A 269,291-nucleotide genomic window follows, 5' to 3' on the forward strand; every position below is an offset into this window, starting at 1 on the left:
ACCAATGTCCACAGCCCGCAGAAGAAAGGAAGAAAGGAAGAAAGGAAGAAAGGAAGGAAGGAAGGAAGGAGGGAAGGAAAGAGGCGAGGCACTTGTAAAGCAGGCCGAGGGGCTTCTGTCTGATAACCATGACGGTGGGGGTGGGGACTTAGCTGCAGAATCTAACCCGGGCCGGATCGCACCCAGGGCCAGAGCAGTTTTGCCTTCAGGCTGAAGGCAAGTCCCGGCTGCCAGCGTGAAGGTGTTGAGAAAAATGGGCTCCCCCGCCCTTACTACATCCCGTAGTTTCTTTCAGTTCTCTTTTGAAGAACAAAGCCAATAAACTGCCACTAGGGGTCCTCAAAGTAAAAATAATCACGGCGAAAAAGTACTCCGGCACCTTTAAGAACGAACATGCCCCGGTTCTTTTGACTCCCGGGCGCTAAGGGATGGAGTGGTATTTAGTAGTTAAACAGGAACATCTGACTGCTGTAAATGAAGCGGAGTTCTGTAAAGAAAAAGACATTTCAGCTGCTGATTTTCATTTCTAATTAGGATTTACATTAATCTGCTTCAGGAAGGCAGGCCAAGGAGATTTCAACTGGGCAGTGGAAACACTGTTCTCGCCTCAAACCTACCAATCTTTTGGCGAGCTCTGAAGAATACAAAACACCTGGGGGACAGCTTATCCTTGGCTCAGAGCTACTGAGCAATTTCAAAAGTACAGAAAATGTTCTGGAGGATTTTTAAGGTCAAAACACCTTAAAATTTAAATTAGGTGAATTGCAGCAATTGCCTTTTCCTGAAGCAGCAGCTGCAGTAGCCTTTGTTTTCTTTAGTTATGTCATAGGCAAACAGAAAAGCACAATTTAGCAAAGTATGTTCCCCGTCGTCTGTCAGTCTTTTAAAGGCACAGACTTCTCACCATTGGCTCTGCAGGCTCAGGGTCCCCTTCTCACCGCCCTCTTCCCAGTTCTTTTTCCCATCTCCACCTCTCCATCTCTCCTCTTCCATCTTCTCCCTCTTTTAACAGTTTTTACACAAAAATCAATTTCCTGATTATAATCTTGTATACATTCAACATAAATAAGTAATTGTCCTGGTTTTAAGAGTCAGGAAAGGAAAACGGGGGGGGGGGGGGAGGGAGGGAGAAAAAGAAGAGTAGAAAACAGGTCTCTCTACCTGCACCTGTCCAAAATTCAAGAAGGAAAATTAGGCTTCCAAGGGGTGGTGGTGAAAATAGAAGCCACAGAGGGCTGCATCAGATGCTGGACTCGTATATCATGTTTTAGGAATTTCTAATCTGACCACAGCCAGATGACTCATACTGACTGACTGACTGTTTAGGCTTCTGCAAAACACCTGGACAGATAAAACCGAGAAAACAATTTCTCATGCCAGGTTAGCCTTTCAAGGTGGGCAGGGGAATTTTCAGCGTTTATTTCTGTTTTGTTCACCAAAGACTCACAGGTGTAGTCGTGATTTCAGACATAGTTGTGTCTGACAGTCAAAAACAATTTCCAAATCAAGTGATAAACTAGCATGGACTGAGGCTTGCTTCTGGGGAGGGAAACTGAAATGAGTCAAAGATGACCTTATTTGGGGCCAGAAAGAAGTTTCTGGAAGAGGAGCACCCTGTCTGCTGGCGGAAGCTGGCTCCCTGGCTCCCTCACTGGCCTCAGGTTGCAGTTTAGGGACATGTCTTCTCTGTCTCCCTCAAGGCTGACTGAGATGATCCTTGTGACTGAAGTCTCTCTGAATGCAAGCCATAGGGAAAGAGAAAGTAGGGTCCATAGAGTTGAATTCAAAACAGAAATATTAACTAAACCCATAGAAACAACCATATACCAGCGTGCCTCTTCTTTTTGTGTGAGAATCAGAACAGAAAAGGGATAAATAAATTTTAAAAAAATTCTGAAATTCAGGAGTCCTGAATTTAGAAACCTTGGGTGGAGAAGTAAACCGTACACACAAACAAATAACTATCTTTTCAATTCTTATTTCTAAGGTAACAGTTAACATTAACCAAGCACTTAAAATATTCCTGACTCTGTGCTGGGAGCTCTACAAGCATTAATCAATTTAATGTTCTCAACAGCCCTACAAGATAGCTATCACTTTTTAAACTGAAACATAATTGACAAGTAACATTGCATAAATGTAAGGTGTACGATGTAAATGTATACATTTATATATTGCAATATGATTATCATCTCATATCATTATTATGTCCATTGACAGATAAGGAGACAGTTGCTCAGAGGGGTTTGAAACTTTTTTTGACATGAGCAGCAGTTTCCTCTGACATAATTTGATTGAGGCCCTCACCATAACCTGAGAGCTTGAGGAACCTGGGATTAGAAAAAACTGAATTAGAATTTAAGATGGAAAATAAAGTCATTCATTAATTTTTGGATCTTCAAAAATAAAACTGATATTTTTCAGTATACAAAGTGGTTCCAGAAACATATTCTCTGACTGTCCCCTGTTTTTGTCTTTTTCTTTCTCTTTTAGAAGATTATCCATATGGTTCCCCAGTAGACTCCACTCCCCATTCAAAGTATCCATGAACACAGAGCTAGTGGGCAGAGGCCCAGAATTTGAACCCAGGATGATCCAGCCTGGAATCTACTCTGCTAGGATGACTTAACACTGTTCACACCCCTCATGCCACTGCCATGGAGACCACGTATGAAGGGTAGAGAACTGACACTTTTAGGAATCTGAATTCTCTTGTGTGCACAAAGGGGAACAACTGTGAAATGACAAAGGAATGGAGGAAAATCCACTCCCACTGCTGACTCCCACTAGAAACTAGTTCGTCTGCGGTACTACATCCAATTCACAAGATGTTTCCTGAGGTTGTTTACTTTGGTGCTATTCTGTGTGCTCCAAGGACCTCTGACTGAGGTAAGAACAAAAACTCAGAGTGTGTAGGAACCCTTGGTAGTACCACATCATCCAAGCAAAGGATTCTATATGTCCAAAATATCTGTCTGCCACTGATTGGAAATAAAAACAGTTGGTCCTTCAGGACAGTTTAAGAAGCATTAACTTATTTCATTAGGATCTTGGTAGGTGTCTCCAGGTCCCCCTTATAAGGTTTAATAATTCAGCAAAACCTAAGTTTATTAGCTGCCTCTCCAACTAGAAGGTAAATTTCCCAAGGGTGAGACTTCTTGTTCACTGCTTTATCCCTAGTTCCTAGAATTATGCCTGATGTTCAATGAATCTTTAGTGAATGACTGAAATATGATCATTTCCCAATGAGAAATGACCCCTCACTCAGCCCAGATCTTCATCCCCCTAGAAGGAGAGGTAAGGGAAATTATTTCCATTTATTTTCCCAGATAAGCTTCAGAATCATTTGGACACATTTTCCAAAAAGTTCCACTGAAATTTTGACTGACATTATGCTTAATATATAAATTAATTTGAAAAGATACACATCTTTACAACATTCAGTCTTCTCACAAGCATATGTCTGTTTACTTTCTTGTCTTCTTTTATAACTAATGGTAAAATTTTGTAGTTTTTATATAGTTTCTTCATATTCATCAAAAAGTGAATTTTAGGATGCTTTATTTTTATAGTTGCTGTGGTGTATGGGGGTCTTCCCCCAACCTTTTACTTTCTAATTATTGTTGGTATGGAGGAAGAAAGGATTCACTTTGTGAATGCTTGTTTTGTATCAATTCACTTTAAACTTTTACTAATTCTAAGAATTTTTCATTTATTGTCTTGGGTACAATATCATGTTATCAACAACTGACCATTTTATCTTCTTCTGTTTCCTTCCTTTAGTTGTACCTCTTTTTTTTTTTTTTAGCTCTTTTTCTTATTGCATTCATCAGAGTAATTTCTTCTTAAATAAATCTTTGGTTAGGAAGATGTTTAAGATGCAACAAAATATTTAAAGAACAAAATCATGAGAGTTCACATAATATCTGTGATACTGCCAGTGTAGTACTTAGAGGAGATTTATTACTCTCAGTGCTTATATTAGGGAGGGGAAAAAAGAGAAACAATAAATGAAGTCAATACCTGATGAATTTTGTTCCCTTTAAGTTATAAACCAAGAGAAAGAAGAAAAAAGGAAGCAATAAATTTAAACAAAATGAAGGAATAAGACAGAGGACTAGTGAAAAAAATTACCCTTCATCACAAATAGTTTAAGAGCACTACTAGTCTACCACACTAGGGTCTTGGTAGGTATCTCGGTCTCTCTTATAAAACCTAAGAATCACTAAACAAAAGCCACTCTGAAAAGAGACATTTTCCTTCAGTCAAAAGACTACTTTTTAAAGGTCTTGAAGCCTGTAGACCTTGAAAATATAACTAATTGATATAACTAATGATAGTTTTTGAGTTTATATTCCAATGCTATATTTGTAATGAAATATAAAGGTGTGACTAGCCACAATCTGCAATTTTTTAAAGAATGATAGTTTTTTGCACTTAGCCAGCCTCGCCACAGAATGCTTAGTCATTATTGATGGAAGTCAGAGCTTTCCCCTGCCTACCCTATAAAAATGAAAAACCCAGTGGGCATTTCTTCAATGATACCTGCGGAGACCAACTCCAGAAATTACCTGGATAAAGGATCCCAGTCTTCTGGGAGATAGAGGCTGTGGAAACAACTCTACCATCACTTCTCTCCATCAGCATGTACCAAACCCTGACTGGAGGGTGAGCAAATGTACTTCACAACTTGTCTGTCTCAGGCCTTTATCAGTGAAAAAAATGTCTCCTCTAAGAATTTTGAACTTCGAAGCTTCCAACCAGGAAGGTTGAGGGGTAGGACATTTAATTTATACTTCTAGGAAGTCCTGGAACATGCAAGCAAATACATTAAATTAAATGTGCCTCTAGGTTGGTAACACTCCACCTCTTGTCAAAGAGAAACACAAATCCTTTCTAAAACTTTAGGCGTTCTCATTTAAGTATTTTATGTAGTCCAAAAAAATTAGTCAGCCAAATATGAAGAATAAAAAGTTATCAAAAGTGAGCAAAAATGTGTAAGAAAAAATAGAACTTCCAAGAATGAAAATATGCTTGTCAAAATTAAAAACTCACTAGATTATTTAAATAGCAGATTAGAATGAATCAAAGAATTGGTGAACTAGGACTAGATCTGAATAATGATGCTTAATATTTCACAGAGAAAAAGAAGCGGAAAAGATATGTTAAGAAATGTGGAGATCAAAGCAAAAATAAATAAATGGGACCTAATTAAACTTATAAGCTTTTGCACAGCAAAGGGAACTATAAACAAAACAAAAAACAACCTACAGATGGGAGAAAATTTTGCAAATGATGTAATTTACAGCACTTAATTTCTATAAGAACAGCTTGTACAACTTAATAACAACAACAAATAAACAACCTATTCCAAAAATGGGCAAAAAACCTAAACAAGCATTTCTCCACTGAAGACATACAAATGGCCAATAGGCACGTGAAAAAATAGTCAATGGAGAAGGGCCAAGATGGCAGAGTAGAACGCTGGTAGCTCACCCTCTCCCACAGCTACACCAACACTGACATCTATGGACCCACCCATCCACTCAGAACACCTACTAAACTTTGACAGAACATCGCCTTCTTCAGAAGACAAAATATGCCACAAACCTGGTAGGAGAAAAGGAAAAAGGAAAGAAGAAAAAGGAAAATAGTGCTGGACCAGTCCTGTGGGGAGGGAGCGGCAAAGGAGGAATGGCGCTCATTTGCTGGGTCTCCCCCTCCTCAATGGCAAGGTCAGCAGGACGGACGGGGAACCTCGAGGCTCATATCTGTATGAAATAGACTTTGACCGACAGAATTAACTTAAACGGGCACAAAGGGTCCCTGTGACCCCCAGCCCTAGAGGCAAGCAGGCAGGAATGGGACGGGACAGGCTGCCCGAGCCGGGTGGAGTACTGGGGCCGACTGTACAGAGGCAACCTCAGGGGACTGCAGTGTGCTGTGTGCTGTGACTGGGAGGGTACACAACAGAACAGCCTGGGTCCCCCATAAGATACAAATTTAAAAGCAAAGCAACACTGCTGGTGTGCCCAGCGGGGAGGGGCGCGGTAGCATCTGTCTCCACAGACCTGCGGCATCATTGCCGGCGCGTTCTCAAGAGAAGAGAGGCAGGGCTCAGAAACAGCCACCATATTCTCGGCTGCGGGGCTCCCAGGCAGAGGCGGGGTGGAAACCTGAATCCGTACCTAGGGGCTCCTCAACCTCAAATGCGGGACCGAGGTTTATTTACAGCCCCAAGCAGAGAGGAACATTCAGCCCTGGTGCCTCTGTGAACTCGCGCTTCTAAGCTAAACGAACAAAGAGCGGAGTTCTGGCACACTGCATGGGCGAGGGCTGGCGCGGCTGTTTTGTCAGAGCCCACCTACCAAGTTTGGACCCTGTGGCACTAAACTGGGGAGCAACCCGGCCACCTACCTTGCACAAGTGCGGCACCTGAATGAGGTGTTGGAAGAGGGCACGACCCGCCAGCCTACTGTGCACAAGCGCGGTGACGCAACGTGGTGTTGGGAGGGGGCGTGACCGGCCCGCCTACTGGCTCCAGGAGCAGAACAGACCTGGGGCTCAACCGGAGGGCCTCTGGAACCAGCCAGCGGAGTTTGCACAGCAGGGCCAGGGCAGGAGTGGCGGCAAGCACGGAACATTAAGGAGGCCCTGCTAAATAGCCAGGGCATGCTCTGGCCATCACAACATGCACCATACTCGCAACAAAAGGGATAATAGACAAAAGGCATGGAAGGAAGACTTGGCAACCACCCATACTTAAGAGGGACCTCTCAACAAAATTAAGAGTGCACAGACTCCATGGAAACACATTCACCGGTTTTTTTCTTTTCCTTTTTCTTTCTTTTTTAATTTTTAATTTTTTAATTATTTATTTATTTTTAATCCCTTTTAAATTTTTAAAATTAATTTTAAAAATTTGTCGGAGGAGGCCAAGATGGCAGAGTAGTAGGACGCACATAGCTCACCCTCTCCCACAGATACACCAAGACTCACATCTATGGACCCACTCAGCCAACCAGAGCACCTGCGGAACTCTGACAGAACATTGGCCTCTTCAAAAGACAAAGATGCCAAAAATCTGGTAGGAAAAAGGAAAACAAAAAAGGAAGATGAAAAGGCAAAACAGTGCGGGACCGGTCCCGCGGGGAGGGAGCAGCAAAGGAGGACTGGCGCTCCTTTGCTGGGTCTCCCACTCTCCAACCGAGAGGCCAGCAAGCCAGAGGGGGAGCGTCTGAGGCTCGGATCTGTACTGAGCAGCCCTTGACCAACAGAACTGGGTTGAACAGGCACAGAGGGTCCCTGTGACACCCAGCCCGAGACCCGAGCCGGGAGCTGGGGGCCAGAACAGGCTGCCCCAGCCAGGCAGAGGACGGGGATGGCTGCGCTGAGGCAGCCCCAGGGGGCTGCAGGGTGCTACACAACGTGGATGAGTGGGTGCACAGGGCAGAACAACCTGGGCCCTCCATGAAATAGCACGGCTGATGTGCCCTGGGGAGAAGGGTGCATACCCCCATCTCTGAAAACCCACGGAAGGTTCTCACCGAGGAGAGGCGGGACTCAGGCGCAGCCGCCATATCCTCCGCGCTTGGCACCCAGGTTGGGGCAGGGGCGAAACCTGAGTCCGCGCCTGGGGGCTTGGTAGCCTCAGAGGCCGGACAGTGACTTGTTTGCATCCTGAATCAGATAGGATTCTTCCGCCCTGGTGCCTCGCAAAGTTCAGAGTTCGCGCTGCCAGAACAAAGAGCTGAGTTTGGACACGGAGCAGGGGCGGGGCTGTTCCGCGGCCTTCCTGGAGCCGCCTGCCTGCGGAGCGCCGACCTGGGGCGGAGCGCGGAGCTTCGGAGCAACCTGTGCCAGGAGACGGCGGGTAGCCCCTAGCCTTTCCCGCAGGAACGCTGTGCTGGGAGGGGTCGCGATCTGCTTGCCCACAGGCACTGAGAGCAGCACAGATGAGGGCGCCAATGGAGGGCCTTGGGAAACAACAAGCCGAGCTCACGAAACAGGGCGAAGACAGAAAGACTTCTCATTAAGAGCAGTCTTCAGGAAAATGCCCCCTCCCGCCCCCCTTTTTTTTGATCTGTTCTTGCTTGTTGTATTTTCTGTTACCTTTTTGATCTTTGCTTTTTAAACAGTTGTATATCCTCCCAGTTTTGGTCCCTTTTGAATTTTTCTTTTAAAATGGTATTGTTATTTTGAAATATCCACGTCATGTCATTTTTCTCTCTCTTGGTTTTGATCGCCTGTTGTTGATTGTACACAGGTTTCAAATGTGTTTTTTTCCTCTTTTCTCCTATTTTGGAGATTTTTGGGAGACGTCTCAACCCGATTGCTGTTCTGCTTCACCTTACTCTTCAGTTTTTCATTTTATGCTGTTTTCAGGCCTTTTTTTCCCCTCCCCTTTGGAATTCTCTATCATATCTTTTTTTTTTTTTTTTTTTTGTCTGTTCTATTTTTTATTACCTTTTTGATTTCTAATTTCTGGACGGTTGTGTATGCTTCTAGTTTTGGTTCCTTTTTGACTCTTTCTTTCTAGACAATTGTGTGGGCTTCTAGTTTTGATTCCTTTTGGGTTTTTCTCTTAAAGTAGTTATATTGTTGTTTTTTTAAAGAGAATCCACTTAATTGCATTTTCACTTTTTTGGGGTTTGATCTCCTGTTGTTGATTGTAAATGGGTTTCAGGTGTCATTTTTTTAATCTCCCCCCCTTTTTTTTTGAGGGTTTTAAAAAAGATCTCAACTCGAATGCTAGTCTAATTCAAATTGCTCTTCTATAATTGACTATACACTATTTTCAGGCTTATTTTTCCTCCCTTCTCTTAAAATTATCTCTTTATCTTTTTTTATCTGTTCTATTTTTTATTACCTTTTTAATTTCTACTTTCTAAACAATTGTATATGCTTCTAGTTTTAATTCCTTTTTAAATTTTTCTTTTAAAGCAGTTATATTATTATTATTATTATTTTCAAATCCACCTGATTTCATCATTTTCATTTCTTTTGGTTTTGATCTCCTGTTATTGACTATAAGTAGGTTTCAAATATCATTTTTGGATCTTTTTTTTTTTTTTAAGGGTTTTTAAGGGGGGAAAAAAGACGTCTTAAAGTGAAAGCTAGTCTGATTCAAATTGCACTTCTACAGTTGATTATACACTCTTTTCAAACCTTTTTTTCTCCCTTATTTTAAAATTCTCTTTCTCTCTCTCCTTTTTTTACTTTTAAAGTTTTATTCCTACATAGGCATTAGATAAATAAATAAATAAATAAACTCCTTTAAGGACCACAATAGATAACTGACACTCCATAAGCCACAGTACCAGAGACATATGAGCAAGATGAAGAAGCAGAGAAGCCATTCCCAATTAAAAGAACAAGAGAAATCCCCTGAAAGAATGATCGATGAAATAGACGTCGATAGCCTACTAGATCAAGATTTCAAAAAAGGAGTGATCAAAGTACTGAAGGAACTAAAAGAGATAGTGTTTAGAGATATAAAATATGTCAAAAATGAAATCAAAGCTATAAAGAAGAGGCAAGTAGAATTGGTAAACTCATTGGCTGAGATGAGAACAGATCTAAAGGCTGTGCAAAGCAGACTAGATAATGCCGAGGAACGAATTAGTGACCTAGAAGACAGGACAACAGAAAGCACCCAGTCAGAACAACTGCAAGATACACAAATAAAAACAAATGAAAGCAACATAAGGGACCTATAGGATAACATAAAGCATGCCAATTTTCGCATAATAGGGGTCCCAGAAGGGGAAGAAAGATCAAAGGGGATTGAAAAGGTTTTTGAAGAAATCATGACTGAAAATTTCCCAAACTTAAAGAAGGAATCAGATATCCAAATACAGGAAGTTCAAAGGGTCCCAAACAGGAAGACTCCAAACAGACCCACACCAAGACATACCATAATCAAGATGGCCAGAGTCAAGGATAAAGAAATGATCCTAAAGGAAGCAAGAGAAAAGCAAAGAGTGAGTTACAAGGGACCCCCATAAGGCTCTCAGCTGATTTCTCTACACAAACACTACAGGCCAGAAGGGAGTGGCAAGATATATTCAAAGTCCTGAATGAAAAAAAGTTGCAGCCTAGGATACTTTATCCAGCAAAGCTATCTTCTAGGACAGAAGGAGACATAAATAATTTCACAGACAAGCAAAAACTAGAAGAGTTTAGCAACACTAAACCCATGCTAAAAGAAATATTGAAAGGTCTACTCTAAATAGAAAAGCAGCAGGATGCTACAGAAATGAGAAACTCATAACTGGAAAGGTGATAACTCATGAGTTACAAATAAAATAAACATGAAATTGTAAAAGAAGACATTTAAATCATTAAGAGTGGGAGAGGGAAGCAAGAAAATATAGAGTATTTTTATTTTCTTTCTTTCTTTTTTAAAATTTTTTGTTTTTGGTAGGATGGGTTCGAGATATAGTAATGGGCTAATAGACTTACAGAAAAGGGTAACCACAAGCCAAAAACTTACAAGGGAGTCACAAAAACTAAATAAAATCCATGATAATACAAAGGAAAATTAACAAACCACAAAAGGAAGAAGAAAGGAACAAAGAGGAAATACCAAATCAACTGCAAAGATAAGTCCAAACTGGCAATAAACACACATCTATCATTAATTACTGTAAATGTTAATGGACTAAATGCTCCAGTCAAAAGACATAGAGTGGCAGACTGGATAATAAAGCAAGAACCTTCAATATGCTGCATACAAGCAACCCACTTTAGGGAGAAGGACACATATAGATTGAGAGTGAAAGGATGGAAGAGGATATTCCATGCAAATGGAAAAGCCAAAAAATCAGGTGTTGCAGTACTGATTTCAGACAAAACAGACTTTAAAACAAAGGCCATAAAGATAAAGAAAGACATTTTATAATGATTAAAGGAGTGATACAAGATGAGGATATTACACTCATTAATATATATGCACCCAATATAGGAGCACCTAAGTACATAAAACAGTTACTAACAGAGATAAAGGGGGATATTGATGGGAATACAAACATAGCTGGAGATTTTAACACCACATTAACATCACTACACAGATCTTCCAGACAGAAAATAAATAAGGCAACAGAGAAATTAAATAATACAACAGAAAAATTAGATCTGGTGGATATTTTCAGAGCATTACACCCCCCAAAAATAGGATGTATATTCTTTTCAAGTGCACATGGAACATTTTCTAGGATTGATCATGTACTCGGGCACAAAAGAATCCTCAACAATTTTAAGAAGATAGAAATTATCTCAAGCATCTTTTCTGATCACAGTGCCATGAAACTAGAAATCAACTACAGAAAAACAAAGGAGGAAAAAAACTACAGCATGGAGATTAAATAATATGCTACTAAAAAACCAATGGTCAATGATGAAATCAAAGAAGAAATTAAAAAATACTTTGAGACAAATGACAACAAAAACACAACCCAAAGAATCTATGGGCTGCAGCAAAAGCAGCCCTAAAAGGGAAGTTCATAGTGATACAGATCTTCCTCAAAAAAGAAGAACAATCTCAAATAAACAATCTAACCTACCAGCTAAAAGAATTAGAAAAAGAAGAGCAAACAAAACCAAAAGTCAGCAGAAGGAAGAAATAATAAAGATCAGGGAGGAAATAAATAAAATAGAGATTTTAAAAAATTTTAAAAATCAATCAAACCAAGAGCTAGTTTTTTGAAAGAGTAAACAAAATTGACAAACATCTGGCCAGGCTCACCAAGAAGAGAAAAGAGAGGGCACAAATAAACAAAATAAGAAAGGAAAATGAAGAAATTACAACCAATACCACAGAAATACAAAATATCATATGAGAATACTATGAACAACTATATGGAAGCAAAATAGATAACCCAGAAGAAATGGACACGTTTCTGGAAAAATACAGTCCACCAAGACTGAATCAAGAAGAAATTGACCACTTGAACAAACCGAGTACCAGAAATGAAATAGAATTAGCAATAAAAAAGCTCCCTACAAACAAAAGTCCAGAACTGGATGGCTTCACTGGGAAATTCTACCAAGCACACAAAGAAGAACTCATAGAAGTCCTTCTCAAACTCTTGCAGAAGACTGAAAAGGAGGGAGTACTCCCAAACTCATTCTATGAAGCCACCATCACTCTGATATTAAAACCAGACAAAGACACTACCAAAAAAGAAAATTGCAGACCAATATCACTGATGAACATAGATGCAAAAATCCTCCACAAAATATTAGCAAACAGAATCGAACAGCACATAAAAAAGATCATACACCATGATCAAGTTGGGTTCATCAAATCAAAACTACTTTGAGATATCATCTCACACCACTCAGAATGGCCATCATTCAAAAGCCCACAAATGATAAATGCTAGAGAGGGTGTGGGGAAGAGGGAACAGTCCTCCACTGTTGGTGGGAATACAGTTTCGTGTAGTCATTGTGGAAAACAGTATGGAGATTCCTCAAAAGACTTAAAACAGCCTTACAATATGACCCAGCAATCCCACTCCTGGGCATATATCCAGAGGGAACCTTAATTCAAAAAGACACCTTCACCCCAATGTTCATAGCAGCACTATTTACAATAGCCAAGACATGGAAACAACCTAAATGTCCATTGACAGATGACTGGATAAAGACGTTGTGATATTTTTATACAATGGAATACTACTCAGCCATTAAAAATAATAAAATAATGCTATTTGCAGCAACATATATGGCCCTGGAGAATGTCATTCTAAGTGAAGTAAGCCAGTAAGAGAAAGAAAAATACCATATGATAACACTCATAAGTGGAATCTAAAAAATAGACAAATGGAACTTTTATATAAAACAGAAACAGACTCACAGACATAGAATACAGACTTGTGGTTGCCAGGGGGAGGGGAGTGGGAAGGGATAAACTGGGAGTTCAAGATTTGCAGATACTGACTTGTATATATAAAACAGATAAACAAGTTTATACTGTATAGCACAGGGAAATGTATTCAATATCTTGTTGTAGCTTACAGTGAAAAAGAATATGAAAATGAATACATGTATATTCATGTATGACTGAAGCATTGTCCTGTACACCAGAAATTGACACAACAGTGTAAACTGACTATACCTCAATTAAAAATAAATAAATAAATAAAAATAAAATCTATTCTTCACTCAAAAAAAAAACTCAATATCACTAATTATCAGAGAAATGCAAATCAAAAATATGAGATATCACCTCACATCAGTCAGAATGGCCATCATTCAAAAGTCCACAAACAATAAAAGCTGAAGAAGGCGTGGAGAAAAGGGAACCCTTTTATACTGCTGGTGGGAATGTAGTTTGATGCAACCATTATGGAAAACAATTTGGAGATTCCTTAAAAAACTAAAAATAGACTTACCATATGAGTCATCAATCCCACTCCTGAGCATATATCCAGAGAGAACTCTAATTCAAAAGGATATCTGCACCCCAATGTTCACAGCAGCACTATTTACAATAGCCAAGACATGGAAACAACCTAAATGTCCATCAACAGATGACTGGATACAGAAATTGTGGTATATTTATACAATAGAATACTATTCAGCTATAAACAAATAATAAAATAATGCCATTTACAGCAACATGGATGGACCTGGAGATCATCATACTAGGTGAAGTAAGCCAGAAAAAGAAGGAAAAATACCATGTGATATCACTCATATGTGGAGTCTAAAAAAATGACACAAATGAACTCATTTACAAGACATAGACAGACTCACAGACATAGAAAACATACTTATGGTTACCAGGAGGGAAAAGAGTTGGGAAGGGATAAATGGGGAGTTCGAGATTTGCAGATACTAACTCCTACATATAAAATAGATAAACAACAAGTTTCTACTAGATAGCATGGGGAACTATATTCAATATCTTGTAGTAATCTATAATGAAGAAGAATATGAAAAGGAGTATTTGTATGTACATGTATGACTGAAACATTATGCTGTATACCAGAAATTGACACAACATTGTAAACTGACTATACTTCAATAAAATAAATAAGTAAAAAGAAATGTGGAGAGTAGAATGAAAAAAAGCTAGTAATTGTCCAATTGGAGTTCTAGAAAAAGAAAATAGAGAAAATAGGATTGTGTTAGTTATCTACTACCATCAAACAAATTTCCCTAAAACTTTGCTGTTGCAAACAATAAACAGTTGTTTTCAGAAGGTCAGGAATCTGGAAACAGCTTACCCGAGTAATTCTGGCTGAGGATCTCACATGAAGTTGTAGTCATGATGTCAGCCAATGCTGCAGTCATCTAGTGATTAACTAGTTCGGTTAGCCAGGATGATATAAATGTTCTAAACTTGAATATAGCTATTAACATAGTCTCATAGCATATATAGAAAAAAAAAAAACAAAGTTGCAAGGAAAAATTGATAAATACACCATAAATGAAAGGATTTTAACAAATATTCTGTAAGATGAACAGATAAAACCAATATACTTATAGGAATAAGGAATATTTGAACATAATTAATAATTTATTTAATGGACATAAATTAAATCCTACACATCTAATGATCAGCAAATACACATTCTTTTCAAGCATATGTGGAACATTGATGAAAACTGGCCACATGTCAGTTCATAGAAAAAAATTCCCAGAAAGTTTCAGCCAGCCTTCAAACCATGTTCTGTGTTTTCATTACAATTATATTTACAATCAGTAAAAATTATTATAAGAAAATAGATTTGGAAAAAATAATAAGCATACTTTATTCAACAGCTAAAGGACCAAAGGTAAAATCCTAATGAAAATCAGAATAAACCTAGAATTGGATGGCAAACTTTATAAGGGCAAAAGCCATGTCTGTTTCTTTAACAATTTTACATTCTGGCATTTAGCAGGGGCTTCACTGATAATTGCCAAATAAATACATGAATGGATTTGAATCATAAAAGTTTAAAAATATTTACATGTAATTTAAAAAAAATTATTGTTGCTGCCTGCATTCTCTTGAGGTTAAAAAAAAAAAAATCTAGCAATTGTTAATCACAAGGTGTCCCTAGCTGAGCTATTAGAAAAGTCTGCTTGCTGGTAGATTGGTCAGGCTATTTTTTTCTTCAGCTTTATTGAGGTGTAATAGGCAGATCAAAATTGTATATATTTAAGGTGTACAACTTGATGTTTTGATACATGTATACATTGTGAAATGATCACCACAATCAAGTAATTAACATATTCATCAGCTCATAGGGTAAATTTTTTCAAATTTGTGATGAGAACACTTATATGATCTACTGTCTAAGCAAATTACAAGTATACAAGCATACAATGTGGTATTTTTAGCTGTGGTCACCATGTTGTAAATGAGATCTCCAGATCTTACTCACCTTGTGTAACTGAAACTTTGTACCCTTTGACCAAATTCTCCCCCAAATTTCCCACACTCCCCAACCTCTGGTAACCACCATTCTACTCATTATTTCTGTATATTTGACTATTTTAGATTCTACATATAAGTGAGATTATGCAGTATTTGTCTTTCTGTATCCAGCCTATTTCACTTAGCATAATGTCCTCCAGATTCATCCATATTGCTGCAAATGGCAGGATTTCCTCCTTTTTAAGGGCTGAGTAATATTCCATCATATAATGCATGTAAAATTTTTAATTACCACAAAAATTTGAGGGAACTATTTTCATGAAATTCATTTGTAATCAGAAAAAAGAAAGAAATGTTAGTTATAAAATAAAGGAAAAATAGGAAACAGTCTTTTTTTACCTGGATAAAACTACACACAAAAAAATACTATTGTCTCAAAAAGTGAAATATATGTCATAGAAAGTTAAATAGCATGGAAATGTTATACTCAGTCAAATCCCCACTCTACACTTAAGGCAAATGAGGACCAAAGAGAGTAATTGTCTTTCCCAGGGCATTAAGGCTGTTTAAAAGGAAGGTAACTCATTTCCTGTTTCCACTAATTTGTAGCTGTACCACGTCTACACAATGTGTCTTCCACATGATTCCTGCTTTCACACATGACCTTCCTGTCCACACGGCTTCCCTCAAGTGAACCCTGAAGAACTTGACCTGGGAGTGTAAATAATAATTATAGTCATTTACAGGAATTTCTTATTATGTACATCTAATTAAATTATAATAAAATTGTGTATATTTCTAAAAAATTCACGTTGAAACACTGCTATAACTTGTATTTTATCACAAAATGATATTGCCCTTGTGTACTTCATAATTTTTACCATTTTTATCTGCTTTCAAGGGAACATTGGTGCAAATATTCCATACTGCCTACCTATGGGGTCAGGAGAGGAAATAGGACACCAGAAGTGGGTAATGAGTGTTTATTCTAACTGCATATTTCTGAAGTCCTAGGCACTGAATTGACTAGTGTTTTTTCAAATTTCTCTTCATAGATTTGTAGTTACACTGTGAAATGCAACATACATTCAGCACTTCTCCAGAGCTCAATCTGTCCTGCTCTCCTGCCCTGTGAAGTGCCTCTGTGAACATGCATTTGGAGTTCAGAAAGATTGTTAAGGAGTCCATTTGTTTTTGGAAAAGAAATTTTCTAAGAAGCAGCATAGGTGCTGCCTTTTGAGAGAGTCCCAGTTCTCAGCATGTTAGGAAAATTCTTTTAAGACTGAGAAAGTGATTTCATTTTCAAATGTTCACCTTATTTTTGAAATACACCTTTTTGTCTTAAGTTCTAGAGTCCATTTACATGCAAAAACATCTGAATTTTATAACTTTACTTTGAGAACTTTTACCTGTCACCAACAAGCTATGTCTAAAAGTCCCCATCTTTGTTCTTTAAGAAATAAACATTTTCTCACTACAAACTGACAGGAGGTAACATTTGGTACATAGATTTACTTTGTTATTCTAAGATCGTTATGTTCCCCAAACAAAATCCTGCTTTGTCCATTTTAGTCCATATATGGCTACAACACAGTGAGAACAAAAGAACTTTGAAATAATTATCTTCCTAAGACAAGAGTATATCATAAGACTATTACAGCAAGATAGATCATAAGAAGTTATTTCAATCTCTGGTTTTACAACAGTCAACTAAATGTAGAGGAAAATTCATGCTCTTGGGAGCTGTAGCAATTTTCCAGTCTTATGGATTAACTGACTCATCCATTCATTGGACCATTCCTTCACTCTTCAGAGTATATATTAAGTGCTCACTAGGTAGGATGTACATCTAGGTACTAGAGAAACAGAGCTGTAAACAACATGAAGTCCTCACACCACCACTCCACCCCATGGGGTTTGTATTCTAACAGAGAAGAGAAACAATAAATACATAAACAAATGAATGTGCAAGCAGTGTCCAGTTTTATGAAGAAAATAACAACAGGGCTAGAGTGAGGAGGGGAAGTGGTGCCACAGATAAGGGGGCAGGGTAAAGTGTCTCTAAGGTGGTGACATTTGAACAGAGGCCTGAAAGAAGAAAAGCAAGAAGCCCCAGCAGTATCTCAGAGAAAGGGTTCCAGATGGAAGGCATGAGAGGAGCAGAGATCCTGAAACAGGGGTATGAAGGATGTGTTAGACTTTTTTTTAGGGGACTTAATCTTTTCTGTTTTTAGCAATATTTTGTCTATATAATCTTGCATTTTCAACCCAGGATTGATGAATAAAACCAAAAGATTGTCACAGAGTGCCTATTAGGCCAATACCAGGCTGGCTACTCGAGATGCAGACTCCATTTAAAGGAACTTAAAGGACTCTTTGTAAATTAGAAGAGATCTTAGAATGTGAGCTCAGCCACTCAACCAGAATCTCTGAAATTGGGCAAAAATGTGCTCTTTCTTTGCATTATATAATCTAAGTTTAATTTTTTTTTAAGGGACAACAAGTATATCACTTGCAAAACAGAAATTTATCTTTCACAGCCGAAAGTATTCCAGTAAGTCATAAATCAACTGGTCATTTCTCTGTTTAATGATTTACCACCTTATCAATGGCATCTCCTTGTTAGCTTTTTATGAGGCTTATTGTCTAGAGCCAGCCTCCAAAATTAGAGGCTAATAAATGATTAGCTACATGTCTAGATGTGCAACAGCTGACTGAGAAGTAATAAAAGATCCCTCCCCTCTTACCATTCAGCTGGGGGATTAGTCAGTGTCTACTGGCACAATCCTGTAAAGATCTGGAAATCACTCTGCTAATGTGTTCAATACAGGCAGCTGGGAGAAAAGCCTCTCCGAAGTGGCTTTGGAGAAACTCAGTAATCTGATTTGACTGCTTATACTGATCACATTTAGAAGTCTCAGACCTCTACCTCCCTCTGCCATGTGTCTGTAGTCAGAGGCAGATATTGATATTTTGAATTTGATTTATAATTCCAAAAATTCATGGGCTTTTCAAGTGTGCTGTGAAATTTCAGCCATCTGGATTGAGTCGACTAATTTTGGAAGTCCAAGGAATGCTAACAATAGCTGCAAAAAGGTCATCTTTTTAAAGAAAATCCTTTCTTTCCTGGTTAAGTTACAAGCAAATTATGTAAAAATATTTGTAAAGGCAAAAATGTTTTATATTCCATTAGAAAGTAAAGTTTTCTTGCATTTCAGAAGGATCCTTTCTAGCCCAATCTAGATATGTAGGAATGTCCCGCCTTGAAGGATATTAGATAGATAGATAGATAGATAGATAGATAGATAGACAGACAGACAGATAGATAGATAATGGATGGAAAGAAGGAAGGAGGGAAGGGTTAGGGAGGAAAGGAGGAACAAGGGGGAAGGAATCTAGATCACTAGGACCTAGGACCTGTTGCCCAGGTTTCCAGATCTAGAAACTTGATATGCTTGATTTTTCTCAGGATTGATGAGCCTCTTGGAAGCTGACTCAGTCTAACAATCTCACAAAAGAATATTTATAAAAATATTATATTCAAAGTCATTTAAAAATTTCCTAGATGAAATCTCCCTGACCAAGATCTAAGGCCAATCGCCTGCCTTCTTATGGAAAAATGCAAAAGATACATTCAGTAGTAAACTGTGGTTGGTGGTGAGAGAATTTGAGCCGAAGGAGTTGGTATTCTGTAGCAGAAGTCACTATTATTATTATAGAAAGAACAGAAAACAGAGCTGCTAAAGTAAGCGAGCTGATGGCTGAGGCAAAGGAATACAAATGGCCCTACTTTTGTAGGGTCGTCACATGTGAGATTCAGTGTGCAGATCCGAAAGTGCAGAAACTCAATGCAGATGGTACAATTACAGAAGATCAATCAAAGAAGGAATAACTCTTGTTAATGTAATTCACAATAAGTAGGTGTATATGCTGGTTATTAGCACACTTCACAAAATATTCCTGGACTTCACTTTTCCCCACCCCACTGATATAAGACATGCTCATTATTTTAGCCAAAAAAATAAATGAATAGAAGTGAAATGTGTCACTTTCAAACCTAAGCTCTAAGAGGCAGGGTATGATTTGCCACTTCCCCTGATATGGTTATTACGGACACACAGGGTGAGTCAACTGCCGCAGGACAACCTTTGTTGGGTACGTGTGTGAGAAAGAAATAAGTGATTGTTAGGTTAAGCCACCAACATATTGGGGCTGTTTATTATTAAGGATAACCCAACCTATTCTTATACAGCCCACTATTAAAAATTATTTTAAATTAAGGCACACCTTCTTGGAATCAAAGTATATTGACAGACCAATGAATACATATAAGTTGACTTGATGTTTATATCATCACAACAAAGGGAACACCAGAATATTGTGAGATGCCTGGAAAAGCACAATTAACTATGACTGCACTGTAATAGAGCATACTCTGGCCAACGTTATAAAGTTTTATATGCTAGGTAACCTCTTCAGGTCAGTCCTCTGTTGCCCATTCAGCTCACCACATATTGTTATTTAGTTAATATTTTAAACATCAACTCACTTTTTAATATGGATACATTTTTTAATGTCTACTCCATGTAAACAGAAAATCAGTTTCACTTGCCATAAATAAAATGTCACTGTACAAAGAAATGCTATGAATAAGTAGTTATTCAAGACTAAGGAGATGTGGTTGCCTGCTCTGAGGAGATTTAAAATCCCACTAATGCAAACTGAAACTTTCTACTTGACATAATCACAGAAGTGAGAGGAAATTAAAAAGAGGGCATTTACTCATTAAATCATTGCTATGTAGTGCCCTATTCATGTTCCATCTAAAACCATTTTCAGGACCAAACAGTAGTCTCTCTATACCTCAAAAAGCAAGGCATTATTTTAACTCTCCTAATATGAGGATCAACTCCTAGTTGTCCTCCATGACTGTGTCTGTCTGCAGTCACCAGTCAGGTGGTCACAAGCAAGCGGATAACTGTGATTGAACACAGGTGTCAGATGTCCCACTTTCTTTCCTTGTACCCCTGTGTTATGGACCACTGATGCTGTGGGCCATAGGCTCATTTCAACTTCTGAAAATAATCTTCTCCCATGTGCAAAAAGTCTTCCTGAGACTTTTTGGAGTTCTATTGCAGCAGCTGGGTGCACCGTTAAGCACCCAACTAACTTGTATTTCCTTCCTTCCTCCATTAATAATCAGTTTCTTTTCCTGATGGAAAAAAAAATTTAATGACTGAAATTTCCTCTTAGGCTCCCTTTTAGCTACAAGGAGAAAAACTGATTCCTACCCACTTACGTTTTACTGTTGGAATTATTTACTCATACTCCACACCTATAATATTGATGATATTATCCAATGGACCTCAGAGGCTTGGCTTGGTCTCTGTTTTCATATACCTACAAGGTTATCCAACTTTGAGCTTAATTTTCACTCACATTAGGGACCAGAGACTCTAAGGACAAAGAAGAATCATTCAGCCTGTTGTTTATTCTCTGTGAATTAAACTAAATGCGAGATCAGGGCTTCTGTGTGCACTAGGTCAAGCTGAGAGTACACAACAGGCTAGAGAATTAAATTAGTGTGCTATTCTCAGAGAGATAAGTATGAGCTGAAGTTTTATCACAACAGAAAGATCCTTCCGCATGCATTTCTTACCTAATGTTGAACTTTTATCAAAGAATTTTTTTTCCAACTAGCTGTTTCAAATAAATGCTAACCATACAGTGTCCCTTCTCTCCCTTCAGGATATACAAACCACAGAATTCCGATGACTCACCCCAAAATAGCTTATGAATATGCCAAGGACGGAAGGGCATGCTGTTTGGTTCTTTAAAACTTCCTGCCAAACTGAAGAAACCGAGAAACTGAACATACACAGATATTTAGGGACTAACTATGAGTAATAATGAGAATTTAATCCCTTTTAGTCTTCTGGGTTAGCAACAGCTTGCCTAACATGTCCGGTTACATCCTGTTTGCTACATGTGACTCCTCAAATAAATAATAATATTAATAGCACAGTGTTTCATTGTTAACACTGCTGTTATCTGTGTCAGTGGTTCCCAAATATTTGCAGCCATTTCTAGATTAAGGTCACATCTTGGAAGAACTATCAGTTAATGTCTTTATGGAACAAACATTATCACTATGACTTTGAAATAAAAAGACAGGATTCATTGTATAGAAGTTTAAGGCTGCATAATCCCTTAGAAAGGAAAGGCAATAGAATATATTAATTAAAATCTCAGGTTTGAATTCCAGTCCTTACCCCAGCGATGCCACCTTTAGCAGTTACGACCTAACTTTACCATATGTAAAGTGAGGCCGATACTATTATCTGTCTAGGGTTAGGACAGATGAGGTGAGGATTGTGGGGTGAGGATTAAACAAAGGTATGTATGTAAATAAGGGGTTCTGCTAAGTAAATAAATTATCTAGTGCTATTAATGAATCTGAAGGCCACAACCATTAAGTGACTAACAAGGGTCACACACTCATTAGTGCAGTGCCAAGAAAGAGCATTGTGAGACTGTGCTTAAAAACAGGCTCTGGAGCCTGTCAGCCCGAGTTCAAACCCCAGTTTTCCTATTTATTAACTGTAACACCCTGGGCAGTCACTTACCTTTTCTGTGCTTCAATATTCTTATCTATAATATTGAGGTAATAATAGTACTTTTCTCACAGGGCTGTTTTGACAGCTTAAAAGGAATACACATAACAGTGACTGGTACATAATAACTAATCAACAAATACTACTACCCCGAACTGGGAAGTCCTGGTTCTTCTAAAAAATAATGTATAAGTAAAATAACTGTCAACAATGACAGACTTTTTAAAACTAGGTCCAGATAAAGCAACCCAAACTGTAAAAAAAAATACATAACTTAAAAATTTACTTGATGTGGTTTACAAAGTGATCAGAATATTTGCAGATGACTTTTCTTTTTTGTCTGGTTGGTTGTCTTTTTTTTTTTTTTGAACAGAGGAGGTAATTCGGTTTATTTATTTATTTTGTAACAGAAGTACTGGGGATTGAATCCAGGGCCTCGTGTATGCTACACACTCACTCTACCACTAAACTCTACGCTCCCTCCAGTGCCTTTTCAGATTAAGATACACGTCTTCTTCAACCATGCTGTTGTGTCATGTTTCCCTTTTCCTACAGAGGAAGGATACCAAACAAACAACTTAAAAATATTTCAGACGGTAACCCCAATTGCTGAAGAGTCGCTTTAATTGGAGTTTGAAAAGAATGCCAACATCCGGCTGCCCTTGACATTCGTGGAAGAAGAACAGTGCAGTGGGAGAGTATGAGACTCCCTGTCCCAGTCCAGGCTCTGTCACCTGACCAGCTACAGTAAGCTGCTCAACCTCTGAGTTGCCATCTGTAAAACGGGGCAGTAAACAGTGCCTGCCTTATTACACATACTGCATGGAGACACGTATGTGACATGCTTTAAAATAACATGTTCTATTCATATTCATATTTAAATATTGTTATGACACTTAGACTAGTTTATTCAAAACTGTTCTGAAACAGTTAAGAGTCATAAATGTAGTTTCCTTTTCTTTGCTTATTACATATTCAAACGACATAGATACTCTCATTTTATTTATTTTTTTCTTAAGCATATTTTTATCAGTCCTTTTTATTGAAGCACAGTTGATTTGCAATTTTATATTAGTTTCAGGTGTACAGCATTGTGATTCACTATATTTACAAATTAAACTCCATTAAAAGTTACTATAAGATAATGGCCATAGTTGCATGTGCTGTATGATAAATCCTTGTTGTTTATCTATTTTATACATAGTAGTTTGTATCTCTCAGTCCCTTCCTCTTATCTAGCCCTTCCCTCTTTCCATCTCCTCACTGGTAACTACTAGTTTGTTTTCTATATCTCTTAGTCTGTTTCTAGTTTGCCAAATATATTCATTTGCTTTATTTTTTATATTCTCACATGTAAGTCATATCATACAGCATTTGTCTTTCTCTGACTTATTTCGCTAAGCATATCTTCCAGTTTCATCCATGTCATTGCTAATGGCAAACTTTCATGTTTTTTTATGGCTGAGTAGTATTCCTGTGTGTGTGTGTGTGTGTGTCTGTTTGTGTGTGTGTGTGTATCTCACATCTTCTGCATCCATTTATCTGTTGATTGAAACTTAGGTTGCTTCCATATCTTGGCTATTATGAGACTCATTTTAAGAAGCAGTGGGGTAGACAGTGGGGTAGAGAAACAAACAAACAAAAACCTTCAAATCCTAGAGAAAGAGAAAAATAATTTGAAACTTGCCAGTCCTGACATGTGATAAAAAGGCATATTTTTACATCTCTTGATGAGAATTAGCACAGAACCCCATACATGGTAGGTGCTTAAGACATATTTGTTTAAATAATAACTAAGAGCAGATTAAAGATTTTAGGATTTATTGTGTCCAGCCCCTAATTGAAACCATCATATCCCTACTCCCACCCAATTAGTACCTAATTTGAAAATCATTGATCTAGGCCCAGCCATTGATGGCTTCCAAGAGTTAAAGGCCTGTACTTGACAGTACCTTAATAAAAAGGTTAAAATGGTGACAAAGGTATAGATAAAGAACTTCTCCCCAAACCATCATTTGTTTCTCAAATAATAAAGTACCTTTGCATTGCCTTGGAGTTCTGCTAGTGATTTCAATCCCCAGTTGAAACCAAGTGGTTAAAGGTCTTCAGAAACCATATTCCCTACCCACAATAGACACCATATCCAAAAATGAGAGAAAAAATATCTACATGACTTTTGTACTCCATGTGTCTCTTGAAGCACCATAAGAAATGAATGGGGATGTTTTGTGATTTGGGAGTAGCATTGGGGCCTGGACAGGTATGGCACCTCGCAGCTCCTCACATCTTCCAGGAGAAAACTTACGGGACAGAACTCTGCTTAAAAACTTCAGAGAACTTCATAATTCAGACTGCTTCCTTTGATCATATCACATCTGAGGATCAGATGGAGACGGTTCTTCAGGGTTGCACGTGTTTGCTGGCACAGCACTCTCATTGCGTCAGAGCCTCACCTGACACTGACTCATTATTGGATGAAAGCCCAGGGATTGGTCCTTTGTAACTTGCAAAGTCCAGCCAGTATTCCAAGCCCTTTTAGAAATGGTCCACCAACTCGCTCCCCCACTCTACCCTGAAATATTTCCGTCACAGACTCCTGAATTCTCTTGCCACCATGAGTTAGCTCCTGTCTCTCCTGATGGCTCTTCTCCCCCATTACAGCTGGCCTTTGTATCAAAACCTAATGCAAACGCTGGGAGGCTCTTCTTTGTGGGCTTTCAATAAATATTTATTCAACTCAATTCAGTCACATTCAGAGATAACAGGCAGCAAGATATCAGACTTCCTAAATGCATCTGAAAACTCATTGCCTGGGGTCAGGGTGATAGCGGGTTGTTTCCTTACAGAAAAACCAATTTTCTCAAATGTACTGCATTAAGCCTCAATACAGATACTATGTCTTATTCAAGCTTTATAAAAAATTCAACATGTCTGTCATAGCAGCTTAAGGCTCCAAGGCAGAAAATCTGAATCAGTAACAAAATTCTCCCAAAGTAATAGATGGTTCACAGACACCAAAGAAACAGTCAAACCTATCATGAAATATGTATTGGACAAAGAGAGCATAGAACCAGCTCTTGTTTCTCGATATTTCAAATAGTATGTCCTCCCATCTTCCACAGTGGATTCCCTATCTTATTAGTTTGTATACATCCTGTGCCTGCCAAATGCTAGGAACATAAATACATTATTTTGCGATTTTTTTTGTTACAAAAATAAAAATAAACGAATATGGAGTTGCAAGAGAGTAAGAAAGGAAGTGAAAAAGAAAGCAAAAAAAAAAAAAAAAAAAGAACAAACCTGTGGTTAATCAACATTTATTCTATGAGTATAAGCACTTTAGTATCATTTTGTGTGTAATGACATCTTAAATCTAAAAACAAGCTTACGAAGCCCAATTCTGTGTCCAACCTGGACAAAGCTAAACTCTTATCTATTCTCTGCACCTGTAACCGCTTGACTTATAAACAGTTTGCCCTTTTACTTTGCTTCACGGTCAGCTGCACAGCAGAAGGAATGCCTGAGATCACGTGGCTGTTGTGACTAATCTCTACAAAGAATAGTGCAGGAGATGAAAGGGAAGCCACCTCCAAAGCCCTCAAAACCAGGAGCAGGGAGCCCACCAGCCCAATGTGGTGAGTCACAGTGCAAGGATATCATGATGTGACTTGCTGGAAAAAAAGAAAGAAAAGAAAACAAACAAACAAAAAACCACTGAAATGAATTTGGGCAATATGGAACAGAGATAGTACAAGAAAAGAAAATAATTGGCTAGTTTCTGAGACTTTTTCCTCTTAGAAGACAGATAATATCGTATCTTAGTATAAAGTTTAAAATACACTGCCTCAGTTAATCAACCATTAGTATGTTACACAGCCTCAGAAATTATCATTATGAATTTCACCTGGTAGCATAAAAACTCACCTACTTGTTCATCTGATAAATATTTTTGACCTATTTGCTGCCTCTGCTTTAGATGCTGGGTGTATATGAAAAGGCAAAACAGATAAACACCTCTTCCAGAATGGACCTAACATTCTAGTATAATGTGCATGATATAATGCTGGGTCAAGGCACAGAATAAAATCCAGGGCAGCAAAAAGGAAAGAGCATGAATTTTGGTGGCCTGGCAGACACAGTTTTAAACTTTTAAATTTAAAAATAAAATTTCTAGAAATAAAAATATATAATCATTAAAATTAGAAATGCACTGAGGGAAGTGGCCAGCCAACATATGGGGAACACGTTTATTTTTGTGGGCTTGAATCATTGATCCATACTTTTTTAAATTGTTCGTCTTAACAGCTTTATTAAAGTATAATTGATATACAAAGAACTGCACATATTTAATGTTGTACAATTTGATGAGTTTGAAGATATGCAGCACCAGTAACATCATCACCACAATCAAGGAAATACACATATCCTACACCTCCTAAAATATTCTCATGTCCTTACTAACTTTTCTTTTTTCTTTTTTAGGGGGACTAGAACACTTAATATGAGATCTACCCACAGCAAGTTTCTAATGGCATAATACTGTATTGTTAACTATAGGTACTGTGTTGTATAGTAGATCTTTAGAACTTACACATCTTTCATAACCGAAACTGGCTACACATTGAATAACTGCCTATTTCCCCCTACCACTGCCACTCCCCCAGCTCCAGGAAACCACTATTGCATTTTCTGCTTCTATGAGTTTGACTATTAGATTCCTCATATAAGTGGAACCATGTAGTGTTTGTCCTTCTGTGACAAGCTCGTTTCACTTAGCTTGATGTCCTTTAGATTCATCCATGTTGTCACAGATGGCAGGATTTCTCCTCCTTTTTTAAGGCTGAATAATATCTATTGTATGTATACACCACATTTTCTTTATCCATTCATGTGCTGATAAACACATTGGCTGTTTTCATATCTTGGCTATTCTGAATAATGCTGTAGTGAACACGGAAATGTGATCCATACTTTTTCTGTTGAGACATCATAAAATACAGTGATTTCTTGGGGCAAGGGTTCTTAAGTGAGGTCCATAACTCATAGAATTCAGGGAGTCTGTGAATTTAAATAGGAACAATTTACATACGTATTTTCATGAACTAGAATCTAGCATTTCTTTCTATTTTAAGTGTAAACAACAAGTCATGGTAGAGATAATAATAACTTAGATTTTTTGCCAATATATAGTTCAGATATTTTCATATCACATAATAATTGTTGCTGTACCACAAATATTGCTTATTTCATCTCATCAAAATCATTATACTCATTATAATAGACCTATGAACTTTCTTATTATTTATTACATTGATTTTAGAGTATATAACTATTTCACAATTATTATATTTAAAAAATTTTTGATGACTACACTTCAATGTAATTGGCTTCTTCTGTAGTATTTTGTATTTGAGCCTATCCATTTAAAAATCATTATTTAGAGAAGTCCCTAGGCTTCCTCTGACAATCAAAAGTGTCCATGGTATAAGCAAGGTTAAAACAATACTGCAAAAACAAACTCAGAAAAAAAAAAGTTATAACCACCTGCAAATTTAAATTTAAATCAATTCCCTTTTTATTTTTTAACTCTGAAAATGGCCTTCAATATAGCCCTTTGACAAATTTTACTAAGCATATTTTTGTTTTGGCTTTCCAGTTTTAATGTAGACGTTTGTCACAATTTTAATAGTGAAAGAGGAAAAAAGTGAAGAAAGAAGAAGTGAAAGATTTGTTTTTGCAATTTATCAAGCTATACTCTGTTACCTCCTTTCATACCAAAAAAAAAGAAAAAAAAAAAGATATTTGAATGCCCCTAGTTTCTCTTATTTTCAAATCACTCATCTAAGAATTTATATTGGAAACTAAGCATATGTTCAACCTCTTGAGGAAGTAAATTATTTACATTTACTACTTGACATTTAAAATATAATTTAGTTTTCAGATGTTTCTATGCAAGAGTCTGAGTTTGGGTATTCTATGATTTAACAAGGCTGCTTTATCTCATTGCATCTTAGATTTCTTCATAAAATACAGAAATGAAATTCAAATATTTTCTCTTCACACTGTTATTTTGCCCCCTTCATCTCCCTCTCTGGACCTTTTCTATGGCATTCTATCTTAGTCCTTAGAGTTCTACCTGTTTGTGTCTCAGTTTCATTCAACTCAACTGACCCACCATACACCAACCAGAATTTCAAAAGAAGCTATGAACAGCAGCACTATTCTAACTGGAAGATCATCCTGACTCCCTCCCTGTTTACTCTTGAGATGTTTGGGCCTCCTTTCATCTCCAGTTCTCAGATTCTGGCAAAGTAATCCACTCTGACGTCAGCTTCTAACCCTCTGGATCCCAGGTTGCCACTGAAATTTTTGCATTGTGCCAGGCTGATTCTGTGGCTCTGCTCATACAACTAATTTTGTAGTCTATGCTGCCTTGAGGGAGAAGTCTCCCTGTCTAGGATGAGACTCCAGATTCCCAGAGGACAGGGGTTTGGCCACCCCACTGCCTCTTTTCACATAGCCCAGCCAGATCTGGAAGGATCTACACCATTGTTGAAACAGGACTTTTAAATGACCCCTTGTATGATGTCATTGGTCCTCTCCTGAAACTCAAATAAAATTGACCTCCTTATTACACTTTCAAATCTACTTCAGCAAAATGACATATCCAATACAAGAGAAAAGTGGCCTTATCGGAAATTTTTCACAGAAGATAGAGAAATAAATTGAATTACACCTCGCAACCCAGAGAAATACTTCCAGAAATGTTCTTTACTCTTCTGTCTCCCCCACACCCCCACATCATACAGCAGTAGCCTCCCCTCCCCACCCCCTCTCTCTGGCTCATTGCTGCTCTCCAAATTACATGCAGCTATAAAAAACAATAAGAAATACTGCTATGAACTCATGTGACACAATTTCCCAACGATACAGTGAAGTGACACACAGTACAATGCATAAAAGCATGTATAGCAAACTACCTTTTGTGTAACAGAAGACAAAGAAACAAGAATAGTACATATACCAGCATAGCTTCACAAAAAGAAACAAGAAAGGAGAAACCTGAAAGTAATGAAGTTGGTTACCTGCAAGGGGTGAGGGGAACAGGGTAGAAGGGCTATGCAAGGCAGTGACATTTCCCTGTGAATTTCTATTTTTTTAGTTTTGACTTGAAATCATGTTAATAGTCTACATACTCAAAGAATGAACATAAATTTTTTTAAAGGGTAAGAAAGGAGAAAAAACTAAAACTGAAAGCAAACTGAAACAAATGAGCCCAATGTTATTTGAAAAGAAAAACAGAACATCACAGGGATAGGATGGCAATAAAAGAACTACTCCAAGTAAGTTACGATCACAGTATTTGACCCTCAGCCTTAGATGAGGCATAAAGCAGAGGGTGGAGAACAGGAAACACACTTTGAACCCTTTTTAATAGGTTTTCTTTTTTAATGGTATAGGCAAAGAAATTCCTAATTATTTTATGTCTGTTATAGGACTTAGTAAATGAAGAAATGTGTTGAGATGATTGGGAGCCATGGTTTCCTCACTGTTGAAGGAGGGACAAACTAATACAGAACAGAGAAGGCAAAACCCTGTGGGGATAGATCTGAATTGGTAGTATCAGCATGGACTCAAAATTTCTAATATATATAGCTGTATATGCATATATACATGTCTGTACACGTACTTATGTAATTTACATCTGTGTATATATAGACATATGTGCCTGTGTAGCATAGGCATATATGTAGACATATCTAGATATACGTTTTAGTCATGTTCACGGAAAGGCTTAAAGGCAAATTGTCATAGTAGCAATGAACACCCCCAGTGTCCAGATATTAGTCTCTAACACCATTCATCACTAAAGATAAACAGGAATTCTAGTTTCCTTGACGCCAGACTTCACTCAACTGCTCAAACTAAAGCTTTTTAATTAACTTTTAAAAATGAACAGTTATTATTAATGATTAAAGATCTATAAATGCCTTCTACATTCTTTTTTTGCCCTTTATGTTCTTTTGAAAGGTAAATAAGGACCCCCCAATCTTTAATATTTTTAAATCAAATAAAATTCCTAGAGTACTTTGGTAAATAACTTGTTGAATTCTTTAAAGAACCTTATTTCATAGTTCAAATCAGAAATGAGCTGTTGATACGAGTTTACTGGGATTGGGGATAACAGAAATGTCAATGCTTAGAGTCATACTACTCAAAGCATATTAAGCATATGCCACCAAAGAAACTGTTTAGGAAATTAACTTGCAGAGTAGTCTTAATGTGGAAAACATCTACCTTTGCTTTGACAGACTTTTCCTAGACTAGGTAGAAGTTATTCAAGAAGATCTCTGATCTATGGGTTAAATCAAAGGTTTGTCATTAATACATTTTCTGACCTCCTTGAGAATAATTAAGTGAAAATTTTTTTAAATCCAAGAAACTTGAGCTTACAGGAGGTTCCAGTTGTGTACCTTTTGTTCACCCCAGGCAACCTCCTGTTTTGCATCCTATCTCACTTGACTTAAATTTTTGGCGCCAGACTTACAATTTCTTTGCCAGAAATAGTTAGCAACCTTAGTATGCCAGTAGATTTTGGTGAGTGGCTTCTCATAAAGGAAAAAAGTATACAGTCTTAGCCTGCTCTTCTTGTAATGAGATGTGGCCATGGGTTTCTTCCTGGGACCCAGGTTCAGGTGGTATCAGCAAGGAGCCCTGTGAACCCGCACTAACCCATCAGCAAATGACTCACCCTGCTTCCTATTGATAAGGTCAATTAAGAACGGAGTTGCCAGAGCCCCAAAGGGGAAAAACCCGCCTATTGGGAGCCAAGGCACCACCCTCGGCAGTTAAACCTAAATTCAGCCTAGGGTCTGACTATAACCAGCTTGCTGCAGTTAAGCAAGCGTGGGTGTCCTGAAAACTCAAAACAGGAAGGAGACCTGGATGTCATTCAGGTCTACTAGTTCATTCTTCAGAGATCAAAAGTAAAGTTGCTCAAATGAATTGCTCAAAACAATGGCACACCTACGTCTAAAATCCTAATCTTTGGTCTAGATTCTAGAATTTTCTCTGAAACAGAATTTGTGTGGTGATTATTTTATGTAAGTTGTAATCAGCTAATGAATATAATGCACACAGGTTATTAAATGTATATAAGAGATGGTTGAAGTAAAATCCCCAATTTATGAAAATCATTACAGGTGAAAATAGATGCAGTGATGTGTTGTAAAGAAAATGAAAACATTTTAAAACATAGCATGTTAGCATTGAGAGAACACTTGGGTGGTTATCTGTCTCAGTGATTTTACAAGGGGTTTTTTATTGCTGGGTTTTTTGAGGTTTGGGGGGAGGGGGAAAGGGAGAAGTGTTCTGTTATTTTGTTTTGGTTTGGTTTTTTTAGACTGTTTTTAAACAGCGGCCCCCACGGAACCTTTTCATTCCTAGGAACCCAGTCAGTTTGAAAACCCCCATCTATTCCTGTCCCCTTGCTTTATTTAACGGGAACTGTAGGCCAGACACCATGGTCGCTCAGCAAGAAGCAAAGACGTTTACTTAATGAAGTAACGAAATAAAAAGACCTTCTCAATCCATTCTTACTATGCTGCCAAGGGAGGCCTAGGGAAGAGCGAGAAAGGGGAGGAAGTCGGGGAGGGAGCCTCGCGCGAGCTGTCAGCCTTTGACCGAGGCGGCCAGCCCCGGCCGGCCCGAGCTCGGTGAAGACGGGCAGCAGCCGAGCGCCAGAGACCCGCGGGACTCCGCGGCCTCCAGGAGGCGCTGCAGGGCCCGAGATCTGCTCCGTGGCTGTGGCTTGGGTGGGAGGAGCGCTTCAAGGCACAGACTCATTCATAGAGCATCTGTAGAATGAATGCAGTACTGAAAGAGGTTGCAAAAGCAATGGAAGATCTGGTCCCTGTGGGGATGGAGTTTACAGTGGAGTTAGCATCGGGGTGTGTGTGTGTGTGTGTGTGTGTGTGTGTGTGCGCGCGCGCGTGTGTGTGTGTGTGTGTGTGTGTGTGTGTGTGTGTACGCTACAGAAGAATCTCCAGAAGCAGATACTTAGGAGAATGTTGTTGCGATGTTCCAGAACTGGTGGGGTACGTTGGTGTACTTGAAAATCCTGCTGGATTGACAAGATACAGTGCAATCTTCAAAGGTTTTTTGTTGTTGTTGTTTTTTGCAAGAAGTGTCTGTACATTACTAGGGTTTGAGAAATACCGGCTCAGCTGCATCACAATTGTTTCAGAATGATGAATTCAAATTCCCTTGGATCCGAATGTTAATCCTGATCCTGGGGACCATGAGAACCTAACCGGATGCTCTGACTTGGGAGGTGACTGTGTTTGCATTGTTAAGTTACCTGAAAGAATCATGAACAGGAGGGGTCATTAAGGAACCCATCAGGCCCAGTGTCCTTTTATCCAAAAGTTAAATATTTAAACCAGTCAAAACAGACATTCACTTATCTTAGAGTTAATACTTTCCCGGATATATTAATGACTCATTAATTGTTTATTTCATACTTCAAAATTTTATTGATTGCAGCGTTCAAAGCAATGGGGGAAATTCAAAAGAAGACTACAAAGAGGGTCCTCTAACAGTTTACTGAGGAAAGATAGTACGTCCACAGCCCATTTACTTGGAAATCAATACACCATTATGTGCCAAAGTGGACATAAAAGTTTAGTGTATGAAATGTTAGTATCAAACAACCAGTAAGGAAAGAAAAGGTTGTTTTTTTGTATGATACAGAAATGAAATAACTGGAAAAAGTCCTGTCAGTGCCTCCCGTTATACCATACTCCTAAAATTAATTCAGAAAAAAAAAAGAATTCAGTGTTTTTAAAAATCATACATCAACATGAAGCAAGTTTAAGCATATACATATTATCTTGGAATGGGAAGGACTTTCTAAGTAAAATCTTTGAAAGAAATAACAGTAAAAACTATTGATAGGCCTGACTGTAAAAATGTAAAATTTCATAAGGAAAAAACAAATGAAAGTAGAAGAAAAAACCAGGAAAATATTTAACAACATAAGATACCCAAAAAGCTTTATCTTTATTACAGATAAAGTTTTTACAAATCAATAAAATCTATTTCTAGTTCCTAAAATAGAAAGTTGGTCCAACATCATGATAGGCAAATTACAATTGTGATAGAAACATCTGAAAAAGAATTTTCAAAAAAAGCACTGAAGAATAATTCATTCTCACAAAAAGTTAAAGGAAAGATGTAATATTTCATGCATATTTTATTTTGAAAGTTACATGTTAATATTTTATAATAATGCAGTTGAATTAAAATAAGTACTCATTTTCTGGAAATTAAATTGGAAAACAATTTCTGGGAAATAATTAAGCAATAGATTCTAAAAATCTTACAAGCATTCATACTCTTGAACACAGTAATTCTGTTTTAGGAAATCAAATTAAATTTTATAAAAATTAAAAAGGAAGCACTTTTAAATTGACTTTCTAAAATGTTATGCAATTAAAACTAAAAATATTTGCAAATTAATCCCAGAGACAATAATTATTTTTACTATAATAGGTAACAAGTCTATCATCATCATCAAAATGTCATTAGAATAAACGTTTCTTCAGATAAGTCTTTTATGACTTCCAGTAATGTCTCTAATTTTTGCTCAATTGTAATAAGTGAGATATGCTGTCAAAAATAATATGAGACAAGTAAATGTGAATATGGATTGAATATTAAAAATTACTGTTAATTTTGTACATGGTGATAATGATATGATTGGTACATAAAACATATTCCTTCAATTAGCAATGCAATGAAGTATTTGTGGGTGAAATGAGACAATGTCTGCAATTTGCTTAAATACTCACCCCCCCCAAAAAAAAGTGAGACTCTAAATGAAACAAAATTGGAAAAACATTAATAATTCTTGAAGCTGTATGATAAGGTCATGAGAATTTATTACCCTTTCTTCCTCTACTTTTGTGTATGCTTTAGATTTTTCACAATACAGAGTTTTTAAATGTCAGTGGAATGATTTTGGCAGCTACTAATAAACATATTTTACAGGGAGGAAAACAATGTCCTAGAGAAATATAGGATGATACCTTCTAAGGCAGTAGAATTTTTTCTCAGTGCTCTTTATCTTGTTAAAAATGTAAAATATGTCTGGCTTTTGAGTTATCTACCTTCCTTTGGACCCCTCACACATTTTTTTCCTCTCTAATAACAATGCATTTCACTACATGAGTGCTAGAAGTGGGTCAAGAACCACGGTGAAAATCATTATTAAAATCTCAATAAATCTTAAGGCTGCTTATCATATTTTAAAACCGTATTTTTATATATAAATATATAAATGAATATATGTTTTATATTATTTATTTTAAAATTATATATTTATATGTATTTTAAAGAATATTTTATAAAATATAAACATATTATATATTTATAATTTTTATAGATTTATTTTAATTATATTTTTAATAAGCCAATATTCCCATCACTTATAGATAGAAATAAAAATTTATTTGTACAACTGTGGTCAGTGTCAATATGCAAAAGAGTACATCCAAAAAACTGCTCCTACCATGCTATATCCTATAATGTGTTTCTTGCCGCTGCTGTTGGGAACAAAGTTTAAGAGGACCATTAAGATGGATTGAAATGAGATTTTCTTGTGTTATTTCAATTTTGATCTTTTCTCCCACCACAGATACAAGATGGGAGGCAGTATGGAAATATATTATTATAAAGGGTAAAACCTCTTGCTCAGGAAACTCTTCACTTCCAAAGTGATATGGGATTTCTGCTTATGCATGGCAAGCCTTGTCTCGGTTAGTAGTCTGACCTGTTCTGGAGTCTTAAGCTAATTGGTCTGTTTTAGTGGCAGACTTGCTATACATGATCTGCAAACACAGTGAGATTTGAAACCATCAGGCTTGTTTGATTCTTTCATATCCTCGTGGTCTTTACTCAGCTTTGAACTCTTGGCTCCATGACCCAGCCTCCTCCATCCTTGCCTGTACTGCCATAGATCTTGATTGACATTTAGAAGTTCTTTCTCTACTGTTTGTACCTTCAGTCTTCCCCAATAGAACTTGACTTATCATGCTTTCAATTATTCCCCTCTGCCTTCACCCTGTTCCAATGAGTTCTACATCACCACTACCCAGGTCTTTCTAGCCTCCCTACTTTCCTGCCCCTCCCCCATCCACGCTAACCACAACCCAGTAGAGATGCATTTGGGTATCCGACGCGCCCAAGGCTACAGAGTTGTGATAGCTCATCTATCAGCTCTAAACAAGTGATTCTCATAATAAGTCATTTTAACAAAGATTTATAAAATAAACGCTGATAGTACATATTTTCTAGGGTGTTTTTACCATTACCTTGGCCAGAAGGAAAGGATGTGGTTTCGTTTACAGTTGTGGGGACAATGAAATACCTTTAGAATTTAGTACATTTCGAAAGTATGACTTCCCTCTCACCCTCTAAGTTCAGATATTGCTGCTTGGTAATAAGGAAAATGAGTAAAACTTAAACCTGAAGCTAAAATCAAAAGCTTCATTTGAGTCAATAATTTCTAACATTGCCATAACCAAATCTCATACTAGAAAAGTTGATCAGATTTTTTTAAAAAAGATGTTTAATTTGAATTTTCCTCCTTTTCCCTTAGGTTGCATTCAGACATTGTGTGACTTAAAATATTTTCTTTTTAACTACTCACCTCTTCTGTGAAACCTGCTCTCCTTGTGGCCTAACAACTCTGTTCAATTCAGCAGACATTTGGTAGGCATCCAGTACGTTCAAAATATTAGGAATGTAAATGTGTCATAATAATCATAGCTAACAGTTCTGGACCACTTACTCTGCTCTAGACACAAAAATGGTCATTTATTATTTTATTTAATCCTCACAGCATCACTATGAGGTAGAGGGGCTGTTATTTTCAAGTGCCAAACTAAAAATTAGCTAGAAAAGTACAAAACTTTAGACATACAAGTTTGGATATATTCTGAAGTGTTATCAAAAAATATTTATTAAACTGATAAATGGCATGTGAAACACAAACAGGCAAATAGGTAATCTTAGAGGCAAATGTGCAGAAGACTATCTCCCACTTACTCAGAGTGTGAAGTCATGAAGGGTCCTTGCCACTGATGTCCTGCTATAGGCATTTCATTGACTGTTAGCCTTTCTTCTAGGAGTTGGAAAGGTGTGAGGCTACAGGAGAAAGGAGAGAACAGTATCCAGGAGTTGGAAAGGTGTTTACAGGAGAAAGGAGAGAACAATAGAATTCAAAATTTTTCCACAGCTACAAGCTCTGGAGAGAAGTTTGTTAAGGGATAATTGGAAATGACGGACTCAGCTAAGGTTTTGAATTCACCATAATCTCTCAGGTCCAAATTACCTATCAGATTTGGAAACTGAACTAGAAAGCACAAGTTTTCTGACCACTGATAAAAGCTAAAGGCTTTCTGTGCATTATCGCATTTAGCAATTGCAACTATGTGACACAGTATGTATTCATAGTCCTGTTTTAGAGATAAGGAAACCAAGATTCACGAAACTAAATTAGTGTGTTCAAGATATCAAAGTTGTGATGTCTTGGGGGAAGGTAGCAGAGAAGTCTCAAGGAAAGATTGAGTTTTGAAGTCAGGTAGATGTGGGTTCATATTAGAGCTCTGATATATTCCTGTGATGTAACCTGGACAAGTTCCTTAAGCTGTCTGAACTCTGCTTCCTTAACTATAAGTAACTATCGTCCCTGTTACATAGACTAATAATTAAATGAGGTAACATGTGCACAGGAGATTTTCAGTAATTGATAGTTCTTCAAATTCCTACCCACTGTGACTAACGTAGTAAGGGAAAGTCCAGGTCTTCCTCTGTTGGGCCAAGAATCTCTCTCAAATGGCAATCACTATACATTAGAGGCAAAATGTAGAGAATGACAGCAAGAGAATGAAATTTCTATGAGGAAACTATACAGGTATGGGGAGAATAAGGAGGGCCAGAGAGAGCTGTTCATATTAAATAATACCGTATCAGGAATTTTTTTGGTTTTATATAACATAAACCACATTTTTAGGGAGTCTATTGGCAATAGATTAGGGAGTCTATTGGCAGGATGAAGTAGCTCACAAAATCAAAGGAAACCTGACTAACTGGCTTCTTGCAGGACAAGGAAGGCAGAGAAGGCAGGACCCGTCATCAAGGCAGGCTGGATCATGTCTTCAGGACACAACCATGGGAATGAAATCTTCAACCATTTTCCTTCCTTAAGACTCTCTAAGATTCAAAATCCTAGGAGAGAGGATCAGTTAGCCTATCCTGGGTCACATACCTGCCCCTTTGGTTAAAATAATCCAGTCACCTTGACTGACAGTCTGTTACATGTCGAATGACAGATCATAATGGGTAAGGAATGATTCACCAGGAAAAGTTGGGGTCCTGTAAGAGAAGGAGTAAGGAAGGCTGAGCAGGTAAAACCAACAGGGTCCATGACAAATGATATGGGAGTGATGTAAGAAAAGGTACAGGAGAAAACACAATCCCATGCAAACTTCTTTTATACTTTTGATCAAAATGTTTTACAAGTGTTCCTTTATCTCGGTTCCCATAGCACTGTGAACTCTGCGAGGGGAGGGGACTGCTTTGAATATTTGTCCTCAGTACCTGACACTTAGGAAGCTCTCCTACAAATCTCAGACTCACAAAACTCTTCCATTTCACCACACAAGTGTTGCAATGGAACCACTGAGTTAGATACCATAAACAAAGGAAGAATATTCATTTATATGAATCCTGCATATAAATGAGTAAAATTCAGGATAGATGATGAATCGAATTAGTGAAAAGTTCAATTTTCAGTCTTTAGAATTTGTGAGCAATGTACGTGAAGGAGGGGAAAGGATCTTAAAAATCTGGTAAACAACAGAAATAACCTTTGTTGTATACTTTGATATGCACATCAATAAATTCATTCCTGGCTAGTTGATTTTTTTAAGTCAAAATCTTATTTAAATAAATAAATAAGATGCAGACAGAAAGATTCTGGACATTTACATCCATCCATGACAGGGCAATGGCATAATTTATCCAACACCACACCCTAACCACCTGCAACCCTGAATTCTTTTCTCACAGGAGCATGTGTGTATATTGATTTACCCCTTCCTCTTGCCAAGTCCTATTAGTGAGTAAAGAGTATATTTCAGAAGCTTAGAGACATAGTCTAAAACCTTGGGGTATATTAAAAAACATGATCCTTAAAGCCAAGTGGCTCACGTAGAATCAAAGTCATGTTTATTAGCATTGGACACTAGCAATTGATAACACCCTTGGTGATTTGTTTTTCCAAAACCTGATGTAAATAAGTTTTAGGGTCAGAGTTTAAAAGGAAATTTATGGAGGATTATTAGAAATTGTTATTACTGTTTTTATTTCAAATAATTAATCACAAAGTAACCTTTCAATTTTATGTAATTAAATAATAAGTCAATTTTTCTAAGAAACTAGAATTTCTCATCAGGAAATGAATGAGCTTGGAATGCAATGAGCTTGGAACTGTATATATGCTTCTCTATTGTTGAGTGTATTTATCACCATCGCTCCAAAATGTACTGGGAAATATTTTTAAAACTAGAAAGTAGGAAGGAAACTCTCCCTTTTCTGTCATCAAACAAAATTGTTAACAACCTTGCAGAACCCATCCCAATGTCCTTTTTCATCTTCTATAAACAGGATCCTTGGGATTTTATAAACATTTCCTCCTAAAAAGAAAAGATTGTTCATTAGAAGTGGAGACATTTATTTTAAGATGAAAAATTCCAATTAACAAAACATCAATTAGCAGATTTCCACAATGTCAACAATTAAAGGGTATTAGCCCTTATCACAAAGTTGTCAATAAAAGGACTGTATGATATTAGGACAAAAAGGGAAGTGTTCAAATAATGGTACTTATCACCTTGGATTTCCAGAGGGCTATAAAACACTCCTGCTGTCATGCTTTCCCTTCCAAGTGCAAAGCAGATAAGGAGAGTGGCCCCTCTCTCTTACTGATTGCAGCCCCAAAGCAGAAATGGTCAATTGTCTTTCCTGGGCTAATACATTCACCTGGGTAACACTGTAAATTCTTCATTATCTGCAAGGTTAATTTTATGTATCAACTTGGCTAGACTATAGTGCCCAGTTTTTTTGGCCAAACACCAGTCTAGAGATTGCTGGGAAGCTGTTTTTTTAGGTGTGATTAACATTTGATCAGAAGACCTTGAGTAAAACTGGTTACCCTTCATAATGTGAGTGACCGTCAACCAATCAGTCAAAGGCCTTGAGAGCAAGACTGAGGTTTCCTGAACAGAAAGGACTTTTCCTCAAGACTCCAACATAGAAACCCTGCCTGAATCTCCAGACTGCGGCTCTCTGGAATTCAGACCCAAGGATGGAACATCAACCCTTATCAAAATTTCCAGCATGCTGGCTTGCCCCTCACAATCAGGAGACCCAATTTATTCTATATATTCCCTAATATGAAATATCGATATAATATATAGATAGATCTATGTCATATAGATCTATAGACGTATAGATCTATATGTCTATATAATATACGTATATAGATCTATAGACATATATCTGTATCTATATCTATCCTGTTTCTCTGGAGAACCCTGACTAGTACATTACCTTAAGAGTGTTTCCAAAGTTTTCATGAATGGAAAGCAAGTGATTCTTTTTAATTTAATATAGCTGAAGTAGATGATTTTTCCAATTTCATATTTTATAAATCTATAAATACCACCACATTTACTCTCACTTCCCTGCTTAAAACCCACAAATGGCTTCCTAAACCCCAAAATCCTTAGCATGGCCCATCCGGCCCTGGATTTTCTGCCCCACATAGAAGGCTCATCTAACAAGATTACCAGCATCAGGCATTTTCACAAACCTCTTCCCAATGTTAGGTATGAACACTAAGTGTTAAAAATGATGCCCCAATCTGCGCCCTCGTGAGCACAGGATGAAAGCAGCTGGGAATAGGTGCTCTTAATAGTTTCAGAAGAGCATCTAAGTGGATTATTCCATCCTTACTAGATGCTTCTGCCCAGAAACTGGGGCCTACACTCAGCTTACTTTCTACTCTGAGAATTGCCGCCTGGTGAGAAGACTTTACTTACTGGTGCTCATTTCTCCAAACTCCATTTCCATAATGTGATTTGTTTCAACAACACAAATTCCCGTAGGTGTCCTGCAATACTACTGTCCTGTTTTCCTAGGGTACACACACTGATCACTTTGATGCAGCTTGAGAAACACCCTGGTGCCTATGAATAAATAGAAAAAACATCTTGGTTTCATTAGCAACACATTTAAAATTTCTCTCTTCAGTTACTGCTACAGAGGGTACATTATATCTACTTTGGTATTGTTATTTTCTTCAGTTTGAGTGGGAAATGTTTTCTGACACAGTCTATGTAATCTGAGAATAGTGTTTCCATTTGGGATCTAGTGTTCCCTGTGTACTACTCAGGTCTGCCTAGTCCTGAATAATTTGGCCATGTGGTTTGTACCTATGCCTGTTATTCGGCACCCTCTCCCAAACCTGTCTGATAATCCCCTGTTGTCAACGTGTATGGGAGAACTTGGTTATCCCATTCCTACCCTCACCAAGCATAGTGCCATGTTTACCTTTCGAGAGATATACTAATAAAATGTCCCATAACAGAAGCAAAAATCTGTAGCAATTTCCCAACAAAAAACTAATCATAAAATGGATGTGTGAAAGTTTAAACTACACCCAAGTGCATCAGGGTGGTTGTACCACTGTATCTCAGGACCACAACACACACAAACACACACACACATGCACAGGACAACCACCACCACTGCCATCACAACAATAAAAAGGAAAAAAGACAAGGAAAAAGGGATAAACCTCACATAAGTCTAATCAGTTATAATCATAAGAGGAAACCTTGACCTAATTAAGTAAAGTCTGAACTGTGTGGCTGTATTAAATATATCAACAGAAGGAAGAAGTTCTGTATAAGACTTAGGAAATGAGAAGTGAAAATTAAGAAGTGGTCAATGGATCTCACGCATCATCCAAGGGGGAACTGCCTTGAACCTTGAGCTTGGAAATTCCATTCCTCTAGGCAGATAATAAAGACAATAGCTTACACCCTGCAGTTCCCATTCTGTGGCAGAAAAGGTTCTAAGCACTCTGAGTTGACTCATTTGATATGCATAGCAGCCTGTAAGTAGGTATTATTACTATCCTCATTTTCAGATAAGGAAACTGAGGCACAAAAACGTTTATTTTTATCACTTGCCCAAAGCCAGGAGTGGAGCTAGACTTGAATCTAGATCTCCTGACCCCAAGATCGGCTCTCTAATCTTAGAATATAGTAAAAGTGCCAAAGACTGCTTCCCTTTCTCTTTGGGAAGAGAGAAGAGAAAACTAGCATTTGTTGAGCACCTGCTAATTGCTGAGGATTGTGCCAGGAGTTTTACCTACTTGTGCTGGAACCAACCCTACACCTGATCCCCGTTTTACAGAGGTAGAAAATAGGCCTCAGGGAGATCCGTGTAGAATCAGGTACTTTCTTGGGGATCACTGAGAATTGTCAGAATCAAAGCCAGTGATAATTTCACTCATCTTGAAACTAAGCAACAGACAAATTTAGTATGTCAAATAGGCCCTGACGAGAAATGCAGTCTTGAGATTGTGATCCATCTGTTCATCTGATATGGACCAATGGACCAGTCGATAAAGTATACAAACACACGGGAAAGAAACAAAAACAGGAAATGAGTTCGGCTATCATCTGACCTGATCGAATGGAGCTGAACATGAAAGGATTTAATAGATCCCATTCTACTGATTCTGTGAGTCAACAGAGAGTGTTATTTTTAATGAAAAAGAAGTCTCTGAGTCTATAGAATTGAGTGCATTTTAAATCTCTACAATTGTTTGGTTAGTACCAGAAAGACTCATTTAGATGTAGGAGAGAAATTCGGAAGTTACAGAGGTCAAAGCTGGAGCCAAGATCACCATGTATCCATTTCTTTGAGTATGACTTATCCAGAGGCCTTTCCTTTAAACAAATTTACATTTTTAAAATAATAAAATTGATATATTTTATAGGAAGTTCTATAAAAATTAAAGGTAAAAATTTCAAGACCCCAAAACTCACTATCCTATGGTAATCATGTTAATACCTGAGGCTGAGACAGTATTTTACAATGCATGTATTTTAGATAATATTTGGATCACACTATATGCACATTTCTGTCTTGTTTCACTTACTATTTTACCCAGAATATTTTTCTATGTTATTAAATATTCTTTTAAATTTAAAGACACACAATGTCTATAGCATAAGTATACAACAGGATATCTTTTGCTGCTGGACATTTATGTTGCTACCAGTTTGCACCATTATAAACCAGTGAGATAGAGGTGGGAAGAGCATTAACCCATTACTCTGAAAATTAATAAATAAGGGGAAGAATCAAGCATGTGCCATGCCTTTCCTTCATGAACTGTTTTAGAGTAACTAAACAGGGAGGAAGGGTTTCTCTTTACAGAAAATTTCCAGTTAATTTATGCAAAAGAATTGGCAGAATTGGAAAAATACCATTCTGTGAATTCCAGTGAACACTGGGGTGTATGTATCTTTAGAAAACAAACTATAGTTATCAAAAGAGAGAGGGAAGGGGGAGAGGCAAATTAGTGCTATGAGGTTAAAGGATACAAGCTACTTTGTAGAAAATAGACAAGCAACAAAGATACATTGTATAGCACAAGAAATTATAGCCATTATTTTGTAGTAACTTTTAATGGAGTATAATCTGTAAAAATACTGACTCACTATGCTGTACCCCTGAAACTCATTATTATATATTGTAAGTCAACCACACTTCAGTAAAAATAATTCTAATGAAGTAATAGATGTAGGCAATGACCATTAATGAATGTTATAAATAGCAATTATGTAAAATGTCAATAGGGAACTTGATAAAAGATGGCTCACCAGAACCTACAGATCGATTTTAGCATCAGTAAAAGCAGGGCAACCAGAAATTCTGTGCATTCTGGCATGATACAATAGGAAGTACCAAAAACCACACATACAGTATTGTAGCCAAAAAATAAAAATACAAATGAGCCTGACTCTAATCAAGCCTCATTCTAAGTACAAGTTTACAGGAAATAGGAGGGATAGAAAAAAATTTAAATGAAACCATGAAGCAGATATCAGCTAAATCTAGAATGTAGGACATTCTGCAGGACGAATGACCTAGTTTATTTATCAAATAAATAACAGGAGAAAGAGGAAGAGGGAGGACTGTTATACATTAGAAAAAAGTTAAGAGACATAACATCAACATAGGCAATGTGCAGGCCTCTTTTGGATTCTAACGTGAACAAAACAATTATAAAAAGACATTCTTGAGACAATAAAGAAATTCAAACATAAACTCATTCATTTCTCTTTGGATACTTTGTAAAGCTTAGAAAACTCCTGAAGAAAGAGAGAGAGAGGAAAAGAGAGAAAGATAAGAAACAAATGAAATGAGACTGGGAAAATATGAGTAATTGCTGAAGCTGGATAACAGATACATGAAAATTCATTGTAATATTACCTCTACTTTTATATTGGTATAAAATTTTCCATAATAAAAAGTTTCCTAAAATACTGAAATAAAAATCTGTGTGTGTGTGTGTCTATATATACACGTATCTTTGTGTGAATTTTTAATAAAACCACAGATTACATTCCTAGAAAAAGAATTATGAGGTCAAAAGGCACAAACTTCTTTGAGGTTCTTAGAAAACAATTTAAGTGGTCCCCAGACAGTTTGCATCTGTTTATAACTCCCCATATGTATGTGTCCATTTCACTAGATCACCAAAATTCAATGTATATTTTGAAACATTCATTCTATTTTGATAGATAAAGGGTATCTTGTTTTAATTAATGCTTTTGTTAAGAAATGGGTTGAAATCTTTTAGTTACAATTAGTCACATATTTCTTCTTCACAGAATTGTCTAGTTATAGCCTTCATCCATTTTTCATTGCAGTCTTAGTTATTTTTGTCTTTGATTTGTAAAGGCCTTTTATACCTGAAAAATAAGTCTTAATCTGATGCCAAATATTTTTTGTTTTTTGTTAATTTTATTTATGTTATGATTATTCAGAAGTAAATTCTTATGTAATGAAAACTATAGACATTCATCTGTGCTTTATTTCATTGCCTTGACGCTTAAAAATTCTTGCCCTCTCCTAAGATGAGGTCCTCTCCTAATTATTCACGTTCTTATAGTTTTGAATGACTTTTTACTTTTACTTTTTAATCTATCTAGATTTCACTTTAGTATATGGCTTATGGCATCAGTTGGGATCCTACTTTATTATTTTCCAAACAGTAAGCCATTTTTTTCTTTTTAATTGTTTTATTTTGTCTTTTTTAGATTTAATATACCACCTGACACATAATCAGTCTCTTCACAGAGTACTCACTCTTGTGTGTTTCTGACTTTCTTGATAACATGGCTCCCTCTTACTGTTGAATTCTGTGCCCGTAATCATGTTATTACGATTTTGGACCTAGTGAATAGAGAGAGGCTTGTTAAACAAACTAGGATAGGAAATGAGAGAAACAAGGAGAAGGCAAGAGATTATTATAACATGGACAGTAGATTCATTTCAGATATAGTGTATCATCTGTATCACTCAGTATTTTGTTAGCATCTACACAAAAACTGTCTGCACTAGAAAAAGAGAATAAAGACACTGGAGGCTGTGGACAGAGATTCAGAATCTGGCTTTATTTATTTCCTGGCTGTGTGTTCTTGGACAAAGCACTTAACGTCTCTGATCCTGTCTCCTCCACAGCACAATGAAGGTAGTAACATCTACATCATGGGATTCTTGTAAGGTTTAAAGGTAAGTGAGAAATTTTTGTAAGATATAGAAGTTTTTTTTTTTTTAAATTAAATGTTGATAATGCCCAGGATATTGTAAAAATATGTAACAATAAATTCATCGGGAAGACACTGAGTATGTTGGCCTTGTCTTTTTCAGTAATTTCTGCAGTAAACATGTCCACTTGTAGGACAGATGAGTATTATATAACTGGCCAGCTATTCGGAAGTAAATTTAAAACAACACACCAAAGACTTTGTTTAGCTTTTGGGAGCTCTGCATCATTAATAGAATTAAACATTTTGCAATGAACTTCAATTCTATGTGGTCAATTTGACTGAAGCACGGGACAGACTGAAATCTAACTTCATTACTTTGTGCCTTTGGCAACTACCGACTTAGCTCACCTGTGTAATGAGGAATTGTGAGTAGAAGAGGGAAAAAAGAATCCCCCCCCCCCCACAGTTGTAAACAAATCGGGCCAATATTGTGCTTAAAGCGATCCTTCAAAATACTTTCAACGAGCGAGCTTTGTAAAGACGCTCCTCTCGCCTCTGGGATCGGAAGCTGTGACCTGTGCCTTTAAAAAGATGGAGGGGCGCACGCACGCACGCGCTCGTGCCTCAGTGCCGCGAGGAGGCGGGATGACACACAGCTGGGGCTGGAGGCAGCGGCCAGGCTTCCAGCAGTAATTTGGCGCGCTTGCCCTCACTCCTCCTGCTTTAACAACTTTACGGCTGCCTACAGCTGAGCACCCTGCTCTCAACACCGCCAGTCCTCAGTTTTCCCCACGCTAGCTTCTCCTCAGTGCTGCCCCGCCGGGCGCTGACTCCTAGCCGGCTTCCCAGCCTTCAGTCCTCGCTCCCGCGGTGTGCCTGGCTTCCTCCCTTGTGTCAACAAGTCCCAGCATGTGGAACAGGAGGAGGAGCCAACGTTCAATAAATACACTTGGTGAGTAGAACTGAACTGCAAATGAAGAGTAGAAACAGTGCTACTAAAAAGGTGAAAAACGCCAGTCTTCAAATGGAATAATGCAGCCGAATGCAAACACAGTCAGGAAATTATAGGAACGTTGAATCCTAGTAGAACATAGGTTTCTTAACTGTTCACATTTGCATTCCTCTCAGGCCAGAGAGAAGAGGTTTAAGTGAAAAGACTAGGTGCTGAAATAAAGCAGGGACAAATAATTTCACAGCCCAGTTTGGCTTTTTTCACTTTTAGTAATGAAGTCTCCAGAGGGGTTTGTCTCAATGTGAGAGCAATTAAAAGGAGAGAATAATGGTATAAAGGTTATATATATTTAGATGTGCACTCTCCTGGAAATCTATATACCATCCCATACTTCAATTTAATTCATTCAGTGTATGCCTTGTTGATCTAACTAGACTCAAACTTACATACATAAGATTGAGTTGAATATAAACAAAACAGTCCTGTGTATTCTACTCAAAAACCACCAAGCATAGACCAGAGCCCCAAACTGGCCACAGTCCAAATAAATAAAGCCATATCCTTTATCCTTATGCTTAAGTCTTGAAATTAGTGGTGCTTCATCATTATATTTTTATCTAATTTCTCAACCTCCTAGTAAATGCATACCATGTGATGAGCATAACTAGGCATTTGCCCATACGTTTTCTCATTTAAATCATAAAATAACCCTGGGAAGTTGATATTAGCATTTTGAATTCACCAAAGAACACAAAGCTGAGAGAGAGCAGGCAGCTGTAAAGAGCAGAACTGAAGTTTTAACTTAGGTCTTCTGATTCTAAGACTTTTCCATAGCTTAGGGTTCCTTTCCTAAACTTCCTGCTAACTTCAGTGGGTAACTGTGGATGTAAGGTATTGACATACCTTTAATAATAATAACAACAACAACAGACACAAATAGAAAGTGTCATAGAATATACTTTAAAATATATTTTCCCTCATATTTAAAACTGGATCATGGATTTTCAAATAGAAAAACTCCAAAATCCAACCATTGTCATCATCCTGTGAAAGCTAAGGCAAAAGTCCAGCAAAGGCAAAGGCCTAGACTCTAAAGATTAATAGAGATTGCCGAGAACAAAATCTGGCTCTGCCTTTATTCACTGTCTCTCTTTCTCTGTAAGTCACTTCACTCCTCATTACCTCAGTCTCTTCATCTGTAAAATGGAAAAAGTAATTTCTCCACAGAGTATTGAATCAAGGATTAAATTAAATAGCATAGGAATTACCCTACTAGGTGCCCAGAAAATCATAACTGATGTGATAAACTTTCCATTTTTTTTAGAAGCAAGTTAACTGATTGGCAGAATAAAGATGGATCTAGTTAAAATCATACATTTACACACATAATGTACGTGTATGTATAAATATGTGTGCATGTGTGTGTAAATTAGAATGCACGTGATATTTGTAGCATATGATGATAATGGCTGTCCCAAGACCAAATATGCAGTGCATTGACCTACAACCCAACCCTGCCATTGCAGCTTTGTCTGCTCAGCCTCCACCCCAGCCCCTTCCATTCCTTCAGTCTTGCTATCCCTCACCCCACTGTGCACTCTCTACCCATCCTGGTGAAGATTTCTCTTTTCTCTCATTTGTAATAGCAGCTGCCTAACCTGCCCAATTGTGCAGGTCAGCTAGGAAGGTAATTAGGGTCCAAGTCCCCTCTGCTCCCAACAACAGTTAATTTGCATCCATATGATACACATATGAATATCGTTAACGTTTACAGATTATTTGGGATTATTTGTGACCTTTCTTGCCCCACTCAAAGTCCCCATACACAAACACTTTTCTCTCAGTTAATTTTCATTTGACATTTTTCTCTTTCTACGCCTTGCTTTCCAGGTGACCCTTCAGCTTATGTCTCTACACCTTATAATGACACAGAAATTATTTTCTCTTGCAGATGCATCCTATTTTGGTATTTAATAACTCTGAAAATGTCCTTTCTCATACTAAGCCAAGCTCTCCTTTTGGATGATACTAATCTGAATTTTTTTTCCTTTTAATGATCCTTAAAAAAAACTCTCATCTAATCCCTTTTACATACAGTCAGCTCTTTAGGTAAGATCTTGTATAAATCAGATTTTACCACAAAGGCATTATGCTAAGTGAAAGGTGTCAGTCTCAAAAGATCACACACAGTATGATCCCATTCATATGACATTGTGAAAAAAGGCAAAACCATAGGGACAGAAAACACACCAGTGGTAGCCAGGGCTAGGATCTGGGGGAGGGAGAGGAGTGGCACTAGTGTCTGTCTACAAAGAGGTAGCATAAGGAAATTCTTTGGGGTATTGAAATATTCTGTATCCTACTGTGTTGGTGTGTTGGTGGTTATAATAATTTATGCATGTATTAAATCTCATAGAACTGTACAGCAGAAAAAGGTGAATATGACTATATGTAAATTCTGAAGAATTACATGTATTAATCTCTTACTATGTGCCAAGTGCTTCCCATGATTCTTTCATTTTAATCTTCATAATAACCCCACAAGATAAGTAATACTATTATCATCCCCATTTTACAAATAAAGAAACTGAGGCACAGAGAGTTTAACTAATTTGCCCAAGGTCACAACATTTGGTAGAGGCAGAGCTTTGATTTTAACCCAAGCAGTCTGACTCTAGAACTGAGTATCTTCACCGCTGTCCTATGCCGGCTCTGCAAAGACTAAAGGGGCTTAATTTATCTCTCATCATGAAACTGCATGACCTATTTGACAAGTAGAACATGAGACAGAACTACATAAACACAATTAGCCTGCAAATGGAGCATAGCATATGCCAGCAAGACAAGTGTATTTCTGGGCCACAGAAAGGCTTAATTGCTGTTTTAATAACTAGAATTTAAACTTTCCAATTTCCAATTTTCTTTAAAATAAAATGCCTTTTTGTTAACATACCAAATAAATTTCAAAATCAACTTTCTAATGCCTATGGACACTGGTATGAAAACCCTTAAGTGTCTCTTAAGGAATTCTGATTCTGATGTAAAGAAAATAGAATATAGCAATTGGAAGATCAAATAAATTGTTTAAAAGTTCAAAAACCTTATTCCACTCCTCCCTCCCCACTTCCCCAAAACTAAATCCTTCCGGATATGTTTTTGGAACTAAAACCTCTTGGTAATGAGACAAACGGATAAATACACCCACGTCTGGTGCCTTGTGGTCATTCTTACACATTCATTTAGGTCTTTCAGTGCTTGCAGTCATCATCCCCACAATCTTCATTCCATGCACTTTGCAAAAAATGAAGCTATCCACTGCAGAAGTGATGCATGAGTGATGAGGCATGCCTCATAATTCAGAAGCAGCAGCAGCTGGAAAGAGAAAACAAAGGGGAAAATTATGATGACTTTTAAAAACTAAGAGTTACAAGGAATGACTAAATTTGCTAAGCAAAATCTTGAGATAATAAAGGTTCTCAGTTGTGATGCAAAGAGCTGGTTGAAGAAAACCTGCTTCTGGATTTTTAATGTTCAGTCCTTGTTCATGATGGATTTAATCACTTCAGTACTGTGCCCAAGACAGATTACATACCCAGTCCTGTACACAGTCTCCATCTCCAGGTAAGAATGGTCTGAGGTCTATGTGACATTTCTGCCTTGGATCCACCTCCCTGAAATAGTCAAGAGTTTGATGGAGCTATTCTCAGCCCACTAGCATCGTTCTCCAAACTTCTTTAGCCTGAACCCCCTTAATATACAGAGGCAGTTCTTCTAATAAATTCTACCATAACTTATATAACCTATGATTAAATTTCATACAAAATAACATCAAAAAAGGAACCAAAGAGAGATCAGGCCAACACAGGACACATGATTTGAATTCTCTGATTCCTTTCTTCTCTAAATTGCTTTAGCCATACTTTTCTTTCTGAGCTACCGTTAGAATCAAATAAGATGATGCTGAGCTGACAAAGTTCTTGCCACATAACTAGGCTCTCTATAAGTGATAGTTATCATTACAGTCAATGAAAGAAATACTGCAGATGGATGAGTGTTCATCCATGGCCATTTGCAGCTTTATTTCAGAATATTTCCTTAGGCAGATTTCTCTACTACTTGCCTCAATATCAGGCTTGATCTTGTTATAAACTCATGGACTTTTCAGTGTTAATTATTAGTTACCAGCACACCTCCTGTGAAATACAATGGTTTTGGTTTATGAAATTAGGCTTGCTAGAGAAATATTTAGGAGATGTGAAATGACTTTGCAACTTGATGCAGCTAGCAGGGAGATTGCACAATCTTAATTCACAGGCGCAAGCACACACACCCACACACCCAGGAAGTGCGGGGGTCTTGTGGAAATCAGTAGCTTATCTATTATGTGCACTCCGGAGCTGTAAACAAGACCATGTGAGGACTCAGCTAGAATGCTTCCTCTGAGTCAGTATTAAACAAACTTCCGAAATGTTAGAGAAGGAAATAAAGCCACTGTACCCTAAAGACACCCAGGACAGAGAGCTGGGAATATAGAAGTTGTATTCAGCATTCTGTCAGAGACTGATGCAGTAATTGAAGTAAGTTTTGTAATAAAAACAAAATGCTGCTTAATAATCAACAGCTAGCATGAATTAGAATAGGTTGTATAGAAATAGAAAACAAATTATGGTTATCAAAAGGGAAATCGGGACAGGGATTAATTAGGAGTTTGGGATTAACAGATACACACTGCTCTATGAAAAATAGATAAGCAACAGGGACCTACTGTATAGCACAGGGAACTATATTCTATTTCTTGTAATAAGCTATGATGGAAAAAATCTGAAAAAATATATATGTATATGTATAACTAAATCGCTTTGCTGTACACATGAAACTAGCATTGTCAATCGACTGCACTTCAATAAAAAATTAAATTAAAAAAGGGAATAGGTTGTAATCTCCATACAAAGTGCCTTATCAAAAATTTACATGACTTAATATGTGGAATGGCAAAATTTTAAAACACTTTTGGTGTTTTACTCCATGAGAATGCTAGCACAACCTTCTGTTTGGTGATAACACTAATGTAATGGTCTCTAATGTGGTTTTGGTTCCGAATGAATCAGAGGCAAGGATCTCGTCAATGGTGAAAATAATAAAACACCAGCAAATCACAGATTTTCACATACAGCATAGCATGATGCCGTGGAAAAGACACAGGCTTTGAAATTAGAAGTGTTCCATCTCTGCGTTTTCAAGTTTTGTGATCGTGGGCAAGTTAAATCTTATTAAGATTCCATTTTCTCATCTGTAAGATCATGATATTCATGAGGTTCTTATTAAGGTCATATTAGATATTAGCTGAGTAAGCACTTGGACAAATATGAAGAGCTCTACGAATATAGGATATTACGATTTACTGCTTTAACCTGTAAATGTTCTCAGGTCAACAAAACAGAGTTAGAAATCAAGTTTAGAATATCCTGGAACTGTTTTTGCTTGACGTAGGTAATGAGTTCTAAAACTTATATCCCTTTTGAGCTGCAGTATATTTTGGTTTTTAGGAAGGAAAAGAGGGGTATCACCTATAACTGAAAATCTGCAGTTAGAGCTGAATGCAGGGAACACAGCTATTACTTACATGTAATTTTATTTCTGAGTCTTAGAAGACCAAATATAGAAATCACAAATCACAAATTAAGAGGAAATAGTTAAAGTACTTTAATCCTTACCAATGTCCACAAAGTAGGATGTTTCATTAAGTACTGTCTGGGTGCTCAGACAGTAAAGGACATTACCATTTCCGGCAACCCAAGGCTTGACCTTACACTTGGACTTCTGAAGGTAAACTTCCGGAGAGGAAATTAAATACAGAAAACCCCTTCCAGTTTGGAATACCAGTTCTTCCAAAAACACTGAAAGAAACATTTAGACTAAATTAATTTTTTAAATTTTACCCTAAAAATATTAAAACAGAAAGGCCAGTATTTTTTGAAATTTATTTAGAATAGGAAGGAAAATCAAAATCAGAGATGTCCAAAATATTTTTTTCTTTTTACCTGTGCTCCCATAAAAATATGCTCTAAAGTACAGTAAGAGTTCCTCTTTCCATCCCTACAATATTTTTACTTAAACCCTTAATCTCCAGGGCTTAAAAATGAAAACATTCAACTAAATGGAGAAGAAAGAACTGTAACATCTTAATTTACATCTATGACATATATAAATCAAATTAAATATAAAATTTGTTCACTCTCTTTTCAGTTCACAAGCTGCTCAGGATCCTTCAGACTTACTTTCTTCTCCAAGGTGTGTGTACCTCCTGGGTTTAGTGGATACTCTGAGAGGTCAAACAGAGTCCATCCTTCAAGCAGATGAGATGCTGTTCTATTTTTAAAAGACCTCTAGAGAAGGAAATTCCACAAGCTTCCCCAGTTACACATTCCAGTGTCTATCAAATCTCACTGTCTGAAAATTTTTCCTTTTCTCTTATCTAAATCCCTCATGCTGTAACCTAAGCCCGTTGCCTCCTGTCTGGTCCCTAACGGAGATGGTCATCATCCTTCGTAGATCAACCTCCTCACACAAGGCACTTTTCAAATTCTCCAAGCCAGAAACCACTTGATTTCTAACTCTCTTTATCACAGCTCTTTAATCATTATCATTACTCACCTATCATTTTCTTCCAAGTTTTCTTCCTCCAACCTTGTATTGATTTCACATATCCTTTAAAAATAATGTTTTTAAAGAAGCAAAAGAAATGAAAAGTGTTCAGTAACTTTACTACACTTACACCACCTATTTTAATTTTTTAGTTGTCACCCCTACATACATATATATATATACATCATTGTAATCATAATGTGTAATTTTATTGAATTTATTCCGAGTTTTAAAGTTACTCCCTTAGTATCACAACCCAGAACATACCTAGAATGAGCTAGCTTATCATTATAACTTTGATGATGTTGATATAAAGTTCATGATTTGAAGAATTTCCTTCTTCACTCAGTAGAATTAAATGATTGATAAGTACTGAAACACTCTGCTAAGGAGTCAAAGCATTTAACATTCAGTCCTTGCCCACAAGCAGGTCATAATAAGACACACAGCCAATTAATTAGGATGAAAAACATCTATATAGATGATTCCTGCATCTACCTATACTGTATGTACCAGTACAAACTCACAGGGTTGACTGAGAGAGCTGGACCACAGAGGAGGGCTGACCCTGGAGAAGCCAGGATGGGGTAGTCACCCAGCCAGTGATCTGGAGGGGCAGGAGCTCTGGGTGAACTGCTACAGTTTCCACTATCTACCAGGAGGCCAGAGCACCTAGGAGGAGATGCTCAGTCCTGTCCAGAGTGTAACTGGGCCTCTGTCTACCAGGAGGAAGCTGGTCAAAGACTGAACTCAGTGGCAGCTGCTTCCTGAATCTCTTCTGGATTATAAGAGCTTTGGTTACCAGAATGAAATGGCACTTTTGTGCAACTAGCAGGGGAAAAAAGGATGGTTAATAGGTTAGGTGGCTCTGGGGTAAGAATTACTTGAGGATTCACTTAGTAATTGATGAAACAAGCTAATATCATCAAGAGAGCAAAGACCTGAAAGGAAAAATTGGTTTTAGTCCCATAATGTCCTTGAAGAAATCACTTCAGATCTGATCCCCAGTTTCTTCAACTATAAAAGTAGCTGTTAGTTATGGTGTAGTCTATGATTTAGACCCCAGGAAATAGTAAATATTAAAAATAATGCATTGTATTTCCAAAAACCAAACATATAGTTATTTGAAGAAAAAATTGCTCATTTTCACAATATATGTATATATATATATATATATATGAAATACACAGATATTATGCTCTCAACAAGTTTAGTTTTAAAAATAGAATCATGGTTTTAAAATATTAAAGGAGTTTACAGCTTAATAGATTTTGAGTACAGAGCAAAAGAGCTCAATCATTCATCCATGCATTCAGAAAATTTGATGATTGTTACCTGTATGAGGCTCTCTGTTAAGTACTGTCAATACATCGGAGAACAAAATTCAGGGTCCCAGAAAGAAAACAATGGCATACTTGAAACAGATAATTAAAGAGCATTTAATGAAGGATCTATTAATGAGAATGTGGACAGCATTAGGGGAAAATGGAGCATCCTGAGGCTGGCAACAGCTAGGAAGAGAAGCCAAATAATTCAACTTTATCCCCTATAGGCCTAAATCATCAGAGAGGAAACAGTCATGAATTGAAGAGCTGTAGCAGAGGACTGCTTGAAAGAAGCTATGACCTTCAGTAGAAAAATGCAGCTACCACTAAACCTTTCCTCCTGCCCTCTGATCTCTACTTAAATGAACTCAGTTGGAAGCCAGAGGGCAGGGAAACCCAGTTGAGGCAGCTCTTAGAAGTCAGCCTCCCAGGATACAGAGCAGAATGAAGAATTTACAGCACATCCCTGCTTGTAATAAGCATATGGTTCTGGTGGCAGAGATATTAAACAAGTAAATAAATAAAATAATTTGAAGTAATCACAAGTGATCTGAACAATTTAAAGCAAGGATGTAACTGAGGAGATGAAGGTCCCTCAAAGGAGGTTTTTTTTTCCAAAGAATTTAAAGACAAGAAGTAACCAACTATAAAGATTAAGAGGGAGCATCCTAGGCAGAGGAATAGCAAATGTAAATGTCCTCAGGTAGAGGGACTCTTGGAGTATTTGAGAATTGAAGAAAAGGCCAAGTACTTCTGAAGCGCATTAAGGCCAAAGACAAGTATAAAAAATGAGGTCCGAGTAGTAGGCAGTGCCCGTATCTTGTGGGAGGTCAAGGAGATCAGGGAGGCCATGGCAAGGAATTTGGGCTCTATTTTAGTGCAATGCACAGCTATTGAATGATTATGTGCAGGATAGCAACTTCATCCTGTTTACATGTTCCAAAGATCACTTAGGCTGTGGAGTGAAGACTGATATTCAAGGGCATAAGAATAGAAGCAGAGAAACCAGTTAGAAGAGCATTTCAGAAGTCCATTGAAAGTTGATGGTGATTTGGACTAAGATAGTAACAGGGGAATTAAAGAGAAGATACTGTATTTTTAGAAGTATTTGCAATAGAGGATGAGGAAGAAGGGGGAGGGGGAGGAGGAGAAAGGATGACTAGATTTTTTCCACTTACACATAATGTACTTTTTGTAAGTTATATAAATAACTTGCATTTCTCTAAACATATTCATGCATACTTCTCTGCCTGCAGATTTGTAGTTTTCTCTTTCAGGAATGTTCTTCTTCTGATACACGTATCTAATCTAGATAATTCATTGTTCAAGACTCAGGTCTAGGAGTACTTAAGGAGATGTCCCTACTACCCTGGACTGAGTTGGCCTTCCCTCTTCAGAGCTTCCCACAGCAACCTCTGCCTGGAACACTTACCACCTTCCTGTTAACTTGGGTTTCTCTATCACTATGGGAACAGAGATTCCTCATGGACAGAGACTGTGTTTTATCCATCTTTTAAACCTGTGTGCTCATTATGACTTCTGACACCCAAGTGGCCTATTAAATGAATGAAATAATGAAACTGTTTAGTAGAAATGGGGTCACTTCACCCTGGAGAACGAAGGATAGTTTTCATGAAGGAATTGACATTTGACTTAGATCTTGAAGGACAGTCAGCATTTGGACATGCAAATATAGGAGAAACTCTCTTCTCAAGAATTGTATGAGCAAAGGAGCAGAGTGAAACAGAATGGAGACCAGTTCAGTGTGGCTGGAATATGGAATCTGTTGTGGGGAAAAATTTTAAAATAGTGTGCATTCAGTCTAATGAATCTGTTTTTATTCTTTAGACCAAGAAGAGCCACTGAAGATTTTTAAAGAGATACATAACAAGGTAAAATCTATTTAATACTTGAGTCTGGTTCTAGAAATGGCTGAATATTTGATTAACCCTCCCACAGATAGCCATTATAAACTCTAAACCAGGATGAAAAACAATTATATGAAGGTACTTGAGAACAACCAAAAGGAGTCCAAGGTGGAGGTGGTTCAACCCTTGAATGAAGGCAATTACAGTGAGGTTTACTTTTATAAAGCTTTTCTTCTGAGGACATCTCTCAGCCCATATAGTGCATGGTAGGTGAAGTTCATAAAGAAAGTCACTGTCTTTCTGACTTGAGGAGTCAAGAGAAGGAATTCAGGGATGCCAAAGTGACTCGATATCAAACAGAGAAAGCCCTGAAAAGGGGGAAACCACAGAGAAAGCCCCCAAATCTCCATGTAAACTTCCTTCAAATCCTTGGCTAACTACTGAATGATGTACACATGGAGGAGACTACAAATGGCCCAGCAAAGAGCAACCATTGAAAGGCTAAAAAACTAAGCAGAGATTTCAGCTGATGCCCCTCTTCCAAAACAAAGTCAATATTCTTGTTGACAAAGGTAACAGACCCCAAAATCTCTACAACAAACTATCTTCAATGCCTTGTATATAATAAAAAATCACTAGAAATTAGAAGAAAAAGGAAAATGTGACCTAGAGCCAAGATACAAAGTATTCAAGACAAAACAAACTCTGAAATTACCCAGATGTCATAGTTAGCAGAAAAAGACTTAAAGCAGCTATCATAAATATGTTCAAAGACTTAAGAGAAATTATGACTGTAAAGAGTGAACAGATGTGAAGTATCAACAGAAAAGTAAAAACTATTTTTAAAAAATGAAAATTCTAGAACTACAGCATATAATGTCATAAGTGATAAATCCCTGAAAGTACTTAAAAACAGATTGAAAATTTCAGGGGGAAAAGGCAGGGAGCAGGACAGGGAACTTTAAGATCTATTTGCTAAAAGAAAAAAATACTGAAAAATATTGAACAGAGCCCTCATGACTATGGAATAACATCAAGAACTCTACATGCATATAATTGGAGTCCTCCATGGAGAGGAGAGAAAAAATGAGAGGGAAAATATTTGAAGACATAATGGCCTAAATTTTATGAATGCATTTAAAACATTAACCTACATATTTCAGAAACTCAGTCTTAAGCAGGATAAATATAAAGAAAACTACACCTAAGCACATCATTATCAAACTACTGAAAACAAAGAGAAAGAGAAAATCTTGAAAGCAGCTAAAAGGAAACTAATATATTATACAGAGAGGAACAATGATGCAAGTAATGTCTGACTTCTCATCAGATGCAATAGAGACAAAACACAATAAAACATGTATAAGCATGGAAAAATTTTTTTTAAAAGGCAAAAACAAAAACTAAAAAAACTATCAAACCAGCATTATATATTCAGTGAAAATAGCCTTTGAAAATGAAGATAAATGGACTTTTTTGGGATGAACGGAAATTGAGAAAATGTATTACTCAGCTAGTCAGCCCTAAAAGAAGTTATTCATATTGAAGAAAAGGATGTCTGATGGAAACTCATAGTCACAGTAAAGAATGAAGAAAAGTAAGTAGAAATGGTAAATATAAAGACCATCTCTTTTCTTTCTTCTTCTTTTAGTTTATTTAAAAGACAACTGAAAAATTTAAAGCCATCCAAGAATTACAAAACATCAACACAGAGATCAGAACCAAACAGCTGACCTTCATCAAGGCACTTTATCTGAAAATTCAGAACACTAGGGACTAAAGAAGATTCTGTAAGCTTCCAGAGAGGGTGAAAAAGCACATGTAAAGGATTCTAAACACAATTGCTCTGGATTTTTCAATAATGACACTGAAAACAAGACATTCAAATATTTAAAGAAAATAATCTCTAACCTGTAATTCCATATCTAGTCAATCATGTAGGGGGAAAAGAAACACTTCTTCAGATTTTCAAGGAGTCAAAAAAATTACCTTCTATGAATTGTTTCTAAGACTATTGAGGAAGTGCTTCAAGAAAGAAAGCATAGGGTGTAAGAAATAGTTTCGGCACATACGAATAATAAAGAAAAATCTTAGGAGGACAGCTGTACACCAGATGCAGAAATAAAAACAGACTATTCATGGAGAAAAACTTCAAAATAATCTATTTTTAACCATTTTTGGGCTACTCAGTGGACCCTTTCAACTGACAGCTTAAGTCCTTGTAGAAATTCTATTTAACTATTTGTTGATAGTCCTTCCCTTTTATTTCTCCATTGTTTCCCTTGGCATATAACAGGGAAGCCAGAAAGAAACACAGAATAAAACAGGGTAGAAAATGGAGGACAGAGATACTGGGATTTAAGGACCTTTTTTTAGCTTGGGTTTTCCCAGAAGTAGTGCCTCAAGCAAGAACTTGTAAACAGGGAGCAGGAGTGAGGGAGTGGGAAAAGTGAGGAAAAGTGGAAAAGCAAATACACAGATGCATTATTAAAATCTCTATTGCAGGCAACTGGTGCTCAGTGCTGCCTGGAATCTTCTAAAGAGGATGTAGAATACCTTTTGGAATTGTTTACTTGAGGATTGATGATTTTTTTTCCCCTATAGCTCATATCCTGCATTCGTTGAGCTTTACTTTGAGGCAAATAAATTCCTATATACTTCCAGACTGAGCACACCAGCTGGAACAGAGGGCTTCCCAAAGGCAACTGCGGCATTGGAAAAACCTGAAGGCAAAAGCACAAAACATCAAGTGCTGGAGAGGATATGTCAGCATGAGGTAAGCCAATCTGCTCACTGCACATGCACTGACATTAGAGACAAGGCTAAGTGGATGTGAGTCAGGAGTCCAGCAGTGGTTCATACAGCCAATAATCTTTGCACCACTCAGATACACCATAAGTCCCATGTGCCTCGAAGCCTTCAAGATGGTGGTCAGCCACGGTCTCTACATGTGACTTAGCAGATAAGGGTTAATACAATAAGCTGCAATTAGGTTTGTGTTGCAGGAAGATTACACTTGAGATACTGAAGAAGATGAATTAGGCAGAGGATAGAATGGTGAAATATGGGAGACCATTATGGAGACTTCATCTACAGCTGATTGTGCACTACTGCAGTGTCAGTGGGGATGAGGGAAGGAAAGAATTAATGAGCTATTTGAGATAGTGACTCAACAGAGGAAAGTTGAAAAAAAAAAGCTTCACATTGATAATTTGCTCAAAGATATCATAACAAAGTATCCAGTTTTAGGTGTTACTTGTCATTTAGTAGGGAATAAAGAGTTTGTTGATGGAATCAATGTGGTTTCAAACATAGGCCAATGAATGGATCATGAGACCAGTCATAGTATATGCATTGAAAAATAGAAATCAACTCATGTGTTAACTGTGGTTATACTCGAGGAGGTGGGTAGAGGATGAATTGATGCGATTTTTCACTTTCATTTTCTAAATTATTATCTTTGTGGCATTTTATCTTTCAAAATGAGATGATAGTCAATTTTAGGTTCTAAAAATCAGAGGCAGGGAAAATGAAGACATCAAAAATAAAAAAGGAAATAGAACTCCCTCCCTATAAACACATGTATGCAACAAAATGGAAAATCTTGTCTCTCATGCCAAGAAAAAAGTGATGTTAAGTACTTGAAAAAGAGAACTTTTGAAAAATAACATAAAGGAAGTTTAAAAATAATGTGTGAAAAGAACTTCTGCAGAAATGAACCAAATGCCACTGAAATGCTGAAAGCAATGAAGTCCTATCACTTCGTATGATGGTGATGTAAAATGGAAATGAGTAAATAAAAGCCTTTAGTTTCAGAGTTTATAAGTTCTGATAGGTTTTGTGCTATCCTCTGCATCTATTTAGCTATTATTGGAACATTTATCAAGTTCTATACTTACCTGTTTTTTCTTTTGTGAAATTTATATTTCTCCAAATACCTAGCACCCCTTTTCTTTTTTTTTTGCTCAGTGATACATAATGAGCAGCTACTATGTACCACTCTGCTAGGACTGCTGACACTGTCATTAGTAACATAGACATGATACTTGCCCTTCTGATGATTAAGGCCTAGATTTGCATCTGACCTCAGCACTTATTTAACAGTATAACGTCAAGTAATTCACTTAATCTTGCTGAGCCTCAACTTTCTCATTATTAAAGGTAGAGGGGAATATTACACACGCAGAATTGTGTCAAGGTAGATATTGTTCATGCCTTCACTAACTCAATAAACACGAAGTTCTACATGTCTGTTATGTATATGCTTTGTGAATCAAAACTAATGTCAGTAGTGTGACTTAGTGTTAAGTGTATTCAATGAACTGAGCTGTATTTTTTGCTTATTGGTTTGTTTGTTTTGTTCAAAAAGCTTTTACGTGAATTCAGTCACCACCAAAATGTCATTTTCTACTTCAAGTAACCGTCTCAATGTCTAAATCCAACATGTAACTTGTAAATCTGATGGAGTATAACACTTTATTTCTAAATAGTCAAATAGACAACCAACAAAACTAGAAAGCAACTTGAAGCAAGAAGAAAAATAATGAGTAAAGATATCATAGTGAAAAGCAGGAAATTTAGAGGGATGATTTTTAAATGTGCTATCTCAGAATCACTTACATTCACTGTTCCTTATTTGCATTTTTAATGTGAGGACTACCTCAACAAAGCCAGATACTTTACTGATAATCAGACTATTGCTTGGCGTTCTATTGATTGGAGCATTTCATAAGATGACTTAGCATGAGATGTCTGTGATATTTATGTTTTGATATTTGTATTACCTGATTTTTGAGACTAAATCCCACATAAATCTTTACATTATCATATATAATACAAGCAATAGCCATGGCAGAAAGTTAATGGTATAGAAGCTGCACTCATTTTGCTGAGAACAGCAAATTCAAAGGAAGAGAAATATGTTATTATAAAGCCCACAACTTCCGTCCAACCTCACTTCTTTGCATATATCGGTGTGATTCATTATACATAAACATTTTTATACTGTTTGCTATCTGCAATCTAATACCAGCCCTTCTGCTTGATTAAGGCATTATTATAAATATGTGTACATACATATTTTATGACCTCATGAAATTTGAAAACCTGTAACATGTACCACCTGCTCTCTTTATCACCATGTCAATTTCATGACTGACAACCAGAAACAGGAAGTGAATGTGTATAGAAAATGCAGTAGAATTAGTGCTAAAAATCAGGGGACAGATAAAATAACTTTAGAATGAATGGAGTCTCCATGACTTAAAGTGAAAGGTACTGCACATAAGCACTCTAGCTAGTTGATAAAGTTGTTTTCTACAGGGATGCTGGGTTAGCAATTCTGATAGTGCTCGTTGTATATACTGGAATTGGCAGATGGTGGGAGCAGGGTTTCTCACTGTTGGAGTGGGAGCATACAGATCAGCCAGTGGAAGCTAAAATGTATGAGGGGTAATGGATTAGAGTTGGAAACAAAGGTGTGAATTCGTGTTTAGGTTGCTTTTGATACAAGTGATTACACAGAGAACTATTTATGTATGTGTCTATATGTACGGCTTAGCACATACATTACCTTGCTCTGTCAGCTAAGAGGTCCTAGAAGCACCTGCAGGTAGTAGCAATAAGCATGCCTACTGGCTAAATCTTGGTTTCTGATAGCAGAAAACTAACTAAAGAAATCAGGGCTCCTTAGAGATATGGTTGATTCTAATGCTGAGGGAGGAAATGTGCAAAATAAGCCTGGAGCATCTTGTAGTACCAGAAATGAAGAAAGTTCTTTAAAAAAAACAAACAAAAAACCCCAGAAAACAAACACCTGTATTGATAGAGGTATATCAAATAGATCCAGGAGCCAACTGAAAGAGCTCCCAATGGCCAAATCTGAAACAATTTGAGCAACAAAATAAAGAGATGTATTAGATTATAACCCAAAGTATAAAAGAAATATCCATGAGTGTATACTGCTATAAATAATTGAATAAATGGGGAAGTAGAGAAAAATCTCCCATGCAGAAGAATTTCAATTAATTTATGTAAGTACTCCATCCTCAAGGAGAGGGAGAATAACTTCCCATTCCTATTTATTCATTTTTTAATCTGTTGAGATGCTTTTTTTTTTTAATTTCACCTTTTTTGAGGTATTAATTGACATCTATGACTGTAAGATACTTAAAATGTACATCCTGGTGATTTGATATATATATACATTGTGGAAAGATTCCACCCATTTAGTTAATTAATATATCCAACAACTCATTTATTATTTTCTGATTTGGGTGAGAGCATTTAAGTTCTACTCTCTTAGCAAATTTCAATTATACAATATAGTACTAGTAACCATAGTCACAATGTTTTACATTAGAGCCTCAAAATTTATTCGTCTTATAGCTGAAAGTTTATACCCTTATACTAACCTTTATGTCCCCATCCCCTAGCCCCTGGCAACTACTTTTCTACTCTCTGTTTCTGTGAGTTTTGACTTTTGTCCACCCATTCCTTAAATGTGGACTTCACATAGTAACTTCATTGCAAAGCGTACAAGAAGGAAAGGAAGAAAGAAGAGTAACTTTACAGTGGACAAAGCTGACAGACACCGCCCTAGCCAGGTGTGAAGGTCAACATCAACAGTGATACGTCATTTGATAGCATGTATCCTTGATACGGTGTGATGAAAATGGTACTTTACTTCTGTGGTCTTCCTCCCAAATATCCATAACCTCAGCCCAAACATGAAAAAACCCCAGAACAGTTCTACTAGTGGGGCATTCTATAAAATATCTAATCAGTATTCCTTAAAACTGTCAAAGTCATTAAAATCAAGGAAAGTCTGAGAAACTGGGACAGCCAAGAAGAGCCCAAGAGACATGATGACTAAATGTAATGTGTCATTCTGGATGAGATCCCGAAACAGAAAAATGATGTTAGGTAAAAACTAAAGAAAGCAGAAAATACAGACTTTGGGTAATGATAATATATCCATATTGGTCCATTAATTATAATAAATATACGGTTCTAATGTAAGATATTAATAATAGGGAAAACTGGGTGTGGGGTTTATAGAAACTCTTTGTACTATCATCTCAATTTTTCTGTGAGCCCCAAACTGTTTCTAAAAAATAAACTATTTGAAAAAAATCAGTAGACATTGAAAAGGCATTTGATAAATTTAAGTATCAATCCCCTTTTATTTAAAAAAAATTTTTTTATTAAAAAAATTAAAAATAACAAGATACTTCCTAAACATGATATACTGGATAAATTTAAACTCAGAAGCTTTGGAAGAATTCACAGAGAAAATTGTATGTAGATTAAGTAACTTACAAGTTTCAAAATAGGTCTCTCAAAGAGAGAAAAATAAAACCTGAAAAACCATCTTCAAAGGGAAAACAATAAACAAAGGTTGATATTCTGAATCAATGTACAGCCCTTATAGATTTACTTTTTAAAGAATACTCCATTTCAAAATAGGCAAAAGCCATGTGAAGGCAATTGATAAAAGAGGAACTAAAAGTGTTTTAAAAAAAGGGAAATTATTTTGTCTCACAGCAAATCAAAGAAATAAATAAAAATTAAAGTATAAAAGAGATATGATACTGTTCTCTATTAATTTTCAAATGTATAACTTTAAAATGTATATTAAATTTCAAATGTATAATTAACTTTCAAATGTATAACTTGCAAATTATATAATATATAGCTGGTGAGATATATATATGTATATGTGTATGTGTGTGTGTGTATATATATATATATCTGGTTACAGATAATCAAACAATAGCCTCATCAGACAAATCCTGGTGAAACTGTCCACGGGTGTGTAAACTTTGAGTATATGTTTACAAGAGCCTTACAGTATCGTTCACATGTGACTCTAAATAAAAGTCTGTCCTCAAGGTTGGCAAACTGTTTCTAGAAAGGGCTGGAGAGCAGGTATTTTAGGCTTTTTGGGCCCCGTGGGCTCTGCTACAAACACTCAGTTCTGCCCCTTGTAGCATGACAGCAGTCACAGACAATTCTGAAAATGAACGAGTGTGGCTGCGTTCCACTAAAACAGACAGTGTGCCAAATTTGGCCCATAGCTTGCCAACCCCCGATCTCTCCTAAAGAATAATGAAAGTGAAAGAAAATGCATGAAACAAAATTACATGTACTTTATGAGTTCAACTATGTAAAAAAAGTATTTGTGATGAAAACATTAGCAGAAACAGCATTAAAATGTTAACCAGATTTTTTTTCTTCATAGTGAAAAGTGGACTTTTTCCCATCCTTACTCCTGCAATTACACTTTTTTGCGTATTAAAAATAAGAAAGATCTTAAAGCCAGTTTCTTTGAATTTGTATTTTATTAGTAAGTTAGAGCTTCCCAGACCTGTTTAAGATTTGAAAGTATTCTTGTGTTATTTATGTACATTCAACAAAATAATCCAGTTAATCTTCATCCAGTTCTCTATAATAACGAGCTTCTTTTGACATTTAGAAATTATATTTTGAAATATCACTTGCTTCTAATCAATTCAGATTCTGATTCTGCATCTACTGTTAGTTACTCACGAAATGTTTCACTTCTTCCGGAGCTTCTTATCCTTTATGGGGATCGCCTAAAGCCACAATATTGGAAAATGTTGCCTGTTTTTCTAAAGCTCTTTTTAATGACTCGTGTTCTAATAGCCTCTGTTGAAGTGACAAAAGAACCACTGTTGTTAGGAGGGATGTACAGTGCATTACACAAGTTTACCCTGGCAAGCCGCAGGCCCTGATCTGCAATCCTGTGTCAGCACTTTTCAGTCCCACTCATATGGCTACAGATGGGTGTGTGAGCTGCTCCAGGCTTCTCACAGGGCCAATGAAAACACGGAAAACAAAGGCCTTTATAAGCGCAGTGCTGACCACAGTCCCTGCAGTATTGCTAAAATCACATTTTTCTCTTGACTTTCCATATACAGAATACCTCTCACCTGAGAGAAATCAGATTTCACGCACAGCCTAGGACCTAAGTTTGTTGTTCTAGTGAGAGTGTGTAATTGCTCCCTTTGGAAAAGGGAAAATGCATCCTTTTTCAGCCTTTCTCTATGAACTTTCAAAACAACTCAGGAGCTCTCTGAACACATAGGATGCAAACTGTGGATGACAAGTTGGCCTAGAGCAAAGGCATACAACTGGGTTGACACTACATGAATTTAGAAAAATGAAAAAATGAAACCATATCCGAGACCATTCGAGGGAGAGAAGGAGGTGCTTGCTCGGCTTCACCAGCACCTGGGACACCACCAAGGTCATCATCCCCTGGCCTTCACCCCATCTGTTATTCTCTCTCAGAAGGACATGTGTGCTATTATAAGAGTTAGTCACTATATTAGATTTAAATGTACTTGTTTTTGTTTGCTTCCCTCCCTAGAAATTTGCTCTTTGTGAAAGCAGAGACTGTCTGGGTTTTTGTGGTGGTGGTGGTGGTGGTCTGTTTTCCATAGTAGATGTATGATAAATATGTGATGAATGCTTCGATGAATAGCAGACTAACTGAGTAGAAACACTGGATTACTTTGGATTACTGGATTACAGACAACGTGTGTTCTAGTCTGGCTGGACCATCAACTACCTAGGTGTATTAATGAGGTTCCCACTGTGATAATGCTGTGTGACACCCACCCCAAATCTTATTAATTTACATTAGAAAGCATTTGATCTGCTCTCAAGTCTGCAAGTTTTCTGGGGATCTGCTAGGTTTGGTTACAATCAGATTGGGGTCAGGTTGGCTTCACATGTCACTTCATTCTGGCACCAGCAGCTGCTCGGAGCATGTTTTCCCAGTGAATGGCAGAAGCAAGAAGCGGATGATGTTGTCCGTGCTTCTTCCATCCTACTATTCATGTGCTTTTCAGGCTAACCCACACTGTGCTCTGCCTTACGCCAGCCCACGCTTGGTGACTCACCATCCTGCCCTACTGTCTTTTGTAGAACAGTTTCATCATCCAGAGAAAAAAGCCTCTGGCTACTACCACCACTCCTGTGGACTGCAATGCTTTGTCCTGAAGTTAATTTTTAACCCCAGGCTCTTCAGAAACTAACTTGAACACCAAGATCTGGTACCAGTGGTCTGCCCCATATTTCCATCTCTGCTTTAGGTAGCTTCCTGAGTAAGCTCTTCACAAGGTATGGCTGCTTGGGCAGAATTTTCAGTCCCTCATAATCAGCCTTCCAGTTTACAACTGTAAAAACAGCTTGTTATCTCAAATCAGTTGTTAGATTACTTGGCTCTTGCCTTCTTCTGCCAAAAGCTTTGCTCTTCTAACTGTATGATCTAGCTCTTGCCAAATTCTCTAACCCCCGTCTCACACCACTCTCTCCTTTGCTCACCATCCTCCGAATCTGCTTCTTTTTATCTCTTCAGTGTGTCAAGTCCTTTTTTTTTTTTTTCCACCTCCAGGCCATTCCACTAGTTTCTTCTTCCTGTTCCTCAAATGTCTGCTCATTCTCAAACTTCACTCTCATGCTGAAATATCACTTTTTGGAGATGTTTTCTCTGGCTATTCTATCTAAAACAACTTCCTCCCATTCTTAGGCTAGTTCTACTGTTTATTTTCTTCTAGAGTCATTTATCCATTTCTTCATTTACTAATTTATTGGGTGTCTCCTTTAAAAAGTAATAATATGTCTGCCTAGTTCAATAATAGTCTCTGCTGCTCGTACAGTGCCTGATACATACAGTAAGTGTCCAGTAAATATGAATAGAATGAAAAAATAAAACTTTGGGCTCAGGCCTTCCAAAAATCTTCCTAAGTTTGGACTCTAAGCAGGGAATGTAGAAACACTTGCCTTAGTTGCCTCTTAGTGCTGGTGTCCCAGGCCCCTGGCTCTGTGACCCAGATTTTTTGCCTGGGTATAGAATACTGACACAGTATTCTAATATCTCTTACTTTGGGCATTGGACTTAGCTCCATAGTTCTGGTTTCTAGACTCTGTTTTTAAGAAACAGGGACTTAGGGTATCAACTGGTCTTCTCCCTTGCTCTTCCTGAACTTAGCTCTTGTGTGCTATTATAATAACTGTTGTTCCTACCTGTATTAGATAACAAACACAGAACTGACCCCAGACCTGCCGAAGTCCTCTTTGTCTAGCTGAACTCATGTCCTTCTTATCTCTTATTCCTGTCTTTCCACTCTAAATCTTCCTTCTTCTGTTTCTACCCTGATCATGGCATGACTATAAGTATGAGGAAGGGGTTAATGTGACACATTTTTAAAAGCTAATCATTCCAACTCACAGGAGCCTCTCTATTGGTGGCTTGTGCAAAACTCTTAGTATATTTGTCTCACTGGATACAATAAACGTCCTCATCAATAATTAGTGTGTATGCGTTTGCCAACTCTAATATAGATAGGAGCTAAATCTGCAGCATTTTCAGCTTTGGGTGCTTTAAAACAACTTTCAGATACAACTGAGACCACTTATAGCATTTACAGTGGGTATGCCTTGAAGACTCCCCTCTATAAATCTAATTTTATCACTTTCCTGAAAATTCAGTGCCAATAAAGCATTTAAGAAAAGCTACTGTGAGTTGCCTGGATATTTTCCAAGCTCTGGATACCATAGTTAGTCACATGGAATGTGGAATGGGCTAGACATCTTGGAATTGTTCTTGTTTAACTGGTGTAAGCGATTGACCCACTAGCTTTAATAATCATTATTTGTTTAACAAGTTCCTGTGAGGAAAGCTATGCAGTTGTCTTGTGAAGTAGCTTCTTAAAAGCCTTTTATTTTGTCTGGATATGATAAGGATCATTGCATGGTATGTCTAACTGATGACTTAGCGCTCTTTCAGTGCATAGAGACTTCTATGGGAAAAAGAATTAGACAATAAGGACCAATGACTTAATACATGCCATGTTTCCAATTCAATTTGCTTTGATAAAAATCAAATAATCCCCAGGAACACAAATATTTATCTACAGTCATTGGACAGTCTGTTAAAATTGGCATTCTCGGTACCTCCAGAACATTCATTTGTCCTTTATACGACCCACACATTGTCAAGAGGTTAATAATGTTGAAAAATTCCTGTGGTGTTCTTAGTTTTTGTGCTATCTGGCAGAGAAACATCAGAATCCTTAATTTTCTTTTCAACATAGCATGTTCTTTATTCACAATCAATGCTCCTCTGTCTTAATCAACAAAATAGGAAACAGATTTTAAATTTCTAAAAGCACTGTAAATTCACAGCATTTTTCCTTTGAAGAAAAATGTTTTATAGGACTACAATGAAACATGAAAAGAATTCATATGATCAGAAGACTAAACAATTAAAAGCATAATACTCTGTCCTCAATGGAATAGTCCAAGATTTTAAAGGCAAGCAGGTATTATTAAAGAGTTGGGTAAAGTAATTTTTAAATGTGATAGCTTTTATATTATGGAATATGTTTCAAAATATGATTCAACCCTAAATAAAATTATATACCACATTTCCAACATAAAAATTATTCTCTTCTATTTTGACATTGGTTTAAGTATTAACATTTTACCTTAGTATCAAATGTACTGGCACCAAGATAAAATGTACCTGAAAATAAGATAAGTTATCTACTCTAATAAAGCCATAGCAGATAAACCCTTTTATTGAATATGTCAAGTACATGTTAAATGATAAAATTTAGGACTAACTATAGAAGGACACCTTTATACTTTCACGGTTATTATCTTTATATACATACCTAGTGTGCTTTCAAACAAGACTTGAATAAAAGGAAAATTTATAATTTTTAAGACATGGCAATTGATATTAGTCGCCAAAATTAAAAACATAGGTGTGTCCCACTTTCTTCAATAAGTTTCAGATGCTTAGAAGAAAAGTACAATGAGAAGAAGACTTCTCAGATCAGAACCTCAATTCTGTTGGAAAACAAGTTGGAACCCAATCCTTACCCATCAGGGAGATGGGAGCCTTTATAAATAGTTGATTATAATAGATTCCCATTAGTCTGTAGGATTAGAATGTTGCTACTAAAAAGTAAAGCCCACCATTTGTGAAAGTGACTCGTAAACTAGGCATGTTTCCACTGTCATCTCCTGTCTCCAACTTCTTTCTTGGACCTTGAATCCCCTCCACCACCTTAATCTACCTTACCGCTGACTACCCTTCCTCTCTTCTCTAACACTATTTTCCCATCTCCTGCACCTCCGTTAAGCTGATCATGGCCAGTGAGCCCATCCTGATTAACCCCAACCAACCTTGTTCATGTCTATCCCTACTTAAGCACCACAGCTTCACTCGCACACACTGCTCCTCTATTCAAGGAATTTTGCCTCGGATCTGTGTTCAGCAGTTGTTCTGTGGGTGTGTGTAAGAGCTTGGGTTCTGGAGTCATTCCTCCTGGGCTCAAATCCCAGCTCTGCCCTAACTACTGTGAGGCGGATTAACAGACCCCATTAAGCCTCAGTGCCCCCATCTGTAAATTGAGGATTATAACAGAATGTACTTAACAGGGATATTGTGAGGACAAAATGAGGTAATTTAAGTAAAGCACACAATACAGTGCTGATAGAGGGTAAATACACAATAAATACTGGTCACTGTTATTCTCATATTTATTATTTCATCAACACAGAGACAATCCTCTTTGAGGCAAAGGCAAAGTATTTTATATTATTATGTATCATTCTCTAAGTATGGTGACTGCTCTACTTGAACTGAAATCCGGACAAATGATCCCACAAATCACATGCACTTATGCAGCAAAGGAACAGAAGTGGTGGGATGAGAACAGTACCAGCTGCTTCAGGATGGGAAAATCACTGTGTCTATGAGCCCTGTGCTTTGCTTTTTCAATAGATTGAGTCCTCAGATAAGAGCATGCCAGGTCTACACAAGCTAAATACAGGACTGGTTTGTTTGGGGTGGGATTCTGAATTTACAGGCAAGTTAAGACAAGTTGTTTTCCTTCCGGCGTGGGATGCATAAATATAGACACCTGTGCGGTGTGTTCAGTTGTTGCTCTTAAAGAAAACCTTATCTTCGTTTCCCACAGTTTGTTGTGAGGACAATAGCAGAAGAAGAACCTTCCCATTACCAGGGCTGGAGAGGCCAGCAGACGAAATAGGGCAGAAGTAGGCTTACCATCACATGAAAACTGAATCTGGAGGGGACCTGTTGGTAGAACTGAAACCGCTGTTGACAAAGAAAATGGTCCAGAAGGGACTGTGATGTCTAATGTTTGCAGTAGTTGTGTGAGGACAGACTTGACATGTGCTGTCATGGGTGTTAACTGATTTGTTTCGGAAAGTCCAAGCTTAAGTCTTGGAATCTCACCTGCTTAGTTGAAACTTAGTCAGTATTTTAAATGTGTGTTTATAGTATATAGGACCATGGCCTTTTAAAACCCTGCCATTAAAGTAACACAAGAGAGACAGGCAGACAGGAAAGAAACAGACAAGACAGAGAGAGACAGAGAGAGGCAAGTAGCTGAAGGGAACAAGGAAACAGCTCCAACAGGGCCTGGTTGTAACAGAATGGGCTTCTATGTTCTATAAAGGGAATTACCAAATAGGCACACCCCCTAGACAAGTGTAAATACAGCAATACATTCCAAAATTGAATACAAATGCTTTTTATTATCTTCTGTCTTTTATCATCAAGCCTGTGTTCCCAGTCATTCTGGTAGATAATTGAAAAATAACAACATAGCAAATTTCTTTCCTTGAGTCTCCATTTCCCTCCAGGCAGATGAGCTACAATACCCAGGGCACACACCCCATGTAGCCATGGACAATCATGTCTCTCAGGTAATCCAGGGCTCTTTTCCTGATGGTCCTGCCCTTTTACTGTCCTTCCCAACCTTGAGTGAAACCCATACACGTGCACTCATGGGAACATAATGGCTCCAGGTGGCCTTATGTTTTCACATTCCTAATCTTCACAGTCTTCACACTCTTCTCCTGACTTTGCTTTATTTTCAAGGTGAAATATCCTATTTTGATAGTTGAGTTATTGTTCTCTCTCATATTATGCTTTTAAAAATATCACTGCTAGTAACCAGTTAAAATTTGGTATTGGAAGAAAAAATATCCATCCTGTACTATGTTAAGAACCAAGGGCTGAAAGGTAAAAATATATGGTTTGTTAATCTACTCACTATCAAATACAGACACACCATAGTTTGTGGCAGGATTACATGGGGCATGAAATTAGGGTGGATTTACTGAAGCTGAATCTAGGTACCTAGTTTTTTATTATGCTACTTTCTCTACTTTAGTATATGCTTGAAATTTTCCAGCGTAAAAACTTTAAAAATTTAGGGACAATCTCAGAAAGGGGAAAAAGTGGTTTGAATGATGTCCTGTGATTTCAGACGACTGTGGGCAGCACTCCTGGGCTTAGCAGAGCTCCTGTGTTCCTCCCTTCAACCTTGGGAAGCTCGTGGGAGGAAGAGGGGTATTTATTTTTAGTGTGAGTTACTTCAGTGAGAGAGCGCCCAATTGTTTTGCTGAGGTGGTCCAGACGTGAAATGCTGTGTATTTGATTTTCAAACTAGATGGAGGCAGGATGCTTAAAAGCCTTTAGGCTTTGGCATTAGACAGACTAGATTCAAATTCTCCTACCTGTACAATTTAGGGGAAATTAGTAATTTCTCAGACTTTGTACCCCTTGTAAAGTGGGGTTACTGTCAGCCTACAAAGTTATACGTAAAGCGCCTACTGCTATGTCTGGCAAATAATAGATTCTGCATGTTTATTTCCTTCCTTCCTGCCATAGTTTCAGTTGCTTATCACATAATATGTTTAAGAAACTCCAAAGACTTTCTAGATATAACTTTGAAAACATTTTCAGTTCTCCAAAACACCAATAAGAGCTAGGCATATCCAGTCACTGAACATTATTAATTGAAGGGCTATTAATAGATGAGGAACCCAGGTGTTTAGACAGATTCAACACCAGATTATGTGGTGTATTAGAAAGACAATGAACTCTCTGTTAGGGACCTAAATTCTCATCTCCACTTTCTCATTAGGAAGCTGTGGACTTGGAAAGGAACACCTATCTCTTATCCTCAGAGGAGGAATTGTTCAAAAGCATTTTTAAGTTCATCACTTTCTAAAACATAAAGAATAATGGCCATAGAGACTGACATGTGAAACTAATAATTTGGTGCATTACTGTATTAAACAGAGATCAGTTTGGTTTTCTTCAGGTATGAAAACCTCCCTCATTAGAGTCTGACAAAGTAAAAGCACTGTGCAAATGTGAGGTTTTGACCCTGAACCAATAGCCTTGGCCAGAAGCCCCTGCAAATTGTCCTGTTGTGTGTTTATTGTCGTTTTTACTATGATGAAAGCAGGATTATGAATTTAATGCAATGCATTGAGCAGCTGCAAATTAACTAAAGTCCAGCACAGAGAGTAATTAAAGAGTATGGGAATTCAGGTGTCAGAGACAGCAGGCCCGGCCCGGCCCTGCCCCTTACCGCAGCCTTGGCAAGTTACTTCACATTTCAGAACCTCAGTTGCCTCTTCTCTAATAAGATAAGGCATATCTACATTTTGAAGTTTTAAAAAGTTAAATGAGGAAATGCAGGTAAAATGTTCCTGGCATTCAGGAAGTGCTCAAGAATCTATTTTCTTCATGAATTTCCACTTTTAGAAATATTACACAGCTTCTTATCAGTAACATTGATTTTTATCAGAATTATGTCAAGCTTTAAGTTTTCATGTTTAAGACTCACTCATCATTGTGTGTGTGTGTGTGTGTGTGTGTGTAAGTAGGGGGAGATTACACATTTTTATGGCTTTAAAAATGGCAAAATCTTAACAAAATAGCAAGAGGACAGTATTTAGTATAATTGAGCATTCATGGGGGCAACACGGGGCTCAAAAACAGACTAAAGGGATTTAAAGATTAGGTGACTCTCAGTAGGAAACTTTCCTCCATCAAAAGCCACAGATGTCTCTAAAGCCCTTCCCACCACAGACCCAGTCACAGCCAACTTGTGCAGGCACATTGGGCAAGACAATTTGTACATCAGCCTTGAATAACAGGAATCACACCGGCATGCCACGTATCTAGAAGATTCAAAGCTAAGATAAACATAGTCTGCACAATACATGCAAGTACAGTGGAAGAATCTGTATGTGAGATGCTACATTTGGAACAGTTGCTGAAGGAGACAGAATCCTCTTAAGTGGAAAAATCAGCAATGATTCAAGAAAATGACCCCTAAAACCTGGGCAGGGCAGGAAGTGACCGAGCACTCTGACACTGACATGGACCAGCAGGTGAATCAAAACCCAGACGACGGGAAGAAATAAACACACACACCGAACAACCGAGGCCAAGCATTCCCCAGGCCACATTTATCATCATCTTCGTGGAATGAAATAAAGGACAAGCTGCTATTAGTATCTGAAGCACTACGTGGTGTGTCCTGGCTTTGCTGTATGTAAATTAAATGTGCAAATAAATATGTATTGTTCCATTGTTTAGATTGAGTTTTTCTCAAGGATGGCCTGTTGTTTTGTTAAGAAAAATCATGTGAACTGGTGTGATGGCACCCGACATTTACAGAGAAACATGCCCATAATGACAGGTGGACAGAACAGGCCTTAATCCTCTTTGAGGGCACCACCTCTTACACATACACTACAAGTATTGATTCTGGATATTAGAATTTTCAGGCCTGTCACTGCAAGATGGGATTTAGAACAGTTGTGTAAGTTGGCTATCTTTATTTAGAGGCTCAATATAATCGTTGATGTTCCTAGAACAGAACAGACACTAGGCCTTTATTGACATAGAAAGAAAAGATTATCTTACTGTCTCTATGCCAAACTGAAGAAGTGAGTTATCTGCCTTTACACTTCATCTATCTCATAAGGCTTCCGTTTAACTCTTTATTTTTCTTCTTCCCTTGTATCCTCACAGTTTCTTTCCCCAAAAGCTATTCATCTTGTCCTCACTTCATGTCAACAAGGAAATCATTTAACTGATGAGGCTGGTTGCCCCAGTTTACTTCTTTTTTTTCCCAAGACAGACTTTCCCCACAATGGAATCCGTGCCAGAAAGACGGCTGCACAACCACCCCCACCACCCCCACCTCCTCATCCTCGGAGTAAGAAAACCCAGACATTTATCTGGACCTGCCAGTGCCCTTGCCTGAGAAAGCGTGAGCCTCTGAGACAAGAGAGGAAATGCTGTAGACAATAGCAGAAGCTGCACAGTCCACAAACGCTCAGCTTTTCACCACACCCATTGGTGGAATTTGTTACCAGTAAACACGCATTGCTCTAAGCACCATTATTTATTGCAGATTAAAGAGAAAAAGCATCTGCTTTTAAAGCCAGCTCGGCTCCACAGATGAAGATTGGATAGTTTTGCTTCTCTGAGCTAGAAACTAGACAGGGTAGCCAAATACTTTGAGCACATTTCTCTCTTGAAACTGCAAGATGGGCAATTATTTCAAATCTTACTGTAAAGTAATGAGGGCAGGGAACATGAAAGAAAACCATGGAACACTGTTTGGAAATTTTAAAATGCTCTAGAAATTATAAGTACAAGTGAAATTTTAGTGTTTACAGTTAGCTTACTAAGTAACAAGAAATGTTTAACCTAGGTAAAATAACAGTGAAAAGAATAATGAAGAATAAGGAAAAGAACGAGGTACCAGCCATACTCCACATCCTGAAGAGGTCCGTCCTGTCTTACCCTAGCCCGTGTCCCTGTTGGTGCAGCTGCTTTAACTCTCAGAATGTCCAAAATTCTCTCAGGATCCCCTTCCCCGCTTCTATAGTATCTCTCAACTCAGTCTGGTAGCCTTACATCTGCCTCTCTCCAGCTGCTGTCTAAGGATGAGAGACCATTCGATCTTCCCAGCTCTCAAACATAGCTCACCTCTGGAGTCAGTGGGGCTCCTCTGGTTTCATGTTCTGTAGCCTATAAGCCAAACTGACACCCCTCCCTGTCACTCTGGAACCTGGTCCATTGCCTTAAGCCTCCAGTTTTTTGGAAGAGAGTCAAATCTTGACCTTCCTGCTTACTCCTTACTCTCTGAGCTTCAGTTTTCTCATCTATAAAATGGGCTAGTCCTAGCCATTCCAAATGGTTGTTAGGTTTAGTAACACTTCATATAAAACACTTAGAGCAAGGTTTAAAACATATTATGTACTCTATAAAGACTGATATTAATAACAAAAATAATAATTATACTACATTGGAAGTCAACAATCCCATATTATGAAATAAGTACAAACTCTATAAACAAAAAGCTGTTCCCCTATTGCAAAATATGTACTGAGCCAATAAAATTCATAGAAGTCAGTCAGAAGATTTTTAAACATTATATCTAATCTTTATAAATATCCCATGAAATATTATGAGCCACATTTTTCAAATGAGGAAACTGAGGCAAGAAAGGACTAAATAATTCACTCAAGGCTAACCAGCTGTAATGTCTTAACCCTTTTCTGAAACCAGTCCTCTCTGACCCTAGAGCCATGCTCTTATTTTGCTATTCTGTTCCCCTAAGATTGAGGTATTTGCCTGTATCAGTACCAGAGAAGTAGACAAAAGGCTTCTGCTGTTGAAAGCCATCCCTATTCAGTTTGAAGTGCCCTAGAGAAAGTTTTCATGGTTCAACATCTCATTCAATGAATCCACCATCCTTCCCCTCTAGAACCCACCCTTTTAAAACCATGATGGGGTCAAAATTGGTCTTCAGCTCCTCCCGCCTCCCCTCCTAACTCTTTCTTCCCTACTTTCCCTACCCAAAAGATCCTCAGTGGATCTACGCAGAACACTCAATGCCCTTAAATTCCCCTGCAAAAAACACAAAAGCACCCCCCCAAACCATCCTTTCCTCTAAAATTATCTCCCTTCTTCCCCCATTAAAGCGCTCATAAACTCAGCACCTCTCTATGAGCTGTGAGAAGGGGAGGCAATTTAATGAAACCGATTCATCCTTAAGATTGACTATGTGACAGTGTCCCAGGCACACTTTACTTCTTTGTAAAGAAAACATTCAGCCCCAATAGGCTAAACATTTGTCCAAATGTTCAAAAGATAAAATTTCTTGTGTTGTTTAGTTTTTAAGTAAAAGAGATCAGACAATGTAAAGGACAGATTTGATGCAGAATGCCATTCTTCTAGGCTCAATACTTCACCTTCAAATAAAAAGCTACGACACATCCTTCACATTCTGACTTGATCACTGTTTTCTTTACTTCCCAGCATTCACACCTTCCTTCCACACGCAAGTATACCTAAAACACAAGAATCAAAAGTTTAGTTCACTACTTTTGAAAGAAGATCAAATCTTGATCTCAACCACACCTTAGTCAACACATTCCTACATTGTATATTTTATCTTTTAGAGTTGTTTTTTATTATTTTGAAAAGAATACATGCAATGATAAAAAAAATTAAACATGCAAGAGAGTATACAGTAAAAAGTTATTTTCTCGCCTATAGTGGAAATCTCATTTTATTCCCCAACTGTAACTGCCATCACATTTTTTTATGTACACTTTCAGATATTTATCATAAATATGCACACACATACATAGTTTTTCCTAAATTGAGAGATACAAATAGTTTTTTTACCTGTCTTTTTCATTTAACAATATGTTTTGCTGATCTGTGTATATAAACTATTTTATCCTTTTAATTTTTGTATATCCTAGTCTTCGTGTATGCCATACTTTATTGATGAATTTCTCTATTGATGGGCATTGAGTTTGTTCTTAGTAGTTTCTTATTACAAGCAATACTGCAATGAACATAATTTGCTATATGTTTGTATATATTTGTGAACCTATCTATAGAACACAAGGCTCAAATCCTAATTGTTGAATAGAATAGTAAGTGCACTTTGAATTTTGATATTCTCAACTTACCCTCTCAAAGTTTTTCCAATGTACACTTCCTGGAATAAGTATATAAATGTGATTGCTTTTTTATGCCCTCACCAACACAGTATTTGCCACAGATCTTCCTTGCTTCTGGGTGTGGAACTATTGATCATGTATATAGTGTGAGGGGCAACAGCAAGGTAGTGACCATAAATTAGGATTCAAGTGGTACCATGAAAAGTATCCTAGGTTGGAGTAAGAAGTAGATTTGGTTAGTTTTCATTTTATACTTATTTTGACAATTAGACATTTCAATGTATCTTTAAAATAGCATCTTGAAAGGCCATCCTCTTATGCTAAGGATGCTACAATATCCCTACTATCTTTGCAGCCCTTCTTTGGGCGTGGTCTTCATAGTCAGCACCACATTATGTTTTTACCTCTTCACTAGTAACACTCAGTCTTTTAGTGATGGATTTGATATTTTTAATAGCCAGAGGCATTCACAGCAATCCTTTGGGAAACAAGTTATCAAGCAAGATAAAACATTTTGGGTTAAAAATAAAGTGTGCCTTAAAATCATATGTGTAAGTGGGGGAGGGGGGGAGAGAGAAATAAGCTGGATTGAAGGATGTTTTCAGTGAAGAGTTTAAGTATGTTTAATGCCAATATGTGTGAAAAGTTTTCCAAAGTCATAGCTCTGAAGAACAATTTGCATTTGGATGTAGACATTGTGGTATGTTTGCTTTGAAAGATTGATTATTTTATAGCAACAGCTCATAAAGCTGATGATTGTAAAACACCTCCCTCTATCTTGGAGGCGGACCACACTTGTGTACATAATGGTGTCAGGTTCTAACTCAGCTTAAGACCACTTCTGGCCATAACATGGCTAGACTCTAGTCTGTACCCATGTAGACAGGACCATTGCCATTCCCACATAACAAATATGACTTCTAGCTTACACAGGAAAATAAAAAATTTTGTTTCAAGGAACAGTTATTGTTAAAGGATAAGAAGTTACTAAAAAATAAAAATAGCTTCAAAGATAGAAATAAGCATAATATTGGTTGGTAGATAATTTTGTTTGTTATAAAGGGCTTCAAAATGAAAAAGAGAGGCCTTAACTCTTATCTTGATTCTGTTCTGTCTCCAACAGCCCTGCTTTGTCACAGTTCATTTCCACCTAACTTAACTGTCCCTTTGTCATTTCTAGTTACACTCCCCAAATCCGCTATTTGCTATTTTAGAAGCACCTAATCACCTGCAACATCGTATTCTATACCTACTGCTACCTCCATGCTCTGTCTACTCATTCCCTTCTTAATCCCCTAAAATGTGGGATTGTGGTTTCCTAAAAGAAGGCTAGGCTTTAAGTCAGAGGTGGATTCAAATCTTGACTTTTAGTTTTGACTTCAGAAAATGTAATTAACCTTCTTAAGCTTTTCCAAGTGAAAAAAATATATATTGTAGGTTGTCCTAAATTATTTAATATATGTTCCCTAAAAAAACTGGGAAAAGAGTGATTATACAAGGCATGTGCTTACGAGTTTGATGTATTTTTGTATACGTATGATACATATGCATAAGTTTTATAAAATGGGAACATAATACAGTATTTATTTTTCTCCAGTTTGCTTTGTCTCCCTTTACAACATTACCAGCAATCCAGCCTCTGCTTACACATCTGTCTACTGACCAAGAGCTACATGATTGCACAAGCAGTCCTTTCTGATTCTGTTACTGTTACACTGTATCGTAGTTGATTCTGGAAGGTTCTTCTCCATTTTGGTTTTAAACCTTCTGCCCTCTGCTTGCATACATTTGCCCTACCTCTGCCCTCTAGAACAACACAGATAAGTCTAATTCCCTTGCCATACGACAGCCATAAAACATTAAAAGTAAACCTTCATATCTTGCTGACTCTTTCCTTCTCTGAGCCAAGCAGGCTTGGGCTTTTGGAGTTTTTTATCCATTTCTCATCTGACATTATTTCTGGGTACTTGATGGTCTTAACAATAGCACCTGCCAACTCTTTAGCCTGTCCCACCTCTGGAGGCCTCCTCTCTCACCTGAAAGCCTTACCTCCTCAGTGCAAAGTCATCTCTTTTACCCAGCTCCTACTGGGCTTTGTTTTCATTTCTCTCCTCCCCTAGACTGTAGAAGATATGTCTCGTGTTTCGTTTGGAACAAACCTCCCCCCTACTCTTCACCTCTGCCATCACCAGCCTTATAGGAGAATATCTCAAAGCTATCTTTAAAGCTTGGTTGACTTTAGCAGCTATTTCCTCTTTTTATGTAACCAATACATTTTATGTGCACTGTTTTCATCTTTAAAACATTCTCTAAAGCCAACTAATAAATCAGAATGTGTTGTGGTGTGAAAAGAGAAAGGATCAAACATAAAAGAGAACTGTATTCATCATCTGAGCCCATTTTGATTTTTAAATGTGTGTGTGTGTGTGTGTGTGTGTGTGTGTGTGTGTGTGTGTGTGTGTGTACAGCATAGTTGACAAGATGATTACTTTGGAGTCAGACACTAAGGTTCAAATCCCAGCCACTTAGCAGCTGTGTGACCTCACTGTGCTTCTGCTTCATCTATAAGATGGGGATAATAGTAAACACCTCGTAAAGTTATTACAAAGATTTCCCAGTCTACCAGAGTTACTGGTAATATGTGTAAAGTATCTAGATCAGGAGTTGGCACTAGGAAGCACTGTGAGGAGGAGGAGGAGGAGGAGGAGGCTCTACGTGCTTGGGAAAATTGCTTTTTGTCTTTCTGGACCTCAGTTTCCTATCCTGTAAAATGAGAAGGAAAGGGGATAAGTGTTGACAATAGTGATGGTAATACTGGACAATCCTAGAGCCCCTGACATTTTACAGAGCACTTCCATATGCAGTAGTTCACTGGGAAGTACTCATTCATATCTCGCATGCTCTTAGCCAACCTACTTGCTGGAACAACTGACCAGTGTGCTGCAAAGTATAAATACTGGCTGTGGCTCCCGTCCTTCGTGCAGCAGCAAGCTTCAAAGTCCTCACATAGCTTATTCCTCTTCTAGTGTCTGACTGACTGTCTGCAAAATAACTTAGGCTTGTAAAAGCCGGACTCCCAAGTGGCACTAAGAGACTAGGAAGAAAGAGACAGGGAAAGAATACAACAAAGGCATTCGTGTTTATTGAGCACCTGCAGTACAGGTCACTATAATGCCAATCTCATCGAGTCCTCACTACCACCGAAAGGGAAGGTTTTATTGTCCGTATTGCTGTGATAATTTCCTCATAGAGTTCAGTACCAGTGCCAAGGTCACATAGCTAACTTTCAGCCAGGATTCAAATGAAAGTCTGATGGAGCCTAAAGCTTGAGCTAGTGCTCAAGTTCCATGCAACCTCACTGAGACTTGCAATCAGTTGGGCTTGGGATGTTGGTTATCGTTTTAACTTCTCTGCTAAATCTCAAGCCCACTGAAGAGACCTGCTGCACAAAGGTCCCAAGAACATGATGAAGTAAAGGAATGTATTTTATTGTGAACAACTAGCCTAAAGATGGCAGCATCTTTTGATCATGACTGACCAAGTCTGGCTCCCATCATGAAAGCTTTAATGCAGAAATGGCACTGTATTTTGAAGGCACCCTGAGACAGCTGTACCTTAAAAGTCTACCTGGTAAGTGACCAAGACAGCTATTGAGCAATGATATTTCTTCCATATTTATAGTAGAACAGAGAACAACCACATCTGAAGAATGATCACTGTATAATAAATATTGCCAGTGGATAAGCCCATGACACTTTTTTTGTCCTTGTTCTTTCTTATTTATTTCCCACCAACACACTTCTTTGCTCCCATGAGTTGATGAGTGATAGCCTGAGGGCATGTGAGGGTGAATTCAGCATGAAATGTCTTGCTGAAAATCTTGGGTCATTAGCTGGGACTCACTGGCCTGTTCAGAAAAAGTAGCATAAAAATGTGGGAGCAATGAAGCCATGGTCTTGAGATCCCAGAGACTTCATTGTGTTTGGCAAACTCTATTAAGTTAAAATATTTGGCCTTGAATAAGCAAGATTACATTACATGTTAAGATACATCTACATTATCTTCATTGTCATTTTAACAGATAATTGCTGACACCAGGCAGGATACACTTTTATTGTGCACATGAGCCTCACAATAATCCTGTGAGGTAGGCCCAATTATTACACCCACATTTAATGAGGAAACTGAGGCACAGAAACATTCTGTAACTTTCCCGTTGTCATAGAGGGAAGCAATGGTAACGTAAGGATTCTTACCCCAGCAGCGTGACTCCAAGGCCCACTCTTTCTCAAAGCAAGTTACTGATTAAAATGGTCAGATGTGCCCATAAACAGGAACTGTTTAGGTTAATGGTTTTCATGAGATTTCCTAATCCACCTAATTCTCTACTAAGCAGTTGGTGTGAAAAAAAAATGAACACAACAATTTGTATATGTTAGAAAGCCAAAGCCTTCGTGACCGCACGGATATCCTTGGTGGGGTCACTTACCTGTTGGATCTCAGACCACACCTGAGGTGGAATTACGTTGACGGTTGTGGTGTGGTTGGAGCTCCCTTGTGGTGAACACACTTAAGGGATTACATTGTATTCTTACTCGGACTTTCCCTCTGAGTGTCTGACAATGAGGCATACAGCTGCTAGAAAGGAAAGGTGAGGGGAAAACTGTCAGCCTGTGGAACAACTTGTCATTGATTTGTTTCAAGTCTTAGAGTTCACACCCTTCCCCTCCTTTTTTACTCCACAAAGGTCCTCCTCCTTCCAGAACGTTTCTCTTCCCAAAGCCAAGGACTGATAAGGAATGAGGACAGAACGGCGGGTGCCTTGTGGTCTCAAGTGGCTTATTGGCATCGCTAAGATTTTTCAGCCTGAGTAGCACCCGTTTAGCTTGTCACGCCCCCCGTAGCAATGCTCTTCTTTAGATACTTTCTCCCTGTTGACAGGGGGTGGGGTGGGGTGAGGTGGGGAATGTGCCATACTGTGAGTCAGGTTCAAGCTTGCTCGCTTGCTGTCTCTCCATTCTCAAGTTTAATGCAGGTCAGCCTGTGCCAGACAGGGGATGACCATTCCAGGAGCTAATTGAAGGTGGCCATGAGGTGCAACTGAAAGATGAAGGGGAAAGAGGAGCTCATGACAAGGGAGTTAGGAGAACCCACCCTGGGCAATGCTCCTGTGTGTTATAAACGTCTGCCAAAGGAGCTACGATGAATGGAAGATGGCACAGCCCCAGGGGTCAGAATGTCTGGGTCCAAGTGCTGCTCACCCTGCAGTCTTGGGCAAGCTCCTTCTCCTGGTGAGGCCCCAGTTGCCTCCCTGTTGGGAGAAATAAAGGGTCAGCAGAGGGTGGGGAGGAACCGAGGAGATCTTGTAGTGGTCCCTATGCTCTAAGTCACTCTGGGGGCCTGTGTCAAATGCTGGCTGTGAGTTTATTTTTCAGAGTCTGGCCTTGCATCTCACTGTAACCAGTAGCTTGTCCTTGATCCTTGAACCTCTCCCCAAGCCCAAGAGAGGTGAAGCTCTGATGTTGCCTTGGGTGTGACCCCAGTCAGGCTTATTAATAAACAACACTTCCTGTTGCTCTACAGTGAGATGCTCTGAGGAGAGCGGCAGGGGCCACACCAAGCGAGGACCTCAGCAGGGACAGAAAGAGCTCGCTCAAGTTGAGTCAGTCCATGTTTTTTCCTGTTAAATGATTCACATGCCGAGGCAAATTGGTCTGAGATGGGCAAACTCAACTCTGCCTTTCATGAGCTTCCAAATGAGTTGGTGATTTTTGTTTTTGTTTTTCCTATTTCACTTCTCTTCCCTTGGAAACATGATTGCAGTGTTTTCCATTTCAGGTTAAACTACCCACCCCCTGCATTCAGTGCCCTGGGGAGGAGGGGTGAGCGTATCAAAGGAACACTGCGCTGATGCTCTTGACTTTGAATCTGTTTAAGTGGCCGTTTTAAATGTTATTCAGATTCCTTAGACTTCTTTGTGACTTTTGACTCAAGTAGGTTAAATTATAAATAAACAAAATTTCCTAACATATTGTACACAATGAAGTCTGAGCTCTTTAGAAATCAAGCTCCAGACACGTGAAATTTCCGTGTATCTCAAAAGGCTTATTGTTGTAAACATCCTAGACTTTTTTCAATTCTTTTGAATGGGCATTCCTCCCGAAAGGTATAACATATGTAACATTTTTCTTCATTAAAAAAATTTAACCTTTCCTGTGAAAGGCATTCTGACATCCTTTTAACACTACTAGCTCCCATTTTGTCCTCCTGTCTTAAGTGAGGTCAGTTTTAGTTAAGGCCCTTCTTCCATGTTCTGCTTAATTTTCATGCATGTCCATAACTCTAATATTCTTTTAGCCAAGTAATTCAGGAAGAGATGGTTTTACTATTTGGATAATTTGGGCAACAATAACATCCGCCAGTTTAAGACTCTCCAGTTACTTCTCACTGTAATTAGAATATTAGCCAAACTCCTTTCCATAACCTATAGAATTCTGTAAGGCCAACTCCTGTCCAAATATGGCCAAAACCCTGCCTTTCTCTCTAAACAATCTCCCCATCATCCACTGTGGTCCACACACAGGCTTCCTCTCTGTTCCTCCAGAGGGCCAGGTTGTCTCCGGTTCGTTGCCCTTGCCATTGCTACTTCCTGAAAGATTCCTTCCTCATTTTCATCTGACTGCCTCCTTCTCCTTATTTAGGTCTGAGATCAAATGGCACTTCCTCAGTGAAGCCATTACTGTCCCCCATACCAAGGGAGCTGTAGCCCTTTCCTGCTTTATTTTTACCCCAGCTTTTAAAGCTACTGGAATGCTTTAATTTGTTTTCTTATTTACTAGTTTTTAATCAATAGTTATTCTCTGTTAAGTCTGTTATGTCCTGCGAGAGGAGGGCCTCTATCTGTTTTGTTTACTGCTGTATCAGTTTCCAAAACAACTGCCGGCATATAGGAGGCATTCAGTAAATGCTGGTGAAGGAATAAATCCTGGCCCATATCCACACCTACTTACAGCTCACTTCCATTTTTCATGGGGAGTTCTGGCTGCCTTGAGTCTTATTACACATTGTGTAATCTGGACTGAATTATCAGTTACAGTGATATCCTCAGATGGCTGTCAAAACAGTAGGAAGCTGGTAATGTCCAATGTCATTTGATCCAATTTTGGAAAGAGACACAAAGAGCTACGAATGTTAAGGATATACTAATATTGTGAGTAGGCCTTTTTAAACTTTTCCAACAAAATATATCTAATAGCTCAGAATAGTGAGTAATAATACTTAGAGGAAGATCTAAACAGGAGTATAAAGTAGCCTCAAGGACAATGTATCTCTGAAGCCTCAAGATTTATTTTTAAAATCCAGATGAATTTTGCATTCTAATCCATTAGTATATATCTGGGTTTGATTTAAAATAAAAGAAATTTCCCCTCAAATATTTTTGGGGGGGAAAAGTGCCCTCCAAGAAGACATGTCCTATTTACCCTGGAAAACAACCAAGAATCCCCAAGTACATATGGTCCAAGCTGATAATTATCCAGAAATGATTCCAGAGGAGCCTTGAAGGGAGCACAGTTCCCTCTCACCCCGTGCTGGCCCACTCACCTGTCCCCACCTTTGCCCCAGGGAGGAAGAGCTCTGGAACAAAGACTCCTAAGTGAACTGAGAGTCCTAGGAGGTGTCATGTTTTGAGAACGATAAAAGGCTAAAAGTTCTATCTTCCTGCATCGCTGTCTTCTCAAACATCTCTTTTAAATCTTTTCACTGCTCCCTTTCTTACCGTGTGCTTGGTGAGATAAGAGGTACAAACCACCCTCGCTCCTGAGAGGAGAGATCCTAGAGTGACCATATAACTCAGTATTCTCAGGACCATCCTGGCTGTGACAGTTGTCCTGGCATTAATAGTGCTCCCTTTTCACTTGTAGAATATGCGATCACTCTAAGGTACATCTTCCCTGCTCTTCCCCCCAACTTAAAAGGACAAGTAGGAACCAAACTAAAAGAGTCTTAGACAATATGATGTAAGTCCTTTTCCAGGCCAACATCAGGCCACTAAGGAAAAGTCCTTGTCACTCAGATCAGTTGTCCATTTCATCCACTAAGGAAATCCCAAAAGCATTTGAGGTCCAAACCTTGGTTCACAGTAATGAAAGTTTTTGGTCTAATGTAATTCTGCAGTTAGGATCTGTAATCACTATTGATTGCTCATTGAGGCTTCAGGATCCAGGCCATCATGTGTGCCTTACAATAATAATATTTACAGGGAGAAAACAGAAGAAGCAACCAGGATGGTAAGGGTGAATTGAGTTATTTAGTAAAAGTATTTTTAAATAAAATAAAACATACTGGATGGAAAATATTCAGTCAGAGATACCACATGAATTTGAATAATCAACCCTTTCAATGATCTAGCATTTGAAGGCATGAAAGAGAAAAACATTAAACCATGAGTGTACCAAAAAAAAGAAAAAATCTAGATGAGCTAGTAATTATGGTGGCTACTGTGGGAGGCATAATAGACCGATGGTCCCAGCTGCTGCCCTGTGAAATCCACCACCACATTTGCTCTGAGGCCATGCTTTCTGTGGCTGCTCCCAGCCATGACTGAGCACCACCTGGCTGCTAAGGCAGGCCCATTCCTGAAAGATGCAGGGACCCTCTGACAGGCAGTTTTAGCTTGAGGACTCCCAATTAACCTTGCTGAAACTTTCTCTGAATTGAAATCTGAAGGCCTTTCTTCCTTGCCTTCCTTCCCTCTCTCCTTCACAGGGATCAGTCCTGCATTGTAGTCTGACAGCCCTCCCTGCCTCCTCCAGTTCCCACTTCATTTTCTGCCAAGAGGTTTCTTTCAGCAAATCTCTTGCATATCTAATCTCACCTTAGCACCTGATTCTCAGAGGACCTGAACTAACACAGTGATCCAAGGAGGGATCTATTTGAAGGACAGGAAGAATTAGGCTGTTTAATGTATTTAAGATAATTTGATCCAATACGAAGAGGAAGAATAATAGGTATAGTGACCATAAAAGAAGTTTGATTAGATTTAAGAGGGAAGTTTCTGAGAACAGGTCATAACATAAGGGGTTGTGATGGTGAGGACCGAGGTGAGAATAGTCAGGGTCTGAAGTTATTCATTTGTAAATCTGGTGCTACGTTAAGACCAAAAGCCAATTTGAGAATTTGAAGAGATTCCATTGTGTTTTGGACAACATGGATAGTTCAATTGATATATGTGCACTGGAACCCTTTTAAAATAACTCTGTTTTTGGCAGGGGGTGCTTTGGAGTGTCTTGCAGTGTTTGTGATGACAAGGTTTTGCATAATTAGAAAACATAAATTAGAAAGTTAATTCTTTGCAAGAGATAATAAATTTTTTCAGCTCATAGAAATGCATTTATTGTAAAAAGCAATAGCTTATGTTTTCATATTCCTTCATATATGGAACTTTGTGTCCTCAATGAGATGTGGTAATGTCTGTAGAACTGAATTGAAAAATTGTTTGGCGTACACTCTTACATTTAAACCTAACATATATCGTGTGAGGTTAGGAGGGCAGGTAGCATTAAAACTCACTTTACCAAAGAGATAATGGAGACTTGGGGAGTATAAATAGCTAATACGTGGTAAAGTTCATCCCAGAAACCAGGCTGTAGTAGAATTTCTGGGAGTGACTCCTAAGATTTCACACCCTAACCCCTACAATGTGTGGATGGGATGAGACGTAACTCATTCCCATGATTGCATTGTGTTATATGGCACGGATGACCTTTAAAAAAGATTATCCCAGTGGATCTAATCTAGTCACTTGCACCCTTAAAAGCCTCTCCTGCTGGTGGTAGAAGAGAAATCAGAGAGAGATGGCAAAAGGGGAAGTCAGAGAGATTCAAAGCAAGAGAAGGATTCAGTGTGCTGTGGCTGGCTTGAAGACAGAAAAGCCCACGTGGAAGACATGAGAAGATAAATTCTCCCTACAACCAGTGAGCTTAGAAGAGGATCCAAGCTCTAGATGAGAACTGCAGCCCCAGCTGATACCTTGATTTTGACCTTGTGAGGCTCTAAGTAGAGAACCTGCCTAAGCCACGTTGTGCCCAGACTTACGGCCCACAAGAACTGTGTGGTAATAAATGGGCGTTATTTTAAGCAACTTTTAAGTCTGTAGTGATTTGTTACACAACAGAAAACTAATACATGAGTTTTGTAATTCCCATATTTTCTACCATCCTTACTCTTAACCAATGCCACTAGAAATAAATTGTAGTAAACTGGAGAAGTGTAGTACTAACCTTCTAGTTTTGCAAATTTAATTTTGATTAGAATTTTAGCTTTCTTAGATTTATTTTAGGCCTGTCGTCTTGTCCTTGGGTTTTGAGCCTATGGGCTTGAACTCATTTTCAAGAAGACAGAATATCCATTTCCTCATGTTGATTGTTTATTTGAAAATATTTCAGGTTGATTATAAATAAAATAATCCAAAAAAATTATTATGGATTAAATTTGCTGTCATAGTTTGGGAACATTGTTAATTCTCTTTAGTGAAAATATTGTGGTGATTGTTTCAACAAGTATAGTGAAGAACTATTATTTTATCTATGCAGTGTACCTCCTTCTGTAAACTTTACTCCCACTCTTTTGGAAATGCTCTTCCCCAAGTCAAACCAAGTGGTTCTGAGAAAATGTGCATGTTCATATATAACCCCATGCTCCTCCCCTAGAGAACAGTAAATTGGTTTAGAGATGGACAAAATCTTCCAGCTAAGGCAACAAAATCTCCCTCCTCTGGTAATTTTTAACTTTTCACCAGAGAAAGTGCAAGTTGATCCATCACCCATTGTAGAAGTTGTGGGATGTAGAACTCAGGAAGTACCCACGGCAGTGTTTCTTGCCATGTGGAAGAAGCCATCCTCCAGTGACAGAGAAGGGAGCCAGCGCAGAGAAGCAGAAGCAGGGGCTGGAGAGAGAGTCCCCTGGTGCTTGACCAGTTGTTTCAGTTTTTTCTGGAAGTCCCATCTCCATCCCTGAAGTTCCCATGGTTTGATTGTTCAGTTTTTCATGACATTCTGTGAATCAGCCTTTTCTCTTTACCTAAACAATTTCAAGATGGTCCAGTAATCTGTAACCAAGAGACATGTGACTCATACAATGGAGAAAGTTCATTTCATTTTCCCTTGAAAATATTTATCACTGTGTAGTGGTAAAAAGTTCTAGCAAAGAAACTCATTCAAATGTCTCCAGGACACTGATGATTCAGAAGGGCTTACATTTTGATTCCTTTCAGGTCACCAACTGCCACACTCACTTGGTGGTTCTTCGGTTGGTTGGTTTGGTTTTTCTCTCTCGGTTGTTTTTGCTCACCACCAAATACTCCTTCCTAAAAGCTTTGCATGCATAAAAAAGTTTTAATTTATTACTGCTCTCTTGATTATAGATCACTATTGATAGGTAGAGCTGTAGTTTATTCATTGTTACTGCTGAATAATATTACATCAGGTGATTCTGCTGCAGTAATTTATTCTACTGTTGGTGGATATTTGGGTTGTTTTCATTTGATTTATTTCTTGGTGTTAGGAACAACGTAGCCTTGAATATTCTTACACGTGCCTGATGTAAGTATCTGCATACACACTGTATTCTGTCAGTGTCACATCATAAACATTTTTGGGCACATGTCTCACTTGTGTAGTATATCTACTTTTGAATATTTTTTATTGAAGCTGAACTAAATGTTTACAAGTGTTATATATTGCTAAAGAGCCTTAACAGGCTGAGAGAGAGAGAGAGAGAGAGATTCGACTGTAAAAACCTGTTTTTCTTTTCACTTCTATTCATATTCTTAAGGAAAAAATACTAGAATAATTTTATGTCAAATGTTTTTATATTTTGTTATAACTATTTTGTTATATAATATATAATATTACATTATATATATGATATTATTATGTGTAATATATATAATATAAATATTTTGTTGTAATATAACTCATAGTTTTTATATTTTGACATCTGATCACTTATAAGGAAGAGATAAGGGTGCCAAGTATAATCTTATTCACTTATAATTGGTTAATGTTTCACAGATGGAATCATAACATGTGCTTTCGATTATAAAGAAATAACGAAAGGCTTTAGTTAAACTGATCTTTGTTGAATCCCTGCTCTTTGGGCAAGTTATTTTAAATTTTCCAAGGCCTCTTCTCCAAATGCGGATCCACAGAGTGCTGTGGCTATGGACATGGGCTCACCACTCTGACCTTAAATGAGTTGTTTGGTGATTCTAGGCATTGGCCTTCTAGTGCATCTTAAGATAGACACTCAGACAGACCAGCACACACACTAACATACATACACGTGTATGTAGATACTTAAGCCAGGCACGTGTAAGAATATTCAAGGCTACGTTATTCCTAACACCAAGAAATAAATCAAATGAAAACAACCCGAATATCCACCAACTGTTGAATAAGTTACTGCAGCAAAATCACCTGATGTAACACTATTCAGCAGTAACAATGAATAAACTACACCCCTACCTATCAATAGTGATCAATCTCAAAATAAGATATTGAGAAACTAGTAAATTCTAGAATAATTCGTTCTTGAGGATTCCATTTCCATCAAGTTCAAAAACAAGTACAACTATACCATGTGTTATCTAGGGATACAAACAGAGGTGGCAAAACTAAAAACTAAACAACAAGGTAGTGGTTTACACAAAATTTAGGATAGTGGTTACTCCTAGAGGTAAGAGGGGGACATGAGAGGGCACACAGGGACAGAGCTGTATTTCTTAAACAGAGGAGTATGTATAGGGTGTCCACTTTCTCATTCTTCTGCCAACTGTATATTTTATGCACTTATGGTCATTTTAAAGCAAAAATAGTAATTATAAAAACTACCTACCACACTCTAAGAGAACTAAATAAAATTATAGCTGTTTAGCAACAGTGTCTAGCATATAGTAAGCTCTCAATAAGTGATAGGAGCCATAGTGATGATGTTATGACATGGAGATATTTGTACCACTTAGAAGAAGAAAATGCCAAAAAGTATGTCTTCCAAGATGCCTAGAAAATCTATGTTAGAACCACAGTCCTACTAGAGAATGAAACTTGATGGCTTTTAACCTTCACTAATCCGAGAGACAGTACCAGAGGGAATCTTAGTTTCCCAGCCATAGATGAGAATTCTGCATGGTTAAATGTCAGGCCAATACTGATGAATATGAGGTATTTAGTTTCCTGATTTCAAAGAATTAAGCCCAACCTTTAAAGAAAAAATGATTAATATCTGCCTCTTAGTAGGAGATCAAGTATCGACTTTAAGCTTTTCTAACTAGTGTCTGATCGCAGAATAATAGAATCATAGAATTAGTAAAGCACCTTGACCATCATCTCATATAATTATTTGTTTTAAAGCTGAAGAAGCTAAAACTCAGGGAGGTTAGTTGACTTCAAGGTCAACAATGAGTTTTGAGACACAACCAGAACTAGAACACAAGTTAGGTTGGAAGCTGCAGAAAATGTACTACTGTTGGTGTTCACCAGACCAAATAGAAGAGAAGATAGGAGGAGGATGGGAGTAGAAGGGAAAGTGAGTGAGATCGGAAGCACCCAGCTCCTTTCAAAGGAGCTTTGGAACTGGAATTCACTGAAGGTTCCCTGGGATACAGGCCTGACACACTACTTGCTGGGTAACACCTCTGAATGAACTCCTTTCAGGCCTGATTCCTGGGAAGAAGAGAGACTCAGCTCATTCTAATAGCAGGTATTATCTCATATGCAATTTCAGAGAACTCTGACACCCTCTGTCTCACCCTTATCTCCATCACCTGCAACTAATCCACTTGATGGGTGTATAGCGTATTTGCTCTTACTTAATTATCCTCAAATCGTGTTTATCCCTAGCCAATCATCCATCTAAAGCTAACTTTGTAATTATTTTCTTCAATAAGAACTCACAGGAAGCCTATTAAGGATAAAGGCTCTGTTCTGGACCCTACGAAATTGATGAAAGTGTTTAACCAAACTCCATTTTCCTTGTCCATTCAGGGGAGACGGTGATTTATTCTAAAGAAAAATAGACCAACTAGAAGTAACTCTGTACAGAGTAATCCACCCAACCTTTATATCACAAGGACAATTAAATAAAAGCCCATAAAGAACCTTTGCTTGCTTCAGGACCTTATCAGCTTGAGCCAGCTGATAGGGAAAGTAGGTCTTATGGTTGAACTCTTGAACCAGGAAAGGATCAGTCCAAAGTTTCTGTCAGGTGACGTGACCTACAAAACTATTCCCATTCCTTGGCTTATCTTTATGACTGACAAATGATTGCCTCTTATTTGCTCTATATGCTTGGAAAATGTGGTTAAATTGCTGAAGCTATCCCAAGCAAGAGATTTCCTTCTGGGAAAAAAAAGAAAAATAATCCCCTAAATGCAAGGTTTAATTAATGGAAAAGAGGCTTAGATTATTAAACAGTGCTTTCTACCACCGCCCCCCCCCCCCCCGCAATGTTTGGTGATTTGGGAGCTTTTTTTTAACAAGCAAAAACACCTCTAAGCAGAAACCAGACCTTTCGCTAACTTTTGTATTCTAATTTGTTGCCACTCTATGGTGCTTGTAATAGCCCGTAACAAGAAAGTATGACCTCATCAGTTGTTTACTCACTGCTATTCACCAATTTTATACGTTTCATTGGAAAGTCCCATTTAGGGGAAATTTCTAAGTCATAAAAGAGCTCTTTTTTTGTTCTTTATAAATGAAAAAGTTGAATTGTAATCTAGGTACAGTGGATGACTTCTCTAAAGGGATAATTCAGTGGGCAGAGCCCAGTTTAAGCCTCCCTGATTATTAAGGGAAGCTGGGTTTGAGATCCTAAAGCAGGACTGTGACCAAACAGTGTGACCATCTAGTGGCCTTATGCACTGGCATAGCTTCTAACTTCAGAGATGGACAGTGAAAGGCAGAGTTAATAACTGTCTATTGACTGACCAAGCAATGTGCATAGACAAGTGTTCAAACAATGAGAATACTCTCTCCTCAAGAGACTTATTGTCTGAAACATTGAGTTAAATGGAGCACCCACTGTATCTAAAGACACCAATCAGTGGACAAAAACTGTTCAATCAAACGCCAACCTCCATAGTCCATTGGGAGGGCAGTAATTTTAGCATCAGAATAAAGTTACTTTTCAGAAATTAACCCTCTTATGAAGGAAACAGAGAAAGAAAAAGAAGACATAAACAAGTAAATACATCTCTCAGACAAGATCATGGCATTTTTTTTTAATCTCAGAAATTATTCCAAGTTAAAGAAAATAATTTGAAAAGACAAATATTTTCATAGTCAGGAACACTAGGTTTGGGGCATTGTCTGTTGGTTTCTTCACCTGTTTTAGTTCACTTTTTCATCAAGGGCCAATTTATTTCTCAGACCTTGACCTAGCAATAGATTAAAGTCCTTACTCAGAGATATGGAATGCCTTATCTAATGACACATATTCTTTCTCTGTCCTTCAAAGCACATATTGCCCCCTCAAAGGAAATTCACATGACACTAAATGACACAGCCCATAAGTACCTCATATGGAGATCCCCCTGGCTTCCTGAAGACCACATCACAGCACCAGTCAGCATCCTTTGTAAGAACCAGCAGATTCCATGTGTAGTTACAGTGCTGGGTAGAGGAAGTAAGAACAGGAGAAAGCAGCCTTAGGTCATCCTCCCAAGGCCCCTGATGTGGAAGGAACAATTACCTAGTACACACAAACGATCATTGTAATCCCCAGTACAAGGGCTTGGGGTGTGGGAAAGGAAGCTCGGCGTGGAATTTGAAAGCTAGAATTGCAAGGTGAGAGATCTAAGAGCTTCAAGAGGAGTCTGTTTTGTTTGTTTTCAGTCTAGACTGAGGGTGCAAGGACTTAGGAAATATGCTTTAGGTTAGAAGACACCCGGCGGGGGGCGGATTGTTTTCTTTCTCCGCTTAGAGCCCTGAGCAATAATGCACATGTCAGTGCCTGCACTCAGAGCTGACTAATGACGACAGAAATTCCCTCTCTTTCTTTCTACATCCAATCAAAAATCAAGACCGCCACTACCTTCTTAGGACGTCCTCCATGACTTATATTTCCCATACTACTGCGTTCTTCAATATTTCAGATGTCTCAGTATTTCTCACCTGGATTAGATCAGTCATCTCAATAACTGCTCTCCCCACTAACAGTCCCTGATCTGTTTTCCACACTGCTTTCTAAGGAGTAGTTTTGGCCATAGGATTGCCCAGTTTAAAAAATTTTAGTTGCTTCCAATAGTCTTCGGGTTAAAATCCAAGCTATCCTAGTACAGACTCTGATAACTCAGTCACCTTGGTTCATATCCTGTCTTTGTCACTTACCAACTTAGGAAAGTTTCTTAACCTCTTTCATCCTGAATTTCCTCATCTCTCAAATGGGATAACGATAGTCCTTCTTCATAGGTTTGTTGTGAAGATTCAATGAGATACTTCTTTTAAAGACCTTAGCACTGTGCCTAGTTTTCAGTAACTTTTGGCTATTATTACTATTATGATTTCACCAACTCACTATTAGCTATGAAAGCCCTCCCACAATTTGACCCCTTCTCCCTCTCCAAGTATCTATCTTGCTGCTAGCCCATCAGTAATCACAGGTCTTAGGGACTACCTACTGTGTGCCAGTCCCTGGTGCCAAAGGATTTATATGTGTTCTTTGACCATTAGCAATCCTATTAGATCAGTACTAGCATCCTCATTTTACAGGTAAGAAAACTGAGACTCAAAAATTTAAGCAACTTGGCCAAAGTAACCCAGCTAATAAGTGGTGGAGCCCATAGTTGAAATCAAGCCCATTATACACCAAAACTGTTATTTTTATGACAACACTATGCCGCCTTTACCCTATTTTATTTCCCAAAACAGCCACAACAGTATTTCTGGCCCTGTGTGTTTTTCCAGAACCTTGCCACTTCTCCATTAAGAGGTAGCATCTATGTCCCCTCCCCTTGAACCTGGGCAGGACCTTTTGACTGCCTCACCTAATTGAGTCTGGCACCAGTCAGGCTACATGACTTCTGAGGCTAGGTCATAAAAAGCAACGTTTCTTCTGTCTGGCAGTCTCTTTTGGAGCATGCACCTTTGGAGTCCTTAGCTTCCATGTAAGTTCAGCTCCCTGAAGCTGCCATGCCTGAGAGACCACATGAAGAGATCACATAAAGATAGAAATGCATCAGGAGCCCCAGTTGCCCAGCCATACTTCAAGCAGCCCCAGCAGACACTGCACAGGCTAGAGAGGCGCTGCCCCACCAAGCCCTGACCAAATTACAGATTTGTGAGCTAAAGAAATGATCATGATTACTTAAGCCACTAAGTTTTGGAATGCTTTGTTATGAACTAGTAGAAAACCAGATCACCCACAGAAACCGCCAATACTATTTAAATCACTTTCATTTCCCCTGACAACACACCTTCCATGGCCTTCAAATATGCAGCTGTCTCTGCCTGCAAATCACCACCAGCCCATGGTACCCCAGCCAGCACACTCATACCCTCATTTAGAGAGTAAATTTGCTTTCAAGAGTCATTGTAGGTAGTTTTTGTTGTAGTTTTAGTCATCTTTAGTCATTATTGTAATTTTCATCATCTTTCCTCAAATCTGGAAGTGGGTTGTTAAGGACCTAAACTTCAAATCAAAATGTCTAGGCTTAGTTTTTTTTTTTTTTGTTTTTTTTTTTTGTTCCCTGCTTCCAGGCTGTGGGACTTAATCTCTTCAACCTCTGTTCCTCCAAAAGGGAGTTATAGCCAAACCCCTATCTTGTATTGTAGAGGTTCATTTACAGCTCTGGGCAAAGTTCCTGGCATTTAATAAGAGTTCAATACATGTTGCTGTTATAAGAGCACTAATTATATTGCACTGCAATTATCTCTTTCTTCCTCTGTTTCCTCTTCTGAACAAGAACAGTATATCTTCATGCTTGGTACCTAGGATATACAAAAAAACATTTTTGTTAATTGAATAAATGAATGAATGAACCAAGAATCAAATGGATGAATGAGTGAATGGGTATGTATAATTTAGCCTCCCTTCAGCTCTTTTTGTCCAGCATGTAGGAGGGGGAAGATGATAGAGATCTCCAGTTCTAGGAGAAGTAGTCCGAGTGCTGGCCGTTTGCTTTCATGTCAGGTCCAATTCTTCTCTCTTTTCCTAGTGGTACTGTGGTACCACAGCCATGCAGGGAGCATCCTCACTTGGCCAAGTGAACCCTTTTACACCTGACAATCCAAACCAGATGACAGAACTGTAAGGAAAGCCAGTGCCAAAATCTCAGATGGCCTCCAACTACGGATTCCCTTCCCTCTCCTAACTATTTTACAGCGTGCCATCAAGGTACCTGACCTTGCCAAGTAAAACCTGTTAATCTTTTACAATGTCAGTCTTTTTTATGGACTCGACGATACGGCAATGCCATATGGTGGCAGTTCTGTAGAAGGGACCCTGCTCCTACCTGACCAGCAGGATAGTGCTGCACTACGCAAATAATTTACCTCTTGCCTCAAGCTTGGTGTCTCCCCACTGATTTCTACTCAACAGAGAGAAATTTCCTAACAGCAACACAAACTTGATTAATTCGATGAGAAGAGATATTGTACACTTAATTTTCATTTTCACCATAGGATTTACATACATACGTATTTAGACATAAAATTCACATTATAAGAGCTAACAACCTATAGATATGTTGGCTGAGTTCCAATAGCTGCCATTAGAACTCAGTGATATTCCAGGATATCAATGTCATTCCACTGCATCTCAGTTTTAATATCCAGAAAACCCCAAAGCTTCAGTGAGTCCTTCGATATGCCCTCTTGCCTCAGCATAAAAGGAAAAGTTTAAATATTTTTTAAAGTGAGTAAAATCCAAGGTGCTGGCTGTCTATAGTCTGAAAATGCATTAAAAGCAAATGTGGAATTTATCTTGTTGTTATTGTAGATTCTATGCTTCTTACAAGTTTAATCATTCTGCATTCTTTCTCTGGAAGGAGCTATTTGAAGGCTGCAGAATGCTGAGGGTTAGAAAGATTTCTGAGGCGTGGCACCGCCTTCTCTGATTGGGCAGCACATCTCGAACGATGTGGGACTTTTGCCGTTGACTCACCAGAGGGCAGCAGCTTTGCAGCTTGATGTCAGCAGGCAAGAATGTCACTTTCCCTGCCAGCCGCTCCCCCCAACCCAGAGCAGTAGCCCAGAATTAAGCAAAGCTGTTTGGGTTAGCCTCTGACCAGCCTCCAGGCTGGGCTTCTCGCTGCCCTGGCGACCATGCTCCAGCAAAGAAAATCCCACCAGATCTCTGCAGGGGAACGCTAAACTCTTCCAGCTATGTGTCTCTGGGGATACCAATATAATCGCCCAGTTAAGGTTTGGATTTTGGGGGAACTGAGTATGGTTTTCTAGGCTCCGTTCCTCACTACACACACACACACACACACATACACAATACACACACATACCTTCTCTAGAAGGAAAACACCAGAATGCAGAAAGAAATCTGTAAACAGGCACTAGAAAAATTTCTAGATTCTAAATGGATTGTGTGCTGTTTGGACTCCTGGTAATTGATCTGCCTCAATTTCCCACACATTTCTGACTGTTCCAACTAAGCCTCAGATGAGAGCTAGAACTATCCCTGAGGCCCTTTCTACCCTAACCGTCCATGATCCCGTGAAATTAGACTACTAGGAGCTTTCTGAGGGGATCAGCTTCCTGGTGCTCTTGAGACGTGGCAGAGCTGCCCGGCCGGCAGTAGCTTGTCCTAGCTCTGTGAGTACCGATTTTCACTTACTACCTAGTTTCACATCCCTCTGCCACCATCTTTCCATTTAGCAGAAAAGAGTCTTAGCTGTAAGTTCATTAAAATGTTCATATTTGTTGCACCTTTTAGATGATTCTTGTAGTTTTAGGCAACTGCAAGCTCACACAGCTGGTAGATTATATACCCAGTTAAGATAATCATTGCCCAAGGTCAAGCAACCAATTAAACCAGTATAGGTAAGCCCAGGTGCAACTGATGAATCACAGACACTTAGTGTACCCTAATTCAACTTGCCAAAGTGTGGGGACCCCAGAGTTTAAGGCTGTCTGATTCCTTTGGTACACTAAGATCTGAGGCAAAAATGCTCTCCACATTCTTGTCCTCACTTTATTTCTTTATCCTGATAGATGGCACCAGCCTCAACTCCCTGTTCTGTTTGACTGTCTACGAGGATTCTCCAGTTTGGTTACTCTAGTGGGCTAAATTGTGATCCCTAAAAAGATACACTCATGTCTTAATCCCCAGAATGTGGGGGTATGAGCTTATTTGGAAAAAGTTACGATCTGGAGATGAGATCATCCTGGGTGATCCAGGTGGACCCTAAATCCGATGACAACTATCCTTATAAGAAACATACGGAGGAAGCACACAGGGAGAAGAGGACAGAGCCCTGTAGAGATGGAGGCAGAAGTGGAGTGATGCAGCTACACGCCAAGAAACTCCTGGAGCCACCAGAAGCTGGAAGAGGCGAGGAATGGATTCTCCTCTAGGGCCTCTGCTGAGAGCACGGCCCCTGCCAACCTTTTGATTTCAGACTTCCTGCCTCCAGAACCGTAACTATATTTCTGTTGTTTGAAAGGAACCAAGTTTGTGGTCGTTTTTTACAGCAGCCATAGAAAACAAATACATTTACAAACTTGAATGCCTTACAGGAATCACACAGGTAATGAAAGGAGCAAGCAGTCTAGGTAGGGAGGTTCTAGTTTTAGCAGCCACATGGTTTTTCATTACTAACGCGTTTTTCCTCAAAGCAGGGAAACAACAGAAAGTGAAAGTGGTCTAAAGCTAAAGTGAGAGCAAACGTCCTAGCCAAAAGAATTGCCTGTTACTCAGACCCATCTAATTATTGCCATGCGAAAACGTGAGCCCAGAATGGCCAGATCCTCCCATTTTTATTGGATTTTTATTTTCAACCTCCTGAATTTTAAGGGTTGGTTCAAAAGTCAAACAGGCAAACTGCACTCTGTGGGCCCAACCAAAGACGTTTGAGGTCTGAATTTTGACCGCAAGTGACTAGTTGCTGCCTCTGGAGCCAGTTGACCCTTCTAACAGTATTTAAGGGATGTGCCACAGACCACTCGTAGCAGAACCAAGAACAGGACCTTTTTGCCTCCTACTTAGACTGGTCTGCCAGTCCAGGCCACTTACATTCAAAATCTCTCCCACCTTTGGTGTAGGCAGAGAGAAATATTGGGACCCTGGACTATTTAGAATCTACAGGGATGTGTGTGTGTATGAGTGAGCATGTCTCTGTGTGTGTGTGTGTGTGTGTGTGTGTGTGAAGAGTATTGGGTAGAGACTGTAATGCAATGTGTGATTACTTTAGAAGGAAAAATAAAAGAAACAAAATTATTCACAGGGGAGAATTAAAAATCAAAAGCCATTTTTCTATGCTTATTTTATCACAGAGCATTAAAATATATTTTACTAAAAGGATTGGTATTTAGGTCAGATAAAACAGAAGATATAAAACTGAGATAGAACTTACTTTTGAGATGGGCTCTGTATGTAGTTTATTAAAGGTTGCTACTTCTGTAATCATTTATCACATCTCTAGAGCTACCTACTTCCTAATTCCAGACTGCAAGTGTCCTTTGGAACACTACAAAGTAATACATAGCTCAACTACATTGAATTTTTTAGTCTGTCTATGGAGGTGATTAGGAAGATAGTCATGAGCTTTGGTAGTGCTACAAAAATGAAAGTAATACAAAAATTTCTATTGTAATTCTTGTTGAGTCTGCCGTGAGAAAAGAAAGATGTGCTCAGTTTTCATAAATGATTCCTGTGTTCTTATGGAAATACTCTGAAAATAAGTAGGGGAAATTTTTGAAGGATCGCTCTAAAAGGAGTAAGAGTTTGAAAGATTTTAGGGAGCAGAGAGAGAAATGAGTCTCCTTAGTAGTGGACAAGGGTCCTTAGTGAAATTAAAGTTAAGGATACAAAGAACTCTAACAACTCAATAAGAAAACGACAACCCAGTTTTAAAATGAGCAAAAGATTTAAATAGACATTTCACAAAAGAAGGTATGTAAATTGCTTATAAGCATGTGAAAATCTCAGCATCATTAGTCATTAGGTAAATGCAAGTCCAACTCATATTGAGGTACCACTTCACACCCACTAGGATCATGTCTATCAAAAAGACAGGCAATGACAAGTATTGACAAGGATTTGAAGAACCTGGAACTCTCACACGTTGTTGGTGAGGATGTAAAATGATGCAGCCACTTTGGAAAACAGTTTGACAGTTTCTTAGAGGTTAAATATTAATTTTCCATTCAGCATAGCAAATCTACTGCTAGGTGTCTGCCCAAGAAAAATGAAACAATATTTTCACACAAATACTTGAATGTGAGCATTCAAAGCAGCTTTATTAGTAACAGCCAAGGAGTGGAAACAACAAAAATGTCCATCTGCTGGTGAATGGATAAACTAAATGTGATATAGCCATATGATAGCATGTTATTCAGCCATGAAAAAGAATGAAACACATCTGACACATGTGATAACACTTATAAACCTAAAAAACACTATACTAAGTGAAAAAAGCCAGACACAGAACTCCACATATTATATTGTTCCATTTATATGAAATGTGCAAAAGAGGTAAAGCCATAAAAACAGATATTAGTGGTTGCCTAGAGCTGAGGTGGGAGTGAGGATTAACTAAATAGGTATAGGGATGAAAATGTTCTAAAACTATTGTAGGGGGCGGAGGATACAGCTCAAGTGGTGGAGCACATGCTTAGAATACACAAGGTGTTGGGGTCAATCCCCAGTACCTCCTCTAAAAATAAAATAAATAAACCTAATTACCTCCCCCCTAAAAATTTTTAAAAGTAATAAAGAAAAATAAAACTATTGTGGAAATGGTTACACAACCTCAGTAAGTTTATCAGAAGTCATTGGATTATGCACTTAAAAGGGATAAATTCATGGTATGTAAGTTATACATCAATAAAGTTGTTTAAAAAATTAGAGAATCATTAAAAGAATGAAACATGATGCATAAAACATTCTCTCTCCTTTATCTCATAACCAATCTTGTCAACATATTCATCAAGTGTTTCTATCAAGTTCTTCCTTTTTTTATAAAATATTTCATGTGCATAATACATAGTTCTGAATGCACATACAAAATAGAACACAGTGGAAATTTTTTCTTCTGCTGTTCCTCCTCAGCCACCTAATGCCCCTCCCTCAAAGCAATCAGTGTTATCAATTTATTGTGTATCCTTCTAGAGACATTTTATGCATCTCCAGAAATATATGTGTGTTTGTATTCTACCCCCAACACACACACACACACACACACACCCCTTTTATTCCACTTGCAGTGTTCTGCACATTTCTGTTTTTTGCTTAATAATCAACAATATATAAGAATCTAAATACCACTCAAATCTTTTCCCTCTTAACTATTCCACTGCGAGGAAACTGGTTAGGACCCTCAGTACCTCTTGGCTGGACCATTGTATTTCATCTAATTTGAGATTCCATCAATTAGGAGACACACTGGTATTTGAGGACCATTAAGAGAAAAAATAATGCTGCCGATTAAATTCTGACATACCACTGACTGTAAGATGCATCCCAACTTCAGAAAACGTACGTATATGCATTTTAAAAATACACATATATGCATATAGAAACAATAAAATATGTTATAACATCCTCCCAACCAGTTCTCCAACAGCACTCCTGGCTCCCTTTCAATTCTTAGTCTCCTGCCAGAGTACTTTTTCTAAGCTCTAGGTATAATCTTTTCATTCCTTTATGAAAGGTCCTTTATGGTCTCCCACTGCTACAGGATGGAGGAAAAGGATGAAGTTCAAAGAACTTAGTGTGACTTACAAGACCCTTCCCTTTTCTGGCCTCATTCCTCCCCACTACCCTGTGCTCTAGACATGCCCAACCACTGACTGTTGCTCAAAAATGTAGTGCTCTTTTAAAACTTTGTGCTTTTGTACATGTTGTTCCCTCTGCCTGGAATACACTTGACCCTCTTTCCTTCTAGCTAAATACCATTTGTCCTCCAAGACTCATCTCTGGGAAAACTGCCATGAACTTCCCCAGTTCAATTAAATGTTCTTTCTGTGCTGCCACCCTCTGTGCTTAATTCCATCAAAAGCACTTCTTGCCTAGTAGTAGGCTTCATTGTTTCCCTGTCTCTTGTTTTTCTCGAATCTCAAGGGATTTTTTCTGTGCTAGTCCATGGTAAGCATTTAATACATATTTAGTGGGCGGATGTGTACTTTGCCCCTGGATGTAATCAGCATGTCTGCAATAACGGAGGTGTAGTCAGCGCAGTACAGGGGAAAGTACACTGGGTCTGAAGTCAGAAAATGCCGGTTACGGGTTCTGACACTTCTCCATCTCTGATCTTAGTGTGGTCAGTTAGTGTTTCCAAAGCTTGGTTTCCTCATCTAAAAACATGAAGAGTGTTAGCTGCCTAGAAGGACTGCTGAAGGGATTAAATGAGGGAGGCATCTGAAGGCACTGGCACAGAGCTGATGCTCTCAACACAGCAACTTTTATTAGAGCGAGTGGAACATTCCATGCTGTCAGACAGTTATAGTATACCCTGAAAGCAAACACACCACCAACATGGGTTGTAATACTGAACAGACTTTGTTTTCCTGTTTTTATGTTATTTCAGTTTTGAAAAAGGTGATATATACCATGTTTCAGAAACCAAGATGATAAAAAACATACACACCCAATTCTCACCGTATCCTTACCTCCAACCCCTGTAGGTAATTACCTTTAACAGTTTTTTTAGCTCCTTCCCATGTTTCATTTTTAACACAAATACAAATAAATACATGTTTATTCCCTTCTTTTTGATACAAAATGGACCATGTTTTTAATATATATAAATACACACACACACATTGTTCTGAGTGTTGCTTTTTTCACTTAATTATTTAATAAAGGGGCTTTGTCATCTTCTAAGTTTGCCCAGAAGAATTCCAACCAAGTAGACAAGTATGTGGAAAGAGAGACTTTATTTACTCTTTGCCTCACAACTCTGAACTATAAGCAAAAGGTAAAAGCTTTGCCTCACAGCCTCAACTCCTTCTAAAGGGAACCACAAAGAAACTGTGTGACTAAAACAGTGAAAGACTGACCACGGGCGAGGAAATCGCTACCGGGCTGGAAGATCTGCAAAGGTCTCGGTATATGGCCTGCAGATCAGAAGAAAGCTGCAAACGGCAGACTAACAAGTCTTCATTACTACTGTTTCCTACTGGTTTTTCATCATATGACTGATGAAAAAACTGAGAGCCTTAACTTTTACATGAAAAGATTATTTTCAGAATTGCAAACAGATTCTATTTTTAGAGCTGTGGCTCAGGTACAGAACAAGATCTGCATTTTTTCAGGCTAAGTCTGTTTACAAATCAAGAGCTGGTAGGGTAAGGAGGTGGAATGGCCCCAGTTTAATCACCGTGCTTCCCAGGCCCAAGTCCCTGTCTCCCCACTGCCTTTACTAAAGCTCTTCACGTGGGCAGGATAATGGACTCATTAGGAGACGTCTGAAGAGTCAGTCAGCACAGATGGCACGTTCACCATCTCATGCCCAGTAAGTCACTGTCACCCTGACCCCATCTGTCACATATACACGATGCAGAAAATTTAGCAAGAAGGTTAAGAATGAGCTGAGGAAGAGAACAGAAATTCCTGCTCATCTTAGATGGGGCTGGAAGCACAGGATTGTGTCTGACCACATAAGCCTAGAGAACTGGAAGCCTGAGTCAGCTCTCCGCGCTGTACAGGCTGCAAACACTGCAAACCCAGCAGGCAAAGAAAAATAAATGCAGGGAGCTATGGGAACCAGCAAAACAAAGGCACCAAATCTAACATAGGAGGAGGGAGAATAGAGCGGGTTATTAGACCAATTAGGTAAAACTCATTAACAGCTGATTTCTCAGCAAACTGTAAAGATGCTGGCACAATATATTTACAATTTGGTGCTTGAGCCAAAGTAGTAGAATAGTGTGATGAATGAGCTGGAGACAGCCAGATGGACAAGGGCAGAGGTTGCAAAATACAGAAAAGCATTAAGGCTTTAAGTCTTGAAATAACAGGGCATTTGAATAACTCCAGATAGTTCCCTGTGAATGGAGATGGAAGATCAGAGAGATAGGGCCAGAATTGCAGTGAAAGACAAGATGAGGCTGAAGAAGTGGCCAGAGCCAGAGATGAAGGGCCCTGTGAGATCATGCTGTGGATCTTGGATTTTGACCTGAAGGCACTACTGGAAGCCACTGCAGGGTTTTACACAGGGAATAACAAGATTAAAGTTTTGAGTAGGTCACTCATAGCATGTAGATCATGGATCTGAGTGCTGTTTCCATAGCACCTTTTATACTATATTGTAATAGGCATTTGTCTGTCTCCACACTGAAGTGTAACCTCAATAAGAGCAGAAAGCATGTCTGCTTTCTCATTATTACATCTCCAGTACCTAGTGCAATGCCTCGCACACAGTTAGCCATGGATGAGTGAACAGATGGATGGTGGGTGTCCAATCTCATTCATCTTTTTCTCTTCAGTGCTTATACAGTGCTTAGTCCAATGCAGGTAATTGATAAAGATCTGCTGAATGAATGAATGCATGCTAACTTCTGTCTCAGTCTCCAGACTTACTTTCCAACATTCTCCAAAACTCAGGTCCCCTAACAATAAATCTGTATAATTTATCCAAATTCCCTTCATTGTTTGCCTCTTGTATACAGTTCCCTCTGATTAGAATCCCCTACCCTTATCTCCTGTTGATCATGTAAATTCCAATTATGTCTCAAAACTCAGCTCAGATTTTTACCCGCTTGTGGGGCCTTTGGAATACCAGTACTTCTCACCATGTGGACCCGCGTGAGATTTACATTTGATCACCTCTAGAGTTGTTTAGCTTCATGGTTTACTCTCCAGTGTGTTTAGCAATTCTTCCTTTTTGTATCCCCAAATCATCTTGGCCTATCTTCAGCATAAGCCCTGGGAGTTGGTAAATAATTCTGTGTCCATAGAATCCCTCACCTTTGTCATTTCCTCCTGTCCTCTCTCCTTTCATGTCTGCAGATTGGAAAGTCCTAAGTCTGATGAGACATCCTCTTAATCATCATTTTGTAATTTGCCCTTCAGTTCCTGTCTTTATCTAAACTATCCTGTAGGAAGCTTACAGAGGCCAGAACCACACAGTATTATAAGGACCAACATCAGTGTCCTATCATTATACAAACGAAGGGTAAGGTATTTTTGTCTCATTTTCAAAAATTTTCCAGTGATGATCATGGTTTTGTTGGCTTCTAAAGTAAAAGCAATAGATCAAATCAGAATCTTTGCAATGACTTCTTGGTCTCCTTCTTTTCATAAACAAGAGCTCAAAGCCCAGTACAGTGTCCCCTGCCAAGTGCTTTTTTTCCTAATTGTGATCATGACCACCTACCACCCTCTGCAAGGGTTTCTTCCAACCCTGGTTACTAGCATCCTGTTCAGCAAGTTGTAGTGCACAACTTACTCTCTCCAACTACAGTATGTGAGGGGGAAAAAAAACTAGAAACAACTGATTCTCTTTCTGTTTTCTCTAAATTAATCATTTTCCATTTTGCCATCTAATTGCCATTCTCAAGGTTTAATAACTATGATTGTGGTTAATACTTGTGGAGTGCTAGACTTAAGTCAGGCACTGTTCTAGGTGATTTATATTTTATATATATATATATATATATATATATATATACACACACACACACACATATACATACATACATATACATATATACACACATTCATTTAATCCTCACAAAATCCGTATGACATCCATAACGTTATTATCCCTCTTTTACAAATGAAGAAACTGAGGCACAAAGAAATTGAGTTATATGTCAATAACACATATTCCAAAACCGGGATGTAGCAGCGTGGAGATTTTAACCTATGCAGTCTGACTCTCAGCCTAGAGCTGGTGTTTGGTGGAGAGGAAAGGAAAGAGAAAAAATAAAGAGTTTTATCTGAGCCCTTCCACTATTAGCAGAGACTCTGGGTCAATATTAAAACCTGTTGAGTCCCACTTTGACATCTGTAACATGAAGATAGATATAGATACCTCACGGTTTGTTGAGAGAATATAACCACACATGTAAAATATTTGACTGATGGAAAGTGCTTCACAGATGTCATTTCTCTCTCTTCTCCACCCAGTTAGTTCTCTGTTTTCAGGTTATCACAACCATTTGAGAGCCACTGATTAGAAATCATATGGTTTACTTCCCAGCCCTGTCCTGTACCAAATATGTGAACTGAAGCTCCCATTTCCTTTACTGTAAGCTGACAGTCATAAAACCCATTGTAATATTAAATGAGATCATGTTTGAAAGGCAATTAACACAGTGCCTGGCATATGGTAAATGCTCAATAAATGACAGCAGTTCTAATGATGGTGATGATAAGGAACAAGAGGGGGATTATTAAGGATTATGGTGATAATATTTCCAGTTCAGTTCTCCCTCCACCTGAAAAAAAAAAAAGAAAGAAAGAAAGAAAACACCATCTGCCCTCCAGGACAATAAGAAATGGAAAAGCTTGTCTCTGTTACTTCCTTGAAGGAGAGAAATTACCTGAGTCCCCAGAGACGATCCTCAAGCATAACGGTCTCAGCCTTCTAGAGCATAAAATGATCTGGGACATTTATGAAAATTTCAGATAGCCACCCAGTAATTCTGGTCAATACGGAAGTCATGGAGTCCAGAGACCCAGAGATCTGTACTTTGAACCAGCTCTCAGGTGACTTTGAGTTGGTAGCCCTGGGATCACACTGGAAAAAACTGCCCTGGGATTAAATCAGCATATTTATTGTCTTGAACCGAGATTATTTATAAGAATCTAAATGAAATTTTTAGCGAGATTTAAGATTGATCATTACTTTAAGGGGATTATTTATGGGGAAATATTTATCTCTGCTTGCCAACTCAAACATTTGTTCAAATATCTCACAGTTTTATGCTTGAGAATAAAATAAATAACAAGACACTCCTTTGACAAATATATGTGTGCATAGATTTGTATTTATACACATGTCAGCAAGGATTTCAGCAGTTTGAAGTACCCTTAAAGGAACTGAACTTGCAGTCCATTTTTCTTTTATTATACAGCCTAGCCTTAAATTTCAGTCTTTGCTAGGTAGGTGGTATCATCAAATGTTTATCTATTGTCACAAGAAGAATAATGAATTTGTGTTTTCTGTGACCCTGAAGGGGCTAACCTTGTTTTAGTCAGACTGTGTTCCTCACACACTCATCAAGAATGTTGTAATGCACTTCTCAAAGTTCACCCAATGAACATCACCAATATTAGTAAAGAAAAGTTATGCATGGTTAGTGCCACTTTGTAAAGAAGCTACATTTTCACAGACCACAGAGAAAGGCAGTATCTTAATTTAACTGTCATCAAACTGATTCTGTGCCGAAGTCACTAGACCATGTCTGCCGTCAACTAAATTTGGTCAATCTTGGTTGGTTTTAGAGATAAAGAATTTTCAAAGAAAAAATAAAATTTTCATGATATTTTACTTGTGACCTTTGTTATGGCTTCCACAGTATTATTAAGAAGTTAAATCTAAAATCTTTTTGGAGACAGATTTAAGTTCCCAACCCAGTGAAGCAGATAAATTTATCTTTACTGATCTTAAAAAATATTTTGAGACATTTGATAATTTTAAGATGTCTCTGGCTATGTTGAGTAAATTAAAAATTAAGGAAAAATTGCAAGTTGTTCTTAATGTAAATCAAGTAACTTGGAGATAATGAACAACTCACCTTTTATAAGATTTTTTAGTATTTTTCTAACAATTGTTACGTAAAGAATTATATCAGATGAACATCACCAATTACAGATCTCCTATTCAAGATAAGTGCTTTTTTTTTTTTTTTAAAGCATAGGTCTGTGGTCAGGCAATGCTGTGTTTGCTAATTTTGCCACTTTTAGTAACTGATCTTGGGCAAGAAGTTATTATACTGCTAAGATTTTTTTTTAAAAGGCCATTTCTTCATATGTAAAATGGGCATGATAGATCAACTTCATAGGGCAATTGTGAAATTTAAGTAAGAAGTTATCTAAAAGACTTAACAGTGCCTGGCACATTAGCATTTACTAAATGGTAAATGCACTGTTTTTTTTTTTCCGGTTTTATTATATAGAATTACTACAGTTCAACTGCACATACACATTATATTGCATGTAAATACATATAAACAGTATACTGCACATTTTTTTAGTTTTCATAGCTGTACTAATTATTATTTCTAAGAACAGATTAGATCTTTAGCTTTTTAAACTTACACAGTTATCAAAGGAATAATGCCAACTACAAAATAAGGAGCAACAGAATGTGGTAATCCAGTCCTAAAGGACAGTCAAATGTGCTTACACATATTCAAGAAATCAAAATAATAATTAGTTCCTTTGTGTCATTATTATTATTATTATTATTATTATTATTACTAATTATTATTATTATTATATTATTATTATTTAGATTCTTCATATGAATGCTGTCATATGGCATTTTTCTTTCTCTTTCTGGTCAAGATAAATGCTTTTAATCCATTTTTTGCAATGTTTGGAAGAAACATGTTTTAATTTAATCATTTGCAAATATTTGAAATTAACCATTAGCTCCAGCTAATGCCAAATTTAAAGAAAAAAATTTAAGAAGCTTAGTTTATAATTTCAAAGTGCATTAAAATTTGTTCCAAAAACTATTCTGGGTCTTATATATTTAATGTCTTAGTCCTACTACTGAATGTTTTTTATATTATTTTTTGAAGTTAGAGATTAAAATGATCTGTTTCATCTTTCTACTCATCCTATGGCTTTAAAAAGTAAAGCTATTTGGTTGGGAACAAGGAGGGGGTGTTTTTAAGGACCGATGGGCCATTAAAAATTAGAATCATGTGAAATCTCTGCTCAGTTGACAATGTAAGAAACAGGTGCCTGTTGGGTTTCTCTTTGGTTTGACAGGCAGGTGTGTGGTTTGCTGCTCTTGCTGATCCTTCCAGACTCCCAAGTTCAGACAAAGGCAATCCAAAGTTCCTGACATTTTTGTTAATTTTAGCTAAGAAACTCTTGTGAACTCCACCCAGACCTGGGCGTCTGCTTTCCCAGGGACAGTTTTACTCGGTACAGTCAGTGGTATTTAAGATTTCAAAAGGATGACTTTATAGAGCTGGCTGATACTTTTTGTAGAACCTGACCTCACCTCTTGAAGCCTCCTGGAAGGCAGTATCAGTGTAACCTATGTCTGTTCAAAATAGATGTTCAAGAGAGTGTAAGCCTCCAGTTTAGTGCATTTAAATTAACCTTCTGCTCTTACTCATTGATAGATATATTCAAAAAACCATGTTTTGCACTCAACCGCAGTTTGCATTGAACTGAATCACACATGTAAAACATGTAGAACGCTGATTCTTAGCCTAGCATCTGTGGATCTTCTGATTGTCTGTGAAAAGTGTGTATGTATGTGTGTGTGCCGGCATTTGTGCATTTTCCTGAGAAGAACCATAGTTTTCCAAAATTCTCAGTGGGGCATCTGATTCCAAAAAGTTAAAAGCCACTGACTTGGGGAGTATAATAAGTGATTACTTGTCTTTGCTTTATATCAAGTATAACAAAACATTGCAACGTTGGCTTCTTATGAGCTTTCATAATCATAACAATCAAAGGCTGTTGCTTAGGCCTTCTTCCTCTCCTCAGGGTTACTGAGAGCATCTCTGCAGTAGGCATTGCTCAGGGTGCCAGGCCCTTGAAAGGGCTCTCTATCAAGTCAGTTTTAGGGTCGATCAGAGTACTGGTGGAACACCAGAGGATCTGAGACAGCATTGGCATGACATTCAGATTAATTCAGATAATAACAGGTATCCTCCTTGACGTTCTCTTTTAGCTTTTCTGCTTACGACATGGAAATAGTACCAGTTGGCACTGAGATTACTTTACCACTTCTGTAACACTCCCTAATATCTCCTTTCAACAGAAATAGCAGACCTCCAGGTCGGTATTCACAGGAAACTATATCTGGCAAGAATTTAATAACATTACTTAATTCGTGATACTTCTTTTTATGATTATCTTCCATTTAAGGCACACGATATTGGCTTTCAGTTAGTGAGAAAGTTTATTTTTTAAGTAAATGTATTTAATATTAAAAAGGAGAAACAAAGAAAAATATTTTTATTAGTACAGATGACACCAGGGTGTGATAAAGTCATAAAAGTGAGATGCCAATACTAGGAATCTGAGAAACACCAGGCTAAGCAATTGCTTATCAAGCCACACTTTTATTTTTAGAGAGACTGACAGTCTTTTAGAAAATTCACCCTATTTAGAATGAATCTTATAACCAGCAACAGAAATTTCTAGTGAGCATTTCTGAAAAAATAAGTACAAATTGTGAGTGATGCCTTTAATATTAATCACTTAGGATGTTTTCAGATGCTTGTAATAGAAAACACAACTAAAATTACCTTAAACAATAAGGACTAATTCCTAATGTTTCCAGCATAGAGTCAGTCAGTGACTCGGTAACATCCTCAAGGATCCACGTTCTTGCCATATTTTCCTCTGCCATTCTCAGCATGCCTCTGCTACGAATGTCCTCAGATCTGTTCCCTCATGGTCTCAAGAGAGCTTCCGTGGCACCAGTCCTCACCCAACAATGACCAGGTTCAGGAAAGTGTGAAACCTTTGACCCTTTCAAGAGCAAAATAAACTTATTCAAAAGTTCCCTTATTTGCCTTCACATTTCTTAAGCAAGGTTGTACCTATATTAAACCAAAGCTTGCCAAGAAGAAAAGGAATTACACACGATTGCCTTAACCTAATCCTCATTCACCCACTGGGGCTAAGGAGGGACCAATAGAGATCATGGGCCTAATAGCTGAACAGGATTGGAGTTCTCTTGGCAAGGAAGTCTGAGGGGAATGGCTGTTGGGTATTTAACCCACATTGTTTGCCAGGAGCTTGCATTAACACAAGATTTTAACAAGTCCAGACTTGCAGAAAGGCTAAGGATTAATGCTGGAGAAAATCTTATTTCAGTATCACGAGTAATAGAAACTTGGGCCATGTTGACAAAATACATACAGAAGATGGTAGTTTGGAAGGTAACAGTTTTTTTTTTAGGGGTCCAGATAGAGGAAACTCTGAAAAAATTTCATCTCAAGGGTTTAAAGAACATTAATTGGTTGAAATCCTTCTCCCCTATCCCACCCTCCTCAGATACTGTGAGCAGGAAATGCATGTAAGGGCAATCTCAGGCCAATTTTTAAAAGTGGTGGTTGTTGTTGTTATTGGTTTAAGAATTTGATATTTTTTAAAAGCTGCAGAGTAGTCATCATAGGGAAAAAATAAGAACATTATTGGACTTTGTTAGACTTTTTTTTTAAAATTTTAACTTACTCATGGAATATGTGGAGGGGCATCTTTATCTTACCTGTGCATAGGACTTGTCAGTGTTGTAACCTGGCCCTGACAGATAACTTTAGTGCCAGTAAATAAGGTGGGCTATAAACCTCCAACTCACCCTTCTCAAGTTGCTTGTGTTATAAATGCTTTCTAAGCATGATTCTTGCCTTTATTTCCCACTCTAGAATGAATGGAATCAGATAAATGACTGACTCCGGATCTAGACTGAGACATGAAGAGACAGGAAAGGCCATTCAATAAATATTGAAATATTGATTGAGTACTTACAGGATGCCAAGCTCTTTGCATTTTTTCTGATTTTCATCCCAACAATAACTATCATACAGACATTTTTTACTCCAATCTTCAAAATGTGAAATTGAGGGCCAAAGAAAGGGAGTGATTTCTTAGAATTTACAAAACTGGTAAATAGTGAAATAGAGATTTGAACTTGGGTCTTTCTGATCTCATATCCTGTATTGTTTCCATTGAACTACCCTGCCTCCTGAGGGTCTGTGCAACCAAATACCAAAGGACAGAATCAAGAGGTTTCAAAATGAGAGCAAAGATACAGGCTAAGAGATGTGGAGAAATAGGAAAACAAGAGTCAAAACCAAATCTAGGCAACAAATAGATACTTAACACCTACTATGTGCCAAGTATGGAATAGAATAGAGGCTGGGATACCTGTCTAGACATGATGGAAAGGAGGAAGTAGGTCAAGAATCAATACTGACTCCAAGATACTCTGAGATCTAAAGGGAGGGGCATTTTATGTGTTCCTTGGTGTGGGGCCAGAACAGAGAGTAGGTGTGGCTGGGACTTGGGGCTAAACAGGCACACCTGGGCTATAGGAATGCACTTGGCTGGGTGGGGTTGGGGAAAGCAAACCTTATGGTACAGTTGCCTTTTCACAACTAGGTGAAATTTCCCTTACCTTACACTTACATGGATCTGGGGGCAAATTTTAGCTACCTAATTTTTTTTAAATTTAAGGATAGCCAATTTCTGGTATACAGCATAGTGTTTCAGTCATACATATACATACATATATTCATTTTCATATTCCTTTTCACTATAGTAGCTACCTAACTCTTAATTAACTGACAGACTTTTTCTCCTTGATCATAGCCCAAATATTTCTATATTTTACATACTGGTAGAAGTTATTTTTATCTTGAATTTTAGTAACCAGACTTCACTGGGGATTACTAAAGCTATAATAGTGTTACCATATTTGACATCCCTCTGAAAAAAAATATTGCTCAATTAGCATTTCTTCTGTTATCATACCAAAAAGCTGTTGTTGCCTGAGTTGTCATCTAGGTGTAGTGTTACTGTAGATATCTGTCACTTGTGGAAATTAAACATCATTATTATAGTTGTTGGCCCAGATTAGACCGCACAGTTTCAGCTTTGTGACTCATCTTGTGGAAAAATATGTAATTTATTTTAGTGTTTCAACTCTAACTTGCCAATCTTCATAATGGCCTGCATATTTTTTATCAGCCCTTCTCATACTTAACAGTGCTATCAGGAAGACATGGTATATGTCCGTATTTATCCACATCTAAGGAAAAACAATGTTAGTGCTGAGACATATTTTCAACTTGGGCTTACCAAGAGCCCATTTCATTTTCAACCCAAAGTTGGATACACCCTACAAAGCAAGTTGGGGAAATCCTGGAAGGCTCAACCCTGCAACAGAATTTCCTGAGACAGAATTCCATACCCCTCCCCACTCCCTTTCTCTGAGAGTGCAAAAACTGTGGGCCTCTCCATGTGCTGTTGGACAAAGGTCAGAAGGTACTTTGATCAGTTCAATCCTACTGATCCTGGGAAAGTGCACACAAACTCATTTTACCACATAGACTTTACTAAGCATCCCATATCTCAAAAAGCATTGAAGTCATTTTTTTCTAAATGTATTTTTCTATATTTAAACATACTTTGGAATGAACCTATAAAATTTACTGATGGTGGTTTGCATTGCTTCTTTTACAAAGGTAATGTGAATAGTGTCTGATTGACTTAGGAACAACTCTACTGTGAAATAGCCAAAAAGCTCTGAAGCTGGAGTCAGAAAGAATCTTAGGTTCAAACCTGACTCAGCAATTTGATTCTGTATTACTTTGGGCAACATAACCTTCCTAAATCTCTTCATCTAAAACATGGGGATAATAAATTTTACTTTAACATGTTGTTGGTTTGAATTCAATGAGATGTTGCAAACAAGTACTTATTATAGTACTTATACTGAAGGAACTATAAAGAAGTGGTAACTTAAATTTAAGAAGCTGTAGATTCAGTCAAAGGTCAGAAACGAAATGTACTTAAGATGTAGAATGACTAATTATTGGGAGAAAATTAAAGATTTGGGTATTTTGAAAATTCCATGTAAAACATAAAGCAACCACCCTCCAAATACCAGTGACCTCCATATCTAAATCTGCAGCCTTGACCTCTCCTCCAAGCTTTAGACTCTGATGTCCAGCTTCCCACAGGACTGGTCCATCTCAACATGTCCGAAACTGACCTCAGCATTGTATCCGTCAATACTATTGTTATTTCCTAGGTTAGTGGCGTATTCCCATAATTCACTCAGTCACAAACTTTGGAAATTTGGATGTCATCCTAGATCCTCTATCTCTCATGTTCCACCCTAAACATCTAAATTAAGGCCAATAGAGCGGTGGTTCTTGAACGTGGCAGAGCTTCAGAACTAGGATGCTCTGTTAAAATACCAAGCCCTGCCCCAGAGATTCTGATTCAGAAGTCCTTAGGTATGCTGTGGGAATCTACATTCAAAAATAAATATACAAATAGCATAAAGAGCTATATTCAATACCTTGTAGTAACCTGTAATGGAAAAAACCCCAAAAAAGAATATATAGATATAGATATAGATATAGATATAGATATAGATATAGATATATAGATATATTAAAGCTATAATAGTTTTATATATATAACTAAATCACTTTGCCACACACCAGAAACTAACACATTATAAACCAACCATACTTCAGTTTAAAAAAGAATAAATAAATAAATGTACACAACTTCCACAAAGAATCTGATATTCTCTGTGACTTGGAAGCCACCATTGTAGTGTACCTTCTTACCAGATTTTATGTCCATATCTTCCTCTCCATCCCTACTGCAGCAAACTTACATTAGCCCCTCATATCTCCCTTGAATACTGAAATCACCCTGTAAGTGGTCACCCTCCCCATTTAATCTATCCTTCCCAGTGCTACCAGATCTATTTGTCCAAACCTAAGTTTTAGAGAAAAACATATCTAAATTCAACCCCCGCCTTTGCTAATTACATGTCTATAAACTTGAGCAAGTTAGTTCATCTCTCTAGGACTCAATTTTCTCATCAGGAAATTGAGGATGATACTAATACCTATTAAATGAGATCTGGGTGGATAGCATATGTAAATCTTTTAGTACAGGGATAGGCATATAGCAAGCTATTAGAATTACTAAGGCAATATCGTTCTTGTTTTTGCTATTATGACACAACTCTAATTATATAATTCCTGTATTTTATGTTCTCCTCCTGTAACCAGCCTCCTTTTCAGTGAATAAATCCTATGGTTATGTCTTCTTCATCCCAATTGCCTTTCTCCAACCTGGATCTCTGACAATCACCAGTCACAGAGCATCCTCTGATAGTGCACTTGTCCTTCCAGATTTCTTTCCATGACTCACACCTGAGACCTGCCCAGATTCTATAGCTCAGCCAAATGGGAATATCTAGTTTGTCTGATTTGGTTCATCCACTGCCCAGGTTTGACTTAACTAACTACCCCCTAACCAGAGCTGGGCATCCTGACTCTAAATATAAAGCTAATAAATACAATTCTCTATATATTTTGTATAGTGCCCAATTTACCACAGATATATGGTATACATAATTATACGCTACTCACTCCCTGAACATAAAGTTCTGAGTTTTCTTGCCTGAGTCAATACCTAAAATTTAAGCTTATACAGAAGTAGAGAACAGTAGAAACTCAAGTAAGCTCAGATAGAAGTAAAAGAAACCAGTCTGGAGAGGTGTCATTTTCTGGAGGTGGGTGAGTCTGGTGGTCAGATTAGCTAGAGTGCGAATATCCTTTATCAGAGGGTGAAACATCTTGATTCCAGAAAGCCTTTGTCTGGGGGGGCATTTGAAGGGCAGGGAGAGGCAGAGTGAAGCCTTTGGGAAAAGAGATTAGCAGGATACAACCACAACAATAGTGATGATGATAATAGATAACTTTTATTGTGAATCCATTATGGATTGGGCGCTGTGTTAATTCTTTTACAAACATTTTCTCTAATTGTTACAACAACCCTTCAAGATGTTGAGTACCAGATGGAAAAACTGAGTCTCAGGGGAACTAAGAGACTTTTCCAATATTACATAGCTGGTAAACAAACCTGCTCCTCCCCAACCCAGTGCCCCACAGGAGCCTAATCAAATATCAGAAAAAGAAAGTAAAGAAACAATCCTTTTTAAAATCACATCCAAAACAATAAAATACTTAGGAATAAATCTGACCAAGGAGGTACATGATTTATACATGGAGAACTACAAAACATTGATTAAGGAAATTAAAGATGACTTAAAGAAATGGAAAGATATCCCATGCTTTTGGATTGGAAGAATCAATATTGTTAAAATGGCCATACTACCCAAAGAAATCTACAGATTTAATGCAATCCCTATCAAATTACTCATGACATTTTTGACAGAACTAGAACAAACAATCCTAAAGTTTATATAGAATCACAAAAGACCCAGAATTGCCAGAGCAATACTGAAGAAAAAGAATGAATCTAGAGGAATAACCATCCCAGACTTCAAACAATACTACAGAGCTAGAGTAATCAAAACAGCATGATATTGGCACAAAAACAGACATATGGATCAATGGAATGGAATGGAGAGCCCAGAAATAAACCCACAGACCTACAGTCAACTAATCTTTGACAAAAGAGGCAAGAATATACACTGGAGAAAAGACAGTCTCTTCAGCAAGTAGTGTTGGGAAAACTGGACAGCAGCATGTAAATCAGTGAAGTTAGAACTCTCCCTCACACCTTACACAAAAATAAACTCAAAATGGCTTAAAGACTTAAATATAAGACGAGAAACTGTAAACTTCCTAGAAGAAAACATGGGCAAAACATTCTCTGACATAAATCTTAGCAATGTTTTCCTAAGGCTGTCTACCCAGGCAATAGAAATACAGGGAAAAATAAACAAATTGGACCTGATTAAACTTATAAGCTTTTGCACAGCAAAGAAAACCATAAGCAAAACAAAACGACAACCTAGAGAATGAAGAAAATATTTGCAAATGATGCCACTGACAAAGGCTTAATTTCCAGAATATATAAACAGCTCATACAACTTAATAACACAAAACAAACAACCCAATCCAAAAATGGGCAGAAGACCTAGACAAGCATTTCTCCAATGAAGACATACAAATGGGCCAATAGGCACATGAAAAAATGCTCAATATCGCTAATTACCAGAGAAATGCAAAATAGAACTACAATGAAGTATCACCTCATACCAGTCAGAATGGCCATCATCAAAAAGTCCAAGAACAATAAATGCTAGAGAGGCTGTGTAGAAAAGGGAACCCTCCTACACTGTTGGTGGGAATGCAGTTTGGTACAGCCATTGTGGAAGACAGTATGGAGATTCCTCAAAAGACTAAAAATAGACTTACCATATGATACAGCAGCCCCACTCCTGGGCATATATCCAGAGGGAACCTTAATTCAGAAAGATATCTGCACCCCAATGTTCATAGCAACACTATTTACAATAGCCAAGACATGGAAATAACCTAAATGCCCATCAACAGATGACTGGATAAAGTTGTGGTATATTTATACAATGAAATACTACTCAGCCATAAAAAATAATAAAATAATGCCATTTGCAGCAACATGGGTGGACCTGGAAGATCGTCATTCTAAGTAAAGTAAGCCAGAAAGAGAGAGAAAAATACCATATGACATCACTCATATGTGGAATCTTAAAAAAAAAAAAGAGAGAGAGAGACAGAGAAGAGAAAAAAGAGGACACTAATGAACTCATCTACAAAAGAAACGGACTCACATAGTAAACAATCTTATGGTTACCAGGGAAAGTGGGTAGGAAGGGATAAATTTGAGAGTTTGAGATTTGCAAAGGTTAACCGCTATATATAAAAATAGATTAAAAAACAAACTTCTGTATAACACAGGGAACTATATTCAATATCTTGTAATAACCTTTAATGAAAAAAATATGAAAGCTAATATATGTATATACATGTGTGACTGGGACATTATGCTCTACACCAGAAATTGGCACATTATAACTCACTACTTCAATTTAAAAAAATTTTTTTTAAAGATAAACAGATTTCTTCTGTAAAAAAGAAAAAAAAAGCACTTGAAGGACGGATTTCAGCTTACTGAGCATGGCGTGTTCCAGGGGCTCACTTGAATCAATTTGCATATTGCACTCAGAAGAGCAAATTAGTTCCTATTTCTTTAATCCCTGGGATCTCTTTGCCTTGGTCTGGCCAGACAGGACTGAGCCTTCTGGTTGTAGGTGAGGCTGGAGCAGAGAGTGATTTAGGTGATTTAAGTGCCACTAGGTTGGCAATACAGTTTCAGATACTGACCTGGACAACACTATCCTCTTAAATCACACAAGAATGCACTCATAAATCCACTAGACTCTGCACGTAACAGAAAAGTAAATAACCTCCCTGAGAATTAATTCTGGGGAGTTAATCCAAAATATTCAAAACCCATGGCCTCAGTAGTTAGAATATCAAAAAAAAAAAAAGAAAGAAAGAAAGAAAGAAAAGACTAACAGCATGGGAGTGAATAAGTAATTTTTGGCACAAACCTACAAAAGCAACCATTAAAACTTAACATGACAAATTGTGCATGACAACTTTGAAACAACACAAAATAGACTTTGAGAAGCTAAAATTTTTAAAGGAGTCAAAATTATATCTACCATATGGACATTATTATGTTTTTGTTTGAAGCATAGAAAACAAAAGAACAACAAAAAGAACACACACTTCAGTATGAATGGGGGTTGACTCTAAGTGATGGAAACAGGAGTTATACTTTTTTTCTCCTTATTGACATTTTATGACATTTTTAATGAGCATAGGTTAATCCTCAATGCAAAAAAAAAAATTATTTTTAATAATAAGAGGAACTAGCCTCCTGGAAAGTCATAGTGCATTTTCGAATTGTTTGAGTCTGGGTCAACCCACGTCCTATTTTTTTCATCACGCAGCCATGATCCCATGACCCAACAGCCTGGTGGCCTGTGGTAATCAGAGCTATTAAGTAACTTCCCTGAAATTTTGAGGCTTTTGCCATTTTATCCACTACCTTATAAAGAGTCTTCAACAGGTTTTTGGCTTCATAAACTATCAGAAATCCAGTCTTCCTCCCAGCAGTCTGTTTCAATAGAAGAATGTGGTGAAACACAGGACCACACAAGCAAGGGCTGGTTTTAATTGTTAAACAGTCCCCATTGTGTTTGGTTTTCTTTCTGCTCCCTGATGGGCTTCACTAAAACTCATCTGTAAATGCTGTTCCTTGAGTTCCAGTCCAAATAGGGCTGCACCCCACCCCACAGTGTATCCTGAACAGAAGTAGCCAGGTTACAAACTTGCATCAAGCAATGATATCTCAGAATCCTTACAGAAGGAAATGGATGCCAGGCGATCATAGTGAACACAAAAATATCAAAGGATCCTTGTTACTGTCTTTCGGTGATTGGTACATTTTCAAATTCTGTTCCGAATACCTTGGCAGCCGTTTTACTCCACGGAGCCAGAGAGGGGAAAGTCTGTTCTTACATCATTACCAGCAGGTTGGGGAAAACCCAGCCCTTTCACACGCAAACAGGGCTGGCTGCATTTGATTACACAGCGCCAGCCAAACTGGACTTCTCAACATCACATGCCTTCGGCAGTTGTTCACTCAGCCCCACCTCTGAGATTTAGAGAAGAGCAGAAAACACTTGAGCGGGCCCCTTTCAGACATGTAAGTGTGAAGCACTGACACCTGGTTTTTCCCACCTCCTCTCAGCCTTGCTTTGGTGGACAGGAATATTCAGTCACATTCATTTCCATAAAGCAATGCTGCTCTATATGACTCTACCAAAACCACATGAAAGGTACTAGGTGAGGGCTATCTGTATTACTAGAAAGACACTTTGAGAAACAGTAGATTTTCAAAGAAGTGTGACAAATGTAGTCCAAGCCTAGATAAACCCAAGAAGATTAAGAAGGGGAAAAAAAAAAACTGTAACAGTGGAGAAAGGACAGGGGCATCTAAGGGGACATGTAGATGTAGAGATGATACAGAAAAGAGTTTAAAAAAAAAAAAAAAACCTGGAGCAAATTTCCATTTTGAAGTAAAAAAAAGAGGAGCTCCAAACCTTCCAACAGGACTAAATTCACTTTTCCACAAATTGTTTCCTCAGCCAGGATAGGAACCACTACACCCTCTTTCAGCCTTCCTCTCTTACACCCTCCAATGAAATTTAGTGATCTCCAATATTTATGATTTGCATTTATTTCTTTTTAATTTTAATGAAATGAATTAGAACTGAGGAAATTAAAAATGAACTTGGATACAAGGTCAATTGGAAAAATATTTTCCGGAGATTGCCAACCACTTTGGTGTCAGTTGTCCCTGCCTCCTCAGTAAGGTGTCCATGATTGTGGCCCTTTCCAGCTCGCACTGGGGGGCCAAACTAACGCAGTAAAAATCAGCACCATTTATTAACACTCTACATATTATCAGACTATGAGGAAACCCCAAAGAGGAGTGTACAGGGGTTTTTCCCTTAAGAAGCTGAGAATCTCAAAGCTGTATATCCATAAGCCCCAGCTAAGATTTTAAAGGCTCTCAGAGCTGATTTACAGTAAGAAAATGCATATTCATCTGATAATGAAGAAAATATGGAAGAAAGTATGGTTGTAAGAAAACCCTTTAGATAGCCTAAGATTTTGTTGCACAAAATGTAATCCAAGGGAGCTTGTTAGAAATGTAAAATCTTGGCCCCTAGCCCAGACCTCCTGAATCAGAATTAGCATTTCAACAAGATCCCCAAGGTAGATATGTGTTTATTAAAGCTTGAGAGGCACCTCCCTAGCCCTCTCAAGCCCTCTTACCCACCCTGTTCAAATTGAATGCAGTATGGCTTAAAATGTTGAATGGGGTAAGAAAAGACATAACTGCCACAAATAGAGGCAAGTTCAACTGTTGGGGGTTTTTTTGTTTTTCCTTTATCGAAAAAAAAAAAAACAAAACAGTGAGGCATTTCACCAAAGTGCAACAAAATTAAACAAGTACAGGAAGAGGGAAAATGGGGGTTTCAGTTACTGATAAGCTTGATATGAGTCAACTGATTGTGGCTACCAAAAAAAATTGAAAAGCTAGCAAACAAAAGCTAGAGACTGCATTTACAGAAGCATGGTATCTAGATCAGGAGAATGACTGCCCTACTCTGCCTTACACTTGTCAGGTCTTTTCAGTGCATTCAGTTGAAGATAACTGCAATTAAGAAATTCAGAGAAAAACAAGTACATGTTCAGTTGAGAAGAACCATGACAGAAAAATTAAAATCATGACCTGAGAGGAAAAACTGTGGAAGGAATTGGAATTGGTAAATTTATTTAAGAAAAGTTTTGGTTAAAAAAAAAAAAAAAAGCTTAAAAATATGGAGGAATGTGATGTGGGAAAAAACACTTGGTCTGTGGACAGGCATTTGAAAACCATTGGTTAAGATAATTGAGGGCCATTCAAACCCCCAAAATTTGTTATTTATGGACTTCATTGGATTTTCAAAGCTTCTTCTGCAAAAACCAACAAGGCAGAGAAACAGGTATCATTCTCCTCAAATTATACGAGAACATAATCAATGAAAGAGTCAGGTCTAGAGCAAGACTTTCTGGGCCTTTGTTCATTGTACTTTCATTACCCAGCTTGCTGTGAAATTCCTACTTTGGTAATCATTACAGAAGAAGAGGAACTAAAAGTGACCCCCAAAAATTATTTTGATTTTTTTCTTCTATCCTATGATCCAAATACAGTTGCCACTAGCCTTGTGTGCAGTTGTATACCTAAAACATGGCTAGTGGAACTGAGGAACTGAGGAATTGAGATCTTATTTTTATTTAACTTAATTGAAATAATAAATATAATTATTTTACATTAAACTAATATCTAGTTATTGGAAAACTTTAAGCATGTTTGAGACATTTTGGATATATGAATTTACTTTTTCCATCTTATAAAACCTAAATATAATTTTCAATGACAATTTAATATCCTAATAGGTACTTACAAGTGGAAAGTATGTCCTAGATATCATATATTTACATGAAAAGAAAGGCAAAATATTTCAGTATTTTGTATATTTATTACATGTTAAAATGTTTTAGATATATTGAGTTATACAAACTATACCACTAAAATTAATTTTACCTCTTTTTTTTTTTACTTTTATAATATATTAAAATCTTTCAATGATCTATGTGGTTCACATTATATTTCTATTAGACATCCCTGTTCTATGTCATTCTGAAAAGTTCAAAAAGGAATTCAGTCCTTTCTGTCCAAGCTGAGGCTGTCAGTGGCTGACTTTTCTATCCAGCATGCCTGATTTAAGAAGGAAAGATGGAAACCCTGCCAAAAAGAGTAAGATTTCCAGCATCACTCTCCACCCTCACCCCTCCAAGTATTGCAGAAGTTTGAGCAGGGTCCCATTCTTAGAAATACACAGTTTCCCTGTTGTCAGACACTCCCAGACAATAAAATGGGACATTTCTGGAATTTGTTATGCAAAGAGAAATCTCTTTTCATTCCTGCTCCTTTACTTCAGGTGGACCACCTCTTTTTGCTGTTGCCCTGTGTGCCCTTGGGTGGGACTGATCATAGAGGAGACCATCACCCTGTTGAGTCCTCTGTAGGGGAAGCAGTAAAAATCAAGCTCAAGCTGCATACACTTGAGTGCCTGTGTCAGGAATAAAGTTACAGACAGCACAGTCCTTCCCAGCTCCCCCAAACTAAGCCCAAAACTCACAACTGGAAGTTGTGGTTTAAGAAATGAGGTTGGAATACATCATTCCTTTCCTCCCCTTCACCCAGCTAGGTGCTCACCCCAGTGAAGACTTCTTTCAGTGCTGACTTTCAATGTCCTTTTCTCTACTTTAGTCATACCCTGTGACTCTGTCTTTAATATTTATCACCACTCTCCACATCAGAGATCTCCTAGAATCTCCTGAGGTGTATTTCCTCATCATTGCCTGACACTCTTGAGATAAAAGTCAACATGCCAAGGACATCCTGACCCTTGAGAGAGTCTAACCAGTTTACAGGCCTAAGGTCAGGAAGGAGCCAGCCTAGAGTCTGCAACAGTGCTTCCCAAACCTCAGCTATTCACATGCCACTTTTATGTTTTTTGCCATACCTCATTCCTCCAGAATTTCTATGAATAAATGTCTTTAAATAACTCATATTTTTAATTTAAATGTATTTAAACAAGAAACTTTATATCACTGTCATAAATGGAAAACTAATATTTTATATGCATTAAAAGTACATAACAATCAAAATAAGCATTTATCCATTACCATCTAAAAATCCTCCCTTCTACCACCAGTGGTAAACCCATTACGTGGAAGAACACTGGTCTAGAACGTCTGTGGCAGGACAGACGGAAGTCTAAAGTATAGACATGAGCTTATGCAAATTTCATGGCAAACTGATTTGGCTTAGGAAACCAGCTGCTTCAGAATAAAGACTTTCTCTGAACCACGGTCCACAGATCTGCAGATCCCCTCTCTGGACTCAGAGCTGAGGACCGGTTGGGGAATAGGGAAGTACAGGAACCCAGTACAGCCCAAGAAAAGCAGAATGGTCCCAAGAAACTCATTCCCCAACTCATTCCACTCCCAGCTTCCAGTTCCAGCAGTGACGTCTGAGTTAGCAGCATACTGAGAGTGTTGGCATGGTCAAAGACTTGAACTGGGGAGCAGAAGGAAACAAATATATGAAATATGAACTTTCCTTAGACTGTGCTATGTATCCCAAAGTGACTGGACAGGTATCTCAAGTGCTTCTCCCCCTCCCCCCAACTGCCTCCTTCATCAGAGACTTTATTTACTGATAGTTCCATAATCCCCCTTAAATCAAGTCGTGCAGATAAAACAAATATAGCTTGGCTTTTTCTTCTAAAACCTCTTTCTTTTCGGGAATTACTATTTTCCTCAGCACAAGAAGGTTGTTCTTTGTCCATGCATAGAAAACGAAACAAAATTCCTCCCTTTGGAAAATGATCTTAAAATTTTAGAACCTCAAATTTTATTAAAATCCCTAGATGCATAAAATGACTTTAGATCTAGACTATGTTGTAGTTTTATGTACATGATCTTATTTCAACCAACTCTCAAATAGGAATAAATGTAACACTGGTTTTTAAAATTTTAAATTAAATAAACAGATTTTACACCATATATCCACAGAGATTTAGGCAATTAAGATGGCAAAGAAAAAGAGTTTTTGGTAGCTAAATGAATAAGCAACAAGCAGTTTCCTTCACACCAGATAAAACTAAGGGTGCTGCAAAGAGGTTATTTTGAAGGCAGATTTCCAAGAATTGTCAATCACTCTCAGTTAACAGAAAATTACACCCATATATTCTTAGAAATCTCTCAATTCTCTCCTCACTACATAGTGCTAGGGTGGTAATGTTCCTCTTTGAGGTGGTGTATATTAAATACACGTGGCTTGATGTGAAAATGCTAGGGGATTTTTGCATACTTTCCCAGCTTAGATGCACAGATGCTCTTAGAAATATTTTGCAGAGGTAAGTGGCTCAACACATGTTCCAGACAATCTTTTTGAATAGTGAAAACAATCCTCTGAAAATTAATAGCTCTTTAGAGGGAAGGGATTACTATTTCCAACATGTATAGCTATTCCATTTTAATTCTTTTGCCTGAAACATCTGACAAATATTGCTTTTCTAGGACCCTTTATAAAGAATGAAGGCAGTACTAGTTAGCCTCACAAAAATTAATACCCAGAGAAAATATTTTATAAATGGCAGGGGCCAACATAGAAATAAAACAATTTGTACTATGTAAAAAAAAAAAGGAATGATCTGTAATAATATTAACTTTTAATATCAGTTGTACTATGTTAGCATGAACTTTCATATTCATGTTTTCTACTCCCATAAAGACTTTCTTATTTATTATCTCCTTTAAGTTTCTCTGAAATAAGATAGCACTATTATCCTCAGTTTAACAATGAATAAATAGAAATCTAGAGAAGTTAAATAATTTTCCCAAAGTTACAAGCAAGATAGTAGTGAACTAGGACAAATCCTACCACTTTATCTTCTGGCCAAATGAAATTATCAAACTGTAGTGTATTTTCTTATTGTGTATCGACCTTACAAGTTGGAGTGTCTTGTCTTCCTGCCATTTTTTCTTCTTTAGAACCTAAGCATCACTTGAACACAGTCACAAGAAAACTTCACTAATATATTATCTAATAATATTTATTCTAGCTATGTTTTAAATAATCACTGCGTTGGGCAGTCCCTTAAGGGAGATATCCTTATTCCCATTTGACTGATGACAAATTAAGGCTTAGAGAGCTTAAGTCATGTGTGCAAGGTCACACAGACAAAAATGACTAGAGAGGAAATGGAATCTATCAAACTGTAGAGCCAACATCGTGGTCCCTCCCCAAGACTCTTCAAGTGAGGCTGTAGAGCTCCAGGGTCATTTTCCAGCCAATAGAATTATTCAAATGTGGACAGGCTAAGAAACAGACTGAAGTTGGTCTTTATGCAAGCTAGAAATTACTTTGGTGAATCAAATTAATCTCTATATTACAAAAAGATTATCCAAAAGGATCCATCAAGCATTAAGTGCTTATAATTTCATATAAAGAAAAAATGTTAGCAACTTGTTATTAACCTCCAAGGCAACTACTCTGAAAAGACCCAAAGTTATCTGCAACGATCACTATGACGCAGATCTGATGATGAGTAATGATCCAAAACCAGTTCTATTTGGGCAGGAATGTGCTTTTGTATATACACGTGGCTCCCAATCTGCCTGTTCTTCTCAGAACTTTGCTCCATTCATTCCTCTGACTGCTGGACACTTTGGCATCACCTCTGCAATTGATGCACAAGGGCAATCCCTCCCTCCCTCCAATCCTGCTCCTATTTGGAATCACACAGTCCCTGGATTAGAAGGCATTGTTTAATACTTTGGGGTTACAAACAGTATCAAATTGCATCTGAGAACACTAAAGTAGGTAAGCCGTATTGATTAGAAATAGTCATTCTCATTGGCAACGCCTAGCCCATAATTGGTGTTCAGTAAATATTTGTGAAGCTGGACTCAGTAATATCAAAATAATTCAAAAGGAAGCTTTTCCCCAGGGTACAGAGCCATATATAAGATCCACAATGGATAATTGAAAATAGATGTACTTAGCTTAGAATCATAGAAATTGAAGAGGATTTAGAGATAATCATATCCAATGAGCAACTGAGGCCCAGAGAGATAGGCCCAAGTTCACAAAGGCAATTAGTGGTAAAAGTGGACCATTAAACAATGCCAGAGTCTTGGTTGGATTCTCTTTCTAAAACATTGTCATGTAGAAATACCATTTTTAAACTAAACTCAATCACACTCTCAAATATGTGGTTACTGTGAAACAGATTTCTAGGTACATGGATACTTAGGCCCTCATGAGCAGATCATTTTTAAAAGCTGTATATTCCTAAACGTGGCCTCTGAGTCAAGAGACCTGTGTTCAAGTCTCAGTTTTTAACTAAGTACTTAATAGGAAGTCACTTTGCCATACTTGATATTAGTCTCCTGAACTGTAAAGCAAAGAGGCCAGCTGTATCTGTCAGGTTACAATTAACAACAACAACAAAAATCAAGCTGACTTAAGCAAAAAATTCACACTGTTTTATGTCTACTAACTTAAGAGTCCAGAAGTAGACATGTTTCAGATGTGTCTTAACCCAAGGGTTGAATCATGTCCCCAGGATCTAATCTTCTCCCATCTGTCTGATATGTTCCTCTTTCCTGGGTGGGCTTTCAGGCCCCCTGTGTCACAAGATGGCTGCCAACTACTCTAGGCCTGTATCCTCCCAAATTCAAGTCCTTTGAGTCAGGCAGAATCAACAACTACCCTGGACAAAGTGCCTTTAAAGTCACTGGCATTTGCATTGATTTCTGGTTCTATGAGCTCCCATTAATGTCTAGCTTAGGTTATAAGCATATGTAAAACTGGAGGAAACTTAGTACTTTTCTGTGCCCCAAAGGAAGACATTTGTTACAGTTCCACTTTGATGGCCACGACAATGACATTACTGGCACTTCACCATGTGTCCCATTCTTCAGCTCCTCCTAATTGTGGGTTCTTCCATGTACTCTTGTTTTTCTTCAGCTCACAGTTCTACAGGAATACCTCCAATGATCTCCTGGATTTGATTTTACCTCCTTGCATCTAGAACTTTTCCTTCTCTAACACTTGTCACACCGGTAGTTATTTGTTCAGTGTTTGCCTTCCTTGATTGATTGTCAAGTCCAAGAGGGCCAGGGTCCTTTCTGTCTTGTTGATAGATGTGAACAAGAAAATTGGAGCATGGAGTAGTCTGATTAAATTTGGGGAGAGAAGAGAAAGTTCTCTTTATGCTTATGCAAATAGCTAAAAGGAGGGTTATCTGGAAAAGGGCGAAGAAGTGAAAATGAAACTAACATTTCAATATGTTGTATGCTTGGGGGCTGCAAAGACCAACAAGTCATGGTTCATGTTCAGTAAATGTTTTTTGTTTCCTCTTTGAGTCAGAAAAGAAGAGGTTGGGGAAACAAAAGGGAATTTGTATTCCTGAAACAGGAAGAGTGAAATGAGAGAAAGAAGAATTGGGGAGAAAAGACAGGCTTTGAACATTAGTGAATTTCACTGCCTCCTTTTACCTTCTTAAACTGCAACTCAGCATACACTCTGAATTCAAGCTTATATTTTGCAGCTGAATATGGAAAGTAAAGGCCTGTTTCTTAAGCTTTATAAAGACATCTGGGGCTCTTTGCTTTGTCCATTATAGTATTTTTTCAAAACCCAGTTCAATCAACAGACGGCACGGAACCCCTGCTACGTGGCCAGGACTGTGCTTACCACTGTGGGCCGTGTACTTTAAAAGAAATGCTTTATCCTAAAAAATAAAAAAATAAATGCTTTATCCTGCCTACATATCTCAGGTCTCCACATCCTTCCTAAATGCATAGCTGCCTGTGTGCGCGTATTTATCCTTTTTGTTTTCCTTTTAAATCAGCACTCTGGAATTGTGGTAACACATTTTGGTGCTGTGTTAGGTGAGGAAGCTGAGATAGTTGCCTACATGACTCAGCCCAGCTCATGCTCTCTCAAGTTTCTTTTATTTGACATCCCACCCTCATTCTGACCACACTGCCTTGGCAGCACCACAAAGTCCCAAAGATGGCAATGATTAAGTCATGTGTCCTAATAGAAGCTAAATTACAGATCTGTTTTCTTACAGTGATACAAATAATGCTAGTCTCCATCTGAATATTGAAGCCTGTGGAATTCTGCAAAGAACACTCACATATTAAATTTCTACCAGCCTACCAAAAAAAGGAGGATGATCAAAAAACATGTTTATTCTTGGCAATTAGAGTTCCCTCTGGAGAGAGGGATGCTGTGATGGGGACACCTCGTGGAGCTTGAAGTGACATGATAAAAGATAAGCATAGGTTTTTGGAAATTCTCAAGAAGTCAGGGAAGCAGTATTACCAAGGCAGAAAATGTAAGTTGAACAAGCATTTAAACAAATTAATATTTACTTAGTAGATGTCAACCCTTCAACACCCAGATGGTACTAATTCTAGAGATGTGAAAGAATTTGGGTTTGATTCAAATGGATAAAATCAGAAAGCTGGAGAGAAGTCAATATGAGCTATCAGAGAAAGAAGGCACTGGGGGTAATTACCCTTCCAGGGAGGCATTTAAAGCCTAACCCCATTAGACCAAGGCATGAGGTGTCTGCAGAACAGTGTCTGTATCCCAAGCCATGAAAGGTAAAAAAAATCACTATCAGTAGAAAAGTGATGATTGAACTAAGCTAATGAATCTACATGGGCTTTACCTGCCACCAGCCCCCCGTCCCTCCCCAAAAAATCTATTCCATCACAAGAGCTTCTTTCCCCTTTGAAGAAAATCTAACATCTAAAAACTCAAGTCAAGTCTCAGTTAAATTTCAAAGGGAGGCAGTGGGTATTAATAAGGAATGCCTTTGTCTTGGTTAGGATCACATCTGCCTCTCTCCAGGGACATCTAGAAGACTTTGGACTCTGTAAAACTGCAGTTCTCAGAGTCTAGTACCATTTTCCTATGGATGCCTCTCTGTCAAATCATCAAGGAGTACCTGGAAAACTAGACTAGAATGGCAACTTTTGCTTAAGGCATGTCAGTTAGCTCTGTTCTGCAAATGAGCCAGGAGCTGGAGGCATCCTGAAGACTGGAGTGAGGAACTTGGTGGGTGGCCTAGAAGGGAGTCTGGGTCTTGTAATAGAAAGACACAGAGATGGAGCTTCTGGCCACGAGAAGCTGCTGAGGAAGATACTCACACTCTAGGGAAAGATGCCAGTCCACATCAAGACTAGATAAACACTAAACAGAGTGAGCCCAGGTGCCAGCCCAACACTGTAAATAAAGGATCTTGGCTTTGTCAGGGGGAAGCCCTCATTATCTTACAGAATATGTCACAGGAAGAGCACAAAGAGAACTACAGCAAACGTGTGGGTAACAATAAAACTTAGCCTACATATAATGATTACAGTTGTTAAAGTGCTTTCCCACAAATGATTGCATTGAATCCTCACAACTTTAGGGAGAGAAGAAAGGCAGATGTTTTATTATCACTATTTTATTATCATTTTTGCTGTGCCCACCTTTTAGGTTTATCATGAGGCACAAAATGAGATGTTAAATAACAATTGTCCTGCATGTGGCCACTCAGCACATCTTGAAACCCACCGCCGCCCAGGGAAGAGAGTCCTGCTCCTCCATCCTGCACACAGGAGGGGCCCATGTTCAGATCCTTCATGACCCCAGTCCCCACATGGTGAGCTCACCCACATGTGACTAGGCCAGACCCCGCCTCAGACCCTCAAATGTCTTTTTCACCAAATGACTCACTCCTTCTTTGGAATGTCTGTGGTCAATTAATTCCAATTAAAGCTTCCATTCCTGTAATCCTCATATGCCAAAAGAAAGTCAGTTTACCTCCCCTGTTCTTAACCCTTTAATGCTCTGCACTTCCTCTCATTGGCTTCTCTCCTCAAACCACTAGACCCTCTGGAATCTTCTTCCTTTAAGTAAAAGAAGAAGGACCAGTAAACATAACATCTGCCCACACTATGCTGTATATTTCACCTACTGTAGAACTAAGGGTAGCAGTGACAATCTGTGGGCCCCTCAGTGCTCCTTTAGAACCACTACACTTCCATGCTGGTACCTATGTCATCTGACCACACCACTGTGTACACATCTATGTTTCTATCATCTACTGACCTCCTAGTCACATTCTTTAAGATATAACACTCCTCTTCTCCTCTAAAACCCAATTCTGCCATTATTCTAGAAAACTTCAACGTCTTTGAGAGCAATCCACACAATACTTTCAATCTACTGTTCCTTGACCTCAAATACACAATACCAAGTCTCACCTCCACTCAACATAGACTTCCCCACACTGCCAGGAGAACATCCTGTATCTTGTCATCACCCAGAATGGTACCACACCAAAAATTTTAACTACAAACATTGTGTTCTCTGACACAGCTGTCTTTCTTGCAATGCTCTCAGGACCCTCATTTGCACACACCTGCTCTTCAAATTCACTGAGTTCCCCAGCTCTTGGGTCTTCATTTCCTTCAGAGTCCATCAGCCTTCCCCTAAACAGAAGCAAGTAGGTGGGTATCTGAACTACTCACCATCAGCACCTTCAAATCCATATATCTCGTCCTGTATCGCTCTCGCCTGGTAAACTCCCAACACAGGATGGATGCCATCTTGGTACCTAGAAGGCTGAGCACTCCTAAGTAAAATGTTAAACCATTCAAATTATTGTTGTAACAAACATATGGTCTCTGATCTGAAGACTTACAATACATCTCAATCTTTTCACTTGATCAACATTCCTTCCTACTCTCTTTAGTAATTATTTTAAACATATAATTCTATATTGAGGAACTCAACCAAAACCTGCACCCTCACTCTAAGTAGACAATATAATTTTTTTCTTCACTGAAAAAAAACTGATGTACAGAGAGATAAGAGGAAAAGGAGGGAATGTGGTATCATAAAAGCTAACTTTTTTTTTTTTTAAAGAATCCTCTACTCTCTCTAGAGACCATTAAATAGAAAAGTTCTTAGGACTCACCCTAGACTCTCTGCTCAGCTCATTTCCAGAAGTATATCTCATCTACTCCTACAGCTTTAATTATCTTCTTTACGCAAGGGACTTTGAATTCTATCAGTCCAGATCACCCTCTTATGTACCATTAAAACTTCAACTCAACATTTCCACTTAGAAAGTATCTTAAATCCTCATGTCCTAAACTGATCTGTCTCTCTTTTACTCTGTCTCTGTCTCTCTCTCTCACATGCACAGAAATACACACACGCACACGCACACAATTCTCTTATCTCCTCCACAGTAAAAGACATCACCACCCAGTTGTTAGAGATACAAACCCGGTAGTCATCCTTGCCTCCACCCTCTGCCTCACCCAATTCATCAACATTGTCTCCTAATATTATCTCCTGGCTTTCTCTCAAATCTAATCTCTTTTCCCTGTTCAAATAATGAACAACAGCCTTGTTCAAATAAGGAAACCATAGTTGAATTAGGTTAAGACACTGCACAATGTCACAGAACTAGTAGGTCAGAGTCAACTCAGACTCCCATCTTCTTCTGAAGTCCATGCTTGAAATTCTAGAATACTGCCTCACTTGGAAGGGCTCTCAGAGCTCTCCAAGAAATACAAATTAGACTATTTCAAGTACAGAATGGCCCAAAACCCAAGAAAAGAAGGCACTGGGGGCAATCAGCCTTCCAGGGAAGCATTTAAAGCCTCAAACAAAATCAATGGAAATTGAAACAACTTCTATGCCCACAGTGTTCTCCTGAGGCAGTTTCTCTATGAAGATGAAAAATGGCCCTTGTGCCCAGAGATAGGGATACAAACAGATGTTGGAGAGAAGAGTATATCACAGAATGCGACCATTGATGGGCTTATGTCATGACTGAGAGTTATCCTTTGCTTTTTAAGCCACTGAGATTTTGAGGTTGTTTGTTGCCGAAGCATAACCTGGTTTATTCTGACTAATTCAATCTTGTTCTGTTTTCATTCGGGCTTATGTGTTGCTCTCACTGTCAAATCGAGAAAGAAATAAAAATTGAAATGACTGCACGGAGTGTTCTTCCTCTGGAAAACTTTTCTAATAATTCTTTTTATCCTCTTATTAGGTTCATGCTTCCCCCAGGTTTCTCTCTTTTCACTTCTGGTGTCAGTGAAGGTGTTCGCTGGAGGGAGTGAGAAGAGGTGAATGTTAGAGGGAAAAAATTAATGAATGGCAATTTTTCAGTATCCCCTCCCCCGAGACTGAAATTACCTTGAAATTTATGTAAGAATAGACCATGAGGCCTACAGAAAGGTGCTGTAAAGGTCTAGTTTTTAATACTATATCGTCTTTCTAGAGCTATGTTTTTATAATTTCCTAAGTGTGGCAGCCAAAATACTCTTTGCACTAGAAGCTGCATCTACGTTTCCTTGGTGGCTCACAATTTTAAAGTACTTTTGGCTAAAAGCATGGGCTTTGGAGTCTGGCAGAAGTAAGCCTGGTTCTCTGCCACTTCCCAGCTGTGTGACCTTCAGCAGGTCTACGATGAGGCCAATGGTGGTATCCATCCCGGAGCGTCACTGTGAGGTTTAAACTGCCGGTGAATGTGCAGCGTTTATAGCAGTGCTGGCAGGGCTGCATAGGTGCTGGTTGTTAATAGTATTAGTAACACTATTGTTTTCATCATTATTGTTATTTTCACTAAATAACAGATATACAGGAAAGTGCATTTGTGTATCTAATCCATGGCAGCTGGGTCTGAAAGGCAAGAGAACGTGAAAGCTCTGGTAGAAAATGGGAAAATAAAGATAGACGCAACACACACGCAAACTGAAGAATGCATGGCCCTTCCGGGTAACTTATGAGCTAGTTTCTGAAAGGGAATCAAGAGGGAATCTTTTTAATTTAATATTTATTTTTATCAAGACGATTCGTGTGTATTTGGAGACAAATCCTACCACCATAACACTTATAATGAAAAGCAATAGTCACTTGTTTGGGATGGGGTAGAGGTAGACTCAAAATACTTGTTATTATATGGTAAAGGTGAGAGAAAAGGCTGTATCTAGAATAACTCCTAGTTTGTGCTAGACTACTAGGTGGGTGGCAGGCTGGTTAACTAAGATGGAGAGGACGGTTAACTAAGATGGAGAGGACTGCAGAGAAGCAGGATTTACGGCAGAGCAGGGGGAGGCAAAGAAACAAAGAGTTCTGATTTGAACATAGATATTGAGTCATCCAAAGTGAAGATGTTGAGGAGACAAGTTTGATAGCCAGCCTAAAGGTTAGGGCATGGGTTGTGGGGAGAGTTACTGATCTGGAGATTATTGGCATGTAAGTGTTAAATACATAATGTTTAAATGATAGCAACCTAGGAGAAGAAAGCTAAAAAGCTGATGCTGAAGCCCTTCAACATACAGAGCTCAGGCTAAGGAAGAGCAGCCAGGAAAGGTGACTGAGATGCAATGGCTGATAAGATTGGCCAAGAGCCAGGAGTCAATTGTGACTCTCGGGTAAACGGTGGTTCAAAGATGAGGGCACAGTCAACTGTGTGCATGCAGCTCACACATATAATTACAGTATAAAGCCAGCCACCTTTTATTTCCCTGACCCTACCCTTCGTGGACATATCCATCCAAATCCTATCTATCCTTCATGACCCAGCAAGAAGGCCATCACCTTGGTAGTGCATTTCCTGACCCCACTAATAAAAAATGCTCTCTTCCTCTGCAATATTCCATAGCCCGTTTTATATGATATTTTATTCTGCTTTGTGCTAGAATTATGTGTAGTCTCCCTTCATCCTTCCTTTATCGCAACTGGACTACAGTATAGTCTCCCAACCCCTATAATTCAGCAGAGTGTTTGGCTTGTACTAAGCACTCAGTGAAGATCTTCACTGAATCAAATAGAAAAATATAGAACTCCAGCATGCAGAAATATATTCAAAGGACAGTTTCCTTTAACAATTTAGATTTCTGTTTGCCAGCATATGCATTATCTGCACCCAAACCCAGAAATAAATTTTACATTTTCCTGACCCTCTATAGAAAAATAGTGGGAGGAACTATTCCCCCAAAATAAAGTTTTAAAGTAACATATTAAAAAAAAAAAAGTGACCAAAAAACAGGGTGGTGTGGGCAAAGCTCCTGTCATATGCCTTAGCTGTTTATCTCCTGAGCCAATGGTGATTTTAGAAACCATTCAGACTAGTCTTTCTCCCAGATCTAATGTATGAATATAACAAGTTGCATAAGTCCCATAGGTGAAATGACATTTGTGATCCCTGAACTTCACACTAAAAAGCTTGGGTTAGAAGTCAGGCAGCAGTTCTTCAGTCTTCTTGCTTCAAACATCAGCATGTACTAGCATCCCCTTACACTGAGGAGGAGTGTGATAACAAGGAGTCATCTGGAAGGTAGTTCCGGCTAAGACTTGGAGGAAGAGAAGCGAGAATAACAGGTTATCAATGGTAAACACAGAGTCAAAACTTTATGAACTAGGGAGAGGGTATAGCTCAAGTAGTACAGAGCATGCTTAGCATGCATGAGGTCCTGGGTTCAATCCCCAGTACCTCCTCTAGAAGTAAATAAATAAATAAACCTAATTACCCCCCCCAAATAATGATAATAGTAAATAAAAATTTAAAAATTAAGAAAAAACTTTATCAACCAAATAGAATTTCTGCAGACCTAATGACGGAGAATTCTTTGCCAAGCTGCCACGTGCAACATGCTGTAAAAACAACTGGGACTTACAGCAAGAATGTTCATTTCTATGATGTCCTTTATCCCCTCCTCTGTTTTGCACCATGTGGCAGAACAATCGTCTTTTGAAACTAATCATTCTTTCATGGTCAAAGGCGATTTACTAACTAGATCCTCAAATTTTGCTAAAAATGTTAGGCCTTTACATGTGTTTTTAGATAGGCAAATAATCTAGCAATTAAGAATATACATTTTTAGTTTCATATTCCAGATCTACCACATATTTGTGATCATCCAAACTGGTTGTTTTGTGTAAAGATTCCTACTTCCTGTACTTTCAGACCCACATATTCAGAGTTAGAAAACGCGCTTTGTGAGCGCAAGGTAGCAACTCTTACAGACACCCAGTAGCAGGCTACATATGTGTAAATAATCAGCCTAGCCTTCTTTTGCTGCTACCCTAAAAAAATCCAGTAACCTCCTGTTCTTGATGGTGGCGCCAGTTCCACCACACTCTGGAAGGTATTGGTTTCCTTAAGTACAACGTGGAACCATCAGAATAAAAGGGCAGCATAAGGAAAAACAACAGTGTAGGACTTTGTGGTCCATAGATTTAGCTGCTCATACAAGAACCTGGGAGGGGAAACCCCCAAAAGATTAGTCATGTCGTTTTGTGTTGCAGAACTCAGTTCAGGTTAACAAAGGATTTGCCAACAAAGGAGATGGGAGAATGGCAGTATTCACTTGCTCTGGTCTGAATAAACAAATGTGGGATTTGTGGGCTGACTAATGTCCTGGGATAAAACCAGGCAGTCAGCCAAATTCTAGGAGTTTTGATGAAAAGTCAGCAAGCCCACACTTTTCTTCATGGAAAGTGCTCTGTGGGAGTATTGATGTCCACAAGGGCAGCCTGGGTCTTCAACGAACCTTAAAGATTCACCCACATTCAGCCACAAGGACTTCTTAATGCTTCTGTATTTGAAATCACAGATTAAGTGATAGAGGCTGAATTCCTTCTTCTTTGGAACTGTTAAATATGCCATTCATCTTCTTTTAGAAATGTATTATCACTGTCCCCTTTTAAATACTGCATTGCTCTGAAAATATGTAATTAAGCCACTAAAATGTGACTCTGGTTCTATCTTTCCATTCATTCATTTACTTCATTTATTGAGTGCCTTCCATGTGCTCCAGGCACCATGTGAAAGAGTGACTGAGTCAGACCCAGTCCTGCCCTTGGGAAGCCCTTGGGCAACCTTTGACAATTTCAAGGGCACTGGAAGAGTATTACAATCTTGTAATTTTATTTTTCATTAGAGGAAAGTATTAAAATTTGCAAACTTTTTTTAGTAGGAGAAGGAATAAGCCCTTCAATGATAGTCACGGCATAAGAAATAAGAGTAGGAGGTTCCCCTTCATTTGGCCACCAGGGTTCCCCACCGTGATATGAGGACCATAGTCATCCCTTAACCCTAGACTATTTTGTCATTTATCACAAATGGCAGCTAGTGAAATATCAAGGACTAAGTTTCACAAGTTCTTAGCTAACTCAAGAAGAACTTCCCAGTAGCAGCTGCTGCAATCTCCTTTAAATCTATAAGGCCAATTTATCTACTTAGGTCTGAAACATATATAGTATATGGAGGCTAAAAGCAAAATCCGTGGAACGATTCAATGTGAATATAATATAACCTAGAGGGAGAATATAATATAACCTGCAGTAACTGATGTAAAGAGAGCATTTTACAGCATTTTACCATTGTAAAATGGTTGAAAAAATCTTCAACCTTCCCTGTAATGTAGGGTCTTCTTAAGTCATATTTATCCACACTGGAGACTTCATATTTCCCATATGAAGACCTAATCTTCATGACTTATTAACTCTCCAGAGTCCCAGGAGAAGCCTACCAACCTGCAAATTTAGAAAATTCATTTTAAGAGGCATTCTATGTAATTGCCTTTAGAAAGAAATATGGGTAGATTAGCAGAGATTTCAGGCAAGCTCTTACCCAAAAAAAAAAAAAAACTGTCAAGGAATCTGGGGTTTTTGAAGTCATCAAATCAGTACCAAGATTAACATATTTAGGTTAAACTCACTAACATAACTCTTTAGGAAGAAAGGTATTAGAAAATGAAGGTTTGGAAAAGGAGCAATAACCCCAGCTTAATTACCATGAAGAAGGGAGAGAGAATTGAAAGAAAAAGCTACAGACAAATTGGAAAAGAGCTATTCTAGGTATAAAAAACAGGGAACGAAAACCTGAGCCTGGGATTGGATGATAAGCAGATAGCAGAAGCACCACAAAAACTCTGTTTGACCAGCGGCTCGGTGCACGCCTTGAAGGAACAGGATGAAATGCACAGCCCACAAACCAGAGGAAGCCGGCACAGGAAGCGGGGAGGAAGATAGAGGGCTATGGACTTGGGGACAGGATGAAGCCAGTCCATGTGAGGTTCAAGAAAACCAAGGAGGCAATACAAGCATCAAAGTGTTTCCTTGTGTCAATAACTCAGGACCGCAACCTGATTTCAAAACACCATGGAACCACGGATGGAAAAGCTGTGCAAACTGCGTCCCTGTTTAAAAACCTCTGTCTGCTGTTGGGTTATCCAAGACGATCAGAACCGTTGAGCACTGTGCAGGGCACATACTGGATCCCACTGAGGTGAGCGGTTTGACAGGCAGTGTCATATTTCCCACCGAAATTAGACAAGCAGCTTGAATTGACAAGTAGCATGAATAAACATAAAGAGCTTCCCTAGACAGTGCCAGAGAATAAGGTGCCAAAAGCCTGAGATGGTTATTAGTAAATGGTTACCGCCTCTGATTGTCTGACTACAGCCTCTTCACCGCCAGGAAACTGCTACAGCAGAACCCAGCCAAAGCAATCACTGCTCCCTTAGGAAGCATTTACCGTCTACTGTGAGCTCTTGCTAATAACCCCGCTGTTTGCAAAGTGGCTAGACAGGGCACTGACGGCAATTCCTGTTGTCGATTAAAGAGAAATTGCCCAACAGACTTTTAACTTTTAACTGGATTTCAGCCATGCTGTTTCCTTTGGTTACCTATCAGCTGAAACTTCTTTGGCAGCCAAGTTCTAGTGTATTTTATTTCCATGGTCATCAGAGCAGGACAAAGGAAGAAAAACCGGAAAGGGGTCAGGACACCTCAGCTCTATCCCTAATCAGCTGCAAGGCCTTTAGCCTGGCCAAGTTGCTTCCCTTTTCCTTTAATCATAAAATAGGATAATATAAAACCTGCTTCATAGGGCTGTAGTCATAGGAGAGAGTAGAAGGGCAAAATGTTACAGAAGGTATATTCATATATAATGCTTCAGCATGTGTATTTGTGTGTGCGTGCACACAACTTTTTAAATGCTTTCCAATTGCATAAAAGTGAAGTCCACATCTGGCAAGTGCCTGGGTAACTAAAGTGACATGGGTCTGGATTTACGAACAAAAATGCTTCCCTTGGTTGAAAGGGAAAAGACAATTGTCTAAACTGTTCAGACCATTTTTCTTCTCCAAGCCCTAGTCGTGGAGTCTACACGAGACTGACGTTCATGACTGCTGGCAGACAAAATATTTTGAGCAAAAAATAATAATAGCTACTTCTTATTAAATGTTTACTATATGCCGGCCAATCCATGAAGCACTTTACAAATATTACTTCCCTTCCTCTTCATTACAATCCTGTGAAATGTGTATTATTTAATAGACTATACCTTAGGCCTCTTAATGAAGAAGTGTATTATTTGAGCTGATACTGAAATCCAGGTCTGTCTGACTTCAGGGCCCTTGATCTTAACCAGAGCCAGTATGGGTCTGTGAAGGAAACCATGTTTCTCTTTCGCCCCAAACTTTTGTGTTGCTATTAAAAGTCAGTCCATGCACTCCAGCTGGAAATTGTGAAAGCTAAAAATCCAGCAGAGAACCCTAACTGCCAGACTAGCTGTACAGACTCTTCCATGTAAATCAAAGGAAATGATTCCCCTGGATTTATGCAAAAGAGAAGGAGAAAGAGAAATTTGTTGAGAAATGTAGGCTCAGGAGAGTTAGGCCAATAGAACGAGGAGCTTTGGTTGGTATACAACCTTTGGCCAGCTCCCTCCCTCCAAGAGAAGGCCACAGCTGAGAGATTTCATACAGAGGCACACAACTGCCCGGGGCAGTGGGGTTAGTACAGAAAGACGTTTACAGGATGACAGTGACAAGCTAGTTGTCGATGAAATCCAGCTCTAAAATACATCCAATTACTTACATCATCTTCGGAGTTTCCAACTTAATATTTTCTTATCCAGTGTTTAACCACAGAAAAGCTGGATCTCAAAATTGCCTTAATGGGAAAATATTTAGGAAGGAGTTACACAGTAGGTCATTCTTACTGTTCCTGTTGTTATTGCAATCATTAGCTATGTTTTACAATATATTTTCTTGAACAGAGACAGTGTGAGTCATAAAATGATATAAGGAATTTTGTACAACAGTGTAAACTTGGGCTATAAGAATTATAATTAATAATGATCATTGTAATACATTTTAACATTTGTAATGTAGTGTAGTGTTATAGACTGGTGTTATGGACTGTTCATTTCAGTCTTTTTGCTTGATTAGTCCATCAGAAGTGATAAGTTCTTTAACTCCCCAGTTCTTAGAAGCATGGAGTTGCAACCACGGTGAAAGGGTATCTCTTCAGTGCTCAAGTTAAGGTAAAATAAGCATTGCTTTCTTACCAATCCACCAGCATCCAGACTTTCATTCTAAAACTTGTGCGAATGAAACATTATATTAGCATGTAAAAGGATGCAAAGAATCAGTGTCTCCTTTCTACATAGTTGCAGCAACAATATACATATACAAAACTCTAGGGCTTATGAAAAACTGCTGGGTACAGAAACAATAAGAAAAAGAAAACAAAAGGGGAAGAGAGGAGAGAGAAAAAGAGAGGAAGGGAGGGGAGAAGAGAGGAAAGGAGGAGGGGAGAAGAGAGGAGGCAAAGGAAGGGAAGAGCTTGGGCAAATACGGGAGATGAAAAGACTTCATTTCTGTCTCATAATGCATATAATACAGATAAACTCATGGCACTAATTTTTATTATAACTCTGGAGGTAACTTGGATCACCCTCATTTTTCAGAAAAAAAAAAAATCAGTGCTCAAAGAAGTAAGGTAGGCTATGCTACTAAAAAGCATCAACCCCAGAAATTGATCCTAGGTCTCCACAGTTTTAAAAGTACCCATTCTCGTTCAATGTATCTCATTATCTTTCTTCCCAAGAGAATGCTCCTTTGATGTGCAAATTTCAATTCTGTAAGTGCAGATAATGTACATCCAATGGCAAGAGGACAGAAGTCTTTTCATTGATTCAGAATGAAGTTATTCTTCTCATCAAAAGAGAGACTGGATGTAGGAGAAAGAAGCGATAAACGTTCATCCTGTGATTTGGCTGTGACCTACACAGAGAAGATATTCCCTAGTCCCTCTTCCTAGGCCCCTTTATCACCTGGACAGCATGTGGAGGAGAGAAACACATTGAACATGATATACCTCTACTCAATAACTAGAATATAATAGTTCCATCTTGCAATTTTAGCTAGTTTAAAACCTATATAACAAATCCTCTTGCCTTTTTCCTCTCTTGAAGCAACTGTCTATACATAGTCAAGCCTCTGTGACAACCTTAGCAGTTCCTTGAGAGAGTTGGCAGACAGTCTAGTTTGGCACCAAACCCAGGTTCAAATTTAGGCTCCATTACCTATGCGCTTTGTAAAAGCAAATTATTTCACTTCTCTGATCTTTCTATTGTTTCTCAATTGGTTTCCCTAAAATGGGGGGTAATAATATTTCATGGAGTTGCTATTAAATTAAATAAAATGACATGCATAATGTTCCTAGCATGGTGCCCGAGATACAGAGAGTCAGTATATTTTCCTTGACTTGTTACTCTGATCTATTTCAATAAGCTGTCAAGGAGACAAAGTAACAGCACCTGGAGGTAGCTTTAAGGTCTAGGGAATCATTCTATTCTGATGGCTCTCATTTGCTGCAGGGAAATTTATCTAGAGGAAAAAAAGCCTTCAAAAAAGCTTTCTCAAGAGAACTGTTATTCAGGTTGTCCCAATTTTACCCTGTGTTCTAAGTCTAGTGCAAACAAAATTGCAACCTATTAAATATTTAGTATTTATTACAGCCAGTGAATTCATTTTAGGTCCAATTTGTGATATTGCAGTATGGTATTGTATTATTGTGTGTGTGTGTGTGTGTGTGTGTGTGTGTGTGTGTGTGTGTGCATTATTGAACTGTTTAATGAATGTGCATGGTGATTTTTGAGGATTTTAAAGAGCTTTGACCACAATTTTGAGCAGTTTACATTATAGCAGAATTTTATAGTATCTTCACTTTTACAGCATATTGCTAAGTCTATATGGTTTATTTAATATTCAGATCTTGGTGAAGAATACAACCTGCAAGGATAACATTAAGCTTTAAATGATCTACTTTTTGACCTGCATTGTAGCAAAGAGCAGGGACAGCCTGTGTATTTCACTAGTTTCTCGGTAAAAACCACACCTATCCCCAGTACCCAACAATTACTGCTCCTCCAACCAATTCTACCTCTTGTCCTTTTTGGTGAGGAGGGAACTGACTAATTTAACGAAGCTAATTCATTCCCATTTCCACCACTAATTAGCAGTGTAGAGTCGAATAAACTAATCTAAGCCTCAATTTCTACATCTACAAAATCTAAACAGATTCAAAACAGTAATTATTCCATGAGATTAGATTAGATATTTTGGTTAGGTAGTGTTAAGTGTTCCACATATAATAAATGTTCAACAGCAGTAGCTACTGTATGCTAGAATAGAAACAATTCGTTTTCAGTTTATAATCCTACCCCTATTTCCCTTTCCCTTTTTTGCCATAACTATATATTTTTTCTTTCCACTCTTTATCCTACAGTATTATTTGTTTGTAGAAACTCCTTAAATCCTTTGTGAAGGGAGACTAGGCATTAAGAAAAACTGTACACACAAATGAATCAATAACATTTTTTCTCTTTCTTCAAAGAAAAACTTTCTAAACTGAACACTGATCTTGTAATTTCAAGATCTTGTGATTTTTTTCTGCACAGTGGCTGATCACTGATGCTTTCTAACTTGAATATAAAGTGGGGTTCTCATGAGAGGGTCAGGAGGGTTGTGTGAGGACCCAAATGAAGCATATTCAGGCATCTTTGCCTTCAGACCTCTTCTCCCAGCCAAGATGGGAAATGTGAGTTAAACATTTCCACTCTAACAGACTCATTCGGCAGAAAAAGAAGTCCAAGTGCCAGAAGGAATGGGAAACACACACATATGCGTACACACACACACACACATACACAAACCACCTGGTTGAGGAAAAGGCACGGGAAAAAGGGGAAGGTAGGAGAAGCATGTTATATTCCATCAAGCTGCTGAAGAAAAAAAAAAATTTGAGGCTTAAAAAGGAAGATGCACAAGGTACAGACAGGGCTCTGGAAATACAACACTTCTTAATGTACATTTCACGCCAAAGTAATCCTCATACACTGTCTTAACACTTTTATAGGGAAGATAAATAATGGAATGAATTTAAGTATCCAGAAAGCTTATGTCAAAGAAGAGTTAAAAGATAGGTTTAAGGGATATATTATCCCATTTAGTTAGTCAAAAAACAATTATTTAGCACCAATAAATCAAGACATTCTGCTGAAAACACAGATGAGAAACAAGCAAGGCATGGTTTGTACTTGGAGTTCACTGTATATTGGAAGCAAAATTAAGGTATGCAAATAAAAAGATGTGCATATCATAAACTTTATGATGGAAATACTAAGTATGCAAACACAGGGAAATTTTTTTTCTAGTTACTGCTGCGTTTCAACATTTTTTTCCCTCTGTAAAGTGAGGGAGTTGTCTTAGGCCCCTCAGGTTCCTTTCAACTTTCATTTTAATTTTGTGATGTTTATAAAATATTTATTTTACCATTTTTTAGCAGAGAACTGGAAGAATTTTGCCTTTAGTAAATTAGGCACTTATACCAGAGAATGCAGAGGCTTTGTAAGAAATGCCTTGGTTCAGTAGGACAAAGACATTCTCACTTATTAGCAACTGGAGAAACAGAAAACCATTAGCCCCCCCTCCCCAAAATTTTTAATCTGATTTCTCCCACTTGACCCTGCATTCCTAGAATGGGTGTAATTGACACTAACATCCTTTTTCTGAGATGATTATTCTGTTTGACTAACAGCAAATATATTTGATAAAAAGTGTTTTAATCTGCCACCATCATACACCAATTTTCATAAAATCTGGTATGAAACCTCAGCTAACTAAAGAACAAACACTAAAATATGAGGGCCTGTATGAGTTACAGCTGCTCTACACAAAATGAATTTTCACTTCCACTGTTCCCTTTTTCCTGCCCTTTTGCCTCACATTGTGATAGGCATGTCTGTGAGAGTTGCAGAGATAAAATGAGATAAATTTAAATGATACATGTATAGCCTTTAATAAATAATAGCTGTTGTTACCATTGCTATGATTATTATCATTATTTATACATTTTATTGTTTTTCTGCCATTCCTCACTTTCAAAGGTAACTCCTACATGTAAAGCTTCCCAAAGTCTGGTCTGTTTAGTACCAAGAGCACTTGAGATCTGAGGATGCACACAGACACACGTGAAAATATTTAATTTAGTAGTCATATATTTATATTAAGGTATATTTGAAAAATGGATAGCTAGTACATTACCCTAATGATTTAACAGATATTATTAATTAAATTTAATTAAGTTAAAAATAGTAGTATATTTACAGAGCACAATAGGATAGGTGATATGTGACTACAGCAAAAACTGGGAAGATGGCACAGGAACAACTGAAGTTTGGGAAACAAATAAAGCATGAACAACTGCTTTCACTATCTAAGGAGTGGGGAAGGAATGTCACATTTTGAAAGACGCAAATCTCTCACTTACTAGATTATAAACCTCTAGAAGGAAGATCCAGTCTTCACCTATGTCAGTAAATTAACATGTGCTCAACGACTCAGTGTTACCTAGATTTGAAGATAATTGAAACTCCATGTATGTGAGTGTCTTTGATCAGAACATTCCCCTTATGCAGGTAGCTCTTAATGGAGAAAAATGTCTTATAAAGGCAGCAAATATAAAAAAGGCTTAAACTGTAATTCATACCTTATTCAACACCAATGATTTCTTACTATTGAGAAAAACCTATGAATATGAGGCAATCTTTACCAATGTTTAAAATACATGGATTAAAAAAAAACTCTTAAGTTGCTAATGTATGGGAGGAAAATTTTAATTTCTCATCCTTCACAACGTTGGGAAAGTCCAAGCACACAGTAGCATTCAATAATTTTTTGTTGAATCAATGATTGATGTGGATATCAGTGGATATTATATCTACAAATAACCTAAAGCTTCACAATCATAAAAAGTACAGGCTGGATAGCCCTTTACAACTGGGGAAAGGGAGCTAAAAATTTAAAAAATCAGATGGAATTAAGATTCCATATAAACAATGTTATAATATTGTTACAATGACAGCCTATTAATAAGAATGTCATTAAAAACTCCATTGTAAATAGGTTTTCAAAGCATGTTTACATTTCATAAGCAAGGCAACACATTATCTAATTGTATTATGAATTTAATTGATTAGGAGAGTTTAAGCATAGTCATTCTTCTTTGTTTATGTGATGACAGAGAATTAAGAGACTTTTGCTGAAACATGAGGGCTTTTTGAGAAGTAAGTTCAGTCATACCTGTTTTTCATCTAATATAACAAAGCCAAACAGGAATATTATGTGAAATTTTTTATCTAACCACTGGGTCTGAGTACCAGTGGGACAGCACCATGAAGACACTCAAAGACAGTGTGGATTGAGACCCTGGAGAGCAGAGCTTCCAGCCATACTGTGTTGGTGGCTTTGGCCAAGGTGGAGTCAGGGTACAGCAGGGAGGGTGGGGTTTACTCCAAACAGACAGTGAGACAGCTGAACAGGTCTTCACACATCCATTAATTTTATGCGTTCAAATATATAAATACATTCCCATGCCATACCTTTCCAAACAGCAGTTGCGCCCTTTCTGTTTTTTAAAGACAGAAAAAAGAAAGATTTAGATTTATAAGCTCTGTGAATGGTAACATTTTTCACTGAGTATTATAATTATTCATTTGTAAATCCTTGAAGGCAGTAAATGTTCACTATTACATTTCTAGGGCCCGGGTCATTGCCTTACAATTATAGGTATTCAGTAAATATTTGTTGAATGAATGAATGAGTTATAAATGAATGCTTCCGTCGCTAGAGTTGGCAGAAGAAGGGGTTTGGGAGAGGAAATAGGAAAGACAATTTCTGAAATCCAAAGTCAGGCCATTTATTTCATAGCCTCTTCTGCCTACCAGGCTGGGGAGTGAGAGAGCCCAGCAGTGATCTCACCTGTAGAACCTGCTGGGTGAGTCCAGTCAGCAAGTGAGGTGAGTCCAACCGCTCATGACAAACACAGTAAACTTGGCTAATAGATTCCCCCAGAAGTACAGTGTGACTACTCCCTCCATCCAAATCTGCCCTGCTAAACTAGATTTAATTATCCAATGTGGAATTTGGCCAGTTAGACTGAGATTATGGTATGTTGAGAAATTTGAACTTTAACCGCACATAAATAAAGCATAAGGATCAGGGCCATTGCTTCTGGGTGATTTTTTATTTTTTCACTTTTTTCAGAAAGAAAACAGTTGCTTTAGAGTTTGTGACTTTTCCAACCAGAGGGAAATGTGAGTCAAACTGATTCAATTTTTGAATGTAAATTGTCTTCGAATGACTTTAATAAAATACTTTAAATTTATTGAATAATATCTAGAACCTAAGTAAAATACAGCACCCTTTATTAATCACCAAAAAAAATTATGTTAGGTGCAGAGAAAGATACAAAATAAGTAAGATGCAGTCTCTGGTGCTGCTGTGTTTTGGACAGATTTCAACTGAAGTAGCTCAAAACCCTAAGAAAATGCTCTCCTTCCTGTCTCAGCAGCAGATGCAGAAAGGTTAAGTCTTCCAAGTTCACAGTAGAAGATCATCATGCACATATCACATGTCCCTGAGTAGAATTAAATTTTAATGTTTCTTTTTAAGCATTTAAGCATATTTTCCTGGTAAACAAAATAGTCTTGGAGTTATGCCTGTGTGGTGTTCTCAAGCTTTCTGGGTACAGTGGGGCAAAGTCCTCTGCATATGCAAAGTAGAGGTTGATCCGAGTTTTCTTCACTTTGAAAAATGGCTCACATAGGATCCCAACGGCTGACAATTTCCACAGTGCAGTGTGCGTTTGTTCACCTTGTGTGCAGCTCTTCAGGGTCATACCTATTGAAGAGATTCGGGTATGCGTGTGGCATTTGCTCTCCTCACCACCTCAGAACTGACCCATGGTGTTTCATTTTCTCTTTTCTTTACTCCCAAAACATCCCTTTTCTCTTTTGCAGGAATGGACACAACTTTGCAACATGCCTTCTCCTTATCTGTTTCTCTCTTATACAGTCAACCTCTCTGGTACATTTGTTTTCTGTTTTCATGGGAATTTCTGCCTTGCCAGAGAGTTATTTAGTGAGAAGGAGGGAATGGTATAAAACCACAGGAGTGACTAAGAAAAGTCAGAGAAAGCAAAGCTGGTTCTTTTGGCAGTGAGAAATGATAGAAAGAATGCTGGATTGACTTCAAAAAACCTAGGGATTGGTTCTGGCACCAATGATTACCTTGCAACCTTCGAATTCAGGGAACCTCTTGTATTGCAGTTTCCTCATATATATAATCAGCATGCTAACACTGGCCCTGTCTACCTGGCAGAAATGGCAATTACATTGAATCAGACTGCAGGAGTTAATTTATAAATTGCATATCTCTGTATTACATGAGATGTGGTTGTTAATGATGCTAGACACCCAGCTACAAGGGGCACTCATGCCCACCAACTGTCCCAGCCTTGTTTACTCTTGCCTAGACTGGACTAACTCAGGGATATTTGGAGTTCGTTCCTCCGGGTAGAAGAAATCCATATGTGTGAGCAATCCTACCATCTTTAGTATACCCTGTCTACGTAGTTGGCTTCGTAGGGCTTCTCCCAGCCTGCTTCATTGACCATCTGATGCTGGCCATGATCTCCTTTTCAACCCCTAAGCACTGCCCACACCCCAAGCTGCAGTCTGGTTGGTTGTGAGCATCTACATTAGACTAAAATTGACCAGTGTGATTTCACTCTGGAGTCAGATTGGCTTCAGTTCAGACACTGGCTCTATAATTAAATAGCTGTGACACTTTAAACTTGTTGTTTAATTTCTCTGAGACTACATTTCCTAATTTGTACAGGGAAGTCACTAATATCTGCACTATAGATATTTCAGTAGGATGAGTAAAAAACAAAAAAAAATCTGTTACAGCCCAAGGGATAAAAGTAATAGACATCACAAATTCAGATACTTGAAATTGTCCAGATATTTGAGTTAAAATCTTAAAAATAAAAATAAAAGGTTTTAAATGTAATTGTGCAATTAAAATAAGATACACTTTGTAGTTTCTTTGATCTCATAGCTCTTGAGTAGATTATCAAATCTGCACTGGCACAATAATTAAGCCTAGTAGGTACTTCATTTTTTTTTTTATAATTAAATGAGTAATTAAATGAATGAATGAATGAATGAATTCTCCTGAAGTAAGTTTGGAGAAATGTTGAATTTCATATCTCCCCTCTAGGTGGCGAACTGATACCTTCTACAGTGTTTCACATTTCCTTGTCTCTAAAACTGACATGAAAATTGTACTGTAAAAAAAAAAAAAACAAAACATAATTTTATGTCTGTCCTGGTGTAGAAGTACACAACCACAAATGTATTTTCTTCCAAAGTTATCTCTTTATTTGTACATCTTCAAACTTGTGGGCAAAAAAAAAAATGTTCATAGAAAATTATTCAGAAATATGATTGTGTAAGTACTATAAAGAAATTGAATTGTGCAAGAGACTTTTCAAAGCACTTGTGTAAGATTGCTTTGGGTACTTTCAATTTTCATGAAGTACTTATTCTTAGGAAAACATTGTTTTGTCCAAAGTTCATTATTATTTTTCTATGGAATTCATTTTCCTCTAAATAAGAAAAAAATAAAATAAAAATAATTTTACTAAAAATGATTTTTTAAACTAAGCCCCAAATATACTTTTTTTTCTTCTAGATTCATTGTGACAGGAACAGATAAAATTGAATAAGACCTGAATGTATTATCCTGTAAATTGAATATAGGAAATTATTATCCTATGTAGGAATATATGAATATAGGAATGTATTATCCAGGAAATTGAATATCCTGTTAATTGAATTGAACAATCAAATGAGATAAATTAACTCAAATACCTTGCTTTAATTTTCCTTCAAGCCAGCATATGAGTTCCCTGAATCATTTAAATAATATCCCCCAATTTCCACTTCCCTTTGTGATAACATAGTCTATATTTTCTTATATAAGAAATACAACTGTAAGATATCTTGGAGTGCCAGGAAAGCCAAAAGGCAAAGGTAAAATCCATCTAAGAGCACACCAAACAGGAATAGCAAGAATTGAAGATGCCTGCCTATTTCCAAATACAAGGGCAGAGGACGAGGAAAAAGAACAATGACATGTTATAGCCCAAGAGCTAAAATTAAATGCTTGTAAACAAGTCTTGTTGAAACTAGAAGCCAAAGTAGATTAGACAAACCAGGTAAAGAGTTCTTTCTTGCCAAAACATGCCAGGATAAGAGTCACCTAGCATTGAGACGTGGCTAGTGATAGAAGTGAGTTTAACACTGGAAAACCACAGAGGATTCTGAACTTGTGTGGTAGCTCTTAAATTCTACATTAAAGTATAGCGTGTACCTAAAACCCATATTTCTTCTTTATCCCACCCAAAAAGCTGAAAGCCAGTTGTTCAGATATAGAAATCTGAATGAGAATTTCTAGCTGAATATAATTATTTCTCTAACATACATTTGTTGAGTAAACACTCTGGGCCAGGCCCTGTAGTTGAAACTTAGAATAATGCAAAGATGAATAAGGCATCCCTTAGTGGTGTGAGGAAGACATGTATGCAAATAATCATATGAGAGCAATCAAGAGAAAGGGAGAGAAAGTAAGGCCAAATTGGTATGTTGATGTGAGAATTTGGAAGAGTCACCTTTAATCCCACGCCACAGGTGGGTTACTGGCAACTTGTCTGACCAGAGTCCAACCATAGTATTAATTTTTACTGGATTTCAAATTAAACCTACACTCCTGGGTCTCTGATATAGCTAAATCATTGAAATAGACCTGGAGTCAATATAAATATATATAGTACATTTCCAAAAGCATTTTGAGCTTGTTTCATAAGATCATTCTCAAAGGCATGCAAGAAGTTAGGCATTATGCAAAGATACTAGCAATTGCATTTGAAGAAACTAAGAGGCTATTTAGTCCAGTCATCTGTTGAGGGTGCATTACTGACAGGTGCACACACATCAGCCGAGGATGGAGGCCTCCAGTCCACAGCCCACCCCCAGCTCCTTCCTTTACTACAAGGGGTCTTGCACAAACCTGTGAACACTACAACACCTGCTCCTTCATCAGTCCTTGACCTTGGAGAGTGCACACAGTAAGACCATCTGCCTTTGCAAAGAGGGATCTGAAAGGGTGCTTGGGACCATCTGGGCAGGGAATTCTGGAGTCCAGGGTTTCAGAAGCCAGGTCCAGGAGAGCACAGTGGCACAGGTTGCAGTGGGCATGGCCCCATCCCCAAGGACCCCATGGATTCCTTGTCATAGATGGGCAAGAACGGGGAAACCAGAGTCTAAAGCTCATGGCCAAGGGCAGAGGGCAGTCCTGGATACACAGAACATCAAGTAAACTTTTATAAAAATAATTACTAACTTAAGGGATAACAAAACATTGTATAAGACAAGAAATATCATCATAGTTTTTTTCACTGTTAAAAAACATTTAAAATATAATCAAGTTTTTTTCATGTGAAAAAAAAAAAAAAACAAAAAGCCTGGTATTATGAAAGAAAACACCACCCATTAAATTAACATACTATTCCTAACTTTGTCATGAGTACGCAAGTATAAACGTGCCTAAGTAAAATAAGAAACAAGCTAAATATCCATTAACACAAGAGCATAAATGAGTTACTAGAATATCTGTTATCTCTTTTAAAATCTACAGCGACTTTAAAAGAATGAACTAGCTTAGCATAGAAATACCTCTATATATAGAAGTGAAGGAAAACAGAAGAAAACAATTTAGACTATAAACTTGCCTTGTTATTTGATGTAACTTGAACACTTTTTCTAAAGGTTAAGCAAAAGCAGAAAATGGCACAAATATACAATATTATGCATTTTTCACTTATCTCTATTATGTTATACTCCCAGAATTATAATAATTTAGAGTGAATTTTAATTTAAAAATATTTGGTATTTGTATTAGTTATTTTATCTACCAAAAAAAAGTTTGTCTTTTAAGACAAATTAAATGTTTGTCTTAAAATGCATGTAGGAATACTTTTAATATTATCCTTAAATATTACTACGTTGTTGTAGACTCTTTCTCTGGAGGCACTTTTGCAAGCTTTATCTTCATTAATATTTAAAGCCTTCCATCTAATTAGCCTATGCACACTATAATTTCAATTGAAAAAGAGAAAAGTGAACTTTGACCCAACTTCTGTTATTAAATGGATATCTTGCCTCTGTATCAGCCTAAAGCACATGTGTTGTCATTTGTCTTTACTCTTCATTATAAGATAGGAGAAAGAAAAGGAGAGGAGGGGGAAAGGTACCAGAAAAAAGAGAAAAGAACTGACCATCTTTTCAATAGCAGGAATTGAAAGGTATCTGTTAAATGTCGCCCTTACACTTTCGGTAAGTTAACAACCCAAGCCCCATCCTGCGGCTTCTGCTTTACTGTGATGGGTTTTCTCCTTTAACGAAAAATTCTCTTTGAGTAAGTTCATGTCTACAATGACTCAAGACCCTTAGATGTAATCATAGCCATCTCTCCTTCTAGGGAAATTCTTAAAGATAAAAAGCTAGAGTCTCACTTTCATAAGCCAAATTTACCTCTAGAAATGAGGCAGCATGCCATAGAAAAAGGCAGTACAGCACACATGGAGCCCCACACAGGCAGGGGCTCAGCCCAGCAGTTCAGATCAGCCAGTGACCTTTCACAAAGAAGAATAAGATAAATACACAGAGAAGCAACCACTCCACTGGTGCCAGTGTTACACAAGTAGAGCAGGTGCATCCACCCTCTCCCGGTGCCACAGCCCAAGCCAGACACACCAAGACTTTCCCACTCACAGGGCCACCGGGGCTGGTCTGAATTCAAGTCAGTGGAAAGTTATGGCGTGAGGATAGGCAAGAGCTCTGCTTGATGCCAATCAACATATGCATGATTACCCAACAAGGAAAATAAGAAAGTAAAGCAACACCTCCACCCTTCTATACAGTTCTTTTCAGAGGACTTGAGGTAGACAAACTGGAACTAAGAACAGTGTTAGCTCAAGAAGTATGAAATGAGCGCCAATGCTCTCTAAAGCAACTTTCCAATTCCAGTAGAAGAATCTTCAATAATGAGCCAGGAAAACATAGTTAGTTACAGCTGCCCTCGACAGCACTTACTGGTTTTCTATAAATACATTAGTCAAACTGCTGAAACAACTGAAAAAAAAAAACTAAGAGAAATTAAAATAATAATACCATTATGATGATAATAATAATTATAGTTATCATTTATTAAGCACCTAATATGTGCCAGACAGTTTGCTGTATTTAGCTACATAGCTTAATCTTCACAACGGTCTGTGAAATAGGTTTTATTATCCCCATTTTACACATAGGGAAGTACATCAAATCTAAATTAAATATATTCCCCAAGAATACTAGCTGGAGTCAAAGAGCCATAATCAAAACTCCAACTGAACTGTTTCCACTATACCAGCACTCAGCAAACTGTGAGGCTTGCGTCAAATCTGTCCTGCTGCCTGTTTTTGTAAGTAAAGTTGTACTGGAGTGCAGACATTCTCACTCATTTATGTATTATCTACGGTTGCTTTGGTGTTACAACAGCAGAGTTGAGTAATTGTGACAGAAACCACATGGCCCACCAAGGGTAAACAGTTTACTGTCTGGCCCTTTAGAGAAAGCATTTGCCAACTTCTGCAATGCAGGATGCCATTAAGAATTTTTAAAAGGTTGAGAATAATAAATACTTTCGGAGAATTATGAAATTGTAAGAAATGGGAATTCACTGCAATCAATTTTGTTGTTAAATGCTACCCTAAGACATTCTGCCTATGCACAGAGCTTTCTTCCACTCCTCAAAATCTCAGTTGTGTTTCAGGAAACTAGAAGCTGAATTTTAGCAGCTGATTCTTCCATCTCCTTCCCAGTCCTACTTCCAGCTTCTTCTCACCTCAAGTTCTCACAGGACATCTCACCAAACTAGGCACCTAAGAGAGAAAGAGAGGGAGGAACACAATGGAAAAGTCATGCAATAGTTTCATGGAACTTCCATTCCATTTTCAGACCCTGACCACCTGCCACAGGGAGGCTCCAAGGAACGACAGGCCAACTCTCAGGGTTTATTTAGTTTCGGCTTGCCAGACTGATGCACCTGGGTGGAGGAATTTATAGACTAGAATAATAGAATCTGAATCTGGAAGGCACATCAGGTAATAACCAGTTGAGATGTTTGTTTGTTTCTTTGTTTAAATAGAAAATGTGGACCAAAAAAGCCTTTCCCTGGAAAAAGTATTATAATCTTATTTGTATGACTATGACTTTTTGTGAAACGTACAAATGTTAAAATACTGAGGGTACTAGAAGTTCCCAGCAGACTATCTGTGGTTATTATGGAGAATAAACCATTTACCCTGTGATTTTATGTGGTTTTCTATGCATACTAATTGTAATACACTATGCCAAACAAAAAAAAATCAATTTGGGGAGAAAAAAAAAAAAGGACCCAACCAAGCTGGGTGACTTGTCCAGGGTTAAAAAGGTAGCAACAGAGAAAGTCCTCTCTTACCCCTTCTACCATACAGTCAAGAGGATCTGGTTTAAGGCCAGATCAACAACTGTATCCTATTCACCAGCTTCCATATATTCACCCACTTCATGGCCTTTATCAAGGTCACAACTCTGATGGAAAAAGCACCTTTGGGGAATCAGGTAGACTTGTGCCCAAGCCCTGATTTGGTGACTTACCTTAATTTAGGAAATTTAGGAAAGTCAGGTCAATTTAGGAAAATCGGTAAACCATGTTAAGCCTCAGTTTTATAAAAGTGAAATTAATTGTTTCCTGAGTTTAAAGAAGATAAAATGAGATAGTACATTCCGTGCCTAACAAAGTATCTGGCACATAGTAGGAACTTTCTCAGCATATGGCAAACGCTAGTAGTATTGTTCTTACAAGATGAGAAAAACTGTATCACCTCAGTCCCCTCTAGGACCAAGGTCAGTAGGTGTTAGTAGTTGCACCAGGTAGCATTTTACTCTTCAAGAATAGATGATAACCTGCTGGCTGTATATGTAGAGGTAAAGAATTCACCTGAGAAAGCTAACTTTTAACTTCCTAATCAAGTCTTGTACCAGTTGCATGTAATTGCTATTATGTTATAATTTATGGACAGCCTTGTTTTTAATTATAAGGTTTTTATTGGAGAGACAGGTTTCGGGGTGAGTCTGCCATCTGACTTGCCAGCACTTGTTGAAGGTTTTTATGGTGTGACTGACTCATTTACGTGTGTGTGTATGTTTAGGAGTTCTACTATTAATTTTTAGCTAGTCTGTAGTGAGGAACCTGTGACTCAAATTCATCCATATAGGCACCTCCCCCCCCACCCTCTCTATCCCTTCGCACACCCCGCCCCTCCCCCACTTACGACTATTTTCAGATTTTCTTCAAGGTTTTATGCAGATAGACTCACTTGGAATGGTCCTTGCCTAATTCTCTTTAGCTACTTGCACATATGAAATAGAAGCACACACTGCTCAAAAGTGAAAATCTCTCAGGTAGGGCAGGGAATGGAGAAACTAGGGGGAATCAGTAACAATGTAAAAGCATGGGTGTTATTTCCTCGTGCTCAGTGAAAAATTAATCAATTCAAAAATCAAGTCAAATGAATCAAAATTGTTAATTTTGTAGAGCAAGTACCTGCAGGAAAAATCATCTGCACATTGCGATCAGCAAGTGGTACTGATAGATGAGTGCTGTAAATTGCCTGCAGCGGAAAAGAGAAAACAGAAGTACAAAAAGTCCACAAAGAATACATAGAAAAATGAAAACAAAATGGAATGGACAGCAATGCAGCAACTCCATGATAATTAAATAATACCAACAGCCAGACTTCTGTTAAGTACCTCCTACATGTGCACACTAAGCCTACATCTGAAGCCCAGGACAGGGCACAGGGGAAATGTATAAATGATCATGTTTTGCAGATGCAGGAGTTTTCTGTTGCTATTGACTTTAAGTTTCCAACTGCTCTATTAATTAAAAGTATAGGAAAGCGTAGAAGAAATGAAGAGAAGGAGGGGAAGGGAGAGGGAAGGGATGAAACAATGGAAGAATAAGAGATAGTGTCCAGTGTTAGATATCACAGGCTGGGAGAACTGCAAGCACCTGGAGCCTGTGCAGAGCTGTGTTCACTTCATTCCACCTCCACTGACTCACTTCCGAAAATGACCCCTGTGGACTTGTATTATGTACTGCTGAATAACAAATTAAATCCACCCCCTCCCCCCAAAAATGAATGGCTTAAAACACCTGTGGTTCAGGGTTCCGCGGGTTTAACCAGGTCCTCTGCTTCACAGTCTCTCACCAGGCTGCAGTGAGAGCCCCAGTCAGGGCTAGGGGCTCAGCTAAAGGCTCACTTGGGGAAGGAGCTGCCTCCAACTTGATGCCTGAGATTGTTGGCAGGACTCATTTCCTTGAGGGATGTTGAACTAGGGGCTTCGGTTTCCTGCCAGTTTTGGCCGGAGGCTGCCCTCGGGGCCTCTCTCCTATGGCAGCTTTGTTTCATCAAAATCAGCAAGGGAGAGAGTCTTCTAGCAAAATCGAAGTGACAATCTTTTGTAAACTAATCATGGAAATGATACGTCCTCTAAGTTGCCATATTCATTGGTTAAAAGTAAGTTACTCAAGTGGAAGGGATCACCCAGGCATGAATCCTAGGGGACTGAGATAATCAGGAGCGCTCTGAGAAGCTGCCCACCCAACCTGGCAATCCTCTCTCAGTTTTTTTGTTTGTTAATTGTTTTTCTACCTGATCTCTATTCAGATTACCACAAAATTCCAACATAGTCATATCTAAATCAATAAAACTTTATTTTCAGTTCTAGATTGGTGTTCCTTAGAAGCATTAGTAATACAGTAGAAGCATTGGTTGATATGGAGAAAGCATAAGTATCAGGCCCAGTTCTGGAAATTTACTGGCTATAAGGTTCTATCCATGAACCTGATTTTCTCATCTTTGAAATGGGGATAATCATGCCTTCTCTGCTTAACTCATATGACTCGTATGACAAGGACCAAGGAAGATCATGTGTGTCAGTGTTTTCCCAGGCACAGTAACAGCTCTGGAGGTGCTTGAGATGATTATCGGTGGTACATGGAATACAGCTGGAACTTCTTTCAAGTGTTTCTAGAGTGGATTTTAAAAAAAAAACATAATTTGCAAAGCAAATGCATGATTTTTTTTTTACAGTTAGTGTTTTTTAAATGGGACTTAAAAGTTGGAAAAAAGGTGAGTCAACTTAAAGAAAAATATTGAGAAAATAATATAATAGATCATCTAAGAGTGGGGTAAACACTGTGAGTGGTATACAAATGACTATGTAAAATTGAACATGCTCCACAAATGCATCAAATCTTATTCATTAACTTATGTCCCGTGACTCTGGTTTAAGAAGGTAACTAGGTATATTCTTTGTCACTAGCCGAGCAAACCTGACTACACCTGGTGAAAGAGATGACTGCTTGAAAATGTAATCCTGAATTTTTTGTCCACAAATAATCCTTCTATTTTATTAATAAAATGTTTATATTATTTGTACCCTATGCATTTTCTTTTCTTAGCAGTGTATTAATAATAACTTCCATTAATTAGGAGCTTACTGTATGCTAAAATGTACAATTTTAATTAATACTTATCCTATGAGGAAGGTTGTATTATCATATCTTATGAATAAGGAAACTGAAGCTTAAAGATGTTAAATAACTTGGTCAAAATAACTCAGCTAGAAATAGCAAAGCTAGAGTTCAAACCCAAGTCTGCCTAACTCCAAAGCTTGTGTTAATTCTACTCTGCCAGTAATGTCTTAAAGGGCTGAACTTCCACTCACTATGCCCACATTTCATCCTTTTCAACTTCTTACACTTTTACATCTTGGCATTGTAGTATTTTTTTTTCCTCTGGAATGTGGGAAAATATGTCAACACCAGGGCATTCCAAACAAGGTCAGAGAATGAGTCATTTTTGCCAAATACCCAGACAGGACATATACGTTAAATAGAATAAAAGAAGCAATTGGTTCCTGGCTCAAACTCTTCCACCCCACTCACTCTGAAGAACAGAGAAGCAAACAGAAAGATAAAGTTCAGGCATTTCCTAGGGCTCCTTACAGGCAGGGATGCTGGCACTCACCACTTCCCCTGTATGACCTCTCAACCAAGGGCAACTCTACAAGTAAAGAAGCAGCACGTTATCCATGGGCTCCAAACACCTGGTGAGCTGTTTAACTGCTAAGAAGCCTCTCCTCAAGAAAAGAAAGACCTCACTTTTGCTTTTTCAGTATGGCATATAAGTTTTGACTGAAACCAAATTTCCCAAGTGATAAGGGTAACTAAAATGTGTTTAATCTTCTTTTCAAGAAGTGCTTTGAGCTTTCTGCCTTTAGACCAAGAAAAATAAACTTAAAAAATCTACTTTGAGAAAACTGATCACTGAAGTTATAGCTCGCAAACCAGTGGAAATGAGAATTCAGGAGACTGCAGGGAGTGGAATGGTCCCAGATAGGAGATAGTACTTTCCATACTCATATTATTCACTATCCATTTTGTAACAGAAAGCAAGTTTTTGCTTATTTGAATCATAGGATATTAATATCACAATATTCAGACCTTAGTAATTATGAAGAAGGTAAAACGAACTTGTAAAAATACAAAGTCTGAAGTAAATACATGAAATTGGAAATTATGAGTAAATATTTGAAAACAGGCCATTGGAATATTCTCTAATAATGTACAGATTAAACTTAGAAGAGATGTCTTCCCATTGCTCTTCTCTTCCCACGTATCCCTGGATGACGGCACACACAGTGGGAGGCAGGTGCCTCAGTGGCACATACCTCCGTGACCACAAAGAGAGTCTTGTAGGTTGGGTCAGAAACCAGATGGGAGGTGCTGTCTTAGCATGGCCACCAACATTCTCTCTTCTCTGAATCCTTTAAAGAGTCCAGTATTCCTGCAGAACATCCAACAATCTGGATTTGTTAGACTGCCTCCTCTGTAATTAGATTCATATCCAACATTCCATCAAAAACCCCACTTAGATGAACCTCAAAATGTACATGGTCAGGCTCTCTTATTTGGGTAAGGTAATAACTGCCAGATCTCACTCTCTTGAGAAGTGCATTTTCCCTTTGTGACTAATAAATGAATCTTTGGGGTGAGACCAGAAACTATTCTGTTCCCCAACTGTGGTCTATTGTGATCCCTTGGGGGTCACAATATGGTGATTTTCTAAGTCTAGGATTCACTGTATATTAGTAACCATGCTCTAGAAAGAGAACCTTACTGTCGCTCCCACCTCCAACAGATTATTTTTTACATTTAGTGTGGTTTTAAGTTGTATCATCATTCTTTTTGTTGTCCACATTTTCTCAAATTAAGCCAGTTAGAGAATAAAAGTTTATTTTGGGAATATGGCAATGTTAAAATTTTATTATGCCATAATCAAATAATCTAAAAGAGGTTTATAGATAATGATGATATTATCATTTATATTTATTATTGTTATTATTGTTATTTAGTAATTTATTTGTATCATGCCAAGAAAAGGAGTTGGATGTCTTTAATCAACTCAGGTTTATCAAGGCACAGGTTTCTGAAATGATACTACATGTGATTATAAAATATTACACAAACTATACATCAAAATCAGAAACATTATTTTATAAATACCTCTGATAATTCACTGTTAAATTTCAAGTGCTAATCCGAAATTAGGATGCCAAATTTTAAATCCTAAAACTGTCTTTATATTGATTATTTTTTTGCTAACTCTTTATTTGTATTGGTTTTGAAATTTTCGTTTCAACACCACCTAGGTTTATAACCACATCAAACACAACATGAGACTAGGGTGTCAAAATTAAAATCCTAAAACTGCCATCATAATGATGCTGAATTTTGGCTTATTCTTCTTTAAAACTTTCATTTCAACTGTGCCTTGGTTTATAAACATATCTAGTTTTTCAACACTAAATTGTCAGTACTCACTTATAGGAATAGCGAAATTAGAAACCCAAACCCAACATGCCTTATTCTTGTTCCAAGGTCTGTTTCTTAAAACTTTTATTTTAACTCTGTCAAAGTTTTTCTGAGATGAACAGTCACTTTGCATTCAGTTTATGATTTTTGAGAAAATGGTTTAATTATTGACTTATTCACATAACAAAAATTATTTTAAAAGTCCTTCTATGATGCAGGTATTATTTTCTCATTAGCCGGGCCTTGTATGTTTGAGGATGTGGTATAAAATATGAAGTATATTCAATTTAAAAATAACTTCTTCTAAGGGTCATTTCTATAATACGATTGACTTTACAGCAGAAATTGCTACCCCTGCTAGAATAAAAGAGCCATGAGGATGGGGATCTTTTACTATTTTGTCACTGATGTATCTTAAGAGTTTAGAAGAGTGCCTGGCACATAACAGACACTCAGTAAATATTTGCTGAGTGGCTATCAGATGTGTTGAATAATCATCACACTTGTACACAGAAATGAGCAACCATGGGAAAAATGTTCCTCATTCAGAAAGGGCATTATTTTTACATGATTTTCTACTAATATTGTTTTCTCAATATTTTTTTCACTTAGTAAGAATGCATACATAAAGAAATTTTAGAAGAAATTCTTATCAGAGATGTCATGTAGTAAATGCCTTCTCCTGGCATTGTTTCTGAGTGTTTTTATGTAGTTCTTTGATTTTTTTTCACTAGATTATTCTAAGTTTGAATCTGAATCACAGGCAGACCTCATTTATTAAACTTCACTTTCTTGTGCTTCACAGATACTGCATATTTTATAAATTGAAGGTCTGTTGCAACCCTACATCAAGCAAGCTTATTGGCACCATTTTTCCAACGGCCTTTGCTCACTTCGTGTCTCTGTGTCAGATATTCATCATTCTTGCAGTATTTCAAACCTTTTCATCATTATTATATTTGTTACGGTGATCTGTGATCAGTGATCTCTGATGTTACTACTTTAATTGTTTGGGTGCATCATGAACCGTAGCCGCATATGAGGACAAAGTTAATGGGTAAATGCTATGTGTGTTCGGCCTGTTCCCCCGACCTGCCATTCCCTGTCTCCCTCCCTCTTTTCAAGCCTCCCTATTCACAGCAATATTAAAATTAGATCAGTTAGTCACCCTACAATGGTCTCTAAGTGTTGAGTGAAGGAAGAGTTGCAGGTCTCACTTTAAATCAAAAGCTAGAAATGATTAAGCTTAGTGAGGAAGGCATGTTGAAAACCAAGACAGGTCAAAGGCTAGGCCTCGTGCCCAGTCAGCCAACTTGTGAATGCAAATGAAAAGTTCTTAAAGGAAATTAAAAGTGCTACTCCAGTGAACGTATGAATGATAAGAAAGTGAAAGAGCCTTATTGCTGATATGGAGAAAGTTTTAGTGGTTTGAACACAAGATCAAACCAGCCACAGCATTCCCTTAAGAAGCCTAACCCAGAGCAAAGCCCTCACTCTCTTAAATTCTGTGAAGGCTGAGAGAGGTGAGGAAGCTGCAGGAGAAATTTTGAAGTGAGCAGAGGTTCACAAGGTTTATGTCTCCATAACGTAAAGGTGCAAGGTGAAGCGTCAAGTGCAGATGTAGAAGTTGCAGCAACATATCCAGAGATCTGGCTTAAGATAATTAACAAAGATGGCTACACTAAACAACAGATTTTCACTGTAGATGAAATGACCTTGTATTTGAAGAAGATGCCATCTGAGACTTCCATAGCTAGAGCGGAGACGTCAATGGCTGAATTCCAAGCTTCAAAGGACCTGCTGACTCTCTTGTTGAGGACTAATGCAGCTGATGGCTTTGAGTTGAAGCCAATGCTCATTTGCCATTCCAAAAATCCTAGAGCCCTTAGTAGTAATGCTATACTCTGCCTGTGCTCTATAAATGGAACAACAAAACCTGGATAACAGCATGTCTGTTTACAACATGGTTTACTGAATAGTTTAAACCCACTACTGAGACCTATTTCTCAGGGGGAAAAAAAATGTTCTTTTCAAAATATTACTGCTCATTGACAATGCACCTGATGACCTACGAGCTCTGATGGAGATAGATGTACCATGAGATTAATGTTGTTTTCATGCCTGCTAACACAACATTTATTCTGCAGCCCATGGATCAAGGAGTAATTTTGACTTTCAAGTCTTACTATTTAAGAAATACATTTTATAAGGCTACAGCTGCCACAGATAGTGATTCCTCTGATGGATCTGGGAGAAGTCAATTGAAAACCTCCTGGAAAGGAGGCATTAAGAACATTTGTGATTCATGGAAAGAGGTCAAAGTATCAACATTAATAGGGGTTTGGAAGAAGTTGATTCCAGCCCTCATGGATGACTATAAGGGCTTGAAGACTTCAGTGAAGGAAGTAACTGCAGTTGTGGGGGGAATAGCAATAGAACTAGATTAGAAGTGGAGCCTGAAGCTGTGACAAAATTGCTGCGATCTCATGATAAAACTTAAATGAGAAGTTGATTTTTATGGATGAGCAAAGAAAGTGGCTTCTTGAGATGAAAACTACTGCTGTGAAGACTGTCAAAATGAAAACAAGGGATTTAGAATATTACATAAACTTAGTTGATAAAGCAGCAGCAGAATTTGAGAGGATTGACTCCAATTTTGAAAGAAGTTCTACTGTGGGTAAAATGCTATCAAACTGCACTGCAGCTCAGAGAAATCTTTCATGAAAGGAAGAGTCAGTGGATGCAGCAAATTTCATTGTTGTCTTATTTTAAGAAATTGCCGCTGTCACCCAACCTTCAGCAACCACCACCCTGATCAGTTAGCAGCCATCAACATGGAGGCAAGACCCTCCACCAGCAAACAGATTATGACTCGCTGAAGATTCAGATGATGGTTAGCATTTTTTAGCAATAAAGTGCTTTTATTAAGGTATGCACTTTGTGTTTTTAGACATAATGCTATTTAGCACTTAATAGATACAGTATAGTGTAAACATAACTTTTTATGCACTGGGAAACAAAAAATGTGTAATTTTCTTTATTGCAATATTTGCTTTATTGCAGTGGTCTGGAACTGAACTTACAATATCTCTAAAGTATGCCTATATATTTATATTTATTATATATAAATAATCAAAGAAAATGTTCAGCCTACAAATTTTAAAGTAAAAAAGTATCAACAATGTAAAGAAATGTAAAGACTTTCTTCAGAATGATTAAGCAAATTTAGACACAGAAGAGGTGGTATCAACATATTTTATCAAACATTTTTGCTGGAAAATTTTCAGAATTAATTACTATAACTTCTGCTAATACTTTTCCAAAAACTAAACTTATTTTCTATGCTAAGATTGTGACAGAAAATTTCATTTCTACATTTGTCAGTATAACTTAGTCTAAATTAAAACTATGTACTCCTCTCTGAGCTGCAGGCCCATTTCTCCAGCATTGGACATCTCCACCCCGGATATATCACCATGTGTGAAGTTCAAGCTCTCTGAACTCAAATTCATTATCTTTACCTCAAACTGCATTTTCATCCAATGTTCCCTGTTTTGGTGACCATGATCACCAGCCTCTTCGGTTGTACAAACTTGCCTAACATCTTCCTCTCCCTCATCTGCCATCTCAAGTTTATTGTTCAGCTCTGTTGAAGTTACTTCTTAAGTATATCTTAAAGCATTCTGCTTCTCTTTATCTCGGGTACAAACACTTTAGTCCAAACTATGATCATCTGTCCTTGAACTCTCAGCCCACTGGTATCCACTCTTGCTTCTTCTCAAAACCATTCTCCAAAGTGCATCTAAAGTGTTTTTTTTTTCTTTTTTTCTTTAACTGAAAATCTGATCACATCATTTCTCTGCTTAAATACATCAATGGCTTCTCCTTTCCTTAAAGATAAAAATTCCTCACATGGCCTATACAGCCCTACAAGATTTTGCTGTGCTTATTTCTCTAACCACAGCTAGCTGTACTCTCCTCCTCCATCCCTATGCTTAACCATAATTCCTTCAATATGTCCACACTTTTTCCCACGTCGGAGCTTGCCACATGCAGTTCCTTCAGCCTGGAATGTTCCTCCTTACAACTACTGCCTCATTTCTTTGATTGGTTAATACCAACATAAACCTTCAGATCTCAACTTAAATATCCCTTAATTTCCCTGACCACCAGACCAGATCAGCTCCCTCATTATGCATTCACATGGCATCCAGGACTTTTACTTAACGGCAGTTACCATCTTTTGTAGTTAATACTCTATGATTTGCTCATCACTTACGCCTAGCTCATGGTATCTGATATTTAAGAGGGACTCAACATCAAAAATTTTAATGGACAAGTAAATATTTCACAGATAGATAACAGTTCAAGATTTTATTTTGGCATTGTTACTAAAAATATGGATGAACTAAATGTGGATTAAGAATATGTTTTTAGGAGGATATGAACATGTTGGTATTATTTGCATCACACCATGACATATGTTATTGGTAATATATGAAAGGATGGCTTCATGAGAGGCAAGAAAGTTAAAAACAGCAAGAGAAAAGAGTTCATCAGGATCCAAATCTTCAGAGAAGAAACTACACTGAGATGAAGACTGAAATTATTGGATTTAGCAACAAGAAAGTCATTGATTACCTTGGCAATTGGTTACCCAGATTCTGAATGAAAGCCAGATTACAGAGGACTGAATGGAAATAGAGATAACATTCCTCTTTCAAGGATCTTAAATTCTGAACATGTAGCTTCTCTAGCAGTGCAAAAGGTAATTATTTGATTGTGTATGTGCTGTATGATTAGATCTACAAGAGCGACAATTTCAGATGAGGAAAAAAATCTTGTTTCCATTTCACAGTAACTCATGAAGGTGGAGGCTTGAATGTGGGGCTGGATCCACAGCATATCAGATTAATCAAATCTTCAATCCAATTGATCCTGCTGAGATATGTGTATATGTGCACATGCATTTTTTTTTAACAAAGACGCCTCATAAAATTTAAATTTTTTAAAAAAAATTACTACCTTTTTTAGAGTGGATTTTATGCCAAGAGCCCTGGGGGGGAAATATACTTTATCAGAAATGTATGAATTATCCCTAATGAAAGATTAGTGCTAAATATAGTCTAAAATAATGCCTTTCTGAGAAAAAAAACACAAATTAAATATGTAGTTTATGCTAAATAATGATCTTCAAAAGAAAATTAAGGTAAAGTAAAATTCTCAATTCACTGATCTTTTTTAAAGCATGTTTCAAGAAATTAACTAACTATCTCTACCTTAAGAAAATATTTTCAGCTAACTCAACCTCTCATTCCCCTTCCTGATATTCCATCTGCAATAGTAACAGTTGTGAAATGTACTGGATACTCATTAAAACTAGACATCAAAAATAAAAGAAAGAGAGAGAAGTCTGGACACAACTTAATTTCACACATAATTGCTGGCTCCTGTATTGCTGAGTTACTCAATATGTCTAACCTGAGCAGTAAGTCATTTCAGCAGGAGCTGAAGTTTGTTTGCTGATGTAGCACTTCTCTGCCCTCTTTGCATGCAATGGCTTATTAAATTCTCTTCAACTTGAGAAGGTGCTTTTGTTTTAAAAATACCATAAGTTAACAAATACACACCAGTGTCTCAGCAGAATCCATTAACTTAATAAATTAGATATATTATTCATTATAGAGTTTCTGGCAAATTAGAACTGTACGTTACTTCCATTATAACGGACACAGTGTAGCCAAGGTTGGCCTAATTTTTTAAAATAGGGTCCCTGCTGTAATTGAGCAATATGTGATAACTTTATTCAAGTGCAAGCTTCAGTGAGAGAATGAAATTTAATAAAATGAGGAAATGAACTATTGTATACCTGAACTGAGTGCAGTATACTCCTGTGTGTGCACATTAAAAAGTTCAAACATGCCGGGGACACAGAGAGTCTGAATTCAGTTGAGGGTGGTGGAATGAAGATAGAAGACCTGTAGAGACAGAGGATTTCTGATTTTGTAATTAAATCATCCTTTTGATCTCTCTCGCTATCTAGTTGTCATTTAACTCAGTGGTTTTTCAAAGGGAGGCACCCCATGGGGCATTTTGGATATTTTTTAGTGGCGTGTTTGGTCGTAACAATGATTTGGGGGTCTTCCTAGCTCAGAGATAGGCCAAAAGACCCATACCATTGAATTTTTAGTGCCACCCCCAGACACTCAAGTAGGTGAAAATATGTATAAATATTCTGAGCTAAGAAACTAATTATGTTTAATATGTAAACATAAAATCTTAGAATATAATGACCAGCTGGGTAGCAGTAAGGTCCCCAGCACATAGATTGTGCTTTTTACATACAGTTTTCCACTAAAAAATAATCAGCACCTCTTTGAGAAATTGCTGATACCAGGCATAGTACAGGAAATGTACAAGATAAAAGTAGAATATATTGTCATACCAGATATCAAGGATTCTGTTAAAGACTACTGAAGTCATGTTAAAAAGGCTCAGGAACCAACTTGCAGGAGCTCCCCGTGACCCAAAGATAGGGCTTGAGCATCAGTGGGAATGATAATTACAGTGAATTGAAACATACCAATTGTGTTTAAATGCATACACTTACAGTCATTTAAAAATTAGTAATCTCCTTTGGAAGAGGCTAGAGAGTCAACTCATTATTTGGAAACTTGAAAATAAGATATTTGTTCTGTCTTTCTTATGTGTACCTGAGGGCAACCAAATATTTAATAAAGAAAATGTTCTCTTTATAGAAGTAGTCCAGCTAGTAGATGAAGAGGGGTTAATGAAATGAATATCACCATTTTGCAACTCGTTTAAGTAAATAACAGATCTAAGAAATGATTATCAATGGCTGCTGAAAGCATAGAAAAAGAGATTCTCAGATAATGTGCCTCTTGGTGGAAGTTTATAATTCTACTTGTGAAGTATTTTTTCCAAAAGATCAAATCTGAATCACTTCCAAACTCTAGATGTAAATAACAAGTTATAAGAAATACGAGTGACAGAGAAAAATGGTAAATATCATCATGAAGAAGCATTCTACAACATCCAGACTTCAGAAAACTACAGAACTAACAACCCAATTCTTGCAAGAAATAAATTGAAAATGAAAAAAAAAAGAAGAAAAAAAGGAAAACTTATAGATTATAAGAGACAAGAGGCTAGTATAAATTTCAACCAATTTCAATGTGTTAATCTTATTTTCATCCTTATTCAAGTAAATAAATTATTAACAACAGTTTAAAAAAACAGTGAAAAATGATGTGTGAAAATTAGAAGAGACTCTGTATGGACTGAATTATGCCCCCCCATCAAAACTCATATGTCAAGTCTCTAAACCCTTGTATCTCAGAATATGACTGTATTTGAAGATATGGCATTAAAGTGATTAAGTTAAAATGAGGCTGTTAGGGTGGGCCCTAATCCAACCTGACTAGTGTTTTTATAAAAAGAGCAAATTTGGACACACACAAGAGATACTAGGGGTTTGTACACAGGATGACTATGTAAAGAAGCAGCAGGAGAGAGACCATCTACAAGCCAAGGAGAGAGAACCAAAATTGAGAAAATAAAATTCTATTGTTTCAGTTGGTCATATACAGCTTGAAAAAGCCACAAAAATAATTCTGAATTTCTTTCTCTCCCCATGTAGAATCACTGTCTTAGATCCAACCAAATACAAAAAACACACATAAATGAAGACATAGTCATGTCACTATTTCTCTTGGTCACTCAACTGATTGTATTTACACTTTTATAGGAGTTCATATATAGTTTCACCAACTAGAATATAAATACTATCATTAAGGATCTGAATTATTTATAATATTGGAACCGATTCTACTCCCTCCCTTTTATCTTCTTCCAAAATTCTATGCCAATTTACCGTTTACTTTCTCTCTCTTCTCATTTATAAATAATCCACCCTATTAAAAGAAAGGGCAATGACAATTCCAAATTTCAGCTGCTGCTGTATTCCCATCCATTTCATTTCTTAAATGTGTATAAAGTATTAACAACAGGTTGTGTTTCATCCTACAGACAGCTGGGTTTCAGAGAGGTAAAATGTTTCATTATCTCACTCTATCGTCCAAGACAAATGTGCTATTGTATTACGTGTGAAATGTCATCTTTGAAGTCTGTTAAGTGTGTGCTGTGAAGTAAGCCATCTGGAAAACACAGTATAGACTGAAAAATAATTATAAATCAGTTTTTGTGCTTTTTCTCCAGTTAAGCCTACCATGACAGCTGCTAAAAACACTATGCAGTGTAAATGGTAGAGGCTCTGAAGCCACACAGTTAGATCATATATCCAACAATGATTAGTTAGCATGAAAATTACTCAATTTATCTTTTGTCTAGCCTGTAAAAATGAGATACAAATGCACATTGCATAGGAGTTTTATTAGGATTAAATAAAATAATACTTGTAAAGCATTTGGAACAGAGTATACAATAGTGTAATTTCTCCTCTCTTTTAAGTATAGAGGATATTTAATATTCTTTACGTAGAGAATATTAGATAATCCAATAATATTTGGAAACAAGGTTGAGCAGGTTGGTTTGATAAAGAAGTACATTGAGCTTCCACGTGGTTTCTATTTAGAGGAGACAAATGCTTTGGAAGATCAAATTTAAAGCTTTAGGAATTCTCAGTCTGGAGTGGGTTAGGACCACCTAGATTTTGCTTAATAGGAAAGCGCTGTCCGTGGTGCTAGCAACCACGCGTACCCCAGGTAACATTCTCCCTGCCCGAAGTTATTTTCCAGCAGTTTGTTTTGTGCAGCTCATGTATCTGTCTCTGGGAATATTATCAGTCATTCTGCAATTTGGGTTTTTCCTATCTTAACATACTTTATCTATGTCCCCTTCAACAACAACAAAAATTCTCTTTCATCTTATCAACTTTGAATAGTTTTTTTTTTTTTTCCAGACACTTTGGCCATGCCTATCACTTAAGAAGATGGCTCAAAAATTGGCTTAGGCTATATTTTTCTAATCTTTTTGCTAAGTTTCAGAGAAACCCAAGGTCGAATCAAGAACACAGGAAACAATTAATATTCAATACATTCTTTAAAGACTCTCTTTAGCTGCAACACCTCTAAGAAACTTTCCCTGCACTTCCTATCTTGAGTTAAGTTCCCCTCTTCCTTACTCCAGGGTATCCTGTAGATACACTTCTCAGTAAGGTTATCATTTTAAATTGAATCTCTTTTTTTTTGTTAGTTTTGAGTGTCAGTAGAAAGAGTTTCTTAAAATCTAGAACACTTTTTTATTTTTTAAGCACTGCCAGCTTGTACCCACTTCACTCTTCCTCTGTTCTCCAACATGCCATACCTACCTATGCTGAAGAAGCATGCAGTTTCAGAAGACTAGGCCAGGGAAGTCATTTCAGTTTAAGGAAAATTTATGGTCTTAGCTTTCATTCTCAGTAATTCATGCAGCCATATTTTGTATGCAGTCATACAAGTATCCATTTTAGACTGGAGTTAAAAGTTATACACTTATATGGTAGTAGTCATAGTCATAGTAGTAGTATATTCAAGCACTGCTTTCATTCATCTCTATGTCTACCTTTTCAAAAAGGAAATCTGCAAATAATATGTTGTTCTACATCTGAGTTCTTGAGTACCTTGTTATCCATCATTAGTAGCCTTTCCTTCAATTCCTCAATCCTAATGCTTCTGGCTCAGTTTCTTGTTGTAAGACAGAACTCTTATTAGTAAATTCTAACCTGAACTCATTTTGATTTGGAACCCTGGAACTTTGCCTAGGTTTCCTCTGTTTTTATTACCATGAACTAGGATTCTATTTCATCCTGGATGGCCCTCCTGGAACCCAGACACTGCTACCTCTCTGACCATTGCCAGCAGTGGCTTCATTTATCATATTTTGTAACCCACATGAGGAATTTATATTTTCCACCCTTAAAATTCTAATATCTGTGGCCTGGAAATCTTGGTTCATATACAGAGAAAAATCTCACCATGGGATATTGGAAGGATCCCCATTTAAGTTCTAAATGCTGCACAATCACTTCACACTGAGAGACCAGTTACCTTCCTATGATTGTGTTTATCAGGAGAAGATAGGGCTTCTGAATCTAAGAAGTGGAAAATGCATTTGATATTCAGGTAATCCATTGGAATATCTCTTTATATTTCACTGCCCAATTTTGATAATAAATGGACAAGAATATCAGTCATTGTCTGAGAAGTGCATGGTGACTAGCTCACAACTGTCAAGAATGAAGGTCTATTTCTCCTACCAATTTAGACACCTAGATCACCAGATGTGCAAAGCATGAGAGAATCTAGAATGGGTAGTTGAAGAGGCAGACAGTGATTATTAGTAGTGGTTTTACAACCAGCTGCAGCAGCAGGGGCTGTAGTTTGTTCCCCTAACCTTCACAAGTATTCTGACTTGCTCCTGGAGTAAACAAGACTTCAAACATAAAAATACACCAAAGGAGAAAATGTAGAGCTGAGAAAGAGGCAATCGTTTTTACAATAAAAGTGAGAAATATTTTTTTTAACATTTTTAAAAACAATTTATTTAAATTTTTAAAAGTAATTAAAAGTTCACCCATTTCTCACACATCCTCAACCCCCAACTCTGGAAACCACCAATCTGTTTTCTGTATTTATGAGCTTGATTATTTCTGTTTTGTTTAGGGGAGGGGTTATTTTTGTTTTAGATTCTAAATATGAAAGAGATCATATAGTAATTGTCTTTCTCCATCTGACTTATTTCACTTAGCATAATGCCCTTGAGTTCCTTTCATACTGTCCAAATGCTAAGATTTCATTCTTTTGGGGGCTGAAATACACACACACACACACACATATACACACATACATACATACATATATATATATATATGAATTACAACTTCTTTATCCATTCATCCATCAATGGACACACTTAGGTCACTTCCATATCTTGGCTAGTGTAAAAAACTATGCAATAAACAAAGGGATTCATACATCTTTTTGAGTTAGTGTTTTCATTTTTTTCAGATAAATACTCAGAAGTAGAATTGCTGGATCTTATGGTAGTTCTACTTTTTATTTTTTTGAGGAACTTCCATATTGTTTTCCATAGTGACTGCATCAATTTATATCCCACCAACAGTGTACAAGGGTTGCCTTTTTGCCATATCTATAATATATCACTGTGATCCTGATTTTCATTTCCCTGATGATTAGTTACATTGAGCATCTTTTCATGTGTCTGTTGGCCATCTGTATGTCTTCTTTGGAAAAATTTCTATTCAGATCTTCTGCCCATTTTCTAATTTGATTGTTTGGTTTTTTGCTATTGAGTCATATGAGTTCTTTATATATTTTGGATATTAACCCCTTATTAGATATATGGTTTGTAAATATTTTCTCCCATTCATAGGCTGCCTTTTCATTTTGTTGATGGTTTCCTTTTCTGTGAAGAAACTTTTTGGTATGATATAGTCCTACTTAGTTATTTTTGCTTTTGTTGTCATAGTCAAAAAATTATTGTCAAGTACTATGTCAAAGAGCTTACTGCCTATGTTTTCTTCCAGGACTTTAATGGTTTAAAGTCTTACATTCAAGTCTTTAATTAATTTTCAGTTAATATTTGTGTATGGTGTAAAATAGCAGTCAAGTTTCATTATTTTGCATGTGGCTGTCCAGTTTTCTCAAAACCATTTATTGAAGAGATTGTCCTTTCCCTGTTGTATATTCTTGGCTCCTTTGTCATAAATTAATTGACCAGATAAGCATGGGTTTATTTCTGGGCTCTCAGTTCTGTTCCATTGGTCTATGTGTCTGTTTTTATGCCAATACCAAACTGTTTTAATTACTGTAGCTTTGTAACGTTGTTTAAAATCAGAAAATGTGATGCTTCCTGCTTTGTTGTTCTTTCTCAAGATTACTTTGGCTATTTGGGGCTTTTCATGGCTGCATGGAAATTTGAGTAGTATTTGTCTATTTATTTGAAAAATGCCATTGGAATGCTCATAGGGATTGCATTGAATCTGAAACTTTCTGTTGGTTTGAACACCACTGGAGAGAGTTTCTTAAAATCTAGGACCCACATCTTATTTAACTGTGGACTCCTATAATACAGGATATGCTGAATTAAGTTTTGTTGAACCAGATTTAATGACTGAATCCATTAGAGGGACAGTCCAACAACACTTCTTTAGAAGGTAATCTGCCTTTGTTACATTTGGCTGTGCACTAAATTTCAGAGTAATTAGGTTGTTCTGATGAAGATATTCTTGACTGAGCCCATTTGCCACCACACCCACCCATATCAGTCCAGTGACAGCCCCTCAAGGTAACTGGCAAAGAACCAAAGCCATTCATTTCAAAGACTCTGGCTTCCTACTGTCCATCTTTCCTCTTCCTTCTCCCATTCTGCCTACATACCTATAACACCCAATACACCATGCATGGGGACTGGCCCCCTACACTAAACAAAACAGTTCGTCCATGCTTTACACCCAGCAGTAGACTTCGATTCCTCTTTTCAAACAGGAATGGAATCATCATCAACAAATAAAAAGACATTTTTTTCCAGGTAAGAATGAAAGTTCAAATAAGAGTGGAAGGAAGAGGAATTAAGAAACTGAAAACTAAGAAATAGAGGTGTGGTCAGAGAGAGAGAGAGAAATTGTTATTAATGCTACCCCCTTCATTTCCCCCACCAGGTGGATTTCATCTCTGTTGAGACTCAGTCAGCAGATCTTTAGCCCCAACCACCAGTTCCATGTATCCCCAAACCCCCATCTGTAAAGAGCTCTTCTTCATTCTGTAGTTGATTGGGAGGAGAGGGGTTCAAGCTAAGGCATGCTAGAAGAAACTTGTAGAGTTTCTTATTTGTGAGTGAGCAAGCAATTGCCCACCCTTTAAGACTGCGTTCCTTGGCACTCTAAACCAAAAATGATGTTATAGAGAAGATCTGTTCAGGTTTAGGAGAGCCTACTCTCCTCATCAAAGTTTTCAGGCAACAGTTACATAACTTGTGGTTCTCTTCCACAAGTTCAGTAGAGTATCAGCTGTAATTTTTTAAATCTTTAAAGCAATGCATATGTTAAACAAACTCACCTAAGAAGATTAGGAAGAAAAGCAAAGCACTTGGCCTTTAAATCTTCAGAAGTGGATTTAATGACAGGTTCAGCCTGTTTAATGACAGGCCCAGGACCACACCCCTGTTTTATTATGTTTCATTATTACTGCATAATTTCCTTTATTACTCATGATAAATAGAAATAAAATACTTGCTGAGCTGGGTTTAAATAGGTTAGAGTACAAACAAAAATAGATTGTTCAAATATCATGAAACTGGATCTCAGATTCTTAAAATATATATTTGTGTTTTTTAAGTGTCTGACGTGTACCAGGATGCAACTCTCAATCTCAGACTAGTTGTGTGTGTGTGTGTGTGTGTGTGTGTGTGTGTGTGTGTGTGTGTGTGTGTGTTTTAGGGTCTTACCCATAATTTAAAGATGAAAAGAATAAAAAGCACATTCAAAACAGGATTCTCAGTATTTTTTGCTGAGACTGATTTTTTGCTGATTCAGATAGGAAGACACCAAATTGCTAAGGCTGATGTAAGATATGAAGCTAGAAGTTCAAGTGCAGCCTGGGGATAAATTTAACTTGCATAACAGGTGTAGAGCTGTCATTTTCAGGCATCTTAAGAGGGATGGAATTTTTTTAAATGTATTTCTCTCGGCCTTTTGATTATACAGGGAGCGACTGACATCTCCAAGTAAAACCAGCTGGCCCGGAGCTGAAGGAATAGAAATCCTCTGCTCCGCCTGCTGGAGGTAGGTGATTGGGAGCTGAGCGCAATGATTTAACGTTTCCAAAAAACTTAGCCTAGGCTTTGCTGGACACCCCGCAGCGAGTTGCTCAGCTAGTTGCTTAGTGGGGGCCGCCGGTGTCTGGCGCATGCGTCCCAGCACCGTCTGGGCTGCTCCCCCCGCCCCTACCCTCGTCGACTGTAACGTCATCTGCCTGCCAGGTCTCCCAGCCAGCACAGTGGGACGTGCCCGCGCCGGCTGGACGGACAGGGGCGGAGCCTAAGGAGGTGGGTAGAGCCCAGCCCCGCAGCCCAGCTGGGAACCGATTCAGTCTCTGCCGGCTCTCCACTCTGCCAGGGGGAGCTCGGCGGTGAGCACGCCGCAGCGCGCCCGCACTCTGTGGCCAGAGCGGATTCACGCGAGGCTGCGACTGCGTGAGACGCCTTTTCCTGGCAGCGATCTGGGAAAGTCCAGCTTAACTACGGGCCGGTTGGCCGTTGTACGGGTCCCCCCAAGCTGCAGAAGGACGGTGAAAGGGGCCTGAAGCTGAGCTGAGCTCTCCCGGAGTGGGGAGAGTGCGCCAGGGCGAGGTGGGACGGGAGGGAGGGGTGTTGCGAAGCTCACAGCCAGCGGTGGATTATCCGGGACAGTTTGCGTCTGAGGGCTGCGAATTGAGCGAGGAGGACAAGGGTATGCTCAGTGGTGGCGGCGGCGATGCCCGCCTGGCTAATGCCGCGGCGCGGGGGCAAGTGGAGACCGTGCGGCAGCTCCTGGAAGCCGGTGCGGATCCCAACGGACTCAGCCGCTTCGGCAGGCGCCCGATCCAGGTAGCTGGGGCACCCGGGCCTCGCCGGCAGGGGGCGTAGGAACACGGGTCCGTGGTCTCTGTGGGACGCAGCTGCAACTTGAGATGTCCGCTGGCTTAGATCTGTATCTCTTGCTGGAGTGTGGAGCTCAAGTGTAAAGCAGGTTTTCAAAAATTCTAAAGAAAGGGGTTGGACAACTCACCCCTTCGGTTTGGTTTCTTTTTAACGGTAGAGAAAGAGACCAATAATCCCTTTCTCATCTCATGATAAAAGATGCAAGAAATAGATTCATTTGGGGAGGAAAGGGAGAAAGGAGAGGTTATTTGGGGGAGAATTGTTTTGTCTTGCCCTTTTTGCCTTTCGACAAACAGCGATCAACTTTCAACGACTAAGATAATTAAATTACAAGTTACAACAATTTGGATTGGATTTAAGGAATCATACTAAATCATAGCACATGAAAAATATCACTATGAATTTTTAAGCTGCGATATGAAATTTTGTATTCTTTCCTCATACAGGTGAATTGAATACGACGAAATAAGACAGGATTCCTCAATCACAGTACTTAATTCCTTTTATGTTAGCAGTCTCTTGAGTGTTACCTAAGAAAAAATATGCTTCAATAGATTTTTATTGTTTAATTTTTATACTGAATGCTTGGATTACATAAGCATTCCTTCACCTTTTTAAAATGGCAAAGTCTGTTCATAATTAGCCTCTTCATTGTTAAAATTAATTTATTCAATATGTTTAACTATTAATCCAGCTTTAATTGATACTAATATATTTTCTAATTCCTTTAAAATCTAAGTTAATGTTTTGTGCTTTACTGTTGACTATTATGGTCATAGTTAGTACCCACCTCACAGTCACCTCCCAGAACCAAGCTATCTTTAGGGAATCTTGTTAATCGCGTATATTTTAAAGAAAATATGTGTTCATTCTTTTTTAATTCATATGAAGTGATAGAAGAAATGAGAGATAGTTTAAAGGAGCAAAATTATTGTAAAGTAGTTCTTAAAGATGTCAAATTATATGAATAATTGTAAGAAGAGGTTTGTCTTTTTAATTCACCATTTTCTAAGATATTAAGAACCACTTTTCCCCTTTTCCTTTTATATGAAATGCCCTTAACATCACTAATAGAAATCATAACGTATCATGGTTTTTAAGGGAGGAAATGAATGTTTTTGTTATTCATGAAACAAAAAATTAGCATACTATCTTTTGATTCTGTGGTACATTTTAAAACAAACTCACAAAAACAAGTAACTCCATTGTGGGTAGTTATTAAAAAGTGTTTTATTGTTAAAATAAGAAAGTAAATGCTTGCATAATGTACATGTACACAAATGGATACTGTAAGATTACAGCTCTAAAACATCTTTTAAAATTATGCATTGCTCTGATTTAACTGCTAAGATCCCAGCTCTTTTTTATATAGCAAATATTTACTATTTAACACTATAAAATCCTAGTACATTATAAAATCCTGTGCAATGTAAATATTGTATTTATTTTACATTACATTAAATATATTACCCTTTAAACTTTAGCCCTTATCTCTAACACTAAATATTAAAAGTGGTGAACCTTTTATTTTAAAAAAAATTTGTTTTCATCATCTTATAAAACTGTAAGTGACTTTATTGTTTCACCTCTATCTCCATTTTTGGCTCAAACTGTGGGACTATATTCCCTTTATGAGCACAGATGTATGTAACAGTGAAAAGAAAAAGCCTTCCACAGGGGATTAATACAAGAGCTAAACAAAGTAAACCTTGTTTTAAACTTAGTTGTTTATTTTCTTTCCTAAAGCATTACTCTAAACTTCTTTTTTTTTAAATCAGCTAACTGTCTAATAAATATTTTCAGATCGGGATTATGACTGGGGTAGAGGAGACAGCAAGGGAAATAATTTAAGACTTAGTAACTTACTGAGTCTTTAAACTTAACCCCCCAACACACTTAAATCATTTAACAAAATAGATTCCATGTTTCAATGGAAATCGAAAGAAAAAGAATCTTTTTTCCCCCACAGCGACTACAAGGTCTTTATCATTAGCGCTTTCTTGTCTTCCCATGTTTGAAGAATCAAATGGAACTAATTAGGGCCGGGGTGGGGAGTGGCGGGTAACTGGGTCAGCAAATAAAGCTTACCTAGACTCTTGAGGCTTGTAAGCGCCTCTACGTTAGATGGATACTTCATGAATAGGTATTTCTTTGCAAAGTCTCTACCTGCCCCTACGGCCTTCGTGATCACTCTTCTCTCCCGGGCAGGTCATGATGATGGGCAGCGTCCGAGTGGCCGAGCTCCTGCTGCTCCATGGCGCGGACCCCAACTGCGCGGACCCCGCCACCCTCACCCGACCTGTGCATGACGCAGCCCGGGAGGGCTTCCTGGACACGCTGGTGGCGCTGCACCGAGCCGGGGCGCGGCTGGACGTGCGGGACGCCTGGGGCCGCCTGCCCGTGGACCTGGCTGAGGAGCGGGGCCACCGCGACGTCGCCCGGTACCTGCACACGGCCGCAGGAGACTGATGGTGCGTGCATACAACCGCCCACAACGACTCTTCTCTCCAATTCCCCACCCTAACTCAATTCAATAAGGGCTGCAAACATGGAGCGGCGTTAAGTCTTCCTGGGCGACTCGATTCTCCGCAGGAAAGAAGTGGCAGACTGGGAATAAAATTTTTTTTTTCTTTTTTTCCTGGATGTAGCCCTCGACACTCGCCTCGAAGCCAAACGCAGAGAGGTGAGAGAGGTGGAGCACATGGGTTTCCAGCAAGATTTAGGAGCGGAATATGAAACTCCTAGGTTTACTTTTCGGGGTTTTCTGGAGAAAAGTGGCCTGTGAAGAAGTCCACAAGAGATCCCTGGTGCTGACTCTTCACACAGAAGATGCTGGGGCGGAGTGGGAGGCGGCAGTGATTGGCATTCGCGTTGGAGGCAGGTGATAAGGTCCGCCCCACTGACCTTGAAGGAGCCCCTTGTGAATCCCCACTTCGGGCGTTAGGCCCTGGGGGCTCTGAGGGAAAAGGTGAAAACAGGACCAGACAGTGACAACGGTCGACATAAGCGTCAGTAGGCACCCAACGCTTCCTTTACACGGTGGGCGGAGCAGAGCAAGTCACGTGCAAGACGATACTTACTGAAACCTTGGAGACTCGAGCCCGGTCCACTGGATAGTGCCTGGGAAAAGGGAATCTGGGAGCCATCTCGAGTTTGCCCGCTTATTCAAAAATCCCTTCATCAAGATGGTGTTGAACAGCTCTCCGAAAGGGGAGGGCTTTTGCTGTTTGTTATTCAATCTCAGCGAGATTCCTGCGGGGTTCCAGAAGTCCGCGCACAGGCTGACAAGTCCGCGCACAGGCTGACGTGGATTGTAGCAAGAGCAACCGTAGGTAGGTGGTTAACTGTAACGATTTGCCTTATATACGGTAGGATACAGAAAACCCGCTGTGTGCAACTTGAAAAGATTTCGTGATATTTTGTACTTCTAGGTTCTTCAGTAACAGTCTTAATACGGAGACTTTAAATAACTAAGTAACTCTGGCCCTTAGGAAAGGGGAGAGGAAGAACTATAGCTTTTAAATGAAGCTATGGCACAGTGCCAACATCTAGATTACTTTCACCCTTCACCTGTTTATTACTTAAATTTTGTTTCCTTTAATAGAGTGTCTACGGGGTCAAACTGAAATATTACAAATGTCTTTTAGAAGATGGATGCACTTACCCAGTAAATTATCTCGGGATATTTCCCAAAGTTTCGCTGAAAGAGTAGATTGAATATAAAATTGTTGAAAATATATATAATGATGGCTTGTAGAACGTCAATATCTGCTGAACAAACTCAACGTGCACTGTTTGGGGACTTAATTTCCAGTGCTACTTGATACATTATAGCATTGGAACAACTGATACTTCATTGCTTTAATTTTTTAAAAATAGAGATTGGACTCCTAAGATTTTGGCTTAAAATGTGATTTCATTTTTAACTTAAATATTGCAAAATCTTATGACACTCTAATATTAAGGGAAATTAAATCAAGAAAATGTGGTTGTGGATCTCACAGGGCACCATATTACATTTTTTCATAAATATATAATGTATAAAATTTTCATATGTGTAATATATATGAAAAATGTAATATGGTACTGTGAGGTCCACAGTTATATATATATAAATGAATGACATATATTTGGCAAAACAAAAACATTATACATTGGACATCAAGAACCACTTGGTTGGACTGAAATAGTAATTTATAAGTGCATGTAAAAGTAAATTCAGTTTCAAATCCACCTGGTAGGCAGGTTTGGCTGGTGTGTTTTATCAGCAGCACAAGAAGTATATACTGTTAAGTTTGTAAAGATTTCACTTTGAAGGATACATGCAAACAAACATAGCTCTATATACAGGAACCCTGCCTCTGGCTCCACTGTGCAATTACAAAAAATATATATATGTTAATTTCTGTATCTAAATCTAAAATATTACCAAGGTTTGTACCAATCTTACTACCTGACCTTCATTGCAAGATCTGGAAGTGAAATAAATTCAGAACTCAAAAATGTATTCATTTGGCCTCATTTTTATATTTCCTTTTTCAGCTGAGTGAATGGATGAGAAAACAGGGATGATTTACTATGAAAGCAAAATCTATTTAAAATTTCCTGTGTTCTAATGGCTAATGTTAGTAATTTGAGATATAAAGAATGAAATAGATTCAAACAGAGTGCTCAAGGTCCTTACAACTCCAAACAGGTTTGGGAAAGTGTGTTCATAGGAATGCTTTTATGATATTTTGTTTCTGTATTATGACAAAAATAAGAAGAATACAGTGTCCAGGACCAAATTAGTGAAGCTAGGTACATAACTGACCTTCAGCAAATAAATAAAATTAACTTACACTTACATTGAGATTCTATATTGCCCTTCCTTTATGGGAAATGTTAAAAACAAACTACTTGTGTGTTAATAGGTAATCGTCAACAGAGATTTTTTTCCATCACCTCTGTAAGTAATTCTGTATTTCAAAAAACAAAAGACATGCTTATTTCCCTCTTATGCTTTTCCTAAGACTGCTTGTTTTTATGACAGGGTATAATTTTTCCAATGCTCAAGACATGGCCACTCTACCTAAAAAAGAGCAAGTAGGATTAATGATCTGCAAAAATGATAGAAATCATTTGAAGAAGCACTCTTGTTGACTGCCTTTGAAACAAATACAAAAGCTAGTGTCATCTACAGCGTAAGAATTCTGTTTTCATGTTTATGTCAGCAGCTAATCATAACCAAAATCTGACATTCATTATTAACAAACTATTTTTTTATTTTGTGAAAACTTGAAAAATAAACTTTAGGTTGGTATAAATGTCAGTGTTCAATTACCAAGCTAAAAAAGACAGAGAACATAAGAAAATAGGAAGATTTTAATTTTAAAAATTACTTGAAGGAGCAACAACAATTGAATCATAATACTTCCAGTATCTTCTCCTGTTCTATTCATAATCCCAGGGAAGAAAGAAGGAATGAAGTAAAGAGAAATTAGGACTTCACTGGAAGGTAGAAGACCTGGGTTTCAGAATTGGTTCTTCAACTAATTCAATATATGGCCTGTTAAGTCATGTGACATTGATTAGCCTCAATTTCCTCATTTATACAAGTTGGGAGTTGGACTAGATTACTTTTAAGCTCCCTATCATCACTAAAGTTTTATCCTTTTATGCATTTGTTGCACACATGACTGTAATGTGGTCTTATATTTTATTAATAATGATTTTTGCCATGATATGAGCCCCCAAAAAGCTATATAGAGGAGTGGAGAGAAGACACATTTTAAATTCTGGAGCCCTGGGTGGAGAGAGGGGCAGAATCTTTATAAACACTACCTCCACCAGTTAGCTGAAAATTACAGACAAGCTTATGGGTACCAGCACAGAAAAGATGCTTTGCCAAAATAGCTTAATTTTAAGCTCTTTCTTACTTCATCTTACCTCTGATTTTTTTTCTTTTGCATTTTGCATTTCTCTCATGTCACTCAGAGTCACTAAAAAAAAAAAAATCACTTCAAGTGAGCTAAGCAGGTAGACTGAATACATTTATTAGAATAATGCTGAAGTAGGTATTCACAAACTAGTGTAAATGTTCCCAAAGAAAACAATGGTTTTTAAGTACACATATAACAAGGGATTCTAACCTAAAAGGGGTTGGTATAGGAGTTAGAACCAAGAGAAAATGTTGGGAGAAAATGTTGGGAATATTAGAAGAGATAGAAAGTGCAAAGGCATGAGAAAGCTAAAATATGTAGAAAAGTCATTAGAAGATGAGTAACTCTGTAAACAGCTGTTATGGATTTTACAGACCTATTTCTAAACCTCTGTACTTTCTGGTTTGTTTCCATTGGATTCCTTGAAACTTCAGGTCTGTAAATGTTGCCTGGGTGCTAGTAGGAACTAGCTGGTCAGGGAAGAGCTCTGTGTCACCTAAATATGTACAAGTCTGCCATTTCAGGAGGGCCGAGAATGAGACAAAAAGAAAAGCAACAAAAGGACTAGAAGGAAGAGAGGCATGGTGGTGTTCTGTGGAAAATGGGTCAATAGTTCAACATAATTAATCAAATCAAACTAAACTGTTATGGTCTACAAGCTGATAGGATTTGTGAAATAATTCGAGGCCTAAAATGATGGGAATCTACTCATTCCCTACCGTCTTGATTTTCTATAAAGCATTTCTCAATATCAGCTATAACAAATGGTAGGAGTCCTTTTTGACCTCTTGAATCCCTCACTTAGAGTTTCTTGCATAAGGCAAAAAATACTTTATAGAAATGGTAACTTTTATATATCATCCCTTTGTTAATTATGTAATAACGGAAGTAGTGCTTTGAAGCCAGTGCTGCTAATGAAATAATATGTAATTGGCATGGATTACATATTAAACACAGTAATATAAATCAGCATGTATGTCACAACTGAGCACCCAATTCTGATTTACTAATTTGAAGTTTGAAATAAATACAAACCAAAGATTTTTCTGGGGGAAAAAAAAACTCTAAGAGATGAATGAAGATGATTTGCTGTCTCACAGACATTCACATTCTACTGGAAGTTTACAAAGGAACCCCAAACACCTATTAATCCCCTTCCCATTCAGAAGCTCGTGACGTTAGACCTCCAGTAGATCTAGAGTCAGTGCTGGCAGGGAAAATATTTTACAACAGAGTTAAACTGAAAACCAATTACAGTGATTAAACCATGCCCGTTTTTCTTTAAAATTTGGCCTCCTCCCAAAAGGCATAATCTTTTTGTCTATCTTATTTTTGGAATAGTCTATATTATGATATGAGTGGTACTACTTTGTTTCAACCTTCTCTTATGTGATGTCTGGGTCTCTATTTCTTTTTGAACAAACCCCCCTCTACCTTCTTATCCCTGCACAAATTTCCCCATCCTCTTTCCTTAGCTAAAAACTTGGTTTCCCTGAGAATTCCACTTTTTTCTGACTAGTTACCAGTTACTGGGCTCTAGACGGCAGAGTGGCAGTCAGGACTAGTAATGAGTGTCTGCTGTTTGGGTAGCTTTTGATACAGTCCTACACCAGATAGGTAAGGGTTATCCATTGTCCTTCAGATTTCACTCATCTCTTAGTATAAATAATTGCATTTTCTTTATCAGACTAAGTTATAAATAATGTCAGTGTATTTTATAATATGTTTATAAGAGATAACATATAAGTATAAAACAGTAAGCAACTTATTCTGTTCACAAAGCCACTGAAAGGTCAACAGATTGACAACACATGAAGTTTGCTTCTGAAGGGTGAATGTTAGAAATATTTATACTCAATGGCTTCTCATTCCATCTGTAGGTTATGAGTTACTAACCTCTACCACCTTTCCTAGGGCACAGTGGTACCCTTTACAGACTCCTGTACCTGCTCCTAATATGCCACCTAGAGTTACAAGCTATAACCTTGCCTAAAATATTTTGTCATCCTCTACTATTCTCTAATCTCTGGATTGCCTTTGTTAGAGGTATCGTATATGAATTTATTCCAGGGTTTCAGGAGCCTTTTGATCTGTTTAAATCCCACCTTAAACAGAAGAATTTAATGTCATCCCCTTTCTAGGGAAAAATTACATGGCATTTTATTTTACATTCGCCCCTCAGATATTTATTATATCTGTACAATGATGCTATCCACACCGGTCATCTGAGACCAACATATAGGGAAGTGGTTCTCAACCTTGGCTCTCAATTACTCTTGGAGGGGTCTAAATTTTGAATTCACTGACCAACTTTAGGACAACCGAATTAGAATCTCTAGGTTTTAGTACAAGGAACTATATTCAATATCTTGTAATAACCTATATTGGAAAAGAATATGAAAAGGAATATATATATATATATATATATATATATATATATATATACACATACATACATACATTTATATAATTGAATCTCTATGCTGTACACCAGAAACTAACACATTGTAAATAGACTATACTTCAATTAAAATTTTTTTTAAATCAAGATAAACCTAAAATAAACTTAAAAAAAACCTCTAGGTTTGAAGCCCCAAATTTCCATTGTTACTTTAAAATTCTTGTTCATGGTAAATTTTCAAACAGTATAGAAAATAAAATTTCCTGAAACCTCCCTACCCACCATTCTCACTATCCAGGAGTAGCCACTATTTTAAAAAAGTAATCAGCCTTCCAGATATATAGGTACATATAATGGTAAATACCCCTGCCCGAACACACACATTTGGAAAATGTAAATGGGATCATACAATTCTGCAACTTGTTTTCTTTGATTCGCAGTAGGTCTTTGACAATTTGCATTAGTATATAGAGATGCACTTCATTTCTTGTACAGCTGCATAGTTCTTTATTTTATGGAGGAACCCCAATTTTTTAAAACCAGTCTCCTATTGACAACCATGTAAATTATTTCCTTTTTCTCCTACTACATATCATGCTATAAAGAACCTTTTCACATCCTTACATGACCTATCTGTAGCAATTTATAGGAGTGATATTGCTGAGGCTAAGGGTACATGTAAAACATACAGTGTATATCTGTATATGTGTGTGTGTGTAAAATCTTTCTATATTTATGTACATGTTTCTTTGCACACTTATATGAGGTACAGGAGTGGACTTGCTGAGACAGAGGATGTATATGCATATAGTTTTGATAAAAACTGTGAAGTTGCCCTCCAAAGTGAATGCACCTAGTTACAATAGAATGTAAGAGTGATTGTTTTCTTTTTTTCTTTTAGGTTTTTTTTGGGGGGGGATAATTAGGTTTATTTATTTACTTTTTTAAGAATAGGTACTGGAGATTGAACCCAGGACCTTGTGTATGCTAAGCATGCACTCTACCTCTTTGAGCTATACCCTCCCCACAAGAGTGATTGTTTTCTGACAACTTTGCCAGTGTCATCTCTCCTTTTAGTTTTTGCCACACCTATAGGTATATGTCAGTGTTTTTGTTATGTTTCTTTACTAATCAGTAAAATTTAGTACAATTTCATGTATTTTTGGCCATTTGACTATTTGTACATCCTCTAAACTGCCAGTTATATTCTTTGCTAATTTTTATACTGGGTTACTTTTTTTTTTTTTTACTCATTTCAGTATTTATTTATGTATTCTAGAAGTTAATATTTTGTCATATATGTTCAAATAATGGTTTTTAAATCTTGCTTATGGTGTCTTTTGTCTTATACCTTTGGGCTTTTCATTTTGAGCATGTGCAATAGTAGGGACGTTTCTCAAGGAATTTGATAATCAAGAGATACCTGAGGGAAAAAGCTAGTGTCCTGGAACATCATGACTAGGGGTGGGGTGGGTGGTACAGACAAGATATGTTAAGTAAATGCCCCCTCCTATCTCTGCCTGTTGGATGAATTTGCTGATTCAAAATAGAAATCATTTGCCACCAATCTAAAACTCAGATCTTGCAAGTCAGTTTTTAAGCAAAAGGAAGAGAGGAAAAAAAAAAGCTCCAATATTTAGTGGTCTTCTGTCTGCACAAATGACCCATCAGTAGCTCACTCCCCATTGACTTTGGCCTTTAGTACAAAAGAAAGAGTTTGTAGTCCAAAGAACTTCTTAATGATTCCAGCCCTGGCACTTGCTGGCCATAAAGCAATCAAAGATTTGCGTCCCTCTGGGCCTCAGTTTTCTCACCTGTAAACTAGATTAGTAATCCCAGATTTAAAGGGCCACTGTGGTGATAAAATGAGTAACATAAGTGAAAGTGCACACAAATAACACTGTTCAGTTTTTGATCATACTGTTTTTGAAGAGCACATAATCAAAAATCATTTGGAATTCCAAACGTCTTTGGAACACCACAAATTAGTTGTGTTGCTAAAGATTCATCTTCATAATTGTATTTTGCTTAGTCTAACACTAAAATTAGATAGAATTCCCCTGCATACCACAACTAACAAAACATAGGTGTTGGGCAGCAGAAGAAAACGAAGATGGGATTTAAGTTTAAGGTGTAAAATTTATGTTCATCGAATACAGTGCTTACTGTGTTACAATTTTACTCATTGGTCTTACTCAAATGGCATTCCTCTGAAGTGGGCAACTCTCCTTTTATCAAGAATAAGTTTGGGTGGAGAGAGAAGGGTTATAGGTTAAGCTATACAGGCCCAATCAACACAGACAAATCTTCTGAATTTAAACTTGGCTGGGAAACTGAGGCTCAGCAGACCTCTCCAGCATAATGAGATAACGTGATGTCACATTTCATGTGTCAACTTGGCTAGTCTATGGTACCCAACTGTTTGGTCAAACAACAGTCTTTTTATTGCTGTAAAGTTTTTTTTTTTTTTTAGATATAACTAACATTTGAATCCACAGACTTGAACAAAGATTATCCTCCATAATGCACCTGGGCCTCATCCAATCATTGGAAGGCCTTAAGTGAAAAGAAGTTGCTCAAAGAAGAAAGATCAGTCTCCAGGCTGCCTTCTGACTCAAAACTGCAACATCAGCTCTTCTGGGAGTCTCCAGCCTGTCTACCTGTCTTACAGATTTCAGACTTGCCAGCCCCCACAATTGGGTAAGCCAGTTCCTTAAAATAAATCATACACACACACACAAACACACACACACACACACACACACACACACCCTATTGGTACTGTCTCTCTGGAGAACTCTGACTAATAATTTCAAGAAATGTGTAATACAGATCTTCTCACCCTCACTCACCATGATTTATTGCCACAGCTAATTAAACTGCCGGGGTCCAGGAAATCCCTAACTCCTCCCCTTCTCTAGAGACTTTAAATAATACTATGCTGAGATTGGGCAACATTTTCCCTCAAGGATGCTTTCTCTGATCCCCCCACTCCCTAAAGTACCCCCCCTCTGTTTGCCATAAAGCGAAATTTTCTCATAATTGTACGTGTTTACTAGTCCATCTCTCCTATGAGATTTGTGCTGGGGGGTGGGGGACGGGTGGTGCGGAGGGTGGGAGGAGGAAGACAGAGCAAGTTGGGCCTTCCACAGAGTTTACATACTAACTACATACTAACTATTGAGAGACAAACAAACAAACAATTACTTACGATGATTTCTGTATGGTAAGTGCTTTAGGGAAAACAAAACCAAAAACAACAAAGAAATACGGAGATATGATGGTGCCTGAAAGAGGAAAAGTCTCTGAGCCCGGATACTTGAGAACAGACCTGAAGGAGAAAGAGCTAGCCTTGTGAAGAGCAGAAAAAGCCCTTTTATTCTGTCGCAGAGGAGTGGCAAGCAGCCTCAGTGTGGAGCCCGACGTTTGGTAAATTCTGAGGGAGTCCTGCAGGAGAGGGGAGAGGTAGGTTTGTAAAAGATGTGTGTAAAAATGAGTGGCTATTTAAGCCTGGTCCCTAAGTCTCACTTTAACCGGCCCGTTAGGCGGTTACATCCTGTGCCAAGGTGAGAGGTGGGGAGTGGAAGCAGCCTGCCGCTGGAACTGGCCTCTCAGTTACAGTACGGTGATTGCACCATCCAAGCCTCACTTGCCTTCTCCAGACAGTGAGGGGCTCAGATCCTTTGGACCTGTCGGTTCTCACGCTGCGGATCCACTTCTGCAGCTCAACCACTAGGTCCGGGCACATATAAAAGAAGCCACTTCGAGGTGGGCCACCTTTCAAGTTCCGAAGATTGGGCCTAGTCCCACATCCTCTCTTACATGCCTGGTCGGCCAGGCCGCGCCTCCAGCCCACGAGGCTCTCAGCCGATCGAGACTGACTTCAGGCCTGGGACGCTGGAGCATCGGGTCAGCGCCGTCCGCCTGAAAGCGGCGGCCTGGGCTCGACCACCCGCCTTCGGGGAGCAGGCGAGCCCGGGTCAGAGCTCCATCCAGCCAGAGAGCTGGGACCCGTCAGACAGCGCTCTGGAACCCGGCTCCTCCGTGTCCTCAGGCCGCCGCGGTGTCCTCGACTCACCCCTGCTTTATGCGGCTCTTTCCTTTCCTTCCCCTGCTTTTCCTGTGCAGAGAGGACCACAGCGGCGCGAGGAGCAGGGTGGGTGTCCAGAAAGAAAGGAACAGTGATGTGGAAGAAACGAGGAGGAGAGGACAGAGGAGAGGGACCACGCTGAGGAGTCAGGCGGAAAGAGGGAAGGGTGTCGGAGAGCCGGGCGGGAGGAGGAGGCGGCGGCTGCGGGCCGCCGCGGGCGTAACGACCAGTGGACGCCGGGCCTCGCGGAGAGCGAATAGCAGCTGGTGGGGGAGGGGAGCACCACGGGCGGAGGAAAGAGGAAGAAGCGTTCAGATGCTTCGCTGCGCCGGAGGTTAAAAGCGAAAATAAAAATTCTGGTGAATGGACTGTCGGCCTAGCCCAGAGCCCTCCGCAACGCCGGGAACAGGGAGGGGAAAGGGCTCCCGGACCCAACAGGGGTTGGGGTTCGGCTCCGCCTACCTGGTCCGGCCCCGGGCCCGCCGCTCCAGCGGCGCCAGCGCCACGCAGTGTCCATATGTCGCAGCAGTTTCCTTTAATTTCACTCATTTCCCAAATCTAGAAGTGGAACATAGCGCCATTTCTTTCAAAAATAACATCCAGCCTCCTGAATGGAGGATAGAGCTACGAGATGACTTTGCTTCCCCCCCCCCCTTTCTTTCTTTCTTTTTCTCTTTTAAATAATCCGGTTTGGAAAAATGGAGGACCCTCGGCGAAGGGCGCGAATAATAAAGGAAGGGGGACAGGCAAGCAGGGACGCGAGCGGGACCGCGGCGGTTCCTGATATGGCAGGGTCAGGTGACGGATGTTGCGAGGGGGCGGGCTGCCTGGAGATGCGTTGTGGCGTCAGGACCTTGAGCTGTCACCGCGTGGGGCGCCCGCGCGGAGGGTGGAAAGGTGGGGGGGGGGAGCGCGGACCGGGCGGGAAAGAGGAGGTTGGGGGGAGGGAGAGGAACCTAGGACGCTAGCCGCCCGCGCGCGCGCGCCGCCAGGCGCCTCTGCCGGCCTTTCCCGCGCGCGTTGTGCGCAGAACGGTTCTAAGCTCTGGGGAGGTCGGGGTCGAGCGGGCGCGCGCATGGAAGGCGGGTGCGCGCCTGCGGGGCGGGGATGGGCGGGGGGCGGTGCGCGGTTTTCAGTGTGCGACTCGGGGGGCGGGCGCCGAACTGCCTACCTCTGAAGCCAAAAGGCGGCACTGCGCCCGCCGAGCTCCGCGGCGGCAAGAACATGGTGCGCCGGCTCCTGGTCACAGTGCGGATTCGGCGCGCGTGCGGCCCGCCGCGAGTCAGGGCTTTCGTGGTGCACATCGCGCGGCCAGCGGGTGAGTGGGCAGCGCCGGGTGTGCGGGCCGCTGCGGCCCTCGTGCTGATGCTAGTGAGGAGCCAGCGCAGAGCGCAGCAGCCGCATCCTAGACCAGGTAGGAAAGGCCTCGAAAATCCCGGGCACAATCGGCCCTTGGATGATTTTGTTTGATATAGTCTAATACTCAGATAAAACATCTTCCGGACGAGGTTGGAGGAGGTTGTTACTGTGTGGGAGGCTCCTTCCACTTTCTCCCCATACGGGTTATTGTTACTTAGAAGTGCCGTTCTCTAGTATTTTGAGCCTGGAGCCCCCTTCACCCACCTGAGTAATCCCGTGAAACTCTGGGGGATACCGGGAGATTCTAAACCCACTTTAGAAGTCAGTCACTCCTGAATTTCCTGGGTGGCAGTCAGTGAACACACACACACACACACAAGGTGTATTTCTAAGGCACTTTATTGCGCCCTGGAGGAAAGTATTACTAACGGTCTCAGTTTTCTGGATACCGCCTTTTTTCTCCCCAACCTTCCTGCGAGGTCAACCCTCCCTCCTTCCAGTAGTGGAGGAGGTTTGAGGGTGGGGGCTCGAACAGAGTTTGACTTCCCGAAATAGTAACATTGATCGAAGGATCAGTAACTGCTAAGAGGAGCAAACACTTGCTTTTGCAGTCAATAGAGGTGGACTTTCTTGGTGAGATGGAGGTTTCTTCTTTAGCGGCCTGGTTATATTTAAAATGCTCGGGACAATGCCCGTATGTCTGGCAACCGATAGACGTACAGTGAGGAGTCTGAGGATCACACTGATCAGATTTTAGTCATCTCAGGCCCCAATTAACACTTTTTTAAAAAGTGAGGCCTACTTTTTGAAAAAAGAATTCTAGGTAGTTTTGTACCCACATCAGATCAATCTTTACATCATCGATGTAATTTCCTATGACTAGAATAATTGAAATATTATATATACATATAGTTACAATATGTGGAATCCTAATTAAAGCTTGGATAATAAATCCAAAAACAAATTAATGAGACTTCACTTTTTTTTTACCATTCTTGTGGCACTATTTCCGTGGGAATATATGTTTTGGAAAAGCAAAGGCTAGCAGAGGGGGAATTAATTTTTATTGTAACGTAAATAGACCTTTTGACATGTAAATGTAAAACTGTTAACGTTTTTAATTAGACGTTTAATTAAGTGCCTCAATTTCTATTGACAAAAAAACTACAAACAATTTATAGGGAGAATACACATTTTCTTTTTCACATTATTATGAAAGTTCAGCTTTTTAAGAATTAGTAGAAGGAGCTTTGTAAAGAATTTCATGGCGTGCTGCTGGACTTGATTTTAGTTCATTTTATAACATTAATAGGATCCTTTTTTTTTAAATGGTGCTTTATCCATACCAGCAAACATTTAGCCACCATGTTTTTGGATCTCATTGCTGTTAATGTTACTCTGTATATAAAGCTACTTTATTTAAATAATTAGGTTGCATTCAAAAATCTATAGTAACAAAGTAGAAGTTTTAATCTATGTAAATACTATAATTATATCTTTTCAATTTTAGGAATACATACTGTAAATACTGTGATTAATTTAAATTACAGAAATATTCATTTTATAGTCTGTTTATTGTATAAAGTGTTAACATATGAAAATGATAGTTTCATTGAAAATAGCCATTTATTTCTCATTTTTAAGATACATATCAATTTTCTGAAATGAAGTGAAAGCTATTTAAAAATGCATTGACTATATGAAAAGCCCAATTTTCAACAAATAGCTGAAGACAGAACATATGACTTGGATAGAATAGAATATGTTTTAAAAATATGTGCAATTCTCCAACTTCATATATGAAATTATACATGTATATAAATATCTGGAAGTATAATTACAAATGACACATAATTATATATTTCATATTAATGTGTTATGTCTATTGGTTTTATTGATTTCAGAATATGTATGGATAGTATGTATGTTGGGATTCACACAATTCCTTGGGAGTCACAGTGCTAAAAAATAACTTGTATGACTTATTTAACAATACAGATCTGTAAGGTGTTATTATTTTAACGTCTTTTAAAGTTTCTGCAAGTATGTTCATTATGACTTTTTTATATGACTGGAAAGTGTAAATAATAAAATTCCACATTACTAGTTTCTTATCCACACATGCCTGATTAATTTCATTAATTGATTTGTTATTTCTACCTGAGTGTATTTACAAAATAGTCATTTTTAATGAATTTAAATATTTATTTGTTTACTGCTATCTGGAAACTCTTAGAGGTTTTTCTCTCCTTTAAGAGCATGTGTCCTATCAAGGTAAGCATCGTACAGGTAGTATAAACTATTATTCCTAATGTGTACATGATCCCTAGCTTATATGTGTTCTAAATGAACAATAATCCTTTCAGAAATCAACACTTAATATTCGCTCAGTTCTTTGGGGACTTGAATTTTTAAAAGTCCATGCTCATCCTAAGGCAACAGTGACACAGTCTGTTGTTATGTATGTCCATAATATTTTACAGGTCTGCTAATTACATATTAGTTCATCACTAGTAACGACTATGGTAGAGTTAAGCTAAACCATTTTCTCAATATGTGAATGACTCCTGATAGTAACATGGTCCACATCACCTCAAAGATACTTTCTTAAAGGAAGGCTGAACGTTTGGCCCAGTGTTTTTGCTCTTTTAAAACCTTTAGTCTTTTTTGAGAAGCATAACAATCTTACTTGCCCTACTCCATCCTAAAATACCCTAGGCCAGGGAATCCTGTCTACTCCAAAATCCAACCTGATAAAAAGTTTTTGTGGTGCTTTAATGCCACAGCTTACATTATGTAAACAATGGGTATAGTTTCATTTTCTAAATATAAAAGTATTATATTGAATAGCTTTTTAAAAAACTGTAGTTCTCTGAATTCTGGTTTTCACACATCTGATGAATAATCTTGTGTCTGTTTATTGACTGAAGATTTGTAAATTTTTCTAAACAGCCACCGGCAAGAACATTTTTACAGTTATGTATCAAGAAATTGTAAAATATCCATACACTTTTATTCAGTTTTTCTATATGAAGGCATTATCTTAAGGAAATATTCTGACAAAGACCAATACAGACAAATAATAGCAAGAAATTGAAAATTACCTGAAATTCTAGCAATCAGGTTGTTAAATTATGGTACACTTACACTCTGGAATTATGGTCTGAAGTATTTCAGAGCTGGGAAATTATATATCATCATGTTTTTGAAGAATAATAGAATGTAAAATTATTACATTATAAAGTTAGGCAGTTTTTAAAAATTCAAAACAGTAAACTTTTATTCTTTTCCTCTCTCTCTCCCTACACACACACACACACACAACACACGAGCACACATACATGCTCACGCGCACACACACACAAACATTCCAGAATATTAATGGTGGCTTCCTCAGGATGGTTGGTGTTCTTTTATTTCTTCATTTGAGTTTTCCAAAATTCTGTGACCATCACTAATTATTTTCAAAGCCTTTGCCACTGAAACGACCGTACAGTACCGATGAACTAAGAGCTTTCTTAGTGTTATTTGGGGAAGGAGTGAGAAAGGGTGAGGAAGATGAGTTGTGCAGGTATCCTATAGAAGACTGTGGCTTTAAGGTCTGGAGAAAGCCTGAGAGGGTTCTGACTTCAGACTCTAGCGCACGCTGCGCCAATTCACAATGTAGTTCGTTTTTTTTTAATGATAAGTGGGTAGCTATACCTGTTTCCAAGGCGCCTGGCCGGTGTTAGGCCTCTCTGGTTCCAGAACGTGCGTCCTTCTCGGGATCCCTTCTCACAAGCCCTCAGCGGACGACTTCAGAGTGGGGCTCACCACCTCTCAGAACGGGGCTGGGGTCGCAACGGGTGTTCCCAGAACCCTAGAGTAGGAAGTGAGACTCGAAACTGCTCACGCCTAGCCTCCACCACCTCCCAGCTCCAACCACCCTCCTGGACACATCTCCCCACCCTCTCAAGTCTTAGAGACGCTTCGGATGCCGGAGATTTTATTGGCCGCTGGGGTAGGACCCTCCACCAAGAGTTAGACGCTGGCCACTTCTCACCCCACTGCGCGAACGAACCCCTTCTACTTTTAGCCTCCCCGGGGCCTCATCCTTCACCCCATCTATTTCCGCAGGTAAGATTTTTATCAGAGTAACAGTAACTGCAAAGTAGGGGCTAAAAGCTGAGCAGGTTAGGGGCTGCCCTGGAGGGGGGGGGAGGGGATGGGGACAGGCAGTCTGAGTGGGCTCAGGAGGCGTGCGAGGTATAGGTATGACAGCCGACATCTGTAGCTTGAAACTGGCTAGGCCTTTTTTTCTGGAAGGGAGGGGGCAGAGTGCGACAGATTCACTCTGGGGTCGAGGGGTCCGCGGCACTTCTGAGGTTCCCTGGCCATTCCATTCCCTTCCAGACCAGATGGCGACCAGAGTATTGAAGGGTCTTCTCTTCTTTGTTTCTCTTTCTGAGGTGCAAGGAGAATGGCCAGTGATATTTTTCCAGTGATGATGTCTCTCGACAGATTTCTTATGCTGAAACTTCCCTCATGTTTGAATAGATTCCCCCTTAGTTAAAAAGAATGAAATCACTTATTAGAATGAAAAAAACATCAGTAAGTATTAAAATAAGATCAACTTCTATGTCAGTAAGCCAACTGATGGAGAAAACCTTGGGAATAAAGTAAGGCTTTGTTCGGTAGGAGAAGGAAGATTCTTTTAAGACTCTGCTCCATTTTAGAAAATGCCCACAATTTGGGACCTCTGCAGATTATCTTAATTCATGCTATTTCAGTATGTGTTCAGCAATCCCATGTATATTGACAATTATTGAATTTACTAAGCATCAATAGCATTTTTTTTAAAGAGGTGAGGATTGAAGAAAATCTCTGCTTCTCAGTGAAGGTATTTATTTCATAAACCCTAGAATGACTGTTGCAGTTGGGCAGAGCTACATAATCAGAAAGAAGTAATGGGGGGGCAGTTAAAAACATCAACTACAAGCTTTAAAATTACAATGCCTCAGAGGTCCTTTGAAAAAGAATTGTTGATTTTTATTTTCTATCATAAATGACTTTTTAATTCTTCAACTAGCTTTCAGTTTTCCCATTTACCTTAAAAAAAAAAAAAAAAAAAAAAACCTCAAAACTTATTTAAATTGTTGTGAAGCCAGGAGGGCTTTTTTTTTTTCCCAAGGAAGAAAAGGTTTGTAGATTGTAGACGTTCAGAATTGTATGAACAAAGATACTCTTTTAAGCAAATTGAAACTAATAATAAAATTGTGCAATCAGAATGGTGTAAATAAATATGTCCTTACTTTCTTAATTTAAGCACGAAAATAATGAGAGATCAAGAAGTAAGACAAAGGTTATCAGCAGCAGCATTACCTGGGCTGCTGTTTAAAATACACATTTCTGGGGTTCAGTCTCAGAAAATTTGACTCAGCAGATTTGCTATGGGTCCCAAGAATCAGAAATCTGAACCTTAAAAGCACATGAGGAAGATTCTGTTACAGGTGGCTCACTGGGACACCATTTGACAAATTTGATCAACATTGCATTGCTTTTCTTTTAACCTTACTTTTTCTTATTTATTTTTAAATTGAGGTCCAAGCTTTTAGGTAAGATTTAAAATTTTAGAATCAGTCAGTTATACTTTGGGTCCCAGGAAGCACACTGAGAATCTGAATAAACATTGGAGGAGCTCTTTTACCAAAAGAGGGAGGCCCTTTATTATTATTATGTGATCCTTCATCTGAATTGGAAAAGATTATCTCTTAGATGCCACATTTCTACAATTAGAACATATTTTGGGGCAAAAGATGTAACAGGATACACTTGTGCATTAAAACTTGTAGCACCAGATAGAAATTTTCCACAAAAGTCATTTATGATATGTTTTTGAAACACTATATACACTCATCCTTGTTTACATAGGATGGATGGCACTCTTAGGTAGGTAGGTAGGTAGATAGATAGATAGATAGATAGATAGGTAGATAGATAAGGGATTTCATTCATTTTATTTTATTTTCCAAACCAGAACGAGGCAGTAAACATAACAAGCTAACAATATGTTAGAGAAGAAAAAGAAAACACCAGTATTTCACAGTTTTAAATTATATTTATTTACGATCAAGGCAAAACTGCAGTAAAATGTAGGCATAATAGAGTAAAGCACTTATAGACAAAATGATGGGTATTTGTGTCTGTAAAAGCACACTGACGAGGAAGGAAATACATATGAATGTTATAAGCTAAAAAACAATGTGCAATTATAAGAAAAAGTAAAATATTATGCCTTTCAAATTCTAACCATATTTTTCTGCTTTTAAACTATATTTTTCTAATGTTACACCTATTACTTTGTGATATATTGGGGGGGGAAAGCTTCTGTTTTACTTTCTTTTTTTGAGTGCCACCATTTTCTTGCCCTGAATCTCTCAGGCTGCCAGATCATCTGACTCAGCAACTGTACAACTCTTTCACCCAATTTAAAGAAACAGCAGCTATCCAAAGAACAATGAATCCCCCCAGTCGCTAATCTTTCCCAACCTGTAGAACAAGCAGTGTGTTTTAACTCTGAAATAATTGTTAAATGTACATACAACATGGGATACTTTGAATTTTACTCCATTCAATTTACATGCTGAATAATTGAAGCTGAATATATTTTATGTAACACAGTTTCTAAAAGAAGCTTATTGAAACTTTCTTCCAAAAGCACACGGTCAAGTTTGCTTTCTCTTTTCCCTCAGAATAATCATAAGGAGCTTAACAGTATTAGACACATTAAGTTATATTATCTCATTTAATTGTCATATTATCCTCATGCTTCAGGGATTTTATTCTCTCATTTCATACACTGGAGACTGAGGCTCAGCTTGAGGTTGCATGGTCTGTCAAAAGCCATTGACTAGTAATACATGCAAAATTGAATTGTGTGTGTATCTTGCCACAAATGCCCTCACATAGCATTTTATAGCTGCCCTTGAGTGAGTATGTGGGTATACATACACACACACACACACACACACACACACAAACACACACACAAACACACACACACACACATACATAGTTTCAGTTCCATCTCTTCTGGTTAATTGTTGTTTTCAAAGTTGCTTAACTCCCTTGGACCTCTTTTTCATTCAGTACCAACCATGTATGTTCCAGTAAACATATACTGATTGAGTGAATGAAAAAATTCTGAACAATAATGCAATATGATAACTGAAGTCCTGTCAGCTCTAAAAGCCATTGAATCTCATAATAAAGAAAGATTAATTTCTTTCAGAGGTTTATTTCTTGCCCAGAATAAAACTAACTCAAAACTCTCTTGTAAATTAAATATAAATTACTTACCTCCACTTTGATTTAAGAGCAATAATGGGAAATCTATGTACTAGCATAGGAATCAGTAGAAGCAGAAATGTCATTTTCTTGGGGTATATGATCTGTGATTAGATTCCATTTCCTTTACTTATTAGCTATGTGGTAATAAGTCTCGTACTTAAAATTCTCAGTGCTTCCATTTTCTCATTGTAAACTTGAGATAGTAGCCTATAGTACTCATCTAATTAGATAAAATAGTATACATAAAGATACATTGTAAACTTTCATCCATACATTTGTCAATTATTGTTAAAGTGCCTAGTTAAACTACACCCTTAAATGCTCATTAATTTACTTTTACAGTAAATACCTTCTTAATTGTAATTTAACTGTTTAGCTAGAAATTCTTGAACTCCATTTTAAAGAATATGCATATCATAATAAAATATATATTTATATATTCAAATTGTTGGCACATTCCAAGATGTCAGGTAAAATCAATGTAAATTTTGCCTAATTTTTTACCCACACCTGTACAAAAGCCCTATATGATGGCCTTTATGGTGTGACTCTGAAGTTTCTAATATTTGTAATTATTTAACAGATATTAAACAAGATTGTGAACTTCTGTTTTCTAAGATAAGAAATTAAATTAGTTTTAGAAAACTGCAAAAAATTATTAATTTGCCTTCAATTTATCAAAAATTCAATAACTCAAAATAATTTCTGGAGGAAGCACTGAGGTAATGGGTTCTTGATTCCTTCAGTATGGTTGCTGCAGTCTGAATATCTGAATCAATAGTTTTGGTGCAGAATTTTCTAAAAATTCTTTAGTATAAAAAGTGTGTGTGTGTATGTGATGGAAGGAGAGAGGGGCAGAAACATTAAAGTCATCCTCAAAACCTTCAAAATGTCTGCCTTGGAAGATGACCTTCAAATATTCTTATTCACATTCAGTAGGCTATCAAAGAGGCAAAGTATATTAAATATACTTCCTGAGGCAACATTGACTTAGGTATACAAAGTTAGTGCAGAGTAAATGGAAAGTAATTTTGTTATCATCACCTTTTAAAAAATGAAGTCTGGAAGTTCTAATCTTAACCATAAGAAAGAGAAATATAAAACTATACCCTCAACCCGGAAACTCAAAGGAAAACATGAGTGTAAATGTTAAATCTGTAAGTGAAAGGTGCTAAAGCATAAGTAGGAAGCATTTTCTGATTTATTCAGGATTGTTGTATATCATCATGAAGTTGATTCCTCCCAGAGGAGTTTAATTACATATTGAGTGAAGAATGTGACTTCAGGAAGAATGATCCAATACAAGAAATTTTTCTTCTGATCTTTTACAATATCAGAGGATGGTTTGGCTTCAGAATTTTCAGAAGTCCAGGAAAGGCAAAAAAAAAAAAAATTGAAGATGACAGACTGTAGAGCCCCAAGAAGGCAGTTAGTTGTGGGGAAGTGGGCAACTAGGTCTTCCTTTGAAGAGGAAAGCTTCAGTGTGGATGATTCCCCTGAAATTAGAGTGTCCTAAATCATTGTGAAACCCAGTTAATCAGTCATGTACACTCAACTCACACCAAGAGTGAAATCTGAACACAATATTACTTCTCTGTGAGTTTTGCTTTCTCAGGGAGATAATAGCATGTACATATATTAGCAGCATAAGCAGCAATTAAATATTATGTATGTTCAAGGTGAGCAATTAAGAGAGCAACACATGTTTGAAAGAAAATGTATCCCATCAAGGAAGAAAAAGAAGGAGGTTGGGAACAGAGGTTTAGAAAAGGTAAACTTTAAAATTTCTCAGTTTTGCCTGTAGTTTCCCCATTGGCCTTTCTACATGAACTGCACTGCAGGGAATGGTGGTGGGTGGCAATGCACGCAGAGGAAATATTGAACACAGCAACACACTCTATTGTCACCTCCCATGATTTAATGAAGTTTTTGTGGAGGTACTTTTGTTATAACACAGCCAACTTTATTACAAAGAAGCTCTGTTTGCAGAGGGTTAGAATTCAAAGACAGAATTAATCACACCTTCTGGAAAGGAGTGTGCTTGTTCAAACCACAGATGCCTGCAGAATGTACAGTAATAAGCAAAAAAAAAAAAAAAAACAACCCAAGAGGAAATTGACTTTCAAGGCCTAAATGAATAAGATGATAGTAAATGTCATATCCTTAAAAAAAAAAGTAAATTCCATTTATTGAGAGCCTACTGTGTACCTAGATATTCTTTATTCCTAATAATAACCCTATGAAATACTTTTTATTTCCTATTTGAGAGGTAAGGAAATGGAGGCTCAGAAAGTTTACATAATTTACTCAAGTCTGCAAAACTGGTAAATGAGGGATGAAGTCTACCTGAGCGTAAAGACTGAGGTAGCCTTATTACCCATGCTGCATTTATGTTTCCTCCAAGATTATTATTTAAGGATATGGTTGACACCCTCACCGATCACATCTATCTGAGTCAGAGTAAATAGCTGTGGCCATAGAAAGAATATAGAAAAAGGACTGGGTTTAAGATCTACAGCAAACATTTATTAACTAGGTAACCATGGCAATACACTACCCCTACATTTTCTTATCTATAAATCAAGGGGGTAGCTTTTTGAAAAGCGATTTTGCCATATGTGTGGCAATACTATGTATTGTAGCAATTAGAAACACTTTAAATATCTGCCAACAAGGGCATCATAAGTAAACTGAACCTCACCTACCCCTCCCAGTGGAATATATTGCAGCTGTTAAAAGTAGTGTTTATAAAGTGATTTTCAAGAATTTGAGGAACTGTCTAATGATAAGTAAAAGTAAAAGCTCATTGCAAAACTGTGTTATATCCATAAGAAATGAGCAAAGAAAAAGCCTGGAAGTGTTTTAAAATGTTGTTATTGTTTCTGCATAGTGTAATTTTTCATTTCCTTTATGAAGTTCATTTCTTACATTTTTTGCAATGTGAACTATACTCAGGAAAAAAATCATTCAAAAATGGGGGGACTGGATTAAGTGACTTTGAGGGAACTTTAACATCCAAATTTTCACTATGTGTATTATTACCGAAGAATAATCCCACAGAAAGTACAGTAATTCTGAAAGTGGAGATCCTGTAATCTTGGTTCAGAATTTACAGCCTGCTTGAAAGCACCGTTCTCAAAGAAAAGGAAGCACTGCTGAGTTGTCCACAAATTAATCAACAGGGAAACATAGTGGGGAGAGTGTGCACCTCTCAGACAGAACTGGGAACCTTGAATTTGAACTCCATCTCCTTAAGCATAGTTACTTTAGCACTCTGGGCATCTTTTTTTTATTTGTAAAAGAAAGCTAATCCACTCTACCCCACAAGACAGTTGTGGGATTATAAATGATACATGTAAAGCTGCTTAAAGCTTGTCACATAGTTGGGGGTCAATAAATGGTAGCCATTATTATTTTCTTGGCAACTTTGAATGAATTTTCTGTTGTCTCTATCTCTGTCTGTCTGTCTCTCTCTTCTAATGATATGCTTTACTTATTTTGTCCCTCAAAATGAGGCTAATTATCCATATCTGTGCATGTAAACAAATTATACATGTACACACACAAATACATACTACGTATACCAAATTCTCTCAAGGTGTTTTGGAATTGATTAAGAGCCTGGTCATATGCCCCTAAAGAAGTGACTTCATTATCTATCAGTATTTCTGTCCGAATAAATGGTCTTCCGTAGAGAGCTTCATAAAGACTAACATCCGGGGCGACCCTGGTTCGTAAAAGAGCTATTGGTAAAGCCTCTTTCCAACTTAAAGAGGTTTCTTGGATGAGCTTTCTAAGAACAGTCTTAAGGAATTAATTGGCCCTTTCAACTTTTCCTGAGGATTGAGGCCTCCAGGAGCAATGTAGATTACATTGAATTCCCAAGGCTTTAGAAACAGATTAGACTATCGAGAAGATAAATGAAGGCCCATTATCACTTTGGAGAGAAAAAGGGAGACCAAACCTGGGAATTATTTCATGAAATAGTTGTTTTGTTACCTCTGATGCCTTTTCAGTTCTGGTGGGATATGCTTCTATCCATCCTGTGAATGTGTCAACAAAGATCAGCAGGTGTTTGTAACCTTGATATGGGGGCATCTGAGTAAAGCCAAGTTGCCAGTCCTCTCCTGGATAACGCCCTCTGTGCTGAACAGGTTGAATTAATTGGGGTTTTAAAACTCCCTGTGGATTGTTAACCACACAGGTAGGGCAAGACCTGGTCACTCGGTCTGTGGTCTTAGTTAGTCCCTTTCCTTTAAATGTCCTTGAGATTAGCAAGGAAAAAGCATCCTTACTCAAATGTGTAGCTTCATGTAAGGCCTTCAAGACACCCCATTGGAGATCCTGTGGTAAAAGTAAAACTTCTCCCTGTTGTAACCAGCCTGAAGGTCCAAGTAGAAATCCTTCCTGTTTTCCCCAAATCTTCTTTTTGAGTATAATGGGGGCTTGGTAAAGACAGGGTAGGAACCAGTGCCCCTTGCACGGGAGGCTCCTGAATGGCAGCACTTGTCGTTGGACGTACCTCGGGCCGGCCAGGTACTTAAGGACGGTGGCTGCCCTTGAAGGACTGTAATCATCTGGGCATGCCTGGCCTCTTTCCTTCTGTGCTTCTCCTGAGCCTTGGCCTCTTGTACCTGATCTCAATTGAAAAAAACAAAAACAAAAACAAAACCTGTGGCAGCAATGGTTAGCATTTATCAAGGGTTACTCTGGGTTCCTGGACTGCCTTTTGGAGTTTTTGTCTAATATCAGGGGCAGACTGGGTGGGAAATTTATCCTTTAACTGAGGGGTATATGGTAGGGAGAGCAGGGGAGGACGTACGTATAAGGGAGTCCCCCTCTCAAGTTGTTGGGGACAGCAGGTTGCTGATAGTAACCAGGGCCAAGGTGGGTATTTTGCATTTCTTTAGAAGATCACTGCTGTCCCTCACCAAATAAAAGATCTGGATATATGGTATTTTAGACCATTTGCCTTGTGTATTGTAGAAGAGATTAAGCTGGAGCGCGGTGGTTGATTTTATGCTCTTAATTGTGGGCCATGCTTTTGGCTAAGATGTAGCCCAGGGAAGTCCCAGCAGGGATCAACTGTTGGCTTTCCATCTGAAGGGCAGGATACTGGGGGGGAAGGGGGATCTTCAGAGCTCCATGTCCCAAGGTGAAGCCCACAGGCTATAGTCTGACGTCTCAGTCTTCTGCCTGTAGCCAGAGTACCCTGAAGCCATGGACCGAAGAGAGCCTGGCGTCCCAGGGTCATTGGTCTGCAGAAGGAGGACCTGGCATCTCCGCCTCCTTTCTGGATGGGGAAAGCGGCCACAGTCTTACCATGAGCTGGGAGTTCCCGAAGTCCAAGGAAATAGTTTTAACCCCTCAGGTGGTTGGTGATCCAGGAGCAGGGGAGCTGCTCAACTGGGATAGCCAGAGAAAGGGGGGGCAAAAATAGAGGTGTGAGTTAGGGTTATAGGGTCCACATGGAAGCTCCTGAATGGGGAAGGCAGCAGGAGAGGAGAACTTGGGCTAGAACTCCAGCAGCTCAATTTTCTAAGGCAGAGATGTACGAGAGAGGTGGCTAAATACTTGCTGGCCAGTGAATAAGGCAAATAGGATATGGTTATAAGAATTATTGTAATACTTACCTTCCTACTCAAACAGGACTTTGGCAAATAGCACAAAACATAAAATCCCTTAACTTTTAAATCTGATGCATGATTGTAGCTAAGGGCACCATAGGTTGAAATGGTGGCAACCAGGGCATGGCCCAGCCACATTGGGAAACTGAGTTTCCTTTTAGGTCGGAGAGTAAGTTAATAATAGCCCAAGAAGGAGGCACACTTGTCTTAGCCATAGGACCTTGCAGTGACCAGTGGGAAAAAGAGAGTTAGAGACTGAAGGAGCTTGTTTTTTAGAGAACTCGATAACAGAGATCAGAAAGCAGAAGCAAGGACCCCCAGCAAAGGATAGAGACCAGTATATAAAGGTGCGAGTGATAAAGTAATTGGTATGCAGGCCTGGTCGTGTCTTGGGTTAGCTATCTACCTCAAATGTCATCTTCTCTTCCTGGTTTGGTAGCTTCTCTTTGAGCATTGTTTTAAGGTGATCAGTAGTCTTCTCTATAGGCCAGTCCAGTGTAAGGGCCAGAAGTGATAGTTTACTGTGGTTCTGGAGTAAGCCTGATTATCTCTACTTGGAGCTCCCTGGCGGCCGGGGCGGGTGGGGGCAGAGCGCGCTGGGGCGGGCGTGCAGGTGGCTGGGCGTGGGGGAGGCAGCGCATGGCCTCAGTGCCCTCGCGCCGCAACCCGCCCGTCGCGGGGTCCCAGAAGGGCCACTCGCTGCTTGACCGGCCCAGCACCGCTTGGAGCTCCACGCCCTGTATCCATGCTCCAGCCTCCACAGCCGGCCCCAGGAGCTTGTGCTCCACGGGCCTGGGGCGGGGGAGAGGGAAATGAAGGAGGAAAGACTAGGTTTAAGCACGCGATCCTAGTCCCGGCACCAAAATTAATGTTACCGAGAAAAGGGAAGTAAGAATTACCTCGGTTCTTAGTCACCCGAAAAAAAGATCTTTGAGGAGAGACAAAAAGTGTGACATAAGCAAGATTTTTATTAGTGAAGTAAAAAAAAAAATAGTGAAAGATTGTACACTCCCAAGAATTGGGAGCAGGCCAATCCAAGAGAGGAAAAATGGTGCCTTCACCCGTTTTTCCCTGTTTTTATATCCTGGTTTTGTGATTGATTGATTGATTGATCGATTGATCGACAACTCAAGTTCCCTGCGCTCTGATTGATTGACAGCTCAGGTTCCTTGTGTTCTGGATTGTTCCTTTCTCCTTCCTTTCCCCCTGCCCAGCGCTCATTTCTATCTAAACTACCTAATACACATATATATAGTATACTACTATTACATACTATTTGCAGAGAGACAGAAGACAAAGAGACAGAGACAGAGATACACATACAAACATATTGTGCTAATCTTTTAGATTTTTCAACTGACCAAGTAGCTACAGGTAAGTAGATCACCAAAAGAAACTTCTTAACAAACAAAGACAGACATTTACAGAACAGCTGAGTTAGGGAGTGGTTGTTCACATGAACTGCAAAGATTCTTCATTTCACAAGGGTCCACTCTACAGATACTTTTAATAGTAAACTCCTTACATAGATTTAAAGTTACATTTATTTTGCACACAATTTAGAAAAGACATCTGCTATAACATGTAATACATTTTTAAGTTATGCTCAGAATGATCTTGGGAAGATGATGACAGTACTGCAGATTCTATACCCAAATAATACTTTGGAAATTAAGATTGAAAAATTGGTACTTAGCTACAATCATGCATCAGATTTAAAAGTTAAGGGATTTTATGTTTTGTGCTATTTGCCAAAGTCCTGTTTGAGTAGGAAGGTAAGTATTACAATAATTCTAAGTGAAAATGGAAAGAGATGTCATAGAGTCCCTAAATGAGTGCCTTATTCCTAGCAGATACTCAGTCATTGTGCTGGATTGAACTTAATCAGATAATAGTAAAAAGGCAAAGAAAACATCCTCCATCTTGAATTTTCCATAGATCTATCCCTGGATACACATTCCCTTTTCTTAACTAACCTGTTCCAAGGTCTGCTCCTTTTCTCAGAGTTTTCCCTTTCATGCTAAATCTACCTTTTTTCCCTTGTGGAAAAATAAATAAAGGAAAACCCTACATTCTTTGCCATTTTTCACCCAAGGAAGTCCTTCGTTCCCATTTAAAATACCCAGATTGGACACTGAGCCCTCAGAATTCTTCCCCAGGGCACTTTTCTTGGCTCTTGAGGTACAGCTGTTATGCCCGCTTTGTAGTTGGAGATACAGAAGCCAGAATAAAGTGTCACTTTCTCAAGATGATAAAATCAGTGATGGAGCTAGACCTGGGGTTTTCTTTTCCTTACTTTATTAATTCTTTCTAAAGTAAAAGGGGTGCATGAAATTATTCCCCCATTGCTTTAGTCTTCAAATAATCTGCTGCACCCAGCATTCAACCCCAGAGCCCATCTATTCAGGTTTGATCCAGCTATATCCAGAAGCTCCATTAACAGAGCATACCTTGCTCTAAATAAGCCATTTCCCAAGGAGGGCTCCTTAACTATAGGATTCTCTCCAGACCCTGAAAGACAGCATCTTTTTCCTGGTAACACAGGTCTGAGGTGTCAGTTATCAGAGTGGGTCTTTCTTCTATACTGTTAAGGTAGGCTCCGCTAAAGAGTGCATCCCAATGCCAGACCGCCTTCCTCCTCCAGAGTATCACACATGTTGATGCTTGTTCGCAATTTACCCTCTTGACTAAGGACCCTTCTTTTCTTTTCTTTTTTTTAAGTGATGGCTTTCAGAAAAGCAGTGCTTACTTGTCTAATAAGTGTATTTATTTAATTAGATGGCTAATATATGCATATAGTACAAAATTCAAGCAATACAAGTTGCAGACTGTGAAAAGATCTCATTCCAGTTCCCCATTTCCTCTCCCCACAGTTAACAGACTTTTCTGTATCTTTCCAGAGATATTCTATGTACATTTAATTTTTAACCTCAAGCTATATTTTGAACAATTCTTTTATAACAGTACTAATATTTAATATGGTAAAAAGACATATGCTTTTGGAGGGGACTTAAAAATAGAATTTTATTTTCTCATAGTTCTGGAGGCTGGAAGTCCAAGGTTTTGATAGGTTTGGTTTCTTCTGAGGCCTCTTTCTTCAGCTTGCAGATGATCTCATGGCTGTGTCCTCACTTGGCCTTAAAAAGTCATATGCTTTTAAAATAACGTTTGTATGTATTGTCTCACTTGATATAATAACCTCATGAGGTATAAAAGATAGAGCAAGACAGAACCCATTTAAAAAATATGGACACTGAAGCTAAATAGTCTCAAAGCATTTTACAATCAAAAAGCATATTATTAGATACGTACGTCAGGACTATCACTGGGTCCCAGTTCAGAGCTATTTCTCCAACAGCCTTTATTTTCCTGATAAAATAATGTTGGTTATCATCTGACATGTTTGCATATCATGCATATTGTACCTTGTCCATCCTTCAGTGCCTTGTCAGAATCAGAACCTAACTTCAGAACACTACTTTCTCAAATATCTTTCTTTTTCTTTCTTGTGATGTGTTGAATTAATATTTACATCTAGAATTACTATGCTTTGATTTGTAGGGTTACTAGGCCACCATCATTGCAAGGGTTTCTTTAATTTAAATAAAATAGTCAGGTGCTCCTCTAGTGTCACCTACCCTCAGCTAGAGTCTCCAGGCTGATGAAAAGGATTCTTTTTCTAAGTTCTGCTTAGCCCAACCCTCTTTCCTTATAACAAATATTCTAAACCTTTGCCACTCTCACTCCGTAACCTACCATCATATCCTCACTGAAAACAAGCCAGCCTCTGGTTCACGGAAGGAAGTGTTTCAACTTCCTCCCTGCCCCGACCTTTTCTCCCTTCGCAAATCTAGCTGAATCTCCTGCATCCAAATTTATGACTCCCTGTGCTTTGTATTCCATTTCTTCCTGACTTTTTAGGGACCTCAGGTCCTCAAAAATACCTTCTCTTGCCTCTGTCCTCGGTTTCTCTTTTTCTCTCTTCTAACTGTCCTCTTCACCTGGCACTTTTCCTTCAGGGTATGTGTGTGCTCAGGCCTCTTCCACCTTCCCTCTGTCTCCTTTCACCACACACTTGAGTTATCACAGCTAATCTGTGAAAGAGTAGCCTACACACATTTCCTCAACATCCCATTCACTCCTAGTTTTCCTCTGACAATCCCAGCAGCACTTACCAGGCTCCTTTGCAGGCTTTTCTTCCAGAAGTTTATTTTTCCATCTTCGCACCATGCATCTCAGTAAATTACTTTCAGTTTTCCCAGATGTCTGTGTTTTTGCACATGCCCTCACCTCTGCCTAAAACATCTTTCTTCTTCTTTTACGTCTTTAGACTCTTGCACTTTTCCAGACTAGGGTCAGATTTCAGCATCCATGGAGACTTTGCCTAAGCCACCAGGATGAGTTTGGTTCTGTTTCATTTTCTTGTGTCATCCTCTTCTTCCCTTTGCTCTCCTACACTCATTACATATAATGCCTCATTTAATCCCTACAGCAGCGTTTTGAGGGAAGTACTCTCATCCCAGTTATACAGATGAAAAAAACTGAAGTCCAGATACGTTAAGTAACATTGTTCAAAGTTATGGAGCAATTAAGTAAAAAATCCAGGCAGTCCAACTCAAGCCCATATATTTAACACCTCCTTCCCCACCCCTGAACCCAATACTCTACCCTTGGCCTCTGAGCTTGTTGAATGAACATTCATTTTTTGTTTGTTTTATTTATTTATTTTTAATTCTAATTTTGTATTGAAGTGTAGTTGATTTACAATGTTATTTTCAGGTATTCAGCAAAGCAATTCAGATATATATATATACACACACACACATATACACATATGTATATACATATATCTCAGATTCTTTTCCATTACAGCTCATTACAAGAAATTGAATGTAGTTCCTTGTGCCATTCGCTAGGTCTTTGTTGTTTATCTATTTTATATATAGTAATGTGTATCTATCAATCCCAAACTCCTTATCTATCCCTTGCACCACCCCACTTTCCCCCTGGTAACCACAGTTTGTTTTCTGCGTCTGTGAGTCTACTTCTGGCTTGTAAACAAAATTTGTATCTTTTTAAAAAATTCTGCATATAAGCAACATGTCTTTCTCCATCTTACTTCACTTATTTTGATAATCTCTAGTCTACGCATGTTGCTGCAAATGGCATTATTTCTTTTTTTATGGCTGAGTAATATATATGTATATATTATATATATACACCACACCTTCTTTATTCATTCACCTGCTGATGGACATTTAGGTTGCTTCCATATCTTGGCTACTGTAAATAGAGCTGCTGTGAACATTGGGGTGCATGTGTCTTTTAGAATTATAGTTTTCTCCAGATATATGCCCAGGACTGGGATTGCTGGATAATATAAGTCTTCTTTTAGTTTTTTAAGGAACCTCCACACCGTCCTCCATAGTAGCTGCACCAATTTACATTCCCACCAACAGTGTAGGAGGGTTCCCTTTTCTCCACACCCTCTTCAACATTTATTATTTGTAGACTTTTTAATGTTGGCCATTCTGACTGGTGTGAAGTGATAACTCATTGTAGTTTTGATTTGCATTTCTCTAATGCTTAGCAACATTGAGCATGTTCATGTGCCTGTTGGCCATCTGGATCTCTTCTTTGGAGAGATGTCTGTTTAGGTCTTCTGTCCATTTTTTGATTGGGTTGCTTTTTTGATATTAAGCTGTATGAGTCATTTGTATATTTTGGAAATTAGTCCCTTGTCAGTTGCATCATTTTCAAATATTTTCTCCCATTCTGTAGGTTATCTTTTCATTTTGTTTATGGTATCCTTAGATGTGCAAAAGCTTTTAAGTTTAATTAGGTCCCGTTTGTTTATTGTTGCTTTTATTTCCATTACTCTAGGAGCTGGTTCAAATTTTTTTTTTTCCTGTGATTTATGTCAAAGAGTGTTCTGCCTGTCTTTTTCTCTAGGAGTTTTATATTATCCAGTCTTACATTTAGGTCTTTAATCCATTTTGAGTTTATTTTTGTCTATGGTGTTAGAGAATGTTGTAACTTCATTCTTTTACATGTAGCTGTCTAGTTTCCCCAGCACCACTTATTGAAGAGACTGTCTTTTCTCCATTGTATATTCTTGCCTCCTTTGTCATAGATTAATTGACCATAGTGCATGGGTTTATTTCTGAACTTTCTATCCTATTCCATTGATCTAGAACATTCATTTTTTTAAGTGAATAATCTTTAAAAACTGATCAGAATTGAGACAGATTTTAATTTCATTGTACAGACTTGCAAAACTGCCAACACAGCACAAACCTAAATAAGGCCATGGCATTCTCAGGGAAGAAGAGAAGGAAGTTTGAGGATGTCATAGCAATAACCAACAAACTTTAGACTTTAAAATGCTCTTTGACATATACCACCTTATTTTATCAAACCACAAAATATATTATGATTTCATTTTACACTTGGGGAATTGGAGACCAGCATAACCAGCATTAGGATCCTGGGCTTTTTCTTTCTTCTGAAAGAAGATACATTATATTTATATTAAACCACTTCTGAGGTTTTTCCCCTTAGGTCTGAGATGATATAGATGAGTAAATTGGGAGTTTAGTAGGTTCTTTAGAAGAAAAACCAGGAAAGTTTTCATACTATCATTAACTACACAAGACTTCTAATGGAGAATGGGGTCAATTTCCAGAAAAAGGAGGGCCACACTCAAGGATGCCATAATCTTGTGGGAGCTCTACTGTAAGTTCTGGAGCTAGTGCATACATGTCTAAAACCTTTTCTTGAAGAAAGTCAACCTCCAGGTCTGTATATAATGAATCTAAGGGATGTTTTTATATGGTTTCATCACCCATTTCCTTCAACAACAGTCCAATATATTGTCTGAGAGTTTGAAGAGTTCTTGATGTAGGAATCTATCGTTGAGTTTTAGAGGAATTTCTGAATTCTCTGAAAGCTCTGTGTGCCAGTGAACCCACTTTCTAGATAAAATTGCATACTTTATTTTTTGAGGAGAGGGTATATATCTTTCAGCGGGTTCTCCAAGGGGCCTACTCTCCCTGCCCCGAGATTAAGAACCTTATTTTACTGAAGGGAGCTTTGGTTATTAGTATAAAAAGTCAGAAATATTACAAGGGAAATCTTTTCCCTCCACCCCATCACCACAACCACTATTTCCTCCTCCCCCATCAGACAATACCTTAAGCTATATTAAAAGAATTTTATGTTCCCTGCCACAGTTTGAATTTTCCACACCATTGTTACCCTAATAATTGAGACACTCCTGGAGGAAAATATAGATGGCATAGTAATGCATTGTGGACTTTTATAATGGATTTGGCACCCCATAAGTGTTCTAATTGGCATCATTTTAAAGCTTCATGTTTTGCCTGAGCGAACAGCAACTGAAAGTACAGTCAGGTATCCTGGATCTTCAAGAAGAGTCAACCAGGGATTGAAACACAATTTTTAATTAGAGCTGGGTTATCTAGTAGACAGATTAAGCATGTGCTTAAGGCATCAGGAAAACCTGAGCAATCCAATTTTTAAAAATTGTATGTATATGATATATATCAGTTGTTGGAGGATGTTCATCATCATTTCAGTGATTAAGGCATTCTTGACGTTCCCTTTTATGTAATATTGAAAATTCTATCCAAAGAATTTTCTTCTCTGTGTCTCATAACAAGATTGCGAGAGAATCCTCAAAATGGATAATTTAAAAGCTAACAGGTATTAGCTTAGGATGTATGGTACTATATTAAATGCTTATATGTATTTCAGAACATTTAAAACTCAGAACAGTCCTATGCAGTAGGGACCACTCTTAGCCCCCAATTTTATAACTAAGAAAATTGTAAGATTTTTCCAGTAGTGGGGAGAGGTGTAGGGGGCGGGACAGGAGTGGCCCCAGGACAGTGTGTGAGCCTGGTCTCTGAACCAACTCTGAATGCACCTCTGCCTCTAGAAATCAGAGCACTTTTCCTGGTCGAACAGGAATTCCTTATTAAGAACTGAGTCTATCAGCCGAATGACTTTCTTGCCACTTTCCTACCTGCTTATCGATAGAAATCTGCACCATCCCAGGAAATAGACCTCATCTTCTCCGAGCCAGCCCTTAGAATAGGCACTAGTACCAGGCATTGTACAAGTCTAGGAAACGCTCGCCCCCGACATCCGTTTAACACGTGTGTGGAGGGAGGGAGGCTCAGGCTGGCAGGCGAGCCGACTCTCCAAAAGGAACGTCTGAGCTAGGATTTCTGGCACAGTAGACTCAGCGGGCGAAGCTGAAGCGCTGAGGGTTGGAGTGGGGAGTGTGTTGTCCAAAAGAAGGGAAGCCTCTTATCGATGCGGGTGACACCGATCCTGCGCAGGACTCTTACCGCGAGGACAGGCTGGCAGTTTCTCCAGATTAAAAGAGGAAGCAATACTTTGCCTATGACACCGAATACACTGGTTCGAACTTGGCAGTTAGGACTCCTGTATGGCTCTCTAATGTCAGAGGGGGTGTACAGGGGAGGAATTCCGCTTTGGTAGAGTGAACACGCCCGGAGCTCGTCTGAGCCTCTGTGAGGCGTGGGGGCGCAGCGCAGGGAGGAGGGTGGGGGGGACCTGGGGAGGGGGCAGGTGGGAAGGCCAGGGCGCCCTTCTCACTCGCTCCGTCTGACTCCAGGCGCGGACCGTTTCCGGCCGGTGTCCCCGGGCGAGCTGCAGACTCGTGGCTGCAGAGGCCCGGTGTGGGGCGACTTCAGGGGTCTCATTCATAGCGCGTTCGGAGCAAGGGGTGCCTCCTGGAAGAACGCATGGAGGGCGCTCCCCAGGGTGGAAAGACTCCAGCGGAGGAGTCGAGGGGCCGGGGTTGGGGGCAGCTTCCGCCCGCTGCGGAGGAGGAAAAAGGAGGGGCGGGCTTCTCCCCAGCTGCCGGGGCGGGCCGCGCCGCCAGCGCTCGACGGAGGCGGGCGGGAGGGAGGGAGCGAGGGAGCGAGGGGCGAGCGTTGGGGAGCAGCATGGAGCCCTCCGCAGACTGGCTGACCGCCGCCGCCGCCCGGGGCCGCGCCGAAGAGGTGCGGGCGCTGCTAGAGGCGGGGGCGCCGGCCAACGCGCCGAACCGTTATGGTCGGAGCCCGATTCAGGTGGGTTGGCAGGTCTGCCGCGGGAGTAGGGGAAGGAGGGTGACTTTGGAGGACGACGTTTGCCAGGGAATCGAAACCAGGTAAGCGTTTCCTGGTAAAGGGGAGACTTCTTGGGGAGTTTCCAGGCGGAGTTTGGAGTCGGAGAGCTCCCCTTGAGGACGCCCAGGGGCTTGGGAAGCCACCGGAGGAATGAAAAAGCACATGGGATTCGACCTCTAGAATGGTGTGAAGATCTAGAGGGGAGAGTCTATTTGTGTTAATGTAGACTGAGGTATGCGCTTTATCAGACGCAAAATTTACGAACTTTTGGAGAAAGAGTTTAAAGAAATGCAAGACCTGCTGGACCACTTAACCGCGAACTCACTGAGTCGAATTCACTCACTGAAAGGAGCTGATCATCTTCTTTGTTAGGAGCGAGGGTGGGGTTGGGGGATGTGTGTGTGTGGAGGAGGGGGTGGATTTCAGTGGAAATCTACTGCTGTGTATGTTGGAATAAAGGTCGATTGGAATTAATCAGAAGTAATTACATACCGTGTTTTTGTTAAACTAAATAAGCAAAAAAAAAATACTTGTAAGAACTTAGGAAATACAGAGACATAACATGAACAAAAACATTAATGTGACTTTGCCTGAAATAATGCTGTCAATCTAGTTACAATTTGGGGGGTATCGCCTATTATTTTTGATGTTTTAAACTTACTTGATATGGATTAATTTATTTGGAAGTTTTCAATTCCTCATTGTTGAAAAATGTAATTTCACCCCTCCCCACTCCAGTTGTGTGTGTGTGAGGGTGTTGTGAGTTCATTTTTCTGTTGGTTATTTTTGTGTTCACTAACTTCCTAAATTTGATGCTAAAGGCAAATTCTTCCTGGCAGTCACCACCCTAGTTTTAGTCCCAGTTTTGACAATAATTTCTGATTCTGAAAAATAAAAATTATATGAAACAAAAACACATTGTAAAAACTCCAGCAAAGCAAGACAAAGGAAAGTAACTCTACTTAGAATTTCACAAATTTCACAAGTGAATATTCCCTTCCTGAAACTATGCTACATGGGATAAATTTTATACACACTTTAATTTTTAATTTTTTTTATTGAATTATAGTCAGTTTACAATGTGTCAATTTCTGGCGTACAGCACAATTTTTCAGTCATACATGAACATACACATACATTCATCCTCATATTCTTTTTCACCGTGAGCTACTACAAGATCTTGAATATATTTCCCTGTGCCATGCAGTACAAACTTGTTTATCTCTTTTATATATACCTGTCAGTATCTACAAATCTCAAACTCCCGGTTTATCCACCCCCCCATACACTTTAAAATACAGGTATAAAAATAAAACTAAAATACCTTCAAACCTGAGATTATTTGGGATTTGAAATATGGAGAGATTTGGGGATAGAAAGGTTAAATGGTTATAAAAGAGAAGCATGAATCCTTTTTTAAAAATGCATGCATGATTCATAATTTGATATCGCTAAAATTTTGCCAGCAGCTTGCAGACTGAGTGTTCAGCCTTCAAGTTCTGTAATATGTTTGATGAAACTTTATTTGTTTAAATACAAAAAGAAAAAAGAAAGTTGGATAATTAATTTTTTTAAATAGAGAGGATAAGTGTATAGAAAAAAAGGGGACATGATTTTGGTTTAGAACCCCAAATTTTTGTTTAATACAAAAATCCTTAGCTTATAGAAAAATTTTTAAACATTAAATTAAATTTATTGTCTTATCAAATGGATTTAAGCACCCTATAAATATTCATTTAATTGATTCATTTTCTTTTTCTTTGGATTGCTATTATGATTTAAATATTTAAATATTATGTTATTTACTTTTCAACCTTTAATACTGTAAAATATAATAAAAACTTTTAAAACCTGTTTTATGACTGAGGTGAAGGACTTCATTTATCCAGTCCATCTGTTATATTTTCACCTGTGTTACATACAGACATGAGGTAGACATATCTATATTAAATTTGGCACTTTCAGTAGAGCTCCCAGAAGATTATGGCTTCCTTGGGGATGGCCCCTTTGTTCTGGAAATTGATCCCTAATCTATTAGAAATCTAATAGTGTAAATAAGTAGTTAGTAATGGTGTGAAAGCCTTCCCAGTTTTTCTTCTAATGTACTGTGACAGTTTTTCTTTCTTTTTGTAGCTGTTTTGTTAACTTATATTTCTCTCTCTTTTTGAAAATTAAATCAGTTTCACTTTCTCCAAGAGAGCAATCAACAGCCACAGTATAACTTATTATGATTCCTTGGTTTGTACAAATTGTGTTTAATACAGAATGTAAAAATAAGTAATTTCTCTTTATACAGTCACTGTGGTCTAGCTAATATAACCAAATAATGGCTACCCTAAAAAAGAGTGGTCTACCGTCACCATCCACCTTGTAGCACTCAAATTGTAAGGTTGCTATGATTGTGAACACTGTGTAAAAATTCCTTTTTGGCAATGGTGTTGTTTCAGAGATGATTTAGAGCCAGATGAGGTGAGCACCTCTTGTTTAATTAACTCTCAAAGTGTAATCTTGGAAAGTGCCTTAGTTTCCTATTTCTGCTATAACAAATTACCACAAATTTAGTATCTTAAATCAGCATGAATCTATTATCTTATGGTTCTGGAAGTCAGAATTCTAAAATGGATCCACAGAGTTGCACTCCTTTGGTGGGGGTTCTAAGAAAGGATCCATTTCCTTGTCTTTTCCAATTTCTAGTGACCATCAATATTCCTTGGCTCATGGCCCCTGCATCTTCTCTCTGTCCTCTGCTTCCATTTTTATATCTTCTCTCCAACTATGACCTTCTTTAAAGGAAACTTGTGCTTACATTGGCACCACCATGACAATCCAGGTTAATCTCCTCAAAATCCTTAATTTAACTGCATCTGCAAGTTCTCTTTTGCCATGTAAAGTAAATATATTTGCAGCTTCTGAGTGTTAGGAAGTGGACATCTTTGGGGGCATTATTTAGGTTACCAGAGGAAGGAATTTTAGGGCTGGTTGGACAAATTTTTCTCATTGTATACTTGAAGAAATTGAAGTTTAACATTCATGGAAAGCAGGGTAGCTTTAAAGTTTTGCAGGAATTAAGGTGTTGGTTTTTTTTTTAATTTTTGTTTTTAAACAATTATCATGTTCTGGGCTTGTATATACAGCAGGGAACAATACAGAAATCTCTGGGCCTTACATAACTTCATATCAAAATGAGGAAGAAGAAACAGGAGGTTAGGCTATAGGAAAAGGCAGTTTGTCCCTCACCCTGTTGCTGTTGTTTATGACTCTGACAGCGTTGTGTGTGTGGCTGGAACTCCACAAAAGTTTGGCAAATATAACAGAATTTAATGTGTACAGAAAAATGGAATAGGTAGGAGAACTGGCTAAGGGAGCTGGGAGCTGAAAGCACATAAGGAATAACTAGACCCTTGTGGCTTGCAAGGCGTTTACACTGGGTGGGGTCTTCACAAATAGTTTCTTTAATACTCCCTGCCTCCATCCCAGTCCTCACCACTCTGCTCTCCCGGGCAGGTCATGATGATGGGCAGCGTCCGAGTGGCCGAGCTGCTGCTGCTCCACGGCGCGGACCCCAACTGCGCGGACCCCGCCACCCTCACCCGACCCGTGCACGACGCAGCCCGGGAGGGATTCCTGGACACGCTGGTGGCGCTGCACCGAGCCGGGGCGCGGCTGGACGTGCGCGACGCCTGGGGCCGCCTGCCCGTGGACCTGGCTGAGGAGCGGGGCCACCGCGACGTCGTCCGGTACCTGCGCGTGGCCGCACGGGACACCGGAGGCGGTAGCCACGCTCACGCAGACGCCGCGGAAGGTCCCGCAGGTGAGGTGGCAGTCCAAGAATTTGAACTCAGAAAGCTTCCGCAGCCCAACGCACTCCTTTTTCAGAAGAGAAAGTGGACCCCAGAAGAGCAGGGTGTTTGATCGTAGCTCACTCTGCCAACCAGTGGGACAACCCAGTCTCCCGATCGCACTGCCTTGTTAGGGCTTCGGACAGCAAATAGATGGACTTCCTCGCGTTAAAGCCCATCCCATAAACAATGCCTCCCACCCTCTAAACACTCACCCCACAGCTGAACAGGAACAGACTGTGGAGAATTGAACACTCAGGAGGCTAAAGGTCTCGTGGCTTCTCTTCCTCCAAATTAGCGGGCCACCTGCATCCACTCAAAGGCCCCAGTTTCCCCATTAGCTTACCTAGGTCGCTGAACCAACCCTATGATTTCCAAAGCCAATTGTGCGTGGCATCGTCTGGCAGAGATCTGCCATTCTTGTCTCCGTTGCAAAATTGTACTTAAATCCGACCCTCTGCTCTATGCTTTGGAGTTTTTCCGGAGCTCCCTCAGGGCGTTCCGGAGGCATCTGGGATGGAGCCCTCCCCAACCCCCGCAGTCTGCACATCGGGATTTGCTGCACGCTCTGAGAAATAGAGACCCTCTCTTAAGCCTTTTCCTCTCTTAAGCTTTCTGTTTCTGCGAGAAAATAGACCACTGAGAGAAAGAGATGGATATGTGGCCCTCCTTGCCTTTTTCTACGACCACAAGGACTTCTTTTCCCTCCGCTCCATTTCCCTCATCTTTACTCCTGCCTCCCTAAACTACCAACTTTACTGTGACTTTCTCTAAAGGGGGAATCATTTTCTACATCTATATATGAAGAAATATACAAAATTAACATGGAAATTTAAGGTAAACCATGACTTCGAAAAGACCGAAGTCTATTCTGTTTTGGCTCAGAACTGAGGCATTAGACTCCCTGAGCCTATGACAGAGTGGAAAGGCTTGCTCTGGACCTTCAACTGGGAGATGCCTTGAGCTGTACCTTGGGTGTGAGAGGACGAATATCTCCTTTGGCCTGACCACTCACTCTTCCAGTTGAAGTCTGCATCTGGGAAGCGGAGCAGACCTAGAAGCCAATCACAGGGCTGTTGGGCGGAGCAAGAACTGGCGGGGAAGACAAAGGCAAGGATCGAGATGATTGAATTGGGCTACAGGCAAATGGATAGGACGACCCTTTACTTTATAACCAAATCTAAGATACTTAACCCAAGTACACATGGCCTGCCTGCCTGCCTGCCTGCCTTCCTTCCTTCCTTCCTTCCTTCTTTCCTTCCTTCCTTCCTTCTCTTTAAGATTCTACTGCGTGATCAGCTCCGTTCCAAGTGGGATACAAAAGCGAACAAGGCATAACAGGAGTCTTTCCCTCATAGAGCTTACATTCTGGGACATAGACTTTCCGCAATATAACAATGTATTTCGAAGAGTGAGTTTGTAAAAATCAGTGTGATGGATAAGAGTAAAGTGTGAATAGGAGGGGAGGCTGTCAATCAGAGTGGTCAGAGAACCTGACTAATGAAAAGAAATTAGCCACTGGAGGCAGAGAAACTCAAACGTAAAGGCTTCAGCGGAAAAGAACGTTACGGGTTAAGAACGGAAAGGCGAGCTGGAGCGAGTACACAACGAAATCAAATAGTAGGGCAGAAGCCAGATAACGCAGTGGCCCTGTTGAGTCAAAGGCTGCTAGATCATAACATGGCTTTTACTCTAGAAACTCTAGGAAGCCATTAGCCAGTTTGGGAGAGGGGGGTCTGGGAAAGACGATGGGGCTGGAACCGAAGGTTCTCACACTGCGCGCGGAGCTCTCGGAGGGCGCGGAGCCTGAGGTGCTCTGTGGTTACTCGATTTCGCCGTGTTAGGTGCAACAGACACCTGAGGACCTTAGAAGGGCGAGACGACAACTTCACATCCAGGAGCCTGGCTTTGCCATGCGATAAACACTTGGCAGTCGTAGACTCGCTTTCCTTTTGCAACCCCGCCGCCTTCGGGGCTGCTGTCTCCCGGCCCCCGTGCGGCGGGCCCGGAGCGCGCGAGCCGCTGGCGAGCCAGGAGCGGCCCAGCAGGGCAGCGGACGCGCTGTGAGATGAGGGAGGCTCCGGAGTGCAGCGACAGCTGGAAGGGTCCAGACTCCCTAGACAGACCCCATGCTGAGGGTTGGTGGATGTTGAGAAGAGGTATCTGCATACCCAGCTAGGTCTGCGAAAGAGGAAGGAGGGAGGGAGGGATCGCACGTCTTTGATTTCTGGATTCTAATGTCTTTTTTCTTTCTGCCGTCTACAGAGAGTCCCAACCTAAAGCATCATTGAAATCTTCGACAACATAATTTGATCACAGAAGGGTGAAAATCGTCGAAGTGTGAAAATTTCCTACCATCTTAATTAAAACTAAATAAATATATAAAAATTTAGAAATCGTTTCTTCACGTGGATTTGCCTTTCTTTTCTCTTAAATTTCCATTTATATATTGTTATAAACCGACACTTTCTTGTCTTTTCATCGGGTTGGAGTTTTCAGGAGCTAGTACTCAGACCCGGTGAACACGTCTATGCGGGGACTTCCTCTTTCGAGCCTCACACGGGCCGGGCGCTGTTACTACAGCCATTTTGTAAACCAGGAAAACGAAGTTTAAATGGATTACGTGGCCTTTCTTGTGTACAACTGCCAGCAAATGGCAAAGCCAAGGCTCAAAAAAAATTAAAACAGTGTTCTTTGATTCACTCATTCAGTCCACATTTATTGAGCACCTTTTATGGCACTGTGCCAGGGTATAGTTGGGAAAAGAGGAGACAGACATCAACTAATAAGCACAGAAACACATAACTAGAAATTTTAACAACCTATTTCATTGAATCGCAGATATAGCATTGTTTCCAGGACTCACCATTGCTTCATGTACCTAAGAAAAACGCTGCAGTAAGAGTACATACCATAGATTATTAAGACACATCTGGATTTCAGATGATAAAATGTCAAAATCTGGATCTTAAGATGGATGAGAAGGGGTAAAAAGTGATAAATGGAAACTCCAAAGAGACTTCAGGTTGAGAGATTCTCGCACCCTTGGACTTTCGTTACTTACCCGGCTCCAGCAACTGAAGCCCCTCAAGGTTTTGATATTTTACACAAAGCGTCACAGCCAATAGGTGGCGGAGCCTGGAGATATGGGGGTTGCAGAACCTGGCCTACACCCACTATCGGAGTTCCACAGGTGCTCTGGTTGGCTGAGTGGGTCTGTAGATGTGGGTCTTGGTGTATTTGTGGGAGAGGGTGACCTGCGAGCGTCCTTCTACTCCGCCATCTTCTCCGTCTTCCTGGCCTACACCCACTAGCCGGTTCTGCAATCCCCAGAGGCCTGAGTGAGCTGGCTCCCCCGTGCCAGCAGCGCGCTGTGAGGTTGCTGCTCTGACCGCCACCCAAACCAAAAGCAGCTCTGCACTTCTCTGCCAGAGCAAGGATGCTGCAGGAATGTGGCTCTAATTTCAGTCGCCTTGGCCTCCAGTTGCTTGTTTATTTTTTATTGATATGAAATTCACATGACATAAAATGAACAATTCTAAAATGTATAATTCAGTGCCATTTAGTACACTCATAATATTGAGTATTGATGGTTATTATCATTTATCTAGTTGCAAAATATTTTCATCATCTCTGAAGGAGACCCTATAACCCATTAAGTGTATTCATTAGACCCTCCCTGTCCCCAGGCCCTGGCAACCACTAGTCTCCTATTGTCTCTATGGATTTACCTATTCTAGACATTTCATGTGAGTGGAATCATACAATATTTTGCTTTATGTGTCTGTCTTCTTTCACTTAGCATGTTTTTTGAACTTCATCCATGTTGTAGCATGTATCAGTACTCTGCTCCTTTATATGGCTGAATAATATTTCATTGTTTATTCCTTCATCTGGTCATGAACATTTGAGTTGTTTCCACCTTTCTGGCTTTTGTGAATAGTGCTGTGAACATTCTTATACAAGTATTTGTTTGAATACTTGTTTTTAATATTTTTGGGTGTATACCTAGGAGTGAAGTTGCTAGGTCATATAATAATACTGTTTAACTTTTTGAGGCTGCCATACGCTTTCCACAGCAGCTGCCTAATATTTCTGGTTTTTGTTTTTGCATACAGTGTGAGGTAGGGGCCTAATTTTATTCTCTTGCAAGTGGATATCCAATTGTCCTAGCACGATTTGTTAATGAGACTATTCTTTGTCTTTTGAATGGTCTATGATCCTTGTCAAAATTCAATTGAGTATAGATGTATTGCTTTATTTCTGGACTCGCAATTATATTTTATTGAGATATATGTATACTTTTATGTCCATGCCACACTGTTTTGATTACTGTAGTTTTGTAGTATGTTTTTAAATTGGGACGTGTGAGTACTCCATCTCTGTTCTTCTTTTTTCAAAATTCTTTGGTCTGTTTCAAGTTTGTATCCAAGGCCCCTTGCAATTCCATGTAAGTTTTAGAGTCAGCTTTTTCATTTCTTAAAAAAGGAGGGGGGCACTGGGATTTTTATAGGGATTGTGCTGGATATGTAGATTGCTTTAGGTACTACTGCCATCTCAACAATATTTAGTCTTCTAGTCCATAAACACAGGATGTCTCTCCATTCATTTAGGTTTTCTTTAGTTTCAGCAACGTTTTGTGTGTACAAGTATTTTCAGTGTACAAGTATTGCACCTACTTGGCTAAATTTATTTCTAAGTATTTTATTCTTTTTGATGCTATTGACAATTGAGTTTTTTTTAATTGCCTGTCTGGATTGTTCATTACTAATGTTTAGAAATACAAATAACTTTCATGTGTTGATCTTTTATCCTGCAGCTTCACTGAATTTGTTTATTAGCTCTACTAGTTTTTTTGTGGATTTATTTAGGATTTTCTATATAAGATCATGTTATCTGCAAAGATGGATAGTTTTACTTCCCCCCACCCCCTTACTTCCCCAATTTGGATGACTCATTTCTTTTTTTCTTGCCTTATTGCTCAGGTTAGAACTTTCAGGACAATGTCACTTGTATGATTCTGAATAGAGGAAGCAAAGGCAGTTATTCTTTTTGTTGTTGTTGTTCCTGATCTTTGGGGGAAATCTTTCAGTCTTTCACTACTGAATCTGATGTTAGTTGTAGTTTTGTTTTTCATAAATGCCCTTAATCAGATTGAGGAATTTCTCTTTATTCCTAGTTTGTTGAATGTTTTTATCTTGAAAGAGTGTTGGGTTTTGTCAAATTCTTTTGCTGCGTTAATTGAGATGATCATGTTTTTCTATTATATGGTATATTACATTGATTGATTTTCATATTTTGAACCCCTCCTGAGATAAATATCACTTGGTCATGGTGTGTAATTCTTTTGACATTCTGCTGGATTCGGTTGAGGATTTTTTGCATCTACATTCATAGGGAATATTGGTCTGTAATTTTCTTTTCTTGTGATGTCTCTGGTTTTTGGTATCTGGTAATGTTAGTCTTATTGAACGAATTAGGAAGTATTTACTACTTTTTTTTATTCTTAGAAGAGTTTGAAAAAGATTGGTGTTAACTATTCTTTAAAAGTTTGATATACTTCACTAGTGAATCCATCTGGTCCCGGGTTTTTCTTTGTCAAGAGGGGTTTTTCCCCCTACTGATTCAATCTCCTTACTTGTTATAAGTCTATTCAGATTTTCTTTTTTTTTCCTGGATCAGTTTTGGTAGTTTGTGTTTTTGTAGGAATTTGTTCACTTTATCTAGGTTACCTGATTTGTTAGTACACATTGTTCATAATTTTCTCTTGTAAACTTCTTTATTCCTTTAAATTCTTTAATAACGTCCCCATTATGCTGTGTTTAAGTCATCTTTTACTTGACTGAGGGTTCACTTGGATGCTGTAAACCTTTGACTATTTTCCAGTGTTTCCACAAAGTCAATCTGACACATCTTTTGGTGTTTCTGTGTAGAGATGGGCCCTTGGAGCTTCCTATTCTGCCTTTTCCACTGATGTAACTTCAATTGTTTTGTTTGATCTGTTTTACTTTCGAGCAGAACGGCAAAATGCCTCTGATGTACCAAGTTCCTTCCTCCAAACATCCCCTGTGACTGTGACTCTGTCCTCCATTCCCCCCATTACCCACCTCTCGCCCAGGCCTCCGGCTCTGAGTTATCGTCACCCACCATTTCTCTGAACTCCACTCCAGTTCTAAAACTCAGCTCTCCCCCTCCAGATTTTCTCCACCGCCCTCCTCCCTCTTTTTTGCACCGTAAGAGCTGGCTTTTTTCCTTTCCTGAATTGTCTTGCGCGCGCAAACACACACGCTCCTCTTCAGAGATTCCTCACGTGCAGTCATTCCCCTGCCTGCCGCTCCCTCGCCAGCAGGCGGGGCGCGCCTCAGGGGCAGCACCGGCGCTTATTGAAGGTCCCAAGGGCCTCCCACCTGACCGAGCTGGAGCCCGGGGCCCTTCCCCGGCCCTGCGCTCGCTCGCTCGCTCGCTCGCTCGCAGGCGTGCACGTGTGCGTCTCCGAGCACGCAGAGCGCGCCGCCCCGGCGCCTAAGAGCGACGGACGTGGAAGTGAAATCCGGAGCTCGGCCCCACGAGAACGGGAGTGGCTGGCAGACTCGGGCGGCTTTCTCTGGTTAAAAAAAAAAAACTAAGGAAGAAAGTAAAGAAAGAAGAAGCGAGAGGAGGGAGCGAGGAAAAAGAAAGAAGGCCTGTTCTAAGCTAGACGGCGGGGCCTTGAGGCTGGAGGGGAGGCTGAGGGACCGCAGCTCAGCTCGGAGGCCGGGGCTTTCCCGTAGTAACGGACATAACGGACGAAACCTCGAAACCTCGGAGCCAGCCAGCCGTGGAGGGAAGGAAAAAAGGTACTGCCGGACTGAGGCATTTTCTAGCTTCATTGCGGAGCGCCTCAATGAAACTGGGAGCTCGAGGCCCCGGAGGGCAGCCTCGGATTCGCCGTCCTGGGTGCCCTAGTAGCCGCACCTCCTCCCAGGTCTCACGTACCTGATTTAAGCAATAACGTTCAAGCAATAAGCAAACAAACGTGTATTTTAAAATGAATATTACTCCCCCTTTTTTTTTCTATTTGAACTTTTCTTTGAGTGAATTGTCTTTTCCTTAAATAGCTGACTTAATCATTGGGTGTTGCCACAGTTCTGCCTGTAGATGGCTAGATCTTTCATTTACCTTTTTTTTTTTTTTTTAAAAGAGGAGGTATTGAGGATTGAACCCAGGACCTCGTGCATGCACTCTACCACTTTGAGCTATCCTCTCCTCTCTAGACAGCCTCGTCTTAAAGAATTGTTTTTCTTGAGGCATCGCAGCCATGGGACAAGGCTGCCTGTGGACTGCTATCTAAAATTATTTAAGTTATCTTCTCTGTTTACTTATCAATATCTTTAAGGTATTTCTAAGCATATTGAGAATAATCATTCCCCAACCCCTGTCTCCATTCAGGTGGATAATGTAGCTGCCCCAGATCCTGTTTGCACTCCCGTTTACTAGAAAAAGATGTAAGATCTGGCGGGAAGAGTGTGAGGACTTCTGCCCCTGTGAGTAATCTTCTCATTCATTAATTCACTCAAGAAATAATTATTGAGCACCTCTTATAAGCCAGGCACTATGCTAGGCAATAGGAGTAAAGGGCTCATTATCTCTAAGGAAAGAAACAGAAAGTACTGGTGGTGGTCATAAATCTTCCAGTGTTCTGTTCTGGCTACCTTCTGAGAAATTCTTTCCTGTTACATAAAGGCAAATTTCTTTTCCAACCAAGTCAGTCATCCTTGATTTGGTAAAGATTGCCAAAAAAAATTATTTTTTTTCATGAATAAGAGAACAAATAAACATGTTAGCTCTACCCAGAAGAAGGTAGTGATAGTATTTTTTCTTTATTGGAGGTAAGGAGAGAGAAAAAAATAGTGCTCCTCTCATTATAAATCGTATAATGAAATGCTTTTTAAAATTGTGGTAATTTTTGTGAATAATTCAGGTGTGGAAAGTGTTGCTACAGATGGAATTTAAAGCTAGCAACCCAGGAAGTAAATCTCAGGATCCTTCCTACCTGCCAACATCCAAGTCACCATTAGTTGTTTTATAATTAATAATAGCTGATAATAGCTTTAAAGCTGTTTTAACATGTAAAAAGTTTTTATTAGTTGCCATACTTTCAAGCTTTATCTAGGAATAGAAAGACAAAATAGATTTGGTCTTAGAAATCAAGGAATCTATCTTTGTAGGTGGGGAACTGGGGAAACTAGTTTGCACAAAGCAAAATAATAATGAAATAAAGTATCTTTTTCAGAATCATTGAGATGAGACTGTTTAAAGGAGAGAAGAGAGAAATGGGGACAGGGTATTTCTTTTTGCCAAGAAAAGTACCTCAAGTAAATATTTCTTGGAAAGGGAAAGTAGGTCCATCACAGAATCAAAGGTGGATATTTTTGGAAAGTGCAATCAGAAAGTGACCCAGGGTTGTGAGGGGTTAATCAGCTCGAAGGCAGACTTTTAAAAAGAAGAGCAGAATTAATAATTAATAATTTCCACGTCCAGAGAGGGGAATAGGTTTCACAGTTTCAGGTAAAAAGTCGTAGTGTTCCAGGAAATGGGGTGTTGATGCAACCACATAGCCAACCCTGGGTGTGGTTGAAAAAACTACCTTTGGGTGTCAAGTACAAATGAAATCAATTGTTTTCTTTTTTCTGTCTTTTCTCTCTTGTATAGGAAAGTGTTGGGGGGTGTGTGAATACACATTACTGGGGGAAGAGTAGAGTTATATGACATCTACAGAGGACAATTATCAATATCCATGAAAAATTTAAGGGGATATCTCTTTGACTCAGCAATTGCACCTCTAGAAATTATTCTGCACATACATTTGCACATGTGCAAAATGGCCCATGTATAAGATTAGTCACTGTAGCTTTGTAATAAGAAAAATATGAGACATAAATGAGGAGGAATTAATTAAATTATGAGGTCTCCCTAAAATTAATAATGTACAGCTATTAACCAGAATGTGGCAGTTCTAGCAAATATGTAATGATTTCCAAGATACACTGCTGAGTGAAATAAGAGAGGCACAGAGCAATGTTTGTAAAATACTTCAAATTAAATTTTAGAAATATTTGTGACTGTGCTTGTATATACATAGAATATCTCTGGAAAGACACAAAAAGTTGTTGACTATTGTTTCAAGGGAAGGAAGTGGTCGACTAGGGGCTGTGTGGAGGGAGATTTACTACTACTGCCAATTTTAAAAACAAGTGTATGAGCTATCTAATACAAATAAAATAAGTAACTAGTAAACTAAGTCAGGTACTAGTAGAAGGAAGTTTTTTCTTTTTCTTTTTGTTTGGGATACATTCATTAATTTATTCCTCATTATTATTTGCCATCAGTTGCTTATAAGACATTTAGTCAGTGAAACTAATAATAATTATAGGAACAGTAGAAACACCAACAATAATCACGAACATTTATACAGGTCTTACTAGATGCAGAGGACTGTTATAAGCACTCTTGATGTATTACCTAGAAGGAAGTTTCTCTTGAATTGACCACATTCTGTTTTGTAAGAATTCTGCAGCTGTCAAAATTGCATTTATGGGAAGAGAAAAAAGAAAACACTAGAGTAAGTGATTAAGTTAGTCCCTTATCTAAACCTTAGTTTCCTCATTTGTAAAATGGGTACAAGGGTGACTACTTTGCAGGATTGTTGTCTGGATTAGACATAAAGATTATAAATCATTTACGTGCTTGTACACACACACACACACACACACACACACACACACGTGGCTCAGCCTTCCAGTTGCCCAAAGCAGTTCCCCAGTGAAGATCAAGCTGGGCTTGAAGCGAGAAAAATTTAGGTATAACTAGGACATCTCACCAGCAAAGGATTTGGCATTAGCAATAAGTCCCACTCCCTTGGATTCCATTCACTAAACAAACATTACCTGTCATGTACGGTGTTGGGTGCTTGGATATAATGATGAGTAAGGCAAACTGCCATTTTAAAAATGTTATGCAGTTTATACATGAATGTATTTGCATTCAGATAATATAGAACAAAATTAATGTTTCCCTTTGCTGCTACTCCTCTACCCAGAGGTAACTACTGATATCCTTGTAAAAGGAGGGGAGATCCTTTAAGACTTACGGCTTGGTTTGATGCACGCTGTTTCCCCCATAAAATAGCATCATACAGTACATGCTGTTTTATAACTGTGTAAAATATCAATATGTCTGTGTAACTGTGTAAAAAATCAGTAAGATTTTTGGAAGTCAGAAAGATTCTCCCTCATTTTTTACAACTGCTGTAGGTAGCCTATTGTATGGATAAATGTACCATTTATTTAATTATTCTCCTACTGATGGACACTTAAGTTGTCTTCTATTTTTACTAGTATAAAATAGGCTAATAATTCTTGGTTATATATGTTATGAATGTTTTCTGCCAGCTTGTTGTTTGTACTGTTACTTTACATATGGTATTAATCTATAGAATTTTAAAACTTTGATGGAAACAAATGTATCAGTTTTTAAAAAGGATATCTTAAAAAACTATGTTGTCTTAAGGTCTTTTACACACCCAAGATTATAAACACATTCTTCTACATTTTCTGTTAAAATTTGACATTTACGTATTTTGTCGACTTGAACTTTATTTTCAGTATGTGTGAAGTTGTGCTGGCAGTATAATGCCCTTTCCCCTAAGATGTCCATGTCCTAATCTCTGGAAACTGTGAATATGTTAAATTACAAGGCAAAATGGAATGAAAGTTGCAGATGGAATTAAGGTTGGTAATTTGCAGACCTTGAGATGGTGTATTAGTTTCCCATTGTCACTACAAATTTAGTGGCTTAAAACAACACAAATTTATTCTTTTACAGTTCTGGATGTCAGAAGGGCAAAATCACTTTTACTGGGTTAAAATCAAAATGTCTGCAGAGCTGGTTCTTTGTGGACTCTCTGAGTGGAAAGTCCCTTTTCTTGCTTTTTCCATCTTCTGGTGGCCACTTGTATTCCTTGCTTTGGGACCCCTTTCTCTATTTTCAAAGCATCTCTCTCTCATCTCTGCTTCACCTCTCTGTCATCAAATCTCTCTCAGTCTCCCTCTTATAAGGACACTTGTAATTATAGAATTCACCCAGGTAATCTAGTATAATCTCCCCATTTCAAAATCCCTAACATAATTGCATACACAAAAGTCCCTTTTCCCATCTATGGTAACAATCATAGGTTCTAGGAATTCAGGCCTGGATATCTTTGGAGGACATTATTTACTATGTGTAGAGAGATTACCCTGGAATATCCAGATGGCCCCAATGTAATTATGATTCTTATAAGTGGAAGAGGTGGGCATAACAAAGAACCAGAGAGCTGGCAGTGTGGAAAAGATTTAGTTTGATAGTAATGGCTCTGAAGATGAAAAGAGCGGGCAATATGCCAAGGCATGTGGAAGACCTCTAGAGAGTGGAAAAAGCAAGAAACAAATTATACTCTAGAGCTTCAGAAAGGAACACAGTATCATGAAGCTTTTCCTCTACATTTTCTTCTAAGAGTTTTACATTTTTCAATCTCTTCTATAAATGGTAATTTTGAATTGATTTCTGTGTATGGTATAAGATAAGGGTACAATTTCATTCTTTTGCATATGGATTTCCAGTTTTCCTAACACTATTTGTTGAAGAGACTATCCTTTCTCCATTGTGTATTCTTGACACTTTGTCAAAGATCAGTTGACCATATATGCATATGTTTATTTCTTGGCTCTCTATTCTGTTCCATTAGTCTAAATGTCGTCGTTATGCCAGTATGGTACTGTTTTGACTACTGTAGTGCTATCATATATTTTGAAGTCAGAAAGTAGAATGCCTCCCACTTTGCAAGATTGCTTTGGCTATTCAGGTTCTTTGGTAGTTCCATATGAGTTTTATGATTGTTTTTTCTATTTCCATGAAAAATGCCATTGGAATTTTGATAGGGGTTACAGAGAATCTGTAGATCACTTTGGGTAATATGAACATTTTAATAAAATTAATTATTCAGTCCATGAACATAGGATATCTTTCCATTTATTTGTATCTTCTCAGTGTCTTTCAGTTTTTAGTGTGCAGTTCTTTCACTTCCTTGTTTATATTTATTCCTAAATATGCTGTTGTTTTTAATGCTATTGTCAGTGAAATTGTTTCTTTAATTTTTTCAGATAGTTCATTGTTAGTATATAGAAATGCATGATTTTTGTATGTTAATTTTGTATCCTGCAACTTTGCTGAATTTTTTAGTTCTAACAGTTTTTTGGTGGAATCTTTAGGGTTTTCTACATATAAGATCATGTTATTTGCAAACATGGACAATTTTTCCTCTTCCTTTCCAATTTGGATGCCTTTTACTTCTTTTTCTTGCCTAAGTACTCTAGCTATAACTTCCAGTACTATGTTAAATAAAAGTAACAGGAGCAGGCATCCTTGTCTGTTGCTGATATTAGAGGAACCTTTCAATTTTTTACCATCTAGTATGATGTTAGCTGTGGGCTTGTCATATATGGCCTTTATTATGTTGAGATACTTTCCGTGTACTCCTAGTTTATTGAGTTTTTTTTAATCATGAAAGGGTATTGAATTTTGCCAAATGCTTTGTTTTGTATCTTTTGAGATGATTATGTAATTTTTATTCTATAGTCTGTTATTGTGGTGAATCACATTTTTTGATTTGCATGTTGATCTACCCTTACATCCCAGGGAGAAATCCCACTTGGTCATGATTTATGATCCTTTTAAAATGCTGTTGGCTTTGGTTTTCTAGTATTTTGTTTAGGATTTTTGCATCTGTATTCATCTGGGATATTGGCTTATAGTTTTCTTTTCTTGTAGTGTTTTACTGTCTAGTTATTTGATCTTGTCTACTCTTTGTGTTAAAAAAATATATAACTGATGGCAAAGGGAAAGTGGCTATTTTCAGTAAAGTTGTTTTGTCTTGTCTTTATTAATAGAAATGTAGTGGGCCTTTGTGATTTTAAATACCTGCATTACCTTAGGTGGTTAAAATGCTGAACTTAAGCAGTAAAATAATAGAAACTATTTAAATGAAGTTGTTAGGAGCTTTAACTCAACATTAACTCCTTTAGATTAGTTTCCTAACTTGTTAGAATTTGTTCTTTCAGTATAAAGTAAATATTCAAAGGTAATATTTAGATTAAGTTTAGACTGTAAATTAATCCACTGTACAAGTTGTACTGATACCATTGTTTTGAGTGTCTACAGAAGAGGATTGTGATGCACAATTAGCAATCTCAGGGTTTTTCCCCACATAGGCACAAAATCTAGACTGCACTTATTTTTCTTACAGCTTAACAGTTTCTCTTTAGCAAAATAAATTTAGTTTAGTATTTGGGAAGAAAAATCTTTTTCCTGGCTTTGGTATCAGGGTAACAGTGACCTCATAAAATGAGTTTGGAAGTGTATACTGCTCTTCAAGTTTCTGAAAGAGTTTGAGAAAGATTCGCATGAATTCTTTTAAAATGTTTGGTCCTGGGCTTTTCTTTTTTGGGAGATTTTTGATTATTGAGTCAATCTTCAAACAAGTTGTAGGTCTGTTTAGCCTTTCTATTTCTTTATAATTGAGTCTTGATAGGTTGTGTGTTTCCAGGAATTTATCATTTATTTCTAGGTTATCCAGTTTGTTCGTGTATAATTGTTCATATGGATCACTTATGATCCTTTTTATTTCTATGGCATCATTTTTAATATCTTCTCTTTCATTTCTGATTTTATTTTAAGTCATTTCTATTTTTTCTTAGATAAAGACTGTTAATTTTAAAAATATTTTAAAAAAAATCAACCCAATTTTGTTGTTTTTTTCCCATTGTTTTTCTATTCTGTATTTCACTTATTTCTGTTCTAATCTTTCTTATTGCCATCTTTTCATTAACTTTAGGCTTAGTTAATTCTTCTTTTTCTAGCTTTTTGAAGTGTAAAGTTTAAGTTTTTTTTTGATCTTTTCCCCCCTTTTTAAAAAATACATGCATTTATCACAATAAACTTCCCTCTTAGTACTGCTTTTGTTGCATCTCATATGTTTTGACATGTTATGTGTTTATCTCAAGATGTTTTCTAATTTCCCTTTAACCCGGTTGTTGTTTAAGAGTGTTCATTTCTGTATTTGTGAATTTTCTGGTTTTCTGTCTACTATTGATTGCTAGTTTCATTCAGTTGTGATCAGAAAAGATACTTGGTGTAATTTCAGTCTTCTTAAATTTGTTAAGACTTGTTTTCTGACCTAAAGGTGAGCTATCCTGGAGAATGTTCCACATGTGTTTGAGAAGAATGTGTATTCTGCTGCTGTTGGGTGTAATGTTGTATATGTGTGTGTATGTATGTATGTATGTATGTATGTATGTATGTGTATATATATATATAGATAGATATCTATCTATATCTATCTATCTATCTATCTATCTATCTATCTAATCTATATATATATCTGTTAGATCCATTTGATCTACAGTTTTGTTCAAGTACTCTGTTTTCTTTTTGACCTGTCTGGATGTTCTATCCATTATTGAGAGTACAGTCTCTTACTATTATTGTATTATCTTATATTATTTATTCCTTCCTTTGGTCTGTCAATGTTTGCTTTATATATTTAGGTACTATAATGGTGCATGTTTTATATACATGTAATTCTTAAGTTTTGCTGGTGGATTGACACTTTTATCATTATAATGTCCTTCTGTCTCTTACGATAATTTTTGACTCATACTCAAGATTGTGTGATATAAAGTATAGCCACCCCTGTTCTGTTTTGGTTACCATTTGCATGGAATATCTTTTTCCATCTCTTCACTTTCAGTCTATGTGTCCTTTTAGACAGCACATAGTTGAGTCTTGTTTTTTAAATCCATTCAGCCACTCTTTGTGTTTTTTTTTTTATATTGTATTATTTAGTTATTTTATTTTGGCAGATTAGGGGAGGTAATTAGGTTTATTTATTTTTATAGGAGGGACTGGGGATTGAACCCAGGACCTCTTGCATGCTAAGTATGTGCTCTACCACTTGAGCTATACCCTCCCCCTCACTCTTTAAGTTTTGATTAAAGAGTTTTATCTTTTTTTCATTTAATGTAATTATTGATAGAAAAACACTGTTGCCGTTTTGTTCATTGTTTTCTGTTTGTCTTTTAATTATTTTATCTGCCTTTTCCTCTCTTGATGTCTTCCTTTGTGTTTTGTTGAGTTTTTTGTATAACTCTGCTTTGATTCCTCTCTTTTTCTTTTGTGGAGTTTCTCTTTTTCTTTTTTTCATTGCGGTAAAATATACATAACATAATATTTATCATCTTAGCCATTTTTAGATGTGGTTCAGTGGTATTAAATATGTTACTATCATTTTTTCTTCTTATAAAACTGAAATTCTATACCCATTAAACAATAACTCTCCATTTTCCCCTCTCTCCAGCTTCTGGCCACCAGCTTTCTACTTTCTGTCTGTACAATATTGACAACACTAGTACCCTTTAAAATAGAATCATATAGTATTTTTTTTTTGTGACTGGCTCATTTCGCTAACATGATGTCCTCAAGGTTCATTCATATTATAGTATATTGCAGAATTTCCTTCCTTTTTAAGACTGAATAATGTTCCATTGTATGTATATACCACATGTTGGTTATCCATTCTTCCGTCTATGGACGTTTAGGTTGCTTTCACATTTTAGCTATTGTGAATAATGCTGCTTTGAAGATGGGTATACAGATACCTCTTTGAGATCCTGCTGTCCATCTTCTGGGTGTATACTGAGAAGTGAAATTGCTGGATCACATGGTATTTCTATTTTTAATTTTTTTGAGGAACTGCCATGCAGTTTTCCACAGCTAGTGTGCCATTTTGCATGCCTGCCAATAGTGCATAAAGGTTTCTGTTTTTCCACATCTTCACTGACACTTGGTTTCTGTTTTTTTGATGTTACCCATCCTAATGGTGTGAAGCTATAGGTATGTTTTAAATGTGGTTACCTTGAGGGTTACATGTAGTATTCTATAGTTTTAACAGTCTGTTTTAAGACTAATAACAACTTAAGTTTAATCGCATACAAAACCTCTACATTTTAACTCCCCCCATGCTTTATATTGTTGTTGTTACATTTTACATCTGTTCGTATCATGTATCTTTTAACATGTTTTAAAATAAGTTATTTTTAATACATTTTTCCTTTAACTTTTATACTACTATTGAAAGTGACTTACCCACCATGATTAACATAATACAGTTGTTGTTGGTAGATGCAACCAGTGTTCCAGGTTCTTGTCCCATCCCAGAAAGAATTCAGAGACAAGATGCAGTGGTTAAAAAAGTAAAGTGAGGATTTATTAAAGGATGGATAGTACACTCTCAAGGGGAGAGCGGGCAGGCTCAGGTGAGTGGCTGCCCTGTGTTTCTTTAGCAAGTTATCTGCAAGGGTATAAAAATGAATGGGCAGAATATTCACTGGGGAGGGAAGGGTTTGGGGTCATAGTCCCTGATTATCATCCCAACTCCACCTTCCCAAAGGGAGGAGGGATTTTTGTCCATATTTAGTCTGGATCAGAAGTGTCATGGAGTTGGTACGTGATGGGTACTTCTAATCTGCAAGGCTAATTTTATTGAAATGAGGGCATAATGAGCAAAAGGTTATATTCAGACACTGGAAATTCCTGCCTTTTCTCACCTTTCTTTATTCATCTTGAGGCCGTTCATCTCGAGGCCACTCATCACTCCAAAAGGTGTGACCCCTTATCAGCCCAAAGTTTCCTGCTTTTCTTTCTCTGCCCAGGGCCCCCTGGTGCTTACATGATGTGTGGTTTCCTGCATTTGGCTTGTGTCCCTCCTTTCTGCCCAATTATTGCCATTTGGTCTGTGTCCCCCTTTCTCTGCTCATTTCTAGCTATCTTCCTGCTGCAACATTTCCCCCTCAAGGATTCTAGACCCTTAAAATCTTTTAAGGGGAAATGGGACGATGGCCAGTCTTCCGTAACTACTTCAAGCTGAACATGGATGTAGCCCCTCTCTGTGGGCCCAGATCTCCTTGCTGTCTGTCAGAGGTAGGGGTTGTTAGTGTCGGCAGGGATGGAGAGTGGGGAGTAGGAGGCAGAGGCCTTGTCCAGTGATGTTGATGGTCTTCATCTTCAGGTGGGTTGGTTGGAATCCTTGCTGCATCATCATTTGAAGTTAAACTTGTTGTATTTTAGAGGATAGAAATTTTACTAGATAGTTAAAAATACAAAGACCAAAAAGTAAGATGAGAAATATGGTGACTACAAGGCCTAGAAATGGAAGAAGCCAGGTATATCCTGGAAACCATCCCTTAAGAGTCTCAGTCCATTCCTGTTTTCCATGGTTGTCCCTCTGGAGCCAGAAAGCCTGTTCATAATTTTTTTAAACATTGACTTCTACTTCTCCTGAGACATTAATGTATGTGCAGCATTTTTTGTTTATGACTGCACAAACCCCTCCTTCGCTTGCTAGGGGATAGCCTAGGGCTCGGTGATTGTCAAAGACCACCCCTGCCAGAGAATCAAGGGACTTCTGTAAGAGAGTTAGAGTGTCTACAGTTTTATGTGTGTGTGCGTGCGTTATCCAGGGAAGGGGTCAGGTCCCTCAAGGTTGTCTCATTGTAGGCAAATCCTCCCCAACGGGCAACTGTAGCTAACATCCCTATAATTCCCTCTAGTACCAGACCAAAGGCCCTTTTCTGTCTCACGTGGGTCACATTGAGGATGGTTATTTGGGCTGGAGCCACAGTTCCCAAGGTGCAGCCCCCATAGTGAAGTGTGTTGTCTGGATGTGAGAGCAATGGCTTTGGTCCTTGTGAGGTAGCTATCTGAGGTCCCACATAGCCATAATAATCCAGGCGGCGCTGGTAAAACTGTGTGATTGGTTTGGTTATACAGCTGGAGAAAAGTTTTGGGAGGTGGGAGACTTTTGCAGAGGGGCCCCATCTGTGTTTTGAATTTTGTTTTTGGTTTGAAGTATCCATGAGGGGGTCTGTAGTCAGGGAGGGCTATATTAAGGGGATGTCTGATATAATATCCAGCGCAAGAAGTTCTGTTGGCATTAGTTTGTGAATTGTCATAGCACACGTGTGTTGTTAGGAATGCAGGGTGATGTGTAAATAGGCTGGCCCACTATATCACTCCAATTTATAGGCTTAAAGATATCCAGGGGCAGACTTAGGTTTCTGTTAGAGAGAGCCTTAAGGACTGAAAAGGGGTCTGTGTGTCCTCTGTATCTGAGTAACCCGTGGTGCATCCTAGAGGCTGAGTACAGATAAGGGAGATTTTGGTGATAATTGTAGCCTCAGAGTAGGGAGGTGTGATGTGGTAACAGAGCGGAGGGGGCCTCTCCCACGTAACAAAGAGAAACCTTGTCTAGAGTGATTAAAAGAAGATTGGCTAAAAGTCGAGATACCACGCGGTTGTTGACTGGGTGGGCCTTGAAGGTGGTGCTTATGTCTCCTAGGGTGGTGGGTTGTGGGTGGCAAATCCAGCAGAGAGAGATTTTCTCCTTTAGCAGTAATCCAAGAGTTACTGACTATTACGTTATTTTTCCATGCTAACTCTTGAGACCAAAGAGATTGGAAGAATGAGACAAGAGCAGGTAAGGGTGGAGGTAGGGTCCCTAGTATTCTTTGGGAGGAGAAAGGAAAAAGGAAAAAAAAGAAAGAATAGAAGCTGTGGGGTGCCTTTCAGATTTGGGGCAGGTCGTATTAAAGCCAGTACAGGCAGAGAAGCTTCCTCTCAGGTATGGGTGTGGTGTTAAAGCAGCTCTCGTAAAAGACTGTGAGAGCGAGCCGGGGAACAGGAGGGCGGTAAGTATCCACGTCCACCAGAGCATGTTGGGTGGGCGGGTGGACGAGGGTAGCAGCAGGCACAAGGGAAAATAATGGTACTCAGCCTGGGATCTGTGAAGTGCCTTTGTCCTTCCTGAATAAGAGTTTCAGGTCGTGAAACAGGCTCACTCGTCCACCTGGGCTCCTCTGGCTGTCCAAGGCCCTTTGTGTCCTGTGAAGACTCGGGGGCGGGGGGTTTAATCCTAGAAAGGTGCACCCAGTTAGCGATCCCCTGTAACTTTACTGCAGTGGGAGTGCTGAGAAGGAGCTGGTCAGGCCCCATCCACTTGGGCGGTAGTTGGTCAGAGGGGAATCCTTCTCTCCTTGGTTTTAGGAGGATGAAGACTCCTGGTTGAACCTTAATGGAACCTGTTTCCTGGCTGGGGCTTGATAAAAACCTGATTTCCGTATTGTGTAATTGCCTTTTGGACTTGTCCCAGATTAACTAGGTATTTAACAAGCTCAGTAGTTTTAGAGTCCACCAATATATCAGAGGATAAAAGGGTCCACCATAAGCCACTTCAAAGGGGCTGAGCCTTAGCCCCGCTTTAGGTGCCGCCCTGATTCTCAGGAAGGCTATGGGTAAGAGCTTTGTCCACTGTTTTGATGTTTCTTGACAAAACTTAGCTAGGACTTTTTAAGGTTTGATTTGCCCTTTCTACTTTTCCTGATGATTGAGGCCTCCAGGCAGCATGGAGGTGGGAGCAAATGCCTAGGGCAGTAGAAATTCGTTGCGTAAACCTAGCCACAGGAGGGGCCGTTGTCACTTTGCAAGGACCATGGAAGTCCAAACCGAGGAATTATTTCTTTTAATAATATCTTTATGACTTCTTGAGCTTTTTCCGTCCTTGTTGGAAAGGCTTCCACCCGTCCAGTGAAAGTGTCAATAAAAACCAGAAGGTATTTATATCCCTGGGAGGATGGCATGTGGGTAAATCTATTTGCCAGTTCTCTCCTGGATAAGTTCTTCTCCTTTGGACAGACTGGAGGAGGGGTGGGGGCCTAAGTTTTCCCCCTGGGTCATTATAGTAACATACACTGCAAGTCTTCATGATTTTTAAGATAGTCTGAGGAAGGCCCATGCCCGAGAAAACGTTTTTTACCAGGCTAGTCAAAGCATCCCTCCCTAGATGAGAGGAGTCATGGAGTGGCTTTAAAATTTTCCATTGTATTGCTCTGGGCAGCATTATTGTTTGTTCCTTAATCCACCAGCCATCAGGGCCCTTTTGGTATCCCCTATTCTTAGCCCATTTTATTTCCTTGTCTGTATATTGAGGTGATGAAATGTTTCCTTCTACCCCGGCAATGGAGCAGGTTTCAGGGGAAAGCGGCCCAGCGTGAGAAGTCAGGACAGAGTAAGTGACTCCTGTGTTCACTAGAAACTGGACAAGCTTACCTGCCACGTCAGTGGTCACCCATGGTTCCTCCCAGATGATGACTGTCTTCTCAGGAGCCTTGGGAGGTCCTAGTCCTGTCAATCAACCACTGCCATGACTGGCATGAGGGAATTTCCCTGCTCCCTTTGGAGCTGACGGCATTCCCTCTTCTAGTGGCCCATTTTTTTGTTTTTTGCAGATTGGGCATGGCATCTTGTTGGAGGCTGAGACCAGCTTCCTGGGCATTCCTTACTCCAGTGTCCAGGGCTCCCACAGCCAAAACAGGCTCCCCTTTCTGGTGGGGGTCTTCTCGGAGTACTTGTGGGGTGACCAAGAGGTGGGTTAGGTCTTATCATGACAGCTGCCAAAAGCTTGGCTTGCTGTTGCTCCCTTCTTAAACCACGCTGTTCTTTTTTTTCCTCCTCAGCCAGGTCTCTATTATTAAAGACACTGAAGGCCATATCAATAGATGGTTAAGAGGGGTTTGGGGCCCCATGGCAAGCTTTTGAAGCTTTCTACGGGTTTCAGGGGCTGATTGGCTAATAAAATGGGTTGCAAATACAACATGTCCCTCGAAAGTGTTTGGGCCTACATTAGTATACTTTCTGAGGGTGTCTACCAACCGAGCCTGAAATAGGGCTGGATCTTCATCTTGGCCCTGGGTGATCTCTTTAACCTTATCATAGTTAACAGGTTTAATTATGCACCATTTCATCCCCTCAGTAAGGCAAAGGACCATGTGGTCCCTTCTAGTGATGCCAGGCTGGCCTGGTTGATAATCCCAATTGGGATCAATTAGAGGCACTGCTGTCAAGCCCACAGGGTACTGATGAGGCTGGGTGATGTGTAATTCATCAGCATATGTTTGAACCTGTGCCCAGATATGGGTCTTTTCCTTGGTGGTGCAGCAGTGGGAAAGGACAATATTTAGGTCCTTCCATGTAAGATCAAAGGAGAGAGTCAGTGCCTGCAATTTTTCAGTGAACTGACTAGGGTCTTCTGAGAATCGGCCCAAGTGAGTGAGACACTGGTTGAGGTCAGACAAAGAAAACGGGGTGTGGACTCTGGTAACTCCCTGAGGCCCACCTGGCTACCTTCTGGAGGGGCAAAGGAGTTCTGGCTGCACTTCTGGTATGGAAGGGTAAAGAGGCTTATAGGGTGGAGGAGGGGCTGAAGACGGTGAAAGGGTACCCAGGCTTGGGTCTTCTGTGTGGAGCTTGTGCTCCTCCAGAATTGCTGTTATAGGGGGCTTTTGTGTAGCCTGAATGGGTTCCCGCCAACAAGGTTCCCTTACATAGGACTTTCATAGCTCTGGGTTTTCTCTTAAGGCCATAAAGGCCTGAACATAAGGAACTTCTGTTCATTTTCCCTGTAATTTGCAAAAAATATCTAACTGTAGGATACTATCATAGTTGAGGCTTCCATTTTCTGGCCAGACCTCATTGTCCCCGAGTTTATACTGGGGCCAGGCTGTGTTACAAAAGAAAGTGAGCTTTTTCTGTTTAAAGGATCTAGAGGAAATTGGTCCCAGTGACTCAGAATGCACCCAAGAGGTGAGTCCTTGGGGATGGAGGAAGTGTTTCCCATGGATCCTTCAGGGAGAGAGTGCTCCTGTAACAGAAAAGGAACATTAATGTTAGGAGGTCCCCTGGGGACTCTGTGAGAAAGGACTGGTTCCAGGTGTCCTTGTCTACCTAGTCCTGCCGATGCTGGCCAACGTGCGGGTGGCAGCCCCCCACATGGCAACCTGCTGTTCTTGTCCCAGCATCCTGGGGGCTCACTGTGGCCCATCCTGGGTCTGCAGAACCAGAGACGGTGACCTTTCTGAAGGCCCAGTGGGATAAGCTCTTTCTTTTGTGGTTGATGCCCCAGATCTCAGCACTCTAATCCCCCTTCTCCCTCCCACATGTGCTCCGTCAGCGGGCGCGGGGCTGCACGGGGGGGGGGGGGGGGGGTGTCTGGTGGCGTGAGGTGGAAGCATTAGGCCTGTACTGAGGGGGAACGGAGGGCCTGGGTGCCAAACACCGAGCACAGTGTCAGCAGGGCACAGCTAAGAGCATGGCCTTGTCGCTGCAGTCCTGTCCCACCTTAAGAGTGAGAGGCGGGGTTGGAGCTGGCGTAGACTCCAGACACACGGTGGACTGGTGGACCATGGAGGGGTCTGTTAGACACCGGGACCTTGTGCTGTGGCAGGCAGCAAATGATGGCCCCAACCCCACCACCTGACAAGGGATTGTCCCCCCACTGACATCAGGGACATGGTCCCCCATTGAGCACTTGTGGCAGGAGGGAGCTGCCATAAGGACTGCGGCCTCAGCCACTGTGTGAGCTCTCTTACAGTCTATTTAAAGCTGTATTTATTTTTGAAATGCAGAGGGCGAAAATGCTATAGCTTGCTTGGGTCCTTAGCTGCCTGTGAAAGTTGCTGGGAACTTTCCTTAACAAGCCCTGTGCGTATGTAACAAGGAGAAATATAAAAACCTGTCAGCAAGGTTTGGAAAGTGCTCGGTAAATTCCTCCTTCCTCCATTCTCTTTGCAGAGTAAGACAGGAAAGTGCAGTGAGATAGAGGTGGGGAGAGGAGACAAGGTTAGCCTCAGGGAGGGGGCAGTGCTATGGTCTTAACTGTGCACCTAGAGAATGCATTCTGGAAATTCTTTTGCAGTGGGTGGACAGAACTATTGTCTCTTTAGTTCGATCCGTGATCCCCTCACCCTCACAGGAGAGACTGTTTTTAGTGGTGAGCGCCCTAGAAGCTTTTACATGCTTGATTTTTGTCTACATTTTTGTGGTAATAGTGCTGAAAGAAGTGACAGATGATAAGAGAATAACAGAGAGAGAAAGTTAGTGCCTCTCAAGCGCAAGGGAGATGAGAGGCCTTGGCTTACCAAATCTCCAATCTCCTGGCTGGCTTGCCAAAGATGCTGTTGGTAGATGCAACCAGTGTTCCAGGTTCTTTTCCCTTCACAGAAAGCATTCAGTACAAGATGTAGTGGTTAGAAAAGTGAAGTGAGGATTTATTAAAGGATGGAGTGTACACTCAAGGGAAGAGCAGGCAGGCTCAGGTGAGAGGCTGTCCTGTGTTTCTTTGGCAGGTTAGTTACATAGGGTGTAAAAATGAATGGGTGGAATATTCATTGGGGAGGGAAGGGTTTGGGGTCATAGTCCCTGATTATCATCCTGACTCCACCTTCCCAAAGGGAGGAGGGATTTTTGTCCATATTTAGTCTGGATCAGAAGTGTCATGGAGTTGGTACATGATGGGTACTTCTAATCTGCAAGACTAATTTTATTGAAATGAGGGCATAATGAGCAAAAGGTTACATTCAGACACTGGAAATTCCTGCCTTTTCTCACCTTTCTTTGTTCATCTTGAGGCCACTCATCACTCCAAAAGGTGTGACCCCTTATCAGCCCAAAGGTTCTTGCTTTTCTTTCTCTGCCCAGGGCCCCCTGGTGCTTACAGGATGTGTGGTTTCCTGCATTTGGCTTGTGCCCCTCCTTTCTGCCCAATTACTGCCATTTGGTCTGTGTCCCCTTTTCTCTGCTCATATCTAGCTATCTGCCTGCTCTAACACAGTGTTCAATATTTGTCTATAGATTTACCTTTAAACAAATATTTTCATACTACCAGCCCATGCCACCATCTTGACTCTCCTCTGGGGGACTAGATTGTGCTGGAGCTTCCAGAGCTTCAGCACAAGCAAGAGAGAAACCAGTCCTCTGAGGAGCCCCATCAAAAAAGTTGAGGCACTAGACAAATGAACCAACTCTTTCCCTCCCCTTAGAGTAGCTGGGAGCCAGGGAATCTCTTCCTGATCATACAGTTCTGTGCCAAGGTAGGGATTTTGGCAAGAGACTGCACTGAATCTCCCTACTGACTTGAATAAATCTAATTTTGTGTTTACATGTGGCACAGGAGCCTTTCAGTAGTTTCTGGATTTCTCACAAAAAGAGTTTGTCTGCTGAATCATTGTGTTTGTTGGGGAAAGGTGGGTCCTGCACCTTCATTTTGCTGACATCACTCCTATCTTAAACTTATGTCTTGAACTGTAAGACAATAAATTTGCATTGTTTGAAGTCACTAATGGTTGAAGTAATTTGTTACAGTAGCAATAAGAAACTAATATAGATGTGAAGAAGGGATGTGTGGTAGGCATCATTCTAAAAATGGCCCTCCAATGATCTGCTCTTATGTCATCTCCTCCCCTTTGAGGATGTGCACATCGTATGTCATCTGGGAATTGAAAATTAAAATAACAGTGAGATATCACTACATACTTAATAGAATAGCTAAAATCCAAAACACTTGACAGCAAATGCTGGGAGTAGCTGGTTAGGATGTGGAACAACAGAAACTCACATTTATCATTCATGGAAACGCTAAATGATACAGCCACATTGGAAGACGTTTTGGCAGTTACTTGCAAACCTAAGTATAATCTTACCATATCACCCAGCAACTATACTTTTAGGCATGAATGGAAATGAATTGAAACTTATATCCACATAGAAACTTGAACACAAATGTTTATAATAGCTTTATTGATAGTTGCCAAATATTAGAAGGAATCAAGATGCCCTTCAATAGGTTAATGGATAAGCAAACTGTGGCACATCTACACAGTGGAACATTATTCAGTGATAAAAAAAAATGATCTATAAAGCCAGAAAAAAGCCATGAAGAAACTTCAATACATATTGCTGAGTGAAAGAAGGCAGCCCGAAACAACTACATACTGTACGACTCCAATTATATGACATTTTGGAAATCGCAAAATGATAGAGATAGTAAAAAGGTCAGTGATGATCAGGATTTGGGAGTGAAGAATGGAGGGAGTGAGTGAAAGTGGGGTGAAACAGGAAATTTTTAGGGCAGTGAAACCATTCTGTATGGTACTACAATGATAGATAAATGGTAGTATGGATTTGGCAAAACCCATAGAACTGTATAACATAACATGTGAACCCTAATATGAACTATGAACTTTAGTTAATAATAATGTATCAATATCAGTTCATCAATAGACAAAAGCAAACACTAACAAACATATAGGTACAGAGGATAATAATGACCAAAGGAGGAGTTGTGGGGAGGGTGAATAGGTAAAGGGGATCAACTGTATGATGATGGATGGAAACTACATTTTGGTAGTGAGCGTGCTGCAGTGTGCACAGAAGTAGAAACATGATGTACACGTGAAACATATAACATTATAAATGTGTTACCTCAGTAAAAGTATATATTAAAAATGTCATGCTAGCAAGGATGTATCAGTTCATCAATTATAGAAAATACATTAGAGCAATGCAGGTTGTTAATAATAGGGGAAACTGCATGTGGCAGGGGAGAGGAGGAATAATAAAACTCTGTAATTTCTCCTCTTTTTTTCCATTAACCTAAAACTGTTCTCAAAATCAAAGTATAATTTAAAAAATATTTTAAATTGTGAGCACCTACTATTTTTGTAATCAGCAAAGAATCAGCAAGAAAAGAATACATATTGTTTTCTTTAAAAAGTCATTGTTACATGTGTTTGGAATTTAAGAATGTGTAAATAGAGGAGCTGTGGGACACCACCTTTAGTCATGTACCCAGGGATTCCATTGCAGGAATATCACTCCTTCTTGATCTGTTTGTCTGTTGATTAATGCTGAGGTTGCTTCCATGTCTTGACTATTATAAACAGTGTTGCTGTGAACATTGGGGTACTTCTACCTTTTCAGATTAGGGTTTCTTTGGATAAATTACCAGGAGTGAAATTACTGGATCTCCATACTATATTCCATGGTGACTGTACCAATTTACCAACAGTGCTCTAGGGTTCCACAGAATATCTTTCCTTGATCATGAGCCCTCCCTTTTCCCTAGATGTAACCTCTGTATTAACCTTTGTAATAGTTACTTCCTTGTTTTTCTTTATAGTTTTCCACCTATTCATCCCTAAAATTGTTTTATTTCTCCTATTTTTATCTTTATATCTATATCTATTTCTATGTATATCTCTATATATCTGTATAGAATTATGCTGTATGGATTTTTTGTTTCTTCTTTTGCCCAGCATTGTTTCTTTTGAATGTTTTCACTCTTCAATAGTATTCCATGGTATGAATATACCAAAGTTTATCCCATCATTGGTGTAAATTTGAGTTTGTCTCCAGTTTGGGGCTTTTACACCCATTATTACTTGAAGACATTCTTGTAAATATATCCTGGAACATATGTAAACAAGCTTTTAATATGTGATGTCTTTGTGAGTCTGTTTCTGTGGATTCTCTCACATAGAATCTTTTTTAAAGATCTCTGTATGTACTTATCTTTGTAAACTGATTATCATCATTGAAAATCATTTGTAAAAATAATTTGAGGTCTGGTATGAAGATGCTTCCCTCCAAGGAGGATTTATATGTTGCCAGGTAGCCCTGGACACTTCAGTCTGTACACTTCAGTCCAGAACTAATTTAAACCAAATTTCTAGCTTGAGTTCCATGGCCAGTTCAGGCAATGTGACCCTATGTTGCAAATCTCTGGTTAGGCCAGTTTATTTCTAGTTCCTCTATACCTTGAAAGTGTAGCCTCTTGAGTACCCTAAACTGGAGAATGTTAGGCGTCCTTTTGGAAGCCTAACTTTGAGCCGGCTTTCATTTCTAGTTCCCTAAATTGAGGTCCCAGACCCAGCATTTTTTTCTAAAGAGCTTAGTTCCTTTTATTGGAGAATAGTATTATAAACCAAGAACTGGAGCAGATGTCCTCCTAGACCTCAGCTGACAGTACAAGGGAACATATGTGTATACTAATCCATGTATATGCACATGTCTATAAACCTTTTTGTACATAACCATTTGTATCTACATTAAACTTAACATGATTTCATATTAATGTCTCCAAATGCAACCCATTAATTAGCACAGGGAGCTTTCTAATCTCCTTCCCTTGAGTAGCTGTAAACTCCCACTCTGATGGTGAGAAGAATTTACTTAATTGTTCTATTCCAGTATATCTGTATAGAAGTATTAGAATTGTTAGCCTGTATCTGGGTGGAAAAACAAGAGTATGGTCCTTATGAACAGCTTTTGCCTTTTGCTCTATAGACTCCATACATTTCCAGAAGTTACTTAGGTTAGCAATTTCCCCATTCCCTATGGTGAGGTTGTTTCATATAGTTAAACGGTTAGATTATTTTGTCACATTTTGCACTCTATCCTGCATTTTCCTGATCTCCTAAGTGACTTTTTAAATTGTATACATTAAGTTTCACCCTTTGTATTGTAAAATTCTATGATTTTTAAAAAGCTCAATGTCATGTATACACAATTACAGTATCATACAGAATAATTTCACTGCTCTAAAAAAATCCCCGTGCTTCACCAATTCAACCCTTCTCTCCTTTTCCTGAATCCCTGGCAGCCACTGATCTTTTCGTCATCACTATCATTTTTCCTTTTCCAGGATGTCATATTCTTGGAATCACATAGTAAGTAAACATTTAAGAGTAACTTCTTTCACTTAACAATATACATTTAAGACTCATCCATATCTTTTTTTGTGGCTTGATAGCTCAATTCTTTTTTTTTAATCACTGAGTGATGTTCTATTATCTGGTTGTACCACAGTTTCTTTATTCACCTATTATAGGACATCTTAGTTGCTTCCAGTTTTGCTGAATATGAATAAATCTGCTATAAATATTCATATGTTTTCAGATCAGCTGAGTAAATACTTAGGAAAATGATTACTGGATTGTATGGTAAGTCTATATTTAGCTTTGTAAGAAATTGCCCAACTGTCTTCCAAAGTGTACCATTTTGCAGTCCCACCAACAATACATGACAAGTCCTTTTCTCCACATCCTTGCTAGCAGTTGGTATTCTCAGATTTTGTATATTAGCCACTCTGATAGATATATAGTGACATCTCACTGTTGTTTTAATTTGCAATTTCTTAATGACAAATTATGTTGAGCACCTTTTCGTATGTTTATTTGCCATTTGTATATTTGCCTTTGGGTAGGTGTCTGTTCAGATCTTTTGAATGTTTTTTTATTTGGTTGTTTTCTTATTGCTAAGTATTAAGAGTCCTTTGTATATTTTGGATACCAGTCCATCCAAGATTTTGGTGAAATCTAGGTTGCCTTTTTTTTTTTCTTTCATGGATCAAGCTTTTGTGGTTCTATCTAAAAATTCATCACCTAACCCACATTTAACTAGGTTTTCTCTTATGTTATCTTTGAAGTTTTATAGTTTACATTTTACATTTGGGTTTATGGTAAATTTTACATTAATTTTTGTGAAATGTGTTATGTCTCTGTCTAGGTTTATTTTTTTGTATGTGGATGTCCAGCTCTCCCAGTGATGTTTGTTGAAAAGATTACCCCTTTTCCTTTGAATTGCCTCTGGAGCTAATATTTTTAAAATAGGCACTGATATCCGTTCTGGTGAGGATGGACTTTGGGTATATAAATATAGGAATACAGAAAGATCCTTAAGACTTATTAAGAGGGGAGAAAGGAAATTGCTTAATAGTACATAACATTCCCTTTATCTTTAAACATACATACAACAAAACTCTTCATTGTATGTTTAATTGTGTGTGTTTATAAACTTATAGAGAAGGATCTAAAAGGATATACATCAAACTTTCAACACTATTTCTTCCAGGGAGAAGATAGGATTTGAAATAGCAGTAAAGAAGGATTTTAGGCAAGAATTATTTCAAAAAATCTTAAGGATTACTCCGTAATGATGAAAATGCCATTAAAAAACCTTAAAACTAAAATATAGCCTCAAAGTATATAAAATAAAAACTGTCAGAATGTATAAGGTATATAGATAACTTATAATCATATTTGGAGATTTTAACATGGCTCTCTTAGTAACTAATAGAAAAAACAGACAAAAATAGTGAGAATGTAAAAGATTTGAGTATCGTGAATAACAGACTTTATAGGCACAGGGTATTCTATAGTATACATTCTTTCAACATGGAACATTTACAGAATGAATCTTATACTGAACCATAGAAGTCTCAACAAATTTCAGATAGTTTAAATCATATGGAGTATAATCTTTGGTCAGATGGAATTAAGCTAAGGACATTTACAGTAAGATAACTAGAAAAATCATCATTGGTAATTAAGCAGTGCACTCTGAAACAATCTATAGATCAAACAAGAAATCACAATAGAAAATTTTAAAATATTTTTATTTTCATGATACTGTACAACATATCAAAACCTGTGGTTTGGAATTAAGGCAGCACTTAGAGGATACTGTTTTCCCCAGTTTTATTGAGAGATAATCAACATACAGCAATGTATGAGTTTAAGGTGTACAAGATAGTGATATGACTTATAAATATCATGAAATGGTTACCACAGTAAGTTTCACCATCATCATCATCTCATTAAATTAAAAAAAAGAGAAAAAAAGTATTTTTGTGATGAGAACTCTTAGAGTATAATTTTTTAGCCTTGAATGTGAATATTAGGAAAAAAAGCAGGCTGAAAATCAGTGATCTAAGCATTATCTCAAGTAGCTAGATAAAAAGGCATTAAATTAATTGCAAAGAAAGTAGAAGGAAGAAAATGAAGAGGAGAAATCAATAAAAGAAAACAATTAGCCGACAGAGAAAAAAGTTGAAAGACTGATACAAGTGTGTTGTACAGTTGCACACACCTAGGAAATGAAAGATAGATGCAGAAAGGACTCAGATGTTATGAAGAATAAATTGCATGCAAGAGCTAGCACCATATATGGCACATAACAAGTGTTTAGAAAAAAAATTTTTATTGAAGTATAATCAGTTACAATGTGTCAGTTTCTGGTGTACAGCATAGTGTCCCAGTCATGCATATATATACATATATTTGTTTTCATTTTCTTTTTCATTAAAGGTTATTACAAGATCTTGAATATAGTTCCCTGTGCTATGAAGAAATTTGTTTTTTATCTATTTTTATATATAGTGGTTAACATTTGCAAATCTCAGACTCCCAAATTTGTCCCTTCCCACTCCTATTCCCCCAGTAACCATAAGATTGTTTACTGTGTCTGCTAGTCTGTTTCTGTTTTGTAGATGAGTTCATTAGTGCCCTCTTTTTTCTTTTTTTTTTTTTTTAAGATTCCACATAATGAGCCCTTTCATATCACATGGTATTTTTCTTTCTTTCTCTTTCTTGCTTACTTCACTTAAAATATCTTGAGTTTGAAACCTGCCTGTATTAGTTTCCTGAATCTTCCATTAAAAAAAAAAAATCACAAACTGAGTGGCTTAAAACAATAGAAATTTATTCTCTGACAGTTCTTGAGGCCAGAAGTCCAAAATCAAGGTGTTGGTAGAGTTGATTCCTCCTAGAATCTCTGAGGGAGGCTGTCTTCTATGGCCTGTCTCTTGGCTTCTGGTGGTTGTCAGAAATCCTTGGTATTCCTTGGTTTGTAGATGCGTCACTCCAGTCTCTGATTCCATCTTCTCATGGCCTTCTCCCCTCGGTCTCTCTGTGCTACCAAATCTTCCTCTTCTTTCTCTTATAAGGACATTAGTTATTAGATTTAGGGCCCCCTTAATCCAACATAGTCTCATGCTGAGATTCTTTATTTAATTACATCTGCAAAGAGCCTACTTCTAAATAAGGAGTAGGACTTGGACATGTAGTTTTGGGAGACACTATACAACTTACTATACTGCTTAATTCACTGCTTTTTCTTTTAGACTAGAGAAAAAAGGCACATGAGACCAGAAATAGATTTTTTGGAGATTAGCCCCAAACATGAAAACTTTTGCAAGATCAGTTAAAGACATCCAGCATCTCTGGAGAGTAAAATTAGAGCCCTGACTGGATATGAATTTTTAGAGTAAACCCAAAGATGATAAGGGTTTGACTTTTGTGCCATTAAGAAAAATCTAGACAAGATTTCTCTCTCATAAACTGGTGTGAGGACACTAACAGGAATGATCTATTAATAGGGCTAGGTGGATCAAGGAAGATAAATCAGCACACAGGATCAACTCAGACTGAGGAATAGGAGGAAAATAGAATGGAATGCGGCTTCTTTCTTCATGTACCTTCTGTGCATACATTTAGACACAGTCAGAGGACACAATTTTGGCTCAGTATAACTAGGAAAATTAACATTACTTTTCTGTTTTCGAATCACTTTAATAAAAAAGATTTCCATGAATTGTTGCAACCCTCCCTATAAGACATTACTATTTCAACTTTAAAATCAGGAAATAGAGAATCTTAGAGATCATACAATTTGCTGAGGGCATGAGAATCCTCAAGGCCTTCAGTAGTGATACTGAGATTTACTGAAAAAGCTTCCTCAACTAAGAGCTATTACTATACATATTGTAAATGAAGAAGCTGAGGCTGAGAGAGGTGGTGTAACTGGCCCAACTGCATACATCTAGTGAATGATACAGCTGGTATTTGATCCCAGTTCTGTCCAGGAAAACACAGACTTTGCTCATTGAACCTGACATAGCTCTCAGCTGGGAAGTCTTTTGGCATTTCTCAAAAAAGACAGTTCAGATTAAAGACACTTTGCTTCTTATTCCTGTTTTCATCGATCAGAGACCTCAGTATAAGTAAGTACTCTAATTTCCTTTACCTGCACTTTATCCCCATAATGCTCTATACTCCCTCGTTCTTAACCCAAAACTTTCCCACCTCCCAAACTTTCCACTGTATTCCCTGTTACTCCTGTAATCAGCCAATGCCCTATTACCTCAATTTCTTCTTAGTTTCTGACTCCTTCTTGGTATAAATGTAATGTAACTCTCCCTTGAGGACACTGAACATCCTGAATGTCTCTGAAGTGAAAGTTTTTAATTCTCTCTCATGAGCAACCCATCTGAAGTCAGGAGGTGAATTTGAGATGCATCTTACTTCCTATTGTATCTTCCCCAACTATTGTGGATTGAATTTTGTACCTGCAAAATACATATTACTAGCCTCTAATGCCTCAAAATGTGACCTTGTCTGAAAATAGGCTTATTGCAGATATAACTAGTTAAGATGAGGATTAGGGTGAACCCCTAATTTAATATGAGCGGTGTCCTTATAAAAAGGGGATATTTAGGCACAGATATGCACACAGGGAGAATGCTATAAAAAAGTGAAGCAGAAACTCTGTAAGCCAAGGATAACCAAAGAGTGCCAGCAAACCACCAGAATCTAGGGGAAAGGAATGGAACAGATTTTCCCTCACCACTCTCAGAAGGAACCAATCTTACTGAAACCTTGACTTCTAGCTTTTAGAACTGTGAAGCCACCCAGTTTGTGATACTTTGTTATGGCAGTCCTAGCAAAGTTATAACCTAGCTCTCTGGTAAAAACCCTGTTGCATTTTAAGGCTCAGACTATTCAACCCAACTCATCCTTCAGATCTCAGTTTAATGGTTATTTCCTCCAGGATACTTCCTTGATTAGATTCTTTGGTATATAAACTCTCACAGGATGATTTTCTTTCTTTTTGGAACACTTATTTATCTCAGTTTGCAATTGCGCAAATGTTAGTGTCATCTTATATTTGGCTTTACCTCTAGCTCCTAGACTCCATGACCCCAGCAAAACTTTCTGTTTTGCTTACCATCATATCCCCAGAATAGGTGCTCAGCAAATATCTGTTGAATGAATGAAAGAAGTCCATTGTTTTAGAAGTTAATTCCTTTTTGAAATACAAATAACCTTTGGCAAACATAATCTACTAAGACTTATCAGTTAACCCATATTTAATATGTGCATGAAGGTTAGGTTTGGGAGGGCTCTGAGTTTTGTGTTATCAGATAATTACTTCCTAAATAACACTTAGCTTCTTTTTGAGTCCTATTTCTTGCTCTTGTCCACTTTGATGATTATTTTATTGATTCTTTTTCCTGGCTTAGTTGAATTTTTTATTGACTGTCCTATGGTCTCCAGAATCTTCTTCATAGTCTTTAGCAGCAGTTGCCTCAGATACTGTTGGAGGATTTCGTGGCAGTTATAGTCACGTTTTAATTTGCTGCAGCCATTACATGGCCTCTTACCATTTCCTACATTTGGCCATGTTCATCTTCTAGTGAGGATTATAGAACATTAAGAGCTAGATGGCCTACCATGGTTTTTAGTTCCAGATAGATGAAACTTGCTCTTTTTCAAATGGTAGTAGCAAATAGCTAATGCTGTCTTGAGATTAGCCAAGAATGCACTATGCAGTTATAATTATGCAACTTGGGGCAGACAATGCCTTGGTGATCAGTGTGGATGCAAGAGAATGACAACTTTTGAGGTGCTTCTTAGATTTTTAAAAATAGGTGTCTCTTCCCAGTTGGAGGTGGGGTGGCAGATGCTGTACAAGTGTTTTAGATGTGATGGTGGATTAAAATGTGAGACAAAACCAGGAGGAAAATACCAGAATTCAGCTGCAAAACTGGTATATTCTCAACTTTTAATACCTATTCTATTTGTGGGGTTCAAAAATCAAATCTTACTATACAGTACTGTGATATAATAAGAAATGTATTTGGTTTTTGCCAGCCCCACCTCCTTCCTGGCACAGAGCTGCTAACCCTTGGAATCTCCTGAGATGAGTATCTTTGTATAGCTTCAGACTGGGGACTAGTCATTAAAAAGATAGCTTCAGATTGGGGGCTAGTCATTTAAAAGATCAAGTCAGAATAAGAGGGTTGGAACTTTCAGTTCCTTCCTCCCCACCTCAGGGAAGGAGGCAGGTATAGATTGAGTTCAGTCACCAGTGGCCAATAATTTAATCAATCATGTCTATGCAATGAATTCTCCATACAAACCTCTATAAAGAGTGGGGTTCAGAGAACTTCCCAGTTGGTGAATACATTGAGGTCCCAGGAGGTAGTGTGCCTGGAGAGGGAATGGAAGCTTTCTGTAACACCTCAACAGACACGCCTCACTTGTGCCCTGCCCCCATACCATGCCCTGTGCATCTCTTCCATTTGACTATTCCTGAGTTGTATCCCTTATAATATACCAGCAAACATATTTGTCGTTTTTATAGCCCAATGCTAAATTAATATATAAAATGTGGTATCGTTCAGCCCTAAAAGTAATATTAAAGGGGTGATACATGCTACAGTGTGGCTGAACCTTGAAACTGTTATCCCAAGCAGAAGAATCCAGACACCAATGACCACATATTGTATGATTCTTTTTATATAAGATGTCTAGAATAGGCAATTCCAGAGAGACAGGGAGTAAATCAGCGGTTTCTAGGGCCTAGGGGAAGGGTGAAGTGAGGAACAACTGCTAGTAAGGTATGGGGATTCTTTTTGGGGTAGTGAAAATACTTTGAAGTTAGATTGCGGTGGTGGTAATATAGCTCTGATTATACTGTAAACCACTGAATTGGACATTTTATTAGTGTGAACTTTATAGTATGTGAATTATAACACAATAAAGCTGTTATTAAAAATAAAGGAAAACAAAGACACCACTGTCCCTCAAAAAAATTCCCAAAACCTTTCAGTGACTTTCACGCCTATACATGTCTCTTACCTCTGCTACTACTATTCCACTGGATCATTTTGCTTCAACCACATGGACCTCCTTGCCATTCTTCAAACATGCCAGGCCGTCTCCCAACTTAGGGTCTTAGAGCTCTTCTTTCTACCTGGATTCCTTTTCCCCAAAGCCTAATTGTCTCGTCATCATGTGTCATTTTCTTATGCTGACCATTCTATTTGAAGTTGCTTACAACCTGCACACTCCTCTGGTGATCCTCCTTACCTACACTAGTTTTTCTTTTCCCCCTATACCTCCACTTTCACTGAATCTAGAGATGGGCCATAGCTTTTGATCCTGGTTATGCCACTGTTAACTGTGTGTGATTGGGGCAGGTTACCTAACATCCTTGAGCCTTAGCCTCCTCTTCTGTGTAATGAGGAATTTAACAGTATCTGCCTCATGGATGTGTTGTGAGAATCAAGATATCTAATACCTGTTAAATGAATACATCCTGTCTGGCACATGGAAAGTATAGAGTGAACGTTAGCTATTTTTTATGCTTATCATACAGAGATCGTTCTCCTCCTTTAAGGGGGAAGGTAGGACTGACCAGTTATTCACAAATATTGAAAAAGCCATTTATATTGTTGATGCTGAGGAATAATGGGAATGTCCAAAGTTTAGAGAGAGTGCAAGAGAATGAAAATAATCCACAGCTAAATTAAACTTATGTCATAGTGGGGTACTTTGTGATGGTTTTGCTATTAAGTATAAAACTTGGAAATTCTCAGGTTTAATCTTCTTAAAAGGGCGACATGAAGGATTCTTTTGGTGAAGGAAATGTTCTGTGTTTTGACTGTCTTAATACCGTGATATTGTAGTAATATGATATTGTACTATGATTTTACAAGATATTACTGTTGGAGGAAACTGGACAGAAGGTTGCCAGGATCTGTCTGTATTATTTCTTACAATTGCATGTGAATCTGTCTCTCAGAATAAAAATCTTAATTAAAAAATTAAATAGGATATACTTGAAATACTCTAAAAAGCTGATCAGTGTTTTCTCTGAATGATGACATTAAGGGAAATTAAAATTTTTTTGTGGCTTATATGTATCTTTAAAATTTTTTGGAATGCACAGGAATAACTTTTGTAGTAAAAAAAAGTATCACTTATAAGAAAGAATAACTCTGAAAATCTAATCAAACAATTTGAAATACATTTACAGCTTTGTTTTATTATATACAAACTATTAAGAATTAAGAATATTATGTGACACCTTGTGCAGGTCCGCACATTAGAACCTAATGTAAATTAAACACTGCTGACCACCATTGTGTTTCTCTTGTCTAAATAGCCAAAATCTAGATAAGTTGATCCCAACATCTGGCACTGTGCTTAGATACCACATGCTGTTTCTTCAGTAAACTTTTCCACTTGACCCTTATCCCTACCACATTCCTTTATAGAATCACATAGCCTTAATTAGTGGAAAATACCTGTTACTTAACATTTGTTTCAGTTGCTGGGTTCAGTTTTCAGTTGCCAGGCTAGTCCTCTGATTTAGAGAATTACTGCCAAGCATTCTTTGACAGGAAAAGAGATGACTCAACTTCTAATTTTCTTCTCAAAAAGAATTGATTTTTAAAAATCATAGGGCATACATAGTTCACTGTGTATTCTGGTAATTCTTTCCATTGATTTATGACTTCTGTTGCTGAAAATGACACATCTGCTAGTATACTGATGAGTATTCTTTTGTAGGTCATCCTTTATCTTTCGTTGCTTTTAAGAATTTTCTGCAGTTTCACTACTGTTTGTCTAGGTGTGAATTTGATTTCTCTAGTTTGGAGCTAATTTTGTTTTCTGATTCTAAGTATTCAAGTTTCTCTATAACTTGGTAAACATTTCAGTCTTTATATTTTTCTCAAGCAATACCTATCAGTCCTTTATTCTCTCATTCTTTCTCTTCTTTCCATCTGGTACTTCTGTTAGATTTTATGTTGGTCCTTCTATACTCCATGTCTCTTAACATTTCTTGCATATTCATTCTCTCTCTCTCCCCCATTCTGTGTAACTTCAGGTCTGTAATGCAGTTGACCAACTCTCCAGTTGTGTTCACCTGCTGTTTAACCCTTCCAATGATTTTTATTTTTAATTATTATTTTTTATTTCTATAATTCTTATTTTCTAAAGTATGTTTAAAAACACTTATATTTTTACTTTTTATCATGTTTTCATTTCTTTCTTTGACATACTTATTTGACAATTTGTGCTAATATCTCTGTTGTCTTAGGTTCTTAGAAATCTAATAATCTGACTATCTTTTTATCTTTGCTGACATTTCTTCCTGGAAGATTTTTCCTCTTTGAGTTTTATATATTGGAAAATGAGTTCATTTTAAGTGGGGCTTTATCCATAAGAATCTTGTGTTGCCTAGGTTTTAGGTGAATGCCTCCAAAGCATTTGCTTCTGTGTGTTTATATCAGGCCTCCCAAGAATATTACCAGCCTATGATTAGTGAATTTCTTGACCTGGAGGTACCCAGATTATGCAACTAAAATAAATACCAAACCAACTTGAAGGCAGACTTTCTCACAAGATGTTTCTCCCAACCTGAAGCCACCTATGGCAGCAAGTGGCACAATCTTACATATTGTCACCTCCCTTTACAGTATTTTCTAGGACCTCCTAGCTATCAGTTTATAGCTCTTTAAGAAATCTGGGTCTGTGTGGGAATTTCAGTTTTGATGTCTTCCTTTCTTAGTCTCAAGGTCTTGTCTACACCAGTGAGTGGCTATTATAGCCCAAATCTTGATTCCTGATATCAGAAGCTCCCCTTTCCATCTTCTTGTTTTGCTTTTCAATTTCCTCTTGTTTGAGGGCCCTTGGAAATTCTTTCACTTTATTGGTATCTCACCTATGCACTTAACAGAGTGTTTGCAACATTTTGTCCAGCATTTCTGACTTTATGTGGTGAAATATTTTCACCTCTTTTAGTCTTCCATAGTCCTGAGAAAGGCAGTGACTCTGTGTGTGTATTGTAATTAGGAATATTAACAGAAAATTGGGAGAGAAAACATCACCAGCCTAAACCAATAGCTTTTCTTGAAAGTATGTTGACTTTATTGGCCTCTATTCACTAAGAAATAATAAGCAGATCAAAATCTCACAATTTAAGCTCTAAGCAACTTTCCACTTTCCACAGTAAAATGACAGCCTCTGAACAATGTTAACCTTAGCGATGTTTTAAATAACTTGAGACAATTATGTGTTGAACATCTGGTGTTAAAAATAAATCCTTATTAATCAGCAGCAACATCAACCAAGATAGTTTCATGCATCATCAGATAATTCTTTCTGGCCTGAACTTTTTTCTCTGCTTCATCCTGACTGTGATGTTTAATGTATATTTTTTCTTTTTGCGTGAATCAGGATTGTTTGTTCATGCTGTTCAGCATTTAGCAAGGCCTGTCTGCGTTGCTGGTAATAATGAGTCACATACAGGGCTTGGGCTTGTTAAGCAAGAGCAATAGAGAAGTGGTTTTGATGAAGGTATGGAGAGGAGCCCAGAGTGCCCCTGGGACAGACAGCAGCTCTGTGAGTAGTGAAAAGGGCTCTCTTCTCCCAGCAGCTTGGCTTCCTATTTTCAATCTCTTCTCCTTCCAAGAACATTTCCTTCTAATTCCAAACACTATGTTATCAGTAGAGGACATTTTAGATTCTGGTGAAGAGCTGGACCTGGAGGTTTTGGAGGGGGAGTCTCAGGTTACATGTTTCAGACTAACTTGTCCATATAATCCAGGGATCATCATCCTGCAGCAAGCCTAAGCATGCCTCACCTGTGTCCCTGGCAGCCATACTCTCAATAATATACTGTCCCTGTATCTACCTTTTGAAATAAAGTGCAGTTGAAGTCATCTAACAAAACAGGCACCACTCAGCACCACGGAAAGAAGCAGGCATTTATGGGATCCTCCTTCCTCATTTGCAGTCCCTACTCAGGGAGAAGACAGCAGAGCTGTCTTTGTCTTTTGAGATGGTTGTGCATGTGGTTGAATTAGTCTTCTCCCCAGTAGCTTTTTTATTATTGCAGTTTTCAGTTGTTCTTCATATGCACTTCTGTCACTTTTGAGATTTTTGTTTTGGTAGGAATTTCACTTCCTATTCAAATAGTGGCTAATTTCATTGTAAAGTAAACAAGTATTTATTACATGTTGATAGTGCTGTTCTTAACCTAATCATTTGCTCTTTAAACTGATGAATTCAGTTTTATTAAGAGCCTTTAGAGATAATAAGAAGGATTTGCTTTTCTGTCCACTCTTCCATACATTCTGAGTTCTATTCTTGGGTCAAGTTAAATTGATCCAAGAAAACTACTTAAATGGATATATTAAGAGCTTACTGGAAACAGTAAATAAATGCAGGATTATAATACATTATTGGATTGAGAATAGTTAGATCAGTAAGTTAATATGGAACAAGAAACAGTTTGCTGTCTTAGTTAAGCCCCTCCCAGGGTGGACTTCATTGATTATACAGCAAACTCAGAAGACAGTTACGGTTTTTGTTGGGAAATTTATCATTTGTTTTAGTGTCCAGCAGCAGAACCACTTTTTATGTTTATGGGATTCCTAACCTGAAAAATACTTGGTTTGTATGGTAGGATATACTATAGGAGCCAAAAGTGCCAGATACTTATTTTCCCTTCCTCTTTTGCAGCTAGGGCACAGACACGTGACCTAGGCTTTACCAATCAGATGCTGCCAGATAGGACTTGCCTCCCTAGCTACACTAGCTCTGTAGGTGGAAGTGGCAATATCTACAGCACTGGAGGGAGCAGTTCTATCTCCAGACCAATTCTGAAACGTGCTTCTGTGCATTTTTTCCTAGTGGCTTAGCCTTAAGCCTATATATGTCCCTCATAGTAGATTCTGTAAGCTATCCTACTGTCTGTTTTGTGACTTAATTTTTGCTTAACAGCTTTCTTGCATTTGAGAGTCGAGACTGACAGCTGTTTCATACAAACTTTACTTAGGGATTTATTGTGTACTTAACATGTTGCCTCATTTCTAGTAATGAGCACTATAACACCTGTCATGCTTTCCTTTTTATTATTCCTGGCAGCCGGATATCTCAGAATCAAGTTTGGAACTTGACTGTAGTACAGAGAGTAACTCTTATAATTAGTACAATTGGCTTATTTACCTTTGCTCCCCCCCCACCCTTGTTTTTAAAATTAATTTTATTTGTATTGTGATATCATTGGTTGTAAGCAGCCTATCAGAAGGCTCCACAGGTCTTTTCAGGCCCTTGTCTGTTCCCCAAATTTTCATTCCTTCTGTGTGGCAGGCCCCTGTGTCTTGGTCTTCTTTCCTTGCCCTTGTAGTTGAAATCACCCTTCTTGCCCAGTTCATACAGCTGGCAAAGGGGGATGATTTAGGCTCCCCGGCCCTACTCTCTTCTCCCTGACTGCTAATAAAAGCTTATTTAAGGATTTCGTAGTTAATAACAATAGAAAACTTTAGCAAAATATGAACAGCCTGGATTCTAAAATCTGGCAATTTTATATGATGTATGGTTCTCTTTCTGAAAGTTACTCAAAGTGCTATTGGGACTCTGCCTCCCTTTTAATTTTCAAGCTTTACTAAACTCCCTCCTATTCTATTTAAACTTAAAATTGTTTTGCTATGAAGTAGTACAAATTTTTTTTTAAGCTCAAATCTATCCAATATTTTAAAAATTGGAATTACATTGTATAATTTACCTTGAGGAAAATTGATGTTTTTCTAACAGTGAATATTTACATTTATGAAGACTTCTTTATTTATGTTTTCTTCAGTGTCTTACAATAAATTTTTGTATCTTCTCCATAAATCCTATATTTTTTCCAAGAGACCTTATTTTTGTTGCTGTTATAAATATGATCTTTAAAAGTGTATTTATAATGTTTGTTGATTGTATAAAACATGCCATCAATTTTTAAATATTAATCTTTTTATTGAAGTAAAGTTGATTTATAATATTGTGTTAGTTTCAAGTGTACAGCATAGTGATTCAGTATTTTTGCAGATTATACTCCTCTATAGGCTGTTACAAAATAACAGATATAATCCCCTGTGCTATACAGTATATTCTTGTTGCTTATCTATTTTAGATATAGTAGTTTGTATCTGTTAATCCCATAACCCTAAATTGTCCCTCCGCCCTTTCCCATTTGGTAACCAAAAGTTTGTTTTGTATATCTGTGAGTCTGTGTCTGTTTTGCATGAGCATTCATTTGTATTATTTTTTTAGATTCCACATACAAGTGATACCATGCAGTATTTATCTTTCCCTTTCTGATTTATTTAACTAAGCATAGTATTCTCCAGACCCATCCACATTGCTGTAAGTGGTAGTATTTTGTTGTTTTTTTATGGCTAATATTCCTCTGTGTCTTCTAAATCCAGTCATCTGTTAATGGTCACTTGAGTTGCTTCCATGTCTTGGCTATTGTAAATAGTGCTGCTATGAACATTGGGTTGCATGTATCTTTTTAAATTTGTGTTTTAAATTTTTCTGGATATATACCTAGGAGTGGAATTGCTGGATCATGTAATAGTTCTACTTTTAGTTTTTTTATGGACCCTCTGTACTATTTTCCATGGTGGCTGTACCAATTTACATTCCCACTAACAGTGTAGTAGCATTCCCTTTTCTCCATGCTCTCTCCAGTATTTATTTGTAGACTTTTTGATGATGGCCATTTTGATTGGTGTGAGGTGATACTTTATTGTAGTTTTTGATTTGCATTTTTCTAATAATTAGTGATGCTGAGCATCTTTTCATGGTGCCTGTTAGTCGGTCATCTGTATGTCTTCTTTGGAAAAAAATGTTTATTCAGGTCTTTATTTTTTGATTGGGTTTTTTAAAAAAATATTCAATTATATGAGCAATTGGTATATTTTGGATATTAACCCCTGGTCAGTTGTATAATTTGCAAATACTTTCACTCATTCTGTAGGTTGTCTTTTTGTTTTATTGATGGTTTCCTTTGTTCTACAAAAGATACTGATTCAAGAAAACATTGCAGTCGTTTATGTCAAAGAGCGTTCTGCCTGTGTTTTCTTCTAGTAGTTTTATGGTTTCTGCTCCTACATTTAGGTCCTTAAATTATTTTGGGTTTATTTTTGTATATGCTGTGAGGAAATGTTCTAATCTCAGTTGTTTTGCAATTGACTGTCCAGTTTTCCCAGCACTGCTTGTTGAAGAGACTGTCTTTTCTCCACTGTGTATTCTTGCCTCCTTTGTTGAAGATGGATTGACTGTAGGTGTGTGGGTTTATTTCTGGGCTCTCTATTCTGTAACATTGAACTGTGTGTTTATTTTTGTGTCAGTATCACACTGTTTTGATTACTATAGCTCTGTAATATAGTCTGAATTCTGGGAAGGTTATACCTCTAGCTTTGTTCTTTGTTCTCAGGATTGCTTTGGCAATTCTGGATCTTTCCTACGTTTATGTGAATTTTAGGATTATTCTAATTCTGTGAAAAATGTCATGTTTTGATAGGAATTGCATTAAATCTGTAGACTGCTTTGAGTAGTATGGCTATTTTAATAATATTAATTCCTCCAATCCAAGAATATGAGGTATTTTTCCTTTTTTTGGTATCATTGTCAATTTCCTTCATCGTTGTTTCATAATTTTCAGAGTATAGGTCTTTCACCTCCTTGGTTAAGTTTATTTCCAGGTATTTTTGATGCAATTTTAAATAGGACTGTTTCTTTACTTTCTCTTTCTAATTTTTCATTATTAGTGTATAGAAACATATTTCTGTATTTTAATCTTGTCTCCTGCAACCGTGCTGAATTCACTTATTAGCTCTAATAGTTTTTGGGTGGAGATTATAGGGTTCTCTATTTAGAGTATCATGTCATTGCAAATGGTGACAATTTTTACCTCTTTTCTTCCAAGTTGGATACCTTTATTTCTTTATCTTGTCTAATTGCATGGCTAATACTTCCAACAGTATGTTAAATAGAAGCAGCCAGAGTGGACGTCCTTGTCTTGTTCCTGAATTTAGTGGGAAGGCTTTCAGCTTTTCACCATTGAATATTATGTTGGCTGCATGTTTGTCATAAACAGCTTTTATTATGTAGAGATATGTTCCCTATATACCCACCTTGATGAGAGTTTTTATCATGAATGGATGTTGAATGTTGTCATATGCTTTTTCGGTTTCTATTGAGATGATCATGTGGTTTTGTCTTTCCCTTTGTTAATGTGATATATCACATTGATTCATGTATGTGGAACCATGCTGTGACCCTGGAATAAATCCAACTTGATTATGGTGTATGGTCCTTTTTAAATATTATTTGATTCGGTTTGCTAATATTTTCTTTTTTCTTTTAGTTTTTTTTTTAACATTTTTAATTGAGTTATAATCATTTTACAATGTTGTGTCAAATTCCAGTGTAGAGCACAATTTTTCAATTATACATGAACATATATATATTTATTGTCACATTTTTTTCTCTGTGAGCTATGATAAGACCTTGTATATATTTCCCTGTGCTATACAGTATAATCTTGTTTATCTATTCTACATTTTGAAATCCCAGTCTATCCCTTCCCACCCCCTGCCCCAGTTTGCTAATATTTTCTTGAGGATTTTTGCTTCTATATTCATCAAAGATATTGGCCCATAGTTTTCTTTCTTTCTTTTTCTTTTTTTTTTTTTCTTTTTTATAGTGTCTTTGTCTGCTTTTGGTATCAGGATAATGGTGGCCTCATAGAGTAAATTTGGAGTGTTCCTCTCTCTTCAGTTTTTTGGAATAATTTGAGAAGGAGAGATAGAAATTCTTTGTATGTTTGTTATTCTCCAGGGAAGTCATCCAGTCCTGGACTTTTGTTTGCAGGGATTTTTTTAAAAATCAGATTCTGTTTTACTTCTAGTGATTGGTCTGTTCAAATTTTCTGTTACTTCTTGCTAAGTCTTGGCAGACTGTATGTTTCTATAAATTTGTCCATTCCTTCTAGCTTGTCCAATTTGTTGGCATATAACTTTATAGTATTCTCTCATGGTGTTTTGTATCTCTGTCCTTTTGGTTGTTATTTCTTCTCATTCATTTCTTACTTTGTTTATTTTAATTGGGTTATTTGTTTATTTGTTGTTGAGTTGTAGGAATTCTTTATATATACTGGATATTAACCCTTTGTCAGTTATATGGTTTGGAAATATTTTTCTCCCATCCCATAAGCTGCAGAAGTTAAAAAGTTAGATGTGGTTCCATTGTCTCTTTTTACTTTTGTTACCTGTGCTTTTAGTGTCATATACAAGGAATAAACTGCCAAATTCAATGTCTTGAAACTTTCTCCCTATATTTTCTTGTAGTAGTATAGTTTTTAAGTCTAGTGTTTAAGTCTTTAATCCATTTTGAGTTAATTTTTGTATATGGTGTAAGGTAAGAGTCAAACTTTATTCTTTTGTATGTAGATACCCAGTTTTCCTGGCACCACTTATTGAAGAGACTGTCCTTTTCCCATTGTATATTCTTGACACCCTTATTGAGTATTAGTTGACTGTATATGTGTGGGTTTATTTCTGGACTCTGTGCTGTTCTATTTGTTTGTCTGTCTTCATGCCAGTACCACAGTGTTTTAATTACTGTAGCTTTGTAATATATTTCACATTCAGGACATATGATGCCTCCAGCTTTGTTCATCTTCCTCAAGATTGTTTTGGCTATTCTGTGTCTTTGTGGTTCCACATGAATTTTAGGATTCTTTTTCTGTCTGAAAAAAATGCCATTGAGTTATGGTAAGGATTGCTTGGACTTGGTAGATCACTTTGGGTAAGATAGTATAGACATTTAACAATATTAATTCTTTCAATCCGTGAATGCAGGACATCTTTCCATTAATTTGTGTTTTCTTTAATGTCATTAATCAATGTTTTGAAGTTTTCAGTGTGCAGGTCTTTCATCTCATTAGTTAGGTTTATTTCTAAGCATTTTATTCTTTTTTAATGCTATTGTAAATGGGATTTTGGGGGGTAGTTCATTGTTAGTGTATAGAAGTGTAGCTGATTTTTTAATACTTATTTTATATCCTACAACTTTACTGAATTCATTTATGAGTTCTAGCAGACTGTTTTTGTTTTTGTTTTTAGTGTATTTTGTAGTCTTTAATGTTTTATGCATATCAGATTGTCTTATCTGCAAACAGAAATAACTTTACTTCTTTCTTTGCAATTTGGATGTTCATGCTTTCTTCTTTCCTTTCTTCGTCCCTCCCTCTCTTTCTCTCTCTTCCTTCCTTTCTTCCTTCCCCCCTCCCTCCCTCCCTCCCTTCTTTTGTGTAATTGCTGTGGCTAAGACACATAGTATGATGATGTATAGAAGTGGCAAGAATGGGCATCCTTGCCTTGTTTCTGATGTTTCAGTTTCAGGAAATGCTTTCAGGTTTTCACTGTTCAGTATGATGTTAATTGTGGGCTTTTTGCATATGGTCATTATTATGTTAAGGTAATTTCTTTCTGTTCCTAAATTGTTGAGAGTTTTATCATAAGTGGATGTTGAATTTTGTCAGATGCTTCTTCTATATCTATTGAAATGATCATTTTGGGTAGTATTTTGATTGCCAGTTTAAATCTCTTCATTTATTGTAAGTCTATTCAGATTGTCTTTTTCTTTTGAGTTAATTTTGCAAATTTGTGTTTTTCTAGGACTTTGCCCATTTTATCTGGGTTACCTAACTTGTTAGCATACAGTTGTTTATAGTATTTGTATCTACAATCATTTTGATTTCTGTAAGATCAGTAGAAGTGTCCCTTCTTTTATTTCTAATTGTAGTAATTTGAGTCCCATTACTTTTGTCTTGATTAATGAAGCTAAAGTTTTGTCAATTTTGTCCCTTTTTTAAAAAAGAATCAGCCTTTTGTTTAATTGATTTTCTTTATTATTTTTCTATTTCTGTTTCATTAATCTCCACTCTAATCTACTATTTTCTTTCTTCTTGCTTTAGGTGTATTTTGCTCTTCTTTTTCCAGTATCTTAAAATGGAAGGTTAGGTTATTGATCTGAGATCTTATATTTTTCTTAAATTAGATATTCACAGCTATAAATGTCTTTGTGAGCACTGCTTTTGCTGCATCCCTTAAGTTTTGGTATGTGTCTTTTTACTCATTTGAAAGTATTTTTAAAGTTCATTTTTGATTCCTTCTTTGACCCATTGGTTATTTAGTATTGTATTGTTTAATTTCCTTGTATTTCTAAATTTTTCAGTTATTATTAATGACTTCTAGTGTTGGAAAACATATTTTTGTATTATATATATCCTTTTAGTCTTATAATTATTTTTATCCCAAATACTTCATTAAAACAATCTTTTCATTATTTTTATCTTCTATACTTTAAATTCATTGAGGTTTAACATCTATCCTGGAGAATGTCACATGTACACTTGGAAAGAATGTATATTCTTTTCCTGTTTTGTAGAGGGTACTATGATTGGTCTATAAATGAGTGCTTTATTGTGTTGTCCAAGTCTTCTATTTCCTTGTTGATCTTCTGGCTAGTTGTTCTGTCCTATCTTTTACTGAAAGTGGGGTATTGAAATTTTAAAGTATTCTTGCTGACTTGTCTGTTTCTACCTTAATTCTCGGTTTTGTTTTATATATTTTTATGCTCTGTTTTTAGGTACATATATGCTTATAAATGTTATGTCTTCCTCATGAGTTGACTCTTATCATTATAAAATGTCCCTCTTTATTTTATCTCTAGCAGCATTTTTTAACGTCTATTTTTTTCTGACATTAGTATAGCCATTCCTGGTTTCTTTTGGTTACTGTTTGCATATCATATCTTTTTCTACCCCTTTACTTTGAATTTGTTTGTATTTTGAATCTAAAATGCATCTTCTGTGGAAAGTATATAGTTGAATCTTTTTGTTTTTAATCCAGTCTGACAGTCTCTGCCTTTGAATTGTTTAGTATAGTTACATTTAACATGATTATTGATATATGGGCAAACCTTGTTTTACTGTGCTTCACTTTACTGTACTTCACAGATACTGTTTTTTACAGATATTGTTTTTTTACAAATTGAAGATTTGTGGCAACTTTGGGTTGATCAAATCTCTTAGTGCAATTTTTCTACAGAATTTGCTTACTTCATTTCTCTGTGTCACATTTTGGTTATTGCAATATTTCAAACTTTTTCATAATTATTATGTTAGTTATGGTGATCTGTGATCAGTGATCTTTGATACTACTACATCTAGCTGAAGGCTCAGATGATGGTTAACATTTTTTAGCGATAAAATATTTTAAATTAAGGTATGTATATTTTTTCAGACATAATGCTGTTGCACACTTACAGTGTAAACATAACTTTTATATGCAATGGGAAAACAAAGAATTCTTGTGACTTGCTTTATTGTAATATTCCCTTTATTGTGGTGGTCTGGAACCAAACCTGCAATATCGTTGAGGTATGCCTGTAGTTAGATTTATATCTGCCATTTTACTTTGTGTTTTCTCTATGTCTTGTGTCTTTTTTTTCTTCTATTCCTCCTTTATTGCCTTATTTTGCATTGAATTAATATTATCTAATGTAGCATTTTAATTTTTTAATGTTTTTTGCACTATATGTTTTTAAAGTAACTTTTTTACTGATTGCTCTAGGGCTTGCTATATACATCTTAACTTATCAGAATCAGATTCAGATTAATATTAACTTAATTCCAATGAGATTTAGAAAAATTACTCTTACTTAGTTCTATTCCCTATTCTGTGCTTTCTGTTAGTCTTGCCATAAATGTTACATACCCAACAATATATGCTTATAATTATTACTTTGTATAATTTTATGTCTTTTAGACTAGCTGAGAGAAGAAAGGGTAGCAAGTATATATTTATAGCATTTGTTATATTAAACTGCTTATTTATTACTTCTGATCCTCTTCATTTATTCTCAGAGATTCAAATTACCATCTGGAGTTATTTCCTTAGCAGAATACAGCTTTGCTTTTATAAGGTACTTCCAGCAAATATTTTACAGTTTTATTTGTTATAGACTCAAGAATACATTATATACATATTGTTTGATACAATTGCTTTCAAAAAAATTTTGTTGTTGTTTTTTTTTTGGGGGGGTAAGTAATTAGGCTTACCTTTCTATTTATTTTTAGAGGAGGTATTAGGGATTAAACCCAGGACTTTGTGTATGCTAAGCATGCACTCTACCACTTGAGCTATGTCCTCCTCACTGCAATTGCTTTTTAAATTTAGTAGGAGGAGAAAGGAGAGAAATAAGCATTTATGCTGTCTTTTATACTTTTATACTTGACTTTGGGGTCACTCACTTTCAGTCTGATTAATTTCCTTTAAAATTTCTTGTAAGGAGGGTCTGCTGCTAATAACATATTCTCTGTTTTTGTTTATCTGAAAGTATCTTCAATTTGCTTTAATTTTTTAAAGATAGTTTTGCTTAATATAGGATTCTTGGTTAACAGTTTCTTTCTTTGAGCACTTTCAATATGTTATTCTGCCTTCTGGCCTCCATTGTTTCTGCTGAGAAGTCAGATTTTAATCCTATTGGAATTCTCTTGGAAGTGATAAGTCATTTTTTTATTGCTTTCTGTCGAGATTTTCTCCTTTTCATTGATTCTCAGCATTTTTACTATGATGTTTCTGTTTGTGGATCTCTGTGTTTGTTGAGATTCTTGGGTGTGTAGATTATTATTTTTCAATAGATTTGAGAAATCAGCATTTATTTCTTCAAATATTGCTTCACTTAATAGTCACCCACTCTGAAGCTCTGTTCATTCTTCTTTCTCTTTTTTCTTCAGGTTGTGTAATCTTCATTGATCTTTCTTCCAATTTGCTTATTATTACTTTTGCTAATTTAAATCTACTATTGAGACCTTTAGTGAATTTTTCACTTCAGTTATTGTACTTTTCAACTCTAGAAATTCCATTCTGTTCTTTTTTTATAATTTCCGTCTCTTTATAGATACTCCCTATTTGCCTCAACATTTTCATCATACCGGTTTTGCTCTTTAGTCATGGTTCCCTTCAGTTCCTTGAATGTAGTTATAATTGCTGCTTTGAAGACTTTGTTTAATTTGATATCTGGTTGCTCTCCCAGGCAGTTTATGTTGCCTAATTTTTTTCCACAGTATGGGTCATACTTTCCTGTTTCTTTGCATGACTAATTTTTATTGGAAACTAGATATTTTAGGTAATATATTGTAGCAACTCTGGGTACTGGTGCCTCCCTCTGGTGCTTGGTATTACTGTTTGCTGGTTTATTGGTCAAGTAACTGGCTGCATTATTTTAGTGGAGTCATTTCTCTCTCTTGCACTGGTAAATTTCTGATATTGCTCCTCAGAAGCATATCCTTGGGTTATGCCCACAGTTACCTGTGATTACCTGTGGTACCAGTTAACTTGGGTTAACTGTTTTTTAACAGTGTTATTTTCAGGGTTCTCTTTGGCTGTCTCTGTCCCTGAACATACACAGCTGTAAAGCTCTACTAATTGCTGGATGATTGCTTCATTGCTTTCAACAATGCTCTGGGGCATAAATTGCTCACCAACTGAATTGATGAAATTCAGAATCCTTTGATGGGATAGTTCTGGAAGTCAGTTATTGAGATTTGTTCTGACCCCAGACAGTCTCCCCCCAGCTATTTCCTTCTCAGCTTCTCTCACACAAACTAACCAGCCAACAGTTTAGCTTATATGTCCAGTGATTCTTCCAATATCATCCCAGTTGTTCTTTACCACAACCTCTGCTGCTTTTGAGAGTCCTTAGGGTTGAACTTCACACTCTGTTGCAAATGAAGTAAGTTCCTTTTGGAAGAGGATAGGAGTTCTCTGGATTGTGGCCTGCTCTCCCTCTAGGCAGAATCTCTCAGTTATGGCTATGGAGCTGAAAGTGGGGACCATGGCAAGCTTCTCAGTGACACTTCCAATTTAGGAGCTGAATGCTCAGTGGTGGGGGTGGAGGGGGAGACAGTACCTTCAGCTCTTTTTTCCCTTGACACTTGCAGCATAGAATCACTGCCTTACAAGCCAGGAGAAAGATGATTTGGGCCCTGTATTCTCAGTAGCACCACACCCAGGGTAGAGCCTTCTTGGGGCCTGGGCAGAAGAGAGACCCCACCTCTCATGTACACTTGCCCATAACTTAGCCTCAGTAACAGATAGAGGGGCAGGATGAGAAATACTGACATCCTACCTATCCTGGAATGATAGTGTTACCCCAGAACTGGGTTTGTCTCTTGATAGATATCTAGACAAAAGACAAAACCAAGCCAAAGATTGAGAGAAGGAAGTACTTATTACTTGCAGCAAGTAGGGAGAATGTGGGGGATCTTTCCTAAGCTCTGAACAGCAAACTTGGGGAGATGTTAAGCTAAGGGAACATGCATACTCATGAAGGGGCTTGAGCAGAGAAGAATTCAGCGTAGAATTGGGGCCAACATCAATAGAGTTCAAGCTTTAGTTGATTGAAGGTCAAGAAGGTCAACATCACCATTCCATCCTCCACCTGGGTGGGGGCCTTTGTTCATGCAGAAGTCAAAGTCATGTGTCAATCAAATTGTTATGTATATTCCTTGAGGAGAAAGTAGGACTCTGTTTTATCACTGAACTGTTGTTTTTTGACTCATTTTCCTTTGTTCCTGCATCCCCTTACTTCCCTTAAGATCATTGATTACTGAGACCTGTTGAAGGACAAGCATTGTGGCCAGGCTTAGATCACAAAATGGCTTAGGCTGAAAATGGCTACTTTTATGTCAAGAAAGCTATACTTGGTTTTCTCCAGGGGACCCTCCTTACCCTACTACTTACAAAATCCCTCCAGCTGGGAACTGGAGGAGGTGGATTCCTGTGTTCTTGGCTGTACCAGCCTGGAGTGAAGTTCCCATCTTGCTGAGTTATCAAGGAGGAAGGAGGAAGCAGATCTCTGTTTAAATACCACAGACTCTCAGTTTTTTTTTTTTTTAATTATTTAAAAATTTCTTTGAATGTGTGTTTCTTTAGTTGCTGTATGTCCTTCAACCATATACAGAGATTTTAACTGGTTGTTTAAAAATAACTTTTACTAGCTTCACTGGTAACTGAGTCCAGAGTTCCTCATACTGTCAAGCTGGAGGTCAGAGTCACACCACCCATTCTTTTTGGCTCCCCTTTCTGGACCATTTATTCTCTTTAATAAGATTTAGGTTAGACCTCCTGCTACACTTTATGTTTCAAGATCTCTGTCATATTTTCCATCTCTTTATTTCTCTGTACATCCTGGGTTTCTCCTTTCATTCATAATCCAGCTTATTACTTTTCTCTCCAGCTCCATCTAATGTTCTGGGTAAATCTCTTCTGAGTTTCTAATTTTATTGACTATCTTTCAAATTTCCTTCAGTACTACCTATATTTTAAAAATATGTTAAGATAGAGTCTCATTGTTTTCTTATATTTTCTTTTCTATGGGTTTCTTCCTGATCATTTATCCAATACATATTTCATGGTATATATCTGATCCATTCTTAAATTCTAAGAAATTTTGATCCATTGCTTTCTAAGATTGTTCACTATGAATGCCTTAAATTTTATGAAATGCTCTTTCTGTGTATATTAACATGTTTTAAATCTTAATTAAAACAGAGAGGTTATCACCTTTTCATGTGTTTAAATGACGGTAACTTTGAATTAGAATTTCTTTTTTTTTTTTTTTTGCAACTCATATTAAATTGATGGATGAAGGCAGTAAAACTTGATGATTGCTAAATCCAAGAGAGATGAGACATTATGTAACTCCTGATGGACAAATACTCCATATTTTCTGAAGTAGCCTTGGAAAACCTCTCCATATACAACTTAGCAATTTAGAGGAAGTACAGAGGATAGAGGATAATGTTAAACTATGCTTTGGGGATGCAGGTACAAAAATCTGGATTATATAAAACTCTCAAGGACAAACAATTGGATTTCTTTACCAGAAACCAGTTATAGTTTATAAACTGTAAGGAGAAAGAGAGAGGTGGGTGCACAAGAAAGATGGCGACGGGGAGAAAGGAAGTTAGTGAAAGGGCCAGCAAGAGAGGAAGATGAACACAGAGTTTAAAAGGAACAGAAAATACATATCAACCAACTGCAGTGTGTGTGCTGCAACTGCTTCCTGATTCAAATAAAGAATGTGTAAAAAATTGGCATTTATGAAACATTTGAACTTTTGACTATTTAGTACATATTTAATGGCATTAATGAATTTTTATTCATTTATGTGTACTAATGATATTGTTGTTATCTTAAAATACTTATCCTTTAGAAGTGCCCTTGAAGTATTCATGGATGAAATTATATAATATATGTGAAATGCTTCAAAAATAACATGGGAGGAGAGTAGTGGGTTGGAGTATAGAAGAAACAAACTGGCTATGAGATGATAATTCTTGAAGATGAGTGATGGAGAAGGATCATACTGTTCTTTGTATTTTTGTATGTATTTGGAATTGGCTTTCCTATTACTCCTTTAGCCTTGTGAACTTGATTCTTACAGGGAGGGAATTTGTAAACTAAAGTGAGATCAAAAACAGTAGTTAATGAATGCATCATCACATTCCGATGTGTAGACTTTTTAAGACTGAATCATCCATAAAACTGAGGGCATGGTTTGAAAATACTGACAATTTCCTGTTATCTTCCCTAAATGAAATCATCAAATGTTTCTGTTTTTTACTGTGCAGAAATGCGCTCTGCAACAAAATACCTATGAAATAAAATACATATCTCTTTTTCAGTTAAATGCTTTTCAAAAATCATTTTTTCAGGATCCTTTTTGTTTTTAAAAGATATGTAAGATTTTAAAAGATGAAGGAACATATACAAAAGATTAAGGACACACAGTTCAAGAGATCTAGAGTATTCAGCATGAAAACCAAATAAATACAATTCGAATTTTAAAGGCAGAGTAGCTAAGCAGAAATGAAGTTAAATTGTATAACAATTAATCTTTGAAAATATAGACGTAAAGGCAATCAAGTAACGTAAAATCCTAAGATGTGAGCAAATTAAGTGGAAGACGTATCATGACTAGTTGTTCAGTTTCTATGTTCAGCTTAAACTACTGATTGAGGTAAAACCAACAACTTTTCATTGATTGCTCAGTAAGTATAAGGCATGTGCCAGGCTTTTGGGAGTGGCACCTAAATCACTTCACAATTTATAGAAACCTACCAAAAAAATAAAAGATAAAGAATGTATGGAAGGAATGGCAGGCAATCAACAGAGCCATGTGAAATCAATGATAGTTGCTTTTTAATCATATTTCCACTCAGCTGTTTTTCACTACAAACAAATGTGTTTTACAATAAAAATATGTAAATATTTGAAGTTGTAGTTAGAGCTATTAAAAAAAGAAACCTAGAATGTCCTTGGGAAGACAAATTACATGACAGTATGAACAACAGAAGCAAATAATTGTCAAGGCAACAGAATAAATGTTATGTGATTTTTTTGCCAACTCAGAATTCAATACCCAGAATTCTTAATTCCTTCCATCCTTGGTATTTTTCAACTATATTATACCCTGATTAATCTTCACTTTTGCTAAGATAACAAGGCTGCACAAATTGCGAAAATAGGAGAGAATGGGAAAAAGACTCTAGTACCATTAATTAAGGCACCAACATAAGATCTGTAAATGTGTTCATTCCCTTGGAAGTCATAGATTTTTGGCTTCTGTCTTGCCAGGACACCACAATCCTTATCATGAATTGAACAGTTACAGGGAGCCAGACTGTAGGCTCACATCCACCCATAGGCAGGTCCCACTTTGCCTCTGGGATTCTTTCTTTTTTTCTTTTTAATGAGGTTGTACTTTTATTGAGCTTTTTTTTTTTTTTTTAACTTTTTTTATTGATTTATAATCATTTTACAACGTTGTGTCAAATTCCAGTGTTCAGCACAATTTTTCAGTCATATATGAACATATACACACTCATTGCCACATTTTTTTCTCTGTGAGCTACCATAACATTTTGTGTTGGGATTCTTTCTTTTTTAATGTTACCATTTCCTTCCTTCCTTCCTCCCTTTCTCTTTCTCCTCTTTTCTTTCTCTCTTTACACAATATTGAATATAGTTCCCTATGCTATACAGTAGCACCCTGTTAATCTATTTTATATATAGTAGTTAGTGTCTGCAAATCCTAAACTTCTAATTTATCCCTCCCTGCCTCTTTCCCTCCTGTAACCATAGGTTTGTTTTATATGTCTGTGAGTCTGTTTCTGTTTTGTATAAGTTTATTTGTGTCATATTTTTTAGATTCCACATATGAGTGCTATCATACAGTATTTTTCTTTCTCTTTCTGGCTTATTTCACTTAGAATGACAATCTCCAGGTCCACCCATGTGGCTGCAGATGGCATTATTTTTTCCTTTTTTTGGCCAAGTAGTATTCCATTGTATAAATATACCACAGCTTCTTTATCCAGTCATCTGTTGATGGACATTTAGGTGGTTTCCATGTCTTGGCTATTGTAAACAGTGCTGCTATGAACATTGAGGTACGTGTATCTTTTCAAATTAGAGTTTCCTCTGGATATACGCCTAAGAGTGAGATTGCTGGATCATAGGATAAGTCTATTTTTAGTATTTTTAAGGAATCTCCATATGATTTTTCATAGTGGCTGTACCAAATTACATTCCCACCGACAGTGTAGGAGGGTTCCCTTTTCTTCACACCCTCTCCAGCATTTACCATTTGTGGACTTTTTAAGGATAGCCATTCTGACTGGTGTGAGGTAATACTTCATTGAAGTTTTAATTTTCATTTCTCTGATAATTAGCAATATTGAACATTTTTTTCATGTTGGCCATCTCTATGGCCTATTGGCCATCTATATGTCTTCTTTGGGGAAATGTCTGTTTAGGTCTTCTGCCGACTTTTTGATTGGGTTCTTTGTCTTGTTATTAAGTTGTATGAGCTGTTTGTATTTTCTGGAAATTAAGTCCTTTTCAGTCACATTGATTGCAAATATTTTCTCCCATTCCATAGGTTGTCTTTTCATTTTGTTTATAATTTCCTTTGCTGTGCAAAAGCTTTTAAGTTTAATTAGGTCCCAGTTGTTTATTTTTGCTTTTATTTCTATTGCCTTGGTAGACTGACCTAGGAGAACATTGCTATGATTTATGTCAGAGAATATTTTGCCTGTGTTTGCTTCTAGATTTATGGTGTCCTGTCTTATGTTTAAGTTTTTAAGCCATTTTGAGTTTATTTTTGTGTACGGTGTGAGGGAGTGTTCTGTCTTTATTAATTTACATGCGGCTGCTCACTCTTCCCAATAACACTTGCAGAAGAGACTCTTCTCCATTGTATATTCTTGCCTCCTTTGTTGAAGATTAATTGACTGTAGGTGTATGGGTTTATTTCTGGGTTCTCTGTTCTGTTCTGTTGATCCATATATCTGTTTTTGTGCAAATACCATGCTGTTTTGATTACTGTAGTTCTCTAGTATTGTCTTAAATCTGGGAGGGTTATTCCTGCAGCTTTATTCTTTTTCTTTAGTATTGCTTTGGCAATTTTGGGGTCTTTTTGTGATTCCATATAGATTTTAGGATTATATGTTCTAGTTCTGTGAAAAATGTCCTGGGTAATTTGTTAGGAATCACATTAAAACTGTAGATCACATTTGGTAGTGTGGCCATTTTAACAATATTAATTCTTGCAGTCCAAGACCATGGGATATCTTTCCGTTTCTTTAAATCATCTTTAATTTTCTTTATCAACATTTTATAGTTCTCAGCATGTAAGTCTTTCACCTCCTTGGTCAGGTTTATTCATAAGTATTTTGTTTATTTTTGATGCAATTTTAAAAGGGATTTTTTACTTTGTTTTTCTGGTATTCCATTGTTAGTATAAAGAAAATCTAATCTGCCACTCTATGTCTTTTGATTAGAGCATTTAGTCTATTGACATTTAAAGTAATTATTGGTATGTATTTACTGCCATTTTAAACCTTGTTTTCCAGTTGATTTTGTACTTCTTCTATGTACCTTTTTCTTTTTGTTTTTCTTTTTGTGGTTTGATGATTTTCTTCTGTATTATGCTTGAGTTCTTTACTTTTTGGTTCTTGTGACTGTTACATGTTTGTGACTCTGTTATATGTTATTGTATGTTTTTGTTTTTCAAGTATGTTAACCCCTTTCTATATCTACTTATTTTATACTGGTAATCATATAGGCTTAAACACATTAAAAATAGAAAGAAGACATCTGCATTTTTCTTGATCCCCTCCCCCACCTTTTATGATTTTGAGGTCCTCTTTTATATATTCATGTTTATTCTCTTACTGTTCATTGCAGTTATCATCGCATTTCCAATTGATTTTTTTCTTTTTTCTATAGATTCTTGCTTTTCTATTTAGAGAAGAACTTTTAATGTTTCTTTTAGAATAGTTTTAGTATTGCTATATTCTTTTAGTTTTTGCTTGTCTGAGAAATTCTTCATCTCTGCTTCTATTCTAAGTTTTAATCTTACTGGGTAGAGTATCCTAGGTTACAGGTCTTTCTCTTTCAGGACTTGGAATATATCTTGCCACTCCCTTCTGGCCTGCAACCTTTCTTTAGAGAATACAGCTGTTGCCTTATTGTGGGGTCCTTTGTAACTCTTTGTTTTTCTCTTGCTGCCTTTAAAATCTTCTCTTTATCTGTAATTTTTGCCATTTTAATTATAATATGTCTTGGTGTAGGTATGTTTGGGTTCATTTTGTTTGGGACCCTCTGTGCTTCCTGTACCTGGATATCTGTGGAGAGCTAACAGTTACAAAGGGCCAGAGGCAAGAGCAATTCCAGCCTTCTTGGAGCTGGAGCCTAAGAACTGCTCTGTCCGCTATGGTAACCCTTAGTCACATGCATCTGTTGAACACTTCAAATGTAGCAATGTGACTGAGAAACTGAATTTTAATTTTATTTAATTTTAATTTATAATTTCAGTATACTTGCAACAACTTTGCTATTTAACTTTTCAAAGTAAATTTTATGAAATGTAAATATAGGTCAAATATTTTTGATAAGAGTTTAACATTTGAATTGAGATGCCCTGTTGGTATAAAATACATGCCAGATTCCAAAAGTTTAGTATTTGAAAAAGAATGTGTAAAGTTTCATAACTTTTTAATATTGACAGTATTGTTGACATACTATTTTGGAAATATTAGATCAACTAATTTCATTGTTTCTTATTGTTAAATGTGGCTCCTAGAAGAAGATTTAAAATTACATATTGGTTCCCATTAAATATCAATTGAATAGCTCTGATCTAGATTGCCATGAGGTGTGGGAAGTGAGAGAAGAGGCTGGAGTAAGCCAGAACATGCAGGGCTTGTGATGAGGAGGGGGATGCTGTACATTCAAAATAGTATTGACTGAAAACCTACTGAGTGTCAGACACTGTTCTGGCCACTTGGGATATGCACCAGTGAATGACAAGATTCCTGCTCTCACAGAGTTTACATTTAGAGAGAGCAGGGCAGGGGGGTCAGCAAACAAATACAATAAACAAGCAAGCAAACAGAAACAAATACTAGAGCATGTTGGGAATGTTAAAGAGTTATGGGAAAAAAAAGTTGAGCCAGGAAATTGTCCACAGGAGAGCTTGGGGTGTGGAGTGAGGATCATTGCCTTCTGTTAAAGTAGGATGGTTGTGGTTGACCGACTGAGGTTTATTTTGAATAGAGGAGAAGCAGTCGACAAGCTCAACAGAGGCTGGAAGATACAAAGACAGAGAAAGGGAGACTGAGACACCAGTACAGAAGTGTGCACAATTTTGAGATGGCAATGAAACCCAGATTACAGTGTCCCAGACTGACCAATAAAAAAAAGAAACTCTAGGGTGGGGCTATGCGATCTGTTTTACGAAGCCCTCCAGATGATGCTGACGTGCACTGTCATAAATGACAACAGAGGGGGAAAGAATCTGAGGAAGGTAGTGGGGGTATCCTTGGAAGTTCTCTGCAGATGCTTCAGTTTTGTCAGTGAAGAAGGAACTGAAGTTACCTGCTCAAAGTGAAGATGGATGAAGAGCTGATGAAGGGTTTATATAGGAAAGATAGGATCAGATCTTCACTTACACAAATATTCATTGATCTTGTGCTAAGTACAAGGAACAGAGGATCTCACAATAAGTGAAAAAGACTTATGAAGGCTTTTATGAAGGCTTACCCAATAATGAGACAGATAATTAGTCCATATCTGAACGACAGCTCTTAAAATACTTGA

General features: G+C 38.1%; 3 protein-coding genes, 1 long non-coding RNA gene and 1 other non-coding gene across 12 annotated transcripts; 4 read left to right on the forward strand and 1 right to left on the reverse strand.

The window, feature by feature from the left end:
* Positions 1 to 44,609: 44,609 nt before the first annotated feature.
* Positions 44,610 to 154,561, forward strand: LOC105071281 (uncharacterized). 3 transcript variants are annotated; one of them, XR_012506335.1, is made up of 4 exons: positions 44,610 to 45,861; positions 55,680 to 55,723; positions 58,364 to 58,475; positions 150,972 to 154,561. It is a non-coding gene; the product is annotated as an uncharacterized LOC105071281 (transcript). The 3 variants fall into 3 exon arrangements; XR_012506334.1 differs by lacking the exon at positions 150,972 to 154,561 and adding an exon at positions 96,784 to 107,126; XR_012506333.1 differs by lacking the exon at positions 150,972 to 154,561 and adding an exon at positions 62,134 to 75,939 and having other exon boundaries at positions 44,616 to 45,861.
* Positions 154,562 to 171,038: 16,477 nt separating this feature from the next.
* Positions 171,039 to 182,644, forward strand: CDKN2B (cyclin dependent kinase inhibitor 2B). Of its 2 annotated transcripts, XR_012506332.1 has the most exons (3): positions 171,039 to 171,564; positions 173,827 to 174,950; positions 182,439 to 182,644. XR_012506332.1 is itself a non-coding variant. In XM_074361496.1 (2 exons), exons 1-2 carry the CDS (start codon positions 171,430 to 171,432, stop codon positions 174,085 to 174,087), a joined length of 396 nt encoding a protein of 131 aa, XP_074217597.1. In that variant the 5' UTR covers positions 171,039 to 171,429; the 3' UTR covers positions 174,088 to 176,125. The 2 variants fall into 2 exon arrangements, 1 of the variants encoding a protein (XP_074217597.1); XM_074361496.1 differs by lacking the exon at positions 182,439 to 182,644 and having other exon boundaries at positions 173,827 to 176,125.
* Positions 176,779 to 184,921, reverse strand: LOC123617689 (uncharacterized). Its single transcript, XR_012506336.1, has 3 exons — positions 184,493 to 184,921; positions 183,272 to 183,387; positions 176,779 to 177,599 (listed from the first exon to the last, which is right to left on the reverse strand). It is a non-coding gene; the product is annotated as an uncharacterized LOC123617689 (long non-coding RNA).
* Positions 183,275 to 213,744, forward strand: LOC105071317 (cyclin-dependent kinase inhibitor 2A-like). 5 transcript variants are annotated; one of them, XM_074361493.1, is made up of 3 exons: positions 183,275 to 183,405; positions 211,014 to 211,320; positions 213,614 to 213,744. In XM_074361493.1, the coding sequence occupies exons 2-3, from the start codon at positions 211,017 to 211,019 to the stop codon at positions 213,637 to 213,639; spliced, it is 330 nt and encodes a 109-aa protein (XP_074217594.1). In that variant the 5' UTR covers positions 183,275 to 183,405; positions 211,014 to 211,016; the 3' UTR covers positions 213,640 to 213,744. The 5 variants fall into 5 exon arrangements, with proteins under 5 accessions (XP_074217594.1, XP_074217593.1, XP_074217595.1 ...); XM_074361492.1 differs by lacking the exon at positions 183,275 to 183,405 and adding an exon at positions 185,217 to 185,348; XM_074361494.1 differs by lacking the exon at positions 183,275 to 183,405 and adding an exon at positions 185,311 to 185,444.
* On the forward strand, positions 185,004 to 187,507 carry LOC141577442 (tumor suppressor ARF-like). Its single transcript, XM_074361497.1, has one exon. It carries the CDS (start codon positions 185,138 to 185,140, stop codon positions 185,498 to 185,500), a length of 363 nt encoding a protein of 120 aa, XP_074217598.1. The 5' UTR covers positions 185,004 to 185,137; the 3' UTR covers positions 185,501 to 187,507.
* Positions 213,745 to 269,291: the final 55,547 nt, after the last annotated feature.

Source organism: Camelus bactrianus, chromosome 4 (assembly GCF_048773025.1).
Source record: "Camelus bactrianus isolate YW-2024 breed Bactrian camel chromosome 4, ASM4877302v1, whole genome shotgun sequence".
Classification (NCBI taxonomy): Eukaryota; Metazoa; Chordata; class Mammalia; order Artiodactyla; family Camelidae; genus Camelus; species Camelus bactrianus.

What these genes read in the sequence shown, in the direction of transcription:
- CDKN2B (XM_074361496.1), top strand. Translation starts at nt 171,430, where the DNA reads ATGCTCAGTGGTGGCGGCGGCGATGCCCGCCTGGCTAATGCCGCGGCG. An exon ending in TCGGCAGGCGCCCGATCCAG is followed by an intron (nt 171,565 to 173,826) that starts GTAGCTGGGGCA and finishes TCTCCCGGGCAG; the next exon opens with GTCATGATGATGGGCAGCGT.
- LOC141577442 (XM_074361497.1), top strand. Translation starts at nt 185,138, where the DNA reads ATGGGCGGGGGGCGGTGCGCGGTTTTCAGTGTGCGACTCGGGGGGCGG.
- LOC105071317 (XM_074361491.1), top strand. Translation starts at nt 207,345, where the DNA reads ATGGAGCCCTCCGCAGACTGGCTGACCGCCGCCGCCGCCCGGGGCCGC. An exon ending in ATGGTCGGAGCCCGATTCAG is followed by an intron (nt 207,471 to 211,013) that starts GTGGGTTGGCAG and finishes TCTCCCGGGCAG; the next exon opens with GTCATGATGATGGGCAGCGT. An exon ending in CGCCGCGGAAGGTCCCGCAG is followed by an intron (nt 211,321 to 213,613) that starts GTGAGGTGGCAG and finishes TGCCGTCTACAG; the next exon opens with AGAGTCCCAACCTAAAGCAT.